General features: G+C 40.0%; 1 protein-coding gene across 4 annotated transcripts; it reads left to right on the top strand.

Annotated features, from left to right (window-relative positions):
• Nucleotides 1–35508: 35508 nt before the first annotated feature.
• Nucleotides 35509–200946, top strand: CCDC85A (coiled-coil domain containing 85A). Of its 4 annotated transcripts, none has more exons than XM_083377845.1 (5): nt 35509–37240; nt 56739–57666; nt 147276–147352; nt 176592–176714; nt 200484–200946. In XM_083377845.1, the coding sequence occupies exons 1-5, from the start codon at nt 36992–36994 to the stop codon at nt 200571–200573; spliced, it is 1467 nt and encodes a 488-aa protein (XP_083233971.1). In that variant the 5' UTR covers nt 35509–36991; the 3' UTR covers nt 200574–200946. The 4 variants fall into 4 exon arrangements, with proteins under 4 accessions (XP_083233971.1, XP_083233972.1, XP_083233974.1 ...); XM_083377847.1 differs by having other exon boundaries at nt 35571–35713; XM_083377846.1 differs by lacking the exon at nt 176592–176714.
• The last annotated feature ends 87412 nt before the right edge of the window (nt 200947–288358 follow it).

Genomic DNA, 288358 nt, shown 5'->3' on the forward strand with positions numbered 1-288358 from the left:
ACAATTGATTGAAACTTTTAAAATCCCTAAATAGATTGGACTATAAAAACTACATATAAAAACAAAATGGATGTTCCATACTTATCTTCAAATGAAAAAAAAACCATCCCTAACACCTGTCCCCAAAGTCCCCAGCTTGATATACCAACAAGAAAATGTTGATGAATTTCAGAAAGAAATTCTTTCTATATTAAAATCAATACAAGAGACAATTGCCTTAGCTCATGAAGAGACTAAAAATAACCCAAAGAAGATAAAAGAACAATTTTAATCTAAACCTACAAACTCAGAAAATGACTACAAAGAAGGAACTAGCAACCCAGAAAATAGAAGGAAAATCAGAAGAAGCAGATCCAAAGATGTAAGATCCAAAGAAAGGAACTAACAGACAGACTCAGACAAATGAAGAATTAGACGATGTAGTGATAATATTGGAAATGGAGAAGATATCTTACCTGTCAAGATCTCAGAACACACTTGAGGATAAGAAAGAAGAGCTGATTGAATGGAAGATAGAGCTGTTAGGAGAATTGGGGGAAACTGGAGAAGGAGGGAGGGTGTTTAATGAATATCAATGGGCTGAGCGTCCTTCCAAAAATAGTTTAATCAAATTGTCTTTCTTATTCCAAACAATATACACAAAAATAGAGGAATAATTACTTGTTGATTCAAATGTGTTGACTTGGAAAGTTAGTTGGCAAAGGAAGAAAGCTAGAATAAGTAAGACTGAAGAAAATAGAGGTTTTGACCCATTAGATGGGATATTATACTATTAATCAGATGTTTGAACATGGCTGAGAATAGATAATTGTTAGAAATAGAAGTATTATTATAACTAGAAAGATAGGATTTGTAACTAGAATATTATATTTTGGTATGAGAAGGGAAATATGAAAATGCTAAGAGAGTTTGAATAAGGGAAGCTTTTGGTTACCCAAATATAACTTATTATGAGAAATTATAGTGATAGAGACATTTTGAAAACTGATGGAAAATTAAAAATTTAAAAAAGCAGGAAAAACAGGATATTAATTGAACAAATGGATATTAAGTGCAAATGCAATTAAGATATATTTTGGTTAGAAAAGATATTTTAAACTGACATTATTGATATTATTAGGAAAATGTAGCAAAGATGTTGCTATTCAATTGTATATGTATTAACAACAATAAGAATTGTATTTTCCTAGTCTGGGAAAATGTGTGCTATCGGAAGAAGAGAGGAAGCATTGGATGGTGTAATATTGGGCCTAGATTGAAGCAGTTATGGTAATATGTACCACTGAATTATTAATGGACCCAGACAACACATTGTTTATTAAGTACTTATGATTGTAAAACTAGAAAATTATTAAAATATTTATAAACAAAAATATAGAAAAAGTTGAAATTGTTGAAAAATAGTAAATGCAGATATATTGAAAAATATTGAAACATGGTTTGCTTACAGAGTGAACGTGTGACTTGGTTAATGTGTGTGTAGGTTGCTTCATAGATTTTGACTGATTTTGAATCTGACTGAAGTGTATGCATTTAATATTCACATTTACAGTATTTTTTAAAAATAAAATATTATAATTCTTAAAATAAAATAAAACTATCAAGAACTAATATTCAGAATGACAAAAGAAGAAGAACAAAAGAAGGAAGAAAAGAGCAAAAACAAAGATGCAGAAATCTGGATTGTGAAAATGATGGAACTTGCTGAGATAGCCGAATTGACTGCTTTTATTAGAGATAGGATATTGCCTACATTAAATGATGATTGGAAACCCCTTTTTTGCTGGATATATTATGATATATTATTTTGGGGACTGGGATAAAAAATAATAGATTATACAGAAAATGTAAATTATGAGGTAACCATAGAATAAGTGCTTATTTTACTTATAATTGCTATAAGAAAATAAAAAAGGTTAAAGGTTTCCCTGTCCAGTTGTGACAGACTCAAGAGGCAGTGCTCATCTCCAATTCTCAGCTGAGGAAGCCTTTGTTGCCTGAGAGACACTTCCGTCATCATGTGGCCAACAATGAAGTACAGAACACAGTAACCTTTCCCCTCTAACTGGAACCTATTGATTGCATAGCACTTGGGTCTCACACCCAGGCTGTCAGCTTTCCAGCTGCTAAGCCCGCTGAGTCATCACACCACCCCATAAAAGATAACAGGAAGTCACATTTATATTTAATTTTTAATATCTTTTCAAAAGTATGGAGCAAAAGAAATATGGATACAGATCATAGAAGCAATATACAAAATTAAGAATGTTTCCAATCACGATTTGACTTTTTTTCTTAGTGCTTTTGGAACATAGTAACTTACTGTGGAATACAAAAGTTGCCTATGATTCTGTCAACTCTATTTTCCTAATATTATCCCTTGCTTATTAAAGCCACAAAGCCATGCCTTTATACAGTACTGTGAAACCATCTTCCAACTCAGTGGAACATTAAAAAAAAGTTGAAATGGCAGATTTTAGAATGGCTATTTCTGTCATCCTATGTTTTTATGAATCTTGTCATGATTTATGGTTATAAAGTTATAACCTTCATTTTAATTAAATTAATTAATTTAATTAAATCAAATAAAGTATAAATTGGAAAGTATCTTGGAGATCTTTTAGTAATTTTGATCTCTCTATGCCAATGTGGAATATCTTCATAAGAACTACAAAGGACAAGTATTAAAATTGGAAAGAGGGGCACATAACTAAGGCAGAATATTAGCAAATAGCTCGAGCCTGCAAAGATGAAGAGAGGAAAGCTAAGGCTTAAAATGAACTAAGCCTTACGACAAAAGTCAAAAATAACAAAAAAAGTTTAAACATGTAAAAAACAAGAAAAAGAGTTAAAGAAATGATTGGTCCATTAGTGGGAGAAAGTGGCAAGAAGGTGACAAGCAACAGGGAGAAAGCAGAACTATTTAACTTGTTTTTTTGCATCCGTCTTTACACAAAAGGAAGAAACAGTCCAAGCCAACAAAAACAGTGCCATAAAAAACAGAATAGAAACACAAGTTAAGATAGGCAAGAAAATGGTAAGTGAGCACTTGTCCAGCCTAGATGAGTTCAAATCACCAGGATCAGATGGATTACACCCCAAGTTTCTAAAGGAACTGGCAGACGTGATCTCAGAACCACTGAACTATATTTTTCAAAGATGCTGGAGCACTGGGGAACTACCAGAGGACTGGAAAAGAGCTGATGTGGTACCCAACTTCAAAAAATAAAAAACAAAATGAAATGAATCCAGGAAACTACAGACCTATCAGCCTGACCTCAACACCTGGGAAGATTTTGGAAAAGATAAGCAATGAAACAGCAAAAACCTAGAGGCAAACAAAGTCATTACCAAATGCCAACATGGGTTTGTCAAAAACAGATCATGCCAGACAACTCTTATTGCATTCTTTGACCAAGTGACAAAATTAGTGGAGCAGAGAAATGCTGTGGATATAATTCACTTAGACTTCAGTAAGGCATTTGATAAAATAGACAACCACCTACTACTTGATAAAATAGAAAAATGTGGGTTAGACAGCATCACCACCAGATGAATTTGTAGCTGGCTGAAAGGTCGTACTTAGCATGTGGTCCTCAATGGAACACATCTACATGGAGGGAAGTGTGTAGTGGGGTGACCCAGGCTCTGTTCTGGGCCCAGTGCTCTTCAAAATCTTCATCAACGATTTGGATGAGGGGATAGATGGGGAACTCATCAAATCTGCAGACGACACCAAGCTGGCAGAAATAGCTAACTCTCCAGAAGATAGGCTTAAGATACAGAATGATCTTGACAGACATGAACATTGGACGCTATCTAACAAAATGAAATTCAATGGTGAAAACAGTAAGGTTCTGCATTTAGGCAAGAAAAACCAAATGCACAGGTATAGTATAGGTGGTACCTTGCTCAATAGTAGTAACTGTGAGAGGGATCTCAGAGTCCTAGTGGACAATTACTTAAATTTGAGCCAGCAGTGTGCTGCATCTGCCAAAAAAGCCAACACAGTGCTAGGCTGCATTAACAGAGGGATAGAATCACGATAACATGAAGTGTTAATACCACTTTATAAAAACCTTGGTAAGGCCACACTTGGAATACTGCATGCAGTTTTGGTCACCACAATGTAAAAAAGATGTTGATTCTCTAGAAAGAGTACAGAGAAGAACAACAAAGATGATAAGGGGACTGGAAGCTAAAATAAATTTATTACATTTGGGAATAAATGGATGGAAACTAATCAAAGAGAGAAGCAACCTAGAACTAAGGAAAAATTACCTGATAACTAGAACAATTAATCAGTGGAACAACCTGCCTCCAGAAGTTGTGAATGCTCCAACACTGGAAGTTTTTAAGAAGAGACTGGACAAACATTTGTCTGAAATGGTATAGGGTTTCTTGCCTGAGCAGGGGGTTGGACTAGAAGACCTCCAAGGTCCATTCCAACTCTATTATTATTATTATTATTATTATTATTATTATTATTATTATTATTATTATTATTATCATCATCATCATCATCATCATCATCATCATCATCATCATCATTATTGTGTAGTGGGTCCGACGCAAGAGAGATGCCAGCCGGTGTGTGAGTTCAGCTCTTTATTGGAAGGGGAAGTGAACTGAGGAATGAGGGCTACCTGGCCTCCTTATATACCTGGCCAGGTAAGCTAACAGCCAATGGGGTTGGCCCTAGGTTTCCCGCCGAAACTGTCCAGGCCAACGCCCCCTGAGGGCTGTTGCTATGCAGATGGCTGCATACATAACAATCATCATCATCATCATCATCATCATCATCATCATCAACTCCCATTTTGGAAAACACTGTAATCTTTCTCATAGTTAGTTATAGTTTCTTTTCCCCCAGTATAGAAACTTGGTGCATTTGCCTTCCATTCTGCATTATATAGTCTATTTTGAAATGACTGGAGAGAAGTCTTGTTAATTTATTATCCCGAGAAAAAAGGCTAATACTTATTTGTGCTTTTCTTTTGTAGCTTGTTACCTCTTTGGTGGGCCACTCAATTCTGTTTGATGCAATGGCTTTTTTCTTCTGCAACACCTGAAATCCATCAATGGACATTTCAGATTACCCTTAATGTCAGGGTATAATTGTGGCTTCTTAATAATATATTAAGGGATGCGGTGGCTCAGTGGGTTAGGACGCTGAGCTTGTCGATCAGATGATCGGCAGTTTGGCGGGTCGAATCCCAAGTGCCGCGTAACAGAGTGAGTGCCTGTTACTCGTCCCAGTTTCTGCCAGCCTAGCAGTTCGAAAGCACGTAAAAATGCAAGTAGAAAAATAGGGACCACTACGGTGGGAAGGTAACAGCATTCCGTGCACCTTTGGCATCTAGTCATGCCGGCCACATGACCACAGAGACGTCCTCGGACAAGCGCTGGCTCTTCGGCTTTGAAACGGAGATGAGCACTGGCCCCTAGAGTCGGAAACGACTAGCATGCATGTACGGGGGAACCTTTACCTTTACCTTTACCTAATAATATATTATAATAGTTATTAAACTGTAGTCAGAAAGAAAAGCTAAAAGAGAAGAAAGCTAAAAACTAGCTTAGAAAAACTAACCTAGGCACCAATTCTGATGAAATTCTCACATGATTTTTAAGCTTCTTTCTGGTCTCAATTAGGTAATTCTCATAAAGAGCTTTGAGGATACAATGCTAAATCCTCTTAGAACTGTCATTATCCATTGGGTTTAATTAAATATCTTTACTGTAATTGGATTAAGACAATGTGAACTTGGGGATAGCAGACGTGGACTAAATCCTCCTCTATGAAGTGTCTTGAAAAGAACAGACTCCGTTTGACATCCATGGACAGAAGAAAAAAGGATCAGCACACAATATATGTGCAATAGTGATTAGTGGCAAGGAAACACTTCCTACAAAGGAAGCAGGATTTGATATTTTTCTAGAGAAGAATAGGAATGCCTTACATCAGTCACGGGCAACTTCTGGCCTGCATTGTAGCCTTCAGGGTTCTCCATATAGCTCACCAACTTCTTCTGAGCCTTTTATCTTTCTCTTCAGCCATGATACTTCTACTCTTCAGCAAAGCTTTGGCTGAGGGGTCCTTGGTCCTCTCTAAGCTTGCTTGTTTTCTTGCAGACATTTCATTACCCAAACTAGATAACATCATCAGTGGTAGTAAGGAGTGGGCTTTGCTCTCAGTTTATATTCTAGTGTCTTGCCCTGTCAGTATGGGGGGGAAGGAGTCTTAGAAATTGCCAAAGAAGCCAACAGTAAATAATGCAACTAAAGTCAGAAAGAAAAAAAAAGTTGGGAATCATTTCAAAATAAGTAACCTGTAATCTCTCTTTCCAATGAAAAACATGCACCAACACACACACCTCTTCCATGGCCAACCACAAAGTTCATCCCAGTTGAGCCAATGAACTGAAATGTGATTAAACATTAAGATTTCTTTTTTCTAAGATCATTAATGTTTAATCACATTTCAGTTCATTGGCTCGACTGGGATGAATTTTGTAGTTGGCCATGGAAGGGGGGGGGGGTCTCACTGGAAAGATAGGTTACAGATCCAGTTAATAAGGAATAGTACTTTTCAGCCACTCCCTGCCACTGCGCCCCCAGCACCCTTTGTACCATTGCCACTTTCCAATACCGCTACTGCCAGGAGTGTGCCAGAAGCAAGAAGCAGCAGAGGCATGGTTAATAGTCCTGTGGGGGGAATTGGCTTTGAAGATTTGTGATGCGGTACACCGCCCATGATTAGGCAGCATTGGAGAAATGGCACAGTAGTATTGGCAGTATATCACCAGTGGTGGGTCAGTCGTGGATGAAGGCCCATGGTCGTCAGCTAGGCTGGGGAAGCTGGGGTGAAATGGGCATGGGCATGTGGCCAGGAATGAATCGTCCCATTCTGCAGCCATTGGCTGGCAGTGACTAGAAGATGGGCTTTTTCTGCAGTGGCTCCTGCTCTATAGAACATCCTCCTTTTGGAGATTAAAATGGCTTCAACGCTGTTAGCCTTTCGTAAGACCCTAAAAGCCTGACCATTTCGAGCCTGGGGTGCTGAATGTGTCAAGGGCTCCATTTCCTGGCCTATATTGATAACTGGCCAAGCATCTTGGCTGCTATGTATATTTATTTTGAATGTTTTTATTTTTATTGTTTTAAAATTTTTCTAGTGTCTTAGTTGTGACATATTTTTTGAACAGTGAGCCACCCAGAGTCATATACTGAGATGGGTTTCTGTAGAAGTTGAATGAATGAATGATGCTCAGTTGCTTTTGTCTGCTTCTCCTCAATGCAAATTAAAACTCAGAAACACACCCACTCATGCAGCAACAATTACTTTTTTTTATAATGATCAGGTAGGTGGGTGGTGGGAATTGTAGACATACATGAACCATAAGTAGAGCTTCCACAAATTGTGAAGTTTCTGAAGCAGTTCTCAGCTCTGCTAATTCTGATGGATGCTCTCAACAAACCGCTTTCATATCCTCAGCTGCAGCATTTTCACCTCTTTGCTTATTCTCACACAGTGCACAGATTATTCTAGCACTAAAAGAGAATATAAGGAATTCAAAGCATTAACTTTCTGCTTTGCTCAAGAAGCAGAAGCCAGGGGGTGCTGAAAGATCATTGGGAAGGAAGAACACATTTTTATGGCATAGATAGAAGGTAGCTTTTATTAGGTGTACCTAAACTGTAGGTTTCTGACCAGCAGGAGGCCAAGAATAAAATACAGGTGTGATCCAAGTCTTTCATTTAAAGCTTACAGGAGCTGCATATAGGAATGACAAAGTATTTCCCCCCCACAAATCATCAGGGGTTAAGCAATCTGTTTTAGCAGCATAGTTTCAGCTTAACTTTTTGAAACTCTAAGGAATGATCTTTTAACCCAGGGGTCCCCAATCCCCCCGTCCATGAACCAGTACTGGGCCACAGCATGCCAGCAACTGGTCTGCCCAAATAAGCAAAGCCCCATCCATGGGATGCAGGCAGCACACAAAACCACACATTGGGAAAGAAAAGAAACAGCCTTCTACTAAGTTATACTGATTTATTGGACTTACTGCCTTTCTACTTTTGGCCCAAAGTTCCTATATTTACAGAAATGGACTATTTTACCTATTAGTCTAAAAAAGGGGACTAAATGAATGAATGAATGAATGAATGAATGAATGAATGAATAAATAAATAAATAAATAAATAAATAAATTTAATTTAATTTAATTTTAATTTAATAACACTTATATACCGCCCTTCTCCCTGAGGACTCAGGGCGGTTCACAGGGCAGAATAAAATAGCGAATACAAACATTAAAACAGGATTAAACAATAGCCCTAGTTAAGAACAATATAAATACAACGCTAAAAACCCCCAAAAAAATTAAAAAGCGAGAGATAAAACAACCCCAATACTCCCCCTCAGGCTAGGCCGGCTTGTACAAACAGAAATGTCTTAAGATCGCGACGAAAGGAGCGAAGATCGGGCGCCGTCCGGAGCTCTACCGGTAGCTGATTCCACAGCTCCGGAGCGCCCACAGAGAAGGATCTCCCCCTGGGGGCCACCAATCGACATTCTCTGATCGGTGGCACCCTGAGGAGGCCCTCTCTGTGGGAACGCACAGGGCGCAGGGAGCTTGATGCCGGCAGCAGATGTTCCCTGAGGTACTCCGGCCCCATGCCATGGAGTGCTTTGAATACCGTTACCAGTACCTTGAATCTCACCCGGAAGGCAACTGGCAACCAATGCAGCTCACGGAGCAGAGGTGTAACGTGGGAGTATCGGGAGACTCCCAACACCACTCTCGCGGCTGCATTCTGTACCAGTTGGAGCTTCCGAGTGGTCCTCAAGGGCAACCCCATGTAGAGAGCGTTGCAGTAGTCCAGACGAGAGGACACGAGCGCATGAGTGACTGTGCATAGATCATCCCGGCTAAGATAGGGCCGCAACTGACGCACCAGGCGAACCTGTGCGAAGGCCCCCCTAGTCACGGCTCCTATATGATCTTCCAAGGTGAGCCGTGAATCTAGGAGGACCCCCAAGTTGCGAGCCCTATCTACGGGGGGTAATGATTCACCCCCCATAGCTAGAGATGGAATGTCCGAGTAAACCCGGGATGAAGGTATGCAAAGCCACTCAGTCTTGTCGGGGTTGAGCTGGAGTCTGTTCCTCCCCATCCAGACCCGAACCGCCTCCAGGCAACGGGACATCACGTTGAGGGCATCACTGGGGTGGTTTGGGGTCGAAAAGAAAAGTTGGGTATCATCAGCATACTGATGATACCCAACTCCAAAGCCACGAATGATCTCACCCAGCGGCTTCATGTAGATGTTGAACAGGAGAGGCGAGAGGACCGACCCCTGAGGAACTCCACAAATGAGAGACCTCGCGGTCGACCTCTGCCCCCCTGCCAACACCGACTGCGAACGTCCCAAGAGATAGGAGGAGAACCACTGTAAAACTGTGCCTCCCACTCCCAGTCCCCTGAGACGCCGCAGCAAGATACCATGGTCGATGGTATCGAAAGCCGCCGAGAGGTCTAATAGGACTAAGACAGAGGAATGCCCCCTGTCTCGAGCCCTCCAGAGATCATTCACCAGCGCGACCAATGCCGTCTCCGTGCTGTGCCCGGGCCTGAAACCCGATTGGTACGGGTCTAGATAATCCGCTTCATCCAGGACCAGAGGGAGCTGATGCGCCACCACACTCTCAACAACCTTCGCAAGAAAGCGAAGGTTGGAGACAGGACGAAAGTTGTTCAATACAGCTGGGTCCAAGGCAGGCTTCTTGAGGAGAGGCCTCACCACCGCCTCCTTCAAGACGGCGGGGAAGATACCCTCACTCAAAGAAGCCGATATAACTGCCTGGAACCAGCTGCGTGTCCTCTCCCGGGCTGCATAAACCAGCCAGGAAGGGCACGGGTCCAGTAAACATGTGGTGGTGCTCAGCCTCCCCATGATCCTGTCCACTTCCTCCGGAGTCACAGAATCAAACTCCTCCCAGATGATATCGACAAGACCACCCGTGTCCTGATCGTCAGACTCTGCCCAGTCAGAATCCAAACCGGTCCGAATCCGAGCGATTTTGTCCGACAGATGTTGGTTAAACTCCTCGGCACGTCCCTGCAAGGGATCCTCCCTCACCTCCTGATTTAGGAGGGAGCGAGTCACCCTAAACAGGGCAGCCGGGCGATTATCTGCGGACGCAATAAGGGTGGCGAAGTGGTTGGACCTCGCCTCCCTAATTGCAGCGAGATAAGACCTAATATAGGCTCTTAGTCGCAATCGGTCGGGTTCGGATCGGCTGGCCCTCCAACCGCTCTCTAGGCCCCGTCTCCGACGCTTCATCTCCCGGAGCTCCGCAGAAAACCATGGAGCCCGACGGGATCTGCACCGGGTCAGGGGCCGCAAGGGTACAACTCGGTCAAGGGCCTCAGTGGCCGTCCTTTCCCAGGCTTCCACTAAGGCCTCGGCCGAGCTGTGAGCGAGGGAGGCAGGTGGGGACCCCAGCGCCGCCTGGAACCTCTGAGGATCCATTAAGCGTCTGGGGCGGTACCATTTGAGTGGTTCCAAACCCCCACGGCGGGGGGTGGCAAAACGGAAGACCAGCCGCAGGAGATGATGATCGGTCCATGACAGGGGCATAATAATTGGAGAGCCCCCACCAAGATCATCTAACCACCGTCCAGACAAGAAAACAAGGTCAAGGGTGTGGCCTCCTTCATGAGTCGGTCCCGTAATTACTTGCGTCAGGTCCATGGCCGTCATGGAAGCCATGAACTCCCGAGCCAACTCAGATGATCCTCCCAGCGATGGTAGGTTGAAGTCCCCCAAAACTATAAGTTTCGGGAACTCAACCACCAGCCCAGAGAGGACATCAAGCAGCTCAGGCAGGGCTGCTGCTGCGTGACTAGGCGAAAGGTACACCAGCAGCAAGCCCAACTGCGCACCAGGGCCGCATCTCAAAAAGAGAGACTCACACCCGACTGTCTGGGGAACGGTGGCCTCCCGCGGACACAAGGTCTCCCTCACAACAACAGCCACTCCCCCACCCCTACCCTGAGCCCGAGGCCGGTGCAGCACCCGGAAACCTGGTGGGCAAAGATCAACCAGAGGTACACCGCCCTCTGGGCCCAACCAGGTCTCCGTGATGCAAGCCAGGTCAGCCTGCTCACCCTCGACCAAGTCTCGAACGAGAGGAGCCTTATTAATGACCGACCTGGCATTCAAATACACCAGCCGGAGCTCAGGAGGCTGCTCATCCTCACTCCCGGGACCTCGGGGCGGAACCAGAGGGTCGGAGTGCCTCACCGCTTGTAAACAGCGGAGAGGCCTTCCCTGAGACCGATACGGCCCTCTGTTCCTACACCTGCTGCCATTCCCTATCGTCGTGGGAATGGACAATCCCACGACTGGCCCTGGAGCCCCAGAAGCAGCCGACCCCCGCTCCTCCCCTCCGCGATCAGCCTCAGCACTAGCCTGAACAAAGGTAGTTGGACTGCCCCCCTCGTCCAAACCACCAAAAAAAGAACCCTCCCTCCTCCCTAACCCCCAAAAAAATTTTGACAAAAAACAGATCAAGGACCTCCTATTAGGTTTACGTCGGAGGCCCATAGCCGTGCCCGGCCATCTCTCAGGATCCCAATAGATGGGATAAGAAGATACTGTCTTTTGAAGTACTCTGAGGATATCTAGTGAATATTATTGTCAAACAAGCTTGCTTACATTTTGGACTGACCTTGGCATTAAGATAAAAACCTGAAACAGCTGGAGATGAATTTGGCTTAGACTTGTGGAGGTGGACTCTTACTGATTTTTGTTTGAAAAATAGTCTTCACAAAGGACTATTTATAATTATTACAAAATGGAAAAGGATCAGCCACAAACCTTGCTTGATTATAACCTCATACTTGAAACAATCTAGAGTCACTGAGATGTCTATCTCCAGATTTAATAATTTGCATGCCAACCTTAAGTCACAAATTGAAACCCAGACTGCAACTAAAGAATTTACATTTCAGAATATAATAAAATTGGAAGATATTACTATTGAGACAGAGGAATATAAGCAACAACTATCCAAAGAACCGACAACTTTAAAAGTACAAGGAACTATCACTATGGCAAATAACCTTAAGGACCAACAACATACTATGGGAAAACTTAATGTGCAAGATAGTGATGTTAACATAGAGGACGTGGAAGATCAACAAAGACAGTTTCCTGAGAGCCTGGATAGCCAAGCATTAATTACAACATTGGATAAGACTCTCTACTTAAAGCAGATGAACCCAGACAGAAGAGGAATCCAGACCGAACTGAAGATAAAGTTTTTAGAGCAAATACAGAGACTAGAACTAACAGGGCAACAACATAATGATTACAAATGGTTTGGTTTTTGTGGACCACTGATGGCTAGATGGCCTCCTTCGATTCAAATAATATGTATTGGAGTGAAGGGAGACCTATATGGCAATTCAAAGGCCTTGGTCTGGAAACCTGATTGGCAAAAAAAGAAAGCCTGAGTTAGATTTAAAAAGTGAGTTCTTAGAGAACCATTGAAGGCTATCCTTTTAGTAATCAGTGATTTATCAGGATCTAAAATAGAAAATGTTTATGAGATAGAACTAGAATGTATTTATGTATTTATTAGGCTTATTTTAGACATTATAATTTGTGCACTGACATAATGGAAATTTGGTTTATAGATCCCACCTTTGATGTTAAAAGACTCTTGATTATTCTATTCAAGAATTAAGAATTAGCTAAAATTTAAAACAGAATCTGGTTGTGTATAAATAGTTCTAGATTGATAAACATAGGCTGTGGTCCTGTCAGTAATGTGTGATGTATTAGGATGTGAAACAGACAATATTTATTAGGTAGAACATAGCTACTCAGCCACTGTATACATGCTAGATGCTATAGTTTTTGCTGTAATGAAATAAGGGAAATTTGGGTGGTGAATATTATTTGGGATGTTAAAGGCTAAATTTGAATAATATAATTAAAATTAAAATTAGGTAAACTTTAAAAACAGGACATAGATATATCTCAATGAAATTGAATTGACAAATTTTTTCAACTGACCATGCTATCTCTAGAAATTTATTAGTTTAAACTGGTTGTATGAAATTGAGAAGGATGTTTTGATAATGTAACCTGAACTATGTACTGAAAACTCTGTTACTGAATCTCTGATTACCCAGTCATCGTGATGCTTTCTAAATATGTAGATTTTAACTGAAAAACCAATAAAACTTGTTTTTTTTAAAAACAAACAAAACAAAACACGGACTCTCCAGTCCATGGAAAAACCTTTCTCCATGGAACCAGTCCCTGGTGCCCAAAAGGTTGGGGACCTCTGTTCTAACCATCCTGGTTTACCAAACGGTTGAAAGCTGCCCATGTGAGATCAGCAGTTGCAGTGTCAAATCTAACCTCTGGAAGGCAGCAGCAATATTATTGTCTTCTACCAGCACGGCAAAAAGTAAGTTCCCTTCTCCACAGGCTTTTCACCTTTGCTATCATTTTAGTTAGGCAAATACTTGCTTGTAAACAGCAAATTAAGTCTGTTGCAGTCTTCCTTTACGGCCATCATCTGCACATATGCTTCATGCAGATTTCCACCATCTGATCATGGTGTGTTGAGACTAAAGTTCCCAGAATTTCCAACTACCAAGGCAAGAGTTGGGGTCCTAACATATCCGAAAGAACCAGGTTTAGAAAGGTTCAGTTTGGAAGTTAGGGACTAACTTCTGATATTATTATAACAAGATTTCAGTCCCCAGTGGTCTAAGAAGCAGGTATCTGCACTATAGCCAGCAAAGTCAATTGACATAATTGATTCTCAGAACATTTTTAAAAAGCTTCAGAGTGTGGTAAGAAAAATGAGAAGAAATTATTCCTTGCTGGGAGAAAAAGGGTAGCAGATTGCAGTCAACAATCAATCTAAAAAATACTGGCTGGCCTTTTTTTTTTGTTGGCAAGGAAAAAAATAAGACGTGCTTCTGTTGTGACCTCACTATGCAAGTCCATCTATAGCAGCATCACAATGCAGACATATAAAAGAGAGAATTGCTTAATGAGATCACTACAGGTCTTGTAACAAGTTGTTCTGTTACAGACTCCCATGGTTACAAAAGTAGAAAATGGGGAATTTTAGGAGTTCTATCCCAACTCTGGAATGGAACATGGTCAGAGTTGACAAACTGAACAATTTTTGATCCCTGTGTTAAAAATGTAGGAAGGCCCTCCTCCCCAGATTAAAATATTATTTATTCTTCTTATTAAAAAAGAGGCAGAATATTATTTTTCCCTAAAGGAGAAATGGAGAAAAATATTACTAAAGACAGAAAGCAGCCCGTTTTTCTTAATAGGCTCTGTCAAAGTTCCGATAGACAAGACCAAATAAATCAGAACTCCGAAGCTTGAGATTTCCTCAAAGAACATGTTTATTGGTTACATAATATCGGCACGGTCAAAGTGAAACCAAGCCTGAAATTCCCTTCAAACAGAAACAATATTACAAAGCTAAATTTCCTACCCCAATGCTATGTAATCAGCTACATTCCCCAATAGAAGAGTTTGGCAGGCTTTCTAACTAAATGCTCACGCCCCCATCTAACTGACAGAAATGACCTTGGTTCCCATGGGACAGTAAAATGTTTAGACTAGTAGAAATCCTCTGCGTTCTCTCACATTCTTGTGGCAACCTAGAACAAGCAAAATGGCTGCAGCCAGGTTCATTGTAGAGTTGACAGGCTCAAGCAGAAGCTTCAAGTCTTTAGAGATGGATATTTTGTACCTATTAAAAAGACTGGGCCAATGTATTCATAAACAAACTGGCTTCAGCCCCCACAGCTGATGGGATTAAGAATTTACATTTCCCCACCCAAATTCTAAGGACAGGACATGACCTTTAGGACATAACAGGATTTACCGACCACCATTAGAATAGCAAAAGACACAAGGCTCACTACATTGCACAACCCTCTGAAGCATCTCAATCAGAACCCTATAAAGATTCATTCACTCACTCAGCCATTTTGTCAGCCACCTCAGAAAAATGCTGCTGTAACTGAAGTTTCTGGCAACTAATAAAGAGACCTCCTTTCCAAAATGCAGCCTGACTTCAGCTCATTTCTATAGCATCCTTCGGCTTGAAACAGGACCTGATTTTTCTTTCAACAAAAATATATTTCATATAAAATAATAAAGGACTTGGAGCATATGTGCTAAATTTATTTATTTATTACATTTATATGCCACCCCATCTCACTAAAGGATACTCTATACCATTTACAATCATTCAATAAAAATACAATAGAAAACATTAAAACAAAAAAATAGAGAACTTATATTAAAAATTAAAATTGACCGAGTTGGAAAGGAAGCGAGAAAATACACATGGAGAGATAGTGAGGTCTTATCTAATCCATTTGACACATCCTGAATGCCATGCCCCAATGGGACCCCAGGCCAGTTGACAGAGTCAGGTCTTCAAGCCCTTTCAGAAAACCAAAAAGGTGGGTGTGGGGGACATGAGATCTCAGAGGATGGCAGCCAAGACCGAAAAGACTCTTGTCCTGGACTCTGCCAGCCAAAATTCCTTGACCTATGGGGTCAGCAGCACACCCTTTCTGGTGGCATGGATGGACTAACTCCATTGGGGTGAGACAGCTAGTGACATGAAGGGCTTTAAATGTGATAACTAACACATTGAACTGGACCCAGAAACAAACTGGCAACTAATGCATGTCAGGTAAGTGTGACATTTAAAAGTGCAAATGATTTCATGGCTTTTTAAAAAAACAACGATTGAGCAGGGAAGGAGGATGTTGCAAGTGAAAGACTGTATCATGAACACTTTATATAGTACCAAACAACCACAATTAGCAATACATTCACCTTTCTTAGGAAAAAAATCTGTTATTGCTACTTATTTAAATGTGTGAATTCAATAACCAGACTCCAGAAATGAAGTTCTGGGGTTACCAAACATTAAATCCTACAGAATTCCTTCAAAATTAACAAATCTTCATTTTGGGTTTTGACAAGAAAACAACTTTTCACAATGTGAAAAAAGCAATTGTAAAAAGCAACTGCCAATCTGCAACTGCAAAATAAGATTGAGCTTGTAATATATTTTAGGCAAATTCCTAATAAAATATAACAAATAATTCCATGCTTTGCAAAGCTCAAGATTTGCAACTCACCTTTAGAGTAATTAGATTTAGTTGATTTTAGCAAAGGTGCAGAGCATTTTTCTAAATGCTATGCTCAAGTTCCATTACTGACAGTAGTGCAATCCATCATATATATTGCTGCAATCAAGTGAAACTTTAGGACATGACAGCTCATATATACAATATTACCACTGACATTTTCACCATCATTATGGTGTCTATGTAGCCTTCTGTAGACTGTGCCATTTAAAATTTATTTATAGTATATACCTGAACTTTTTGTCAGTACAGGAACATCAGCTCTCTAAATGTATTTGTTTAATGTGAGCACCTATGTGCATACTCTTCACTTTACGTTTGTTTTCCATTCTCAGCAATATCTATGATTTTAAGACTGTAGCCTTGATTTCTGCAATCATTTCACATTTCTACTTACTCTAGGAATCCTTGGACTCAGAATGAGACCAGCATTTCCCTTTCTATCTTTGTTGCAGCTGAAACCATAGCTTTAGGTTAACCTTTTTTTTATATCCGATGATTTCTGTTTTACCATATACAGGATTTTCAATGAGTAGCTTTCCAACTCAGGGTCAACAGCCAAAGGGATTAAACAAGCTTGCATTTTAGCTCCTTCTCTGTTTAACATCTATATAAATTCTTTTCTAACATGCCCACATGGATAGATTGTCCTGCCCCTAAACTGACAGTTATATGTCTTCCTGTTTTGTTCTATGGGGATGATATTGCCATCCTGTATTACCCCAGATGGGCTACAGAGAGTACTTAAGGCCCTTACTCTAGAGCAGGGGTCTGCAACCTTGACAACTTTAAGACTTGTAGATTTTAGTTCCCAGAATTCTGGGCCTGCACTGACTATGGTTTTAAATTTGGTTTTATGGGGTTAAATTACTATGTATTGAACATATCTACTGTTTAATTCTTTTTTAAATTTTGTATTTTCATGTTCTTTTTTAGTTTTTATTGTTGTGAGCCGCCCTGAGTCCTTAGGGAGAAGGGCGGCATATAAATATAACAAATCAAATCAAATCAAATCAAAGTTGTCAAGGTTGCAGACCCCTGCTGTAGACTCTAGGAGAGACTAGTTATTAACCACCATAAGACAAAAGACATAGTCTTTTTTTAGAATAAGAACAAGATATATAACTGGCAAATTGACATTCATGACACGGAACAAGTTAAGTGTTTTAAATACCTTTGTGTTGTTTTGCAAGCTTTTAAAAGGAAATCCCTCATCTCAGTTATGTCTCTTCTGTGGCTCACAAAAGTGTCACAGCAATATTAATATTCCACTGAAACTTCATTCGATAGCTGTCAAATCTTTTTGTTGCAAAATATGTTGCTCAGTTATTACATGGGTATTCTTCTTGGGGTATCCTTCTCTTATAGGCCTCTTGGGGAAAAAAATGATTAGGTTTCTTAAGTCTTCTTGTTCAAATTGCCATATGATGACTAAGGTTTCAAAATCAAAGGCCAGGCTAGTCACTCTGACAGCTAGTGAAATTACTGCTACTAGTACTAGCTAATACTATCAAATTCCCCCAGCAATAGAATATTAAAATTAAAGGAACAGAGAGCCAGTCTGGTCCAGTGGTTAAGGCATCAGGCTAGAAAGCATGAATCTGTGAGTTCTAAGCCCATGTCAGCAATGAAAGCCAACTGGGTATCCCTGGGCCAGTCACTATCTCTCAGCCTAATCCACCTCATAGGATTGTTGTTGTGGGGAAAATAGGAGGAGAAAGGAGTCTTGGGTATGTTCGCCACCTTGCGTTATTTATAAAAATAATAATGGCAGGAAATAAAGTAAACGGCACTCACTCGGCCTCTTTTCCGAACATCTACCCCAGGGGTCTTCAAACTTGGCCCTTTTATGACTTGTGGACTTCAACTCCCAGAATTCCTCTGTCAGCATGCCTGGCTGAGGAATTCTGGGAGTTGAAGTCCACAAGTCATAAAAGGGCCAAGTTTGAAGACCTCTGACTACCCTTTAAGAATAAGGGTAAGTGTAAGGCAGAAGTTAAACAGAGAATATGCCACAAAAACACTGAAGCCAGTTTTCAAGATTGTATTGATCACTCAGGCACTGTTGAAGAGACGCTCCAGCAGCTTATTTGTATTCACTTCCTTATCCCAAAGACTGATGGCTTTTATATGGGCTCAATTGCTCCTTTAGAAGGCACCGTTTTGTAAAACTTTTTTCTCCAAGGCTTTCTTTGTGTTAATAGGATGAGATCAAGTCAATAGAGCATATCTTCCTATGTCGCCAGTTTTACATAAATTTTCTGTCTAGGGTGATCCAGCTTCTTTTAATAAACTTTCCAGGGCATTCTCAGACATTCTCTTTAGCAGAGATCCCAAGGTCACATTTTAACTGCTAAATTTTATCTTCTAGGTTCAACTACTTGACATATGATTATAACCATGAATGTTGATTTAAATTGGATACCTGACAGTTTTCTTATTATCTCTTATGCTATATTAATGCATCCAGTGATCACATTTTACTTTGAATTCTGGTGTGTGCTATTTTTTTCTTTGATAGCCCTTAAAAATAATGTTTGTATTATATTGTGATGTCTGTTTTAGGGTTAGGTCTGAACCTCTGCACTTTCTTTCAGTAACCTTAGTGGCTGATCAGTACATTGTCTCTCTAATGAGATGCAGACTTCTCTTACCTGTTCTTGGATATTCCTGATTCCTCTTTTTATATAGCCCACCCACTTGCTTTTGGAAAGTTTTATAAAGTGTCAGGGAAAATTTTGAAATTAAGTACCATCTTATAGTATTCTATTTGGAATATTATTTGACATGCTGTTGCAGAAGCATGGCATTTTTTTGCATCTTTTATTCTATTGATAACTAAGAGGCATTTGGAACTTACACTAGACTTTTTCACTGCTCCATTCTTGGTCTCTGCTCTTCTTCTTCCTTCCTGTAATCTTCAGAGGTCTCTGGAAATCTGGGGTTAATAGACTCCTTTTGGCACTCCAAAAAAGAGTTCCAACCCTTTGATCATTTGGTTGTTTTTTTTCTGTTACAAGAAGTCCTTTTTGAGGTAAGGTAGGTTATCATTCCTTCCCTTTATAAGTTTTTTTCGCTGTACTCTTGAGTTGGGATTTTCCATAACTCTTAGTGATGCCAAGTCCTTTTCTTGACTTGCTAGAATAACTACCATAACTTGAGAGTTTTGTCTGGCTTCTGCTAGCATTATTTAGCCAAACTCCTTAACCCTTCTATTAAAGAGAGTTAATGGCCAGCTCCAGCAGTTTGGTACGTGTATACATGTGTATATGTTCAGGGTTAAAGGTGGAAGTAGGTAGGATGTTGATGCCCAGGGCTTTGTTTTGTTTTGTTGGAGGAGAGTAGATCTTTGATATTTTAAATTGTGACACAAGTTCCTAGTACTTTAATCAACAATGCTTTACATCTGTTTTCCCCTTCCAAATGGGATAGGATGTGTGTGAGGACAACACAAAAGGAAGGGAAGCACTAAGAACAGAGGTTACCTCTTTCTGCTTTATTTCCATTGAAAAAGTGGGCATTCATCCCTAATAATGCCTAACAACTGAGCGTATTTTCTCTCCTTATCTTTAATGTATACTTTGCTGTTGATTGATTGGGAATACAAAACCAGAAACAATTCTTGGAAAGTCTTGACAGAAAATGTCTTGTCTGCGTCATTTCCCAGCCAGTGTTTCCTGTTTGTAGAGAGTCATTTAGCTGAGCTTGCATCTTATATCTGTATCACTTCCATGGGTTTAATTCTTGAATCAATGATAACTCTAAAGCCAACCAAATCTTCTTACTGTTAGCTATTCCTGTCCTTTCTAATGCCCTCAAAAGTGGATGACCAAAGAGATCTGTTGCCAAATAAACTTCTCAGGAGACGAGAAACTGTCAAAGGTTTCAGGTGAATTTCTCCTCAAGTCATTTAGGTTTTAGTGTAGGATGACAAACAAGGATATTAGCATTTCCTGGTTGGCATTTATTAGAAGGTAAGTGTTTGCTTGCAGAAGCTGTCTGGGGAAATACAACTTGGCTTCTATTATTCACCAGCTAAAGATAATGGAGCTGAAAGATTCACCAGCAAAAGAAAAGCAGGGCTGTCTCATGGTCCTTGGTGGGATTATAATGCACACTGGTTTATGTCAATGATCTATCTAAATCATCAGTCTGTGCTATAGTTCCACTGAGAGGCGAAGAACCATGATACTTAGAATAAAGATAATATATATTAAATTGCTTCATTTTATAAGAAACTAACTCAATACTTTCTTACACATTTGCACACTGAAGAAAAGCTGGTGCCATAGATTGTGTCACTGTTCTTGACTCTGTTATTTGGGTGCATCAATCTACAATATGTCTCTACTGGCACATTCTTTTATTTCTTGTCTCCCACTGAAATGCTGAGATATTTTTAACTAGGACTTTCAGCAGCCAGTCTCCAGAGCCTCTTTTTGCGGCTTGCTCTTTGGCTAATCTGGCAGTTGAAGCTTTCTGTATCAAGGACACTCTTAAAGCTACCCACAGTCACAAGCAGAGATGCTTCAGACTGTATAGAACCTTCACACTGAAATCGCTGCAATATCTTGTCTCACTTCCTTTCTTCTTTGGTGAAAGTCAGGTTGGGATTTCTTTGGAACCTATTATGGTACATGAAACAAGAGGACCACAAGCTCTGCCCTTGGTACCATATACAGCCCTTGTCCTAACTGAATGTGGTTCTGGGCAAAATTATCAAGCCAGATATTTGATAATATGTATTTCTTCCTTAGAAATGCAATAGGAAGATAGAAATAAAAAAATACAGCAGAAAAAAGATGTCAAGGAAGTGAGACTCTATCTCAACCTATCACTTCCTTCAGCTTCATTTGCTTCTTATTTCCAAGAAATTATGCTGAGAGAATGTGGCTGAAATCAGGAAAAAATTGTCTACAAAATGCAAGGGCCACAATTAACATTTAGGGGCTTAGGGCCACATATATGAATTGGGGAGTTTGTTTTTTTTAATTGTGGCTATGTTAGCACTTCACTACACTTTTTCACATGTTCCCTTTTCTCAGAATGGTAGGATAATACTTAAAAGTGGCTCAGATAAACACTTCCCTAATTCACTGGAATATAAGGAGGATGAGGTTAGTTAGACTAGCAAGATTTTGTTATTATAGTCAATCTCAATAAAAGTACTTTTAGCCTTTTTGTGGACTTAATCTCCTGGTCTAGTCCAACTGGTGGGATGGATAATTTTAACTTGAATTCTAACCACTGGAAATGAGAGTCTGAACTGGAATCTCATATCACCCCAACTCATTTTCTATTTAATTCATATTCCATAGAAACCTATGTTGAATTTCAGATGAAAAAATAATACTGTAAGCAAAAACATAGGGGTCTAGTGTCCCATTAGAACATGTGGATGTGAACCAGTCCGGTAGAAATAGGCTGCAAACGCTTCTCAAACTTTCCAGAGTAAATTATTAACCTTTCAAAATAATTCTCTAATTAGCTATTTTAATTTCATGCCATTAGGTAGTAGATAGTCACCATTTTTCCACAACTACCACCCAATTTATATTTCAAAACCAATCAGTATGAGTTTTTTTTTTAATTTGATGAAAGAGAGGAAAATTGCAATGCACTGATTTTTTAAATAACTATGCCACAATGGAAGCCAAAGGAGGGAGGTATATTGCTTTTTTTCTCTTTTAAATATAAGATCAAAATTCATTATCATATTTTCAGAAATGCCCACTATTTTAGTTCTTGCAGGTATCCAGGTGCTAAAAAGATCCTAGACATTTTACTTGTACTTTTTGAATATTTATTTATTTAATTCATCCTTCACATTTTTGAACCACTCATCTCCCTTAGAGACATAATATGTAATATAAATAAAAGGTACAGCTCAAGGAAGATCGATTATATAAGAATGGTTACACATAAATATATAAATAATAATGAGCATACATTATATTTCAAAGAAGAAGCGTGCATATATTGAGGGTGCATTTAGAGGATAAAATTGTGGTCAAGATTTCTGTCCTTAAAAATGGTTGGCTACAACACATGGATTTTAAAACAACTTTCCTGCTCATGCCTTTTCCTGACTATAAGCTTTCTACTCACTGCTATTTTCTTAACAGAGAGTAGCATAATTATGATCAATAATTTCTTATTGTTATCATTTATTAAGATCTATTATTGTTTTAATATGTGGAGTTAAAAATGTCTTTCAATTCATCTGGATCCACTTTAGATTGAGAAGGATATAATTTACACAAACAAACAGTTACATAATGAAAATGGTGTGTTCTAAACCGCTGTCTATGTAGTTATGATTTTTAGGAAATGTAACAGTGCTTAGCTGCAGATTTCCCTAATTTGTTGTCCCTTAGACATGTTGGAGTGACAGTTCCCAGCATATTCAGCATGGCATGTGGGCTGGGATGTCTGGGAGCTTAATGTGCATAAAGAGCACCAGTTTGGCGAAGGCTTATGGATCACGGCTAGATGAACACGGCTAGTTGAGATGGGTGGTACTGCTTCAGTCTGCTCAAATTTAGGTCTCTCGCTGATATCATTGGGCAATCCCACTTGTACTTCTGATTATAAATTGCTTGAAACAGAAGGGAAAACAAAGAGCAGATGGAAGATATTGCTTAAATGTATCTGATTAAATTTTGGAAAACCAGATACAGAGCTACATGAGTATTTTATCTGATGCAACAGAATCTTTCTTTTCACTGAAGACTGAATTATTATTGCCGGTTACTTGATAGCAATTGCATACTCAATTTGTACTAGGAATTAAAAATCCTGCACGTCACGGTAGCTCCTCTTGGATAATAGAAATGAAGCTTGAGTATTTGTTCGGAGAGAAAACATCATTTCTATTTGTAAATGAGTATAAACAAGAATACAGAAGATGGCAAAATCGACAAAAGAACCAGTTAGAGAATCATATTATATTATATTAACATTCTAGCATGTTAAATTACCAATTGCAAGTGCTGCATATTTTAAATATCTAAATATATAAAATATAAATATATCTCCTATTTTCTTTCACTAAAAAAATCACTGATGGATCTAGATGTCAAACCTGAGGCAAAATATTGGGAATTTTGTTTTTTTTTTTTTTAAAAAATAACAGATTCATGTATGCTGCTTTAACTGAAAGATATGAGCTTTAATACTTCTGTCTCTCCCCTTTCCCCTTTTCAAAACTTAAGTTTGCTCCATGAAGTATTTCACAAATACAGTAAGTTTGAGGGGGAGAAGCAGGCACAAACCCAAGAAGCCTTTATTTTGAAATTGATACGATTCTTTAAGGAGATAGTCCTCATTATCACAATCAATGACAGAAGATACCATTTTAGGAAACAAAAAAATGATTGGGATTGAGAAGATCTATCTACAGAAGAAAAGTAACAGATCAGTATTTTATAACTGTATAATTTCTCCATGCTCAAGATGTGTAGGGAGAATTAATACTTCAGCATTAATACTTCCTTACCTGATTACTATTTGCATAGTGCTATTTGTTAATGGGGATTTATTGATATTGAAATATCTAAAAGCTGGCTATTAAACTTCAACTCCTGCAGCAAAAAATACCTCTTCAGGGCCTTGGTTTTGGGGCATAAGTGCAATATAAGAGCCAGCTTAGACATCAGGCTTAGACATCTTTCCCTGGCAAAAGAAATGTAACTTTGGACTGATAGCTTTCTAACTCTAAAAAAATGTATTACCTACTCTCTTCTCTTGGTTTGCTGTTTGTGGCTTCTGCAGTTCAGAAAACAACATAACATTTAAGAAAAGTTGGGTAACTATATATTAATAGATAAAATTTTGTAGCAGTGGAAAAACTACAGATTTTAACTACAACTGTTGAAATCATAACCTCTTGAGAATTTCCCAACAAATAGAATATCAGCTCAGAAGATCTTTACTGTCCAAGCTTCAAACAAAAGAGAAGTTGTTTTGAACTTCTATTTTTGAAGGGTGTGTGTGTCTTCCTAATGACTGCCTGGACAGGTTCTTGAGGTTTTCTTGATATGGTTTCAGAAGTGGTTTCCCTTTGCCTACTTTCTCAGGCAGAGAAAGAGTGGTTGGTCCAAAGTCACCTAGCTTACTTTGTGCCTAAGCGGCGGCGGGGGGGGGGGGGGAACGGACTAGAAATCACAGTCTCCCACTTCATGCCTTAACCACAATATCAGACTGTCTCTTGCTAAGACTCTGTTTGCATATTAGAGTGCACCTTGGATCCCAGCATCTCCCTGCCTTGCCTGATTTAGATGGCCCTTGGACTCATTTGAAAAGTGTGGACTCATTTAAAAAGCCAAGTGTGGAATAGCATGTCTTATTTGATGTTTTGAAAAAATCTAGTTTGATTGTCAGTGCTGCCAACATCGGATGTTCTTGCTTTGACAACAGGTGGAGATGCAGCCATTTTCTCTGTTGCTTTTAGAATTAGTTTCTGCTGGGAGGGGGAATAGGGATGTGAGTGCAGCTAGACATAACAATAAAAACTTGGCCATGGGAACCCAAGGACATTGGGCCCAGAGCTGATAGTGTTTTGGTGGGCTGGGGAGAAAGCCTGTGCTTCACGCTAATTGGGGAATGTGATTTATGACTGTTTATTGGAGGAGAGAATTGCACTTTGTTACTTTGTATCCAGGGGAGGGGAATTTGGTTTCTGGTTTCAGCTATGTAATGCAGATACTTTGTTTCTCAAATAAAAGATTCTTTAAGGTGAACAATGCCTCGAAGTTCTTTTGAAGGGTTTCATCTGTTGGAACCAATGGCCACCCTGGCAGGGAATACTGAGACTTGCAATTTTAGTATATCTGAAAGAGAAGGCTGTAACAGACAGTACTGCTTATTCTTACTCGGTACAAGGCAGTTTTCTAGGTGTTTGAACCAGGGCCTTCTGTTCAGGATGCTGTACATTCCTGCTCTTCATACTGTACTTTGACTGGATAAATAGGATTATGCAAAATGCACGATGCAAAATAAATTAATAACAATGATAATCTTAAATAGCAATAAGTACTGAATATTGCCAGCATTCTCTCTACCTTTGCAAAATACAACAGCTATAAAGCTGTTATCAGCAAGAGAAGCAACAAGAGTGAAATTTGCTGACAATTATTTTTTACATTCTTTTTTTAAAAAAATGACAGTCAATAAATTTACTGGCAGTTGGCAATCCTGTATTTGACCAAGTTGTTAAGGATACAGGAGCCAAAACTGCTATGATTTGCAAGTCTAATAGTTACTTTGGATATAATGCTCAAATGACTTTCTCCTAAACTTTTGATTTGTTCCATTAAATTAATTTTCATCTTGATTCACAAGATGACACTGCAATTCTCAATGGAATATTTGGGAACAAATGTAGATTACAAGAACCATGTATTATTTATAATGTACTGGGGATGCAGATATTTAAACAGAATGAAAGAAATGATTATCCAAACTTCAGAAACAATGAGTCTTCGATCAAGTCTAAGGAAGAAAAAATATGAATAAATGAAAACAAATTACAGGAGTCTTTATAGTGTCTTTAGAAGCAAAAATACACAAGTCTTTAGAAGCAAAAATACACACAGGTCTGATTATTAAGCTGGGAGTTCAGTCCTTATTTGTTTCCCTATTAGAATTGTAATACTTTATCTTATAGGATTGTACCAACAGTAAGAGCAGTAAACTAATTTGAGCTGATTTTGGAAAAACTAAGCAAAATTGGTATTTGGTACTTGAATGGGAGAGCCCTAGGAATTCTGAGGACTGTAGATTAGATTAGGAAACTGAAAAAAATAATCTGAAAGTAATTGCAGAATATTTCCATACTATTGCCCCCAAACCAATATGGACATGTCTGTAACCTACTCCACAAGACAGATCAGATAAAAAAAACCAACTCTATAGGAAGGCTAAAACTATATTTATTGAGACTAACTACAATAATTACAACAACAGAATTTGCCAAATTCTGCTTTACCTCCTCTCTTTCTTCCACTCTTTTGCTTGAGTTGCTTCCAAGTATTGCATTATTGCTTTGGATTTAAAAATGTTTCAGCCATCTTTGTCTATCTAGGCAAATTCTTACATATTTCCATCAAATCCATATTTCCTTGCTATGTACAGGATCAAATACAGAATTCACTTAAATCTTAGCCTCACAATTGCTTGACAATACCAGCTTCTTTTGCCACTCCTAATCAGGCCACTATTGTGCTGACTTCCATGTTTAGCCTACTTACAGTATTTTAAGGACTGTCATTGGGTTATCTTGAGGGACGACAGCGAGACAGCAGGCACGGTTCCAAAAAACAACGTTTATTTGGGCAGAGGTCCCGGGTGAAACAATGCCGGGAATCTCTCGTATTTATAGTAAACAGGGATAACAACAATAACACTCAAGAACCAATAAACAGGCAAGAATCTCCCGCCAGACTAGGACACCCAATAAGCAGGAGACCGGCTGAAGGTAGACGCGGCTGAGGCGGCTTGTTGCCGGGGCCAGCTGGCAGCTTTGACAGCTCCGGCTGAGCTGCGCATGCGCGGTTCTCTGGAGTTTGACAGCTGTCAGTGTACTGCGCATGCGCGGCAGTTTGACAGCTGTCAAGAGTCGGCCGGTTTGACAGCTGTCAGTGCACTGCGCATGCACGGCAGTTTGACAGCTGTCAGAATCGGCCGCTCGCCGCGTGTGTGTGGGGGGGAATGCCGCGGCAGCCTTTTGACGGCTGTCAACGGCTGCCGGGGATCCCTTATGAGTGTGAGGGGTTGTTTTGTGTCAGAATATATAACACCCCTTCCCCCCTTGTCCCTGGAAGTTTAGGTGGGGTCAGTTCCTCTAGTCCTGCTGCCGGCCCATTCATAGTCCGCCAAGTACAAGGGAGCCTTCCGCGTTCTGGTGGAGCGACGGAGGTTTGGGCTGGGCTGACTTGTGCAGGGCTGGTCTTCCCTTTCCCCGGTGGGGGGAATTTCGGGGTTGGTAGTTTGGGGGTCGGCGGCGGCGTCAGGAACGAGCGGCAATGGGCTGGGTGGCGTTGACGGTGCTGCTGGGGAAAATAGAGTGCCCGGTTGGGGTCGGGAACTGTGGTTCTGCGGTGTGCGCTTCCTCAGTTGGTCAGCGTGTCTCCGGATGAGCCTTCCGTCTCCTAGGTCGACGAGGTAGGAGACTGGGCCAGTTTGGTTGGAGATCACGCCTTGCAGCCACTTGTCGCCGACCCCGAAGTTCTTTGCCCAAATGGGCTGGCCGGGAGGGAAGACCTTGGCAGACGGTGCAATGGTTGGTTTGGCGGCCGCCCTGTCGGGATGCAATCGGTCCAGTTTTGTGACTAGGCGGCGCCCCCAACGGAGTTCTGCCGGAGACTTGCCGGTGGTGGTGCATGGTGTGGAGTGCTGGGCCAGGAGGTATTTTGCCAGTCTGCAGTGCCAGTCGCCGGAGATGATTTTTCTTAAGGCATCTTTGGTCGCCTTTACCATGGCCTCTGCGAGACCATTCGAGGAGGGGTGAAAAGGCGCAGAGGTGGCGTGCCTAATCAAGTTGGCCTTGATGAAAACCTGGAAGTCAATGGAAGTGAATTGGGGGCCGTTGTCAGATACGATGACATCAGGCAACCCGTGGGTGGCAAACACCCTCCTCAAACCCCTAATTGTGGCTGCTGAGGTTGTGCTGGTGACCGGGATGACCTCGAGCCATTTGGAAAAACTATCTACAATTATTAGAAAATTTTGTCCCTGGAAGGGGCCAGCGTAATCAACATGGATTCGGGACCAGGGTTTTTTTGTCACCTCCCACTTATGGACAGGGGCGTGAGGGAGCGGTGGCCTGGTCTGTTGGCACATGTTGCAGGTTGCGACAAAGTGTTCGATGTCTGCATCGAGCCCTGGCCACCACAAGTAGCTGCGGGCGAGGGATTTCATCTTGACCACCCCTGGGTGGCCTTCGTGAAGGGAGGCTAAAACTTGTTGCCTGTGTGGGGCGGGTACGATGACCCTGCTGCCCCAAAGGACGCAGCCGAGGTGGGCTGACAGTTCCAGGTGCCTTAGGAAAAAAGGCTGAAATTCTGGCCCCGGGGATGTGGATTGCCAGCCGCTTTGGACCCAGGTCAGAACCCTGCCCAGGATTTTGTCCTTGGTGGTTGCTGCAGCTATCTCTTTGGCTGAAACAGGATGGTCAGGCAATTCCTGGATGGCCATGATTTGGCCGGCGGGTGCAGGGTCTGGGTCGAGGTTGGGCAGGGGCAGCCTGCTAAGGCCATCTGCGTGGCCCATTTCCTTGCCTGGTTTATGCTCAATTTTGAAGGAGTATGCTGTTAGGAATGTTGTCCAGCAGAGCATTCTGGGGGATAGAATTTGCGGGGTCAATTTGTCCCAGGTGAAGAGCCCTAGCAGGGGTTTGTGGTCAGTGAAGATTGTAAAGTGGCGGCCGTATAAGTAATCGTGAAATTTCTTCACGCTCGCCACCAGTGCTAGGGCTTCCTTGTCAATTTGCGCGTAATTGCGCTCGGCTTTGGACAAGGTCCTGGAGTAATATGCGATGGGCGACTGAGTCCCATCGCTGTGGAGGTGGCTGAGGACAGCACCTATGCCATAGGGGGAAGCGTCGCAAGCGACACAGAGGGGCATTTTGTCTTTGTAGTGTGTGACGGTGGACTTGCTAGAAAGAAGTTGTTTTACTTTGTTGAAACTATCTTCGTGGGCTTGAGTCCAGAGCCACTGGGCTCCTTTGTCTAATAGCCTATGGAGCGGCTCTGCTATGGAGGCTTTGTGGGGGAGGAAAGCATGATAGAAGTTTATTAAACCCAAAAAGGCTTGTAATTCAGCCTTATTTTTGGGGGGTGGTGCTGCCCTGATGGCTTTGACCTTAGAATCCGTGGGGTGGATTCCATTAGCGTCAATTTTCTACCCCAGGAATTCCGTAGAAGGAACTCCGATGGAGCACTTTTCTTTTTTTAATTTGAGGCCGGCGGTGCAAAATCTTTGAAGCACCTCTCGCAGCCTGTCAGCTAGTATGTCTTCCGATTCCCCTGCGATGAGCACGTCATCGAAATAGGGGCAGACCCCAGGGATTCCCTTAAGAGTCTGCTCCATGGTTTCCTGGAATATTCCAGGTGCTACAGCTATTCCGAACTGCAGGCGGTTCACTTTGAACGCTCCGCGGTGGGTGACTATAGTTTGGGCATTGGCGGTTCGATCTGAGACTGGCAGCTGCAAGAATGCATGGGCCAGGTCCAATTTGGCAAATATAGTGCCTGCCTGAATAGAAGAAAGCACGTCCCTGACAGCTGGGACTGGGTAGGCATGGGGGTTTAAAGCCCGATTCAGGGTGGCTTTATAGTCCGCACAGAGGCGGACCTCCCCATTAGGCTTGACAGGGGTGACTATGGGGGTTTCCCAAGTGCCCCCGTCTGTTGGTTCTATGACTCCCAGCCAGATTAGTCTGTCTAGCTCTGCGTCAATCTTGGGTTTGAGGGCAAAGGGGACTTTCCTAGCCTTGATCCTGATGGGAAGGACTTCTGGATTTAATTTTAGGTTAATGGGGGGGCCATTGAATTTCCCCAGCGACCCGTCAAACACGTCTGCGAATTGTTGGCAGACGGCCTGTAAATGGTGAGGCTGGAAGTGGTTCACGCCTAAAATTTTTAACTCTAGGGGCTCGAACCAGTCGAGGCCAATGAGACTGGCTCGTTTACCTGTTGTGATTTGGGCTGTTAATTCCCCCTGGAAATGTTGATAGCTAATAGAGAGCCTCGTTTCCCCCTTTTAATTTGATGGGGGTGCCCTGGAAATCAGCTAGCAGAATTTTTGAGGGAGTAATAGGGAAACGGCGCCTGCATTGGCGCGCGATCCCTTGGAGGGTGTCCCAGGACAGAATGGAGACTGAGGACCCAGAGTCCACCTCCATTTCGCAGGGAATTCCCTGAATCCGGACCTGAATTTTAATTTTGGGGCGGATAAAGCTGGTGGTTAGGGCCCCCTAGTCCGTATTAGTGGTCATGACAGATGACCGTAAGGCCTTCCCTGGCAATTTAGGGGAGGGAATATTACCTTCCTGGGCCGCCTCCAGGTCGTGAAGGGTCTCGCGGCCGGTGCTGCGGCAGGCGGAGCGAATGTGGCCAGTTTTGCCGCAGCCATGGCACTTGGCGTTTCAAAATTTGCAAGACGCCCTGGCATGGTTGCCACCGCAGCTGGCGCACTTGGAGCGGTTGGTGGTCTCCCTTTGGCCTCCGGCCGGACGATCTGGCCCTTTGTCTCCCTCCCGGCGAGTTTGGGGGTTCATGGGTCTCGGACGGATGGCGTCCACATCAGTCTTCTGCTCGGTTGTTCCTGGGTCAGCACTTCTAGGGCAGTCGTGGTGGACTGACCCCGTGAAGGGATTTCCAGGTGGCAGCGCGTCTTCCCGATGGCTGTCTTCATATGCCATAATTTCTATAGTTAGTTCGGCCAGGTCCATCGTCGGCTTTGTGACGAGCTTTTTTTGGAGCTTCAGGTTCCTCAGACCGACGATGACCTGGTCCCTTATGCGGTCCTTGAGGTCCGGGAAACGACAGCGATGGGCCGCTTGTCGGACCGTGGCTATGAATGCCTTGGCCGACTCGCCTGGTCGTTGGTACTGGCGGGCGAAGTTCAAACGCCAGTACAGCTCGGGCCGTCTCAGGGCAAAATGACGGTTGAGGCAGTCGACTAGCTCGGCATAGGGCACAGAAGCCACCGGAGCAGGGTTGCAGAGCCCTACGGCGACATCGTAGACCGCCGGGCCGCTGAGGCAAAGGAGCGCTGCGGCTTTGGGGCGATCCTCGACAATGTTGTTGACGAGGAAGTACCCCTCCACTTGCCCGAGATGTGATTCCCAGCCCTCGGGCTGGGAGACATCAAATTCTCGGACGTGCCCAAGGTTTGCCATGCTGTCAGGTCCACGGGTCTGCTTAGGGTGGTGTGCGTGGAGGGCTCTCCCAACCAGCAAGTGACTTCAGTGGTGTCAGCTGGTGGGACGGCTTCCCTCCTTCACTTGTGGCTTTAGCTAGTGACTTTCAGCTAACAAGCAGACCCGCATCCCACCTTCGTCGCCAGGTGGGTTATCTTGAGGGACGACAGCGAGACAGCAGGCACGGTTCCAAAAAACAACGTTTATTTGGGCAGAGGTCCCGGGCGAAACAATGCCGGGAATCTCTCGTATTTATAGTAAACAGGGATAACAACAACAACACTCAAGAACCAATAAACAGGCAAGAATCTCCCGCCAGACTAGGACACCCAATAAGCAGGAGACCGGCTGAAGGTAGGCGCGGCTGAGGCGGCTTGTTGCTGGGGCCAGCTGGCAGCTTTGACAGCTCCGGCCGAGCTGCGCATGCGCGGTTCTCTGGAGTTTGACAGCTGTCAGTGTACTGCGCATGCGCGGCAGTTTGACAGCTGTCAGAGTCGGCCGGTTTGACAGCTGTCAGTGCACTGCGCATGCGCGGCAGTTTGACAACTGTCAGAATCAGCCGCTCGCCGCGTGTGTGTGTGTGTGGGGGAATGCCGCGGCAGCCTTTTGACGGCTGTCAATGGCTGCCGGGGATCCCTTATGAGTGTGAGGGGTTGTTTTGTGTCAGAATATATAACAGTCATTGTGTTCCAGGACTGCCAATGGGGCAGGCAGGATGCTATGCATGAACTGCTGAAGATGTCTCATTGTGATGGAAGACCATGGCAAAGATAGTGGACAGCCACATAGGTCATTCTCCCATGCTCTGCCTAGCATCAATTGTTCCATTCTTTGTAAAACCACATGCATTATAGCCATTTAAATCCAAAAGCCCGTTGGGTCTTATCCAAGAATAAAAGCAACCTGCAGGGACCAGCCTTCCTAGGAATCCTCCATTTGAAAATGAGATGGTAAGTTTCAGCAACTTGCAAGGACAGCTGAAAACCACAACTCTCTACCAAACCATTTCTTCCCTCTTCTCTCATTATTCTCCATGATCAGCATTGATGTGAACTCATTGGCTCTTTACCTGCATTTCTACCACACCAGGAGTTAATCCCCTTCAGTCTGTCCCTGCAATGAAATCATAAAACTACTTTGCATTTTGAATTAAGACACCATGAAATGGGATAAAGATATTTTTCAAATGGGATGACTCCCAGCTTTTTTTAAACATTTATTTGCAAGCAAGAGGATGTTGTTTTCAGAACTGTTTTCTGACTGTCCTGTTTGACCCATTTGTGATTAAGTGTTACAGAGGCACTGGGGAAAAAATCAGAGCTTTTCATTTTCATGCTTCTATGCCTATCCTTTCTCTAACTCTGCTCCATTTGCTGTTAAGTGCTTCTATTCTGTGGCTTTCAAGTCATTTAAACTGCTTCCTCAGAAGTTCATTTTCAAATTCTCAACCAAGCGTTCATTGCCACAAATACGTACATATATAAAGCATTCAGACCTTTTTTTTGGTCAATTTTGTTATGCTGCAGCCTGATTCTACAGTTGTTGAAATTATTTTTTTCTCATTAATCTACACTCAGTACCCCATAATGACAAAGTGAAAACAGAATTATAGAAATGTCTGCAAATTTATTAAAAAGAAAAAGCTGAAATATCATATTAGCATAAATTTAGACCCTTTGCAACAACACTTGAAATTTAGCTCAGGTGCCTCCCATTTGTGTTGATAGTTACTGACATATTTCTACACCTTGATTGGAGTCCACCTGTGGTAAATTAATTTGATTGGACATGATTTGGAAAGGCACAGACCTCTCTATAGAAGGCCTCACAGCTGACAATGCATACCGTAGCACAGGGGTTTCAAACTGCCGGCCTGTGGGCCAGAGGCATCATAGTGAAACCACACCCACCCCAATGCTGGCAATGGCAAAAAAGTCACGATACATCATGACACGTCACGTGACATTGCGAGTTTGACACCCCTGCTGTAGCAGGTCAATGGAATTGCCTGCAGAGCTCAGAGATAGGATTATTGCAAGGCACAGATCTGGGGAAGGCTACAGTAAAATTTCTGCTGCACTGAAGTTTCCCAAGAGCACAGTGGCCTCTATAATTCTCAAATGGAAGAAGTTTGGCACAACCAGGACTCTTCCAAGAACTGGTCCCTGCTCAAACTGAGCAATTGGGGGAGAAGTGCCTTAGTAAGAGAGGTGACTAAGAACCTGATGGCCACTCTGACTGGCCAGAGATCCTGTGTGGAAATGGGAAAGAGTTCCAGAAGAACAACCATCATTGCAGCCCTCCATTGATCTTGGCTTTTTGACAGAGTGGCTAGACAGAATCCTCTCCTCAGTGCAAAACACATGAAAGCCCGCTTGGACTTTGCCAAAAAGAACCTGAAGGACTCTCAGACCATGAGGAACAAGATTCTCTGGTCTGATGAAACCAAGATTGAACTGTTTGGCCTCAATTCTAAACATTATGCCTGGAGGAAACCAGGCACCACTCATCACCTGCTCAATATCATCCCAACAGCGAAGCATGGTGGTGGGAGCAGCAGCAGGATCTGGGAGACTGGACAGGGTTGAGGGAAAGCTGAATGGAGAAAGCTGAACTGAGGGATAGCCTCAAAGAAAATCTGTTCCATAGTGTTCAGGAACTCAGACTGGGCCAAAGGTTCACTTTCTAATATGACAATGATCCTAAGCACACAGCCAAGACAACACAGGAGTGGCTTAGTGACAACTCTGGGAATGTCCTACAGGGGCCCAGCTAGGGCCTTGACTTGAACCCTATTCTCTGAAGGGACCTGAAAATGCCTGTCCACCAACAGTCGCCATCCAACCTGACTGAGCTTAAGAAGATTTGCAAGAAATAATGGCAGAAAAACCCACAATCCAGGTGTGCAAAGCTTGTCACGTCATTCCCCAAAATACCTGAGCTGTAATTGCTGCCAAAGGTGCTTCAATAAAGTACTGAGTGAAGGGTCTGAATATTTATACCAATGTGATATTTCATTTTTGCTTTTTAATACATTTACAGACGTTTCTAAAATTCTGTTTTCACTGTCATTATGGGGTACTAGGCATAGATGAATGAGAAAAATATGATTCCCAAAAACTGTAGAATCAGGCTGAAATTGACAAAAGTGAAGGGGGGCTGAATAGTTTTTGAATGCACTGTAGATGCATACAACAGGTCTGCAGCTTTGAAACAGAAGCTAGCAATTGTTCAGGAGTCTGGTGGATTAGTTCCATTTCTGCACGTGTGATTTATAGCATGTTCCACAGTCATTCAACCAACAATGTGCCAACCTAACAGTCCTGCTTTATCTTCATTCACAGATGTCTGAGTGTTGCTGCAAAGATGTTATGCATCCCTGCTATTCAGAGTGATGGAAAGGCACCCCAAGAAACCTCCATACTTAACAAAATAGCAACAATTCAGGTTATTCATGCAAGAATAAATAAAAGATTTGACATCCTAAAGGTGCTTTTTCAGGAGGCAACTGGGCTTTGTTTTTCTTTCAAGACGTTTCGCTCCTCTTCCAAGAAGCTTCTTGCATGAGAAGCGAAACGTTTTCAAAGAAAAACAAAGTCCAGCTGCCTCCTGAAAAAGCACCTTTGGGACAACCAGGATCTGGATGATCGAGAATCTCCCTGAAAAGATTTGACACTTTAAAGGACCGAGGAGTGGGTAATTGCACAGTTTTGCATTTGTAATTTTTTGGAAGACATTTTAAAACGTCTTTTAAAAAGACATAAAACCTTGCTGGAGTAAGACACTTAATAGCAGCGTCTCGCACAGAAATTTAGCAGAGACGGCAGCAAACCGCCTGTGGAAAAGCTACCTCCAAGGCGCAAAAGATCAAACGCAGGAGAGGGCAACTCCAGGACTTTTCTTTCTTTGCTTCTTCCACGACAAAACAATGACATCATTGCTTGGGGTGCCCGAACAATTGGCGGGGTCTAACAGCGACTTCAAGTTTGGGTGCTATGAAAGCTGTCGCGTTGGGTCATCTTTAGAGGGAGTTTAATAACGGCATTCTTCCTCCGGCGGAGATTTGCATTACTTCACTGACTTCGCGGCGTTGCAAGCCGGCTTTGCGGCACGTCCTCCTACTCATTCTGCAGAGTAGAACCACAGACTCCCCGCCGCCATGAACGTCAACCTCGACCGACCGCTTTATGTAACGTTGCGTATGAAAAAAAAATGCATCGTTATTAAGCATCACGGGTTTAAAATGTGCCAGCGGTCGCCGGGAGGTGGCGCCGTCGAGCTGCTCCGAGCTACCGGTTTATTCCCTCCCTGCAGGCTCGCACGTGGCCCGCCGCCTCCCGGGTGAAAAGCGGCAGCCTCCTAAGCGTTCGCTCCACTCGCCTTTTGCAAAGTGAGCAACGCCGTCCGCACTACGTGTGCGGGGCAGCCGTAGACCCAAATGCACGCTCTGAGCAGTTCGGGGAAGCGTCGGTTTCAGCAACAGCTCCTGACGTCGCTGAAACGAGCCCTCCGTACGGGCTGCAGAGGCGAGGCAAGACGCCCAGCAGAGGAACAAGTGGAAACGGTAGGAGGCTTTCCCTCCTGAGGCAGAGGATGGCTGCGAGGGATGAGCCCAGTTGAGAAAAGGCGTGTGAGGGGATGTCCCGTTAATCCTGAGCTGCTGCTGAAGGGTTGAAAGGTTTTGTGCGGGGTTTTTTTTCTTGGGAAGTGGGGCACCGGGGGAGGGGAATGTTTGCACCAGCCCAACCACGCACTTCTCTGCATCTGCTCCAGGATCCACCCACTCCGTTTATCCCGGAGGTTTGGTGAGGGCACTTTATTGCTCCTCTGCTCCGCCCCACCCGTTGCTCTCAGAGTGTGTGTGTGTGTGTGTGCGTGCCAGCCTGGATGCGTCGTCCAGACTGTTGTACTTTTCTCTCTTCTCTCCTCCTTTCCGGGGTCTTGTACGCAAACCGTGCCAGTCCCGGCTGCCCTGCCTTCTCCAAGGGAGTGGGTGCGCCTGGGGAAGATCTGGGGAAGATACAACTACCACCGCCAATGGAACCTGTTTTGCAACGGGCACTTCGGCTGCCGGTTCTTCGTGGGGCAAATAAGCCGCCGATCCCACTGTATTTCGCTGGACGCGTGTGAGGGCGCCCACCTTTCCAGGATCTTCTGGAGGCTGATTCGAACGCCGCGTTTTGCAAGCTCCGATGTCACTTTCTATCCTTTGCCTCAAGTCACTTCAGCCTACGTGTGGCTGTTCGTCCACAAAGGGGGAGGCGATCTCCTCAGTCCTCTGAAAGAAGGCCGTCTTGCCCGAAGGTGTCTCTTTGAAACTACAGAATTCCCTCTTGACTTTCGAGGAACGGTCGAACTAAGGCTGAAGATCGTCGCTCCTTTTTCCTGGGCCGTAAAACTGCTAGAACTCTCCTCCCTACCTTGCTTGCTCTCTGGGGAAGGATATATCCAGAGGCACTGAGGGAGGGTGAGTGAAGGGTTTTGTTGGTCTCAGAATGCTCCACTCCTTCTTGGGGGACTCTCCTTTCTTCTGAACAAGAGCTGAATAAGAAACTTTGGGAGAAGGAAGGGCTGACTTTCTCTCTACACAAAAGCTCTTGTTGCTGGATTCTGAAGGCAGTTTGAACCCCCTGAGACTCAGTTGCCTACCTGCCACAGCAATTATTTTGGTCAAGGAAAGGGGTTATTTAAGGACCCTCAGGGATTGGGGACGGACTTCAAGGGTATCCTTGCCTCATTCCTTTTCAGAGGTGCTCAGAGCAAGCTTGGGGATTTTCCCGGGAGGTACTTGGAAGCTGCATCTTTCTTGCCGTGACATCAGAAAGAAACTTTGCCCACCAAAATGTCCAAAGTGGTGGCTTCCAGTGGAGTTGGCACCTCGGCAGCATCAGAGAGTTGTGGGGTAGGGCTGGCTGAAGACCTCTCTAAGGTGACTGATGAGGAGCTGCTGAAATGGAGCAAAGAAGATCTCATTCGTAGCCTTCGTAAAGCTGAGTCAGAGAAAATGAGTGCCATGCTGGATCATAGCAACCTCATCCGGGAGGTCAACCGCCGCCTGCAGCTCCACCTGGGCGAGATCCGGGGGCTTAAGGTAAAAGGATGCTTGCAGGAGAGGGAAATGGGAGGGGTTGGGAAGCAAAGGCAAGGTGAGAAGTTCTTCTAGTCCTTGCTAGTCACAATTGCATCTATGTAGCCCCTTGCAGAAAATCCAGGATCATATAGACTGCTATAATGAAAAAAGGTAGGGATGGGCAAATTAGGTAGAGATTTTGTTTGTAAGATTGTTGTGTGTGCTTTTTTTCTGGTCCTCAGAATAAATGCCTAGCATTAAGTTATATTTTCCTCCACCTAAAGTTCTCCCAGGTCACTGGGATTACAAGATCCAGACTTCCCTCCACCAGCATGCTGTAAATAATAGCCGCAGGACTAGGTTAGGAAAAGTTGCTGAATGCCCTTTGTAACAATTGCTGAATGTTGGATCTTGGGATTCTAGTAAAAGGCAAGTGGGCCCCACAAACTGCCTACCCCTACACAAAGGCATGTCATAAGTTGGTGGATATTGTACAGGAGAATTTCTGTACAGGAGATTTAGCCTCACTCTCCCACCCTTAATTATATGTAAAAATACAACTTTAGTTAACCCACTGTTGTTATTATCTCCTTGCCAAAAAAGTTTTCTTTGGACTCGGTCTCAGATAGAAGACATACAGTAATAGCAGAAGGTCTCTTGTGTGTTTGCAAGGTACATTCTATTCCAAAGGTGCTTTTTCAGGAGGCAACTGGACTTTCTTGTTTTTCTTTGAAGATGTTTCTTGTCTTCTTGCTTTTCTTTGAAGATGTTTTGCCTCTCATCCATGAGTTCCATGCCCCATCATCCCGTCAAAGCCGAAGAAGCTTTTTGGATGAGAAGAGAAACATCTTCAAAGAAAAAACAAGGCACATTCTAGTTCAGTTTTTCTGAACCTCAGCAACATTTTAAGATGTGTAGACTTCAACTCTCAGAATTCCCAGCCAGACTGCTAACGTGGGTAGGAAAAAATGAAATACCAACATTTTAATCGTTCTATGTGTTGAGTATACATGGAGTGGAGTGGTTCTTGCTTGCAAATCTATACCTAGTTTTATTTATTTGTTTTACTTAATTGTATACTGCCAGATTAAAAAGATGATTCCTGGAGGGTTTATATCCTAAAAACGTAAAAAACGTGATAAACCTAAAATCAAGATAAAAGACAAATTTCTTTTCTTTATGTGTGTCTGTGTTAACACAGTGAAATGCATAGCACTGTGATTGTTATGTACTGCAGTGAAATGCTTCTGTTGGTATAAAGTACTAGTTTCAATTTGTGGCTTATCCTGTCCAAACATATTTGGACAGCATACTTGGAAAGATACCCTGTTGCGATCAGCCAGAGTTTACTGACTTACTGACAATTGTTTACATATGCCTACCAGGATACTGTCTTCTGAGGCAGTCTACAAGTAGCAGAAAGATATCCTTTGCAGCTTTTTAATTAATGTATTCAAATAATGAAGGGTCCTTACTACTGGAAAGTTGATGTAAAAGGCCCTGTGGAAGAACAGAAGGCAGCTGTTTAATAATATCCTCCTTATCTCCTGAGTTTTTTTTATACGGTGTGTGTTGGTAGGTAGCCCTTCATCTGGAAAGGCCAGTCCAGTAGGAGCAGGCACTTGATCTGATCATAACTACCCCCTCAACGGTCCTCACCAATACATACCTAGCTGGATTTTGTTTTAGGTCATTTCTGCAATACTGATTTATATAGGCTTCTCACACCTTTCAACCATTATTAAAGCAATATTAATCCTGTCCTCATTATCTTCCGAGTATCAGGATAGATAAACCATATTATAAAAGTCCCAAAGATGCTTTTTCACAAGGCAAATTGGACTTTCTCTTTTCTCTTTCAAGACCATTTTGCTTCTCATCCCGAGAAGTTTCTTCAGCTCTGACTGGATGGTGGGGAATGGAAGGATTTATACATGTTATAAAAGACTAACCTAGAAATAGCTTCAAAGAGCTTCAAAGAGCTCCCTAAAAGTCCTTCGGGAAAGGGCGGTATATAAATATAATAAAATAAAATAAATAAAAAATAAATAAAAGTTCCATAATGGAGACAGCACTCTTTAAGTACCTTTAGCTGATTTTGGCTGGTTTGCAAAAGTTAAGCAGGATTGGAGATTAGTATTTGGATTGGTACTGTATTTGGAAGGGAGATCACAGGGAGGTCTCAAGACTGTAGACTAGGCTGTGAAGTTGAAAAGGCAGCAGCAAGAGTTTTCTGAAATTGGTGCAAAAAGTACAGATGTGGAAATAAAATCTTAAGCTTGACTCAAGGGAATATTTTCATTTTAGTCTATGGTGGGTAAGCACCAAGCCAGTTTTAACTGATCTTAAGAAAGGTAAGATAGGTCTGATCTGGTTAATTCTTGGTTGGGAGAATACCAATACCTTCCAGCGGGGTACTTGTGACTGTCAAAACAACATTCCAGAAGGATCCTGTAGTCTGTGAAGTCAATTAGAAGTTGGGATTTGTTTCAGGGAGCTTTTTCCCTTTGTATATCTACATTATTTTTTCGTGGTTGAAATTAAATTTGCAAACAGCACAGGAGTGTGACCTTTCTTCCTCCCTCTTTTGAAAATGGACTGATTTCTTAAAAGTTCAAGAGGTTGTGTTAATTAGTAAGCAAAAATTGTGAAATGGGAGATATTAAAATATGTAAAGTTTTTTTCAAGGCAGCATCTTTTCTAGAAGAATTAGCCATGTGATAAGTGGTTTGCTTTTGCCTCCTCCAGTGAAGGAGAGGCCTTTCCCCAGCACTTGGAGCATTCTAAGTACGGCCAGTTGAGGAGGTGCTTTCATGCTGTAAGTGACCTACTCTTGAAAATAAACTTCAAGAAATGTGAGGTTACCTATCTCAATGGGTAGCAATTTCACAGGACTCAAAATAGAGAAATCCCTTCTTACCATGTTTCCCCAAAAATAAGACCTGGTCTTATATTTTTTTTGCCTCCAAAAGAGGCAGTAGGTCTTACTTTTTGGGGATGTCTTATTTTTTCCCCTGGTGGAGTCACGTGGCTGCTGGCCCGCTTCTGTGGCCACTGCAGCAGGAGGCCATGTAGCCGAGGCAGCTGGGGGAGGGGCGGGAGCTGCCTCAAGTGCCGCATAGGTGCCCAAACACTTTTCTCCTGGACAGAGAAATGACAAAAATGAGGAGATTGGAAGCTTTGTCTGCTTGAAAGTGGGGCGGTTGGAAATGGAGTGAATACCTCAGTTTCCAAGTGCCCCATTTGCAAGCAGATAAGCTTCCTCTGGGTGAAAAGTGTGCAGTCTCTACGCTGGACTTACCGTACCTGCGCTGCTCCAGACACCATCAGCTCCCATGCACTTGATACCGCTTGTGCTGGCCATGCCCACCCCAAGCTTATTTTTGGAGTAGGGCTTATATTAGGCCCACCCCAAAAAATCAGGCTAGAGTTTATTTTCAGGGTGGGTCTTATTTTTGGGGAAACACAGTGTCTATTAGAGGAATTTGTTTAGCTGAATGTAGGAAGTGATGGATCATTGTGGCTTGTCAGCCTTGTGTAATAAACCAGGTAAGAACCACAGCCTGATGATCTAATTCTCCTTATAGAATTAGTTACATTCGTTACATTAGATCATCTAATTCTAATGTAACTTGTAAAGAATTGAATTCTCTACCTATCTCCTTTATAGCCCAAGAAATTAAGGAGAATCTCTTAACCTCTGCTGCTGCCCACTATCCAGTTGCAGCCTATGTTTCTTATCTGACACTTCCCTGGCAGCATCTTTTTGCCCAGTTTCCCATGCTCTTTCCACATAGTATTATATCACTTTCCCCTTCAGACTCATCCTCTCCTTCTGAGCCACCCAGGGAGACAGATTGTGGGCTGGGAAAACAAATTCTAGCTCCTCTCATCTGCTGATAACTCTCCAAGACCATACTGTATGAGGCATTCCCTAAATCAGGTGCACCAGTAGAGCCGCCCCTCCATTGGGAACCTGTTGGTCTTCCCCTCTCATAGCTGTATAATATGCCTGTAACATCTCCCATGGTTACCCCTGAGGCACCCTCCACCCTATACAAGAACCCCTTCTGTTCATTTTAGTCAGTGCCAAACTCTGCAAGTCTAGTAGTTGGCAAGCATGGATTTAGGGTGTTGGTTGTGAAAGCAGTGCACCAGTTACAGCTCATGCACACCTCTTGCTGCCTCCATGACCTTTCTGATTCTGGGTGTCTTTTTTCAATGTATGCTGGCTCAGGAGTTCTGGGAGTTGAAGTCCACGAGTCATAAAAGCGCCAAGGTTGCCTACCCCTGGTCTAGCACCTACAGTCCAGCAGATGCCTCTTTCACTAGCAAAGATTGATGGAATATAGGGTGAGCCGTCATTGATGCTGGCAGTTGCAACTGGAGTGCTACTTGGTTTATTTGCTTAATCACTGGAACAAGGCCAATAAATTGTGAGTCTGGTTTCTTGGAAGACTGTTGAATTCTTTTGGTCTGAACAGACTTGTATAGTGTGGGCTGCTCCTTCCAGAAAGTGTCTCCATTACTAAACGACATTTTTTATTGCCAGCAACTCCTTATGGAAAATATCATAGTTCCTTTCTGCTGGCAGGAGCATTCTGGAGTAAAAGGCACACCAAAGTAAATCCCCCCCTTTCTCCACCTGGTTCAGGACTGCTCCTATGACCATATATCTGAAGTAGTTGTCTTCATCACAGAGGGTCAGGGTGGCCAAAGAGGCACTGAGAAGCAAGCATTTGTTTTAATTCTTGAAATGCTGCCTGTTCTTAGACAGACCAGGAGAACTACTGATCTTTTTTAAAGAGCTGGGACAGTGGTTTTTATCTGGTCAGCAAAATTCAAGATGAATTTCCTGTAGAAGTTAGCAAAGTCCAGAAAGCATTGCACACCTTTCATATTATGGGATATATGTGTGTGTGTATGTCTATGTGCATGCACCAAGATAACATAGATCAACTTTTCTAGATCCATCTGTATGCTTTCTGTGAAAATTCTGTTGTCCAGATAGTTCAATTGAGGTACATCAAATGCACACTTCTCTGTTTGGCAAAGAACTTGTCCCATAATTTTTGCAATATGTTTCTGATATGGGTGATATACGAGAAGGGATCTTAGGAATAAACTAATATGTCAACTAAGTACACCACCATGTACTTATCTAAAATGTTTGCAAATATGTTGTTTATGAGTCTAGAAAAACAGCTCCACAGTTAACCAATCCGAAATGCATCTCTGCATATTTGAATTTGCCATAACTTGTATGAATTAAATACTCATGTTTTTCTTTTATTGTGATTATGTTGCAAGCACTTCTCAAGTCTAGTTTTGTAGAGATGCATGCCTTTTGTAGCTGGTATAATAGATCGGAGATAAGTAGAAGTGGATAATGGTCTCTAATTGTCACTCTGTTTAGACATAAAGTCTCCACATTTTTCTGATAGTGCCAATCCTTCCTTGTTCTATAATTTCGTATAAGTTATGATGGATCCTCCAAGAGAGACTTATGACCAGATTCCAAAATTCCATCTCCCTCCAAGTCCTGTATCCACATTTTGGGTACTTGGCAACCAGCATGTATTTATGGCTGTTTGCAGTATTCCACAGTCAATGTGACCAAAGTATGCAATGTTTTTGCCAGAGCAGGCACTTATCTCTTTTTTTCCATAGAAATGCCCTATAACAAACAATGGGTTTATTTGATGGCTGCATGTTTGCTTAATGTTTATTACCAAAAAGGTTATAAAATCTGGTCCATCAGGTCACATAGGTGATCCACTTTAATCACCCTCATGACATAATGACCCTAATAGGCAAGCTCCATTACAGTCTACCTGAATTTGAGGGGTTGCTGGTAGGGTAAAGGTGCACTGCTTGTAAGTGATGCTGCTGTCATTTAAACAAAGGGAATAAGAACAGCTTTTGTGCCCAACGTACAACTGGATCATGCAGCTGAACTACTCTGTTCCTAAGACAGTGGGCTCTTGCAAGGAGGCAGTTAGATAGAATATTATGCACTCTGTGTGATCTTTGACTGTCAAATGCAAAAGAGCTGGACACTGCAATATCAGTCCTGCTCTTACTGTCTGTCAATCGTCTCAACTATCATTTGGCTTTCTAGAGCTTGAGTAGAAAAGTGTAGTTTCTGTACTGCCTATATATTTATGAAATTAGTGGTTGCCCCAGAAATCTATAAGAACAGAAAGTCTATCTTCTGCCTGGAACATAAAGAAACAATATCAGGAATAATTAAGTATGTTTGCCTGATTTTGGGGTGTTTAAGCTCTCCTTAAAAGGTGGAGGGTCCGGGGTGGGGGGGGGGCAACAAAGTTTCCCTGGTGTGCTGCTTTGTAATGAGCTGGGGATTTGTTGGCTATGTACTCTGTTAATGTAAAGTTCTGCCTTTCATTTATTATGTCAAAGACTTGTGCTTTTATCAGGAATTATCTGACTATGTATCCAGTGGCCCTGCAGTATTCAAACACAATCCCTGATCACTTCTTTTTTTTGCTTTTGACGGTGATTTTTTTTGGTTGATCCCGCTTTGCCTAGATTCTCCTGGACTGGATTCTGGAGAGGTCATTGGGAGGAGTGATATGAGGGGAACAATTGCTAAAAGAGATTCTTTTCCCCTTATTGTTCCTTCCCTGCCTTAACTCTTTCAGTCAGGCATCTATTATTTCTAGAGCTTGAGGAGATTATTATTAACAAGCTTGAATCAACTCTTCCAGAGTGATTGGGGTATCTTGCCTCACCAGTTAGTCTGTTAGGTCCTCTGTCAATCCTTCTCTGAACTGATCAATCAGGGCTAAGTCATTCCATCCCACATTGTCAGCAAATAATTTAAAGTCTGAAATACATGCTCTGTCATGATAGTTTGCATGGAATCCCCAAAATATCGTTTGAATTTACACATGAAGTCATGATAGTTGTCCAACTCTGAATCATTCCCCTCAATGAATATTATAGTCTGCTTTGCTGTTGCTTCCTTTTCAGTACAAAAATCACTAGGAAACGCTATTGGCCTGCCTGCCATAAATCGATCCCGTTGAGCTGTGAATATCTGGGAATGATCCTGGTTCTCTCCAAAGTTGTCCAGAGTGCTTCCATGGGAAGACAGAAGCATTGGCTGAGCTACAAGTTGTTGCGCTGCCATGGGTTGGAGCAAATTCTGCCTCAACTGTTGTGTTAGTTATATTTTGGCATTCTGCAATTTGCTCATCTCTTCATCTACTTGCTTCTGATGTTGGAACAAAATTTCTGTCAGACGCTCTGCAGATAGCAGAGTTCCTTGAGAATCAGAGACCATTCCTGAAATTTCTGTCTTTGGAAGAGAACAGAAAATTTACAAGGTGTCAGCCTCTTCAGTCTCATGGGGTAATAGGAATCACAACCAGACAGCTAATATTATTTATTGTAAAAGCTACATTGACAGAATTTTGCAAGTCTGGAAGTACAATCCTTCACTCCTTTCCTTCACAGGTCTCTTTTGTGTTCCTTGACAGCTCACCATCAAGTTGTGGGCTATGTTGGCCTTTGTCTAACTGTTCCCCTTTGCTCAGTCTCCCAAGGTCTTTTCCACATTCCGTTACACGGCCAATCTCCTTTTTTGCCTAATCTATTTTATAAATTTGTCATGAGAATTAAATTGGGTCAGAGAACTATGCTCACCATACTGGCCCCTCTGGAAGAAGTATGGAATGTAACTTAATATCAGTAGTAATAATAATAAAGTCTAGTATTTTCATATTGTTCTTTGAGAATATCCATCCCTGTGGCTTATACTATATAATTGTATTTAGTAATAAATAAGTAATCTTGCCAACCGAAATCCGGATGGCCCCCGACCTCCGCACCTTCCGGCGCGACTTAAAAACTTACCTGTTCCAGCAGTCTGGCCTGGCCTGATAGCTCTAATTGGGGTCCCAGTTTGTTTTTACTATTGTTTTTCACTATTGTTCAATCTGTATACCTACCTTACTCTGTACACCGCCCTGAGTCCCTCGGGAGAAGGGCGGTTTATAAAAATAAATAAATAAATAAATAAATAAATAAATCTGGGAAAGATGGTGAACTTGGTAAAGGGTCAGCTTTTCTGCTGATAAAGCTTGTTATAAATACATTCCCCAAAGTGAATAGGACAATCAATTTTAAAAGCTTTCTCCACATCATGCTTTTATACCCCCAAGTCAGAATTTTTTTTTTAAAGTAACAAAATGCCACTGTCACAATTTTTAGGAAAAATTTCCTGCCTGGTCACCTGGAGGCAAAATCAAATGCAAGTAAGTACAACTCTGACTGATCCTCTGTGTGCAGATCTGTAAGAATAGACTCTTGATGGAGAAAGCCTTTCCGGGCTTCAGCTGGAAGTCTTTTCAGCCACACTATAGTATGTGAGGGAAATAATAGAACTGTATTCTATTCCAGAGCTTTGGCTCTTTCCTCTTTTATAATGTGCCTTCTGTGCTGCTGTTTGGGCCTTAGCATGCCTGATTTATGTCATAACTCAGTTCTTTTAACAGCTTTGAAAAGTCTGCAAAAAGTCTTTTGTTCTTCTTTCTTGCTGTTACACTGACTCCCAGCTTCTGATGCGTTTATGAGAGGCAGATTATTTAGTTTTAATCCAATGAAAAGAGTCAGGGAGGAAATGCTGATTTTTCTAGGTGTCTGTTTGTCCGTCCATCCATCCGCTATTATAGATGATCCATCTAACCCCCCCTCCTCTGGCGTCTATTGATCCATTGATGCAGGACCCTTCTCTCCCCCTATTTCCCTCCCTCTTTCTTTCTCCTCCTCTCTCTCTCCTTCTCTCTCTCCCTCTCTTTCTCTCCCTCTCTCTTTCCCTCTCTTTCCCCCTCTTTCTCTCTTTCCCTCTCTTTCCCTCCCTTTCTTTCTCCTTTTCTCTCTCCCTCTCTTTCTCTCCCTCTCTATTTCTCTCTCTCTCCCTCTATGTCTTTTTCTCCCTATTTCTTTCTCCTTCTTTCTCTCTTTCTTTCTCTCTATTTCTCTCTCCCTCTCTTTCTATCCCTCTCTCTATTTCTCTCTTTCTCTCCCTCTCTATTTTTCTCTCTCCCGCCCTCCCTCTCTCCCATTATCCCTTCCTTCTTTCCTTCCTTTCTTCCTTCCCTCCCTCTTTGTCCTTTCCTTCTTCCCTCCCTCCCATTGTCATTTCTTTCCTTCCTTCCAAATCCATTTTTACCAAGAAACCTGGCGCCCACTTAAGTCTTTATGAAGCACTGGAGGAAAGTTGTAGAAGATCTATCAATGATACTTGGAGGTTGCTAGCTCATTTAGTAAGCTTTATTCCAGCAACAGAAACACCTCGTATTGGCTCAGAGTCAATCCATGCACGCCAACAATGCTGCTGTGGATTGCGGGGCAGGAAGGCGCCCTTCACACGGGAGGGATGGAAGACGCACCAAAACACCCTTCGCCCCGCTCACCTTCTGCAGACGTGGCCGGAGTCCCAGGTGGGGGGAGATCCGGGGCTGAGGCACACTCAGGGAAGCGCATGCTAGCAACTCACAACCAGCTGCTCTTGGGGGATGGAGGCACAAAGCCGGTCAGACAGGGCTCAGAGCAGTTGAGTGTCCCGGACTACACCTGTGCTTCTACCTTTCCCAGGGTGGCCCCCGCAGTGGAGCGCAGCACAGGGCACTGGCATGCCCCACTGCCACAGAAGTGGCCCGCTGGAGCAGCCCCAACAGGCCCTCGTCCCGGAGCCTCCCACTGCTGGAAACCTGCAGCAGCGGCATAGCAGGGCTTGCGAATAGTGGGGTGGGTGGCAGTGGCTGCTCCTGGTGCCAACTAAGGGCAAGCAGGGCAAGGCCGCTCCTGCTTGAAAGCCAGGATTCGGCAGCCAGAGAGCTGCTCGCACAGGGCTCTCCTGGGGCTGGCAGGCCGAATAGGGACCGGCCTCTCCCTCTCCGTGCTAGAGCAGCACCCGCGGAGGCGGCCCTGTGGCCTGGCTTTCTCTTGCAAAAAGCAAGCTGAAATGGAGCGAGGGAGATTGCCATGAACGCGAATCAGTGAATGCTGAGAAATGCCGATCTCGCGCTTCTGCAATCTCCCTCGCTCGGTTTAGCTTGCCTTGCTGCAAGAGAAAGCAAGCTGAAAACTTATTGCTAAGCACATTGGTTTGTGCTTAAATTGTAAGCCGCCCTGAGTCTTCGGAGAAGGGTGGGATATAAATGGGATTAAAAAAAAAACGAGCGAGGGAGATTGCAGCAGCGCGAGATCGGCCGATTCACGTTCCTGGCAATCTGCCTCGCTCCGTTTCAGCTTGCTTTCTCTTGCAGCATGGAAAGCTGAAACCGAGCGAGGGAGATTGCAGCAGCGCGAGATCGGCCAATTCGCGTTCCTGGCAATCTGCCTCACTCCGTTGTCAGCTTGCTTTCTCTTGCAGCAAGGCAAGCTGAAACCGAGCGAGGGAGATGCAGCAGCGCAAGATGGGTCAATTCGCGTTCCTGGCAATCTCCCTCGCTCGGTTTCAGCTTGCTTTCTCTTGCAGCAAGGCAAGCTGAAACTGAGCGAGGGAGATTGCAGCAGTGCGAGATCAGTGTTTCTCAGCATGTGCCGATTCGCGTTCCTGACAATCTCCCTCACTCGGTTTCAGCTTGCTTTCTCTTGCAGCAAGGAAAGCTGAAACCGAGTGAGGGAGATTGCAGCAGCGCGAGATCGGCATTTCTCAGCACGTGCCGATTCATGCTCCTGGCAATCTCCCTTGCTTTCCACTTGTGGAGGTTGGGGCTGGCCATACGGATCAGCTAGCGATTTCATACGGCCGGCCCAACCTCTGCCAATGGGCTCGTCGGTGGAGGTCAGGGCCAGATGTACGTAGTTGCCAACAGTGGGGGGGAGGGAGTTGGGCACGTTTTTCCCTCCACACCCGCATTCTGATGGCTTCACCTGCCCTGGCGCACATCAGGTGGGCCTCGATTCCCACCTGCTGCCACAGGATGAATCCTTAGGGAGGGCGCGTGCTGTCTGGATGCTTTGCTTTCCCCTTTGCATTGCACATCGGGAAGAGGAGAAGGGGAAATCTCTCGAGCCCCAGGAGGGAGGCAATGTGAGGGCTGTGAGGGGTATCACAAGCTTGCGGGGGGAGGGAGGAAAAGAAGATGGACGCAAGTGGATGCAAACACCTACCTGCCGAGGGAGTGGATGGCTCTGTCCCCTTCAGGCTCACGCTTGCTTCTGGAGGAAGGGCATCATGGTTGCTGCACAATGAGTCCCAGGGGAGGGCGGGGCCTCACTCTGCGCCTAAGCTCTTTGCGCGGCCTGGTAGGTTCCTGCAGCAGCATGTTTTTCAGCAGCAAGTAAGCTGGGAAGGAGCAGGGGGGAGATGGGGGAAGGCAGGGGGGGAGGAGGGCGATGCCACGTACCAGCAGCCAGGTGCTTGCGTACCACCAGTGGTACATGTACCACCGGTTGAAAAGCCCTGGTTTAATCCACTGGATGAAATTGCAGAATGTTCAAATGTGTATTAACTTCTGTTTCTTTCATTTTTTCTTAATCTAAAAAAATCAGGCTAGGAAATATGCAGCTAAATAAAGGAAGACGGCTGAGAAAGAAAAGCTACCCCCTCCCCTTTTTATTTCCTATCTCATAATCGCCTGTTTCAGGCCTGTTTTTAATTGGAAGCTGGGGTGAGAGAACTAATGGAAAATGAAAAAGCAACTTAAGAAAGGCAATTTGAGCAGAAAGATAATTAGAAAAGAAAGGAAAAATGAAAAATACTTCATTTTTATTCTGCTTGGAAAAAAGTATGTTATGCATAAAGTGTAAAAAAAAACCTAGATAAGTAGCCTTCCCCAACCATATGTCCTCCAGATATGATAGATTTAGAACAGTGACTAAATACTACGTAGCCTAAAACATCTGGAAGACTATATTGAAGTACTGGGCACATATCAAATCCATAGGGGAAAAATAGGAATGATGCCACATCTTTGCATATAATATTGAGCTTTGTTAGGAGGGATGTGTGGTAATGTTTGGAACTATAGGAGGCATAGAAATAGGCATTTCTTGAGAACAGGCTTTCCTCAGAAGCTTCTGTTTTATTTTGAAATGGGACAAGTCACCTATGGGTTGTAATAGGACATCATGAAAATAGCACCATCCAAGTTTGCATGACTGAAGCAGTGGTGGTAAAGGTTAAATTCCTCCTTCAATACAAAAAATAGCTTACAGGTTAAATTCCTCCTTTAGTACATGAAATAACTTGCATGTCCCTGTAAAGCTGATGCTATGTTTATTTAGAAAATAATCCTGCACATTAAAGCAAAATATTTATTTAACACCAGAACTAAATCTCAGGAATAAAAGAGAAACTAAGATATATCTTTTTTTAAAAAAATCAATAGTCTCCCCAGGTTACTTCCCAGTTTCCTTTTACTATCAAGACCAGCCATTGTATAAACTTCAGAAGGAACAGTGAAAGAGGGAATTGATCCCAGTTCTATTTTCTGTTCTCTTAATACCTACTATTATACTGGAGAGGGAGGGAGAAAAGGATTGAGATTTTTATCAGCTTCATAGCTGGAAGGAAAATTAAATACCTGTTATATGAGGAAGATGGGAAAGCTACACGGATTTTTCTTCCTGAAGATAGACAGTAGAATTTAACCATAGTTTCTTACTTCTCTCAAAGGAGTTTTCAGTGAGTTTATTGATAAACCTTAGTCTGACTGCAGAACTGTCCTGCAGTTTACAAGGGAGGCTCTTAGTGATCCATTATGATCAGGATCAGGTGATCCACTTTTGCTGATTTTTAGTCCTCTTTTCCCAGAGTTCCTGCTGTCACCAGTCCTCATGTACATTTTTTCTGTTGTTTAATAACAAGGAAAGGATAGCTAAACCTTTTATGCTTTCTTCCACTTTCTGAGGGAGAAAATTGTCAGCGACGTTCACAGATTTTTTCTCCCAACAGAATAATTATCCCCCTCCCTCCATCACTATTGTTATATGTCCCTGCAAGAGGTACAGCTTGTTGTTGGTGACCATGATTCCTATCTTAATCAGGCAGGCAGTGTTCAATATCAACAGTGTTTTCATTTGTCCCTCCCATTTATTTTAACCCAAATTATTTCTAGAGTATCTCCAAGTTGATCCGTTTGGATTTCTCATCAGATATGGATACTTTTAGCAAAGAGTGCACTTCCTATCCCCTTCTGTTTCTTCTATTTCTTTTAAACAAATGGTATTACTTAGACTGTACTTTCTACTTATTGAAGTCATCCCACCAGGCCTCTGTTAACACCCATTAAACATTTTAGTCTTCCTCTACAAGGAATTCAACCTCATCTTAATTTTTCCCCCCACATACTGGACTATGGTAATAGAAGCTGTAACCTTTATGAGCTAGTGTTCTTTCTGCTTTTTATTGAATGGTTTAATAGGATCCCTTACAGCCCACTCTCAACAGAGTTCTCATCTTTATTTGAGGCCTATATTTATTTGTCTTTATTTGTGATTCAAGGTAACTAGTCAACTCTGTTATGGTTTTGCAAAACCCCTCTGTACATTCCACATGCATTTCAGCCCATGATTCTTTTGTTTATGTTCTTGAAAGATGCATCTACCTGCCTTCTGCCCTTCATTGTCCTACCACCTGTTTATCAAAGTCCATTTTTCTTCCCACAAATGCTTAGAGCAGATACGGCTGGAGTCCGAGGTGGGGGGAGATCCGGGGCTGAGGTGCACTCAGGGAAGCGCATGCTAGAAACTCACAAGCAGCTGTTTTTGGGGGATGGAGGCAGAAAGCTGGCCAGACAGGGCTCGGAGCGGTTGACCATCCCCGGACTACAGCTGCGCTTCCACCTTTCCCAGGGTGGCCCCTGCAGTGGAGCACAGTGCAGGGCACCAGCATGCCCCACTGCCACAGAAGCGGCCTGCCGGAGCAGCCCCGACAGACCCTCATCCCAGAGCCTCCTGCTGCTGGAAACCTTCGGCGGTGGCATAGCAGGGCTTGCGAAAAGCGGGGTGGGTGGCAGTGGCTGCTCCCAGCACCAACTAAGGGCAAACAGGGCAAGGCCGCTCCTTCTCGAAAGCCAGGATTTGGCGGCCAGCGAGCCGCTTGCGCGGGGCTCTCATAGGGCTGGCGGGTCGAATGGGGACCGGCTTTTCCCTCTCCGCACTAGAGCAGCACCTGCAGAGGCAGCCCTGTGGCCCGGCTTTCTCTTGCAGAAAGCAAGCTGAAACCGAGCGAGGGAGATTGCCAGGAACGTGAATCGGCGCATGCTGAGAAACGCCGATCTGATGCTGCTGCGCGAAATGCTTAGAGCAGTGATGGCGAACCTTTTAGAGACTGAGTGTCCAAAACCCACCTCGCCCCTACCCTGCCCCCGCCTCTCCTGCCTGCAGGGCCCCCCACCACCTCCATGGCCTGCCACAGCAGATTGCCCAGGCGGCCCAGCAGCCTCATGACAGCCACGCCCTCTGTGCACCGCAGCGTCATCTGCATGTGATGAGGTGGGAGGGCGGAGTCTTGTCCCAGCTGCCCGGTTGCCATGTCCTTGGCTGCATTTCTCTGCGCAGGCTGTGCCTGGGGTGACTCTCCTCCTGGGGGGCTGCTGGTGAGGAGGGGGCCATGGGGGGTGTTGGGGCTGGGGGGTGATGGCATGCATGCCCACAGATAGGGCTCTGAGTGCCGCCTCTGGTATGCGGGCCATAGGTTTGCCACCACTGGCTTAGAGTCTATTTCATGTTTGAGGGCCTGCAAGCAATTTCTCAGTATAATCTCTGCCTCTTATTTCTGATGGTTACTGTTATCCCTTGGATTTCCTCCTTCATATAATTAAATAATCTTCATATATTATAGCTAATATGTTTGTTCCATAGACATAACATTTTCCTCTGTTATATTAAAATTTCAATTTAGAGGACTCTGAAAATACACCCAAGTTCTGTCTAGCAAGGTAGCCACAGTTCAGACTGGAACTTCTTTTGTCAAGTGAGGTGGTAATTAAAGGAATTGTGCCCAATTTATATTTTTTTGCCATGGTTGTTAAATGACTCACGGGGTTGTTAAATGAATCACACAGTCATTAAGCAAATCTTGCTTTCTCCATTGACTTTGCTTGCCAGAGTGTATTTGGGAATGTTGCAGATGGTAATTATGTGACCCTGGGATGCTGCAACCATCTTAAATGCATCCTGGTTGTGCCAGATCACATGACTGCAGGAATGCTGCAATCTACAATTTTAAGGCTCGGTCATAAGTCATTTTTGTAACTTCAAACAGTTGCTAAATGAATAGTTGTAAAACGAGGACTATCTTGTAGACTCTCATCTTTGTTAGCATCTGACAAAGTAAATGCCATCCTAAGCAGGTGTCCCAGCCTTATGGTTTCTAGTCTTAAACTCAGTACTGAATGGGTAATTTACAATTCCTCCTCCTTGCAGTCTGACAGGCAGTCTCTTGTGCCAGACAGCAAGTTGCTATCTCAAACATTTGAACAAACGTTTTCTTGAGGGAGATATGCTTACTTTGGGGTGTAACAAAATAAGATTTCCCCATCCCTCTTTTTTTGTTCTTTTGGAAAGTGCAGTCAGAACTCCAGGAAGAAATGAAGAAAATCTGTGCCAAGGCTTTGGGGACAAAAAGAGTACTAAGTTCTCCAGCATGACCAATGGAGAATCCACAATGGATGGGTTAATCCTTGTCTTCCTGCCCAGAGACCATCAATCAACCCTTTGCCATGCCTCTTCCCTTGGGCTAGAATACCCAGTCTTGACTTGGTCTTCACCCATATGAGACGTGTAAAGCTTGGCTTAGTCTTTAGGCAGAGACAACAATCAGGTCGTTTTTTCCTTTATTTTCTTCTCTTCTCTCATCTATTGTGGTTCTTTTGGCTGCTGTGTTTATTAGCACAGCGTGAGATGGCCCAGCTAAGGGGGATTTGAAGCTTCAGCCGGCAGTCAGAACTCCAGAAAACCCCCCGAAGAGAATCTGTGACAAGGCTTTGGGGAGAAAAAGAGTACTAAGATTTCTTCTCTAACCTTTGGTTGAAGTTGGATTTTGCAGGAAGAAGGGTTTTCCAACAAATTGACAGAGATAACATCTGTTCAAGTTCTTTTTTCTCTAGACGAATAGGCAAAAGTTAGCTAAGTACCGAGTTTCTTTTTTTCTCGTGTATCTGCTAGTTAATACTGCATTGTCTCAGGCAACTATTCTGTACAAGATCAACTGATAATATTTTATGTGCACATCAGAATGGCCTGTAAAGTGGAAAGTGAGCAGCATCTAACATCAGGTCTGTCAGAAAGTTATCTTTTCCTGTATATTTTGGAAATTTTTTTTAATAAGTAAAAAAGATCTGTTTGTTTTAATGCTGCCTGTTTGCTATGGGGCCCTCTCTCTCTTACATGTTGGAGTTAAGGAAGACACTCTCTCTCTCTCTCTCTCTCTCTCTCATACGCTTTTTAAGAGTCTTGTTGATGAATATGAGTTGAAGGAATAGGTAGAGTTAGTAAATGTATCCCTGCTACTATTTTTTCTTCAGTGCATCACACATATTTTCCCCACATAAGTGTATAATGGTTCACTTATTTAGACAAAAGCAGAACATTGTGTTTGTGGACATCATTGAGATAAAGATCAGTTGTGGTGAGCAACTAAATAATAAGCCTATATTACAGATTTATCCTCGCACAGAAATTTGTTCTTCCATTGTAAGAGAATATAGTTTCAGTTTAAATATGGTGTTTTGGGAGTGGATGGGATGCACCTTTGAATCAGTATTGTCTGCCTGGAAAATTCCCTGCAGTTTTCTTGGCAATATTTCAGAAATATTGCTATAGTCATCTTCCTAGGGCTGAGAGAAAGTTAATAATAAAGTTGGAAGAGACCTTGGAGATCATCTAGTCCAACCCCCTGCTCAGGCAGGAAACCCTATCCCATTTCAGACAAATGGCTGTCTAATCTCTTCTTTAAAACTTCCAGTGTTGGAGCATTCACCGCTTCTGGAGGCAGGTTATTCCACTGATTAATTGTTCTAACTGTCAGGAAGTTTCTCCTTTGTTCTAAGTTGCTTCTCTCCTTGATTAGTTTCCACCCATTGCTTCTTCTCCTGCCTTCAGGTGCTTTGGAGAATAGCTTGTCTCCTCTTCTTTGTGGCAACCCCTGAGATATTGGAACACTGCTATCATGTCACCCCTCGCCCTTCTCTTCATTAAACTAGACATACCCAATTCCAGCAACTGTTCCTTATATGTTTTAGCCTCCAGTCCCCTAATCATCTTTGTTGCTCTTCTCTGTACTCTTTCTAGAGTCTCAACATCTTTTTTACATTGTGGTGACCAAAACTGGATGTAATATTCCAAGTGTGTCCTTACCAAGGCATTATAAAGTGGTATTAGTACCTCACGTGATCTTGATTCTATCCCTCTGTTAATGCAGCCTAGCACTGTGTTGGCTTTTTTGGCAGCTGCAGCACACTGCTGGCTCATATTTAAGTGATTGTCCACTAGGACTCCAAGATCCCTCTCACAGTTACTACTATTGAGCAAGGTACCACCTATACCAGGGGTAGACAACCTTGGCTCTTTTATGACTCATGGACTTCAACTCCCAGAATTTTTGAGCCAGCCTGGCTCAGGAATTTTGGGAGTTGAAGTCCACGAGTCATAAAAGAGCCAAGGCTGCCTACCCCTGACCTATGTTATACCTGTACATTTGGTTTTTCTTGCCTAAATGTAGAACCGTACTTTTTTCACCCAACTAGCTTTGTGTCTAATTCAGAACTCACAGTTTCCCAATTTCTAGTCTGGTGCCTTAACCACCAACAGTATGGCTTTCTTCAGTTTACATAATATTCATGCTCTCTGCATATCCTGTACTTAAGTCACACTTTTTACTGGTGGGAGAAAATGATCTTTTACAGCATGATTCAGAACTTTCCCTTTTAGAAAATGTGGAATCTTTCTCACAGAAACAGATACTCATATACATTCAAACATTTGTTGCTAATACTTTAGCCTTTAGGGGAAAATGTTATTTTTCTTTTAAAAGATTGAACTTGCGGTCTATTAGCTAATCTTTGCTGCACTGGTTACCAGCTTGTTTCCAGGTCCAATTCAAGGTGCTGGTGTGGCACTGAGTTATTTGAGGGACTGTCCTTTCCTGATTTCATTCGTACTTGTTCCATCAGATCCAACAGAACAGGCAATATTACAGATTATGTTATCTAGGGAGCTACATTTTGTGGGTCCTAAGGCATTTCCGCTATGGCCCCCACACTGTGGAATCTTCTTTTCCCAGGTGAGGATGGCCTCACTGCTAAACCTCTGAAGGTCCTTCAAGACTTTGTTATGCCAAGTCTTGAAGGCTTGGTAACCCTGGTGGATGGGTGAACCTAATGAGGTGGCTGCATTACTATTAACATCCCTTTTCTATTATTCTTGTTTTACCTGTTTTTATATTTTTAAAATGTTCTTTGTAAACAGTAATGATTTTAGATAGTTAGATGTCAGAGTCAATTAGATTGAAATGAGTGGCTATAGAAATTTATTTATTTATTTATTTATTTTATTTGATTTCTATACCGCCCTTCTCCCGAGGGACTCAGGGCGGTTCACAGGGCATATATAAATAGCAGTACAAAAATTAAAAAGGAAATTAAACCAATGCCCAATTAAAATACAACAACAATAGAATAATAAAAAACCAATTAAAATACCCATATTCCCCCATCAGGCCAGACCAGCTAATTCAAATAAGTGGGTCTTCAGCCCGCGGCGGAAGGATCGAAGGTCCGATGCCATCCGGAGCTCAACCGGCAGTTGGTTCCATAATGCCGGAGCGCCCACAGAGAAGGCCCTCACCCTGGGGGCCACCAGTCGACATTCCCTGACCGGAGGCACCCTGAGGAGGCCCTCTCTGTGGGCACGCACAGGGCGGAGGGGAGTTGACGCCGGCAGCAGGTGGTCCTCGAGGTATCCCGGACCCATGCCATGTAAGGACTTAAAGATCATAACCAAGACCTTGAACCTCACCCAGAAGACAACTGGTAACCAAGCAATGATTATTGCTTGACTGATGTGATTATTTTAGTTTTTTTGTATGCTGCCCAGAGTTTCTTGTGAAACACCTTTAATATTAGCATTATAAAATAACAACTGGCTCCCCAAATACCATTAATCTTTAGATCCCAGATTAATTCATACTTGTTTCACTGCTGGGAGTTGTACTTCAGCAGTGGCTGGAGGCCCATAACTTCCCTGTCTTTGTACTAAAATTAGAAACAAGAAGAAACAATGATTTAGAAAGAAAATAAAATAGTTCATGAGAGAAAAGAAGAATGGACATGGTATCTGAGAATCTAAGTATTCAGCAATCTTGCATAGGTCTTGAATAAATGCAGCATTGCTAGCCTAAACTACATTTATAATGTCCTTTAGGAGAAAATGTCTAGCTGAGAGGAGCACATGCTCACAGCTTGTGAATTTCTGCTGTTACAGTGTTACTTATGCAAATGTTGATTAGATTTGTTTTTTCTTCTCTTATGTTTTGAAGGATATCAATCAGAAATTGCAGGAAGACAACCAGGAGCTGCGAGACCTTTGCTGCTTCTTGGATGATGACCGGCAGAAAGGCAAAAAAGTATCTCGTGAATGGCAGAGGCTTGGCAGATATAGCGCTAGCATGATGCATAAAGAGGTTGCCTTATATTTGCAAAAGTTGAAGGAACTGGAAGTAAGGCAGGAAGAAGTTGTGAAGGAAAACTTGGAACTGAAGGAGCTTTGTGTCTTATTGGATGAAGAAAAGGGTGGTGTTGCTGGCTGCCGAAATTCAATTGATAGTCAAGCCAGTCTTTGCCAATTAAATGCCACAAGTACATTCATAAGGGATGTTGGAGATGGGAGTAGTACCTCCAGTACTGGGAGCACTGATAGTCCTGATCACCATAAGCACCATTCAAGCTCAAGTCCTGAGCACCTCCAGAAAGCAAGGAGTGAGGGAAGTCCTGAGCATCAGAAGCACCGGAGTGCTAGTCCTGACCACCTCCACAAACCTCGAAGTTCTGGAAGTCTTGACCATCAGAAGCATCTAAAAGGACCAAGTCCAGAACATCATAAAACCCTAACCAAAGGTACTTCAGAGCAGCAGAAGCACACTTGTAGCAGTCCAGAAACATTGCCAAAGCATATGTTGAGCGGGAGCCCAGAACACTTTCAAAAGCATAGGCCTGGGAGCAGTCCAGAACATCAAAAGCAGAGTAGCAGTGGAAGCCCTGAACTTCTTCAGAAGCATGCTCTGAGTGGAAGCTCAGAACACCTCCAAAAAGTGAGGGGCACTAGTCCTGAGCATCTCAAACAGCATTATGGGGGAAGTCCAGAGCACCTCAAACATTTGGGCAATGGCAGCAGAGAAGGCACCTTAAGGAGACAAGTTGCAGATGATCTGTCACCCCATCACAGGGGCCTCTACAATGGAATGAATGGTGGGTCTTTCTTAGTTATTTTTATTTATTTATTATGATGCTAGGGGCAATGATTGAGATTTTTCAAAGTGATGGGCAGCATACCAAGTGGTATGTGGCATGTTCACAATGAAGCCATTTTTTATTTTGTCCTAGTAAGCAGGAATTGTTTTTGCGTTTGTTCTCTCTGAGAAGTGCAGATGAAATTGAAGTTTGCATTGTTGTAATAGGCTGCAGAGTAGTTGCATTTCATAGGCTTTGTGTGGAAGTACTTTACCTGAATGGCAAGGCATTGAATAAAGCAGTCTGAGTCTGACAGCATGTAGGCTTACCTTAGAAGGGAGAGGTAAGAATGAAATGAAGGGAAGGGTCCTCAACTCAAGGAGTAGATTTTAAAGAGAATTGGTGTGTGTGTGTGTGTGTGTGTCTTGGCATATCTTAATTAGCTTCTGTTTCCTTTATGCTTAGGTCTTGGTTTGTTTCAGATGCCTAATTGAAACATTTTGATAGTAACTGATAATCTTAATAACTTTGAGGAAGGGGACTATGCTTCTCCAAGTGCTGTCTTTTTGGTAGGTGTCTTGGTGCCTTCATTTGGCAATTTTCTTAAAGAGTGTGCTTTATTTTTGGATAGCTAGCTACTGACCTTTCATAGAGGAAACTGACAGTAAAAAAAAGTACAGAAAACAGGTATAGTTTCTATGATCCTTAGTCTAATACCCACATAGTGTTCCTATCTTGAGATGGGTGCAGATTTCTTTGAGAAAAAAATATAGGCAATATAGTTTGGCTGTTATTTGGGGTATTTGTTTATTTGTAAGCTTAATTACTTTTTTTCTGGAAATGTTTACAAAGCAAAAATGGATTTGCTGGCATTTAGCTTTTTGAATGTATTTGTGATGGCAGACTGACATTTGAACAGTTTCCTCTAGAATGCAAATATACTTTGAACTAGCACCACAGGAGGCATGCCAGGCTATGGAGGCACTATGGATTATTTTAAAGATATTGTTGGACAGATGCAGTGATTATTTAGAATAATGGATCTCATTAGTAACATTTTGATTCTACCATTACTGAGAAAATAATGATCTGATTGAAGAGCAAAATAAAAATATTTAAAATTGAAGAGTTATATTTCCGATTGCAGGAACTGCCTGTACAAAATTCATCTCAAATACAAAACTAGGCTACTGGGGTTGCTAATTTTTCACTGACTGAACTATTTTTTTTTAAAAAAAAACAAAATATAAAGGAACATTCCAAAATTATAACTTTCAGTACAGCCCACACATGGGCAAAAAGTAGATTCTTTGATTCCTATATGGGAATTTTTTAGATGTCATTCCTCCACTCCAATAAAATCTGAAACAAGGAGATCTATGGATTGTTTTGATTCATTCTCACTAACTGTGTTTGAATCTACTATTTTTGTGCATCTTTCCTTCCACTGTGAGAAAGGGAAAGGGTTAGAGATAAATTGCTCAGTAGATTGACAATGTAAGTTCCTGGAGATGATGGATGAATAGCTTGATTAACTTGGTTCGGATAGAATTGGGCAGCTTCCTAAGAACTTTGGAAGAACTTCACTTAATATTATGATATATGATATATTGAATAGCTTTTAATGTATGTAAATGTAATTGTATTGAATTTACTAGTGTTAATTTATCAGTCAAAATGAAAAGGCTGCTTGTAATCTTGTTAGCTCCAGTATCGCTTTTTGATATAAATCTATCGAAGCTGATAAGAAAGATTTTATTGAAACTTACATCAATTTCAGCTCAAATTTTATGACATTCCTCTCTGATTAACTTCACAATTTTGTTGCCTTAACCCTGGAGAAGGTAAAGTTTAAACGTTTGGGGGAAAGGAAGGTGAATTTAACTTTCTGAAAGGCAGCTGCAGGAGGCCATCTAGTGCAGGGGTGTCAAACCCAATTTCATTGAGGGCCGCATCAGCATTGCGGTTGCCCTCAGGGGGCTGGGTGGGTGTGGCCAAGGTGGGTGTGGCCTATTGGGTGGGCGTGGCTAGAGTGCGTATGGCCTACTGGGTGGGCGTGGCCAGCTCGACATTGTTTGCATCAAGGGTGCCTATGGGGGCCTGGGCAGGAGTGGGACAGATCTGAGGGTCTCTGGGCCAGGGCCAAGGCAGTGGGGGCCGTTCCCTCACTGTTTCCAGGATGGTTTCGCGGGCCACATGAAACCACTTCGTGGGCCGGATCCGGCCCCCGGGCCTTGTGTTTGACATGTCTGATCTAGTGATACCCCAGGATATTCCTTCTTTTTTCCCCACTTTTTTTTTAATGGTGAGGAGGACAAGAAGAGAACAGCTCCTAGAGGCAAACTGTTCAATTTCCTACTCTTATATCACTTAGAAATGGGTGTAACTTCTGGTGCTATTTTGTCCCTTTTAGAGATGCAATCTGAGAGGGCTAGGAGTGCTGCGAATCGGATAAAGGAATGTTGCCTGTGTGCTATGGCTTATTTACCTTAACTTCATAAACCGTATTAGTTTAGTTTCACCTGCACTATCCTATTGAACTTCTCAGAAGCATTTAATGCCTTTCACCATATTTAATATGTGGGATGACTTGCGAGGGTTGGAGGCACCATGTTATAATGGCTCTGCTCCCTTTCTGACCTGTCAAATCTTATTTTGAAATTAACTTCGGTTTTCTAGGAGATTAATGTTCCTTTCCTATTCCTCTCCCACCTCCTGAATGTTCTCCCATCTGCAAATTTGATATAGATTGACAAGTTGATAGTTCTCTGGGTTCTGTTCCCTACCTCCTGTTTTTGTTTTTTGTTTTTATTTTTGATAGAAGCAAACATTGCCCTCTTCTAGTCATCTGGCACTTCATCCATCCCCAGAGATTTCTCAGAAGCAGGAAATAGAAATGCTTCACTTTCTCCCGGTGTTCATTGATAGTTTTTCCCCTGCTGCTTAGGATCAAGGTTGCTGCTTATGTGCCTTCTTCCATCTTCTGAAGGAGAAGGAGGTCAGAGATTCCCTGGACAGACCACACACATAGCTTCTAACTGAATTTTAGAGTAATTAAAATTCCCTTTTAGTATTTATTAAGTCTTTGATAGATGTGCAGTTTTCTTTGAGAAAATGTGTCTTCTCCTTCACTGGAAAGTTAGTACTATCAAAGCTATTGCTTTTTTCTGCCTTCCACTTACTTTACCTTGAGGCTCTGTATTCTGCAAAGTATCTTTAACAGTTTAATTTGATGTGTCTTCTTAGCATTATGGTTTCTTTCTAAGCTGTGTCACTTGTTATGCCTTTCATTCTTTTTTTTTCTTGAAAGTTCCATCTCTTCTTTTTTTTCCTTTATGGGAAAATTTAAACGTTAATTCACACATGCACATTCACAGCTTGGTATCATTTCACTTAGTTTCTCAACATTGCATGGCTGACAACTGAATGTGTTAACCGTACCTGCTAAAACATCTTGCATTTGAATGATTATTCAATGTTGCACTTAGAGGGAGATTTCATGGCTGAAAAGAAAAGAATGATTGTGGGCAGTGTTATCTGTGCTTCTCAGGTAATATCTGTTGTCCCTGGAAACTGTTTCTTGTAAAATTGCTTAAAAGATAGGTTCCCCTGCACATGCGTGCTAGTCATTTCCGACTCTAGGGGCCGGTGCTCATCTCCGTTTCAAAGCCGAAGAGCCAGCGTTTGTCCGAAGACGTCTCCGTGGTCATGTGGCCGGCATGACTAGACGCCAAAGGTGCACGGAATGCTGTTACCTTCCCACTATAGTGGTCTCTATTTTTCTACTTGCATTTTTACATGCTTTCGAACTGCTAGGTTGGCAGAAGCTGGGACGAGTAACAGGTGCTCACTCTGTTACGCGGCACTTGGGATTCGACCCACCAAAGTGCCGACCTTCTGATCGACAAGCTCAGCATCCCAACCCACTGAGCCACTGCGTCCCTTGTTTAAAAGATAGTGAATGTTAAAAATGCATGTACTAAAAGGTAAAGGTTCCCCCGCACATGCGTGCTAGTCGTTTCCAACTCTAGGGGCCGGTGCTTATCTCCGTTTCAAAGCCGAAGAGCCAGTGCTTGTCTGAGGACGTCTCCGTGGTCATGTGGCCGGCATGACTAGACGCCAAAGGCGCACGGAACGCTGTTACCTTCCCACCGTAGTGGTCCCTATTTTTCTACTTGCATTTTTACGTGCTTTCAAACTGCTAGGTTGGCAGAAGCTGGGATGAGATTAAATCCTGTTCCTTTCTTTCTATGTGGAATAGTAAATACATCAATAGAATCCAAGGTTGGAACTCATCAAATAGGTCACCACCATAGCAAGTACAGAAATCCTGCAATATGTTATAGAGAAGCATTTTATATATTAATGTTGCTTCTTGCATAGACTAATGTATTGAAATGATGCTTGAGCATTCTTTACAATTCCTGTACAGGTGAACTATGGAATATTGGCTTTGATAGGATATTTGATTTCTTTCTATTTATACATTAAATGTTATTAAGAACATGGGCTCTTATCAAAATTGACAGCTCTTTTTCTCTACTTTGGGCGGTGTGTTCCCATCACTGAATATAGATGGGAAGGAGAAAAAAATTGAATATTGGGATGGGGTTGCCTTCTTTGAATCCATTATGGCATTGTAGAAAGATGGATTGGAACAACTTAACAAGTACTTGTCTTTTTAAGCTCATGTACCATTTTGGGTACCATCTATGACAGAGGTCCCCAACCTTTTGGGCACCAGGGACTGTGGACCAGGGGGGGCCTGGTTTCATGTACTTGCCTGCATCCCGTAGATAGGACTTTGCTTGTTTATGCAGATCAGTTTCTGGCATGCCATGGACTGGTGCTGGGGGTTGAGGACCCTGATTTATGATACTCTTCAAATTGTGGCAAATCATTATATGCCTCTTTAGGGTCACGTAATATACTGTTTGGAAATACTTGACACTGCAGTCATAGCTTGAACTTTGGTAAAGGTTGGCTATCTCACAACAATCAGATATGATGAATTCTTGCTGATAAATATGATCAGTAGCCTAAGTATTCTCTTAAAGAAGCCTTCTATAATTTTATTAGAAATCCCTTTTGCTTGTCTGGGAGTGCCCTTCATTTTCTGTTTTGCATCTAAGGAAAATATCAAAGGCTCCTGCTTTGCTTTGCATCTAAGGAAAATATCAAAGGCTCCTACTTTGCTTCTCACTCCCTGTTGAGGTTATTAATGAGCAAAAGTAAAAGTGCTGACTAACACTCTCTGGCAACAGTCTGGAGATGTGATACATCAGGAGATGAACAGATCCTCTAGAGAAACAGTTGTTTAAAGAGGCAGGGGTGACAAGAAAAGAGGTTATTTGTGAGAATATGGACTCACAGCTGTTCAAAATGTATGTTGGGGGATGATCCGGGTGTGAAATACTGTTCTAGTGTATACCTTCTTATAATAAAAGAAGTGTTTACCTTGGTAACCTTTCAGGTAGACACTTTCTATAATTAGGATGTGTCTTCTCCTTTTCTTTCCCTGCCACTAAGGTCACTTAATCTAATTCAAACAGTGCAAACAATAGTAATAACGTTGGCATTGTTTCTCCCTATCACTTAATTGTATGATGCTTAAAATTTCCTGAGCATATTTATTTGCTACTTGGTGGCAGTAGGGTTAAGGGTGTTTGCAGGTAAATGTCATCTAACTAGAAAGAAGCACTTCTCTGAATCATTGATTCTCCAAAATTCCCTTTCTTCACCTATGTTTAATTCTAAAGTTGGAGTCCCACAGAAAGAAAATGGCTGGCAAGTGAAATGTTGCAACAAAAAACACACACATGGAAAAAATAGGTGGGTAGGGAAAACAGGAAAACCACCTTCCAGATTTTTGCCTCAAAAATTTTGTTCATAATAGTATTAACTTCAAGCAACAGATGTCATCAGGTCATATTACTGACCAAAGGCAATATCTCCTTCATCTCCAGAGTTATGTGAATAAACAGAAAGCCAAAGCTGGGTTATGTAGGCAGTGACGGGCAAATTTTAGTCTGATCTAAATTGGTATTACTTAATACCAGGCTTTTAAAATCTGGAGTTAGCTAATAACAGGGGTATGAAATTAGAATTTAGGAAAGGGATGTTTAAAGGTGTATTCAGAGTCACTGGTCTCTTTTAAGAACTGGGGCTAGGCTTTTGTAATTCTTCCATACCCATTGAAATCATGGTTTTCCTTCTTTCAGCTGTCTTTTCAGTGGTCCTATTTCAGAATAATAATCTTTGCCAAACTAGACCCAAATGTATATTGTAAGGACCTGCCTAAATTAAGCCTCCCAAGAAAGCAGAACTCTTGAAATGGACATCATTTCAAAAGGAAGTTTTATTGGAAGGTGTTGACAGCAGTAGTAGAAGACAGGATCTGAGGGTTTCCTGCATGAATCAATAAGTCAAAAGAGTCAGTGAAAACCCCACCCCAACTGTCCATCTGGATGGTTCAAATGGGCCAATCCGCAGGTGTGAAAATGTTGTGGGAATGGAACTATAAGGCGCCGCTTCCAAGGCTTTTAGGTCTCTGTGCCTCTTCTTCCGTGCCCGGAGATAAGGTAGATGGCTGGAGGTACATTCCATTCTCACCCCAAGAAAGAAACATCAAAGCAGTGCTCACTTCAGCAACACATATACTAAACTTGGAACGATACAGAGAAGATTAGCAAAGAAGATAGAGCAAAGAACAAAGCAAAGGAAATAAATTGTACCAACCCCAAGCTCTTCCCTCCCCCCTGAAGAATGGCAGAATCTGAAAAAAAAAACAGGAATCTCCATGCCCATAGAAAGCAGGGTTTTGACATACATATTTATAACTCACTCACTCACTCATTTAATCCTTCAGACCAACTGACAAAACATGATAAAAAAGCAATGCAAAATAATCAATATATATAATGCCAGAATGTATTTCACTGTCAGGAAAAGTACTTCATGGTCTAGTTCTGGTAATTTACTACATGGGCAGCTGTTCTCTGAAGTATCTTCTCAACTCAAGCCATGGTAGTTGCTGCTGTTTAGCGACTTCTATGAAGTCCAACTTTCTACTTGGTGGCAGTAGGGTTAAGGGTGTTTGCAGAACTTTATAGTGATATTCTTCCTTTAAAAAAACATGAGAAATATTTTCTAGCAACATGGGTGCCCAGATAATAGATCTTGCTGAGAACATGGGATAAAATATTGTGGCCACCTATATGTTCTATATTATTTCCAATTCTACAGAAAAAAAAGATTTTCATATTTATTCCCTTAAGCCACATTTTCAGCAGATGACGTTAATAAGAAAAAAAGTTTTTATTTCTGTGAATCTGAAATGAGAATTGGCCACCTGCGAGGAAATTAAGCCTTGCTTTCTGCTTGTTTTTAGTACTGCTGTCAGCATATGTTTTTATTTTTTTCATTTTTTACTTTTGATTAAGTGCCACATTTATTTTAATAATTCTACTTGAAAGATTGCCTTGGATGAGCACCTGAAATCAGCACTTTGGGTAGTTCTTAGATTGCACATGCATTTTAAAAAGAGCTTGCCGATCACCATGCTCAGTGTAATTTCTTTCCATTCATATACTATGTGATGCCTTGTAGTTGGTTGGCAAGCTGTTTTGGGCTGATGGTTAAAGTGATAAATTATCTCTTCCCTTTCTCAAAGGGCCAGTGGTGATAATGAAGAAAGGACCTTTGCAGTTCTACCTCCCTGGGGCCATCTGCTAAGTTTGTAAGCCGCCCTGAGTCTTCGGAGAAGGGCGGGATATAAATGGAATTAAAATAAAAAAAAATTCTTTAGAAGCTTAGAAAATAGTGCTCCCAAAAATCATAATCATAATAGTAAAGTTGGAAGGGACCTTGGAGGTCATCTAGTCCAACCCTCTGCTCAGGCAGGGAAACCCTATACCATTTCAGACAAATGGCTGTCCAGTCTCTTCTTAAAAACTTCCAGTGTTGGAGCATTCACCACTTCTGGAGGCAGGTTGTTCCACTGGATAATTGTTCTAACTGTCGGGAAGTTTCTCCTTAGTTCTAGGTTGCTTCTCTCCTTGATTAGTTTCCATCCGTCTTAGGATTGGACAGCTCAGCTTTCTAAACCATTAATCATTGCCACTTCTTCAGAAAATGGGGCTATCAGTTTGAGGCATATTGATTCAGAATCAATTTATTAATTCAATCTGGAAAGGTTGGCATGCCTTGGGTCCCTTCAATCAAACAATGACATCTATCAGGGCCCAGGAAATATAACTTCTATGTTGTGGTACCTGCCCTCTGGAATGATGTTGCCCCTGAGATCTTGATGCTGTTCTGGAGGGCCTTAAAGACGTGGCTGTTCTCCCAGGCTGGGGATAGGGTGACAGGAGTCCCTCGCTCAGTGCAGTTGTATGTATTTTTATGCTCTTGATCATATTCATCATCTTGTTTCTCCTTGTAAGCTTGTTCTTTTTGTTCTGATCTTACTTTTTTGCCTTTTTACTTGTTATGTTGTGAGCTGCCCAGAATTGTTCAGGATTTGGGCAACATCTAAATCAAATCAAATAAATAAGTCAGATGCTTTTTCCTTCTAAGTAAGTGTGCTTATGATTATCACCTTACATATACTGTAGGCTCATAAAAATGAAACAGGCCAGTTGTCAACACATTACTATTTTTAGTACGTTTATATGAAATTTCAAAAAAAACAAAACCTGTTTTTCTACTGGCAAAGAAATCTCATTTGCTTTCAGGAGAAGAAAAAAACCATTTTTAAAGCTGTTTTGAATTAGGCATAGATTTTAATGGTTTGGGAAAGATGGACAAGTTTTCTAATCAGTTTTATCTCATTGGTATATTATCTTTTAAATTGCTGTTACTGCATTCAAGACTATCAATATGTAGCAAATTGAATGTATAAATAAAGGACATTGTTGAAAATCATAAAAGTAGATTTTATATTCCCAACATTAGAACCCACAATTTCTAGATCAAAGGCCAAGGTTCACATACACAGCATGTTTTTAAATACCATTTTAGTACAAAAACATAATATTTAAACATTTTGGTGCTACAGTGGGAGTCCTGCAAAACCGGTTTTTATATGTTTTGTTGTTGCTGGTTGCTGTCCCTGAATTCAATAATTAGGGAGTTAGTTTTTTTTAGGTACAGCTCATTTTTAATTTTCACCTCTCTGGCCTGAGTCAAATCTAAAAATATTTCTATTTATAATTATTATGGTTTAGAAGGGTATGTATCAATGGCTGCACTGTTTACAACTCCTTTATTAAAAAGATAATATTTTTTTTCTGAGATTCTGCAACAGCCACCTCTAGAGAAAAGTGAGGCCCTGGATTGTAGAGAGATGAAAAAGACAAGATTACTGATTTGAACTCCACACTAAACCAAGGTTTCTCAGTTTATTTCCTTGAAAAGTATTGGATTGAAATCAGCGGATTGGGGGAGTTTGTCCAAAGCAGCTGGAGGACACTAAATTAAGGAACCCTATTGTATGTGAATTAACCCTTTTAGGTTCTTTGTTTTTTAAAGTGAAGGAAAGCACTAAGTGGGAAAGATGTGAATCTAAATATTGACTTATATATGAAGGTCTTTATTTGTTCTTGTCTGGTGATGTCCTTCAATTCTTTCCACGTACCCTCTCTGTAGAACTTTCCTGAACAACTGGACTATAGCATACAGCAGACTTTGTAGCCAAAAATGTATCTACATTATGGTCCTGCTGCTGCAGCCATCTGTTTCCCTGGCAAGGCCAGATTTGCAATTTATTTAAAACATTTACATGACCGCTCAACTCAGCCAAGATGACTCTGGGCACCTTACAAAAAAGAAAACACAACAGAGCTAACAAGAAAAAATACAAAAAACATAGTACATACCTAAGAAACAAAAGTAAACAATAAAACTGTGATTCAAACAACAATAACACCATTAACCAATTGGGAGTCAAGCACTTCATGACCCAAAGCCAAGGGAAAGAGACAGGTCTTGATATCTTTTCTAAGGACCAGCAGGATCAAGGCCAATTGTATGTCTGTGGTTGTTCCATAGAATAAGGGCTGACATTGAGAAGACACACCTTCTGGTTTACAGAAGGCGGCATCAGTTCAGTGGAGGGACTTGGAGTACATCCTCCTATTTAAGCATGTGATTAATGATATTGAACTTCACTGGGGTGATGCTGCATTTAGAAAATTTGCAACAAATAGGAAGTAAAGTACCTTAAGGAAACTACTTCTTGCCCTTCTTTTAGGAGTGGTGTAGAAATACTGACTGGTGGACCATGTGTAACTCCTGAAAACTGTTGGTTGGATCCAAAAGATTCCCCCCACATTGGGAGCCCATTCAACTTGCTTATTGGCTGACGTAGGATCATCTTTTGCTAGTAAAGGGGAAGCCATTTCACTGAAAGGGGATAAAAGTGTTTCATTTTCATTGCCAAGAGTAGCAAACAGTGTATTAGTTTTTCTTCATTATGCTGAGAGGAAAGATATGATATGAAGTTGATTTGTTCTTCCTTGTAAAGGGAATAAAGCTGCTGCATTTCTACTGTAAATGATAGCAAGTGTGAATGAATATTTATGGTAATATAGGGAAGAGTGTATGTGTCTATTATATATTGTGCATGAATACGGGTTTGGAGAAAAATACACTGGTGTGCTTGCACATCATATAGTCATATACAGATCGGAGATGTAATGCATCCCTTGGACTCCAAGCATTGTGGATCAATGCTTTAAGGTCAGGCTGATGACTATGACAGGGCTTTTCAACCAGTGGTACGGGTACCACCTGTTGTACATTGGCACCTACCAGGTGGTATGCAACCATTCTGGTAAATTGGTAGTGGGGAAGAGGAATGAGCTGAACCGGTGGTAGCACCACGCAAGCCTGAGCGAGAGACGGCTGGAGCTGCAGGGCTGTCAGGGCTAAGCATCAGCGCCAGGCTCCAGCTGGAGCTCGGCACTGATCCTGGCACTTCTGCTGAGCCCAGAAGAAGCGCCAATCAGCTGGAATGTTGCAGCATCTCCAGGGTCTTGTGATTTACATTCAGATGCTTGGCAACTGATTCATATTTATGATGGTCATAGTGTCCCAGGGTCATGTGAAGTGACCAAAACCTGCTGCAACCACCCAGCAGATGGGGGGGGGGGAATAAAAACCAAACACCCCTCCCCCCACTGCCAATGCTCAACAGAAATACTCACAACAATGAAAACCTCGGACAGGAGGAAGAGCACTGCCGGGCAGGCAGGCAGGTGTCTTGCTCGGCTGTGGCTTGGGGGACACTTTTTTCAGTGCCATTGTAACTTCAAACAGTCACTAAGCAAACTGTTGTAAATTGGGGACTACCTGTATTTCATCACTTTTTTTCCTTTTTTTGGTCAAGTTTTTGCTACCTTGCTAGGTGACTGGTGGTACATGGATGTTGCCATATTCTAAATGTGGTACAATGGGTGAAAAGGTTGAAAAACTCTGGACTATGAGACTATGGATATTTTTGTGAGAAAAGGCTGGCATAAAATGGCTCAATTTACATACAACTCTAATTCCAACTTTTGAATCATCATCATCATCATCATCATCATCATCATCATCATCATCATCATGATGTTTGCATACTGTACCATGCTATGCCCAAAGAACATTACAGCTTAATAATAGACAACCTGTGAACAGTTAAGGTGGGATTTTTAATGTGTGTTTGTGTCTATTTTTAAAAAAATCCTAGAAGATTATCAAGAAAGGAAACTTCCTAAATTATTGTGTTTTACAAAACGATCCTCTTTCTCTGTCATTCCTCTTATTAAATCTGTAGGCTCCTAAGTTTGTTTCAGAGTACATTTGGCAGACTTTCCATGATAATATTTTTTTCTCTTCTATTTTCCCTTATCTTTTCCCCTAAAGATGGGCTCTGAATTCAGGATTTGTTTATTCAGTTTCTCTCTTTTGGCAATACTAGGCCCCATTTATCTTCATCCTAGAGGCATACATTGATAATTAGCAAGGAGCACTGTTTTGATGCAAATCATTTACCGAGACAGAAGCAAAAGTAAGCTTTGAATTATGCTAATGATAAAAATTATATAGAGGAGATGAATATTTTGAATCTGGCTTTGGAAACCCTGACCAAAGTCAGAATTACAACTTATTGGGAAAGCAATCTTCCTAATTTTCAAACTTTTCTTAATAACCTGGCTTGGTTCAGAATAGGACTTGCCAATTTTAACTTGAAAACAGAAGCTTAACTCTAAATCACCTGTTAACAAAAGAGACTTTTTTCATGCTTAGTCCTACTGTATTGTCTATCACTTTCTGAATGAAGGACAATTATGTATGCACAAAAGATTTGCTAGAAGTTAACTTCTATTTTTTTTCCTTGGCATTATTTGCCTTTGGCCCAGTGGTATCCACAACCAATAATAAAGATCCAAAAATGACATAAAGTTCCAAAGATGACGCGAGTACTGACTTCATCATACAAATATTGCATTTATTTATTTATTTATTTGTTTGTTTGTTTGTTTGTTTATTTATTTATTTATTTATTTATTTATTTATTTATTTATTTATTTATTTATTAAATTTATGTGCTGCCCAACTCACTATCCATAGTGACTCAAGGTTCCATACCCGACACAAACACTTAAGTTACATCATTTTATCAACAGAACAGCAGACTTTATTGGGGAAATAAAGATTCAGAATTACTTGTAGTTTGATCTGAAATGTTTTCTAAATGAGAACTAGAACCCTGGATTCTTTGGAAACAATGACAGCTACCTAGCTTCTCTCCATTTGTGAAGTTTTCTATGTAGGCCTACTCTGAATCCATAAAGTGAAGTATTGGATTGAGATCCAGTTTTTTACTCTCACAGCATGCAACAGATTTTGGGGGAAAACTGTTTTGAATTAAATTTTTCTCAAGGGCAAGTTCTGTCTGTCAACGCTGTAACAATGGATTATCCTGCTCTGACAACTCATGAAAATTGCATCCATTTTTGACTTGCTTTTAACATGCTTTTTCATAGAAATCAGGTGTAGAAGGGGGGTTGGGGTGAATGCTTGAGCTCAGCTAGCCATAATGATAATGCTGCTCTGTGGAAACATTTTGGTGGGCTGAGGAGCTGGTAAAAAAGCCCGAGCTTCAGGCTAATTGGAGAATGTGATTAATGACTGCTTCATGGGGGTGGGAATTGCAATTTGCTACTTTGTATCTGGAGGAAGGGAATCTAGTTTTGGGTTCAACTATGTAGTGCCAATACTTTATTTCCTGAATAAAATGTTCCTCAAAGAATTCTTGCCTTGAAGTTCTCTTGATGAGTTTCATCTATCGGAAGCATGACACTGTCATTCAAAGTCATGAGATTCTACTAAGTATACTTGAATAAGGAAGATTGGGTGATTAGCAAACATCTTCAAGTGGCTCTGGTTCCAGAAACTTGAGTACATACATACCCACATTTTCTCCTCAGTTACAATCCACTGCAAGTATTACAGCTCAGTGATGGAGTCAGTAAGAATTAATGTGGAGACACTGGACTTGGATCAGGAGTTCATCCTCAATTATAGGAGTTCACTGGGTGACTTTTGGACCTGTCTCTATCTCCAATAAGCTCCCTTTATTTCATAGAATTTGGTGATGGATATCAAATTAAATGATGCTACCTTGAGTTATTGAAAGATAATCAGAAAAGAAAAATAACAAATAAGTACATGGAAGCCTGCATAATTTTGTGAGATCTGTAATCTTTCACCAAATGTGTAGTAAATGGAGTTGCACTGAAACTTCTTTGAGTTGCAGGAACTCAAATATACAATGCCATTTATTTATTTATATTTATATTATTTATATTCATATTTATAAAATATTCAATGCTGTTTAGTTATTTATTAAATTTATATTTGTAAAATATTCAATACTAGTTATTTATTTATTAAATTTATATTTATAAAAGTTATAGGCCACCCATCTTACATCAAAGTATAGCTACTTAAAAGGCCCGCATATACACTCTTAGATTTAAAGGCCTGCATATATATTATTAGCTTGCCATAATTGTACTTTTTGTTTTTTGTTTTGTCTGTGATTATGGTCAGGTAGAATAGGGTAGAGCTAGACCAAGAGGAAAATAGGTGTTTGGTTGTAAATGTCGAGCAGATTTCTCTGGTACTGCACATCAGGGAACATATGTGTCTGTTGGTTAGGGATGGTTTAATTTATATTTGTTCCATTTATATTTCTGCAAATATAATGTTCTGGTTAGGGGATACCCAAATAGCAAAGCACAGAACATGAAGCCAGATCCACCAATTGGCACACATGATGTATATCTCCACACAATGCATAGTTTGGGAGGTGTGCATGTCAGCTGATCTGCAGCATCTGCAACCCATCAATCCCATTGCAGCCTAGGCATGTGGTGATGCCTACATGCAGTTGTGGGCAACTCTAAAACAAGGTTAAATACTGCTTAAGGCAAAGCAGTTTTTAGAATGGTTAGGATCAACTTGTTCCTCAAAAAATGTGAAATTCACACTGGATTGATTTCTGTGTTCTGTGATAATCGTGGGTAACCTCTCTTTTTCAGTATCAAATTAAAAAAGTGGATTATTTTTGGAATACATAGGATTATTTTTCATTGTTATCTGCTAGATCTGTGAACAGAATCTCCATATGTTTTATTACATTATTTTCCTCTTCACGGTACAGAGATGCAGTGACAGAAGAAGCTTCATCCTTTCCATTATTGCCTTATTAAAAGCCTCTGTTGGTTAATTAGGGAATGATTCAAAGACAGTAATATTACCAGGATAGGACTTCAGGACAGAAGTCCTAAACTTAATTCAGAAGAGGGTGCCCAAATGAATTTTGAGGTAAGCAAAATAATTCATGTTATTGCACAAAATGGGTCTCAAAAGATAATTAAATCCAGGATTTAGAATTATCTAATTATATTACTGCCTAGATAATCTGAAATAATTATTGGCTCTTCCAGAATAATGGACATTTTATCTTTGCCTTAACTCTTAACTCTAGTTGGGTTTCTCCTTGTATAACTCAGTCCTTTTAAAATAATATCCTCGCTTACTACTCAGTGTATTTAATGAAACATAAAATATGATGTTAGCAGTGCTTCCTGGAAATATAGGAGTGATTAGATAGCCTGACTGAGCACTGCTGATTTTAATTCATAGCTTCATTAGTATAATTCTTTGTAAATGCTCTTTGCTTAACTTCTTCATTCCTTCAGGATTTATATGGCACATTAATCAAATCTGCTTTCTTCCTTCTTTGTACATATCCTGTGGGATATTTGGATTGTCCAGCTAGAATAAAAATATTAGAAAGGCTTTCTCATTAGAGGAAGAATTAGGGCTTGCCACTAAAATCCCTTTGGCTGGAGCCAGACCTTGAACTTTGCTACCGGGATAAAGATCATAATAGGAAGAGTATCACATGAATGGATATCTGTGGGTACACAGTACCAAGAAATGAATTGTGCATGATGATCTACACACACGCACAGATAAATACAGGTTCAGAATGCAAATACTTAGTGGCAACACTTGCATGATGATTTTGTTAAGCTCGTCATTTTGGTATCATGGATGTTTACTGTTCATTCATTAATAGTTTCGTGATAGGCAGTAATTGAAAGTATAGGGAGAAGACAGTTGGCTACCCTCTTCCTGAATGCATGTGTGTGCTTGCATACTGTATACCTCTTGAAGCATTTGCTGGTTTGCATTGGTAAGGTTGATCTAATTATAGGCCCTTATATCCCTGAGATTATCAAAAAATCACACAGTAATTCTGAGTGGATTCTGTAGCAAAAAAAGTGGTATGGTAAGCATTTCTGGTCATTTGGAGTAAGTTGGAAAGAAATGAGAAGCATTGCTAATTTTTACATGTATTTATTTAAAATATTTATATGGCTGTCCATCTATCAAAGCCCTTGGCATGTACTGATAGACTCCTTTTGCAAACAGGTTATACTGGGGGCTGTTACGAACTCTGAACAGATGCAATTGTGGATTTTAATTTAATTAATTAATTACATCAATTACATTGTTTACTGTCTAAATTTGAGTTTGCCCAGGGCAACTTACAATAAAGTAGAATACAGTAAGAGGTAACAATTTTAAATGCTAAATGATAATTAAAAATGTAGTATACATACAATATAAGCGGTACAGTTGAGGTTTTCACATTAAGCCAATCCATAAATCATAGTCTGTAATTGAGAATGGTTTTGGCCTACAAAAAAACATTATATTTTAGTGTAATGTCTGGGTTGTATTACAGGTGATTATATTTGTTTAATCATAGTTTGCTGCATGAGCCACAATGACCAGATTTTTATTTTATGCACATGCACACACACACAGATATACACACATACCAACACAAAATGATGAGATCCAAATGTCATTTACAATTCAAAAAATTACAGGGGATCATATACTAAGCCAAAACCAAACAAACTGTATTATGATGATGGATTGACCAAGATATTATGCTTAGTTTTATTAAATCTTTATTTTACCCCATTTAAATTTCAGAAGTAATCAGATCTCTGAATTTACAAATATAGGCATACCTGAAAAAAAGTTTTATGTGAACTTCCAGGGTACAAAGCTTGACAGTTGAGGTTGCTGGTGATGACAGCATAGAAACAATAACTTTAATTCCTTGTGATTAAATGGCCATGGTCACTGTTTGTCACTGCCTTTTTCAGGATCCCCAATTTCTAGACTAGTCTTGTTAACCATGAGATTTTCTAGTGGTCTGCCATCCACGTACTGACAAGGTTCAACTCACTTTCTTCCTTTACTTTTGAGCCTACTCAAGCCACTGGCAAGAACCCAAGCATTCTACCCACCTCACATAACTACCCAGAAGTTCAAATTTATTTAGTTACTTTATTTATTCATCAAATTTAGAAACTGCCCATCTTCCTTACAGAGGGGCTCTGGGTGATGTACAAATGAAATAGTAATAAAACCTACAAAAGATGTGAAGACAAGTCCCAGTGTAAAAAGATTTAGGTGAAAACATATCAGGTTCCTTTGAAAAGGGGAAGTTGGGTTGGCTGCAATTTCCAATTTCTTTGAAATACAGTAGTGAACTGCTGGATAAACATGAGCTTGCAAATACCCAGGTTTGGATAATTTAGCTCTGCACTCAAGCTGATGTGTGCAGTCAGAGTACTGCTTGTGTTTTCACTCATTCCAGTGTAAGAAGAACATGCTGTACAGATAGTTAGCTGAGCTTGTCGATCATAAGGTCGGCAGTTTGGCGGGTCAAATCCCGAGTGCCGCGTAACAGAGTGAGCGCCTGTTACTCGTCCCAGCTTCTGCCAACCTAGCAGTTCGAAAGCACGTAAAAATGCAAGTAGAAAAATAGGGACTACTCCGGTGGGAAGGTAACAGCATTCCGTGCGCCTTTGGCGTCTAGTCATGCCGGCCACATGACCACGGAGATGTCCTCGGACAAGCGCTGGCTCTTTGGCTTTGAAACGGAGATGAGCACCGGCCCCTAGAGTCGGAAACGACTAGCACGCATGTGCGGGGGAACCTTTACCTTTTACCTTTTAGTACTCAGGAATTGCAAAATATATGGCTCTCTTTAGTGATTAGTAATAAAATGATACGGGCCTGCCTGCTGGATTGACTTTAGTTGTTGGTTTTAGAGCTAGAAGAGCTATGATGTAATTCAAGGGTCCTCAAACTCGGCCCTTTTATGACTCGTGGACTTCAACTCCCAGAATTCCTCAGCCAGGCATGCTGGCTGAGGAATTCTGGGAGTTGAAGTCCACGAGTCATAAAAGGGCCGAGTTTGAAGACCCCTGATGTAATTATTGCTGAAGCTGAATTTAGTTACATTTATGTTACATCTAAGCATGCTTCTCTTTTTATTATGACAAGAGAGAGGCATTATGTTCAGTTAGTAGGTCAGAAATAAACACTGACCAGGTGGCATAATTTAAACTGTTATTTTGAAAACAGTTGAGGGAACATGAGATTGAAACACCAGCTTTTCTGTTGGTACAGAGACACCCATAGCTTTGCTCAGATCTTTTAGCTTTTCCAGATTTCTTGGTTTGCAATAATTGCTGTCTCAATTTATATAGGTTACATAATTGGATGTAAAGATACTTTTTCATCATCAGTGTAACTGCAAATGGTCACTGTCCAAGGAAGCCACTAACTGAGGACTACCTGAAGAACCTTTTGGCAGGTCTTCTATGTAGACTCATGCCCCTTCCCCATTTATAGTACCGCTTATGTATAAGAAATGCCTACTTGCAATGGTTTGTAAGTGTGGTTCCCTGCTTCCAGTGCTTTTTTTGTAAAAGAAAAAGGTGCCGGAACTCACACATGCCATACAACCTGCCTTGCCTACCCTACAAGGTTCCATCCAAAAAAGGTGCCGGAACTCCGTTCTGAGCGTTCTATGAGAAAAAAAGCCCTGCCTTCTTTGCTTTTTCTTCAGAAAGCTGCAGGGATGTTAATGACAGTCATTGGTTCTTAATGATTCAGTCATAAAGCTGATTTGGATTATTTGACAGCATATGGCTGCAGACAAAAAAGTGATTACTTGGTGATTCAGCTTGATGATAAGGAATCCTGAGCAGAATTTTATATTATACAACTTATGCACACCTGCAAAGTAAAGCATAGCTGTCCAAAGCAGTTTTTTTTCTCACCCATCTGCCACATTCCCATAATTGAATCATCTGAAGATTTAGCTAAACAAGAGAAAGTTTAAACAAGTTTTGAATACATTTTAATGTTATTTCTAAGGATGGGAGTGAAAAAATGTCCTGCAGGTAGAATTGTTGGCAGCTGCACTGTTGCTTGTAGCTAAGCATTTGTGTGGCTGGGAGAATCAGATAGAAAAACTAGTTGATGAATCTTGATAGATATGTAATTATGGATATCTGCCCTAACATACACTAACTTTACTATTAATTTAGGAGATATGGATGCCTTGCTGTCTACAATACTAAATTCAAGTGACGTAACAAGATCATTTTTGATTCTGTGGTATTTTTAATAGCTGCTTAATGTGCTCCTAGTTTGGTATTGGCATAATTTCCTGTGGTTGGATAGAGACATCCTTGTATGGTAGAACATTCCAAGGGATGGATCATGGAAAGCTTCAATATCTTGTCTTGATCCTTGGCTAATTTCTTGTACTAATACCTGAAGCTTTCAGCTGTTAAGTTTAATACCAGTATAATTTCTTTCCAGAGCATTGTGGGAATTTTAAAAAGGAAGTCCCTAATGGGAGCAGTTAAAGATATCAGTCCTATAGATAAATGCCACTGAGATCAGTGGGATATGTTTCTGAGCAGGCTTGTATAGCAGTTTTCTGTAACATAGCATTGTTGCAAAAAGAAAGATAAGTAGCATTCTGAAATAAAAAAATAGATGAAAAGTCTCAGGCAAATAACAGGCCCTTCAACAAAGGGCAAGCAAGCTTTCTGAGTCAGAAAAGCTTTCTGAATAGCAGGTTCCACTGATAGGGTTTCAGTTTTAAAAAGCCTGTTTCTTGCTTTCTCTAGTCTTCTTTAGCAAATAAAATTCTAAAGCAGCTTTGTATGCTGGCACTTTAAAACTGACAACAGTGGGCTTCTGGTTTGCGCCCATGGCGCTTCTGGATGCGCAGGAACAGTTTGCTTCCTGCCGTCCGTTTTTTCTTTTTTGGAGGACCCTGAAAAGGGTTGAAAATCGCCCTGGAGGGGTGACTACCAAGAGGAGGCCTTCCTAGTGATCATGGAAGGGCGGCAGCCCTCCATTGAATCTGGGACAACTCCTTTGACCGAAGAAGAGGAGACCGGCCATAAAGATGGCCGATCATTAAGCCGCTCCCTGCCGAAAGCACTACCTAGCACTAAGAAGCAATCTGGAGGACCTGGGTGAGACTTTACCTACCTAGAAGGGCTGAGCTGGACAACTTCAGCTCTCTCTTTTTGCTTTTACTTGCACCTGTTTATACTTTTTTACTCTTCTTTTTCTTTAGAGTTGTGTTTTAGTTTATGTAAAATTTTCAATAAATAAATAAAGCAAAAGAAGGGTTAGGTAAGAGAGATTAGCATCAGCCACATTAGCAATTGCCTGAAAGTGCTATCTCTAATATATAACGCCCTGGGCTGTTGCTCCTGCTGCTTCAAGACAGTTTTAAATATTTGCATTTTGCAGCAGAGGTAGTAATGAGTCATATTGCTTCCTTTTTAGGTTTCATTCATTTCAAAGCACCTAATTCCTTTCATCTCTCCCCCCCCCCATTATCTTATGATTTTCAAAGAGGCATAAACTGGTTTTAATGTATGTACAAATGCCAGACAGGCAATTAGACTTGCATCCTGTGATGCCATTCTTTGAAGACGATTTTAAATGGCTGCTTCTGATGTAGAGAGGCAGTGCTGACTTTCAGTAGCTAAAGAGGTAAGTTTTATGTTTGAGGACTCAGTGAGAAGTGTTGAGTATCCAGGTAGAAGTGGATTTGGGACAGACTCTTTAAGTCAGAGAGTGACAGGGGCAAACCGGTCAAGCAAATAAAAACACTTTTGCAAGTGAGAAATAGTGTGTGTTGTGTGTGAGTGAAATTGTTAAAGGAGATGCTGAGGTGGAAAAGGACTCTCATGGGATCACCCCTATCAAAGATAAATAAGGAAAGTCTTCTGGTTTTGCATAAAAGAAGAAAAGGGGGAAAAATCAGCATATTTGAATTAAAATTGTGGTTCTCATTTGGACATAACAACCCCAAAACAGGATTGTGTTTTCCTCCTTTCAGTCTTTTACGTAATTTTTGGTTATGTGCTATTAGGTTGTTATTTTAGTTTTATAAAGGAGGGAAAATTATCAGGTATATGACTGAAAAATAAACATATTAACCAAATTAGAATTGTGGTTGATCACATCATGAGTCAGCCATGTCACGTTGTTGCTTAAAGGTAAATTCAGGTTTAGTTTCCAATTCCAAATCAATAGTAAATAATAGTTTCACTATATTCTGCATTGGTCACACCTCAGTACTGAGACCTATTTCATATACTGTGTCTAGTACATCACATTAAAAAGGGATTAGACAAATGGATACAGATCCAGAGAAGACTGTAAGGCTGATCAGGAGACTAGAACTTCAGTTTTACAAAGAAAGAATGAAGGAGCTGAGCATGTTTGGCTTGAAAAGAGAAGACTAAGAAGGATATGATAGAACTCTTCAAATACTTCAAAGGATGTTATTCAGAGCTCTCTCTCTCTCTCTCTCTTTCTCTCTCGACAACTTATTTATCCACAACAATCACAGGAAAAAAAAAAACACACCTCTGAAAGAAGAGAGAAAGTGGCATAGAATATTGTTGTGCCATCGATAACCAGTATCTCCCCTTTGTCTCCTGGAAATGCAGGACCTTCTTCCTAGATGAAGTTGTAGGTTGGGATGATTCAGGTTTGGTCAGATAGTCCTTTAGGTAACCAGATACCAAGCTGGTATGGACACATTCAAAAGGAAGCAAATTCTTAAGTTATAAGTAAGCAAATCCCAGGTGAATGGTAGAAAAAGTAAATCTTTTCACTATAATGGAGAAGCTTGCAGCTGATAATTGGCACAATGGTTTCCTGAACTTTTATTCAACTGGGAATCAAAATATGTCTCTCAAAGCAGGAGCTTGGTTGCAAATTAGCAGTATTGAAACTTCCTGCAGTGGCACAAATAGTCCCTTCCAACTCTGCGGTTACATTTATGCAATGCACTTCTCATTATTGAATCAATTATTCTCTGTCTTCATTCACACAGTACTTTGAATCATAAATCTTGAATGAGTTAAGCTCACAACACTAGGGCCAAGGGTGGGTGTGAATGAACAGCCAAGTTTAAAACTAACCAAACCTAGCTGGTCATACAAATGCAGCCACTAAGAAGTTCAACTGATTTGTTTCTATGAATCTGTTTGTTTAGTTTTAATGTATAGAAATGAAATGATACAAATTTACTTACTTTCTGCAGTGAGCTGCAAAGGCCAAATGGTCTAGAAAAATTCTTGCAAACTGCAATTACCAGTATTAACGCTTCCTGGACTATAACAGATGGTGTTTGGGCTGATGGATTGCATGGTGAAACATTTTGTAAAAACGCCTAAAATAATAAAGTTACATGCATTTGTATAGTTAAGTGATACTGAATCAATTTCAATTCTTGTTGAGTACACAGAGAGATGTTAGTTTACCTCTTATAATAAATTGCAGTTTTTTTTCAAGAATATTCCAGTATTCTCCTTGACCATTTCTTTCTCCCTTAGACACTGTATTCTATTTATTTTATCACCATTCTAACTATCATGATTTTAGTTCATCACTAACTTGTATTTCATGCCCAAAATATGTCAGTTTTTCTGCTTGATGAGAATTGCCTCATGCCTATCTTTATTTCAGAGCTCTCTGATTTTAGAATGCAAAATGACAGGAAGAATATATTGCTCCTATTTTAATATGCTACTGTTATATACTAGAGGATTTTGTTTAAACTTGTCCCGCCATATGGTTGTGAAATAGGATCTGTGTATAATCTGTAATGCTTTCAAAATCCCAAAATCAAAACAGTTTGCTGTTCTTGTGTCAGTTGCGCTATTTGCTTGGAGGCAAATGCCTTTCATTAAATTGAACCTAATTCCAATTTAGCTGGGAGAGAAACCAACACTTTTGAGCTGCACAACTAAACTCTGTCCTCTAAATTTAAACTCACAAAAATATGTGTACACACACACACACACACACACACACACACACACACACACACACACAATCCCTTCCCTTCCCTTCTCCAGTCCAAATGGTTAAAGCCTGTGAAAAGACCTTTGGTTTACACAAAGGGAGTGTTACCATTTGTAAGCCAGTCAGTTGTGTTGAAGAGGGATTCAATAGTTGTAGTTACTTTTATTCTTGGCCAAGAAAACTGCATCAATCATCATTATTTTTTTCTGTATAACTTGTAAAACATTAATTCAGGGCATTGTTTGGAACAGGCAGGAAGGACTTTTCCTCTTTGTCAGACCTCATGTAATTCTTGGCAGCAACTGTACTTCTGGATAATTCAGTGATATTCACCAATGAATAATCCAATGATATTGGCCTCTCTTTGATGCGTTTTCCTTATTTTAATTTCAAAAGCATGATCTTTCTACCTGATTTGAGATATCACATTGATATTGAATGTTTTAATCTTTGGCTACATATTGTAGTTTAATACTCTTTTGTTAATCATCGTATGTGTGCTTGGTTTATTTAAATGTATTTGTACATAATTTAGAGTTGCTTCAGCAGTTGAAAAAGTTTATGTGCTGATTGAATAAATAAATAAATTGCATGATTAATGTAAACATTAAACGTGATTACAGTATTACAGCAGTTATTTTAGGGATTAAGACATGACATACTACATTCAATGTATACCTCAAAGTCATGTTTAAATAGATTATAAAAATTAAACCCTCAGCACAACTCTCTACCTCCAATTTCCATTATGTGTACTAATAAGCAATTGAAATTGTCCCCTGGGCTGCAATTAGGGATTGGAAGAAGCATTCCTATTAGAGCTGATGAGCATTTTGCTCTTCTCCTGTTCTTCCATCTTGTCTTCCTTCTAACTTCTCCCCAAAATTGAAACTAATTAATAGTTTTCATTGCTGATAAACTACTTCCATTGAAAAGAATTGTTTTGAAGATATTCTCTGTAGTATTTAATTAATGATAGCTTCCTGTTTCACAGTTATTCAGGGAATATTTGATTGATGGTGATGCAGTCATCACAAGATGGATACATATATGAAAAGAACAGCTATCTAATATATGAACTAGATAATCTGTGACCTTTGGGTCATTGGTTTAGATATATTTCTTAATATAAACAGAGAAACAGAATTACTGTAGGTGGGCAAAAAATCAGTGGGAGTGACTTCTGACATCCTGTTGGTTTCTCCCTTGAGTTTCCTTGTGAAAAACTGGCACCGAGCATCTGGAATCAAACTCCCACATTCCCTTCCCTTTCCTCAATTTTGACCTTGGAAACAAATCTAGGTTCATGTGAATGCAATCTCACCTTGCAAGTTCAGCACCAATTGTCTTTAGATGTTTAGAGCTATGGATCCCTGTTAAGAGTCCACAGCCAGATTGAATCTATTAATAACTGACTCACTTAAAAAAAATCTATCTCAGGACACACTAAGTGATCTGCTTCCTTTGGAAATTATTGATCCTTGGGCTACTGAGAAAGAACATGTGGGATAAATAATAGCTATATCCTGGAGCCCAGCTATTCTTGGTACAAAACAACAAAATCTGCCGAAGCAAAATGTTGAACAATTGAATTGGTTGTCTCTCATAACACAGATTCTTACAGGGCAGTGATTATGGAGATTTTTTTTAAATGCTCTGTGTACTTCACTGTGTCTTGCACTTTTTTTGAGTGTGGATGCCTACTAGTAGTGTTTGTCCTGGCTTGTCTGAAATCAGAAATCAGTCTGGAGGTGGGTTGGACAGAGTGGAAACCTTTTGCAGAACCGATTGCAGAATTTCAGTTAGAACACTAGCAGTTTATCTTGTAGGACATTTATAAAGGTCCAGAGAAAGAGATGAGACTACTGAATTCTTTTTATACTCCCTAAGAATGGCTGATAATTCTGGCTCTTTCTGCCTGTTTCATTTTTTTTTCTTAGGACTTTGCCCTTGATTTCTTGTTTAGGCTGTTTAGTCTGATGATATTCATATCAAAGGGCAGCTCAGTCAATTGTTGCCAAACATCCAATTGCCCTTAATAAAAAAAAATCTTCCCCCTCAATAATTAGTGAGAATCATCATCTCAGGCAGATTAGTCAAGTTAATGGAAGATAGATTTTCAGCATCTACTGGTCCCAGGATCTATCTACATGCTGAAAACTATGTTGTACCTACCTGCTTTGCAGCTATTAGAGATGACAAACTTAAATAAATAAGATCATGTTTCTGATTCAGTACTACATACATTAAAAAATAATATGGTTATCAAATTTTTTTTATTTTTTATTTATTTTAATTCCATTTATATCCCGCCCTTCTCCGAAGACTCAGGGCGGCTTACAAGCTTAGCAGTAGCCTTCATTCTATGTATATGCCTGCTTATTAGGGCTTTCACACACCCCCAAGCGGCATTATTACAAAGTCAGCTTAATTGCCCCCAACAATCTGGGTAGATAGAGCTTGTACTGTAGAACAGCCTTTCCAGATATATTGGCTGGAATATAAAGGCACTAAATCCACACTTCTTTCATGACACTAGATTGTGGTAGAGTGTACAGGTAGTCCTTGACTTACAACAGTTCATTTAGTGACCATTCAATGTTACAATGGCCCTGAAAAATGTGACTTATGACCGTTTTTCACAGTTACAACTTTTGCAGCATCCCCATGACCATGTGATCAAAATTCAGAAGCTTGGCAACTGGATCATATTTATGATTGTTGTGGTGTCACAAGTTCATGTGATCACCTTTTGTGACCTTCTGAGAAGCAAAGTCAATGGGGAAGCCAGATTCACTTAACAAGTGGGTTACTAATTTATCAACTGCAACAATTCACTTAACAACAGAGGCAAGAAAGTCTTACAATGGGGCAGAACTCACTTTTAAAAAGTCTCACATAACAACAGAAATCTTGAGCTCAGTTGTGGTCATATGTCAAGGACTACCTGTATCTTGCCAAATAACAGGGCATATTTATTTGATTGTCTTAAATAATGATCAGATACATGCTCACCACCTAAAGGCCAAGTCCTGCAGTGTTGCTGTCTTGTTAAGTGTTTAACAACTGATTGTCTCGGAATATTTGAGAGAAATCAGGCTTTAAACCTTAATACAGGTTTAGCCAGATTTCTGAATTCTGTATAAAATTTCTGTGTAAAGTGAAGCACAGAAAAAAGGCGAGTGTCAAGGGAAAAAAAGCATTACCTATTAACGTTCTAAAACAATGAACTTAGCTCCATGTGTTAAACACAACATATTAAATTTATTTAGCGTGACAGGAAATTAAGTACTTTTTGCCCCTTGACCTTATTATCAGAGAAACTGATGTTATTGGGAAATGTTCCTTGTTGGAGTAAATTGGGGACAAGTTGTTCCCATCAGCAGGTTGTATGATTAAGTATATATATATATTAATTTTAGAGGCTGCAACCTTGTGAGGGAGGTTTCCAATTTCTAAAACTTTTTAATGGCAGCCTATTGAACTCTTATTAATAATTAAAAGCTCATTAATCATGTATGATTCTGATTATTTAGCTCTGCCTTAAGATGGGATTGACCCTTAATGTCCTTTCTGTGCAACTGGATTGTTTGTTATTTGAAGCAGAAAAAGCTTTGCTTTGTTTCTTGTCTGTATGATTCAATTGTTGTATCTCAAAATACTAAAATTGACTATGGAAAAAAAAGGAGAGAAAATAAGCTTTATCAGTGACTGGCAAATGTTGCTGGCATGCTTGCTTCACATATCTCTTGCTTTAAAAGGTCACTGTGTATATTTAATAGTACATCAAGAAATATGTAATTTTAAAAAGGAAATTACAGTCTTTGGAACATTAATCTGTGCACTGTGAAAAGGAAGCCAAATTGAAAATACTGCGAGTTTGAAGATCTTGCTCTTTGATGAAAAACACTGTAGGTATGAAAAATAGAAAATGAAAATTCTCTCCACCTCTCCCCCTCTTCCTTTAAAACCTTGTGTCCAATACTGGTATTATAATTATATTATAAGGAGAGAAACTGAATGTGTCGTGAAAGAACCATACAATTTATGAGGAGCTCTTTTTCTTCTTGTACTTATTTTAATTGTATAATAACCATAACTATAACCACAATCGTAATTATAATCAAGTTGGGACCTTGGAGGTCATCTAATCCAACCCCCTGCTTAGGCAGGAAGTATTGCATACTTGTTTTTGCTGTATGCATCCATAGTCCCCATAGAATTGAGCAGCCTTATAACTTTATAAAATAGAACAGAATAAATCTTAAGAAAAGAATTAATGTGTTTGAAAGTGGTAAGGGAACAGGACATGGGAGCAGAAGGGTTATTATGGAGCAGAGTTGTGTTCTGTTGCTTTAAAGTGTAGGATTAGGACAAATAGAAAACATATCTCAGCTTAATGTTAAGGTAAGTGATTGAATATATGAGCCCTGTGGAGGGGGTAGCTGGTTCTTTTTCAGATGTGAGGATACTTAAGCAGAGATATGATTCTGTGTTCTGCAATCCAGAACTTGGTTGCTTTTTTGAGACATTTCATTATCCAACTAGGAAACATCATCAGTCCTACCACTGGTGATATTATCTAGCTGGATAATGAAACATCTACAAGAAAACAACCAATATCAGAGGGCATCAAGGACTTCACAGTTCAACCCTTAGCTATAAATTTTCTCTTCTATTGATTCTGTGTTCTGTAGGAAGCTGGACTTGATAAGCTTCTAGCTCCCTTCTCATTCTGATGCTAGAATTCCTTAGAAAAATTATTATGGATTTATGGTAGATAGACTTTCTGAAAGACAGATTGCTGTTACAGTCTGCCAGTCTCATGAAATATTAAAAGTATATTTTTAGTTAATGCAAATGCAGCACATTATCTCCTGGGTCTGGCCAGTCCTAAGCATTTGGAATAAAATGCTTCCCAGAATCCTCTGCCACCTTGAAAACAAATGGTTGTAAAATGAGATCTCTAAAATTAAAACAGTTTGGAAAACGTTTCCATATTATGTTGGTTGTTAATATACTTCACATGGGACTAGCTGTGAGAAAGTGTTCTGTTCCTCTTCCAGCTGCTGATAGAATCCCTAGTGGAGATTCTTTTCGCTACTGTTGAGCTGTTCCTTTACTGGAAAGTGGATAATAGTACACACATTCTGTGCACTGAAAGCCTCGTTCTCATTCTCTATCTCTGTCTTCTCCAGAGATGGAAGAGTCTTATCAATGACCCTGGAGAATTGTTGTCAGTATGTAGAAAACACTTTCTGAATGCGTAATCTGTCTGATTCCATATAAGGCAGTTTTCTGTATTCATGTGATGTGACAATGTAATTGTAAGTGTAAGTGGCTTCTTTACGTTTGTAAAGTCTGCTGGTTGAAGGTGATACTGACTGAGACCGCTGTCTACTGGCTTCTGAAAACTACTTGGAAAGAGCAGTAATCTGAAAGTGTGTATTCAGCAAAGGAGAAAAAGTAATAAACCTATGGAAATGGACATTAAAAGGGACTTGTATAGAGAATGGAATACGAGTGCAAGCATCAAGGAAGTGTGTGTACCAGCAGGTAACTAATATGCCAAAATAAAGTTAGGAAGACTAAAATATAAAAGAATCTTAGGCTAATAAAGGAAGTCAATAAAAATACAACTAGCTTTTTGGGGGCTATGTGAGAAAGAAAAGGAGGAAAAAGAAAGAGAAGATAATAAGTTAGTGACAGATTTTATTTATCTGTCTGCCTGACTATTTATCTACATGTCTGTCTGTCTGTCCACCCACTCACTCTCTCACTAGTGACTCTTGGCAGCTAACAAACAATAAAAAACCCAATGTAAAAGAATAAAAAACAGTAACTCCTCTTTCCCCCTGCTGGCGACAAGACACAGTCAAATGGAACACTTGATGGACTGCATTCCATCTGGCTTCCCAGGCTCATTGGCAGAACCAGGTCTTCAGTGCCTTGCAAAAGAGGGTCAAAGTGGGGGCCAGTCTAATCTCTGTGGGGATGATGTTCCAAAGGGAGGGAGCCACCACAGAGAAGGCTCTTCTTCTCAGTCCTGTCACATGTATCTCTTTAGGAGATGGGATCTGCAACATTCTCCAGCATGATAGATGGAGAATCCATGAATGGGTTAACTCTGTCTTCCTGCCCAATTAGACTAAGTCAGTCAAACTTGCCACACCTCTCCAGGGCCAGGACACCTCCCAGTCATGACTTAGTCTGTGCCCTGAATAGACATGGCAATTTTGGTTCCCAGAATCTTGCTGAGTCATCTATATCCCCTTCATGGATTCTTCAATTAGATAGCATTCTTTTCAGGATTGGAGTTTTGCTTTTCTCCTTCCAGCTGTAGCTCTAATTGGGCTGTAGCTTGGATTGAGCATCAGCCTTCTGGAGGTCTCGGCTGTTTTCACTGTTGCAAGTCCGTGGGGAAGGTTTCTCAATTAGATAGCTTTTGCTGTAGTTCTTTTCAGGATCTTATCTTTCTCTCAGAAGCCCCAGGCTGTTCTTTCCTGACACACTAGTTGTGGCCGCCATTTTGAATTCCAGCTTACCAGCAGATGGCCAAAAGGAGGCTCTTTGTCAGAAAGCCTCCACTGCCTTTTTAAGCGTGCTGATAGCATCAGAGGCATGCAAAGACTCTCAGAACTGCCTGCCTTCTCTCCTGAATTAAGGGGGAAGGACAGGTTGCTTCTCTTTTTTCACTACCAGCAGTAGCGGCCACCATTTTGGGTGCCACGATCGCATTGCTTTTCCTCTGAAAAGGCTTGTGCAGCCTTCTTTGCTAGCTTCTGAGAAGGGGGGGGGTAGATTTCAGCCCCCCCAAAAAAGAACAAAAAAACCTCACAGACTTCAAAGGTGCTTACCTTGCCTTCCAGCTCAGGGAAGTTGGTCCCTGAGCCTCTGGTCAGTTCACAGGGGTCTTTTTTCAGGCTCCTCCTCTCCCAATAATTGCAGAGGGTTCTAAGTTCAGATCCCTTCTGACTGTAGCACAATCATTGTTTGCCTTGCCCGAAACCTGTTAAAGTGGATGGTCAAGTACAGGAGGCTTCAACTGTAGCTCTAGACCTCAACCTAGCTGTCTTATTGTCCATTCCAACAGAAGATGTGTGCTGGCTGTGCCATTCTTGGCCTTGCTGCCACCAACTAGGACTAGTGAGCTGGCTGTTATCACTCAGGTGTTCTGTCACCACTAGGTTTCTACATGTGAGCTGGCTGTTATCACTGAGGTGATCTGCCACCACAGTAGACTTGGCCTGTGCTCCAAAGGTGCTTCAACTGGTCTAAAGTCCATCAGGAGCTTTGCAGGTGTGCCAGTTGTCCATTAAGTTGGTCTTGCAGCCACCATTGCCATAGAGTACCTATTGATCCCTGGAAGTGGTACACAGCCTCAGATCAGTACTCTACTCCTCTGTTTGAGATCCCTCTCAGCATTCCACTGAGATATCTCCCAATTGTGATGGCAGAGAACACCGCACCTTAGGCTTCACATGGTGCCCCCAACACTCCTGCACAATTAAAGCATAAGTCCTCCAAAATGGAGGCTGCTGGAAAGCTCAAGGCCAAAGCCAAGGCCATCTCTGGCAAAAGGTCCCCCAAGGCGGCAGAGAAAGAGGCCAGCAGGAGGCACCAGGCCTTAGAAAGACAGTTTGCCAAGGCCCATAAACAGGGCACGATGGGCGCTGAACAGGTCTCTTCTCCTCTGGCAGAGGACTCTGTATTTGGGCCACAGTTTGCTCCTCATCTTCCCAGAGGGTCTGGTCTCCAGAGGGGGATGATGATGACCAACCTTATCTTCCCAGGGCTGAGCAAGAGGAGATGTTTTTCTTTACCCAGGGACCAGGTATCCGACTGACACCTTCAGTCCCCAGAGCAACGCAGTCCAGGCCCGAGGCCACCTTTACGCCCACAGCAGCCGGTCTTCGGCCCTCAGAGGCACAGGGAGTGTGGTTGCTGGAGCAGTTTCAGGCTCTGATCTCCCAGGCGGTCGCCCAGGGATTGGCCTTACAATGTCAAAAAAGGTATGCACCCGAATCAGTGGCCTCAATGACACCGCCTTATCTCCTCCAGTTGGGAGCATCAGAATATTCTGACCCTATTTCTCCCACCCGGTCTCCTCGCAGTGGAGTATCTTTTTCTGAGGAGTATGACCCAATGGAAATGCTGCTCTCGGAGGTTGAGGATCTTACTCCGGACCCTCCTCTGTTTGTTGGTCTATTCAGTCTGCCGCTCTTTAAATCTCTGCTTCGTAAGGCCAGCACTACTGCTAAGATTGGTCCTGACCAGGTTCCCCATCCTGGTCCATCCACCAGCCAAGACGCAAGTCCGGTATTTTCAGAGCATGTGGTCACTGAGCATCACATCCCCTGTTCCCCTCTCTTCCTCAACATGGTACAGAAGCAATGGGGAACAACTGACACTTTTCCCTCTCCAGGTGGGATGGACAAGAAGCTCTTTAATGTTGACCCGGCCTTGTCGGAAGTGCTAGAGGTTCCTTCTGTGGATGATCCTCTGACTCCACTCTTCTCCTCCACAGTGACCAGTGATATGGCTGAGACTTTGAAGGCAGAGGACAGGAAATCTGAACTTTCCTTCCACAGGACCCACCAGGCCTCAGTATGGGCGGTGAGGGTGGCCACATCCACCTCTTTCTTTGCCAGAACCTCCCTTCTCTGGCTCTGCCAACTTCAGGCCAGAGTACCCCCGGAGGAAGTCCGAATGCACCAGGAGTTAGCCAAGTTAGTGGCTGCTTCGGAGTACATGGTGGACGCATCTCTACATGCTGCCAGGTTCTCTTCTAGGGCCATAGCCTCCAATGTTACCGCTCGCAGACTCCTGTGGCTCAAACATTGACAAGCAGATGTTAAATCCAAGTGGCGCTTGGTGACTGCCCCTTACTGTGGTGGTCAGCTTTTTGGGGAGGCCTTGACACCTTATTTGGTGGAAAACAAGGACAAGCATAAGGTGATGTCTCATCTTCTTAGACGGGCAGATAGACGGCCTACCCCATACGTCCACAGACAATTTTTCTGGTCAGGGTCAGGATCGGAGTTTGCTCAGCCCTCCCGTTCCTTCCCTCCCAGGTCTGACCGTCAATTCAACCGACCAGGGACCAGAGACAGACCCAGGTTTTAATTCCAAGCAAAGTGGCCCTTTTGAGGCATGGGGGGGTGGCCGTCCCTTCAGAAGGTCTAAATGACTTCAGGGCAGTCTCCCCAATTGGTGGCAGACTGACGTTGTTTGTTTGAAAATGGGAGATCACCACCAAAGATGCTTGGGTCCTCAACACTATCAGGAGCGGTCTGTCCCTAGAATTCATGTCCGTCCCCCCAGAGCGCTTCATTCCTTGTCCGCTATCAAAAAATGCAGTCAGGAAGGCTCTCATGTCAGAGGCTATTCAGCACCTCTTAGAAATAAGGGCCATACAACCAGTCCCGGATGGGCAGCTAGGAAGGGGGTTCTATTCCATCCTCTTTGTTGTTCCAAAGAGTCTGGAGGATGGAGGGCAATACTCGATCTAAAGGGGCTGAACTCTCATCTCGCATACAACAAATTCAAGATGCAAACACTACAGTCCATCTTGTCCAGCATCAGGAGGGGAGACTTCCTGACGTCCATCGACCTCACGGAAGCATACCTTCACATTCCCATCCTTCCTGCCCACCGGAGGTTCCTCAGGTTTTGCTACAAGAATCACCATTTCCAGTACAGAGCCTTATCGTTTGGCCTTTCGTCGGCTCCAAGAGTGTTTACCAAGATCTTGGTGGCACTGACCATGCATTTGAGGTCCGTTGCCATACGCATCCAGTCCCTATCAGTCCAGGCTGCTCAATTGGACCTGGATTTGTCTATCAAGACTTTCCAGGACCACGGGTTCTCAGTGAACTTTCAAAAGAGCCAGACAGTTCCCTCGACCTGCCTTCTTCATTTGGGCACGGTCATAGACACTGAACTATGCAGGGTCTATTTATCTCAGGAACATCAGGACAGCATCAGAGCCCTGGTCCTTCAGGTCCAGAGGGAGTGTGTAGTCACCCTGGCCGTTTTTTCCCATCTGTTAGGAAAGTTGGTTTCTTGCATGGGAATAGTCCCATGGGCCAGACTACATCCCAGGGACCTGCAATGGCTCTTGCTCCCTTTTCAGAGACTGAGCACAAGCTCCTCCAACCAAAGGGTAAGGGTTCCATCTCGGACCCTACAATCCCTCCAGTGGTGGACCCTGCCAGTGGTAGCCAGGGGCTCTTTGTTCCAGGAGCCTGTTTGGATCACTCTGACCAGGGACGCCAGCCTGTTTGGCTGTGCGGTGCATCTAGGGTCTCAGTTGGCTCAGGGCTGGTGGTCCCAGTCCGACCTACAGCACAACATAAATTGGTTGGAGCTCAGAGCCATACATCTGGCCCTATGCCATTTCCGCAACAGGGTGGCAAGACAACATGTCCTGGTCCTCACGGACAATGTGGCAGCAAAAGCCCATGTGAACCGCCAAGGGGGTACCCGTTCCAGGCCCAACTGTTGGGCTCTTGGGCAGAGACCAACCTCTCATCACTCAGGGTCAAGCACATCTCGGGGGAGGCAAATGAGCAGGTGGACTTTCTCAGCAGGTCGACAGTGGATCATTCCGAATGGTGCCTGCATCCCGGTCTCTTTGAGGAGATATCAGAGAGGTTCGGTCAGCCGGTACTGCATCTGTTCACTTCTCCGGCAAATTCCCAGCTTCTGAGGTTTTTCTCCCAGTTCCCCTCTCTGGGGGCAGAGGGAACAGATGCCCTCTGCAGCCCTTGGCCTGGGGGCTTACTGTATGCCTTTCCGCCTCTCCCTCTGATCCCGGCAGTCATCCACAATTTACTGCAAGAGTGGGCAGAGGTGATACTTGTTGCACCACACTGGCCAAGACGGCCGTGGTTTGCCGACCTCGTGAGTATGTCAATCTCTTCCCTGTGGAGGATTCCTCCAGATCGTGTTTCACTCAGCCAGGGAGCTCTGCATCATCCAGAACTCCAGTGGCTCCAGTTGACCGCCTGGCACTTGAGCAGTGGCTCCTGACACATGAGTCTTATTCATCAGAGGTAATTATGATGATTCAGGCCTCCAGACGGCCTACAACAAACAGGATCTATGACTCCACTTGGAAGAGTTTGTGTAGTTGATGTGCAAATAACCAGTTAGATCTTTCGGCTATTACTATCCCGAGGAGCTTGGACTATTTATTGGAGGGGCTCAACAAGGGCTTGGCGCCCAATACCACCCACCGACAAGTAGCAGCTGTCTCCACCGTATTTACATGGGGCAATTCAGATGCTTTGGCTCAACATCCTATGGTACGCTCACTTCTCAAAGGAGCAACCAACACCAAACCTCCAGTGGTTCACCGGTATCCCTCTTGGGATTTGTCACGGGTCTTGCAGGCCCTTACCTCTCCTCCATTTGAACCCATCAGGACCTGTACTCTGTGTTTTTTTACAATTAAGGTGTCCTTCTTGATAGCTGTCATGTCAGCTAGACACATTTCTGAATTGGCAGCTCTCTCTGTCAGACAGGACTTATGCGTTTTTCATGCTGACAGGGTGGTCCTTCGATTGGATCCCTCCTATATTCCTAAGGTCAATACCTTGTTTCATAGAGCACAGGAAGTCATTTTGATGGATTTTTGTCCTCATCCATCTCATGCCTTGGAATGGCAATGGCACACTCTTGATATCCGCAGGACTTTACGCCACTATATTAAGCAGACAGCATCTTTTCACAATTCGGAAGCCCTCTTTGTTTCCTTTCAACCCTCTACTATGGGGCGGAAGATTTCTGCCTCCACTATAGGCAGATGGATCAGGGCTTGTATTGCACCTGGGAACTGATAGGGAATGAGATTGGTACGCCCCTGCAATACAAGCCCTGATCCAGTTGATAAAAGCAGAGAGTGGCAAATCAACGTATGTAAAAAGAGAGGTAGAAAGTACCTGGTTACCATGAATGAGTTAAAGTCCAGTTACATACAGAACTTTTGAAAGAGCAAAATAACTTTTTGTTCCAGTAAGTTTTTATCAGTTGAAATGGATTTTCTGCTGCTCTGACCTTGTACTCTTCTTACTTTTCCCTTTTTTGCAATATTGTAATTTTGTTGTATTTTTCTCTCTCTCATATAATTCTTTTATTCATGCTTTTTCAAGTGCCATTTTAGGATCAGCCTATTTGCTGAAAAGCTCTGCTAGCCTAACATGAAACTTCCTGTTATTGCAAAGTAATTGGGGATTTGTTTTAAGGAATGTAACCAGTGTTTAACAATATTGCTTTAGCCTTCACTGTTGAACTGAGAAAGCACTCTAGAACACATGTAATGCTGTCCTCCAGATATTTGTTCTGAGAGAGGGTTACAGAAGATGAACGAGTTATTTTTCAGGGAGACGTTCACAGTTTTAATTGAGGAATTCTTAGTATTCAGAGTATTTCTGGGATTTTCTTGAACGTGAAAATCCCTGCAATCAGCTCTTTTGAAGCTTTTCTGAAGTTAAATATTCTTCCATTCCTTGTATCTCCTAGATTTAGAACATCAGTTCTGTTTATAGAAAAGCAAGTCCATTATTTTCTTGCACTCTTTGTATGCATATTAAACAGTTGCTATGAAACCATGCCCATGATTTTGAATGCCATTTAGTATCTTTGTAATGAAGGTATCCTCTTGTGCCCTTATCATTAAGCTGCTCTTTCTTAATCTTCAAAAGGATATTGAAAAAGCAGTTTTGGCCAAGTTCCAATCACTGAAGGACTGGCAGAAGAGATTAACTTGCAGTAGAATGTACAAAGCAGAGAATTTAGATGTTTAGCACTGTTTACTCAATACTGTATGAATGTTAATTTATGAAGGTATAGTTAAGTATTATTGGAATGAACAATCTGTTGAACATTGTAATGCACAATTTGCTTATGTAAAGAATAAGTTCACATATTATTACTGTTCCCTTCACAGCGTCTCTGTATGTGTTATACTGAAAGCTCTTTATGCAACAAGTTTGAAGTCAGTGTAATTGAAGTGTTAATTATTCATGATTCATTCATGATTAAAATGTTTAGAAAATAGTTTGATTAGCAGCTCTAAATTTAGGATTCAGGTGTCAATTGAACATTCTAATGGTCATTTTCAAATGAAATTGGAATTGTTAGTTCTTTTAATTAGGATCTATAGAGAGAATTTCTGAAAGAAGAACACAGACCAGCAATCTTGCTCATCTGGAGAGAACTCTTGATCAAGTGATTGTGAGTGGTTGACCATTGAGACATGAATTAATAGAGATAGATTGCATCTTGGATTAATACGACTGCATAGCTTATACACTTTTAAACTTGTTAATATTGTTTCCATGCACTTTTTCATTAAGCTCTGAGAAGAGAGCCAATTTGCTGTAGCAGGCATCAGGCTAGAAACTGGGAGACAGTGGGTTCAAATGTTACCTTAGGCACAAGGGATGTTGGGTGACCTTGGGTCAGTCATTTTGTCTTAGCTCTAGAAAGCAGGTATGATAACCCATAACTGAAAACTTGCCAAGAAAAATGCAGGGATCTGTTCAGGCACTGTTCAACACTGATTTGAAGGCATCTCGAAGAGTCTTTCATGTGACTGTCTTAAAGGTAAATGCTAAATGAACAAAGGTTTTGTTTTGGAGCATTTGATCTGTATGTAGTGTGTGTGTGTGTGTGTGTGTTTTGCTTTTTGCAGGGGAGAGAAGAAATTTTTTGGTATAAGATTCATAACTGTATTTAATTGTAGCAATGGGAGAACTTGCTGGCAACTTCCTACTTGTGGCTGCTATTAATATGTTGTAAAATGATGTAGCTTTGCTGTAAGATTATTCTGGATGAAATATTGTAGCCTTTGTGGGGTTCCATCATGATGAAATTCTAGAGTAATTTTGACTGGGTGCTGCACTTCCTTACCAATAATATTGTTACCTCCATATTAGCATATGAGCATTGAGCCTCATCCTGATTGTTTTCATCTGAACCCTATCGTGAATATTGAAGTTTTTGATGGCTCAACCTCACTTGGGACTTCAGAGAGTGGTAATTTTGTAAATACTTGTTTGCCTCTGAAGTGCCCCTGTCTCATATATTATGAACTCAATTAATTTTGTTCTTTTACATAGTATTTTAATACACGTTGCTTTTCTTGAGATGTTTAAATCATAGTAACTTGTTTTAATGTCATGGGCTATAGTGAGTTGGAAATTGAATGTAAATAATTTTGTTAATGAGCTGATTCTTTAAAGGGGGGGAGTATTAAAAGATGAGAAGAACAGCAGAAGCTGGAAGACAAGGTCAGCATCTTTTGTTCCTCTTCTTAGTTTATCTTTGCAAGCAAGTGAAATTTTATCCTAAAGGAGACAAATGTGTAGTAGATGCCTAATGTCTAAAATCTGCTTTTTCGTGGTTTATGTCAAGAATCAAGATCAATCAATGCAAGAACTAGGAAACTGACAGGTTTGAAAATGGCAGTTTTTGTACATTGATATAATTTTTATTTAACTATAGTGTGCCAATGGAGAATGGAGAATGAAGAATGTTTCATTATTGAAGCACTCATAATGTGGAAACATTTTCGGCATGTATGATGGATATCTTGAAATATTTTTTGCAACCTGATTTTTAAGCCTATTTTTCTATACTATTATATTTGTCTTTAATTTTTGCACTTCACCAAATGGTTCAATTCAGTTTTCAGCTGAATTATCAAAAATGCTTATATTATTTTGCAAATATATACAAAACTGTACAATTTATATGTGTGCATAAGATCCATACATTACACTGCATTTTAAATATGCAAATTGATGAGGAAACAGATGGAATTGACTGATTAATACGAATAAACTGGCATGGATCACATAGAACAACATGGTGTCCCTAATCACAGTAAAATGTATCTTTTTGTTTTTATGTTCTTAGGAAGCATATCTGTCATATTCTTTCACCTTATTGTATTTGTTGACTTCTGTTCTTCAGAGAAGCTCAGGATGATTTTTCTAGACTTGACTCATTTTATTCCTGCAGTCAAATAGGGCTGGGTTGACATCAGCTTGGTATTGGTCAATTATGGACCATTCTGCTTGAGCAGGTAATCTCCAGTAGCCTTTAAAACTCCTGATGCACCTAGGATAAAGCAATCATAATTCTGCAGACACTTCTTTTCTTGCTCCCTTTCTAATTCTTCTCTAAGTGATGGCGATGCCAATTCTTCCCCAAAACATGAAACAATGGGTGGAGGTGTCAAGGAACAGAGATCAGTATGAAAATGCTGGGACTGCTGCAAATCTTTTTTGTTGTTAAAGTTTTATTATTTTTTTAACAGAGTTCAATAATAATTATTCAACAAAAATGTGTTGTCTGAGTATCTTATTCACTAAAGGTAAAGGTAAATGTTCCCCCGCACATGCGTGCTAGTCATTTCCAACTCTAGGGACCGGTGCTCATCTCCGTTTCAAAGCCGAAGAGCCAGCGCTTGTCCGAGGACGTCTCCGTGGTCATGTGGCCGGCATGACTAGACGCCAAAGGCACACGGAACGCTGTTACCTTCCCACCGTAGTGGTCCCTAGTTCTTCCAGTGTTGTGCAGATATAATTCTTGTTGCTGTTATCACATGTAGAATCAAATATGTGCTTTGCTTATCAAGTGTTTCTGGCATTATACCTAGTTAAAAAAAAACAGGTTTATAGTCTAAGTGTTTCTGTAACATTTTTTCTAATCAAGTGTAGATTATTGTGGGAATGCTTTATATCTTGCCACACTTAAAGCTCTTTTGACTATTTGTGTTGCTTTACTGAGCAGGGATTTGGTGCTCAGGGATCTGGTCGTAAATCAGTGGTCCCCACTATTTTTGGCTGCATGGACCGCCTGTGGTACGCTGCATGGCAGGGGGAGCTGATGGGTTTGCACACTGAACTCATCCCACACATGCACAAATGAAGCTTTGTGTGCTTGCCGGCCTTTTCATGGTCCGGTTCTCAACAGGCTGCAGACCAGTAACAGTCCACAGCCGGGTGGTTGGGGACCCCTGTCCTAAATGACAACTGAGTTCAATTGCAGTGACATTGGATTTGAGAGTCAACATTTATATTTTTTGATGGGGGATAGTCTTGATTTTTTTCTGCTTTTGGTTCCAGGTCCTAGGTATAATCAAATGTGTCTAAGGATTATTTATTTCAAGATTTTAAGAAACTGTACAAAATATTTTTATTTTTTATTTTTTTTTTATTTTAATTCCATTTATATCCCGCCCTTCTCCGAAGACTCAGGGCGGCTTACAAGCTTAGCAGTAGCCTTCATTCTATGTATATGCCTGCTTGTTAGGGCTTTCACACACACACCCCCAAGCGGCATTATTACAAAGTCAGCTTACTGCCCCCAACAATCTGGGTCCTCATTTTATCTACCTCGGAAGGATGGAAGGCTGAGTCAACCTTGAGCCTGGTGGGATGCGAACCTGCACTAATTGCAGGCAGCTGGTGTTACTTAAGGAGGCATTAGCCCACTGCTCCAACTGTTTTCCTAAGTGAGTAATCTGTAGGAGTTGCTTCAACTGTCATTGTGGACAGGATAGAAGCAATGGCATAGCCGAGCCCTATTTTGCTGCTGACTCTTTCTCTCTTCTTAGTGTCTCTTTTGTCCTCCTCACATTTTGGTTTCTTTTGCTAAAGGTATAAGCTGAATGGGACAGTGATCTTATGAGAAGTGACATGGGTTGACAGCTCCAGCTTTATAGATAGTGATGTACCTTAATAAAATTTGCCATTCTAAGCCACAAGATGGAAGCAAAATAAGTGGCTTTATTCCCAGGTTGTTTTCTGTCCCCTAATAACAAGATGTTATTTAATTTCTTAAAAGGTTATTATTTCTTTATTTTTTTATTCTTCATGTGTGGTGCTATTTTAATGTACTTAATACCTTTACCATGGTGTAACGAAGAAGGAGATTTATTCAAATAGGGATTAGCCCATGGATACAATTTCCAGGTGTCAGTTTTAGCATAAGATTGCTTCTCTTATCTAAGAAGCATATTAATAACCTGCCTCTGGTGGGTTATTTCTAAAGCGTGGTTTCTGTCCTCTTCCCAGTATTCTGTTGTTACTCTGAAGTCCCATAGTTGGCCTGGAGATATTCCTTGTGGTGTATCAGGTGGGGTATGTTTTACCCTTGGTGCACTTAACAACTGGATAATGTTGGGTCTTGGACTGGGGCACGCTGAAGATGTCACTGTTGCAGTCACAAGGTGAAGGCAGGATGAATGAAGATGGTTGTGTCCTGATTAGAATACCTCCATCAATCAATTTGAAGTAGTCAGCTGTAACTGTAATGGATAGAAAAGGAAAGGGAAATAACATAAAGAATGATATGTGAGAGAGAAGTGGGAAAAGAGTCAAGGCTTTGGGTAGTCAGATATAGGAGATATTTTTTAATTATCACAGCAAGGCCTGTGAAGTTATAAAGCAGGGGTGTCAAACTGCCGGCCCATGGGCCAGATGCATCGTCTGGAAGCTGTGCACACCCCATTGTCGGCAATGGCAAAACCTTCCCACTACGTTGTGCGATCTCACGTGATGTCGTGAGTTTGACATGTCTGTTATAAAGGAAAGGGAACACGGTCATAGATGAGAGTGAGAGTTTGGCCATTCAGATTGCTAGATGTGTTAATGTCTTTTTGGAACAGCCTAAAATTGAAAGTTGCCTAAAATTGAAAGTTAAGAATGCAATCTGCAGTAGTGATAATATATGACCTTTTTAAAATAATAGTTTGTAGAATGTACTTGATTACAGAATCACTTTTTAGTTTTTGTGGCCATTCCCCTTTTGTATCCAACTCCCCTAATAATCTTTCATCTATTAAGCTAAAACCAAACAGTTCCTAATCAAGATCCACTGGTCACGAGGATGTTATACTTCTTCCATAACAAAATGGCAATCACAGTAGGAGTTTCTGTTGGGTAGAGAAGATTGTTTGCCTATTTTATGGATTCCAGCAATTTCAGCTCTGATGAGACTTCAAGACCTTAGTGTGTGTGTGCTGGAAAGTAATTGCATCCACTTGGCACAAGGCTGGCACCATGTCACTAACTTCATCATGGCACAATAGGATTACATGCGTTTGTGGAAACTATTGTGTTCTGAATTTTAAAATCTCATTCTAGAATCTTATTGAATAGAGACAGTTTAATCTTTTGTTTTAGTTTTGAAATGGGATTTATTAATTCTGTCCATTCAGCTAGTTATTTAGAACAAAAATTGACATAGGAAATGATTGAGCAAACACACTTATTTATCAAAAGTGCCCTTTAAGTGTCCCAATATCTTCTGGAGGAGACTACATTTCCCATTCTTAGAAGATGATTTAAATGCCAGGGATCTCTTGACCAATCATTCAGGGAAGCAACATAGTGTGTTCAGAGTTGCTTTTGCCATATAGTAAAACGTGCAGCCATCTTAACAGATTTGCATGAGGAAAATCCAAAATAAACTAAGATTTCAAAATAATGAATGGCCCCTCCCTATAGACTTTATACTGGCATTTCTAGTCCCTGAACAAATGCAAGTCTATTTCAGCCACAGCCTGAAAAGCAATTTGCTGCAGCTTAGAAAACAGATTGCAGCTTTTCATCCATTAAAAATGATGCTTTTTTAAAAAAAAACAAGTTTTATTGGTTTTCCAGTTAAAATCTACATATTTAGAAAGCATCATGGTGACTGGGTAATTAGAGATTCAGGAACAGAGTTTTCAGTACATAATTCAGGTTACATTATCAAAACATCCTTCTCAATTTCGCTTAACATTTCATACAACCAGTTTAAACTAATAAATTTCTAGAAATAGCATGATCAGTTAAAACATTTGTCAATTCAATTTCATTGAGATATATCTATGTCGTTATTAAATTTTACCTAATTTTGATTTTAATTATATTATTCAAATTTAGCCTTTAACATCCCAAATAATATTCACAACTCAAATTTCCCTTATTTCATTACAGCAAAATCTTTAGCATCTAACATGTACACAGTGGCTGAATAGCTATGTTCTACCTAATAAACATTGTTTCATATCCTAATACATCGCACGTTACTGACAGGACCACAGCCTATGTTTATCAATCTAGAACTATTTATACACAAACAGATTCTGTTTTAAATTTTAGCTAATTCTTAATTCTTAAATAGAATAATCAAACGTCTTTTAACATCAAACGTGGGATCTATAAACCAAATTTCCATTATGTCAGTGCAGAAATTATAATGTCTAAAATAAGCCTAATAAATACATAAACACATTCTAGTTCTATCTCATAAACATTTTATATTTTAGATCCTGATAGATCACTGATTACTAAAAGGATAGCCTTTAATGGTTTTCTAAGAACTCACTTTTTAAATCTAACTGTGGCTTTCTTTTTTTGCCAATCAGGTTTCCAGACCAAGGCCTTTGAATTACCAGATAGGTCTCCCTTCACTTCATTACATATTATTTGAATCAAAGGAGGCCATCTAGCCATCAGTGATCCACAAAAACCAAACCATTTGTAATCATTATGTTGTTGCCCTATTAGTTCTAGTCTCTGTATTTGCTCTAAAAAGTTTATCTTCAGTTCGGTCTGGATTCCTCTTCCGTTTGGGTTCACCTGCTTTAAGTAGAGAGTCTTAGTTTTGTAATTAGTGCTTGCCTATCCAGGTTTTCAGGAAACTGTCTTTGTTGATCTTCCACATGCTCTATGTTAGCATCACTATCTTGCACATAGTATACTTCTAAAGTTATGGGCTCTTTTGATGGAATCAAAAGTTGAGTATTCAGTTTTCCCATAGTTTGTTGTTGGTCCTTAAAGTTATTTGCCATAGTTCCTTGTACTTTTAGAATTGTCGGTTCTTTGGATAGAGTCAAATTTTTTGTATTAGTTTTTTCAATATCTTGTTGTACCTTGCGTTCCTCTGTCTCAGTAGTAATTTGTTCCAGTTTTGTTATATTCTGAGTTGTAAATTCTTTAGTTGAAGTCTGGGTTACAGCTTGTAAATTGGAGTTGGCACCTAAATTTTCCAGCCTGGAGATAAACATCCTAGAAACTTTATGGAGTTTCTAATATGAGCTTATAGTCAAGCGAGGTTTGTGGCTGATCAGTCTCCATTTTGAAGTAGTGGTAAATAGTCCTTAGTGGAGGCTAATTTTTAAACAAAAGTCAGTAAATGTTCACCTCCACAAGCCTGGAGTTCACCTCCAGCTGTTTCAGGTTTTTATCTTTAGCTGGTAATGTCAAGGGCAGTTCCAAAATAAACAGGTTTATTTGCCAAAAAGGCCACAAGATGTCCCCAGTATACTTAAAATCCTTTTCAGACAGAGTAAATTTATCAGTTTTGAGTACTTTTAAGTAGTTCTTTTCTCTCTTTTCTCCCGTTTTTTTAATCAAATAGACAGAATAGCCAGTTTCTGTAAGGATAGGAGTTTTAGGTTGCCAAAAATAGAAAGGAAGTAAGTCAAATTAAATAGTATTATTCTGTTCAAGGTTTTCTTTTTTCTTTCGGGATGATCAAAGGCTGCCCTTAAGGAGAATGGGGAAAAAAGGATCCCTTCCCTCTTTCCTCGCTGGGGGAAGAAAATTCAAGGAGCTTTTGGCAGGAAAAAGTAGACAATTAGGAAAGGAAGAAGTCAATTCTCACCCAGTTTTCAAGTGCTTTCAAGTGCTTTGTTGTAATTTTGGCTTCGGCAGGAAACAGCTGAAATGATGGGTCATGGAAGTGGCTGATCCTTTCTTCGTTGGTTCGGAGAGTTGCTCCAAGCCAAGGGGAGGGCCTCTGCCCTTCTACCGCCAACTGGAGAGACCTCTTCCCCGCTCGTCACCCCTCCAGGGTGACTTTTGACAGTGGTCCCCCGATGAAGAAATCCAGACGATGTGGGGAGCATTCCCTCATGCATCTGGCCATGCTGAAATCCGGAACCGGAAGCCTAAAAAAAAGGATGCTTCTTTGAAGATTATCAAGAAATGAACTTAATAATCTTTTGGAAATAGGATGTTGTGGTGCTTCCTTAAATAATTTGTAATACCTGGCAGGAGAAAGGAACCTGGGCAAAGGTTAAACTCATCTTGATTTACTGCTAATCTCTCATCTTGTCTAAATGTCTAATTTTGGGGGAAAATATTGCTCTGCATTGACATCTTGTGAGGTTACTATTATTTAATGAAATACTTTTTTCTTGTAGAGGAGTTATAGCTCAGTGACTGAGCATGTGCTTTGTATATCTGAGTTTTGACTCTGTGACATCTGCAGTTAACTTTGTGTGACAGAATTAAGAAAACATTATTTTCCATTTGATGGATTTATAGTATGTACAGTGTTTGGAGGATTGGTCTCAATAAACTAAGTGAAATAAATTATAAAAAATTAAATACCTCCATTAGTGTTTTATGGTTACTGAAGTAATTATGATAAAAGACAGGACAGGTGCTGCACATTAAATCCTAAGTGCAAGAGTAAAGTGACACTGCCAGACTGACAGAAAGTGATAGAGAAAGTGATAATGTCATGCCAGCGTTATACTGAGGAAAGGAACATTACAAAACTTGGTGCCAGCATAGAGAAGTCTCTGCTGATGAGTCCTTGTCATGGACCTGCCTCTGGACCTCTCTCTGGATGTGAGTTCAGAGGAGGAAAAAGAGGAAGAGCCAGAGCAAGCAAGCATGGAGTTGCATTGAAACTTGGATCAGGGAGTGGAGGGCTCCAGCCTGATGGAGCAGCCACAGCCGAGTTGATTGGATGAGCAGCAGGCTGAGCCTGAACTGAGGAAGCTGCAACTGCAACAGGTTAGCCTGGAGGGTCCAGGTGAGGAGCATGAGCAGCTGCTGGTGGTTAGCAAAGATGAGGAGGTGTGATCCACATCTCTTCCTGATCCAAGGACTTATAGGGCAAAAAGGAGACAGGCACAAGGCCGGTCAGCCAGACTACTTGCAAGGAGGCAATCTCATGCATCCGGCCCTAAGAAATGGGCGTTGCTGGAAAATGTGTCCAGTTCCTTGTTCAGTGTTTTTGATTTGTGCATCTTGAACTCATGTTTTGGACATTGAACTGACGCTGGGCTGTGTACTGGTTTTGTGGATTGATGTTGCCAAAAACTCTTGTATCACTCCAGTCTTACTGGGGGTGTATGAACTGCAGGTTTCCTGTCATTATTCCAGATTGCATATTGACAACTTTGAGCTATGTGTGATCTGTTCTTCCTGGGGCCTCCCTAACACTTAGAGCAGAGTTAGGCAGCCTTGGCTCTTTTATGACTCGTGGACTTCAACTCCCAGAATTCCTGAGCCAGCATGGCTCAGGAATTCTGGGAGTTGAAGTCCACGAGTCATAAAAGAGCCAAGGTTGCCTAACCCTGCCCTAGAGCCTTGCCTGTTTAACGTTTCCATCCAACAGTTTAGTTGTGAACTGAGTCCAAGGGAACTGTAGAACACCAGTAGTCTGAATGAAAAAAAAAAGAAAGCATGAACCTCATTCTGCTCTCCCCACAAGAGTGCTGGTTGGAATCATAATTTTCTACTGTACATTGCCATTTCTCTCTCCATTGCAGTCAGTAATAGGTTTGATCGGGAAAGTGAAGAAAAATATTTCTCTACTATTAATAGTGATGAAGAAACAATGTTCAGATTTGCAGTGGAGAGGCAAATGCATGTGGGTGGGTATACATGGAGAATATGTGAGGTGACCCCACCACTAGTTTGTCTTGCATGTGCTACCTCCAGAATTCTGTAGGCACTTCTTCTCAGCTCCTTTTAGCCCATTGCTGCCTAAGAGTCAAGCTCAACATCTGCTAACCTGGAGGTCTGAACATGAAGATCAGTTATAGAGAAGAAATAATATCTTAAGATGTTTTAGTTTCTTACCTCTAAGTAGTACACATTCTCCAAGTTTATTATTAGCATAATACATCAGAGATATTGTTGCTTAGGAACCAGAAATCCCAAATCTCTTTGAATGCATGGAATCACTTCACCTCCTTTTTAGATTATAGCTTTATAGTGTACTCAATACCCAGCTTTTTAAATTACAGAGTTAGCTTAATGCAATCCTTAAAAACATAAATTATGGGATTTGCTTACATCAGATGTGATAGCAACTGATTTAATTGCTTCAAAAGGGAGTAGATAAATTCATGAAGGATAGTTATATTATATTTCCAGAATCAAAGGGAGCATATTTTCAATGCCATTTGCTTGAGAGAACAGTAGAAGGAAAGTTGTCATCTTTAGATCTTTAGATCTTTAGATCTTTAGATCACTCATGTGTTTCTGTGGTTCATCCAACTAATTACTCTGACACAACATGTTGGATTATGTAAACCCCCAGCTTAATTCCTATGTTCTTCAGAGCTCCATTCAAGTTAAACATTCATAGTTTAAATATCAGTTAATGTTTCAATAAAGATTGCTGGTGGATTGAACCTACAGATTATATATATATACATATATATACATACATATATATATATATATATATATATATATATATATATATATATATATATATATATATATATATACATACATACATATATATACATATATACATATATATATATATATATATATATATATATATATATATATATATATATATATATATATATATATATATATATATATATATATATATATATATATATATTCTATAGAGTTAAAGATGATTGCAACTCAAAATTTTAATGCTGGTTTGCAGCTGTAGGAAGCTTTTAGCTACATTACTTGGATGAAATAGTAGCAATGATTCTTTCCCCATCAGCAACACATGGATTTGCAAGAGATTTTGATTTATTTTAAATTCAGAAAACAAAATCTGCAGCAGTGCAAGGGTTGCAGTCCATTGAATAAATGATTCAGTTCAATTTGCCATGATAAAGTGTTGCTTCATGCCTGAAATGGATGGCCTTGGTTTAGCAATGTGAAGATGCATCAATATGTATGTAAGTGCAGACAACTGGTAAGTTATAAGTAGACAACATTTCTAACACATTGGGAAACTCAGGGATGGTGAACTGGTGCCTCTGAGCTCCAAAAATTCTTCAATAAGGATGTGAGACAGTAGTCAGCAATGACAAACTAGAATAAGATTCTGAATACAGACTTCCATTTGGCCAGGAAGTTAAGTGGTTATTCTGGGTCCAATCATTATGTCTCAGATTAAAATGGGTAAAATAGACAGAAAACCATATATAGTAATTGATGAAAGAGTGGAAAGAATATATCTAAGTGGGCATTTTCCTCACAACTACTTAGTCAATCAGTCAGGTATGGGAAAATGCCCACTTAATTAAGAAATCAAACTGTTTGAAGATAAATGCAACAAAGGATTCTTTATTGACATATGCAATTGTCTTTGATTTGCAAGAGAAATGCAGAAGAACCACAAAGCCCATAAGATTACATGTTATATACTTTTTGGAAATAATACATAGGACTTAGAAAAGAAGGAATATAGAGTTTGATAACAACATGGAGTGACCTTACTATAGACTTAGTGTGCACTTATACGTTCTAAAGAGATTCCCAGCCTTTCCTTTTTACTGATAACAGCACTTTCTAGCATAAGCAGTGTTCATTATTGTATCGTATATTACTGACTCCTTTCACATCCTGGAAAGAACAACCTGGGGTTTTTTTTTTTATATGTCTCCTTCCCATTCAGGGTCATCCAGCAGTTTCAACTTGCCTGGTTTATGTAACAGGCACTCAGCATTATATATGTGGCGATAAAATATTATTTGTCCTCTATATTTGTGTGCAGGGGTTTTTGAAAACAATATATGCCATGTTCCTAATTCACAGGACTCCAAAAAACCCGACAACTTCATAGATCTGGAAAAGGAGAAAATAATTTAGACTCTCTGAAGTAGTGGAGGAAGAAACTTATTTGTAAGCTAGATTTTTCCAACCTGGTGCCAAAGGATGATCATCTCCTACCTCATTTTCCTTTTTCCAAGTAAGCTGTATTTATCTGAGCAATATTTGAAAATTCAAATTCCCAGTCTTTGGCCCGTCATATTATTTCTTTTGTTTAATTAACAAAAATGTTTTTTTCAGTGAACATTGGGCAATCTGATCTTCTTCCTTGGGAATTTTTTGATGATTATTGATAATGCTTGAAACTGCAAGCTACCTTAGATTTTTATATGGTTCAGCTGAAGTGGAAGTGCTAAACTTTTTTTATTTCAGATTTGTAACAGGATATAGGGTCCAAAATAACTGAAATCGATAATTTGACTTACTCAAATGGGAATGTTGCTGACTAGTCAGCTGATGTTCAGCCTTCTTTTAAATGGAATTTCCTCTCTTCTGATTCACCTTCTAGAAGTATTAGGATTGCAGTTTTCTTTCCCAAGCAGATAGTTAAAATAATTGATAAATACGCAAAATTTATATATGGCCTTCAACTCCCAGAATTCCCCAGCATAGCTGACTGGGGAATTCTGAGTTGAAGTTCACACATCTTAAAATTGCCATGGGTGAGAAACATTGCCGTAGATATTCAGTGGGTTTTTTTTTAAAGGAAGAAGGAGATTCTAATTAAAACTGTTTTTCTGTGTGCTCCTCCTTATGTGGAAATGATACTTAGGACTATTAACTGACCAGACTTGCTGAAATTACAATATTGGTATTTCTCAGGGTTTGGTTTTTGCTTCTGGAAAATGCTGGGGCTTCCACATTCCGGGAACATCCATTTTCTATTGTTTGATTGACATGTCTGAGTTTCTGTCCTTCAGGTACTGTTTTCATTATAAGCAAAATCTGCCAGCTCTTGAATTAAATGTTTCCATGTTGTGTTGAATCAGGAGAAACAGATTCCAGTGGCTTTTTTTTAGCTGTCTTGTTCTGTTAGATGGGCTATCTTTATCCCAAGAACATGCAAATTGTTCTTGCTCAAAAGTTCTGTTTGAAGTGCATTTGTGTGCAGTTGCTGTATTATGTCCATACTTCTTTTTCAAGTAAGACTGAATACTTTTTTTTAAAAAAAAGTTTTTATATTTAATATATAAAATACAAAGAAAAATAGAAATAAGAAATTAGGTGAAGGAAAAAGGGAAAAAAAAGAAAATGTGAGGTACAAGGGGAAAAAAGGAAGAAAAGGCGTTGACTTCTGACTCTTTATAGCACAGTACATGATAAAAACACTCCAGCCTCAACTTTTTGCTTTTACACATCAGTCCTATATAACTAGCCATTTCTATAACAAAAAGCTATCTAATTGACCAAACCAAAGTCAAAATTTCATTTTTTTCATCACAAGTACAAAGTCCAGAAGTGATATCTAAGTGAAAACAGTACTTAAATACATTTTCCTCTTTGAACAAAGTGATCAATTTAACCATTCCTGCTTTATCTTCCTTGCTATGGAAGTATGTATTTCTATTTGCATCTAATAATCTTTGTGAACTATCACCATTTTTTGTTAATAAGGTTTATTTATTTATTTAATTAATTAGTTTTCTATACCGCCCTATTCCTGAAGGGCGGTTTACAGGGCAATATTTAAAAGACAATATAAATTAAGATACAAATAGAATTAAAAAGAATTAAATTAATAATAGCCCAACGATAAAACAATGTTAAAACTTAAAACTAAAAACCCCCTCAGTCCAGGCCAGATAGATTGAAAAGCCAGGTTTTCAGGTCCCGGCGAAATGAGCGCAGGTAGGGGGCAGTCTGGAGTTCCACAGGTAAATCATTCCAAAGGGCAGGCGCGCCCACAGAGAATGCCCTCCCTCTGGGGATCACCCGCTGGCATTCCCTGACTGGCAGCACCCTAAGGAGGCCCTCCCTATTGGAGCGCACAGGACGATGGGAAGTTGATGCCGGCAGCAGGTGTTCCCTTAGATAGTCCAGACCCAAGCCATTTAGGGCTTTATAGGTCATCACCAGCACCTTGAATCTCACCCGGAGGGCAACTGGAAGCCAATGCAGCTCGCGGAGAAGAGGTGTTACATGGGAGTATCGGGAGACTCCCATCACAACTCGCGCGGCCGCATTCTGCACCAGCTGAATCTTCTGAGTGGTCCTCAAGGGCAGCCCCATGTAGAGAGCATTGCAGTAGTCTAACCGGGAGGTCACGAGCGCATGAGTGACTGTACGTAGGGCATCTCGGTCCAAATAGGGGCGCAACTGGTGCACCAGGCGAACTTGGGCAAAAGCCCCCCTGGTCACGGCTCCTATATGATCTTCCAAACTGAGCCGTGAATCCAGGAGAACACCCAAGTTGCGAGCCCTATCAACGGGGGGGGGGGGTAACACCTCACCCCCCATAGTTAACGATGGACAAAACTGGTTCTCCTGAGATGCCGGTATGCAAAGCCACTCATTTCAGAGGGTTGGCGCACCCACAGGGAAGGCGAACCGGGTGATGGGAGGTTGACAATGGCAGCAGGTGGTCTCGCAAGTACCCCGGGCCTAAGCCATGTAGGGCTTTAAAGGTAATTACCAGCACCTTGAATCGCACCCGGAGGGCAACTGAAAGCCAATGCAGCTCGCACAGGAGTGGTGTAACATGGAAGTACTGAGAAACTCCCATAAGCACCTGCGCGACCGCATTTTGCACCAGTTGAAACCTCCGGGTGCACTTCAAGGGCAGCCCCATGTAGAGAGTATTGCAGTAATCCAGGCGAGAAGTGACAAGGGCATGGGTGACTGTGCATAAGGCATCTCAGTCCAAAAAGGGGTACAACTGGCGCACCAGGTGAACCTGTGTGAAGGCCCCCCTGGTCACAGCAGTTAGACGATCCTCCAAGTTTAGCTGTGAATCCAGGAGGACACCCAAGTTGCGGGCCCTTTCTGAGGGGGGCAATACCTCCCCCCATCAAAAGAGATGGAACATGTTGGACAATACGAGATGCCGGTATCCACAGCCACTCAGTCTTGGCGGGATTGAGTCGAAGCCTGTTTCTCCCCATCCAAACCCGGACCGCCTCCAGGCAATGGGACATCACGTTGAGGGCATCACTGGGTTGGTTTGGGGTAGAAAGAAAAAGCTGAAACCCCGAAACCATGAATGAGCTCACCCAGCGGCTTCATATAGATGTTGAACAAGAGGGGAGAATATAGGTTCACTATATTCTTTCAGATTATTTGACCTTACAGGGAAAAATATGCTTTTTTCTTATTTTCACCCTTTTTAAAATGCTAATTTTTTTAAACACATTTCTAAAATCAGAAACTTTCTAATACATCTTTCTCTTTAACTTCTTAACATACAGGCTTTGAACTTCAGTTGTAAAATTGCCTCAGTAGTTTAGTAACTTTGTACACATGTTTCCATTTCTAAAGTAGTTTGAGAAGTTTTTTTAATCATCTTTGGAGTACCGATGGTTAATTAACTGATAGGTTTTATTTAGAGAATTTTCAAATATATCTCTAATAATTTGCTCCTCCATCTTGACTCCCTCTTTGGTCAAAGAATAGCCTTTTTTATAAGTCATTTAGGAATTGCTAGCAGTTCAGAAATCATAAAAATCAGAAAGTTTTAGCCTTCCACAGCAAAACAGACCACACTACAAGTTACTACAATAATAAACTAAAACCACAAGTTTCAGTCTGTTTCTCCATCAGCTTTCCTTCCTTCCTTCCTTCCTTCCTTCCTTCCTTCCTTCCTTCCTTCCTTCCTTCCTTTCTTTCTTTCTTTCTTTCTTTCTTTCTTTCTTTCTTTCTTTCTTTCTTTTCTTTATTTTGGCTTGCCTTAGTAGCCTTCTTTCTTGTTGTTTAACACTAAAGATATCCCCCAAATAGCTCAGGTCTTCAAAAAGGCATAGCAGGTTGTGACTAAAGAGAACCTGTTTTAACTTAACTTAGTGAAGATTCATACTGCTTAAAGGTGATTAAGAAATGAAAGGCACAACTTACTGTCCATTTGAAAGATAAATTTCAAAACAGTGGCTTCAACAATGAGCAGATTGCAGCCCCCTAGCATTTGGCGTGCAGTTTAGAAGCACAGCTCCTGAAGTTGCTTGCAGAGCAGAGCAGTATCAGAGGATCTTGAAAGGAAATTCTTAGACTCCCTGATCTGGATGGGTTATAAAAACTGAAGGAATGCCAGTCCCTTCAGTTAGTAGTTGAAGAGCTACAGTCCAGGGAAAAACCTTTTCTGGGATCCTCCCCAAATGTGTATTTAGTTGACCATCTTCATTGGAAGTCAAGTAAGACTGAATTCTTATGAGAATTTTTTTCTCAAACTTGGAAGTGAGCAATTCTCACAAGATTGCATTTTGCTTTCAAAGTTTATACAGTGTACTCATGCATTGTGAGGTGCAGTGGCTCAGTGGCTTAAAAGATGCTGGAGAAGGTCTATGCTCCAGCAGTTTGAGTCCTCACACTGTGTGACACGATGAGCTCCTGTTACTGCATTAACAGAGAGAATAGAATCAAGATCACATGAAGTGTTAATACCACGTTACAATGCCTTGGTAAGGCCACACTTGTAATACTGCATCCAGTTTTGGTCACCACGATGTAAAAAAGATGTTGAGACTCTAGAAAGAGTACAGAGAAGAGCAACAAAGATGATTAGGGGACTGGAGGCTAAAACATATAAGGAACGGTTGTTGGAATTGGGTATGTCTAGTTTAGTGAAGAGAAGGATGAGGGGTGACATGATAGCAGTGTTCCAATATCTCAGGGGTTTCCACAAAGAAGAGGGAGTCAAGCTATTCTCCAAAGCACCTGAAGGCAGGACAACAAGCAACAGATGGAAACTAGTCAAGGAGAGAAGCAACCTAGAACTAAGGAGAAATTTCCTGTCAGAACAATTAACCAGTGGAACAACCTGCCTCCAGAAGCTGTAAATGCTCCAACACTGGAAGTTTTTAAGAAGAGACTGGACAGCCGTTTGTCTGAAATGGTATAGGGTTTCATGCCTGAGCAGAGGGTTGGACTAGATGACCTCCAATGTCCCTACCAACTTTATTATATCATTATTATTACTTGCCTCAGCTTCTGTCAACCTAGCAATTTGAAAGCATGCTATATGTAAGCAGATAAATAGGTACCACTTTGGTGGGAAATATGCAATGCTTCATGCAGACAGTTGGACCCCTGCTAGTGCTGGACCTGTCTATATGCAACACCTGCAAAGCAACATTGATGGTGAGAGAAGGCCCCAGATGACTCTGCAAGGCATCGCTCATCTTTCTTATGCAGAGCTAGTTTGCCCTTGTGGCGCACCCTAGATAGTGCATGAGCACCAACTAAATGGATTAACACACTTTGGCAGCAAAATAACTACTATGTACTAACACTGGCTGCCTGCCCTTTGGAACCAGCTGCCAGTGGAGCTGAGGACTGCCCCCGACCTCCGTTCATTCCGCCGGGACCTGAAGATCTGGCTCTTCGAGCTCTCTGGCCCAGGCTGAGAATTAATCTTATTTTAACTGGGGTTTTATTTATACAGGGGCAAATATAATTTCTTTTTAAACTTGTTTTTAACTTTTGTATCTCGGTTTTTAATTACCCTGAGTCCTTCGGGAAAGGGCGGTATATAAATGTAATAAAATAAATAAATAAATAAATAAATAAATAAATAAATAAATAAATAAATAATCTCATTCCTTTTTAATTTGTAAAGATTTTTTTAAAAATATGTTACAAACTGATCATGAAATCAGTGTAGAGTTTCATAAGGGATTATTTATCACCTGTAGTAAATGTAATCCCCTTCATGGATTACTGCCTTGTCGTGGCAAAGGGGCTTGCGTAATTCAATGAAGCTATGAGCTATGCCGTGCAGGGCCACCCAAGACGGATAGGTCATAGCAGAGAGTTCTGACAAAACGTGATCCACTGGAGAAGGAAATGGCAAACCACTCCATTATCTTTGCCATGAAAACCCTATGGACAGTACCAAAAGGCAAAACGATATGACGCCGGAAGATGAGCCCCTCAGGTCGGAAGGCATCCAATATGCTACTGGGGAAGAGCAGAGGGCTAGTACTAGTAGCGCCAGAAAGAATGAAGCGACTGGGCCAAAGCCGAAAGGACGCTCAGCTGTGGATGTGTCTGGTGGTGAAAGGAAAGTCCGATGCTGTAAAGATTTTTTCTCCATAGGAACCTGGAATGTAAGATCCATGAATCAAGGAAAGCTGGACGTGGTCAAACAAGAGATGACAAGACTGAACATTGACATCTTAGGTATCAGCGAACTAAAATGGACAGGAATGGGTGAATTTAATTCAGATGACCATCAGGTATACTACTGCGGGCAAGAATCCCTCAGAAGAAATGGAGTAGCCTTCATAGTCAATAAAAGAGTAGGAAAAGCAATACTGGGATACAATCCTCAAAATGACAGAATGATCTCAGTTCGAATCCAAGGCAAACCATTCAATATCACAGTAGTCCAAGTCTATGCCCCAACCACCAGTGCTGAAGAGGATGAAATTGACCATTTCTATGAAGCCCTACAGCACCTTATAGAACTAACACCAAAAATTATGTTCTTATCATCATGGGGGATTGGAATGCTAAAGTAGGAAGCCAAAAGATAACTGGAATAACAGGCAAGTTTGGCCTTGGAGTACAAAATGAAGCAGGGCACAGGCTGATAGAATTCTGTCAAGAGAATATGATGGTCATAGCAAACACTCTTTTCCAACAACCCAAGAGACGGCTCTACATATGGACATCACCAGATGGTCAACACAGAAATTAGATTGACTATATGCTCTGCAGCCAAAGATGGAGAAGCTCTATACAGTCAGTAAAAACAAGACCAGGAGCTGACTGTGGCTCAGACCATGAGCTTCTCCTTGCAAAGTTTAGGCTTAAACTGAAGAAAGTAGGGAAAAGCACTAGGCCACTCAGGTATGAATTAAATCATATCCCTGTTGAATATACAGTAGAGGTGACAAATAGATTTAAGGAATTAGATCTGATAGACAGAGTGCCTGAAGAACTATGGACAGAGGTTCGCGACATTGTACAACAGGTAGCAACCAAAACCATCCCAAAGAAAAAGAAATGCAAGAAAGCAAAATGGCTGTCTGAGGAAGCTTTACAAATATCTGAGGAAAGGAGGGAAGCGAAAGGCAAGGGAGAAAAAGAAAGATACACCCAATTGAATGCAGAATTCCAGAGAATAGCTAGAAGAGATAAGAATGCCTTCTTAAATGAACAGTGCAAAGAAATAGAAGAAAACAATAGAATAGGGAGGACCAGAGATCTTTTCAAGAAAATTGGAGAAATGAAGGGAACGTTTAATGCAAAAATGGGCATGATAAAGGACCAAAATGGCAGGGACCTAACAGAGGCAGAAGAGATTAAGAAGAGGTGGCAAAATTACACAGAAGAACTATACAAGAATGAGCTTAACGTCCCTGATAATCACAATGAGGTGGTCACTGACCTCGAGCCAGACATCCTAGAATGTGAAGTGAAGTGGGCCTTAGAAAAGCTGAGCAACAACAAAGCTAGTGGAAGTGACAGTATTCCAGCTGAGCTATTCAAAATCTTAAAAGACAATGCAGTAAAAGTGCTACACTCAATTTGCCAGCAAATTTGGAAAACTCAACAGTGGCCTTAGGATTGGAAAAGATCAGTTTACATTCCAATTCCAAAGAAAGGCAGTGCCAAAGAATGTTCAAACTATCGCACCATTGCACTCATTTCTCATGCTAGTAAAGTCATGCTTAAAATCCTACAAGCTAGACTTCAGCAGTATGTGGATCGAGAACTACCAGAAGTACAGGCAGGATTTCGAAGAGGCAGAGGAACTAGAGATCAAATTGCCAACATACGCTGGATCATGGAGAAAGCTAGGGAGTTCCAGAAAAACATCTACTTCTGCTTCATTGACTATGCTAAAGCCTTTGGTTGTGTGGATCATAACAAACTGTGGCAAGTTCTTAAAGAGATGGGAGTACCAGACCATGTTATTTGTCTCTTGAGAAACCTATATGCGGGTCAAGAAGCAACAGTGAGAACTGGACACGGAACCACTGATTGGTTCAAAATTGGGAAAGGAGTCCGGCAAGGCTGTATACTGTCGCCCTGCCTATTTAACTTATATGCAGAGCACATCATGAGAAAGGCAGGGCTAGATGAATCAAAAGTTGGAATTAAGATTGCCGGAAGAAATATCAACAACCTAAGATACACAGATGATACCACTCTAATGGCAGAAAGTGAAGAAGAACTACAGAGCCTCTTGTTGCAGGTGAAGAAGGAGAGTGCAAAACTTGGGTTGAAACTTAACATTAAGAAAACCAAGATCATGTCATCTGGCCCTCTCAATTCCTGGCAAATAGATGGGGAAGAAATGGAGGTAGTGACAGATTTTATTTTCCTGGGCTCCAAGATCACTGCAGATGGGGACTGTAGCCAAGAAATTAAAAGACGCTTGCTCCTGGGGAGGAAAGCCATGGCAAATCTAGACAGCACACTAAAAAGCAGAGACATCACCCTGTCCACAAAAGTGCGTATAGTCAAGGCTATGGTCTTCCCAGTTGCAATGTATGGCAGTGAAAGTTGGACCATAAGAAAGGCTGAGCGCCAAAGAATTGAGGCCTTTGAACTGTGGTGCTGGAGAAGACTCCTGCGAGTCCCTTGGACTGCAAGGCGATCAAACCGGTCAGTCCTAGAGGAGATCAATCCTGACTGCTCTTTAGAAGGCCAGATCCTGAAGCTAAAACTCAAGTACTTTGGCCACCTAATGAGAAGGAAGGACTCACTGGAGAAGAGCCTAATGCTGGGAAAGATCGAGGGCAATAGAAGAAGGGGACGACAGAGAATGAGGTGGCTGGATGGAGTCACTGAAGCAGTAGGCGTGAGCTTAAATGGACTCCAGAAGATGGTAGAGGACAGGAAGGCCTGGAGGAATGTTGTCCATAGGGTCGCGATGGGTTGGACACGACTTCGCAGCTAACAACAAAAGTAAATGTAATACATTGAGAAAAAATTGAAATGGTTGTTATTGTTGGAAAAAATGGTATTTGAGTACTAATGGTGTATAATAATAATTTTGCTAAATGTACAGGCTTACCTTTTTCTATTTCTTAAGATCTTTTATGTCTATTAGCATGATTTGTTGTGGGTTGGGGCTGTATGTGTGTTTTAATTCACATATAGGGTTTTCCCCCCTCTCTTTTCCATCAGATATTGTATCTTCTTTCAGTATCTAGAAAGCTGTATATATGTCCTATATTCATGATAATAATATAAAATAATGGGTGGTTTTCGGTCTGTCTGAAATTAAAATTTCCAGGTTTTGAGCAGAATGGACATCAAATGGCATTGTGTACATTTGATTAATGATTCCAGTTAAATATCTTATATGTAATACCTGCACTGTACCATATGAAAACTATTGTGAAAATAATAAGATAGCAGAGTTTATTTAATCTCTTAGAACATCTTAGAAATCTCTTGGTATATTACTGCTAAGTAGTACACATGTATAAAACATGATTTGTGAAAAATCAGAAAGAAACAGCATAATCAAATAAGAGGAATGCACCAGGTGCCTTTCTGAACTCCCTTTGAAGTTTCTTCTTATATCATTTAACTTACAGATGCTTAACCTACTTTCTTTATGAAAGCCCTCCAATTACAGTTGTTGCAGAAGTGTCTGTACCTCTGCCTAAGAGCTAATTGATGTCCAGGATCTGGAAGTATAAATCATCCAATACAGTGTAGCAATCAATATAAACTAATTTACATCTTGGGGTATATAATTTTTCTCTAAAGTATTTTAATTAATACCAATTGTCAAATAAGTCTGAACCAAACTAAACTGGTTTGACATTGGATTAGGTTATAATAGGTAATTTTATCTCCTAGTCTTTTAAGAGATCTTGTTTTAACTTAGCAATTTATTAGCTGTGGTGGGAAGCATAAACTGTCTTTCACTTTTTATGTTGACAAAATTTATCATTAGCAGAAACTTGGCAGAGGATAAACAGCAATTCTCCTCACCTCAGTTTATATTTCAATAATAGCTTTCGGTGTCACTCTATTTTCAGGTGGATGTTGTGTGTGAAGTTTTAATAATAGCATGAAAAAAAATCTCATCCAAATCTCTTTAAAGAATATTCAAATACCTTACTGAGATACTGCAACAAGTATTTTAACCTTTCTTCTAAGATTTAAAATTATTAAATGAAAGGAATTTTCTAAATGGCTTTTTTACAAGTGTCAACACTTTTTAAATAACTGCTTTGATTATTGGAATAAACAACAAGACGGGATAAATTCACTAATAAATTTAATTAAAACCCTTTCCCACAGCATGGAATTTAGTTTGGTGTTTCTCCTGGCATACCTAGTACTCATTTATGTATTTCTGGAATGGATGGATGGATAGATAGATAGATAGATAGATAGATAGATAGATAGATAGGTAGGTAGGTAGATAGATAGATAACCTTTGTTGTCATTTTTTATTGTGGGCACAATGGCACCCATTAAAATGAAATTTAGTAGCTTGCTCTCAAAGTGTACACATACAAAACAAACATTTAAACATACTATATACAACATTACAGTATGTATAGACTACACCCTTACATATAAGCAACATATAAATACTAATTACTGTCCAACTTGAAATTTCCATTTATTTCAACTAATATTCATTCCTAGTAACAGCTCACATACTAGTCCCTACCTTTCTACTAATTTTTCATCATTTTTGTAATACTTGCAATCATTCATTATAGTACATTTTCCCCATGAAATGTAACAACCTTAGCCTTTGATGCATTCATTTTCAATTTTATATCCCTGATTGCATTATACAGTCTAACACTGACTACAGTACTTTTGTCATTTGTGAAACCAATAGCACACAAAATTGCATACAAGTACACAGGTCTACCAATATACCTATAAATCTTATCTAGAAATGCACTAAAAAGAGGACTACACATATTGATGTCTTTTACCTGCTTAATGTTCATTTGCTTTCAATTTATTCTAATTCACATACATTATGAAGTGTTCTCATCAGGTTCAGCAACTATTATTTAATTTCACATTGATGCAAAACATTCCTAGTTGATGCCTATTTACTATCATATTTTTTTAATAAATCAACATACAATAATATTTCCTTTTCACCTTCATTCAGATTTCAGTGATATATCTGATTGAATGCATAAAGATCTGGTATGCATACATGCTGCCTAGGAAAAAAACTGCACCACATTTACCAAACTTTGCTCATTGTGCCATTAACCTACAATTTTTGTATTTAATTCTGGTTACCATTTCCTTTGTGTGGAGGAACAGTAACAGCATTCATTGTTCTGTTACGTATAGATGTGCTCTTCAGACATGTATTAAACAAGTCACACAGCATTTCATAAACAAATCTCATCCATATTTTAACATTTCTTCAGTTACACTTATTTATTTAAATTATTTATGTGGCTACCCATCTCACAACAATGACCCTGGGCAGCATACAGGAATCAAAACAACAACAGAATATCACCCATGAGAACAAGAAATATATAAAGTTTAGAGACGCAAAGAAAAATGCGAAGTAATTTTGTTGGTAGTAAAGAAAACAAATGTTAGATGAAGAGGATCAAACAAGGATCCTCCAGTATAGTGAATAGAATTAAAGGTAAAGCAAATGAAATAATTTCCAATGAAACTTAACTAAAGGGATATTGAAGAGAATATTTTAGAGGTCTGTATGAGAATGTATGGAGCCAGTGCATGTAATGGTTCCAGTGTACAAACCGGAAGCACATGTCCAGTTAGTCACCAGTAGTAAACACTGACTAGAAGGAACCAAAAAATTAAATAAAATAAAATAAGAAAATGATTAGTATTGAAATGAATACCATAAATGTTAAAGTCACAAATTTGTGATTGAGAGAATGGTGAAAAATGCATGAATAATGCATGAATATTTTTATATATTTCTACATTTTTAAATTAGTAAAAATTAAAATAATACAACAGTGATGCCACAATAAAGAACCTATACATATAAATATTTGAGTAATTAATATACAATAAACATAAAGGATAAAGGGAAAAAGGGAAAAATCATCTGTGTTGTATTCATGTGAAGTTAATTCAGCTTTTAAACCATTTAGCAAATCTTATAAATTTAGACCATATAGAAATCTATCCTTATCTAATCATTTTAGAATTTAAAGATATTTGGAAAAGTGATGAAGAATACATATCTTGAATCCATTCCTTACTATGGGAAATATAAATGTCTTTCCAGCTGTATCCCAAAGGTATTTTTTCATGGGGCAACTGGACTTTCTTGTTTTTTTCATGAAAAAGCACCTTTGAGATAACTGTGACCTGGATAACTGAGAATCTCCATAGACATTTTCCATCTGTATATAATAATTATCTTTGTAGAGCAGAAGTTTCCACTTCCGGTGGCTGCGCGGCGCCGGAGACAGCCTTCCCGGGCTGCCCGCGGCTCAGCTGAGTGATTTTCGCCCGAAACAGCGCCGATCAGCTGTTCGGGCGAATTTGAAGCCCCCTCCTCGGGAGAAGAGGAGGGGGTGAGGCCCCAGGTAGGGGTCGAGTTCTCCGGGGCCGCCTGAGCTTGCAGCTTGGGCGGCTGAAGGATTGAACTCCCCCGTAGCCTGGGTCGCTCCCAGCTGGCCAGCGCCTCTGCTCCTGATTTCATGGAGCAGAGCCAGGCGTCTGCGACCACCCCTGCCTGAAGGAAGGACTATGGATTAAAAGGAGCAGGCAGAGCGGTACAAGAGGAAAAGGTGAAGAGGATTATTTTATTTTACTCTCGAGCTTGATGGACTTTTTTAAACTTTAAGTGAAAGTGCGTCACAATTGAAAGTTAAAGATGGCGGCTAAACCTCCCCCTAAAACTCTTCGGAGTGGTGGATCTTCTCCGGTGCAACAATCCTCATTACAGGCGTTGCACCCTCCTGATGTATTGACACCGAAGGATTTACGAGATGCTTTGGATAAACATGCCCAGGTACTTTTGGAATCAATTAATCAATCAATTGGTGATAAATTTGCACAGATGGAGGAGAAATTGAAGAAGTTGGAGGAGAGGATGGAGGAGAGGATGGAACAGAAGTTTAGGGTGATGAAGGTAGACATTTTGTCTTCAGTGTATAAAGTGGCTGAATGTGTGGAAGATTTGGATGAAAAAGTGGAAGATTTGACTCAAAAGAATGCCATATTAGAAGCAAAAGTACTGGAGAATGAAGATTTAAGAGATAAAATGGATAGAGACTTGAGTCTTGCTCAATATTTCCAGATGCAGTTTGCCATTAGAATCAGAGGTTTAAAGGAGAATATTAAGGAAGATCTAAAGCAGCTGGTTTCTGAGGCTCTTGAAGTGGTATTGAATCAGCCAGCATCCGAAATAAAAGGAGGCATGGATAAAGTGTTTCGTGTGAATTCATGGATTGCTAGACAGAGAAAGTTGCCTAGAGATGTGGTGGTTTATTTTACAAAAAGGGAAATTAGAGATGAAGTTATACAAGCTGCCTATGATACTAAAGTCGTGATTGCTGAGCAAGAAGTTCTGGTTCTAAAAGAAATTCCTCCAAAGATTTTAAGGAGAAGGAAGGATTTTACATTTCTTGTGCAAGAGCTCAAGCAACGAGATATAAGGTTCAGATGGGAGATCCCAGCTGGGTTGATGGTGACACATGAAGGTAAAAGGTACCGTCTGGTTACTGTGATGCAAGCGCGTGATTTTTACAATAATGTTTTAAAAGCAACCCCATTAACACTTCTGGAAGCTGCAAAGGGATCTGGAGAAGGAGAACATCAAGAGGCTGAAGATGGACAGACAGAGGAGAATGGTGCTGGAGGAGATCGAATATTGCATGAATATTTTTATATATTTCTACATTTTTAAATTAGTAAAAATTAAAATAATACAACAGTGATGCCACAATAAAGAACCTATACATATAAATATTTGAGTAATTAATATACAATAAACATAAAGGATAAAGGGAAAAAGGGAAAAATCATCTGTGTTGTATTCATGTGAAGTTAATTCAGCTTTTAAACCATTTAGCAAATCTTATAAATTTAGACCATATAGAAATCTATCCTTATCTAATCATTTTAGAATTTAAAGATATTTGGAAAAGTGATAAAGAATACATATCTTGAATCCATTCCTTACTATGAGAAATATAAATGTCTTTGCAGCTGTATGCCAAAGGTATTTTTTCATTGGGCAACTGGAGTTTCTTGTTTTTTTCATGAAAAAGCACCTTTGAGATAACTGTGACCTGGATAACTGAGAATCTCCATAGACATTTTCCATCTGTATATAATAATTATCTTTGTAGAGCAGAGGTTTCCAACCTTTTGGGCACCAGGGACCAGTTCTGTGGAGAGAAGTTTTTCTGTGGAGAAGAGGGCGCATGGTTTTGTGTGCTGCCTGCATCTCACAGATGGGGCTTTGCTTGTTTTTGCGGACCAGTTGCTGGCATGCTGTGGACTGGTACTGGTCTATGGACCAAGGGTTGGGGACCCCTGTTGTTGAGCTCCAGGAAAAATGATATCAAGTTTCTTCAAAATGTCAGTTGTTAATGAATGTGTCTACATTTAAAGTTTCAAAAATTAAAAACAAAACTTAGCTGTGGTTTAATTTTATTCAAAACTCTTGGAATTAATTTTCCCATGTGCAAAATGTGGACATATGTCTATTTTCCAAGGTTGCTGAGAAGATTGCAGATTGCTGATTTAAAGATTCAGCATCTTAAATGAGATAGAATGGCAATAATCAGTGTTACACTCTGGCATTTCTAGTTAAAAGACCAGCAGGTAATACAAAGAGCCTTTGCCTGAGAACATGGAGGGACACTAATTACTTAGACTAGATTGGGCTAAATAATCAGATAACCTTCATGGAATGCAACAGCTTTATATGTAAAAACAAGATTATGGAGTTCATTTATTATATCTATTCTAGATGAGATTTAAAACTAGTTTGTGACCTACAAAACAAAATGCTATTCAGGCAATCATACATAGTCCACTGACTGTTTAATAATTTCTTAGAAACAAAAGAACAAACAGTAAAAATGTACAGATAGTCCTGACAATTTGCTTAAGGACTAAAGTTGCAACAACCCTTGAAACAAGTACAGTAATTTATAACAGGTCCTTACACTTGCAATTGTTGCAGCATCCTTACAGTCATGTGATCAAAATTTGATTAACCACCATATATTTATTTAGGCAAGAAAAATCAAATGTACAGGTATAGTATAGGTGGTACCTTGCTCAATAGTAGCAACTGTGAGAGGGATCTCGGAGTCCTAGTGGACAATCACTTAGATATAAGCAAGCAGTGTGCTGCAGCTGCCAAAAAAGTCAACACAGTGTTAGGTTGCATTAACAGAGGGATAGAATCAAGATCACGTGAAGTACTAATACCACTTTACAATGCCTTGGTAAGGCCACACTTGGAATATTGCATCCAGTTTTGGTCATCACAATGTAAAAAAGATGTTGAGACTCTAGAAAGAGTACAGACAGAGCAACAAAGATGATTAGGGGACTGGAGGCTAAAACATATAAGGAACGGTTGCTGGAATTGGGTATGTTTAGTTTAATGAAGAGAAAGGTGAGGGGTGACAGTGTTCCAATAAGAGGGAGTCAAACTACTCTCCAAAGTGCCTGAAGGCGGGACAAGAAGCAGCAGATAGAAAGTAATCAAGGAGAGAAGCAACCTAGAACTAAGGAGAAACTTCCTCTCAGTTAGAACAATTAATCAGTGGAACAACTTGCATCCAGAAGTGGTGCATGCTTCAACACTGGAAGTTTTAAAGAAGAGATTGGACAGCCATTTGTCTGAAATGGTATAGGGTTTCCTGCCTGAGCAGGGGATTGGACTAGGTCAGGGCTTTTCAACTAGTAGTATGCGTACCGGTGGTATGCCACATGGCAAGTCGTACGTGATTGCTAGCCAAGTGTAGCAGGGGAGGGGAATGAGCCTAAAGGAGCCACGCCTGAGGGACAGGGAGAGGTAGCTGCAGCTGCAGGACTGTTTGGGCTCGGCAGAAGGCAGAAGCCCCAGGAGCCAGCAGGGCTCCAGCTGATTGGCTCCAGCTGATTGGCACTTCCAGAAGCAGCTCGGAACTGGAGGTGAACTGAAGAAAAAGTGGGGGGGAGAGAGGAGAGGCTATAAAAGAACTGGTTTGGATGGGGGAAGGGGAAAAAGACAACAGGAAAGGTTTAATCCCTTTAAACAAATGTAATTAGTTTTACCCCCTTTAATTGAGTCTGTCTGTGGCTTTTAGAAAATTTTCTTTGAAGGTGCCCTGATGACAATGGGTATCACTGTTACACGTTTCATCCATAATCACACAGTTTCAATGGCCAGGTCACAATATTTTGTAATTTTTTCCATTTCTTTTTCTTCAACGTGGTCATCTCCTGGTACAGCAATATCAATCAGCTGTATGCTGCGTTTCTCTACAACTGCGATATCTGGTGTGTTGTGTTCCAAATGGTGATCTGTCTCTATTCGAAAGTCCCACAAGATCTTCACCCTCTCATTCTCATTCATGCCGGCATCAACTCCCCTCCGCCCTGTGCGTGCCCACAGAGAGGGCCTCCTCAGGGTGCCTCCGGTCAGGGAATGTCGACTGGTGGCCCCCAGGGGAAGGGCCTTCTCTGTGGGTGCTCCGGCACTATGGAACCAACTGCCGGTTGAGCTCCGGATGGCATCGGACCTCCGATCCTTCCGTCGCGGGTTGAAGACCCACTTGTTTGAGTTAGCTGGTCTGGCCTGAAGGGGAATATGGGTTTTTAATTGGTTTTATTATTTTACTATTGCTGTATTTTAATTGGGCATGGTTTAATTCTTTTTTTTTAATTTTTGTATAGTTATTTATATATGCCCTGTGAACCGCCCTGAGTCCCTAGGGAGAAGGGCGGTATAGAAATCCAATAAATGAAATGAAATGAAATGAATTCTCAACAACTTTTTCCACCCTATGTTCCCACGACTTTTCAAAAATTATAATTATTGTTGTTTTTGCAACATCCTTGGAACATGTGTAATCCTTGGAACATGTGCAATCCCAGGGGGCTTCCAACAAAATCAGTGGGGAAAGAGATAGTCACTTAATGACAATGGTGCTAACGATTGTAGCAATCAATTAAGGACTTACCTGTATGTGGGCTAGCTAGAAATTAGGGTGGGTCTTGCTAATGTCAAATGGAATGAATAAACTAAGCAGATCAAGGGAGAACTTGGTCCATTATGGGGTTATTTTATTATAAAGTGTGCATTTTTTTTCAAAGAGGCACAAGTTAAATTTAAGATAAATTGAGGGGCCGGCAATATTGAAGGGATTCCTATAAGGAAACATGTTGTGTATCTCAAGTATTTTTTAAAATTCTTGTTATTGATTTTGCTAAGATATGATAAATAGAATAAATAGAACTATTTACATTTTTAGGGTTTGGCTTTTGGGATGCAGAAAGTACCTGGAATTAACTGGTATACAGTAACTACTTTTAGAATTTTGATCGCCAATTGAATGCTAAACAAAATACTTTGAAATTTAAGCATACAGTAGACTGATTTGTGCTTCTGTGTTTTGATTTAGTTGATTGGCCTCTTCATTTTTACAATCATCACAATAATATTTTTGGCTTGAAACACTTACATGGAAACATTTTTAAAAATGCCAAATGCAATTTATATTGAATTGGCAAGCTCATCAAAAAGCGTAGTGCCTTTTTGACGGCAAATCATTTTGTCAGGAGCCTTCTACTGAATGAAAAGTCCTGCTTGTTTTTCAAATAGTTTTTAAAATAGTTGTGTGAATATTCTGATGAAATGAGACAAAAATGGCCTTTTTTTGAAATTGTTTCTGGGACATTTCTCCTTTAGACAAAAGGTCTGGAAAAAGGAAATTCTGTGTTTGGGAATGAATTATTTTGCACTTATTGAAGAGGAAGGATAGGATAGAAATTAAATATATGAGTAATACTTTCTGACTACTTGAAGTTTCTCTATATGTTATGGAGAAGCATAAGAGAAGCATAATAGTAAGCTATGCAAAGCATTTAGAGGGGCATTCAGCAAAACTTGTTAACATGAATTAAATCGTATACTCCTGAGGGCTTGAGACAGCTATGCACATGCATAGACAAAACGTCTGCTGAGATCATCAGGAAAACAAAGCAGTTGTGAATATTTTTTTCCTGTGAAAACAGTTAAGAGAATACTTGAAGCAGCTTTCCAGCTAAGTGGAAGCCTCAGTGCTTCAAGGAGAGACAGTCTGTGCCAACATTGATTGTCAAATATAATCTCAATGCTTGTATAATTAGTAAGTAGTATTTTTCTTAATAATTAATGCTTTCTATTGCTAGCAATACAGACTATTCCTTCTATTTTGGGGTGGAGTTTGGGAATGAAGTTAACAGAATGGGAAATTTAAGAAGTTTCTTTGTATTGGTGTGGATTATATATTTACTTGTGATTAAAAAAAGAAAAGCTGTGTAAAACATTATATACTTGATGGTTGAGAGAGTCCTGACTTAGGAGTCACAGCCCCAAGTGCTTCTAGTAACTCTGAGACTCCTTTCTACATTTGTTTTAGTTCCTCCTTCAGGCCTTAGTACTTGTTCTGTACCAGCCTGCTACTGGCCCTGCAGAAAAGGCAGGGACAACCCCTTTTACAAGAAGGCAAGAGGCTGGAACTAAGCCTGCCAAATTTATTAACATAAAAACATAAACAGAGCAAAGAGAGCAAACACGAACCATGAAACAGGAGCTATTCAAACGGTTGCCTTCAGCAAACCAGCCCTCCCACACATTCCCCTTTTAAACAGTTCAGGGCATGGCTTCTCTCTGCCTCCTTCCGAGGTGCCCCATTGCCTTCCTCTGTCCTTGAACAGGGCCAGCTGTGGGTCATCTTCATCCACGCTATCAGGCTCACACAGTTGGGTCTGCGTCATAACCAGGGAGAGGGGCCTGGCTGAGGGCTCTCATCAGCAAGGTCTCCAACACCCCCTCCTCCTCCTCTGAATCGTCCGACCCAACTGCCGAACCCACAGGCTGACCCTGAATCACAACAGTACTGTAGGAGATGACCAGACTTTTCTATAAGCCACAAACAAAAGGCTAGAACAAATGCCCTTAAGCATGATATCCAGCAAAATACAGCTTTTGTATAGAAAGTATTAGAAGCTTCCTCTTAGAACTATGGACTTAATGGGAAGATTTAAAAGAATTTTTACCATCACTAAAAAGTTTACATGTTGCGAGCTCATTGTCCATTTTAAGTCCATTGCATATGAAGAAAATTTTGAATGTCACATAAAGTAGCAATTCTTAAACAAAAACTGAAGGGGGAGCAACTCCCCGAAGTGATTTAATAAAAAATGTTTGTCTTCAAAATTGGCAGTGGTTATACATGGATTGTTAAGGAGAAGAACAGGAAACAGCAGAGTGATAGAGTGGAGTTCTGTAGAGAAGGACAGGATAGTTTGGAGCAGGAACATTTTGTGTTATAACATTTTTTTTGTTTTAAGTACCACTTGTTATTGACCTAAATCTTTGAGCTCAACAGTGTGGCCCCTGGGAGATGAATTGAATATACATCATAGACCATGTTATTTTTAACAGATATATTGTATATTGTCAGGAAAGAATGCACTGTGGGAATGTCTTCTTAAAATAGATTTTTAAACTGTTGGGATATTATTTATTGGTGCTGATAGAGGAAGATGCAAATGATTGGAACTGACTTTGGAAAAAATGGATGTCTAAACTTATAATTAATAATTGGCAACACTGAACAGAAGTTGTTTACTCTAGATTCTGCCAAGAATGGAAAATATTTAGAGAGAATTTTGGCTCTTGTAGACTGCTAATTAGGTTATATCTATGCTGGGTAAGATTTTTCCTTTTTAAAAAATGCCTTAACCTATTTCACTACTGAGAGAATAAAATGAGTCAGTGGAAATTGTTGCTTTGGGCAAATTTGTGGGAGGAGCTAAAAAAAGGAAAAGATAAAAACCAAAATATTAATTCTTTTTTGGAATATAATAGGGGATCAGAGAAGATTATTTATGGCGCTTGTAAGATTGTTAGGTGCTAGTTAACTAGGTTAGGATATTCCAGCTACCTGGAATAGCTGCATATATAAACAATTACTTTGCTGTAATGTTTGTAATCCAGTAACAGCTACTACTACCTTCATCATGCATTGTTAAGTATTATAGTAGCAAACTTAAAATAACCACATCATTAAAGCATAACTTCATGCTAGTTACAATAATTATAAAATGCTCAAATGCTTAAGACTTTGGCCAATGAACAATAAAGCAGAATAAAATCAGTATATATATATAATATGTAAAAATAACAATAACATATGTGTTACCTGTGAAATGCTTATTCAAATGGAGTAAAATTAAAATTAAATTTTGTGAATATGAAATATGTAGAAGATCTCAAGCAAATCAGCAAATCTATTTTAATGAACTGTGTTACTTGAGTAATGTTTAAGGTTGAATAAGTAGATAAGTAGATTTAACTTGTTGCTGCAAAGGAAATAGAGAATGAACAGGATTCAAGAAATATGTAACCTGAATAATAAAAGAGTATTTTTAAAGCCAGAACTATGAGAAGGGTAAATAGTGGTCATGTTGAATATGCTGCTATCATTTCAAAGCAAAAGTATACTTTTAAAAAATGTTTTTGATATCAGCCAACCAGTCAGAATAGAAATATAATATAATAGCTAATAGAAAAAAACAATAATACAGGTAGTCTTGGCTTGCGTCCATTCATTCAGTGACTATTCAGAGTGATGGTGATGCTGAAAAAAATTGACATGTTCACTTCTTGAAGTACTGACTATTGCAGTCACCGCAGTCACCTGATTGTGATCCAGGCCCTTAGGCACCTGACTCATGATTATGACATTGCATGGAGCTGCGTCATATGATCACCATTTGCGACCTTCTCTGCCAACTTCCCACAAGCAATGGTGAAGGTCTCAAATTGCCCAGATAAGTTGCTCCTGCCATTTTTTTTTCTCCTGAGGAGACTACAGTGGGGTATAAGATCACAGGTATCTCTTACTAAATAGCATTCCTGCCTTCCTGTACTACCTTATCTGGAACTCCCACCTCTTCCAATTTAATGAGCCGTGTGTGTTGGGATTATAACAGCAACTGGGACTGCGGACACTGGTGTTTCTAAGTGATGTTGTGGTCATGCGACATCACACAAAACAAACCATGTCATTTAATGACAGCAATCCTGGTCTGATAGTCCGGTTATTTCCATCATATTTTCAAACTTTGGTAACATTAAAAATGAAATGAAAGAAAAATCCATTTGCCCTGTAACTGTTAAAGTTCTTATACATAAAAAAAGTCAAGTGAAGCTTTCTTATCTATTAAAGCCAATATAAATAAAAGTACTAGTTCTAACTGGACTGTGTTCACTGTAATATATATTATTTCAGATAGGTGGTTTACTTAAGTGTACAGCAGGGTTGGGGCCATCCAGAACTTTGGGGGAGGGAATGCTGTTCAGCAAGAGTATGAGGTATTATCAGTAGGAGCCTAATTCTGTCAAATTTACCTATCCTACTATCAACCTACTGCAGTCTATTCCAATTTCATATTTTGAAGTAAGTGCAAACAGTTTGTGCAATAACTTACTTTACTTTAACACTATTGTTAGTTCCTTCTGTACAATGAAACATCTCCACTGGGAGATATCCAGCCACATTAAATTAATTTTTACATCTTGTCAGGAAAAGCTGAGCAAAATTGAATTAACCAACCAGAGAATCCATCAATAAACTCTTTGGCGGCATTCCATTAGGAAACAAAAAAGGTTGGAAATCCCCAGGGCTATTACATTTCTGCTAAAATGACACCAGCAAATTCATCTCCAGGAAAAGAACAGTGAAATTATTTTTTAAAACTGAGCAATCTTAAATTGTCACTTACTATCTATGATAGCAACAAAGTTAAGACACATATACATTAACTGTATACTTACCTTGCTCTGTACACCGCCCCGAAGGGCGGTATATAAAAACAAACAAACAAACAAACAAACAAATAAATAAATAAATAAATAAATAAATAAACAAGTCCAATTCATCCTTTGCATAGAATTATAAAGCATTAGATTGAAAGAGACTTTGGGGTTTATATAGTCCAAGTCCTTGCTCAAAAAAGCTGCTATTTAGAATGTCTCTATAGAAACTCTGATAGGGTCATCCAGCTTCTGCATAAATGAGAAGTGTGAAGAAGAATCCACCACCTTTTACTATATATTCTTCTATAGTCAAATTGTTCATATATTCACAAATATTTGCTTTCCTGCAAATTCTTACCTGAGTCCTTCCATCTGGAGCAAAAGAGAGTAAGTCTACTCCATTATTTTGTAAAACAATCATATATTAAAAAGTATTGTCATGTTAATCTTCACATTCAATTCTTTTAAGTGAACTTTATATAATGTTCTCCAGGTTTCATTATACTGGCATCTTTCTCTGGACAGCTTCCTATTTCTTGATACCTTCTTTAATTTGTGTCCCACCAAAATAAATGCAAGCCATATATCCATGGATAGACAGGCAAGCTGGTACCCTCTAAATATTTTTTTACTATAAATCATTGACCATACTTATCGGACTGATGAGAGTTATTCCAGAATAAATAATACAATACAATAGAATACAATACAATAGAATACAATACAATAGAATACAATACAATACAATACAATACAATACAATACAATACAATACAATACAATACAATACAATACAATACAATATTAATAATCTAGGTTGCCTGTGTTGCCTGTTTATGTATGTTTTAATTGTTTTAATTAATGTTGGGATTTCATAAGTCACCTAGAATCTAATGGATGGGTGACCATAATAAATTTAAGAGTAGTTTTTCATCACTTTCCTCTACAGTGGTAAGAGGTATCCCTTACTGTCCATAAGCAGTAAGCCTTCTTAGTCACAAAAGCACAGTAATACACTGTTAGATGGAATCTTCATCAGTATTATACATGGACTGTAGCAGCAAACCCTAATCTGTCACTGATAAAAATGTTAGCTATCATCTGCAGCTGCTTATCCTAGTCCATGATGCAGAGATACATAGTGTGATAGTTAAAATTAGGACTAGAAGCAGTGAGACCCTGGTTGTCATCCATCCTCTGCTGTGGAAACTCACCAGGTGACTTTGGGCCAGTCATTTTCTTTCAGCTCAATTTTCTTCACAGGGCTGTTAATGGAAGGAAAAATAGGAGCATTATATACTGTCTTGAGTTGCTTTGAACTGCAAGATGGGTGGCAAATAAATTTGATAAATATGTGCCACTTTGAATTTCTTTATAGTTTATATGTCTAGTAAATTAAATCAATACATTTTCTGTATATATTCCCTATAATGTTCATTGAGAATATTTCTTTATTTTCACATTTTTGAACCACCCTATCTCCCTCAGGAAGGGACCCTGGGTGGTATACAATAAAATGTTAAAATATTAAAAAAGCATATCAAAATAAAAAAATAGGAAATGTAGAATTTAAAAGGAGGCAAGGATGATTAAAATCTGTTAAAAATAGCTAAAAAGGCAAAGGAGGGGAGCTCAGGGGATCCTGCAGCCATGGGACTGGTTGGTGCCCTGAGAGACCACAGAGCCATATTTTAACTTCTTCTCAAAAGGCTAGGAAGTGGGGGCTTGTCTTATCTCTAGGGGGAGAATAATCCAGAGGGTGGGGGCAATGACAGAGGAGGCTCTCTTCCTAGGTTCTGTCAGTGGGAATTCTTTAACAGATGGGGTCTGCAACATACTTCCCTGTTTGACCAAGTGGAATGGGCCAACATAATGGGACTAAGATGCTTCTATAGCTAGCTTGACCCCATGCCATGTAGGGCTTTATAGGTCACAACCAGTACCTGGAATTCGACCCACAACCAAACTGATACACAATGCGGCTTGCAGAGCAGAAGTGTTCCATATGCCCTTCTTTGGGTACCCAGAATTTGTCACACAGCTGCATTCTACATCAGCTGAAGCTTCAGAGGATAACTTTCAAGGGCAGCCCGATGTACAGCATGTTGTAATATTGATGAATGAAGAGTCTTTTTGTTGGAAAAATGCAAATTAGGCAGATTTGGATTAAGATAATGAAGTAAACCAATTCTTTCTACTTAAAATGACCAGTAGAACAACCAGTCCTGAACCTCTCACATTAATACAGTTAATGTTTTAATATCTTAAAATATGATGCTTGAAAACTTGTATATGTAAAACAATACTGTATGCAAGAAAGAATCTAGAAACAGAGTGTTAACTCCTTAAATATTCATTATTGGATGCATGTAATATTTCTGCTTGCCAGATTCCTCATTACACAACCCCTTCAGTTAGTAGGATGCAAAGAGTATAACTTCTGGTCCTCAGATGAATAATCAGAGATGCTTGATAACTTATTATTGGGCTCCATGTACTCATTTTACTTACAGAAACAGGAGGAAAGGGGTGGTGGTGTTCTAATGAACTTTCAATGTTGTGATGCAATTCAGAAATCAAGTATCCTACTTTATTTAAAATTCTCAGGGTTCTGTTGCAGTTGTCATGGTAATAGCATGCAAATTCCCCCCCCCCCCAAAGTGCCATATGTGTCTCAGCAAATGATCATTCTTTGAATCAACATGTTGGATCTCTTCAATAAACTCCTGTTTGGGTTATATGCTGTAGCTGCATTCTTTCTTTCAAATATAGTCACAGTTTTCTTAAATAAGCTTGCTAGTCTATAAATTCTTGAAGAAGTCATTTTGAAGACTGTATGCAGTAGATTAAAAAGAATATCCTGTGATAAAAATCTAGGAGAATTAAAATTATTCGGGAATTCTACTGTGGTTTTTACATCACTTTTCCTTTACACTGCAGTTGTTAATTGGGGGTATCATCATTTTTTAAAAGCCGATCAGAATTGCTCAGATAAAGCGAGAATGCTCTCAAAATTAGTTTCTACTATATTTGGGGATGCTTGTGCAGGCAAAGCAGGAGCAAAGTCAGTGAGTTTTGAGAAATGGCTAAATCTGTGGGTCATTTGTCAGAGCCATCCACCTAGCACAGCAAGGATTTGGGGGCAGATGGTTTCTCACTGGCTGGTCTCTTTTGATGAAGCAAGTATATCTGGTATTGCTGTGATATGTGTAGATGTACACATGAATAAAATGTTGCTTTTATCCATTATTTTAAATTTCTAACTTTTCAAAATAGAAAATATTTTGTTGGGTAGCAACAAAAGAATAAATAGCTACTATGCCAGGAATACAGATACAGTGATATATATATTTGTTTGCAAATCTTAACTGCAATGAATTCATTAGTTTTATTTATGAAGTGTAACACAAATTCATTTTCATTTTATGGCTTGTGCTATTACAAAGTTTGGAACTCCTGCTTTATAGAGATTACCTAGAAATTAGACTTGAGCAGTCTGCTAAGTGGTTGTGTAATTTTACAGTGAGTTAGTAGGCTCAGAATGGCTGGGCATGAGTAAAACAGTCATAATCTGTTGTACTCAATTCTCTTGTTGATCCTATCAGTTCATTGGAAGTAATATCTACATGAATTTGAGTCTGTTTTTAAAATCCACATGAAAATTCTTACATGTTTTTCTGTACATTTCTTGTGACAAATATTTTGGTTTTGCAGCTTTCCTGATAAACATATCTTTCTAATTAGCTTTCATATTATAAAACACTTCTGAATGTTGTTTTCACCCAGCATATGCTTTCTTTGTTATATTTTCTAACAAAATTGCATTGTATGTTCATAAAAATGAAAATATTGATTGATGATTATGTTTCGCTTTATTTGTATATTAAGGAAATATATAAATATCAATTTATATGCAAACAAATGCATTTCTCCTCATCCCTAAAACAGGAATAACTAATTGGCCAAAATAGCTTTTATGCTTCTGATACAATTATTCTCTGAGGTAGAAGAAGGGGGTTGAAGTGTTCTGCCATGCTAGGTTCCAGGCACAAACTAAAAAGAGTAGCAGCAGCAACAACACTTTATTGTGACTGCTAATAATCCCTCAAGCTTTTAAGAATGGGAATATTTTAGTTTTCAAGTAGTACATTGCAAACAAAAGTATATGATATCATCAAGAGAGTAAAAGAATTGAAATGGAAATGGGCTGGTCACATAGCAAGAAGAACTGATGGCAGGTGGACCAAGGCAGTCATAGAATGGATCCCACTTGATAAAAAAGCGTCCATGAAAGAGACCTAAAACAAGATGGATCGATGACATCAGCAAGTATTGTGGGCCCAATTGGCAAAAGAAAGCTCAGGACTGTATTGATTGGAAACATGCGGAAGAGGCCTTCATCCTGCAGGCGATAGACAATGGCTAAAAATGATGATGATGATTGCAAGTAAGTCTAATTATCCCAGTATGAAATTGGCAATTTTGAACAATGTTTTAATTCATGTGAGACTTAAAGAAAAATAGGGATGCTTCTGATTAAAATGTTATTGAGCCATATCTAGGATATTTCATTCTACCCCATCATTAATCCATTTTTTCTGATACTCTCCCAAACATGAGTCAGAATCTCTTAGTCACTGAAAATACTTACTTTTCATTAGCTGTTTTTTTTAATCTTCCTCTCTAAAGTTGTTTCTGCAACTTGCCTTCTTATGTGCAGTTATTCACTAAAGAATTAATTTGTTACCTTGGTTAAGCTTGTGGGAGGTTCTCCTATAATCCCCATTATAATTCAGGTAGTCCTCAATTTATAACCATTCATTCAGCGACTATTGAAAGTTACTGAGGCACTGAACAAAGGGATTTACTACTGTCCTTGAAGTTAGACTGGTGTAATGGACCCCATGGTCTTGTGACCAAAATTTGAGTGTTTGGGTTGCTTCGACCTGCCTGTCTTCCCCCCATCAATGCCCTTTTGGCCCTCTGCAATCCTAACTGACCTTACCAGTCTTTTTGTTCTCACTGCTGCCAAAGCATGGCTGGCTGTAGGCCACACAAAGGTTTCTTCTCAAGGTCGCACACAGTGATTTCCTTGGGAGACCTGGTGATGATGACCAGGGATTGCTTCTTGTCAGCAAGAAGACAGCAAAGGTTGGCCAGGGCAGCAGAGTGCAAGGGTAGCTGGGCCTGGACTGGAGAAGCTAAATTTTCCCAAAATGGCTATGGGTTTCTGCTATGCTGCTGAAGTACTTGGGGCTTCTCAGGGTGCTGTGACTTGCACTATGCTGCTGGTGTGGCTAAGGCTTCCAGATTCAACTGTAGCTCAAAGCCTTCTTATAGCCTTACAGCTTTGGTGCACCAAGAAGCCTCTGAGCCCCAATATGGCAAACACCAGGCAGTTCTGTGCTGCTTGCTATCCTGCAAGACAGAATGCAGAATGTCCAAAAAGGTAGAGATGGGTGGCAGGAGGAGATAGGTGAGTGGAGAAAGTTGAAGAAGAGGCAATCCCTTGCAGTACTCTACAGAGTCTAGAATGTCAGCCCTCCTAAGTAACAGACAGGAAACACAACTAGATGTACTAATTCTACTTTATAGTAGAGCAGGAATGTCAAACTTGCAATGTCACATGATGTGTTGCAATGTATTGTGACTTTTTTTGCCATTGCTGGCAACGGGGTGGGCGCAGTTTTGCTATGATGCATCTGGCCCATGGGCCCTCAGTTTGAACCCCTGTACTAGAGAATCTTGCAAGTCTGTGAGTACTCACTTTCCACCTGCCACTTTCAATTGCTTGATTCATTAGGGCAGGTCCTTCCTAGCTTTTTGTCATTGATTATTAAACTACTAGGGCTCCTGCTTCTCTTGTCTGATTGTTTCCTAGGCAGCATCACTTCCCCTTCCTCCCCAAACTCATTCACTTATTCAATTACAGGGAGGCACCAAGCCCAGAATAGCTTAGCTTGAGTCCTCACCTAACAACCTTTGGAATTCAGTTAATGATGGGAATGGGGAGCACAGAGATTGCTGTTGCTAAGAGATTTAGTCCACACAATGTTACACTTTATGACTGCATTGCTTAGTGATGGATGTTCTGGTCCCTATTGTGGGCCTAGATTGAGGGTTTCCTATACAGGTGACTTCAATAGTAACAGTTGTAATAGGGCTGCCTTACCTAATACATCAGAATTCGGCACCTGAATGCCTTTCTTAAACAAAGGAGCTGGCTATTGAATAGTACAAATGAGCGAAATAAAGAAATCTCTTCTAGTTTCAAGGTTAGGCAGAGTTGCTGTTCTTCATTTTTCTCCACTAGAGAAAATGTTTGGTGCTAATGTGCACCAAGATGGCTATGAGCCAGTGAGTTTGTTGCTTGGCAACGACCATGCACTTTTGCCCCTCTTTTGCCCCTCCTGTTTGCTTCCATAGAATAGGCCCCAAGCCACTCCTTTGGGAAAACTGAGATCCAGGTGGTTGATCAAATTAAAATCTCATTAAAGACTCAGATTTTAAATCTGAAAATGTCTGATTAAAGAATTAATTGATTAAGCATAGCGATTAATCAATAAATGCTTTCAAGCCTGCTTGTTTTCCAGCAAATTACCACAGAGTGTTGGCAGAGAGATAAAGCTGGGTTAAATGTAATTGGTCATGTTTCAGTGCAAGCAAGTAACCTTTTAAGGTTTCCCACAGTGCTTTAAAGCTTTTGGGTAAGGCGAATCTTCCCTTCTCATTCGATAACAAATTGGCTGTTTCTGCTGCTTGAAATTAGAATAAGCAAGAGGTGCTTTCCTTACTTGCAAAATCCGACCTTTTGCTATCTGATGCAGAACAGCCAAATATGTTTCCTTCCAAATCAGGATGAAGAAGCACCCAAGACCTCTCAAATTTGCAACCTGAGACAAAGAATCCCCAAAGTGCCTTTTCCTACAACATTAGGTAACAAAAGAAGAGACTATTTGTAGCTCAGGGGTCTTGAACTGTGGGGTCCTTGGTGCTCTTTGATTGTTTTCTTGCATACATTTCATTACCAAACTAGGTAACATCACCAGTGTTAGAAGGGAGTTGGGTTTGCTCTCTACAATAAATAGCAGTTTGCCTTCCCTTTGATGATATCCAATATCAGCTTCCCAAGCTGATGATCATAATCATTTTACTGGCATTGCTAGTCTTTATTGTGTTCTTAAAAATCTCCTTTGGAACAAACTTGCCAATTTGTTTTGCAAGAAATCATCAGACAAGGTTAGATTTTAACAAAGATGGCATGAGATCAATTTTTATAGTACCTTTCTTCATGTTTAAATGGTTTAACCACAGAATGAAAGGAAGTTTAATAAAGAGAAAAAGTTGGAGAAAACCCCTGAATTTTCTTGAATTAAAGGTGCATATGGAAACCCCCAAATCTGCTTCAACAAAAATAACAGCAAGAAAAAGTTCAGAAGTTGATTGTTATTGTTAACTAAAATACAGAGATTCCTCAACTTACAACCACATAATTGGGACCAAAGTTTCAGCTACTAAACAATGCGGTCATTAAGCAAGTCATCACAGGGCTCGACCCAATCTTTACAACCATTAACCATAGTTAGTAAGGGAATCACTTGGCCATTAAATGAATCCAGCTTCCCCAATTGACTATGCATGTCGGAAGGTGACTGGAAAGGTCTGAAATTGTGATTACATATTGCAGGTCATAATTCCTTTTTCTAAAGCTGTCATGAACTTGAACCATTATTAAATGAACAGTCATAAGTCAAGGATTACCTGTATAATTTGCTGTATTTCATTTTGGATTCTATCTTGATTTGTAGCTAAGGGTATACATACTTAAAATGAGAAACAATATGAAAATCCCAGAAATTTTTCAATGTGGCATTTCTTTCCAGAAATGTAATAACACAAAAATACTTAACATTAATATTATTCCATGTTTTTTTGCAATTAAATTTGTGTAATTTAGTAACTGAAGTGTTAGAATAGCTCTTGGAAAATCATATTTCAAATCCTGTTCAGTAAAGAAACTGAACAGGTAAGTTCAGGTTAGTTATTTACTCAGCCTAGCACAGCTCACACATTAGAGTTTAAGTATGCAAAACTAAGACAGATCAGGAAAATAAAATAGTCATTGAAGGAGATTGAGGTGTAACAATGATAAGACTTGTAATTGACATTTGCCACAGGCATCACCATTTAGAGAATGTAGTTCCTAATGAATTTACAGCTTTTTTTCATATTTTGATCCTTCTGTTCCTGACTTTTCAAGTGCCCAAAGAATAAAGAAAATATAAAAGCAACATTATTCAATATCTCTCCTCCTTAATATCTCAGTGGAATGAAGAGATCTGGAAACTCATCTCTTTTTCTTCTTTTCTTTACAGTCAGTTGAGGTACTTGATATTTTGAGGTGGTGCCTGGAAGCAATAATGGATAAGATGAGACCTACTAAAGCAAGAATTAAGCCAGACAAAGTGGAGGGTATTGTTTGTAGTAGGCTCATCTCAACCTGTTTTGGAGAGAGATTGTACTTTGAATCCTGCATTATCACAGAAGTTTCAGATGGGATCAGTGCTGTAATTATTACTTTTATTTATTAGATTTAAGATAGCTGCTCACTCCATTACAGAATATAGTTAACCAGTGCTTTTTTAAAAAAAAAAAAAAAAAGGTGCTGGAACTCAGAGGTGCTGTCACTGGGAGCGATGCTGGTGTCTTGCTACAACGTTGCCGCCTGTCCTTTGCACCCCCGCCCCTGCGGCTGGAAGCCACATGCCACGGGGATTCCCCTCCCCACAGCCCCCATGGGGATTCCCCTTCCCGCAGTTGCCATGCCGCAGCCCGTGCTGAGCCCCTACTCAGAGCTGCTCCAACTCCCGACCTAGAGCTGTGTTCCTCGTGGCAGTGGTCTTCGGCGCCAAACAGCTGATGGCCTCTGGCACCAGCACTTGTTCACTTACTGCCCCATCGCTTCCAAATGCAGTAAGTAAGTGAGTGAGCAAGCAAGTGGCGTTTGGAAGCGTTTGAAAGTGATGGGGCAGTAAGTGAGTGAGTGAATGAGCAAATGGCATTTGGAAGCGTTGGGGCAGTGAGTGTATGAATGAGCAAATGGCATTTGGAAGTGACGGGGCTGTAAGTGAGCGAGTGAGCAAGAGGCCTTTGAAAGAGATGGAGTGAGTGGGGGAAAGACTGAAGGAGGTGCCTTTGAAAGAGATGGAGGAGTGAGTGAGAGCGACTGGAGGCTTTTGTGAGCAAAGTGTGAGTGAATGGGGGGGCTTTTGTGAGCGAAGGGTGAGAGAAAAAGGGAAAAGTGATGGGGAGAAGGGAAAAAGAAAAGGCACTGACTTCTGACTTCCTCTGTTACAGGAGTAGAAGGAAGCATTAACATTGAACCTCAACTTTTTGCTTTTCTATAATATTATAAACTAGCCATTTCTATCACAATAAATGAATCTAACCAATGAAACCCAAAATACCCCCTTTTTTTAGTCATCAAGTTTTTGACACCTTGTTAAGCACTGGTGGTGCTTGAATATTGTTCTGTTCTAAAAGTGGTACAATTTCTGAAAAGGCTAAAAAGCCCTGGTGTAAATGCAGCCTAAATTGTTTATTGCCATCCTATTTGCAAATAATATCTTACTTGCCTAGTTGAGATGGTGTAGTTGGGCAGCAGGGAGGGGTGCAAAGTTCCTGCCTTCACTACAGACAACTTGCCTGTGCAACATTTGCTGGCTGGGTCTTTTGGCGCGCTCAGCAGCAATTCCTATTGGCTTTTGAAAGCCAATAGGCCAGGCATAGGCAACCTTGGCTCTTTTATGACTTATGGACTTCAACTCCCAGAAGATGTTACATAACATAACATCAACTGGAAGATGTTAAACTGTCCTTCTGTTTCTTTCCTTCCAAAAAATTGTGTTAATAAGCTCTGCTCATCAGCTTGTCCTGGATTGTTTTGCCACAAAATGGAACAGTTTGTAAGTTGCAGTTGAGACAGCCCATCTCATTTTAGATATATCACATATAATTGAAGATTGTAATTAGTTGCGTGTGCACGTTCAGCAAGTGTGATGTATTTGTGCTGGTATTTCTAGGCCTCTTTCCAACCACATCCAGAAAAATTTGTAACAAACATTGGAATTCTCAAGGCCATGTTTGGTATTTCCCAGCAATCTGTTACTGGAAGGAAAAAGCAACCCCTGCTTCATTACTGATCCCAGAGAAGCATTTGCATGTATGCAGGTATCCTTAGGGTGCCATAGTTATGGATGAGAAATATTGGTTGCAAAATTGGCATTTCTGGATGTAATACAGATATTTGGGACTTATTTTTGTTTCTTTGCATGTTTGATATTTTTAAAAAGGCATATGCTACTGACTACGCTTATGCACATATGTAACATCTTTTGCTAGGATACATGACCACTGCTTGTCCAGAATGTGAAAAGTGAAAGATTGTGACTAAACAAAATTTTAATATACCAATGATACTACCAGAAATTATTTTAGCCTTTTAAATAAATGTTGTTATTAATGTTAAGCTCATCATGGAAAACATTGTATATTGTTATGTATATACTAGGTTAATTATTTAAAGACTGAAGATCTTTCAAAACACACAACAGTCCAAACAGTAAAAGTAACGTCCAAATTAAGAATATTTCATTCTTAAGAGTTGTTTAATTTAAAGTGGTTTAGTTGTAATAGATGGTTATAGATTCAAAATAGTTTTCAAGAGTATTTACAAAAGATACTATTTTTTTTCTAGCATCAGCTAAATTAAACATATTACATTGAGAAAAATGTTTCTCATTTCTTTCTGTTACCTTTATTGATTTCATTGCAGAGATGTTAACATATGAAATAGATTATTTTGTTATCTAATTTTACCTTCCAAAAGACAGAAGCAGATGAAAAATGTGAGGTTCTTTCCTGTTGGCTTTTTTGAATTAGCTGTTTTAGATTCTAAAAGTTTAGTTCCTAAAGAAGTAACCTTGTATATAATTTTAATGTCCTCCTCTAGTGCAGGGTAGGCAACCTTGGCTCTTTTATGACTCAAGGACTTCAACTCCCAGAATTTCTGAGCCAGCATGGCTCAGCTTGGAAACCTCTTTCTTTCCCCTCAGCATGACTGGCTCAGGATTTCTGGGACTTGAAGTCCACGAGTCATAAAAAAGAGCCAAGATTGCTTACCCTTGCAATAGGCTTTCAAAAGCCAATAGAGGGAGGTTTTTTTGCAAAAAAAAAAAGGTGCCGGAATGCTGTTCTGAGCGTTCTATGAGAAAAAAAAGCCCTGTAGTTAACCATTAAACAATTAAAAAACAAAGCAAGACAACCTGGACTAAAAATAACCATTAAAATCAAGGAAGATAGGCCCCTCCCCTCCAACACATTAACTCCAGGCCTGGGATCAAAGGCAATTTATAAGGGCTTTTCAGAACACCTTGAGACGGCACTGTCTGTATCTCTGGGAGGGATGCAATTCCAGAAGATGAGGGCCATGACAAACAAGGCATGCTTCCTATATCCCTTAAGGTGACCACATTCACAACAATAGAATGGACCTGGGACTCATTCACTCATTCAGAAAATACTGGGCAGGCAAAAACAAAGGAGCAGAGGTTGAGTAACCAGGTCATATGCCGTAAAGGGCTTTAAAGATAAGAACCAGCACTTTGAATTGCATCCCGAAAGCAACTGGCATATGCAGCTGTCATATAAAACATGGGCGTAACAAAAACTTCCTGTCAGTACTCAACTGTATTTTGACCCAGCTATAGCAGGGGTGCCAATCTGCCGGCCCGTGGACCGGATGTGTCATGCCAAAACCGTGCCCACCCCATTGCTGGCAGTGGAAAAAAAGTCATGATAAGTCTTGACACATCACTTGATGTTGCGAGTTTGACACCCCTGAGCTATAGCATTCTTTATCAGTTTACACTAGCATACCAACTAGTGAATAGACAATATCTGTAACTACCGGTAATTACCTGCTAACTCTTGATTTTGAATTCTTTCTCTCCACAAAGGCCCAAGATAAACAACAAAATTGTTAAAAGATTTGGCAAATGTAGTTATATAGTGCCAGCAGTTTGCAGTCTTCACTGTTTGATAGTCCAGTTCACTCAGTACTACTGAATGGATATAATTATTCCTCTGCCATTGCTTCCAATTGAAGAAAAATACAAAAAGAAGGAAACCAACAGCAACAAAACCTTCTAGGAGGAGATAGAGGCACAGATGTGTCTCTTCTGATATTTTTACACAATAGCCTGACGTGGCACAGGATATTATGATGCCAGAGACCTTCTAGACAAGATTTTGAATTACTTTGTCCATAATTGTGTATATAATGGAAGCTTTTTCTTTCTCTCTCTCTCATCTGCCTATCTACCTGAAGATTAGTCTTTTTCTTTTGATCTGTTTAATTTATGTTCATTGTGTAGTTTTAGATAATGTAGTTTTATTCTCCACTGCTTCAAATCCAGAAAACAGATTGTTAATGGGTAATAAAAAAATAAATATGCATACAATGCCAACTACTTGGTTGTGCTGTTCATTGTATGCTGTTCATATCTACATCTTACATCCTGCCACTATATGTTTAACTGATTCCTCAGGCCTCTCTGCATAGGCTGCAGAGAGGAGGTGGCCATGGTAATTCCACTCTTGAACTTGTATCTATATCCAGTCTTTGTGATTATCTGGCTGAGAGGGTTCAAGCCTGTACAGAATAGCAGGACAGTGCATCATCACCTTGGTATATGCCACATATGAAGACTATGTGTGAGCTGTTTTGAGTTGACTTCCAGTGTTATCTTCCATGGTCCCACTGAGTTCTTGAGGAAGGCCCTCAATGTTTTATTGACTTTGTATAGCACCAGGCATTCATAAATCCACAGCTGTGTGTGACATTGAGCCATAGGCTTTCCTGGAAAATAGGGTATTTAGCTTCTTGGCTTCTGCTTCTCTAGTGTATCTCCCTGATCTGGTCACCAGTGCTTTGAGCCTTTGTTTAGCAGTCTCTAGGGCTTCAAATGCAGTCAGGGCTTTGTATTTTTTTCAATAACTGAGTTTTATCCCTAATTTTTACATCCCTGAAGATTACCCCTCATCTTCACACCCTTCTGTAATTCCACCAGCTGACTAACCTCTCACCAAGTTTTCTTGATCTTAGCCTCTAACCTCATTTTCCAGGGAGAGTATGTATTAATTACTGTTCTTCTTGTAGGATCTCCAGGACTACAATGACTGTAGTGCATACCACTGCTTTGAGTTATGACTGCAACGCTCTCTACATGGGGCTGCCCTTGAAAGCCACTCAGAAGCTTCAGCTGGTGCAGAGTGCAGCTGCACGAACACTTCTGGGAGCCTCCCGATACTCCCATATCACACCTCTCCTCCGTGAGCTGCACTGGCTTCCGGTTGCCTTCCGAGTGAAATTCAAGGTGCTAATGATGACATACAAAGCCCTACATGGCATGGGTCCGGAATACCTACGGGATACCAACGTCAACACCGCACCGTCCTGTGCGCGCCCACAGAGAGGGCCTCCTCAGAGTGCCACCGGTCAAAGAATGCCGGCTGGTGGCCCCCAGGGGGAGGGCATTCTCAGTGGGTGCGCCAACCCTCTGGAACAGCTTGCCTACCGATATCCAGATGGCCCCCGACCTTCGCACCTTCCGGCGCGACTTAAAAACTTACCTGTTCCAACAGGCCGGCCTGGCCTGACAGCTCTTGGGGTTCATTTGTTTTTAATATTGTTTAACTGTATACATACGTTGCTCTGTACACCGCCCCGAGTCCCTCGGGAGAAGGGCGGTATATAAAATAAATAAATAAATAAATAAATAAATAAATAAATAAATAAATAAATACATAAATACATACTGTCTGATGGTAGTTCTCCACTGAACCTACAGTAACCAGGGTTGACTGTACTAGTTAATCTATGATCTTTTGCATCATATCTGCAACTGTACATGGAGGGGGTGCTAGTGAAAGTCCAGATTCAGCTGTCGGTTGTACATCGGTTCTTCTTTCAGATCTTCTTGAGCATGGGATATAATGTGCAGTTGGTCTATATCTAGTTGTGAGAGCAGTTTCCTCTTCACTATGCTGAAGCTTTGAATAATTAGCTGTTTCTCAGTTAGTGATAAGAAACAGGTTGTTAGCCTCAGATGTAAGTCTTCTGTTCATCCATAGTTCCCTTATATGTTTCATATATCCCTTCTTTTTAGTCCTACTGTTGTAATATCATTCCATCAATTCCAGGTTCTCTTGTGTTGTGTTGGTTTGTTCCAGTAGCATACTTATCATCAGATTGTCCTGGTTTTCCAACATCTGACATAGAGCTTGTTAATATAGGTGATGTCCAAACTGGCATCACATTCCTAGTTTGTGTTACTCTCAGATTTTGAGGTACCCTTGTAAAATGTTAAGGAGTCTTTGACTAGGGACTTCTATTGACACAGTCTCTGTTGTCAAAGGCATCACTCTAACAATTATGGTATCCAGCCATTTATATGGTAACTAAAGCTTGATACTAGCTATGAAAGCATACACTAGTATATCGACCAAGATTTTGTCACTAGTTTTTTAAAATTTCCATTAAGCCACAATGGAGAATATTTTCTGAAGGACAGATTGATGGAGTACAATAAGCTACTAATTTAATGGGACCTCCCTCCAAAAACTGTCCTTGAGTCCAATTTCCTTCTTCATGCAGGTGTCCAAATTAAAACCTCCCAAATAAATTATCCTTCTATGAACATATTGAGTTATTAAAATAACATTGGAGGAAGTTTATTTGGAATACTTATATAGTATTAGTGATAGAGTGGGGATCTCATTTTTTTCTCAGCGTTTTAAATATATATGTAAAAGCTATATGCTTCACTGACACTTGAAATGGTGGGCTATGGGCTATGTTTGCCTCAAGATATAGCTGTATTCCCTGCACTGCTTGCAAGGTGCAATGAAAAAAGAAAACTGTCTCTCTACATTAGTTCCTGTCAAACTCCATGGGTGTATTTCCTAAGAGAGATAAAGAGCTGCCATCCGTGGATTTAGCGACAATAACTTATGCTTGTAGAAAAAAAAGTTAAGTAGAATTCCTCAGAGCTATAAAATATCATTAAAGGCTATTTAAATATCTAACAGCAATGAAGGAGCTGAAGTTTATATTGGTTTTCAAAGATGATAGGCAGAGGCTGTGAGATGAAGATTTATTCTTTAATTCTAGCCAAAAGAAAATCTTTGTATCTTGAGCAAAAAAACAGATGACTGATGAAAAAATTGACCTTATTTGACTTCCAGATGGACTACTTTATCCTTTATGTGGACAATGAAGATTCACAAATTTTACTTGCCAATTGTCGATTCTGATACCTATATGTTTTGGTTGAGACTCAAGGCACATTGATTAAATTGTAATCCCTGAGTTCATTAGGTGGTGACATGATTTGATTTCATGTGTTATTTTCAGCATGGCTTGGAAAGACCTACCAGATGCTTGTGCCTTTTCTTCTCATGGGAAGATTTGATTTAGAATAATAGAGTACCATTTTTACCCTTGGGTCCAATAGAATAGCCAAAAAAGTCGATCTTTGTTGATGAGAAAAAATTGAGGTATTTGGATGTAATGTCGTTTTGATGTCCATATATTATCTTATCTTAAGCATTTCAGTCCATGTTCTTTTTGTATCAGGATTGGTCAAGGTTGATCAAGATTACAAATTGCATTAATGATTAAATGTAGTGCGGATACAGAGGCAATGGAACCTGGATTCTGATTTGATTGCAAGGGGAAGAGACAACAATGTACCAGTGAAAGACGAAGCAATCAAGGATGTGCTTACCAGAAAACAAATAGCTCACCTATTTGTTCTGGTAGATTACTTTTTTAACATTCTAAAGCCTGACATTTCCTGGGCAAGAAAGGCTGTCCCTAAAGACTTGAAAAGCAAGAAGCATATTGAAGAGGCTTTACTTTATGGGGGATTTATGCTTTCGAACATTAAGTAAATTATTTCTCTCATATGTTCTTGTCTGCCTTTTGGATAGTGCAATTTTAGACTTCTCCTGGGAGGGAGTAAGGAGGAGGAACTCCAAGGCAAAACTATGGACCCTGATAATTATTGGAAGTTAGGGATTAGCTCTTGATTAGCTCTTGAGCAGGGGGCTGAACAGACCTCCAAGGTTCTGTTCTACTCTACTCTACTCTACTCTACTCTACTCTACTCTACTCTACTCTACTCCTTTCCATTCCATTCTTAATTAAACAATAATAAGAAAAGTACAAGACATACTTTCTAATAACATAATATTAGAATCAGTAGATTCAGGACATATACTGAATCAGTAGATTCAGGACATATACCAGGTGGTATCTTATACACCACACATAATTAAGCTGAGGAATTTACAATAACAAAATTAGTTGATTATAGCTCATATACATGATTTGAAGTAAAAACAAAGATTGATGGCAGATTTGCAAAGCTGTATATAGAGGAAATATACTTGTTGGAGACAAACGTAAAAATAAGCCCTTCAGTTAGATGTTCTGCTTGTGACCTTTGAGAATCATCCAGCTAGCAATTCTTGGAAACAGAATTATGGATGAAAAGACTTGTGCCTGATTCAGCCAAGCACTCTTAATGGTTTTGCCTACACTAGTATATCGTCCTGCCTGAGTGGAGATAGAGGTGCATCCAAAAAAAGAGGGACTTTTTTTAAAAAAAGCATGTACAACAGCAACAATACTTATTTATAACATAATAAAACCATCAGAGGCCTTGATAAGTGTGGAAGGAGTGAGTTGCCCAGCTTACCATTTACCCTTCTTAGTGTATAGCTAAACTGGGATATGAACAAAGGTATTCTTAAGTATAAGGAGGGTATCCTATTCACAAATGGGAAAAATCTATGAAAGATGGGATATCTGTATTTCTCAGTCCAGTTTCTTAGCCTTAGCTTCTTGTTTATAAGAGGGACTGCTTCAATCCACAGAAAATGTATAAGAGGCAAAGTGAAATAAAAAGCAATTTGTTAATTAACACTTATTGAAAGCTGCTGATGCTCCCACCTTTGTATAACATATCATCTACTGGGGAGGCCAGGAGTTGTGGGTGTTTCCAATACATTAGATCCATAAAATAACACCAATATAATGGCCTGCTGAAAATTAAAACTGATCTTGATTGCAGGAATCCAGAGTAAACAGTGGGTGAGCCCAAAGATGAGGATTGCTGTAATGAAATTTTGCAATCAGGGTATGCTAATTTTCAAATAATCAAAGTTCATCCATCACTTAACTGTGACAACTCTTCCACAGCAAAGCACATAAAACCTTGGATCATTTCTTCCCCTGCTGTCTCAGAGTCCTATTTTAGCTTATATTGTACATTGTATATTAATCACTTGTGTCAAACCACAATGGATTGCTACATTGATCATCCGCAATTCACATTCACTCCCAGAGCCTATTTAAATTTTCAACAAATTTTGGAATGGGAAAAAATGAAATCTTATTCATCACTGTTCCTTCTTATTTTATAGGTTGCTTAGCAGATGAGATAATGTGCATATAATAGTCTAGTTTATCTCAACAGCAGCAGCAGCAGCAGTAGCAGCAGCAGCAGCAAAGTTACATAAGATTGTAGAACCTGTGTGTGGCCTTTCTGTCAAGATGACTGCTTTTTCAACAAGCAGTTGCTGTCTTGGTGAAAAGGAGGAATCCTGTAGCATTATTGAACCTATAGACCGGGACTGTAGTAAGGCTTTGTTTCCACTGAACAATGTATCTTGTCTATTGTAATTGTTTTCAAATGGTTACCACTTCCTTTTTTTCTATAGTTTTTGAGTATTTTCTGCTGTTTCTGTTTGAGGGTGAGGGTTTTGAAGCATCAGCTAAGTCTGCAATTAGAATGGAGGATTGCAATCACACTTAGTCTGCCAGCGGGGGATTAGTTCAATGGAGAAACTAGTGCCTTCTGAGAAAGATAGTGGCATGGAAGATTCTCTATCCTTTCTTCCAAACCCACCATTTCTGCCTCAGTTGCTTCTCTCTGCCTTTGTAACGCCATTTTGTCTTTCTTTGTGGCTCTGCTGGGATGGCTTATTTTGACATTTACAAGAAGTCCAATCCATTTATACCAGTGAGCAGGAAGATCAGAAGGAATGGAGGACTGTATCTACAATGGTACTGGCATCTAGAATAACAGAAGATTATATATTTCTTTAGACATTTGCCTATCACGGGTCCTTGGTGGATAAAAATGCCAAATTCGGTTCAGACCTCTGGCTGACTGTGTGACTGGCTATAATAATAATAGTTTATTATATTGGACCCGCCCATATACTATGCCGATATAACATCCTAGGTTCTTGGGAAAAACTCGATGTGTTATAAAGCCCAACATCAGCTAAAAGACTAGGAGTTCTGATTTTACATTTTTGTGTACAGATAATAATACATTCTGCAATGATACCTTTAATATTATTAAACAACAATATCGACATATCGTAGGTCCTTGGGACGGATAAAAATGCCAAATCCAGTCTGAATATTTGGCTGACTGAAATGAACTATAATAAATAGTTTATTAAACTTGCATTCTGCCTCACTCAACATCTCTGGCAGCTCACAACAATTAAAGAAATTGCAATAAAACCAATAAAAGATAAAAGATGGCAGATGAAGCTACCAAGTAAAAGTTGCTTCCAGTACTCTTTCTCCTCCTCTTCCTATTCACCATAACCAGCTATGGCAGACATCGCCTTGCTTTTATGACATATGCACTAAAGAAAGATGTGTAAATTAAAATAAAATTGAAAAAACCTAAATTGTACATAGAGGACAGGTGTAAGGAGTAACACTTTCTGGATCCATCAGATGGTTTCTGCTCCACCTGCTAATCAGGCAATTAATATTCGGCTTCCATGAAAAGAAAGGATTTTTTTTTCATAAAGATGTTATATGGGTTTGTGAAGGAGATTCATTTTATATATGTATATCCTTTGTAGTACATAGATCGGGATACCCAAACCCTGGTCCTTGGCCTGGTGCTAGGCAGCAGCTCGTTGGGAACCTGTTGGCCTCATAAGTGGCAGGCAAGTGTGAGAGTGTGTGAAACTGCATTTGTGCAAGTCATGTGCACGTGAACCCATCCCCTGTTCCCTCCCTCTTGCTGCTGCTGGTCTGTTGGGGACAGTTGGGGACCACTGATATACAGATGAAAGTGAAAAAAATATTTTGGAAATAAATTTATTTAGAAGGGGGGAGAATCAAGTGATAGTACTTATTAATTTAATATAAGTTAAAAATTAATTTATATTTATTCGTTAATTTTCTTGTCCTGGAGTGCAGTCTTCAACCTCAAAGGTAAAAGAGGCCTTTAAGTTGTGCACTTTGTAATTAAAATAAGAGGACGGCAATTTGGAAGCAAATATTCATTTAAGTCTTCACAACTTTTAGAAAGTTTTGTTTAATTCTGTAGAGTCCAAGACAGTATGTCACAACTAATTAAAGTTCTGTGCTCTTCAACTGAGCACAGAACAAATTGTGAACTGCTCCGCTGTTCTGAGTAGTTGAAAAACCCTTCAAGGGGAATCCAATACTCACCCATCTCTGCTCTAGTTTATCAATCTGAGCATTTACACATATGGAAAGTTAAAAGTTTCATGGATACACCACATTCCTCTTTGTAACCCATAAAAAAGAAAATACATTTACTATATATTTTAGAGACAGTACCATAGTTTTTGACAAAAAAAAGAAGCCAGAAATCTATTGGTGAGTAATTCTGGCCTTGAGTTTGCCAAAGCAGACTTCTTTGTATAATACAAGTCCTTTTCTTTTGTCTTTTTAATTTTAGAATCAACCTTGTCCTATGTTAGGCAGCTGGAAGCAAGAGTAAAACAGCTGGAGGAGGAAAATCGTATGCTGCCCCAGGTGGGTGATTTCTGTTGCTAGGCATACTAGTTTGTAGCCGAGGTCTGGAGATAGAACATTAATACTGATTTATGCCAGGGAATGGTTCACTGTGCTGTAGAGGAGATTGTGTGTATCTGAATGCTTTTTATACCTTTCATAGATGGGAAGTTGAAGTGTTACCTTATTTCCTTCTCAGTGTCAGCATCCTAAGTGTTGTCTGGATCAAGGGGCTCAAATTCTTCATGGAATAAGCAATTAGATAAGGAGTGATATACAGAATTATGTAGCTGAAATGGAATAGGTCATGATGCAGATGCAGTAACTAGGGCATTTCAGTTACAGGCATCCCATAATTTGTGGATTCATTATTTGCCCTCTGGAACTATGAAATACCTATATTTCACAGCCATTGAGGAAAAGAAATCAGGGAGATAAACTGCTTCATTGTAAGATGATTATGAAGGTTATTTTATTAGGCAGTCTAATTGCCATGGAAAATGTTTCTGTTACATGAATTTCAACAACATGTATATGAGTTTCAATCACACACGTCGTAGAAAAATCGTGGAAACTTTACCGTGCAATTCTTGCTTGTGCAGTGAAGAGTTGTATCTGTATCAGGTAGATACAGTGTGGCAGTTTTCAGCCTTGTCATTTCAATTATGGTCCAAATCCTTGACAACTGATTTAGCAAACAATCATAAAGAAAAACAAGAAAATTATGAGGTGCAGTATTCTTCTAAATTTTGCACTTAGGATACTGCTTTCCATCAGATATTCCTGTACAACTAGTAAGAAAACACGCTTATAGCTCAACAAGTATAAATTCTGTCAAACTCTAGGCCATATGCTTACTTAACAAAGAAAGGCAGTTATGATAATTCAGCGACTATAGTATTCTGCTCAGAGTTCTCTTTGATCTTGGCTTCCTAAGAGTGGAAAAAGAGTAGGAGTAGCTACATGGAAACTTTCTTTGTCATTGTGGGTATAGACAACAGTATCCTGTGGGTATCTTTATTGAACACTAATAGTTGTTGTTCTCTGATTCAGGGAGGCAGGGAGTAAGAAATATATGGGGATGTTAAGCAATTAAAGCTCTTAAATAATGGCTAGGCTTTAAAGAGGAACCTTCTGCACGTGGACTCAGTAGGATTTTTTTTAAGAGGCAGTGCATATTAGGACACCATGTGAATATATGACAACGTGGAATGAACTAGGACTAGATTGAATCTCACATTCTCAAGAAGGATTTATATATTTCTCTTATCATTATCAGAACCACTGCAATGGATATCAACAAATTTTAGTGTATTGTGGGGTTTCCTTTTTTCAGATTGTGTAAGAACTGCTCAAATGCAGATCTCCTTAGCTTGTCTGGTTCTGTTGAGCTTATTTTTACATAAATATCTGCATTTTAGATTTAGATTTATTAGATTTATATACCGCCCTTTCCCGAAGGACTCAGGGCGGTTTACAGGGCATTTTAAAATCACATCAATATAAAATACAAAGTTAAAAGAGAATTAAAAGATTGAATTATCCCTGAAAATAAAACCCCAGTTAAAATTCTCAGCCTGGGACAGAGAGCTCAAAGAGCCAAGTCTTCAGGTCCCGGCGGAATGAGCGTAGGTCAGGGGCAGTCCTGAGCTCCATGGGCAGCTGGTTCCAGAGGGCAGGCGCACCCACGGAAAAGGCCCTCTTCCTGGGTGTTATCTGCCAGCAATCTTTTATCGGTGGCACCCTGAGAAGACCCTCCCTCTGCGAGCGCACTGGACGAAGGGAACTTGATGCTGGCAGCAGGTGTTCCCTCAAATATCCCGGACCCAAGCCATTTAGGGCTTTCCATTTTAGTAAATGGAAATGGTTGCAATCGACTAAAATGTCTTATTAGGGCAATCATCCACTTACGTCTTTCCATTTAATGTCTCTTTAATGAGCATATTAGCATTTGTGCTTAGGGTAGTTAAGATTAAACTCTTTTTCACACTTCATTTTTTCAAGTATTGATACTTTACTAGGAAAATCTCACTGGAGGTTGAAACCTGTTTTGCATAATAAATGCATGATTAAAGAATTCTGAAGTTACAAGCTTGCATGAATTCATCAGTCATTTTTTCCCTAGTCACATTGCATGGAATATTTAAATGCTTGAGAAGTTATTTCAAAGTATGCAGATAATTGGTAGCCCTGTTTTAGAAGTTCAAATACAACAGGCCTTATGCACATTTAATTTTTTTGCAAAGTTTTTGGTTATATTTATTTTTTCATTGTCTGAAGAAGGGATTAGTTGGGAACCGAAATGGAAGAAAAGAATTAAACCTTTTTTGGGCAGACAAGACATGTGTAAAGTTGTCGGTTGTGGGGACTTGCGGGTATAGATGAAGATAATAGCATCTTCCTTGGTTTGAAAAAAATCTCCTACCTCTTTTTTTGTCTACCAACTCCTAAATTCTTACTAGCAGGACCAGTGACAGAAAACACAGGCAATTGAAGTTGAAGTAACTTGGAGTGTATCAGTTATGGGGAGGGATAACTCCATTATTTAAGGAAAATACTGTATCTCAGAATATGCAAGTCATACATCAGAAACAGTGTCTGCTCTGTGGACTATGGAACAAAAATGGTAGATGCCCATTTCAACTTACTTCACAGCAGATTGAGAATCTTTGGGAAAAAGTGGAGGAGTACCAATGTTTTTGCTGCATAGAAGTGTACTAAACTTAATTATCCATAACTCTGTGCTGACGGGTGATTTTTACATTTAGTCTAGACATTGCTTGATCAGAAAAATTGTGGTTGCCTTGTGAATTTGGAGAAAAAAAGATTGTTCCTGTCTCTCATGAGTAATACATGTATTTAAGAATTTTTTTAGTGGGAATTGATTTCCCAGAGCAATACTTATGAATTCCAAGCTACATAGAAATTAGGAGTACTGATCTGAACTGTCATAGTTAAGTCAAAGCACCAAGATACAGCAAGAAATGTAAGAAATATTTTTTGACCACCCAGTGGTATACTTTGCCACATACTGATACGAAGACTGTTCATGTGCTACAACATACATAGGTAATAGGTTACATAGCATGTATGAGATTCTTCCGAGTTCTTAGGGGAATTTATTCTGCTTCTAGTCAATGTTAGTTTCTTATGTATACTATCTTTACATCCAGTTTCTTTTGCAGTATATTGTTAAAAACACATACATCAACAAAGAAAATTCATATTTACCTTATATGCAACTTTCCCTAATGTATGTGTCTGTTTTCCATCTTTATTTGCATATTAGTATGGAACTTTCTCCAGGCTGTGCATTTGTATTTGTGATTGTCTGGTTTTTTTGGTTTTGTGTGTGTGTGTGTGTGTGTGTGTGTGTGTGTTAAAAAGGTAATTAATTAAAATCTGGTCTAGATATCCTCATCCTACCTTAGAACATCTGTGGCATGTTCTAAATGTATATACTACAATGATTGGCAAGGTTATAACTTAATCAATATTTATGCTTCTAGTTTGTACAAGACAGGTTATGTAAATTTATTTTGATTCACTGGCCTTAGATGAAAGATTAGAATTAACAGGTTCTTGTAAAGATTTATATCAATCTGCTGGATCCTCCCCTCATAAATTATATCAAAATGAATTAGCAGATGCACAAAGGCACAGATATGATCATTTTATGACACTGCACAATTCTTTGTGAATGTCTTATAGTCATTATGTCTTGGAAACAGTATGAATAGGAGGCTAATATAAATTAGGTGGTAGGAATGGTTCCTCAAGAATATTAGTCTTTTAGACCTGATATTCACCTTCTGTTTTGGAGTTTAAAAAGAAAAAAAAACCACTGCAATTTGTCTTTCCTTTCAATTCCATATTTGTGATTAATGCATGCATTAAAAGCTTTTAATAGTCATATTTGAGATGTGTGTATTAAAAATGAATCTACAACATATTGTACTTCTGGTCAAAAAGCTTCTGATATGCTTGGCTGAGCTGATATGCTACGACACATAGTGCATCATTCCTGAACAATCTATCTGCCCAGGGAAGAAAGCTGTCAAGATATTTGCCATTTAGTTTCTCTGAAGGGGAGGCAGAGTTTGTCATTATATTTTGAAATTAAAACCTCACTTGAGGCATAGAGAAGTAGCATTCAGTGATAAACCTGTCGGGGTCATAGGATAGAAACCCCAGAGACAGAGGAACAGCACAGATTTGGCACTAAGCACAAGAAATGTGCCTGTCAGTTTTCATTTTTCACCCAGCATGTTATACCGTGACACCCTTAATATAAGGGTGGGAGTTGTATTATTGGGGCAGATAGAAGAAATTGCAAGTGAAGCTATATTTTTTAAAAAAAATAGTTCAAAAAGATTTCATCTTGTCCTCATTTGACTTTTTCCCCTTGAATCTGTTTTTTTAATCTTCCAACTCATTACAAATTTTTAACTATATGAATACTACAAATATTCCTAAAAAGTGTCACCTTTTAATAGAACTATGAACTAGCAAAATTATTATCAGGGCAACAGTATCTGAAGAAAATAAAAGGATTCCCTTTGTTGCCAGAAATATATAAGAATATGTTCAAGTACTTGAGAAATTAAATTCTTAACTTCCATGGCAACACATCCGAATAGGTTAAAGCAGCGGTATGTGTTGACACAATATGGTTGTGCAGAAGTTAGACAGTGAATCAAAAGGAGGAAAATAATATTTTCACTCTTTGTGTCAGAGAGGGTAGAAATACATTTAATCATTACTGAGAATTTGATGTTCAATCTCTCTCTTTTTTAATGGTTTTGGTGTAAAAACTGGTTTTCCAATGAGTCCTACAGAACAACAAGAACCCCAAACCCTCCATACTAAAAGAAGATCCAATGCAGGGGAGTGACTTTTATTGTTATATAGCAAACCTTTGAGTGATATGGAAATCTTCTTCAGGCACAGTGAAAAGGGAACATATTTTGATATACCGTATATATTTATTGTATCTTCTGTCAGTAATAGAAGAGCTATTTTCTCTGGTTTCTCAGTTTAAGAATGGTCCACCAGGGGGATTATTTCCAGACTATTCTGGTGAGCTAGTTTAGTATAGTAAATGACTTGCAATCACCTTTGTTATGTGTCGCACCCCTGAAAATTAACATAAATCATCTTGATTCATTGTAAAATCATAGTTTGGGTGACTCTTGTAGATGTATGAGACAAAGGCACAGGGGAAAAACAATAATTTATCAATCAGTCAATCAATAACTATATTTGATCTTAAATAAAAGACCAAGAAATGGTGAGCATATCAGAGTTACACATTTCCATCCATTTGAACATAGTTTGTGCAAGAAGACTTTAGGGTTTACAATAGTGGCAAATATCTATAGCTCGGGTATAGGATGAGGGTGAAGGTTCATTTTCCGAGCATGTGGGTTGGTTTCCAAACGTTTCGTTACCAGGCTAGGTAACATCTTCAGCGGTGTTTAGGGGATGTCTGTGCTGTTCTATTTATAAGGGCTTCAGGTGTGTGTGTGTCAAGTAAGGGTCTTGTGATGGGTCATCAGAGAGAGACTCATCACAAGACCCTCACTTGACACCCCCACACCTGAAGCCCTTATAAATAGAAGATCACTGACACAGACATCCCCTAAACGCCGCTGAAGATGTTACCTAACCTGGTAACGAAACATTCGGAAACCAACCCACAAGCTCGGAGAATGAACCTTCACCCTCAGACTTTAGGGCAGGGGTGTCAAACTGCTGGCCTTCAGGCTGGTTTCATCATACTGAAGCTGCGTCCACCCCATTGCCGGCAATGCAAAAGGAGTCGCGATACGTCGCGACATGTCACGTGATGTGGCGAGTTTGACACCCGTGCTTCAGGGTATTTGCATTTTATTTTGTAAGAAATAATAAATATTTATCATTATTTTTCATAATTTTGATTCTGTTGGATGAAGGAATATTGAGATCTCAGAGCTTTTTAATGGGCTAATTTGTTGTGGGGTGGGTGGGCAGGTCATCTTTCTTATTATCTTTGCATTGTGTATTTTGGCTTGATTCTGATGTTTTTCATAGTTGAAGTTGGCTTTTAGCAGAATGATGTTTCCGTAATATAGTTACTTTTTTGTTCTGTTCCTCCTGTGGTGTGTTAAGATGCAGGATAGTATTTCTAACTTTTAGACATTAATTATTTTTTGTCTTAATACCACTTGCATTTTCAATTTCACTCTGTTCTTTTCTTCCATTAGTTTATCATCTGGATTCCACTCTTCAATTCCACCCTCCTTCTTAAATCTTCTTTTTCACACCTAATTAAACTGCTAGCTAGAAAGTAATATCAGTTTTTTCTATAATACTTTGTTCCTGACACTGGTACTTTTAAAAGGAAAGTCTCTTTCAAATCAAGCTTTATTCCTGGTGTCTTAATAGCATGTCTGTATAGTTTTCATGCTAATAGTGGGAAACTGGTTTATTACTTTCTTGCCATTACCTTCTTCCAAGTTCAGTCTTCAGCAGTAGAATTTCCTGGAAATCATTTATCCCTATGCCATTTATGCTGATCCTGTTTAGCTTTCAAGCCAAACTAAGTTAGACAGAAATGGCTGTTAATCAATATGATGGTTTAAAAAGAAACATGCCACATGTATTTTATTAAGGATATAGTATATAATATGATAGGGACTCAGTGGCTCCGTGGGTTAGGACGCTGAGCTTGTCAATCAGAAGGTTGGCAGTTTGGCAAGTTGAATCCTGAGTGCTGCATAGCAGAGTGAGCGCCTGTTACTTGTCCTAGCTTCTGCCAACCTAGCAGTTCGAAAGCACGTAAAAATGCAAGTAGAAAAATAGGGACCACTACGGTGGGAAGGTAACAGCGTTCCATGCGCCTTTGGCATCTAGTCATGCCGGCCACGTGACCATGGAGACGTCCTCGGACAAGCGCTGGCTCTTCGGCTTTGAAACAGAGATGAGCACCAGCCCCTAGAGTCAGAAACGACTAGCACACATGTACGGGGGAACCTTTACCTTTTATATAATATGATACCTTTATAAACTAACTTTTAAAAATATCAGCTTTAAAATTGGGATATATTATTCACTGAAAAAAGATATCAGATTGAAATTGAATAAACTATCCCTAGCATTGTATTTCTTCCCCTTCCAGAGAAAAGTTTATGATGACTGTTTTAAAAAATATCTTAGCCATAGCGCCACTGACAAAGCCAATGTATAATGACAAAATAATACAGTATTCTTTTTCTGACTGTTACTATGTTTTGCTGCCTGTGGAAACTGGAGATTGATAAGAATCAGTTTAATTTGCACAGAGCTTCCTTACAGCAGCAGTCAAATTAGTAAAAACTTCCTCTCTGCTTTGCCAAGAACTTGCAAATTCATCAGTTAACAAGAAAGGTCCACTTAGAAACTGATTTGTTATCTTTACAATATGGCAGTTTTCCATGGCTTGGGTGATGGCCAGGCCATTCAGCCATGAAAATTGGTCCTAGAAATATTTAGGTATATTTTCTTTATTCTCAAACATAGACTGCTAGTTCCAGTTACATCAAGGCTGAGAATTCATGGCTGATGTTTTCAAATAGCTGTTTATAGGCTCAAAATGTTGATAGGTCTAACTCTTGATCTCTGTCTTAGAGGTCCCTTCAGTTTTTTGCTTAACATTGTACTATGAGCAGTATCTGATGACTGGATCCAGTGTCTGTATCTTCCACAGTTTATGCACTAAGTATTTTTCTGGGGCATTAGGAGGAATTATAAGAGAGACCAAGCACATCTTCAACTCATAATATGTATTGCATTCAAATAAATATGCTAGGATCTGGTAACTGGATATCACCAGAGTAGGTTTTTCCAAACCTACAGTCGGTCTTGTTTTAAAGAACACTGGTCTCCAGCAGAGAGCAGGACACAGCAGGGGTATGGAATTGTGGGCAGGGAGAGATTAGGAAAAATTTCAGAGAAAATAGTTCAGAGTTAAATGTATTTATTCAACGCCTCAGAAATCCAAGGGGCATTGCAAGGATTCAAGAGCAATACTTTGGTACATGTCTGAATTTTGCAACACTGTTAAGTAGTTGCAGTGCATCCAAGTGAAGCATTTGAGTGCCTAGTTCTTGAAAGGCTGGATTTGGATCCCTATGTACAGTAGTAGCCAAAATTATGCAAACCTTTTGGGAAAAGTGTACAGTAGAAATGCCACCTTTGGTTAAGTTTCCACCAATTTTTCTTCTAATTTCTTTAAAACTGTAGCCTTGTTCACTTAATAATACTATTTTACATCACTTTCTGGGCAACCAGTCAACTCTTTGCATCATTACCTTAATTTTATTACGTTTTACAAGCTCACTACATGAAAGAACAAAAAAAAAACCCAACCAACTTGATAGCGATCACATAACACACTGACAAATGTCCTCCTCTCAGCTTCAGTACATGACATCAATAACTGAATCTTACTGTGAGCTGATTGGCTCATTGCCAAAACAAGATCACACCTGATTGGCTCTCTAAACACTCATGCTCATTGGCTACAATAAGATGAAGGAAAGCTACCTCATATCAACCTAAGCAAGTTGTGCTTCCTTTTTCTGGTTATTTGGCTATAACTTTTCATAGAAAACAGTACAGATAATTGAACAAATTTTCTTGCATTACGTTCTTGATTAAATTATCTTTCCATTGATATATAATTTTATGGTACTACTGTAAAAAAAAGTGGTGTTATTAGCCATCAAACCTCAAAAATACACTTTTCCCAAAAGGTTTCCACAATTTTGGCCACTACTGTATTTAATTCTTCCTGTGGTAGCATATTACGTTGCCACCATAGTTTCCGGAGGTATTCTATCTTTAATAGCTGTGCGGCAAATAAATATAACAAAGTACTATCTATTATGTCTGTACTTTGGCCAGCTCAGAAATATGAACAGCCTCTTTGACACAGGTTTTATTTTTAATGGGATAACAGACTTTCGTTTTTTAAATAACTAATTTAGTAATGGACCCACGAAAGAGGAAATGCCAGATATCCTAGTGGAGGAAGTATCAAATGCCATAAAATCAATGAAAAATGGCAAAGCTTCAGGAAATGACTGTGTTATGGTTGAAATGCTGGAAAACTGGTGGTCACAGTTTACACAAGATACTAGCAAAACTATACTCAAGATGCCTCAGAGAAAAAAGAATACCCAACTCATGGAAAAATGCTGAAGTGATTTTTGTACAGAAGGAAGGGGTCCATGATGATTTAAAGAACTATCACCCAATAACTTTCTTTCAGTCATCTATAAGGTTTTCACTAAGATAATAGCAAAAAGAATATTAAGAATATTAAATGATGCACAGCCAAAAGAGCAGGCAGGGTTCAGAAGTGGTTACAGCACAATGGATCACATCCAGGTTATTCAGGAAGTCATTGAAAGGCACAATGGATACACCATGCCTTCGTGCATGGCTTTCATTGACTACAAAAAGGTGTTTGACTCATTGTTCAACCAAAACATTGTTCAACCAAGGCATAGATACTGCTTACATAAACTTACTACAATTAATATATGAAAAAACAATGGCCACAATTTACCTTAATGTTTTTAAAGTGAAAATCAACATAGAACAATATATATGACAAGGCGATACAATATCTCTTTTCCTTTTCTCAGACTGCCTTGAAGAAGTATTTCACAAACTAGACTGGGCAAAACATGGAATAAAAATCAGTGGTTCCTTTTTAAATCTTAGAACTTAGGACTGCCCCCGACCTTCACTCATTTCGCCGGGACCTGAAAACTTGGCTCTTCGATCTGTTTGGTCCAGACTGTGGGGTTGTTAATTTAACTGGGTTTTAGATTTACTCTTGGGGCTCGAATTTAATTTAATTGTTTTAATTGTTTTTAATTTTTTGTATTCATGGTTTTAACTGCCCTGTAAACCGCCCTGAGTCCTATGGGAATAGGGCGGTATACAAATCCAATAAAATAAAATAAATAAATAAAATAAAATAAATCACTTAAGATTTGTGAATGAAGTCATTTTCTTCTCACAAGACCCAGAAGAGCTACAAAGACACAAGAGCTGCACAAAGCAGGAGAACCATTTGGGTTAAAAATAAACCTGAAAAAGAGCCAGGTTATGTTTAACAGATTCACCAAAGAAAGAAAAAAATTATATCTGGAGATGTAGTAAACCACTACATATACCTTAGCCAATGGATCTCAGTGGAAGGTGATACAGTAAAGGAATTTGAACTGTGTGTTAAATGTGGTTGACAGGCATTTGGCAAGCTAAGCATAATTTTCAAGAACTACCTCCCTCTATGCCTGAAGAGAAACGTTTTTATCAGTGTGTGCTACCTGCTCTAACATATGCTGGTGAAACTTGGACACTAATCTCACAATTGATACAAAAGTTAATGAGTGGTGCAAAGAGCCATGGAAATATACATGCTTGGCATTACAAGAAAAGACAGAAAGACCTGCAGATGGATTAGAGAACAAACAAAAGTATACAGTATCATCAAGAGAGTAAAAGAAATGGAAATGGGCTGGTCACATAGCAAGAAGAACTGATGGCAGGTGGACCAAGGCAGTCATAGAATGGATCCCACTTGATAAAAAGCATCCATGAAAGAGACCTAAAAAAAGATGGATCGATGACATCAGCAAGTATTGTAGGCCCAATTGGCAAAAGAAAGCTCAGGACCGTGATGGTTGGAAATATGTGGAAGAGGCCTTGATCCTGAAGTGGATAGACAATGGCTAAAATGATGATGATGATGATGATGATGATGAATTTAGTAATGCATAGAATCAGAAAATGGTGGATATGGAGGGGACTACAAGGAACAACCCTCCTCAGTGTGCAGGAAAATCAATTAAACCATCCTTGAGAAATGACTGCCTTGCTTCTTCTCCAGAGAGGGGGAACTCAGAATCTCCATAGGTAGATTATTCTGCTGCTGTACAGACTTTACAATTATATAGTTTTTCCCTTATATTTAAACAAAACCTAGGTTAATTATTTCTGACTTCTATATGAATAGAAAATAGTTCCTGGTCATCTTCTCTATAGTACCCTTCAGTGTATTTAAAGACTGATACCATGTCTCCCTTCGGACTTCTTTTCTGTAGACTGAACTTTCCAGTTCCTTCAGGCTGTCTTCACTGGGCATATCCTTAAGTATCATCTCCTCCTATAAAAAGATGCTGAAATTCAAGGGAATTATATCCATAGCTTTCTCTTTTTCCCACTGAAGTATTTATTTTCTCAAAGGTCACTTGACCTACTTTTGACAAAGTCATGCTGACTTTTAGCAATCACAGTATTGTCTTCAAAAGACTTTACAAGTGACCCGTTCCATTATCTGCTCCAACATCTTTCCAGGTATTAATATTAGGCTCACTGACTGAGAACTACTGGGATGCTTTCCCCCCACCTTTTTTTTGAAGAAGAGAACTATTTGTTCTCAAGTCTTCTAACATTTCCCCAGAAATTCAGGTTTACTAAAAGGAAATTTGGTTCTTGAACTAGAGGTAATTTCTCCAAGGATTTAATTTGGGCATATCCTAGGGATAATGGAGTAATTTACAATTGCTTGTTTGTGTGTCAAGTATCCACTTTGGGACAGCTGCTACCATGACATTTGGGTAAAATAACAGTCTACTTTTGTGGGGTTAATAACATTATTCAAACCTGAGAAAAGTGATAATTGGATAAAACAGTTAAAGAACTACTGCAAATAGTTTCTTCCATGTTGTAAGATGTACTTCATCAGGGCATGGGACCTGCAGGCATTCATGTTAACTAGATCATTTTCCAGGTCTTAACTGACCTGTGTATATTCCATCCCCCCACCCTTTGAATATAAAGACAGAGGCAAATAAGAGTTCCTCTTTATTCTTTTTGTGATTTGTTAAGATTTCTCCATTTGGAGCAAATAATAAAGCCACAATTTCTTTTGTCTTCCTTTTGTTACTACTGTTTGAAGAAACACTTCTTCAATTGCAAATTGCTCCATTATCCCCAGGATATGTCCAAATTAAATCCTTGGAGTAATTACCTCCAGTTCAAGAACCACTGTGTTAGGGCTTTTGGATTTTGCCTGGCTTTTTAGCTTTATTTCATTTTGTGCTTTTGCTTTCCTAAACTCATTTCTACATTCTGAGGTGAATCTTTCCAGACTGCCTTAGTCACTAGCCATTCCATTTCCAATTTCTATTTCCCCAAAGTATCCTTTTTAGTCTTAACTCCCTTGTGAGCTGACTTTTCTTCCTCATTAGTATTGAGACTGTACTGCCCTTAATTCCCTTTTCAAAAGATCCCAGCCACTTTTGCTTCAAGCTTTTCTTCTCAGACAGTGATGATTATACTTACTGTCACAACATGGCCTTGTCAAATAAAATTGAATAATTAGTTATTCCTGTGCACATGGTTTTACTGACTTTGCAATTTTATGAGAATGAAGATGGCATTGTATGACAGAGGGAAGTAATTTGCTTGAACAGTAAAATACTTGTGGACTTCACTTTATATTGGATTTATGCAGCAGTTGCTATGCTGGAACAGCATAGCCCAAGGAAACTTCAGAAGCACCATTCTAATTACAGCTGTTGATTTTCACTATATTTCATTTGTTTTCTTCATTTTTCCTTTAGTCTTCTCTGCCATTCTCTTCAGCAGAACCATAACTGGCAGGAGATATCCTCCTGGATTAGCAGCTCCTGCTTGAAAAGCAGGTGGCAGCCATGACTAGAAGGGCCTTTGCTCAGGGTCACCTTGTGACCAGCTGCACCTGTTTCTGGATTAGGATACCTTACTCATGGTAAACTCATGGAATACATTACTGTAATATGCTGTGTGTGGGGCTTTCCCTTGCAATTGAATTTGCAATTGAATTTACAATTTGCTTGCAATTTACAAGCTTCAACTCATTCAGAATGCAATGACACAGATACTTTTGAACATTCCATTGTTCCATGAGCTGCCCAAGCTCCCACTGGCTCCCACATACAATTCAGAGGTTGGCCATTATCTATAAAGCCCTCCATGGCACAGAGCAGGCTATTCTTGGGACTACCTGTCTCTGCTTACCACATCAGATCTGGTAGGGTTGGCATGTTGTAGAATGTAGATCCCGTCAGTGCTGCCTTGTGGGATTTAGGAGGTGTGCCTTATTTATTGATGTAACTGCTCTGTAGGACTGCTCTCTCCTGGAAATCTGAATGATGCAGACCCGGTATATCTTTCATGTGGCAATTACAGACTTGGATATTCTTTAGTGAGTGAACCCTGTTGGTTTTTTGGATTTGATCTTTTTTTCACCATATCCTTGGTGAGATGGGCAGCTTTAGTCAGTGAATCCATTAAAATCTTCTCTAATGATACCTCCAAAGATTTCTCTGATGGAAGAGGGAAATGGTTTTGATCTTCAACTGCATAACAACCTTCCCCCATCATTCTCCTAGAAGTTGTTGGCCATGTATACTTCTCAGAGCTGCTGGAGGTCTTGTTGCTACTCTTTTGGAGAACTGGATAGTTCAGAGCCAGAGAATACCAAAACTGAATGTGCTAATTGCCCAATCCTCCTATTTTTATTTATTTATTTGTATCCCACATTTATTATTTTCACAAATGACCCAAGGTGGTGAACATATCCAACATACCTTTCTCTTCCTATTTGCCCACAACAACAACCTTGTGTGGTGGGTTGGGCTGAGAGAGTGACTGGCCCAAAGTCACTTATTGATGGAATATCAGGATTCAAACTGTTAATGTAGTTATGCAGATAATTTGTTTCTTTTCTCATTCAATTTGTATAGCCCACCCATCTCATAAATGGAAGTTAAAACTACAAAATAATACAAAAAATAGCTAGACATAACAAAAAGCCATTTGAAACAATAAAACTATTTTTAAAAAATCCATAATCAGTGAAAGACGGTCCATTTCACTAACAATGCAGTCACTTTGCAGGCTCCACACTATTGCTAACAGATCTCCAGGTCAGATGGCAATGCCATTTATTCAGGCTCTTCTGGAAGGCCAACAATGTTTGTCTGATATTAGGGTGAATGCTATTCCAGGATAGGTGCCTCAGCAAAGAAGGCTCTCTCCTCCCCCCCCCCCCCAGGTTCCATCAAATGACATTCTTTTGTGGACAGAACCTGCAACATGCCCTTTCTGCTAGACCCAATGGGATGGGTAGATGTGGCTTCCATGCCATAATAATAATAATAATAATAATAATAATAATAATAATAATAATAATAATAATAATAATAATAATAATAATAATAAGAAGAAGAAGAAGAAGAAGAAGAAGAAGAAGAAGAAGAAGAAGAAGAAGAAGAAGAAGAAGAAGAAGAAGTTGAAGTAGAAGAAGAAGAAGAAGTTGTTGGAAGGTACCTTGGAGGTCATTTAGTCCAACCCCCTGCTCAGGCAGGAAACCCTATACCAGTTCAGGCAAATAGCTGTCCAGTCTCTTCTTAAAAACTTCCAGTGTTGGAGCATTCACCACTTCTGGAGGCAAGTTGTTCCACTGGTTAATTGTTCTAACTGTCAGGAAGTTTCTCCTTAGTTCTAGGTTGCTTCTCTCCTTGACTAGTGTCCATCCGTTGCTTCTTGTCCTGCTTTCAGGTGCTTTGGAGAATAGCTTGACTCCCTCTTCTTTGTGGCAGCCCCTGAGATATTGGAACACTGCTATCATGTCACCCCTCACCCTTCTCTTAATTAAACTACAAATACCCAATTCCAGCAACCATTCCCTATATGTTTTAGCCTCCAGACCCCCAATCATCTTTGTTGCTCTTCTCTGTACCCTTTCTAGAGTCTCGACATCGTTTTTACATCGTGGTGACCAAAACTGGATGCAGTATTCCAGGTGTGGCCTTACCAAAGCATTGTAAAGTGGTATTAGTACTTCACTTGATCTTGATTCTATCCCTCTGTTAATGCAGCCTAGCACTGTGTTGGCTTTTTTGGCAGCTGCAGCACACTGCTGGCTCATATTGAATTGATTGTCTACTAGGACTCCAAGATCCCTCTCACAGTTACTACTATTGAGCAAGGTACCACCTATATTATACCTGTGCATTTGATTTTTCCTGCCTAAATGTAGAACCTTACTTTTTCACCATTGAATTTCATTTTGTTAGATAGCGCCCAGTGTTCGAGTCTGTCCAGATCCTCCTGTATCTTAAGCCTATCTTCTGGAGTATTGGCTATTCCTGCCAGCTTGGTGTCATCTGCAAATTTGATGAGTTCCCCATCTATCCCCTCATCCAAATCGTTAATGAAGATGTTGAAGAGCACTGGGCCCAGAACAGAGCCCTGGGGCACCCCACTACACACTTTCTTCCATGTAGATGCAGTTCCATTGAGGACCACACGCTGAGTACAGCCTATCAGCCAGCTACGAATCCATCTGGTGGTGATGCTATCTAACCCACATTTTTCTATCTTATCAAGTAGTAGGTTATGATCTACTTTATCAAATGCTTTACTGAAGTCCAAGTAAATTATATCTACAGCATTCCTCTGGTCCACTAATTTTGTCACTTGGTCAAAGAATGCAGTAAGATTTGGCTGGCATGATCTGTTTTTGACAAACCCATGTTGACTTTTAGTGATGACTTTGTTTGCATCAAGGTGTTCGCTGATTTGTTGCTTGATTATCTTTTCCAGAATCTTCCCAGGTATTGAGGTCAGGCTGATAGGTCTGTAGTTTTCTGGATCTATTTTTTTCCCTTTTTTGAAGATGGGAACTACATCATCTCTTTTCCAGTCCTCTGGTAGTTTCCCAGTGCTCCAGGATCTTTGAAAGATATAGTTCAGTGGTTCTGAGATCACGTCTGCCAGTTCCTTGAGAACTTTGGGGTGTAATCCATCTGGTCCTGGTGATTTGAACTTGTCTAGGCTGGACAGGTGTTCACTTACCATTTTCTTGCCTATCTTAACTTGCGTTTCTATTCTGTTTTTTATGGCACTGGTTTTGGTAGGTTGGACTGTTTTTTCCCTTTGTGTAAAGACAGATGCAAAAAATGAGTTAAATAGCTCTGCTTTCTCCCTATTGTTTGTCACCTTCTTGCCACTTTCCCCCACTAATGGACCAATCATTTCCTTAATTTTTTTCTTGTTTTTTATATGTTGAAAGAAGCTTTTTTGTTATTTCTGACTTTGGTCGCAAGCCTTAGTTCATTTTGAGCCTTAGCTTTCCTCACTTCATCTTTGCAGGCACGGGCTATTTGCTGATATTCTGACTTAGTTATGTGCCCCTCTTTCTACTTCTTATACTTTTCCTTTTTATCTTTCAGTTTATCAGAGAGTTCTTTATGCAGCCATGCTGGTTTCTTTTGAGAGCTTTTTATTTTTCTTCTTTGTTGGTATTGTACTAGACTGGGCCTTTATTATGTTACTTTTCAAAATTTTCCAAGCTTCTTAAGTTGTTTTCCCCTTTAGGATTCTCATCCATGGAATTCTTCCCAAGGTCTCTCTAAGTTTATTGAAATTAGCTCTATTAAAGTCCAAGACTCTAGTTTGACTGTGTTCTATTGCTTGTGCTTCCAGAATGTTGAATTCCAATATTGCATGATCACTTCCCCCCAAGGTTCCTGTAGCTTCGACATTTTCTATCATTTCATCTCTTTTTTTGAGAATTAAATCCAATATGGCTAATCCCCTAGTTCCCTGCTCTACTTTTTGCGAGAGAAAGTTGTCTGCTAGGTTTGTCAGGAATCTGTTTGATCTTCCACTTAGTGCAGAGTTTGTCTCCCAGTTGATATCAGGGTAATTAAAGTCCCCCATTACTATTGTGATGTGCTTCTTACATACCTTAGTTAGCTGACTAGCAAAAAGTTCATCTATTTCCTCTGCTTGGTTGGGCGGCCTATAGTATACATCTATGGCAATGTCATTTTTTCCCCTTTTATATTGACCCAAATGCATTCAAGTTTACAGTTTTCATCATTGTTGTGCTCTATTTCTGTAGAGATAAAGTTATTTCTTATATAGAGAGCAACTCTACCTCCTCTTTTGTTTAGTCTGTTTCTTTTAAATAGTTTAAATCCCTCTAGCTGTGTGTTCCATTTGTAGGTTTCGTCCCACCATGTTTCCGTAATGGCAACAATATCATATCCGCCCTCATTTACCTGAATTTCTAGTTCACCCTGTTTACTGTTCATACTCTGTGCATTAGTGTATAGGCATTTGAGTCCTTTATGACTGACCCTGTGTTTACTTGCTGCATAACTTGTGTGGTGCCTGGCTATTTTCTTAGATTGCCGGGGACAGTGATGTTCTGTATCAATTAACTCACTGTCCCCGTTGTTTAGTTTAAATGTTCCTCCAGAAAAGCTGTGAATTTACATGTAGGACTTAAATTGTAGAATCTTAAATTGAACCCAGAAGCAAACAGGTAAACAGTGAAGCTTGTGGAACAGAGCTCTAACATCTTTTTATCTAGGTACTGTACACACATTAACATTTCATACCAGCTGAAGCTTCTAGATGCTCTTCAAAGGCAGCCCCATATAATACCCCTTTTGAAGACTCTGGTGACTCCAGAAAACCCCAGAGAAGGACATAGGATTTCTGGGTGGGCTGTGGATTCACTAAAAAAGTCTCAAACTTGTTACCACATCTCCTAAAAAGACCAGGAAGCAAATTTTGGAATGCCTCATTCTGAGTGAAACCTTAGAGGGAAATGAGGAAAGAGAAGAAAGAAATAGATTTCCTTCCTTCCCTCCTCCTTCCCTCCCTCCCTGCCATGAAAATCTTTGGAGAATCATGTGCTGAACCCTGTTTCAGAAGGTGAGGAAGGTGGCAAAGCCAAGTCATCAGGACAGCCCTGCCCGCCTCGGACAAATAAAGTTGATTGGAACATCTCCCTTTAAAATACAAAGTGAATTTATAAGGAGTCAACCAGCTGATTTCAAAAAAGCAAACTTCCAAAATTATACTGCAAGATTCTATTCCTGAAAGACTTGGATCCACCCATTTCTATGAACCTTCTGCTGAACATGCATGTGGCAGAGATTTTCCTTTGACTAGCAATATCTCTGCTTCCAATGTCTCCCCTTCCTGAAGCTTTTAAAAGGGGTAGTGGTTCCTGAAACTTTTAGTAGAATGTTCCCTGGGACTGACAAGGAGCTGTTCCTATCTGGCCACCATATTCTGTGCCTCCCCTCAGGTAAGACTTGTTTAAGAACCCTCAGTGGATGTCCTTGTGATAGCATTTGTTTCAGCAGTCATCATAAACAAAGATTGTGCACCAGCCATATGTGAATGGGTGGCCATAGAAATTTAATAAACAAATAAATAATAAACAAACAAACAAATAAATAATGGACTGGAAAATTGATATGATGTGACACAGAGTTCCTGCAGTGCAGAGCACATGAGGCAACAATTTTAGCATGAGGATTTCCTTGGTTACTTCAGTATATGTCACAGGTTCCAGCCTTTGGATTAACCAGCTATTTCTACTCATTCAGCCAGAACATAAAGGCATATGAGCAAACTAGTCAAGGCAGTCACCTTTATAAAGAGATATTAATTATTATATTTTTATAAAACCCTTTTTTCAACTATTAGGTATTGTGGCTTGAAGAATTGAGAAGCCCCTTATTTAGACAAGGGCATTCTCACCTCAACACTAAAGTCTTTTGCTAGGCTGGGTGAGGGAGGTGGCAATAATGGCAGGTGTTATCTGCAGAATCCATCTCATTAGGAGGAATCTTACAGATAAGTAGGGGTCCTGTTTGTTCTCTGGTCTTCTTCTGCCATAGTGTGAAAACAAGAATGGGTCAAAATCTTAAATACAGCTATGTTTAGATGAACAGATAATAGTGATTGCTCTGGGTTTTATAACCATCTAATTCTTTTGTGTTATTTTTTATTTGGAAATATTTTTTCAAATGAGAGATGTTTTCAGAATTGGATTATACAGGTGTTTTTGTTGCAGTCTAAACTTCCTTTTATTTGTGATAATGGGATGTCTTTGAAATAAATACCAACAAAATTGTATTGTATTCAAATGAACTTATATTGAAATAACTAGATATAGTAGAATTAGTCTTAGATATTTTTTTATTAAAATTTGCCTTAATTTTGCTCTTGGATTATGACACAGCTGACGACACTGGCCATGAGAACTGCAAGAAAATCAGAGCCCTCAAGGAATTTAATTTTCAGTAGAATAAAAGAAGCTCTTATTGCATAATTCTGATTTTATCTCTGTATTTGAATTTTTGTCATTGTTCCAGATACATTAATATTGTTTCTTTTTCTGTGTTTGTTTGGTTTCCAAGCTGTTGAAATTTCCTGAGACCAGTTTTCAGGCACATGGTTTATTTTGGCTGTCCTAAAAGTTAAGCTAGTTACGGGAAGGAAAGGAATGACATTAAAGCTAGGATGCCAAGCTGACCATCAGGATACAATATGCTTCGTCAGCTAGCTTTTTCTTTCTTTTACTGAGATTAAAGAGCAGAAGCTGTTCCCAAATGTATCCTCCAGTGCGAAATGAGCAATAGCTGCTGGGTAGAACCAAGCCTATTGGAAAAATCTCTTAGGCATGCCTGTCCTCAGGATACTGATCTATTCCCTCCTACTCTCTGCGTTTTGGCTGTTCTTGCCTGTCAAGGGGAAATTGCTGGGGGAAGTGGCAGCCAGCCTGACATTCTCTGAAAGAAGCAAGATGACAAACGAGATACCATCCAAGACAATGAATTAGGCACAAAACATTGGGTTTTGCACTTATTCCAGCCCTTATTGAGTTTCAGTTAAAAAAAAAAGCACATTTTTTAAAAGGGCAATGCTTCAGAGCTGGAGAAATGTTTGTTTTTACTTTTGATGGCAACTATATTACAAAAGCTTTAGGCTGGCTTTTCTTGAGCAGTGTACTGGAGAGCTGTGAGACATCATAGTAAGTTAATGAAATGCAGGGAAGCTCAGTTTGAGTTGAATATCTCTCAAGAGTTGAGGCTTCCTACTGCCTCTCTGTGTGATTTACTACAATAGAACTGGGATTGTCTCTTTCCAGTCATCTGCCACTGGGACAAGTTGCAGCTGCATATACTGACTGCACAAATATTTTTCAGTTTGCATCAAATTGATATTTCCTCCTTGTTTTCACCCACATGCCTAATATTGTGCAGCTCATAGGTAATACCTTCTGCTGCTTAGTTACCTGAGCACAGAGAAGAACCTAAGAACATGAATATGAACCAATAAGTGCACATCCTCTATTTCTCAAACATACTTGTCAAGTTTACTACTTCCAATGCTCCATTAATTCATAGAGTACATAGAAACAAAAACTCCCAAGAGAAGCAGAAATAGTCATGCCTCCTCTTGTGAATTTGCCCTCATATTTCTGTGTCCCTTTGTGTGGTGACTTGCAAAGTAAATTGGCATATCCACTACATGGGCAATGCAGTCTACAGATTGCTACTGGGAGCTTCTCTTCATGGTGCTATCGGCATGGCTGATAAAGTGCCTTTTCTCTACAAAGCTTGTGAGTGTTCACATTTGCTGCTTTTGTATTATTTCATGTCATTTGAAATTATTTCTCAGTTTAACTAGGAAAAATGTGAGCTGATGAGAGGAACTAATAATTCTGTGAAAGCACAAGTGCAAAGTATCCTTCTCAGATCAGATTGAAATATCAATTATAAGACTATTTAGAAACATTTAGAGTTACTTCATCTGTCCATATCCTAATAACCACTCCAGTATACTTGTGAGGAATTGTGATCAAAATAGCCTAGAAACTGGCACATTGGGGCCATGAGATTGTTAATGAGGAATACATGAATTGTGCTGATTATCAGCTAATTACCAGGTAATTATCAGTGATGGGAGCAGGAATGACCTGCCAGCTTCCCCCATTCACTTTGTTTGTGGATGCCAACAGGGAAGGTTGCAAAGGTGGGAAGCTGTAACCATCCTAAGTGCAAATGGTTGCCAAGCACCCAAATCACATGACTCTGGGAGTACTGCAGCAGACAAAACTTTGAGACCTTCTCATAAGTATCACTCATTCAGGATTGTCGTAACTTTGGTCTTTGAATGAGGGCTTGTTGCTAGGTCTACCAGTATTGGGATCTATGAATGTATCACATTCAGTATTTTGCATTAGGCTGTTGGCCCATTCATCAATTTCTCAGAATGTCACTCTCTCCAGCTATACTGAACTAAAAAATATTCCCATAATCCTTAGCTAGCATCAGTCTCTTACTGGTTAGTAAGTATAGTACAGCAGTTAAAATTTAATATATCTGGAGAACAGCAAAGTAGACAAGGCTGGTATTAACATCAGAGAAAAAGGGTGAATTGCCCATTACTTTCTAACTGGTGATGAAAAGTCTTCATCACTGGGATTCTTTTAGCTGGAGCTTCTGAGGTTTAATTGCTCCCAAATCTAGAGAAATACTGCTGTACCTTAAGATTGAGGAAAAAAATAATTAACTTTCCAGAACATATAGTATACTCAGACATAATCTGAGTTTTCAAGTGTCAGCTCTAAAGAAATGAAAATGATTTCCTTGAGTGCTATTATGACTAAGCTGTTGCATAATTTTTTTCCTGTCAAAATTTCCCTCAGGGATATTTATCTGCTTCCAGTTTCCTGATCCCTTAAAATGGCTTCAAGTAACTTGATGGTAACAAGAATTAGATGTACTTATAATTTAATAAAGAATTGCCTTATATTGTTATTAATTTAGCCTGTCTGCTGTTGGGATGGAGGGAGGTATTTCTCAGCTTCTTCTAGTTATATTTTATGTCATTTATGCCTTAGTCAATTCCCAGTTGGATTAATGCAATGTACTCTACATGGTACTGCTCTTGAAGACCATCTGACTTTAGTTGGTCCAGAACAACAGCATCAGTAATTTTGGGCATGCATCATTAGATCTTGTAACACCCCACTAGCTCCCAATAGGCTTCTGGAAGCAATTCAGGGTGCTGGTTATGACTTTTAAAGCTTACTGGCGAGAGTGCCCTCTGTCTCCAATGGTATCTGCCTATCCCTTATGTTCAGTAGGGCTATGCTCTAGGTCTCTTCTCTGAAACAATGTCACCTTATTAGACCCAGGAGGTATGCCTTCTTGGTAGTTATCCTTGCCCTTTGGAATGACCCTCCCCCCACCTTCAGAATTATTTTAGTTCTATTTAATGACATGTCTGATTTTTCTCCTATATTTTGTTTAATTGTTTTGTACCCCCCCCCCCTCCACCACCACAAAGAATCATGTTGCTTGAATTAGACATCCATATATATTTTATAAATATATCGGAAAAACATATAAGGACATCCACAAAATGTCTGGTCACAATTGCCCAAGAAAAAAACTAAACATTTTTATATTGTATAACTTTTAGTATTATGCCAAATGGGCTTGCTATTTAGCAAATAAATTAATGTCTTCTTGAAGGCAAATAATTTGATAAATATTACTGCAGCAAGTATTGCTTAAATAATAATTATAATAAACATTATTATTACCTTAGCCTGGAGAGTACAAAGTCCTGTGTTGATAAAGTGATATGGTCTGCATCTGAAAGGAAATCATGCAGCCTTTTAATATATATTTTTAAAACCATATATTTTTTAAAAAATATCTTTCTTATTGCTTTAGTATCAGAATATAGAAGTACAATGATTAGTTATAGATAATCCTTTGGCACCAAACTTGTATTGATCATCATCGGCTGGACTTTAAAAATCATGAATCTTTCTCTACAGGTCATAAGAGTTACAGATCATCTCTCGATTGAGGTTTAAGTGGTCCTTCTGCTACCCAGATTTTGAACAACCATTGCAATTATTCTCCAATTAGGTATTTGGTCCACCATCAACTAGGTCTAAAGTTAATCAAACTATTCTTCTCTTGTTCCCCATAAAAAGATTATTATTTCATTATGTAAGAGATCCCTTTCCCTGTTTATATTTATACATACATACATACATACTGTACATACATACATTTATACATGTTTTTCTTTTTTAACACTGAAATTTAGCATGTACATTCCTATACTTGTAATTTTAGTTGTTTTGACAGTGCTTCAAGTGTATTTGTGTGAGAGTGTGTGAGACAGATGCGGGAAATGTCTGAGTGAAAGGCAGCTATGACACCAATTTTTGGAGACATTTACACAATATTATGATAGCTTACCTTTTTGCAAATCTCTTTGGAGCTCAATTCAAGTAGAATTTGAGCATATTTTCTGCTTTGTGGGGGTTTGACAGCAGCAGTAGTGAATAGTTGACATTTTGAGGGCAATGCTGTGGATGAAAAAGTTGTGACTCTTCCACCTGCCCCTTTTGTTTCCAACTCTCTTCTCCTGGGGTGCATGGCACAGTGTCTGGCTACATTGGTATAATAGTTTGCCACTGCCATCACCATCTTCCCAGGGTCAGGGGTGGGTGGAAGACAGCATGTGATTTGCAGCCTTAGAATTTATTCAGCCATAAACTGGGCATAATAGAGATAACAAAAGTAAAATCAACTCTGTAACATATATCTGGCCCCAATAGCTTTGAGATACGTGGCTAGAGAACATCAGCCTTATCTTGTGATTTAAAATGGGCTTTATTAAAAATAAGAAAAACTTTGTTTTAACTTGCATAATAAAATGCCTAAGCAATTACTACTTTTTTTTAAATCCCATTTATATCCCGCCCTTCTCTGAAGACTCAGGGCGGCTTACAATTTAAAGCACAAATCAATGTGCTTAGCAATAGCCTTCATTCTATGTATATGCCTGCTTATTAGGGCTTTCGCCCCCCTCCCAAGCGGCATTATTACAAAGTCAGCTTATTGCCCCCAACAATCTGGGTCCTCATTTTACCTACCTCAGAAGGATGGAAGGCTGAGTCAACCTTGAGCCTGGTGGGATGCGAACCTGCACTAATTGCCGGCAGCTGGTGTTACTTAAGGAGGCATTAGCCCACTGCTCCACTTAGGCAAACTCTTGTAAAATAGGGACAGAGCTAATGGGCAGTATTATGTCGTGGGCTCTGATGAGCAGGAATGAAGACACACAGTTGAAGACACACACCTTGGAGTTCCAGTAACTTTGCGGTCTACCAGCTTACCTGGTGGGCTGGGTAGACCCATGTCTCCTTGTACTCCGTTGTCCAGGGGAATTGAAATGCTCTGGCTGGCCTCTCCAGGTGGGCCCACCCCAGAGTCAGACTGTTTTTCAGAGTTGGCACAGCGGTCGCTGAGATTCCGCTGGTTCGCCTGGTCAAGGGTCCAATGTTGCACTTCTGAGCTGCCATGTTCCTCCTTGGAATCAAGTTCCACTGAGAAAGGAAAACCCTGGTGGTTCTGGTGTGGGCTGGCTTGGTTGCCAGCTTGAGGACTTCAGGAGGGACTTGTGCCATAGTCCTCACTTAGTGATCATTCTGGAAACCTCTTCCTAAGTTGGTCAATGTGTCTTCTGACCAGTCGCCCTCCCTCCAACCCCACTTTGTAAGATAGGGGTCCGGATGCTTTGGTCACCTGACCAGGAACCCACAAATTTCCAGGCCCATAATTTCTGGCCCAAACCCAATCACCTATTTGCAGCCCCCTCAGGGGTTTTGGTCTAGAGGCTTCGGATGCCACTCTGTCTGGATGCAACCTGTCCAGTTTAGTAATTAAGCGCCTTCCCCAACAAAGCTCAGCAGGACTTTTACCTGTAGCTGTACAGGGTATAGAATGTTGACAGAGCAAGAAATCTGCCAGTCTATGATGCCAGTCACCTGTGATAATGCACTTGAGTGCCTCCTTTGTTGTCCTCACCATGCGTTCAGCTTGTCCATTCGAAGAGGGATGAAATGGTGCAGACGTTGCATGTCTGATGAGGTTAGCTCTAACAAAAGCCTGAAACTCAGCAGCAGTGAATTGAGCCTCATTATTAGAAACCAAAACATCAGGCAACCCATGTGTTGCAAAGAGTTTTCTCAGCACCTGGATGGTCCTAACAGTAGTCATATTAGGGACTGGAACCACTTCCAGCCATTTTGAATGGCTATCCACTACTACCATAAAAAGCTGTCCTTGAAAAGGCCCAGCGTAGTCAATATGAACCCTGGACCAGGGAGTATATGTTTCCTCCCACCTATGAACTGGGGCCTGAGGCATTTCAGGCCTAGACCTCTGGCAGATATAGCACCCATGAACTTGATCCTCTACAGCCTTATCCAGGCCAGGCCACCAAAGGTAGCTTCTAGCTAAGGCTTTCAACCATACAATGCCTGGATGGCCTTCATGTAAGGATTGTAAAACTCTGTCCCTCAATGATGTAGGGATAATGATGTTGCCCCATAATATGCAGCCCTTGTGTGCAGACAGCTCATGTCTCCTGACAAAATAACTTTGGAAATCAGGACGTGGACTTTTTTCCAACCAGCCTGTGTATACCCATGACAGTACTCTGCTCAGAATTTTATCTGTGGCAGTTTCAGCAGCAATATCCCCAGCGTGGAGGGGAAACTCAGGCAAGTCCTGAATGGATAATATTTTAGCAGCAGGAGCTGGATCAGGATGCATTAGTGGCAGTGGTAGTCTGCTGAGGCCATCTACATGGCCCATTTCCTTCCCAGGTTTTTGAATTAACTTAAATTTGTATGCAGACAAAAATATAGACCATCTCAGCATTCTTGGAGATAGTATGTGGGGAGTTTGCTTATCTGTTGTGAATAGCCCCAAAAGGGGTTTGTGGTCAGTGTAGACAGTGAAATCCCTGCCATATAAATAATCATGAAATTTCTTGACTCCAGCCACTATAGCTAAAGCTTCCTTATCAATTTGTGCATAATTATGCTCAGCAGCAGATAAGGTTCTAGAATACAATGCAATAGGAACTTGTTTCCCATTCTTCTCTATGTGGCTTAAGACTGCCCCCACCCCATAGGGAGATGTATCACATGCAAGAGGTTTAGACTCAATGTAATGAGTGACAATGTAATTAGGCTTGACCCTAATTGGTACAATGTTAGGATCTTAATTTAAAAGAAATTGGTGGCCCAGTATACATTCCCAGTTTTGACTCGAAAACATCCGCGTATTCCTCACAAACAGCTATGAGGTCTGCTGTCTGTGTCCAGTTAATGCCTGTTATTTGAATGCCCAAAGCCTCAAACCAATCAAGTCCAATAAGACTTGTTCTTTGGCCCTCTACTACTATGACATCCAGGTGCCCCAAAAACCCTTTAAATTTTACCAATAAGGTGGCTTCACCCTTAATTTTAATGTGAGCATTTTGAAAATCTGTTAAAATAATATCTGAGGGCCTTAGTTTAGCCCACTGGTTGCTGCGTCTGCACACAAAGTTGAATGTGTCATGCGAGATGATCGAGACCGCCGAGCTGGAGTCCAATTCCATTTTACATGGAACTCCTTGTAGCTCTACCAAGAGCTTGAGTTTAGGCTTAAGGGGGAAACAAGCAAATGCTTCTCCGGCTCCTGAAGAACCCCACACTAACTGGACCCTGGGCCCCAGTACCTCTCCCTAGTCAGTTCCTCCGACTGGTGCTTGGGTGGCCTGTCTCTCTGGCGGGCTCTGCACACCACCACGATGTGACCAGTCCTTCCGCAAGCTCTACACATGGCCGAACAGAATCTGCAATTGGCGCAGGAGTGGTTGCCTCTGCACCCCTTACATCTAGGTAAGAGAACTGACTTGTAATCGTTCTCTCTTTGTTGGTTGCCGTGGTCTCTGGAGCTTGTTTATTTCAGGTTCTTCATCCTCTGACAATTCTCTGCTGCATTTGGCTACCTCAAGGTGGATGGAATCTTCTATTTTTGAAGATTTGGTGGGCTGCACTGTTTGTGCAGCTCCTCCGGCTGCTTCATCAGCCATGACCTCGTCCTGTGCTTCGCCGAATGTGAGATTTGGTCTGGCAAACAATCTCTGCTGCAGGGTTCTGTCTCTCAGACCACAGACGAGTTGTTCTCTCAGACGTTCCTCTAAGTTCAAAAACTTGCAGAGGCGTGCGGCCTGCCTTAGGCCCACGATAAACTCTGATGCTGTCTCACTAGGAAGCTGCACTCGTTGGTCAAATTTAAAACGCCATGCCATCTCCGACATTTTTGGCTGAAAATGCCCGGTCAGCTTCTTCTTAAGGTCAGCAAACGATACTGCTTCAATGGGTGTTGGCACGAAGAGATTTTCCACTAGATCGAAAGTTGTTGGCCCACACATGCACAGCAACGTTGCAGCTTTTAGGCCTTCCTCTGCAATCTGGTTTGCTCATAGATAGTTCTCCACTTGTGAGAGGTAAGACGGCCAATCTTCTGGATGTTTAATGTCAAACTCTCTGAGTTTGCCAACCTTTAGCATTTTTTCCTCGATTCCTGCGTTGTTGGATCCTGCTTCTTAGGCTGAGGGAATGCATCCTTCGAGCATGCGGCCGCTAATGTAGCTTTACTAGCCAGCCTGGGGGGGGGGAAGATGCCTCTTCCCACCAGTGAGTAATGCCGACCCCTCGTGACTTCAGCCCTTAGGCGATGAAGCAGGATCCCATCCTTGTCGCCACTATTATGTAATGGGCTCTGATTAACAGGAATGAAGACACACAGTTGAGTACAGAGAAACTCATTCTTTTATGAGAACCTGGGTGCACCTTGCCACAATATATAGCCAGACCTTCTGGCAGCAACCAGTCAGATTGAACCTATGCTTGCCACCCAAAGCTGACCAATTGCAGGACCAGAGACCATTAGTTCTCCAGCAACGCACGTGGTGATGTACCAAAAGCCCAGTACATAACAGGCAGGAGCTAGATTCAGACAGTTTTAAGATGTTCCAAAACTTGCAAGAATTGAACTTGCACAAAAGCAAACTGTCCATACAAAAAACGGGGGCAAATTTCTGAACCCTTTTGAATATTCATTATTTCTGCATAAATATGAACTAAAATGTGATCTGTTCTCCACACATGTCCTAAAATTAGATAAAGAAGCCAATTAAACTAGTGAGTCAAAATATTACATTTGTTCATTCATCCATTGTGGAAAATTATCCCCCCTCCCTTGGCCTGAAAAAAAAGTTCATTCTGACTTAAGACAATCCTTAACTAAGATTGTTTGCTCCTTCCCCTCCCCCAAAACTGTTTCTCCTCAGTGTTTTAATTAAATGGCAGGGTAGAGAATCTGTTTGATAATATCACAAGCATCTCTGAAGAATCTGATCTGATTTGATTTGGTTGTGACTAGCCAAGCTATTATTATCTTCCTTGCAGTAAGGATATTTTTAGCATTTTACCAAAGCAAATGGCTGGATTAGGTTGCCCCAGCAACTGCAGTTTCACCTTGGAACTCCTTTAAACACTGCAGGAAGCATTTTGAACTTTACTTTCAGAGGGATTTGTGTAAAACAAGTAAAATCATTGGAAAATGGAGATTGTAATCAGACATTTTAATGTACAGTGTGTAGGTTACTGGATCTGAGACTTTTTCGTAAACCCAATTCCCTTTCACTGATAATGATGGATACCATATCTTATATTAATACAATGTGCTCCTGTTGTGTTGGTGAAAATAAAACACTGGGTCTCAATTTCATGGAGTTAGCTGTGCTTAAATCTTGTTAAAATTAATAAAGCATATTAAATTGAACTTGTTTGCAGTAGGATTTAAACGTGCTATAATTTGTATTGGACTGAAGTTAGAAATTTTGGTTCCTAAGACTAATGAAGGCTTGTTGTTATCTGTAGAGCTTATAGAATATGGTCTTGATGAACAGTGGGAAGATCTGTTACCAAGGAAACAATCAGATAAATGTAGTTTGAGCCCATATCAAGAAAGAGATTTATATAAATGACCCCTCCCCAATTTTCCTGGAGATAAAAGAAGGAGGAAAGGTAGCAGATTCAAACTTCAAGGTTCTGTTACTGTGCTACAACTGTTCTAATAAAAGTAGCTTTAGGCAGACACATCTGTTTCTTAAGCTGGTCTATCTGATAGGACTGACACTATTGTGATATGACAGAAATATATACTGTAAAAACTTCACCCAAATTCCATTTGTTGCACTAGGAACATCCACATTTATGAGGGCCTATGATACATGTTTTAGAATTGTGTGTGTGTGTATGTATGTATGTATATGTACATGTACATGTACATGTACATGTATATGGATTTTGAATTTGCCCAATGAGAATTAAAATAAAGAGGAAGGGTGGGTATGGGAATTGTTTTATTTGATTAGCTTGGCCTACTTTTTACTATTAAATAGCTTTTGATTTTTTTTTACTAAGGATCCCATTAGGATGCCATCAGAGGCAGATGGGAATGTCTGTTCTCCGAGCCATCCAGCTAGCTTCAATGAACAGGCCTCCTTATCTTCTCAGCAGCCTGAAGCGATGGTTAATGCCCTCAAGGTAACATGCCTTGCTGTGCTTGGCACATATGCCAAATCTCCAACTTGTATGTTCTGTAACCATCCATAATCCATTGTTTTCAAAGCATCAGCATATTTCATAGGAAAACTTTGTTGTTGTTGTTGTTAGTTGCGAAGTCGTGTCCGACCCATCGCAACCCTATGGACAATGTTCCTCCAGGCCTTCCTGTCCTGGGAAAACTTAATATACCCTAAATGCTAGTTCTCATCTCTTACATGTTATTCACAAATCATTATTTATTATCTGTCTTGATTTGGGTTGTGAACTAGTGTGTGCTGTCTTCCATGCTTGAAAGGTTTGCATTAGTGAGCTACAAAGAGTCTTTCTTGTCTTTTCATCTAGACATCATATGGATAGGGGTTTTTTTTCTCACATCCTGAAAATCACATTTACAGAGGAAAAACATGGAAAGTCATATCAGTTAGTCTGTCTAGTCCAGCCTCTTCAGTCTGCTTTATGTTGAACTATAAGTTCCAAAATCTGGTAACTGAAACCATCAAGGATGATTTAGTCTATACAAGATGATCTAGTCTAACATTCTATTTCCAACCAAGAATGGGTAACCATCTTTTAGGAAACCTTGTAAACAGGATGTCATGAAGGAAAAATATTTTTGTTGTATATTTCATAAGTTGAAACTAAAATATTGAATCTTACCACACAGTGATTTTAACCTATATTACTGCAGGATACACCCCTGGCCATTGGAAGACATAGAGTGCAAAGAAGTAGTGGGACATTGTAATCTACAAAACATCTGGCCTCTGGCCACCTTGTTTGTTTTTGCATCAAATGGAAGTAATTTTCCAGTGTATTGCCTTATATTTTGGATATTTTATTAGGAAAACTGTGTGCCATGATCCTGCCTCCATTTTACATTTCACAGCATATTTGTGAATGATACAGAATGAGAATGAAACAGGTGGAATATACAATGGCATGAAGAAGTAATTAAAGATGATGTGGAAATCAGAAGGATGGTGTGTAGAATTGAAACTGCTTCTGAACATGCAAGTCTCAGTTATCATGCTAATAATAGCCTACTGGTAAACCTGTCTACCATAGTGTTTTTAAAGTATTTTCAAAGAAAACTTAAAAGTCAGTGCATACTTTAGGAAAGTAAAGCCTTGGCCAGAACCTTGGGTGAGAGTGACCACATCATATTGAAATTCAGTATAATGCAAATATAAGCAATAGAATATAATCCAACCAGTGCCTTAAACTTTAAAAGAGCTGATTTTAACAAACTCAGAAAGAGCCTAAGAAAAATTCCATGGATAAAAATCCTAAAGGGAAAAGCAACTCAAGAAGCATGAGAAACACTGAAAAATATGATCATAAAAGCCCAGTCCAACACAATACCACCGAAAAAGGTAAACAAGAAATCCAAGAAGAAACCAGTATGGTTGAACAAAGATCTCTCTGATAAACTGAAAGACAAAAAGGATAAGTTCAAAAAAATTAAAGAGGGACACATAACTAAGGCAGAATATCAGCAGATAGCCTGAATCTGGAAAGATAGAAGTCAGGAAAGCAAAGACTCAGAATGAACACAGACTTGCAACAAAAGTCAAAGATAATTAAAAAAAAGTTTCTTTCAACATATAAACAACAACAAGGAAGCAGTTGGTCCACTAAACACGGCAAGGAAGTAACAGGCAGTAGAGAGAAAGAAGAGCTGCTTAACTCATTCTTTGCATCAGTCTTCATGCAAAAGGAAACTATAGCTCAACCTACCAAAAACATAATTGTAAAAGACAGACTAGAAACAAAAATTAAAATAAGCAAGAAAATGGTAAGAGAACACCTGTCTGGCCTTGATTAATATAAATCACTAGGACCTGATGGATTACATCCCAGAGTTCTGACAGAGTTGGCAGTGTTATCTCAGAACCATTGTACCATATCTTTAAAAAATCCTGGGATACCAGGGAACTACCAGAAAATTGGAAAAGAGCTCATGTGGTGCCAATTTTCAAAAAAAGGGGGAAAAAGAGAGCCAGGAAACTATAGACCAATCAGCCTAACATCAATACCTATGAGCCTTGGTGGAGCAGTGGGCTAATGCCTCTTTAAATAACACCAGCTGCCGGCAATTAGTGCAGGTTCGCATCCCACCAGGCTCAAGGTTGACTCAGCCTTCCATCCTTCCGAGGTAGGTAAAATGAGGACCCAGATTGTTGGGGGCAATAAGCTGACTTTGTAAAAATGCCGCTGGGGGGCAAAAGCCCTAATAAGCAGGCATATACATAGAATGAAAGCTATTGCTAAGCACATTGATTTGTGCTTCTTAGATTGTAAGCCACCCTGAGTCTTCAGAGAAGGGCGGGATATAAATGGAATTAAAAAAAAAGAAGATACTGGAAAAAATAATATAATATAATATAATATAATAATATAATATAATATAATATAATATAATATAATATAATATAATATAATATAATATAATATAATATAATATAATATAATATAATATAATATAATATAATATAATATAATATAATATAATTAATAATATAATATAATATAATATAATAATATACAATAAAGAAACAGATTTGTGAACATCTGGGAACAAATAAAGTTATAACTAGTAGCCAGCACAGGTTTGCTAAAAATAGATCATGCCAAACCAATCATATTTTACTCTTTGACAAAGTGACTAAATTAGTAGACCAGGGAATACTTAGTATAATATAGTATAGTATACTTAGACTTCAGCAAGGCATTTGACAAAGTAGACCACAACCTACTTCTTGGTAAACTCGAAAAATGTGTGATAGACAGCATCACCACCAAATGGATTTGTAACTTGGTGACAAACCATACTCAACAAGCAGTTCTTAATGGTACTACATCTACATGGAGGGAAGTGTAAACAGTACCACAATGTTCCATCTTAGGCCTAGTAGTCTTCAGTACTCTTCAATATCTTCATAAATGACTTAGATAAGGGAATAGAAGGGGAAACATATCAAATTTGCAGATGACACTAAGCTGGCAGGAATAGGAAGACAACCTAGGATCCAAAAAGATCTTGACAGACTTGAACAATGGGCCCTATCCAACAAAATGATATTTAATGTAGAGAAAAGCAAGATTTTACACCTAGGCAGGAAAAACCAAAGGTACAAATACAAATTAGGCAAAACCTGGCTCAAAAACTATAACTGTGAGAGGGACCTTGGAGTTCTAGTGGATGATCACTTAAACATGAGCCAGCAGCCAAAAATGCTAATACAATCCTTAGTTGTATAAACAGAGGCATAGAATCAAAATCACGTGAAGTATTAATACCGCTTTATAAATCCTTAGTAAGATCACACCTGGAATACTGCATCCAGTTTTGGTCACCACATTACAAAAAAGATGCTGAGACTTTGGAAAAAGTACAAAGAAGTGCCTGGAGACAAAAACATATGAAGAACGGTTGCAGGAATTGGGTATGGCCAGTCTAGAGAAAAGCAGGACTAGGGGTGACATGATAACAATATTTGAGGGGCTGCCACCAAGAAGAGAGAGTCAACTTATTTTCCAAAGCACCAGAAGGGAAGACAAGACACCATAGATGGAAACTAATCAAGGAGAGAAGCAACCTGGAATTAAGGACAAACTTCCTAACAGTGAGAAAAATTAATCAGTGGAACAGCTTGCCTTCGAAACTTGTAGGCATCACTTGAGGTTTTTAAGAACAGATTAGACAACCATCTATCTGAAATGGTATAGGGTCTCCTGCTTGAGCAAGGGGTTAGAGTAGAAGACTTCCATGGTTCCTTTCGGGTCTATTCTGATTGACAAACTGATAATACATTTTATTCAATTCAATTTTTATTATCACAGCCAAAGGCCAACACATAAATTAAGCATTCAAATAAAATAAAACTAAACAGGACCAACACAAGAAGACATAGCAATATATTACAATTAATGATGTAATCAATGGGTGACCAAGGTCTGCCTAGTTTCACAGACAGTATAACAAAACCTAGCCTATCTTCAGAAAAACTGAATCATATTGACCTGACAATAAAAATACATTGAGTATATTCTAATGCTGGATAAAAGCATGTAATAAAATTAATTATAAAAGATTATTAAAAAGATCTAAAAGTACATTTTATGTGAACAAATACTTTTTATCTGTCCTTAATCTGCTCCAAATCATTTGGCTCTATTATTATAAGATTGGGAAAGATTATTTCAAAGTTCACAGCTTCATTAGCTTCTATTTGTCTTTATTATTTATTATTAATTTTTTAATTGACATATATTTATTTATTTATTTATTTATTTATTTATTTATTTATTTATTTATTTATTTATTTGAAAGGTATTAAATTCCTACAGTCATTTTATATTGTGTTTTGCAGTTAGTGGATGCATATTATTACTTTGGAAAGATGCTTGGAGAAAAACTAATGCATAAACCAAATTACACAATGCTGAATTAGCTATCTCTGGAGTTCTTGGTGCTCTCTGACTTGGTTGCTTGACTGGACGTGTTTCATTAGCCAACTAGGTAACACACATTACCAACTAGATAACATCATCAATGCTTGTGAGAGTGTTACTTATGGTAGTTTGGTAACAAAACATCTTCAGGCAAACAAGACTATGAAATGTCTTCAAACAAACAAAGGACCCCACAATTCAACCCTAAGCTATGTACATTTTTTCTGTGGCCTTCCTCTGTTATACAAAATAAACAGGTAAGTTTTTTGGCCTCTAAGAGATGTGCCTTTTACTATCAGCTTTATAGTAAGGAAATAAACAACATTTTCAGGAAATTATCTTACAACAGCAGTTTTCCAACATCTCATTTTTGGTTTTTTGGAAATGGTGAGGAATGAGCATACATTAAAGTAGCAACAGGGTTCGGGACAATAAAAATGGATCTAAAATAGGTCACAACATATGCAAAATCTGCTTAAATTAAAAAGTCAGTTTCCATCCATGGATACCGCTTGGACAAACTTTGGTCATGTCTGAGCAATAAGAAACAAAATAGTGATTGCATACAGTATGAGCAAGTGTGAGCGTGGACTGTGTAATATTGTATTATTTCCTTGTGTAATAGAAATAGCAGTTTGATCAGTTATTAGCATTTAAAATGAAATAATTTTAAGCAGTGCTTTTTTGTTTTAAAAGAAAAGGTGCTGGAACTCACACATGTCATACAACCCGCCTTGCCTACCATACAAGGTTCCATCCAAAAAAGATGCTGGAACTCCATTCTGGTAGTTCTATGAGGAAAAAAAGCCTTGATTTTAAGCAGGAGACCTGTATGAGTGCTTGAATGCAAAAGGTGAAATGCAAGCTCAGTACTGCTTTAATATCATGACAGTAATTTCTTTAAGTACGGCATCTTGGTCATTTAATTGTGGAACATGAGCTTTAAAAGAACAATTGACTATTGACCTTTAAATTTCTAGAGAATAGCACATACTAGTTTTAAAATCTAAAAAAATAATTCACCAAAGTTCCTCAAGTTTACAATGTCGTCAACTTTACTATTATTATTTTTTTAAAAGAATCCAATTACTTGAATTCACGTAATGTCAGTCATGAGTAACCAGGAACATTTACTGAGTTCAAAGCACAGAAAAGTTTATTATTACTACCTGTAATTCGAGAATCTAGTCAACTAAAGGTCAAAGATAAATTGGCGCTAAATAAGGGTAAACAGAATTCATGGAGAGTGGGGAAGGGGCCGGACTTAGTTATTTTGTGACAATGCAATTACTCTAAACTGATGACATACTTAACCCTGCCTTCCAGCTCAGCTTCTTCTTCTATATATAATAGGATAGATCACAAATGTAGAAAATTTCCAAATGCATGTTCATTATTAGATTTGTTCAACAAATTCTAGCAGTAATGGCATTTTGTGTGTTAAAAAAGAATTTAAATTAAAAATGTTGTTTCATCCCTGCTTCATGGTTGGTCTTCATGTATTCATCTCTAGTTACTTTTGTGATTTTTCATCACCTAAAGTATGTTTTCTGTAGTTCAGTGCTGATGGAACAAGTTCAGTTATGCAATGGCCTATGTAAGAATATAAGAGTCCTGATGGATCAAGCCATAGATGAATCTATGTGTCAAACAGTAGCCAACTAGATTCACATGCTGCAGTGGAGAGTTACAGGGCCCTTACACTGTTTTCCCAGCAACCAGTATTTCAGGCATGGGTGTCCAACTTTTGGCTTGCCTGAGTCTCACTGAGTGAAGAGGAATTGTCTTGGGTCACATATACTGTAAAATATGTTCTTGGCCTAGTAGTCTTAAACATCTTCACCAATGATTTAGATGAAGAACTCATCAAGTTACAAATGACAGCAAGCTGGCAGGAATAGCCAACATTCCAGAATATAGGCTTAAGATACAGAAGGATCTTGACAGACTTGAACATTGGGCACTATCTAACAAAATGAAATTCAGTGGAGAAAAAAGTAAGGTTCTACATTTAGGCAAGAAAAACCAAATGCACAGGTACGGTATAGGTGGTACCTTGCTTAACAGTAGTAACTATGAGAAGAATCTTGGAGTCCTAGTGGACAATCATTTAAATATGAGCCAACAGTGTGTTGCAGCTGCCAAAAAAGCCAACACAGTGCTAGGCTGCATTAACAGAGGGATAGAATCAAGATCATGTGAAGTGTTAATAACACTTTATAATGCCTTGATAGGGCCATACTTGGATACTGCATCCAGTTTTGGTCACCACGATATAAAAAAGATGTTGAAACTCTAGAAAGAGTACAGAGAAGAGCAACAAAGATGATTAGAGGACTGGAGGCTAAAACATATAAGGAACAGTTGCTGGGATTGGGTATGTCTAGTTTAATGAAGAGAAGGATGAGAGTTGACATGATAGCAGTGTTCCAATATCTCATGGGTTGCCACAAAGAAGTGGGAGTCAAACTATTCTCCAAAGCACCTGAAGAAGGCAGGACAAGAAGCAATGGGTGGAAACTATTGAAAGAGAAAAGCAACCTAGAACTAAGGAGAAATTTCCTGACAATTAAAACAATTAATCAGTGGAACAACTTACTTCTAAAAGCTGTGAATTCTCCAACACTGGAAGTTTTTAAGAAGAGACTGGACAGCCATTTGTCTAAAATGGTATAGGCTTTCCTGCCTGAGCAGGGGGTTGGACTAGAAGACCTCCAAGGTTGTAATAATAATAATAATAATAATAATAATAATAATAATAATAATAATAATAATAATAATAATATAATAAATTTCACTAAAATCATATAATAATGCTAAAAGTTTATGATCTTGTGAGGCTTCATCTTCCTACACTTCAAGAATTTTCTTAAGTCTTCTCTCTCTGAGTTTGAGCCATGGGGGAAGACTATTAAGTGCCTTCTTCAGGAACATTCTGCCAGAGCATTGGCTGAAATATTTCCAAAATGGATTCAACGAAAGCTGCAGGATTACTTACTTCAAAGGCAACCAGCTTGGAGGCTTCTCCGGGTCTTTTGCCAAAGTTGCTATGGGCAATTCTGAAGCTGGAAGCACTTCAGTGAATACAGGTTGAAAAGGCTGAGGGAAGTCTTATCCTGAGGTGATGGTCCGAAGTGGTTTACGATTTACTTCATTTAGGTAAATTGGGTGCCTTTTTACTTTGATGAAGTGAATCACATTAGCTTCGTGGTAGCGGTCATTTCATCACAGTGAATCTACATTGCTCTGCACAGATCTAATAATTATTAACAGAAATCATCATGGATTTGTCAAGAACCAGACTTGCATACTAACCTTATTTCATGTATTAATCGGGACTTTCTTTGTAAATTATGGGAATTTTGAGACATATATTCTAATTTCAACAAAGTATTTGATAAACCATCTCATAATATTCTGATTAAAAAGCTAAAAGTGTGGCATCACAATTCAACTGATGTGAATTATTACATTGTTCCAGTGCTTTTTTTGTAAAAGAAAAAGGTGCCGGAACTCACACATATCATACAACCCGCCTTGCCTACCCTACAAGGTTCCATCCAAAAAAGGTGCCGGAACTCCGTTCTGACCGTTCTATGAGAAAAAAAGCCCTGCATTGTTCATTCCTCATCAAACTAAACTGAAGTGTGAGGGATGCAATGATTACAGTTTGGGCCTCTATTAAACATTTTTAATGTTTTAAATTTAATAAATTTAAATAACTAATAATAATAAGCAGGAGTGAAGGGAATACCAATCAAATTTGGGGATAGCTGATTTAGTAGAATTCAGAAATGGAACTCAAGAAGTTGATAGGGTAGAGAAATGGGCTAAAAAAGCAATTGACTGCAAGCTGAAAATGATGCTGCAACGTCATTTGATAATGCTACAAAAAAGGAAAATGCACTTTTCAGCTGCATCAATAAAATGATTGTTTCGAAACCACAAAACTGGTAGATTAATTCATAGAATGTAACATCTTCTTCAGAATAATCCATTCCAACTGCAGAAATCCACTCTTATAGCATTCCCAAAAGCTGAACATCCAATTTATGTTTCAATGCCTTGATGGAGAGACACCTCTTCCCTGTATTTTAAACCCATTTTTTCTTGTCTTTTGTTCTGGCACAACTCTGGACAGATCTGCTTCATGTTCTTCAGACTGTAGTTGAAGACATGCTTTTTTACATTCATGTTATGGTCTTGGGAAATAATACCTCCTTGTTATTCTACATTGGTCATATCCTACCTCAAGAATTATGTCCAGTCCTGTTTTCAGACAAAATGGAACAGGTTTAGAACCAAAAGTACCACAAATATTATAGGGAACCTAGCAAGCGAGTCCTGGAAAGGAATGTATAGGTCTTGTTCCAAACAAAAATGAGAGACTATTGATTTGATCAAAACCTAATCAGAGTATTTTTCAAAAAGCAGCACATTAAACCTTGAACTCAATTTTGCATTTAATTTACATGCCTGGTTCTTCCAGTAGCCTGAAGAGATGGAGGTAATCCTCCAGAAACATTTATTCTCTTATCTGACAGAAAAATAAAAGATCTGAAGATGGATTTATAAATTGTTCCCCCATATAATCTTTTAGAGCTTTCATTTTTTTACATAAATATATTTTAAAGTCATGACATTGCCTTCTATTTGTGAGAATGAGACTGGGTAGATATTCACATTTACAGAAGAAAAAAAATCTCTCACTGTATTGTCCTTTATAAACATCTAAATGGAGCTATAAAGCAGATTGCTTAGATTCTGTTCAGCCTTCTATAGGGAACAAAAATATACAGCATATAATGCTGACCTAAGCATTGCAATGTCCACATTCCCGTAAAGTCAGTAAATGTAAAAAAACAATATTAAAAAGTAATTGGTTGCATTTTCATACTGAAATACTTTCAAAGTGCATTGTCAGCATTTTTAAAAATTCATAAGATTTCCCAGAATACAATTTTGAGCTTCAAAAACAGAAGACAAAATGAAGTATGCTGAAACACATTTCTCTTACAACTCCTCACCCCACCCCTGTTTTTTTTACTAAGGTCAGTAGGCTTTTTTTTTTGGCATTTTCCTGCAGTTTCAAAACTTGATTAATTTTTTTTTTAAAGAAAAAAATGCAAATTTTACCATTAAGGCAACACTTGCTTTTTATTAGTAATGAAAAATGCTAATATATCCTTTTGGTGGTAAGACTATATAGCTAACACTTGACAATAGTGATGCAATAGAGTTATTTAGAATACATTGTTCCTATAACATCCAAGAGTCCAAAGCTCTATTATGTATACTCTTTGAAAAGGTTTCAGTAGTGGCCAAAATTGTGAAAACCTTTTGGGAAAAGTGTATTTTTGAGGTTTGATGGCTAATAACACCACTTTTGGGGAGGAGTTGTACCATAAAACTATATATCAATGAAAAGATAATGCAAGAAAATTTGTTCAATTATCTGTACTGTATGAAAAGCTATAGCCAAATAACCAGAAAAAGGAAGCACAACTTAGGTTGATATCAGGTAGCTTTCCTTCATCTGATTGTAGCCAATGAGCATGAGTCTTTAGAGAGCCAATCAGGTGTCATCTTGTTTTGGCAATGAGCCAATCAGATCACAGTAGGATTCATTTATTGATGTCATGTATTGAAGCTGAGAGGAGGGCATTTGTCAGTGTGTTATGTGATCGTTATCAAGTTGGTTGGGTTTTTTTGTGTTCTTTCATTTAGTGAACTTGTCAAACGTAATAAAATTAAAGTAACGGTGCAAAGAGTTGACTGGTCACCCAGAAAGCGATGTAGAATAGTATTATTAAGTGAACAAGGCTACAGTTATAAAGAAATTAGAAGAAAAATTGGTGAAAACTTAACCAAAGGTGGCATTTCTACTGTACACCTTTTCCAAAAGGTTTCCACAATTTTGGCCACTACTGTAGGATAATCCCTCATTTCAACATTCATAACATGCTTGACAAGATTAAAATGGAGTCATTAAAGTAAATTGTGATAAGACAGGCATTATCTAATACAAGGTTTCTGTATTAAACCAGTGACACTGATCATTTAATTATTTGTTCATATTTGTTTTGGCATAGCATGTTATTTTTATTTGTTTCTCTTAGAGACTGCTGTAAGTAGCTTACAAATAACAACACAAAATGTGTTGTATATGTAAACAGTAATAATACTTCATTAACAGATTGTAAAAACTAGGGAAGCCGCCTGACAGAAAAACACGCGGGAACTTTGACAGCTGTCAAAGTTCCCCGCACAGCGCAGGCGCCACCACTGACAGCTCGCGGCTGTCAAACTCCGGACCAGGCGGAAGCCTGAGCTGTCAAAGTTCCCCGCACAGCGCAGGCGCAACCACTGACAGCTCGCGGCTGTCAAAACACCAAACCATGCGGAAGCCGGAGCTGTCAACAGAAGACGACGCGGATTGGTCCCGGTTTGACGCAGCACCAAAATGAACACTCCTGATTGGCCCTCGCTGCCAGCTGCCGGCTATAAAAGCCGGACAAGTTATTCTATGTTTGCCTTGTACTAAATAAACCCTGTTGTTAACTAGCCTGTCGTCCCGAGTGGTCCTTAGGCTACTTCACTGGCGACGAAGGTGGGATCGCTCCGGAGCTGAAGTCACGGCCGAGGAAGAGAGTTCCCGGCAAGAGCTGTCACGGGAAGTTTTAACTTCCAAAGGAGCAACCCAGGACCGGACGACATGGCAAACTTCGGGCGTGTGAGGGAATTTGATACCCGCCATCCCGAGAGATGGCAATCACACTTAGGCCAGGTCGAGGGATTCCTCCTCGTCAGTAAAATCACTGACGACAGAGCAAAGGCCGCCGCTCTTCTATACATCAGCGGACCACCAGTGTATGATGCAGCCGTTGGCCTGTTCAGCCCGGTGCCCATCACAGAAGTCTCCTACGCGGACCTGGTGGACCAGCTGAACAAGTACTATATGCCGGCTCGCTCAGAACTGTACTGGCGGGTCCAATTCGCCCAAAAGAAACAGCGGCCGGACGAGCCCGCCAACGAGTTCATCGCCGGGGTCAGACACGCCGCACGGAACTGCTGTTTCCCCGACCTGGAGGACCGCATCAGAGACCAGGTGGTGATCGGTCTGAAGGACGAGAAGCTGCAGAAGAAGCTAACATCCAAAACCGACATGAGCCTGGCAGAGCTGACCAGAGAAATAATGGCCTACGAGCACAGCCACAAGAAGAAGCCGACAACCTCGACCCCAGAGAGCCCAGCGACCGTCTTCCAAGAGAGCGCAACCTTCAGCGACAGCGAAGAGTCGGTGGATTTCACCGACGGAGAAGCCCTGCAGCGCAGAATGGAACGCAGGCAACCAAGGAGAGGCGACACTTCAGACCGCCGTAGGTCCAGGAACCCCCCCCTCCGCCGCCGCCACGTTACGAGCAACGGGCCGCCTGTACCAGCTGCGGGGGCAACCATGCCCGGGGAAGCTGCCGATTCAGAAACGCTAAATGCCACAATTGCGGAAAGACCGGCCACATCAAGCCGGTGTGCCGCAGCAAGGGCCGTGACAACGTCCATGATCTGGAGGCAAACTCCCCAGGTAGGCCAGCTACCCAGGCCAGCAGAGAAAAACCGCCAGGGCCCCTGGTAGAGACAATTGACAGGGTAAACAGCCTAAGCGCAAAGGTTAAGGTCTGGGTAAAAATTCAGGGGGTACCCTGCCACATGGAGGTGGATTCAGGGTCAGCAGTCTCCTTAATTTCATTAAAAACGTATCAGGAGATCTGTCGGCAAGGCAAGGGACAAATTCCCCTGAGGCAAACCCAAGTACACCTAGCTGACTTCCAGAAAACCCCCATTCCTCTGGAAGGGAGGGCTAAGGTTATAGTGCAGTACAAGAAGTTCAAGGGTCCCTTAGAGGTTTTAGTTACGCCAGGGAACCGCACCAACTTGATAGGGTTAAACTGGTTCGGGCCGCTAGGGATCGCCATAACGGGGGTAAACACAATTCAATCACCCAGCCTAGAAGCCGTTTGCAACAAATATGCAGACATCTTCGATGGCACTTTAGGAAAATACACTGGACCCCCCATCTCCTTACAGTTAAACCCAGCAATCCAACCAATTAAGATAAGAGCTAGGAGAGTACCCTTTGCCCTAAAAGAAAAAATAGAAAACGAACTTGATCGCCTCATAGGCCTCGGGGTGCTTGAACCAACGGAGGGGGGGACCTGGGAGACCCCTATTGTCACCCCAATTAAACCTAATGGAGAAGTGAGAGTCTGCGCAGACTATAAAGCGACAGTCAACCTAGCCCTCAGCCCCCACGCTTACCCGGTGCCAGCGGTAAGGGACGTATTTGCTTCCATCCGTTCTGGCGCCATTTTCGCCAAACTCGATCTCACGCAGGCGTATTTACAACTGCCTGTCACTGAGGACACTGCGGAAGCCCAGACAATTGTCACCCACCGCGGTGCCTTTAAAGTAAAGAGACTCCAATTCGGCATATCGGCGGCCCCAGGTATATTTCAGGGTATCATGGAGAAGACCCTGAAGGGAATACCCGGGGTCTGCCCCTATTTCGACGATGTTCTCATCGCCGGAGAAAACGAAGCAAACTTAGCTGACAGGCTGTCAGCTGTGCTGAGCCGGCTCAGAGAAGCCGGCCTCAAACTAAAGCGAGAAAAGTGCTCTATTGGAGTCACATCCACTGAATTCCTAGGGTACAAAATAGACGGCCAGGGCATCCACCCCACCACAGATAAACTAAGGGCTATTCAAACTGCACCCAGCCCAAGGAATAAACAAGAGCTTCAAGCTTTTTTAGGGTTATTAAACTTCTACCATGCCTTCATCCCCCATAAAGCCACTATCGCGGAGCCCCTGCATAGGCTCCTGGACAAGGGCACTGTTTGGTCCTGGACCAAGATACATGAGAATAGTTTCCAATCATTAAAACAGATTATCTGTCACAGCTCAACTATCACCCTATTCAGAGAAGATACCCCAATATGCATCGCTTGCGATGCCTCTCCCTATGGAATCGGGGCTGTATTAAGTCATCTATTCAAGGACGGTACACAAAGACCCATAGCCTTCTATTCACGCACTCTGACCAAAGCAGAAAGAAATTACGCACAAATAGACAGGGAAGCCCTAGCAATAGTTGCAGGGGTCAAAAAATTTCATGACTACCTTTATGGGAGGCCATTTACTATATTTACTGACCACAAACCCCTGCTGGGCATATTCACTTGGAATAAAACTACACCACAAATTCTCTCTCCGAGAATATTACGGTGGTCCACATTCTTAGCAGCCTATTCCTATCAGCTAATACATAAACCAGGAAAAGAATTAGGACACGCAGACTGCCTCAGCAGACTGCCCATGCAAAACAAGGACTCTGACCCAGCCCCAGCCGGTCTGATTTTAGCAATCTCCCAACTTCCAGATTGCCCCCTGACTGCAAACATTATAGCCAACAATTCAGCCAAAGACAAAATACTTACCAGAATCCTCAAATGGGCCACAACAGGGTGGCCAGCTCAAAACCCACAACCCCAATTCCAACCATATTTTAACAGGAAAAATGAGATCTCCACCCATAGGGGATGCCTGCTGTGGGGAAATAGGGTCATCATACCAGAGGAAAACATAGACCAAACATTACACATTTTACATGAAGGACACCCAGGCATTGTAAAGATGAAAGCGATGGCTAGAAGTTATGTATGGTGGCCAGGCATTGATAAACAAATAGAAAAGTACGTGGGAGGGTGCTATACCTGTCAGGCGACCCGAAACGAGCCACCCCAAGCACCGATCCACAAATGGGAAACTACAAGGAACCCTTGGTCACGTATACATTTAGATTTTGCAGGACCTATCCAGGGCCAAAGTTTCTTAATTGTAGTGGACAGCTATTCTAAATGGCTAGAAGTCACTCCCCTTAGAAAAACAACGTCCGAATCCACTATTCAAGCCTTAAGGAAAATATTCGCCACACATGGCCTTCCAGACACCATAGTTTCAGACAACGGACCTCAATTCACCTCTCGTGAATTTCAGATGTTCGCTATGAAGAATTGTATTAGGCTGGTAACGTCGGCGCCGTTCCACCCATCGTCGAACGGGATGGCTGAAATTATGGTACGGTCCACAAAAGAAGCCTTGAAAAAATTCGTTAAAGGGAATTGGCAGAGGCGTCTCAGCCAGTTCCTCTTGTCACAACACTCAACCCCATGCACAACAACGGGCAAATCACCAGCGGAATTGAGATGGGGGAGGAGGCTAATAACACGACTCGATAGACTGCACCCTGACACATACCCAGAAGAAAAAGAGCACCCCTACCCAAACCGCACACTCAACCCAGGACAATTGATATGGGCACGGTCATACACGGATAAAAACAAGTGGGTCCAAGGGACAGTACTAAAACAAACCGGACCCATTTCATACCTTATTGCCACACAAGCACACGGCAACATACGCCGCCATATTGACCAACTCAGACCCAGACAACCACCACACAACTCTGAGCACCCAAAGCATTCCGAGCTACAACCCCCCCCCCGGAAATACTTCCTATGCCAAACCAGGAAGAAGAACAGCAGGGGAACGAACTACCAGAACCAGACAATCCCCCACCCCTTCGCCGCTCCAACAGGAATCGAAGAGCCCCCACCTACCTAAGAGACTATCAGTGGGCAGGTTCCAACGTCCAAGGGGAAGGAAACGCGCCAGGGGAGGGGTAAGGGGTGTGTTGTATATGTAAACAGTAATAATACTTCATTAACAGATTGTAAAAACTAGGGAAGCCGCCTGACAGAAAAACACGCGGGAACTTTGACAGCTGTCAAAGTTCCCCGCACAGCGCAGGCGCCACCACTGACAGCTCGCGGCTGTCAAACTCCGGACCAGGCGGAAGCCTGAGCTGTCAAAGTTCCCCGCACAGCGCAGGCACAACCACTGACAGCTCGCGGCTGTCAAAACACCAAACCATGCGGAAGCCGGAGCTGTCAACAGAAGACGACGCGGATTGGTCCCGGTTTGACGCGGCGCCAAAATGAACACTCCTGATTGGCCCTCGCTGCCAGCTGCCGGCTATAAAAGCCGGACAAGTTATTCTATGTTTGCCTTGTACTAAATAAACCCTGTTGTTAACTAGCCTGTCGTCCCGAGTGGTCCTTAGGCTACTTCACAAAAAGTTTAATAGCAAACTAATAGTATATGTAACAACAACTCCTCTTATGTGTTACGTTTCATGAGAAATAAAATCTTGGTAACTCCTATGCTTTCATGGCTCTTAAAAAATATAATGACAATATTCTGGCTGTTTGGAATAGGTTGCTCTAGATTATAGAGGTGCCCTCATTGAGAAAGTTTGACAAAGAATTTGTGTTTTATTATTCAAGACATAGTATATTATGTGAAACTAGACATTAAGAATTGGTATATCGTGTGGAGGCTCCATGTGTGCTGTTTCTATGCTATTTCCTTCCCAGTTTATAAAGAGAATCATCTTATTTACTAAATCTTTATCCCAAAGCCTTGATGTAATCCCTCACTACACTCATCTGCCATGGAATAAGGGTACAAGTGTTTTTAATAAACTGACAGTTGGTTAACAATGGAAACCAGAATAGACATAGATTGGAAAATATCACACAAAATGTGATATGGTCCCCTAGAATTGGATCCAGTACTTTTAAACTTGTACACATACAGTATATATGGTCTAAAATTATGGCTGAACAGTGTTGTGACCATGTTTGCTGCTGATACTAAACTATTGAGAGTGATAACATCAAGAAGGTATTGTAAATAGAATAAAAAAACTTGTCTCTACTAGGTTAGGGCTTCAAAATGGCAAATTCAATAAAGTATTTTGTTAGCTGCGAAGTCATGTCCGACCCATCGCGACCCTATGGACAACGTTCCTCCAGGCCTTCCTGTCCTCTACCATCTTCTGGAGTCCATGTAAGCTCACACCTACTGCTTCAGTGACTCCATCCAGCCACTTCATTCTCTGTCGTCTCCTTCTTCTCTTGCCCTCAATCTTTCCCAGCATTAGGTTCTTCTCCAGTGAGTCCTTCCTTCTCATTAGGTGGCCAAAGTATTTTGAGTTTTAGCTTCAGGATCTGGCCTTCTAAAGAGCAGTCAGTGTTGATCTCCTCTAGGACTGACTGGTTTGATCGCCTTGCAGTCCAAGGGACTCGCAGGAGTCTTCTCCAGCACCATAGTTCAAAGGCCTCAATTCTTTGGAGCTCAGCCTTTCTTATGGTCCAACTTTCACTGCCATACATTGCAACTGGGAAGATCATAGCCTTGACTATATGCACTTTTGTTGACAGGGTGATGTCTCTGCTTTTTAGTGTGCTGTCTAGAATTGCCATGGCTTTCCTCCCGAGGAGCAAGCATCTTTTAATTTCTTGGCTACAGTCCCCATCTGCAGTGATAAACTACTATAAAAGCATACATGTTGGCAGAACAGAAATCTAAACTTACACATTAATGAGGTATGAATTATCAATGACTGTCAGGCTCACTGGAAGACTTCAGAGAATTTCCTGGATGTTAAATCTAGTGTGGTTTGATGTGGTTAGACTCTAAATTCATGCACAGCTTAATGTAGAGAGCCATAGAGATGACCTTGAAGAAGCCATCCAGAAGCCACAGCAGGTGCAGAAGCATGCATTAAATCCAAGGAGAAAATATTAAAAAAAAGACTCATACTCCCTGGAGTATTACAGGGAGGGGAGGAAAAGCACAGGATTATAAGATAGTGTCACCACAGCATATTTCAATGAGGTATTGTTCTAGTTTTCTTTTCTGATCTGGTCTACATGATAGGTTCTCTGACACTTAAAGCTCTCTGATGCAAAACACAGCATGTCTAGATAAGAATCTTTGTTGCACGCTGGAAACAAGCTAGTACAATATTCATGTTGGCCTCTGATAACATAAAATATATATTTTTTCTTTATATCTATTGTAATTTTATTTTGATGCTTCTTTCTCTCACCTTTCACATGTTTTAATTGACATTTTGCCCTGTACCTCTTGGCTTTGCAGTGAACAACTATAGTATTGTTAACTCTGTTTTCTGTCCTGAGAAACTCTGGTTCTCCCATACTAATTAAAAGGAAAGGATTATTGGAGTTATGTTCAATGGAAATGTCCACCCCATGTGGTGCTACTGTTAAAAAAAAGACAAATTCCAAATCATTGCCTCATAGAGTTGAAAGGCCATGTAAATTACTGACTCCAGTTTCTTGGACAAGAATCCAAATTAAAACTTCCTTGACAGGTGGCTGTCTAGCCTCTACCTTGATCACATCAACTGAAGAGAGCTCACTTGGATAATTGGTTCCACTATCCACTATTTTTATTATTAGGAAGGTTTTTTCCTAGCATTTAGTAGGATGTGCCTTTCTTTGTTTTAAGACCATTGTTCTGTGTCTTGCAGTCTGGAACCACTGAGAACAGATTATGGTGTGACATCTTTTCAGAGTTTGATGACAGTTGTTCTATTAAGTCTCTGGTCTAAGACTTAACAAGAAACCTAAAAAAGCCAGATTCCTTCAACAAGAATCTGTGACACTTAGTTTCTAGTCCTGTAACCAGTATTGTTACATTTTCCTGAACCTGTTCCAGTTTCTCTGAATCCCTCTTAATATAGCTACAATTGGACGCAGTGATTATTTTGCATGAATTGGGGGCAAAAAGACTTATGTTGATTCAGCCTAGAGTTGCCTTTGTCCATCCACATCAAAAGATATTTCCCATAAGTTAGGTATCACAAAGCAAGAGATTTATGAAGAAACTTTTAGCCCACATAGATCATATAATCATAGGTCTAGAAGGTCTTTTGAAGTCTTCTAGTCCAATCCCCAGCCAAAGGCCTTATACCATTCTGGACAAATGGTTGTCCAATCTTTTCTTGAAAACCTCTAGCAATGGAACACACACAAATCAGAGGCAAGCTGTTCCATTGATTAATTGTTCTCACTGTCAGGAAATTCCTCCTTATTTCCAGGTTGAATCTCCCGCTGACAAGCTTGTACCCATTGCTTTTTGTCCTGCCTTCAAGTGCTATGGAGAATAAATTGACACCCTCTTCCCTATGACCATCCTTCAAGTATTGGAATACTGCTATCGTGTTTCCCTGAATCTTCTCTTCATTGTGTTAAAGATACATAGTTCCCATAGCCACTTATCATATGATTTAGCCTCCAGACCTTTTATCATCTTTGTTGTTCTTTTTTGCATTCTTTTTAGGGCCCCAACATCTTTTTTGTGTTAACCAGAATTTGATGCAGTACTCCAAATGTGGCCTCATTAGTGCAGTATAGAGTTGTACTATCACTTCCTATGATGTTGATGCTATCCTTCTGTTGGTGCAGCTTAGTACTGCGTTTGCTTTTTTGGCAGCTACAACACTACTGGCTCATACTTAAGTCTACTAGGACATACAGATCTTTCTCACAGTTATTATTGTTGAGCTAAGTACCTTCTATTCTATATCCATGTATTTTATTTTTCCTGTTTAACTTCTGGACCTTACTTTTCTCACCACTGAAATGCATCTTGTTGAATATTCTCAAGTCTATCAAGATCCTTCTGAATCTTGAGTCTTCCAAATTGTTGGCAAGTCCCCCCCCAGCTTGGTGTCATCTGTGTTCCCCTCTTCTAAACCATTTATGAAGATGTTGAAAAGCATCAGGTTCAAGCATGCAGGGGTACCCTACTGCCTGCTTCCCTCCATGTAGATATAGATTTTTATTATAAATGTTCAAGTAGAAGTTAGATGGCCATCTGAATGGGATGTTCTCATTTGGATTTTTAGTACTGTACTCAGCCTAAGCCATTTTTTCCAACTGTGATTCTGTTCTATCATTTGCTGTCCTCCAGTGGCCTGGCATTTTACCAATTCTCTAGAATTTTGTAAGAAGCCCCCCTTTAAATTATTTTCTGTTTAACAGTTCCAAATTCGAAATTACTACAAAGCGTGTTATTATAAATTTGGGATAAGAAAATCAGATTAACGTTTATAATTATTTAATTGTACTTGGTGAAATCTAAAGAAATATGTATTCATTTTTAAAAAAATATTAAATAGCTTTTGTTGTTTTCTACTTTTCTGTAAAGCTCCCTAGATAGTGGGAACTTGTCTGAAGCTTCCCAATATGCTACAGAGCACAGCTTGAACTGAACTTTTATTATAACATCAGAACTAAAAGCCTTTTGCAACTGTTTATTGTCTCTGGCAGTAAGACTGATGCTCTACCTCTTGGATTTAATTCCAGTAACTTTTCCTAACATGTTTTCTTCATTATAAGGAAAAGCTCATGTTTCTAAAAGTCAGTATTAAATGAAAATGGTATATTTAAATTTTGTGCATTCTTGTCCCAGGAGACTTTAATTTCTAATATAGCTTCAATCGTTTCAACTTTGGATAGAATTAAATATAATTTATTGGGAAAACTTCTATTCATTTAGATACATGAATTGGATATAATTCTTAAAACAATGTAGCTAATGTGTATTTATAGCCAGTGCTTTGATTTGAAGATGGGGTCCTTCACTCTTTTATTAGTTCTTAGTGGCTAGTCATAATATATTAATTATATGATAGTGTATTTGTTTTAGGACATTCCTATTTAGAGTAGGCATATCCAAAGTATAATGATTGAAAAGACTGCCAATCATTTGATACTTCATTTTTCATTGCATAAAGAAATGGAAAAAAAACCCCAAAAACCTGAAGTTGCAGATTTGGTTTCTGACCTTTCAGAATGTCAAAACACTCATGAAAACACAATAGTATGATTTAGGCAGGGCTGTCTCTCAGGATGTGGTAAAAAAAAGTTAAGATGGTGGCCATGAAAGCAATGAAAGCTTTGCCTGTTTTTTTATATGTATTGTGTCATCTATACATATACATATACATACTTTGGCCACCTAATGAGAAGGAAGGACTCACCGGAGAAGAGCCTAATGCTGGGAAAGATTGAGGGCAAGAGAAGAAGGGGACGACAGAGAATGAGGTGGCTGGATGGAGTCCCTGAAGCAGTAGGCGTGAGCTTAAATGGACTCCAGAAGATGGTAGAGGACAGGAAAGCCTGGAGGAACATTGTCCATAGGGTCGCGATGGGTCGGACACGACTTTGCAACTAACAACAACAACATACATATAAAAACAGGCAGAGCTTCAATTACAAAGTGCAGTGGTTAGAATGCAATTCTGCAGCCTAACTCACTGCTAACTCCAGGAGTTCAGTTCTGAGTGGCTCAAGGTTGACTCGGTCTTCCATCCTTCCGAGGTTGGTAAAATGAGGACCCAGATTGTTGGGGGCAATATGCTGACTTGGTAAACTGCTTAGAGAGGGTTATAAAGCACTATGAAGCAGTATATAAATCTTAAGTGCTATTGCTACACCATTGTGGTTATGATCTTGACTATTTTTACTGCACCCTGGAGTCATCCCTTTGGATTACTTGCTAAATTTCGCTAAATTTATCACTTTCCATCATACAGGTGTCAGTCCAGTCTAAAGCAATTTAGTAGTTGGAATTAGGCAAAATGCAACATATTCTCTGGCCACTGAATTGGAAGGCTTCTGATTTAGGAGAGGGATAAATTACTTATTAATAATGCTGATACTGTTGTATGCCAATTTATTTATCTATTAAGTCAGGAGATAGGTACAAAGAAGAAAAAATTCAGCACAATTTTTTTTGGAGGGGGGGTACCTTTGAGTCATATTGACTCCTGGTGACTGCTGCAATTTTCTTGGCAAGGATTAGTAGAAATTGTTTTTACCTTGCCTTGTTCTTTCTAAGGCTGACAGTGACTGACTCAAAGACACCCAGTTGGTTTTGTGCCAAAGAACTCATGGTCTTCCAGCTTTTAGCCTAGTGCCTTAACCACTATACCAAACTGGTCCTCTCGGCACAAATATGTATCAGTAAAATATTTTATTTTCTGAAAAGTAATTACTATTTTTAAAGGCAAACTTAATTACTGTTCAGGGAGCAGAGAGGTGATGCAACAACTTAGGTTTTCTTCTAGTATGGCTCTTTAAAGAAAAAGATCCCCAAACCCCATGAACTTGCTGTCTTTTACAGTGCTACAGTATATTATCTATATGCCTGCATATCTATCACATCATTTCCTTTTGGCGTAAGCAATATTTTGCCAAATGCAGACAAGAAACAAGAAACAGTAAGAAACAAGTCACAGCATGATGTAAGAAAAAAGAAAAGGCAGTATAGTTTTGATAATGACCTCTACCTCCCATCATGGCCTTGATAAGTTGTGACTTTCACATAGTGTTTATCAGTGCTTTTTTTGTAAAAGAAAAAGGTGCCGGAACTCACACATGTCATACAACCCGCCTTGCCTATCCTACAAGGTTCCATCCAAAAAAAGGTGCCGGAACTCCGTTCTGAGCGTTCTATGACAAAAAAAGCCCTGGTGTTTATGTATCAAACCATGTGCAGCATTCCCTGATAAGTATAAGGAGAGCACTGGCCATTTTTGCTATGCCATTCAACCCTGGCGATCAATGGGGTGACAGTTGTCGCAGCCAGATTGCCCTCACATCCTTTTTAACTTCTATATCAACCCCCTGATCAATCTCTTACAGAACCCTGACCTGCATCCGCCTAACCTAGCACAACGCAAAGTCCTGATTCTCCTATATGCTGATGATGCTGTTATTATCTCACAAACTCCTGCAGGACTGAAGAGAGCAATTAGGGCAATACTTGGCTATTGCAGACAGAACAAGTTGCAATAAAGAAGAGTCAATGCCCATTTTTACCCTATGAACACTTGCACTTTTAACACTTGCAAGCTAGGATCTCTAGAAATTAGGTTGCAAAACAATATTCATTTGTCATTGATCCTACCAGCTAAGAGATCCGTGCAATGTATTTATACACACATAAAGTTGTGTGTTGGTCATACCCTATGAAAGTGATCATATTATAGGCTAATGAACTTCTCTGGCATAATAACATCTCTGGGGTGATTCAAAAGATAAATAGTTGCAGTTAGTTTATATTAAAATCTGCAGGTCAAGTTAATAATTTGAATTAGTTAAAATGAATTTAATGGGATATAAAAACAAGTTTGGAATCAACCAATTATATGTAAATTACATTTATATAGTAATTATGTTTCATCTTAAAATAATATCATTTTCAGGGCACTAAAAAGGCTTTAGGATTTAATACAATCATTGCTGTTCACATAGATAGTGTAAAGTTTACAAGAAAACTGACTGCCCTTTAATCTGCATGTTCAGTTGTGCAGTCTGTCCTTTCTCATCAGATGGTGGTCACTTTATTGCTATATCAGCATTATCTTCCAGCATTGTCTTCTGGAAAAATATTTTCTGTTCCTCATTAAGCTGAAAACTATTATGAAATGTATCTTAGAAGATACAAAATGGTAATGTTCATAAGCCACTCAAGTGTGCTGCAGTGCTAGGCTGCGTTAACAGAGGGATAGAATCAAGATCACGTGAAGTGTTAATATCACTTTACAATGCCTTGGTAAGGCCACACTTGGAATACTGCATCCAGTTTTGGTCACCACAATGTAAAAAAGATGTTGAGACTCTAGAAAGATTACAGAGAAGAGCAACAAAGATGATTGGGGGACTGGAGGCTAAAACATATAAGGAATGGTTGTTGGAATTGGGTATGTCTAGTTTAATGAAGAGAAGGGTGAGGGGTGACATGATAGCAGTGTTCCAATATCTCAGGCTGCCACAAAGAAGAGAGAATCAAGCTATTCTCCAAAGCACCTGAAGGCAAGACAAGAAACAATGGATGGAAACTAACCAAAGAGAGAAGCAACCTAGAACTAAGGAGAAACTTCCTGACAGTTAGAACAATTAAGCAGTGGAATAACCTGCCTCCAGAAGCTGTGAATGCTCCAACACTGGAAGTTTTTAAGAAGAGACTGGACAGCCATTTGTCTGAAATGGTAGGGTTTCCTGCCTGAGCAGGGGTTTGGACGAGATGACTCCAAGGCCCCTTCCAACATTGTCATCATCATCATCCTCATCATCATTATTATTATTATTCACAAAACAGAATAAATGATGTTTTAAATAATTAGAATATTAAAACAATTTTTAAGGATATGTAGTATTCCAGCTAAAGCATACAGTATAAGCTAGATGTTTGTTCTATAACTTACTGTTTTTATTTTTATTTTTATGATACCAGATAATACTATCTACCTAATAAACCTTGTAATTTAACATGCCTTTCCATTTACTTTTTCAGGTTGTGTGGAGGAAACTTGGAGATGCTGCAGGCTCGTGTCCTGGAATTAGACAGCACTTGTCTGGAAGCCAATACAAAGGGCCAATGTGAATGGCTATTAAAATGAAGAAGGATTCCAAGTGTCAGTGGACTTCACAACAACCTTTTTAGTAGTAATGAGACAATGCCAAATACTTTCTAGGCCATCACTGGAAAATAGAAGTCTTTTATTTGTAGACTTTAGTGTGAGTTATCTAGATCTTCAACTAATATACACCATTCTGGTTTTGCCACAAGCATTTTCAATACACACACACACACACACACACACACACACACACACACACACAGGAGAATATAGCTAACAATCATCAAGGTGGTTCAAATTAATTCAGAAGAAAAACTGTCAGAGAAAGTGCATTTGTAGAAAGAGAAAGAAAGAAAGAGAAAGAGAAAGAAAGAAAGAAAAAGAAAGAAAGAAAGATTCAGGGGTGGGATTCAGCTGGTTTGCACTGGTTAGCAATTTTTTTATTGACTTTGGTGAACCGGCTGATGCCCTAGCCCAGGGGTCAGCAACCTGAAACAGTGAAAGAGTCACTCGGAACTGGTTCCCTCACAAAAGGAAAAACTGGGAGCCGCAAAAAATGTGTGCGCATGCGTGTACATGCGCGCATGCTCAGAACAGGGTTTGACTGAAGAGTGGAGCCAAGGCGAGGTATGCACCTACTCTGCATATTTGAATTGATTGGTTGAACTTTTTTAGTCCCACTTTTTTTTTTGGACTGCACATGGCAGAGGACTGGGAGCTGCATGCGGCTCCAGAGCCGCGGGTTGCAGACCTGTGCCCTAGCCCTTTTTCACAAGGCCTAGAATGTACCTGGATGCCACTTCCGGAAGTCCGTTTTGAAGGCCTCCGAGGCCCAGAATGGATTTCCAGAAGTGGTGTCCACACAGAGAACTGGGTGTTCAGGTATTTGAATCCCACCACTAGAGAGATTCCAGTGAATTGTGTTTTTGGTCTTTACAGTTTGAAAAGAGAGTAATCTTGTATTTGAGTGTATTAAATATTGGTTAATGGTGAATAGACAAACTGCAGCTGAAACCATTTTCTTTCCAATTGCTAAGATTATTACTAAATGCCCCGAACGTTCAAGAGCCAATAGTGTAGCAAAAGAAAAACTATATTTATAAGCACTAAAATTCTGATGCCTCATTGCTCTAAAAACATAGACCAAGAATCACTTTATTCTTATCTACTTTGGTGATTGCATTCTAAAGAACTGGCCTTTCTCTTATTAAAGGAGATATTCCCTCTATAGCAAAGTGCAGACAAGTCCTGAGACACTCTTAGTAACTGGACATCAAAAGCCTGTGCTGCTTTTAAAAGAAGCAAGCGTTTCAGGGATGAAATAGATCCTTGGGCCAGGCTGAAGACAGGGTACCTGCAGTAATGCTCAGGAGACATGGTTTCTGGCAGCTGCAATTGTACCCATGGCTAAATCTTGATTGGAGATCCACACATATGCATCAAGGAGAATGCTGAAAGGGAGGGACTGCTTCCAGAACTGTGGAGCGAACAGTGCACTTATATGCATTCTGTTTTAATAGAACAATGCTGATATCTAAAGAGAAAACAAGAAAGCTCAGATACCAAAATTGCAGGCTTTTATTTTTAACACGCACACAAACCACACAGAAAAACATGAAAAGGGGAAAGTTGTGCTCTTAGAATATGGAGCAGCATGCTGTTTCTAATCAATTTGAATTAGAGATTGATGGAAAGGCAATATTAATGACTGGCAGACAATAATGGATGGATGTGCTGTGAAAATGGCAATCAGGACTAAGAAGCAATACACCAAGAAAGCTTGAATGCTAATGATAGTAGTATCTGTGAGGGTGACAATTATAGATTGAGAGGTAAAGTGGAAAATATAGACATTTGCACCATTTCCAGACAAGTCACAAATAATTGGAAAAATGGATATAGGCTTCTCATCTCTCAGTTATAAATTCGAAATTAGGTTGAAAATGAAGAGTCTTAGAATGAAGCTTCAGCTTAAATCATGATTACACTAAAGAGCATAACAAACACAAATCATTGAAGGAAAGGAAATCATTAAAAGTTACCCCAAAAGTTTAAATGATGGCCATATCATTGATTTATGACCTTCAATAACAGTTTCTCAAATATCATAAATTCCCTCCATTGGCCACTATTTTTAGTCTGAAAACCAGCAGTTTATATAACGGACACAATTTCTGCAGAGTATCAAAAATAAGTTACATGTATCATGAATTGAACAGGACTTTACACAAAGCAAACTCTATCGGTTGGTAATACTTTTGCTTTGGATGTACAATGTAAGTGTATTTTTCAGAGCAGATGAAACAATAGTGAATTAGAGGAAAGCAGGTTTTGCTCCTGAAAAAGTGGATCAGAAAATAGTGTGAAATTGGGTTGTGCTAAGAAAATATTTCAGGGAGCTCCTGGGAGTAAAACCTGGGCTAAACTTAGAGACAAATGACAAACCCATCATGACTATGACGAATGCAGAAATCATTTAACTTTCAAAAATCTGGCACTCAAAACTGAAGGCTGATATACAAAATATTCCATGGCTTTAAGGATAATGCAATAAAAAAATAATAATATTTTGACTCCGATAAATGAATCTAAAGACTGAGGAGGTTAAGTTTACTGAACACTGAAATCCATACTGTGGAACACTAGCATAATCATAGAATTAGAAGGGGCTTATGAGACCACTGATTCTAACCCTTATTCTGTACAGGAATTATATTAAATGATTCCTAATCGATAGTTATCTATTCACCACTTGAGCACATCCAAATTAAAAGGAACCAATCACTTCTCTGAATATTATTGTCAGATTGTTCTTGTTGCTAGGAAGGATTTGTTTTGTTTTGTATGATACTCAGTTGGAATCTATCACCCTGTAACATAATCCCTTTTCATATCTTCTGATGATAAAGAATAGGTCTTGGCCTTTTTTATGTATGTGATATTGTTGAAGGTGCTTGAAAAATATTATCATGAAAATGGCCAATTCCTCTCAGAGGACTTAGTTTCTGGTCCCTTCACTATCTTTATTATTACTATCTGGATATGTTCCATTTTGTCTGGATCCTTCTTTAAGTGAAATGCTTCAAAGCAGACATAATATTAAAAATGAGATCTGATAAAAGCAGAATAAAGAATAATAATTGTTTGCTGTAATTTAGAAACCATATTTGTGTTAATGTGGTCTAAAATTGCATTTGCTTATTTTTTATAGCCTGCTAGTTTATATTCAAGATACAAAGTACTAGTTCAAGATCTTTTTCATACTCACCATTACAAAGCCAAGTACATCGCATCTTACCTCTGTGTATTTGATCTCTGTTTCATAAATATTTTGTCTCAAATTTCATTTAATTATTTTCATCTCATTTTTCTATTCTCTCAAAATTGAATTCTGTTACTGTGTTCTATAGTATAATCTTTCTCATCTAATTCCATTTCATCTGCAAATCTTTAATCATTTCTTCAAGTTATTTATAAAAATGTTGAAAACATAGGCCCAGGAAAAGACTCTTTGGCATCCCACTGGATTTTCTTTTAATGATGTGGAACCATTAATGAATTAACTCTTTGAACATAGTTTTCAAGCCACTCTTGGATCACTTAATAAACACAACATAAAACCCATATTTGATAATCATAATACCAATGTCAGTTGCTTTCTTGAGGTCAAGAAATATCTGCCTAGCAAACGTCTGGTAAGACTTTTTCCTGACAAATCAGTGGAAATATATGGATATTTTTAAGGGGCTTACAGATCCAATAATAGAGAATGATGGGTCTCTGGTTGTTTTACTGCAGATGTTACTGCAGATCTTAGTTACTAGATTAAATAATATCAGTGCATGGAAGAGTATAGTTTGCTGGTTATTTATCTATAGTAGCTTGCCCTCCTGCTCTTGATTGGACTGTGGTTTCTTCCTTGATAACTTAAAAAAATGACACCAAACTAAGACCGGACAAACTACTATACATAATCAACATTTAACTTTAATTTCCCATGATTGATTATGTTATCTAGAAATATCTACAGGAAAACAACCAAGCTAAGAATACCAAGAATCCAACTTGTAGAGTGATTGATTTATTATTTGCTCTAGAATCTTCCTAGGTATTTAAATCAAGCTATAGTTTAAGAGGTTCTCCTTTTTCATTTTGTTGAAAAGAGGGATATATGCCCTTGTCTAGTCTACTAATTTCCCCAGTCTCCAGGATTCTGCATTTAATAGGCAACAGTTTAGTCAGACCATCAAGTTCTTTTCAGTACTCTGAAATACAGTTAATCCAACCTTGGAGATTTAGGTTTATAGGTAGTCCTCAATTTACAACCACAATTAGAACCAGAATTTCCATTGCTAATCAAGGCTATTGTTGTGAGTCATCCTTGATTTTGCTAGCTTTTTTTCCACAGTTAAGTGTGAATCTAGTTTCATACAACAACTGAATTAAGTGATTCATGCAGTTAGGCAAATCCAGATTCTCCAATTCACTTTTCTTGTCAAAAGCCAGCTGGAAAGGTCAATACATGCCCAAACACCCAAATTTTGATCATCTGACTGTGGAGATGCTGCAACATTTGTAAGCATGAAAACAGGTTATGTCACTTTTTCCAGACATTGTAACTTCAAACGGTTGCTAAATGAATTGTTGTAAGTCAAGTGTATCTGTATTCAAAACATATCTTCTCTGATAGGGCTTTTACTGCACTTTATAGTTGTGTGATGAATCACATGTCCTGTTACTGGAGAAGATACTGGGCATGTTAGGCAGCATTCTTAGGATAAGAACACTTCAGGATTGGACCATCCCCAGGGTCTAATTTCTCCAAGTTATTGGTATCTTCATGTCCCACCGAATTATCTAGTTACAGTAAATCTGAAAAAAAAAATAGTCTCTGATCTGTTCCCTCTGAAATTATTTTTATTCATTGCAGTTTTTGAAATGGGTTCTCCATGTTTTCCTACATAAAAAGAATTCTTATCTCCAGGGATCTAAAAAATGCCAACAAAATGCAGAACACAACTCCTGAATCACAGATCCTGACTCCTGTATTCTTTGTTGTACAAAGAATAACTGGGAGGTGGAAATACAGTTCAGGCAGAAACAGTATTTGTATTTACATCATCCATGAAAAGTTAGAGGTGGCTTCCAAAAATTCAGCAAATTCACTAACATCAACACCCAAGTGGTTCACCTGATTTTTTTTCCAGATAGGAAATTTTTATTTCTGAATCTTTGTAATAGTGCTTGAATGAAAATGACATACACAAATGTGTACACTTAAGTTTGCACCAGTATCAATTGTAGAGTACATCCAGACTGGATCATTTGAGCTCCAGTATATATAATGATACTGTTGTTACTGGTCATCAGCATTTGGAGACTGATATTCTGCTGTGACTCAAGGAGCAATTGCCTCTTGCTCCCTTTTCTTTTGCTACTGTGTACAGATGCATAGATCTAGACTAAGTGGGATTCAAATTCCCGTCATGTCCAGCTACTCAGGATATTAATAAGTATTCAAGTCTTTAGTGGAATCTATGGTCTTTGTCACAAGTCCACATTATATTTGCTATAGAGAGAATGAGTAGCCAAAAGGCCTCTTCTCTAAAGAAAGCCTACAGGACGTAGGTTTCAGTATAACCTATCTGCACATTGCACAACTACCAGTAGTATAGTTCAGGATAGACTGCTGGATTCCATTGTGTCTGTAGTTCCTATGAATCCAAGTGTTCTGGATGTGACAATTATGCTTCTAGTTTAAGTGACAAACAAAATTATCCATTTGGAGGCTGAAGGTTGGTACACTATTTTAATCATCGAACTGAAAGATAGACATAATTAAGATTAATTTTAGGTTGGATCCTGGGTAATTTGAACCAAAGTATAACCAAGTCATCATCCCTTCCCTGACTCATTTCTTATTCATTAATACTAATTTCCTATGTAGTAATTGTGCTCCAGTGCAGTTGATGCTACAGGTGTTAGCTGACCTTTAAGGTGGTGCTCAACTCCTGCCACATGATGTCATTTTTGTACCATGTAGAAATTTTGTGAAGTACCTGAAAATAATTAGCTATATTGCTGTAGGTGCTCCTTATTTCATGAAATTGATTTCAGTAGCAGTGATGCTGCAGAGTCGTGCACTGAGCCCATACATCATCAAACTGAAATGGCTCATCATAAGTCTGTTCAACAAATCCCTTTCCCAGTTGCTTTTTTGCTGATGTGGGTTTTAGAATTGTGCTACTATAGATATTAAGCATTTGAAATCTTTAATCCAACCCTACCACAAGTCCCTCCTAAGTACCAGGGAGCTAGTTTTTTTTCAGTTTTATAGGATAAAACTTTATTTCACAAATGTTTATTTGTGAATAACACTGTATTTATTTGGGGCTCGGAAGAACTTTTCTTGCAGAGGATCACATCCTTTCAGAGGAAATGTTGAGGATTCTTGAAAGCATGTCCTTCATTAACCTGAGGTTGAAAATGCTTTTTCATTTTGCTTGAGTTTTTGGATATAAATAGGCTGACATTAAAATTTCCCTCTTATCCACTCCACTGTATAATATTAGATTCTGTGTATTAAAATGTCTGATAGCTATTTTGTGTATATATCAAAATGCAGTAATATTTGTATGAATGTGCAACAGGCTTGTGATTAAATGCTGTTGCTTTGACTTTTTAATCATACCTGAGTATTTAAAGCAACAATAGGAATGCAACAATTCCCAAGATTGGGATGATTAAGAGGGTTTAATTCAAAATTGATATTGTCCTGTTCGTTTTCCTTTTTTCTTTTTCAGCTATTATGATTGTGGGTATTAGATGGCTCCAGCACTAATATAGTGCAGCATTAATCACCCCCCTTTTTCCCCTGAAAAAAAAGGTTATCAAAAATGTGCTTTAGTAATTCAATCAGATTTTTTTTATGTCATGCTAGTCGACACAGTTGTTTTTATTATTTATATTAAAATTGTTGTATTCCTATTATTCCATGAGAACAGTGAAAGCAAGAGACCCTCAAAGAATTTGTGCCTGCGGTCAATGTCTAGATCCAAAGAACAACTCTAGAGAAGTTTTAAGTATTTTTCTGGATCAATGGGATATTAAACTATTTTTCATTGAATAGCAGTCTTCTTTCCTAATGCTGTATCACAAAGTGTTCCATTCAGTCTAGTAAATGGGTTGCAGCTGGCTACTATTCAAGGTAGAAATGTCTAAGCTGTTCTTTTCCCTGGTTGAGGGTTGGGAGCAACTTTTGTTGTTCGATGGATCTTAGCCAAGTTCTGCAGGAGATAATTTGAGCGATGTTGGCCTTTTGACATAAGTATGTAAATTTTGATACTGTAATAAAACTATTTTTTTACAATTCATCATATAATGGAGATACCAAACATATGTGTTCATTTTAGCAATGGTAATAAAATATTTAATCTCAAAATCAATTGACTGCTTTATTCTGAGGTTATGGTGGGTAATATAGTTGGTAACATGCAAAGAGCTTCATATGAGGCAATATTTGCATCTGTGAGAGTTTGAAGATAGGTGAGTTATGGAGGACAACCCCATGCCAGTCCTCTAAACCTCAGATTAGAAAAGAAACCCTCTTGGCTCTCTTCCTTTTTTAAATTAGGAAGCAGTGGGTTTCCTTCTTGACTGTGGACCTCACAGAAGCAAAAATCAGCCATGCTTGAGTTACAGCATGACTCTCAAACTCAAATTATCATAAGTATCATTAGACTGATGTAAAATGAGTCAAAACTGAATGAGTGTTTAATGTATGTAATCAAACAACTTTATTAAACTGGAAAAAAGTAACCCAAAACACTACTGCAAAACCCACTTATTTTTGGTTACTTATTTTACAGCAATTTTTGTTAATCGGAACAATATTTGGCTTGATGGCTATTGATTAACAACAGGGCATTGCCTCCCTGCTGCATAACCTGGTGCAATGCCCTGAAGGTCAATGACAATATTGTTATTCAATAGCCATCAAGCCTATAATTTTTAGATTGCCAGGGACAGGAATGTTCTGTATCAATTAATCGCTGTCCCTGTTATTCAGTTTAAATATTTCTCCAGAAAATCTGTGAATTTATTACTGAGTAACTCAGCCCCTTTGTTTGATGGATACAAGCTGTCTCTTTTGTACACTTTTTCATTGGACCAGCTGCAGACACATGACTAATATAACCAAAGCCTTCCCTTCTACACCACTCTTTTAGCCACATATTGAATTCTGCTATACATTGGCCTTTTCCATTTTGTTCCTTATACAGTAGTAAAACCTCTGAAAAAGTAAGCCTGCAGCCTATCCTGCTAAGTTCGTGCCCCAAACTCTGGAAATCATTCTGCACAGAGAGTACATCCTTTTGGGACAGATCATTAGTGCCAAGATGTATAACAGCATCGACATCACAGTCCTTGCTGGCATTCTTGACTATCTTAAAAATATGCTTCTTTTCCCTACTGGCAGTAGCACCTGAAAGACACCTGACCTCTTTTGAAACCTCTGTATCCTTTCCTAAATTTACATCCCTCATAATTGAATCACCAACCAGAAGGTGACTTCTCTTTTTGGATGCCTTGCTCGTCTTGCATGACTGATGTGTAATACCTGATTCATACTTTCCCCTGTCCAAAACAAGTTCTTCATCTCGGACCATGATCCCCTGCTTATTTGAGTTATCACCATCACAACTACCTTGATCTATCTCCTCATTGTCCCTATTAAGGGCACTCTCTGTTATGCAGGGACACAGTGAAAGCTTTGTGTTTATGGTTCACAGCTGCCCTTCTCCTGCAGGATCTTTGTGGTAGAGGGGGCTGATAGCATGGCAGCTCAATAGAGCAGAAGGGCTGAATTGGTCACCTAATTTCTTCCTCAAGAGCACAGACCCTAGACAAGTAATCTATCCTTGTAGACTAGTGATTTGTTTACAGATAGGACAGTATCCAAGTTTGAAAAGAGCACCACGAAAGACAGCTGCAAAACAAGTGTTGCACTGAACTAAGCCAGACATTCTGGAATAAAATGAAATCACAATCTCAGACTTGCACTGAATGTACTGCTGCTGTTTTAGATTTTTTTAGTTATATGATTTGTGCACCATTAGGCACACGGGCTCCCTTTCTCCTCTGCACTCCCCCTTAACTCACAGCTTTCAGCTTTTCCCAGCAGCCTCTAGGCAGTTAAAATGCAATGGAGATCCAACCAGAAACTCAGCTCCCTTTCTCCTCTGCATTTCCCCTTAACTCACTGATTCTAGGGCAGGGGTAGGCAACCTTGACTCTTTTATGACTTGTGGACTTCATCTCCCAGAATTCCTGAGCCAGCATGGCTGGCTCAGGAATTCTGGGAGTTGAAGTCCACGAGTCATAAAAGAACCCAGATTGCCTATCCCTGTTCTAGGGTGACACGTGTGGGGCATGGGTGTGTGTCATCTATAATGTTTATTCTTGTGAACATACAGGTCCCCCGGGAGATGACTTTAATGAAGTTGATTTGTTTTTACAGACAGTCTCCTTCAATATGTAGATACTGTCTGGGTAACTCATTTGGGGGTTTAAGGAAGTTTGAGAAAATATTTTCCCCCATTTGCTATTTTTACTTGATTAACTTATTTTTAGTCTTGACTGTCAATGATCTAATGGAGACACTGATTTCAGTCCATTGTAGATTCTGTTAATGTTTAAGGGAAGATGATTTTATTTTGATATAAAGCTTTCCACAAAGCCCACCACAGCTTCCTTTTGTTCATCCCAGACAGCAGGATAGGTGATGAAGCTGATATTTTTCAGAGCCTCCTTGCAATTTTCAGCCAATAATTGGAATGCAAGTGAATGGACATTTTGGGAAAAGGTAGAAGCTGAAACCCAACAACTTGGCCAGAAAGAAAACAAATAAGGATAATATCATTCCTACTAAGCAGCAGGAATGGTAATGCTGCACCTCTGCCTGCTGTGCAAGTAGTAAATTGAAAATCCCAGGTCTAAGCTATTATGGTTCTTTATGGAGTGGGGTTGGAGAGGTATGACTACAGCTGATCCTCAGGCTGCCTAGTTTGATCATGGCAGGGGTGTCAAACTCAATTTCATTGAGGGCCGCATCAGCATTGCGGTTGCCCTCAAGGGGCCGGGTGGGTGTGGCCTGGGTAGGCGTGGCCTACTGGGTGGGCGTGGCTAGAGTGCATATGGCCTACTGGGTGGGCGTGGCCAGCTCTACATCGTTCTCATCAAGGGTGCCTATGGGGGCCTGGGCAGGAGTGGGACAGATCTGAGGGTCTCTGGCAGAAGGAGGGTCTCTGGGCCAGGGCCAAGGCAGTGGGGGCCGTTCCCTCACTGTTTCCAGTATGGCTTCGCGGGCCACATGAAACCACTTCGCGGGCCGGATCCGGCCCCTGGGCCTTGTGTTTGACATGTCTGGATCATGGAGTTACACTTTCTTCTGAGCTGGAGCATCTACAGTACTTGGCTGAGATTTGCAAGTTGATGCCCTATATACAGTCTATATTCTCCTACTTGTGTTAGGGAGGCATGTGCCATGCAAAATAATAATACTGTGTTTTATGGGCTGCATGTCTGAGATACCTTTTCTATAGAATAGTCTTTCTTTACCCTAAAATCCCATTCTGCGCTACTGACTCCTTCATGCAACTGTTTCATTTAGTGAAGCTTATTAGTTTAAATCTGAAGGAAGTTCTGCTATGTACCAGACACTTATTGCTTCTCTGGCCATGTATTTATATCAAAAGCAACTATAGAAAGTTACCCACCCTTGGAAAAAGTATTTGGGCCACATCCCAATTAGTAGGTGAGATTGAAATAAGAACCATGTGAGTAAAAAAAATAAAAAGTGAAGTCATCTAATTTACCCATTAACATCTTCTACTTTGTGTCTCAGATGTCTAATTATCTCTGATTTCCCTAGGCAACAGTCTGCTAGGAAAGGCTCATATATCATTCTCAGTTGAAGTTCAATTTATTGAAGATGGGTTTTGAAAACAGGTCAAGGGCCACATGATATTACGTTAAGACAATATTAAACCCAGAATCAAAGGTTACTTGTACTGGTTTATGTTGTCATAGCAGCTAATACACTGGGATAGTTAAAATAAGTTCATAACTGAAATGGGCATGTTTGTGTGAGTCGGTGTATGTGAGAAATTAATTTCAAAGAAGGCCTTAGAACCAGCAGGCAGGTTGGTTCTGATGACAATTCTTAATTACTATTGTACAAACTATTTGCAGTTCCAATTAGCTATGGAAAGATAGAAAGAGGAGGAGTTAGTGGTGGTGTTCTTGAAGGCAATATTATTTTCATAGGATGCAGATCAGTTCTAATTCTGTATTCCTGAGAAAAACAGTGATATGTGATAGCTTTATATGTTTGAAGGACAGATCCTACAGATAAACAATTATGGAGGTCAACAGCCTTCATGGTTTGCTTGTCAGCTTCTAGAGAATATGTAGCTGGCTATTGTCAAAAAGAAACCTCCTATTTTGATCCGAGTAGTGCAGAATATTAGCCTACTACATAGTAAAAACCATTAGAATTAGATTGCCTGATTGTCTGTATGCATATTCAGCTCTATGTGGAGCTTTCTACCAAACAACATGAATGTGCATCCCCTTTGGTTTCTGACAGTTTCCAACAACAGTTAATTTCCCAGATAACAAAATGGATGAGATCTATATCCAGCTATAGAAAAAGAGCAGAAATGTCCATTATTATTTTTTATTTAAGAATTTATTTGCTGCTTTCAGTATAAAAGTTTTTCCAAGGTTAGTTACATTAAAGCACAACAGAGATTTTCTGTGGGATACATTCAGTGAGTAAATATGAACTCAAAATTGTTTAATTCAGTTACTGAGCAATGTGGGAGATGACCAGGCTGAGTGCAAGAGAGAGGATCAAACATGTCATCAGTCACAAGTACCTTTGTACCCACAAGAAATCTAAGTCCAGCCCACCTTGAGTTTCATTTACTGTTATCCACCGCCAATTTGCTTTGACCATTAGTGGTTCAGATTCTTATAGAGAGTTTAAGCTTAAACTTTCATACTGATTTGAACTGACTGGATTTCCTGATTTCCCCAGCCCTTGACAGCAACAGAAGCTGACACAGCAGAAATAAACATATTTAATGGATCACATGGCAGCATGAATAGGGATTTTTGTAAATTAATGTTCTCAAGGGCCAGTAAGAAAAAAAAGGGCCTTTGCTGCTGAAAAGACAATGAAGTTGGTTGCAGGCAAGCCTCACTAAACTGAGTTCTGTATTCCAAAAGTGAAGAGCTATCCTCTTCTCAAGCACCCACCTACAGGGACCATAAGAGGGGGCTCACAGAGCCTTCTCCAAATGCATTAGACTTCATGTTAACCCCACCCTTCCACCATCCCATTTTTTAAAAAATATTTTTTTTAAAAAAAGGAATAAATTCTACAAAAACAGTTTACACCATAACAGACTGATGATATTAAAAATCACATAAAACTGTGAGCGCCATGAGTACCTTAACTGAACCTAGGTTATAGGAATCACAGGGAAAAAACAAAACAAAACCATGTTGATAGAGCACTCATTCTATTTTCCTTTGTTGTTTTTCTGTTTCATTTCCACTGGAATGTATACATGACTAATATTTGCTCCTTCCTTCCTTCTTGCCTCTTTCCCTCTGTCTCTTTCCACCACCACCAAAACATTATACTCCCCCCACATGTTCTTGCAGAAGTGGCTGCATGTTTCTATAAATAGCCATAGTGCAAGGTAACATGAGACAAGGAACAAGCAAATAGGAGAGCACAGGACTTTAATTTTATTTTATTTATTAATTTACTTATAGGCTGGTCAAATCTGCAGATTGCACATATACATTTTTATATCTACAACTGTGTACAACTAAATGGCATATGACTCCCCGATATGTAATTGGGATTAAAAACATACAATCAAGTAAAATCTGATGTCAAGAAGCAGAGATATATCTTAATGTATTTTTATTGAAAATTAGGTTCCTGAGAACCTGTTCATCATAATCATCTTACTAAAACATTTAAAAGAAAACACATACATACTATACAGTATATTCATACATATATGAATGTTTTAACTTATTTTCCATTAGTTGCATTATTTAAATTTAAAAGAAAACATAATTTGCAGAAAGCTGTGTCTTTGGGCACAACTCATGATGAGGAATTATGTCTTAAGATATGTTTTGCCCTGAGTGTAGAATTAAAGGAAGGCTGCATTGATTGATGGCAAATATTTGCCAGACTATCTAAAAGAAAAAGAAGAACAAGGATGTTTTGCATTTATAGAGCAATATTCCAAACCATGCAAAGCTTTTGGCATGTTTTATTTCAACAATGATTACAACATCAGACTTCTGTAATGCAGTCATATCTTCTCAACTCCATGTAAAGAGGTGTTTCTGTATCTTGTGCCTTCCAGATACAGTGGAATTTGTGGAATTTTATTAGTGTGATCTAATATAGTGAATTCACCAGAAAACATAGCTAGTGTGGTTATGTTTCTTAGGAAATGTAAGAAGTGCAATCTAAACACATTCTAAACACATCTGGAGAGTACCAGATTGCAAGAAGCTGCATTGGAAGGATTAGTTGTCAAAGGATTTTCATTTCACATAAAAAAAATCTGTTAGAGTGATCTGTGGTTCCTACAAAGTTTACTTAATTGTTTATTTTAAATATATCCAGTATCCTACTTTGCTCATAAGGCATATCATTGTAACAAAACTTTAGGGTACATTAAAATCTTCTTTGAGCTGAGTGAATTCCCGGTGACTTCAAGGTTATGCTCATGCCATTTCCTTGGCAGCCATACAGAAATGGTTGCCATTGCCTTCCTTGAGGATGTTAACTTTGCTACCTAAGCTACAGCCCAGGAATTTTCTGATAGTTTTCATTCATGTAGTTACTGGGTCCAACTTTCCTAATCTTTTGGGAACAGCCAAGATTGGCTAGATGGTATCACTTGGCTGAGAGAAATGACTGTCCTGAGTTTATTGAACATAATGGAATAGGTACTTATTCTGCATCTCTTGCAGCAAAATAGCATTCTGTACTTGAAGGGTAATTATTATCTTCATTGTCATCATTATTAATTCAACCTGTCCAGGAGCAAAAATGGAATATGCTTTGCCGATCAAGGACACAGTTGGTTTTGGTGAGTTGACCAAAGTCAGTTGACCTAGATCAGGGGTGTCAAACTTGCAACGTCATGTGATGTGTTGCGATGTATCGTGACTTTTTTTGCTATTGCTGACAATGGGGTGGGTACTGTTTTGCTATGATGCATCTGGCCCACGGGCCGGCAGTTTGACACCTCTATCCTAGACCCATTATACTTATTGCCCAATTCATCTGGTTGTTTGAATTCTGAACTGTCTGAGACCTTGGACAATAGTCATGAACATTGCCTTTATTGTCCTCATAATGAATGGCCCTGGGCAGGGTGGTTATATTTATGATACAATCTTTGGGTTTAGAGCCTAGAAAATATTAAATCAGAAATAAAACAAAACTAGACCATTTTGAAGAATGGAAGTAGGTTGTGTTCAGCTGCCTTGACACTATTGTTGCAAAGAGATAGACTAGTGTAGTGAGGCTGACAACAAATAAAAATGCAGCCCCTTAGTCTTGCACATTTTCAGATACTAATCCATTTCAGTAATTTTTTAACTGTTTTTTTTGCATATCCCAGTTTTTTTCTATTAGATTGAGCTTTATTGATAATATTTTTTGCAAATATATGCAAATGTCATTGTGCATTTTTCCCACCAAATCGTCTCATTCTTCTCAATCTACAGTCTTGGAAACAAATTATACATGGGGATTCAGAACTTAGTATTTTTATCTGTCCCTACAATAATTCTATGAAAACACACAATACAGATGTCTACTATGCTAGGATGTTAAACTATTGAAAAGAATTCTAGAAACTATGTAGTGTAAGACTTTCATAGTTTGCCTAATGTAAATGTAAATTTTTTCAGTTGTTTTTCTAAAATATGTAATAACTCCTATTACATAGTCTAATGCATTTTGTTGCTGCTGTATATAACATCCCTGCATATATAAGGCTCTTCTTGTGTGATGTTTTGACTAGTAAGTGGCAAACACTAGAAAACAGTATTAATGCAGTCAAAAGAATGAAGATTAATTAAGAAGCAGGCAAACATATGCCTTCACTACCCATGTTATAAAAAGGATTGTGTAACAGAAGCAGGATTATAAAAAGCTTTTTTTTAAAAAAAAATACAAGGATTATTAGAAATAGTTTTGCTATTTATAAGGATGATTTGATGCTAATATTTTAAATGGGAAGACATAAAAATTGTTTATTGGCTTATTATGAAGGTTCCTGTGATTTTTCATATCTTTAAATAATAATAATAATAACATTGATTTGTGCTTCTTAGATTGTAAGCCACCCTGAGTCTTCGGAGAAGGGCGGGATATAAATGGGATTAAATATATATATATATATCAGGCATTCAGGTCCTCTGAAAATAGCATGTATAGCTTATGTCAATGGCACTCTAGAATATATAGGGAAGCTGTAGGTAAGGAGACTGGCCATAGTGGAAATGCTGACACTTTCCTCACAAATTAATGGTGTTTTTGTACATTGGTGATACAAAATGCTCCAGTACTCATTTACATCTAGTTCAACAATACAGTTGTTGGACTTTATGTTTGTAATTTTATTGAAATCCATATAAGATAACATCAGAATGTGATTGGTGATCAGAAGGGAAAACTTGTAGCTCCATTCCCTTTATTGTTTTCAATGGAATTGCAGATTACTAATAAATCACAGATAATAGGCTTTCCTTTGTGTTTCTGGCTTTTGGAAGAGCTTGAAGAAGCAACCTGCTGGTTTGTTTTCCTTTTTCTTCCTCCTTAAACTTTCTCACTCACGGTTGCTATGAGGAACCTGCAAATTTGTCTCAAAATTGGGCTGAACTTTGTGGCAAATTAAGACTGACCTTTTTTCTTGGCAGGTTCCTTTGAAATTTCTTGGATGCTTCATCATTTAAGAAGGAGCTTCTAAGTTTGCCTTGAAACTTAAATGAGGCATATTTTAGCCATAAAATTGAGCGTCAGATATGTTTTCCTCCAGTTAATTCAGGCATTTGAAAAAGTTTTCATACTTTCACTAGATATCTGACGTAAGAAGAGGTAACTTTCAGGAAGAAGATTCTGCTTCCCTCATTACATATTATGTTATATGTCTGCAATCCATTTATATATATATATATAGGTGGAAAATAGGGGCAAATTCCTCCAGACCTGAACAGGGACAGCACATTTAAAGTAAGCTTCAGAACCTGAAATGTTCAGATGGATCAATACAGCCTGGACACTGAAGATATTAATTTAAAATATATCTTTAGTGTGATTGAGTACTTTGGGTTTCTGTAAATGTTCTTGCATAGTATTGTCCATTGATTTCAATGGAGAACAGCCTATGGAAGAGAACAACGTTGATATAATATACAGTGATAAGAAATTGGAAGAAGATTCAAATGAAAATTCTAATCACAAATAGATATTTCTAGAAAGTATTCAAAGGTTCAGAACACATTTTTTCTTGACTGAAATGCATCCATTCATGCACTTGTATTTCCAATCCTTGAATTTTTCCCTTACGTAGGAAAAATAACATTTGAATGGATATTATGATGGAGTCAGTTATAAAATGTGATTCTTGATGCATAGCAAGTGAGGTATAGAAGATTTGTAGTGGTACACTGATTACATGTGGAGGGGCTACAAGCATTCAGTGAGCTAACTGGCTAAGTGCTAAAGTAAGCTTCCTTCATGCATTAAAGGGATAATGACATCACTGCTCCTGCCACAATGGACTCCACGCTCCATTCATGTTTTTCTGCAACCAGCAAACAGAGAATAAGAAAAATTATGCTCTACAGACAGCAATACATATGCTTTTCTGTACATCAGTGGGCAATTACTTACTGCCTCCTTAGCAGCTTTTCTCCATGTTGTTCCCAGGTGTTGCTTATCCCAACTTCAGGCATTTTAGTTGGAATTGCAATGGCTTGACAATAGGGCTGAGCTGGACTATGACCAACACAAGGTCTCATTACTTGTCCCCTTTCTTCTTGCCTTTCCATTAATACAGGGAAGGTAAACCTGGGTAGCCTTGCCTACCACTGCCTGCTTTTTTATGCTTTTTCTTTCCTTTCCCAGATATTTGCACATATGGCAGCATTCACTTTCCCTGCTCACATTATCCCCTTTGATGCTAAAGTAACTCTCCAAACAATTAGAATTATTGTTCTGATTCTACAATATTTACAGCAATAGGAGAACAGTTCTTTGGTTTCTATGTTCTTCTTTAAGTTTGTAGTAACTTTGCAACAAGAACTGATAGTTCAGCTTCATGGAAACAAAGTATCAGTTTCCCTATATTGATATTTAAATACATTTTTTTAAAGGGAGAAAGGAAAGGAAATGTTGTGTAACTATACTGTAGGTAGGATTTGGGAAAGCATAGGGAGTTTTCCCAATCTGAACAAAATCTGAAAAGGTGCTGAGAGATAAGGGTTGAGTTTCTAGGGTTGAGGGTACCTTATTGACTCTATGGGCCATAGTTGGATCAACTGCAAAATTATTGTATTGCATTTTTATAATATTTTATTCTTATTATATACATGTTTTTGTATAGTTTTATTCTTTTTAACATTGTCAGCTAACCAAAGACACCTTGTGATAAGATGGGTGACAAAACAAATTAAATAATAAATAAATACATTTTTTAAAAAAATCCCAACAAATGCTGGCTGGCAGAGACATAGGAGCCAAGCAATTTAGGACTGTAACTAGAAAAATTCACTCTGCAGTTCCATTAAAAGAAATGGATTCCACTCCTCATACCTGCAGTTTACTCTTTCCTGCTGTTCCTTCTATCTTATGAATTTTCACTGTTACAGCTTTTCTCTTCTTTGAATGACATCTGTCAAAATCTCCTTTTACAATCTGTTCTTTATGTCTGATCCTGCGAGGTCCAGCTCTAGTCAGAGTTTCCTGCTTCAGACCTGCCACCTGTATCACAAAATGAGAACTATGTCAGTACTATGATAGATCACCTCTTACCCATCATGCTACACCAAATTAACCATGAAGCCTCAACTAGCATGAAAGGTCAAGAAAGAATATTGACTGCCTATCATTTCGAAGAGGTATGCTCTAAATCATATTTAGTGAATCAGGGTCCTCAGATATTTCCACTCATTATAAAAACAAGCCAGGCAACTAGGTTCATAAATCAGAGCAACTGCAAGATGGATACATAATTAGTCTAATTATACCAGGCAATCCATTATGAATGAGGAAAAATTCTGACTGCTAAATCCTTTGATTAGAAGCCATAAATATGGTTCTTGAATGAGTTTTATATATCACTTACCATTTTACAACTACTACATGAAATATAGTTCTTTTCAACTATATTTTGACAAATAAAATAACAGATTTAAACTACAAGCTGGCTGCATGTGTGGTAAGCATTTGAATTTGACTTGAAGAGCTCTACTAGAAATCACAAGAGCCTTGCCTTTTTGAAAAACGTTTGCTCTTTTTTCTGTGAGTCATCATTCATATGTTATATACATTTTTCAGATAATATCAAGTTTTAGAAAATGAAACAGGGCTTACAACATTTTGGGGAAAACCCCCCACACACAATTACTATTATATTTGGCAACAAAGTCTAGTAGTTGGGTTTGCACAACATTTTATTTTTATTTATTTATCAAATTTCTACATTCCACATCTCACCTGAGTGACTCTGGATGATTTATAACAACATAATAAAATAATATGAATCATGGTTAAAATCAAGGTTAATATTTACAAGTTAAAAGTAAAAATCAAAGTTGAAAAAAAAATCACAAGGCTAAAAGTTTAGTAAGGAAGGGCTTCTTGATCCAGGAAGGGACACAAATGGTGCAAAGTTGAGCAAAAATCCAGCCAGCCACAACTGCCACATACTCTTCAAGCAGGAGATGAGAGTCTAGAAGAACCCCCCAAGTTATGTATTGGGTCCATCTGCAGCAACCCCATCTGAGTCCAAATATGGTAAGTCCCTTTCCTATAACTACTCTAGACCTCCATAGCCTCCAAGCATAATGAAAAGACATTTGCAGCATCTTTTACTTACCCTAGGTAGAGATATATAACAGCAGATCATCTGCGTACTGATGACATCTTATCCCATAGCAATGGATGATCTCACCTAGCAGCTTCCTGAGTCCTATGGCACGCCACAAAGCAGGGGCTGTGGACTGGCCCTCTCACTCTCTATCAACACCAATTGGGACTAGTCCCAGGAGAAAAAGGTGAGCCAGCACAAGACTGAACCACACTCTCCCAGCTTCCAAAGTTAACCCCAAACCCCATGCTTTACGGTATCAAAAGCTGCTGAGAGAGCAAGAAGAGCCAGGATGAGTGCACTGCCCCATCCACTCCTACCAGAGGTCATCCAGAAGCACAACCAATGCTGTTTCCATCCCATATCTAGGCCTGAATCCTGACTGGAAGGGCTCCAGACAGGATCCTCATACTTAAAGATTACCATACTTGATTTGGTAATGGAATTAACAAATTTTGGTGATTCATCCAATATACTGAATTATAATCTAACCAGGCAGGCTGATTCTTGCAACATGTTAAATATAAACATCATAGTCCAGAAAGAGCTGGAGAAAGAGTAAACCACCTAGTTAGCTGCTGCTTCAAAACAGACAAAAAATCTGGAAGGTGGATGTGGTAGTACTTGGAGAAAACAGAAGAGAAACACCTGGAGAAAATCACAAAAGTCAAAGACCTGAAAATAGAAATAGAATACCTGGGGCAAAAGAAAGCAAGTAGTACCAGCAGTAATAGGTATCTTGGATGCAATCCCAAAACAACTGGACTACCACTGAACACTATTGGCATTGACAAAATCACCATCAGTCAATTGCAAAAGGCAACTTTACTTGGAACAGCTTAATTCCTGCAACAATACCTTTAACACTATTGAACATCAATATGTTCCTATCCCAGGTTTCTGGGAAGAACTCAGTAGATAGATACGAATGCCAAATCCAGTCTGAACATCTGGTGACTTTGCAATGAACCATAATAGTGGCAATTCTAAGGTAAAAAAGAATGCATGATGTTGAAAAAACATGGAAGCTAGTGCAACCACACCTGGAATACTGCATCCAATTTTGGTCACCACATTACAAAAAAACATGTTCAAAGTTTGGAAAAAATGCAGAGAAGAGCAATTAAGATGATTAGAGGCCTGGAGACCCTATATCATTTCAGACAAGTGACTGTCCACTCTCTTCTTAAAAACCTCCAGTGATGAAGCACTCACAACTTCTGTTCCACTGGTTAATCATCCTTACTATTAGGAAGTTTCTCTTTAATTCCAAGTTGCTTCTCTCCTTGATTAGTTCCCATCCATTGTTTCTTGTCCAGCTCTCTGGTGCTTTGGAAAATCAGTTGATACCCTCTTTTTTGTGGCAACCTCTCAAATACTGCTATCATGTCGCCCCTAGTCCTTCTTTTCTCTAGACTAGCCAAACCCAAGTCCTGCAACCTTTTTTCATATGTTTTAGTCTCCAGGCCTTTGATCATCTTAGTTGCTCTTTTTTGCACTTTTTCTAAAGTCTCAACATCTTGTTTGTAAAGTGGTGACAAAAACTGGATGCAGGTGTGGCCTTACTAAGGCTTTATAAAATCACATGATTTTGATTCTATGCCTCTGTTTATATAACCAAGGCAGTGGTGGAATTCAGCCAGTTCGCACTAGTTTGGCAGAACCAGTAGCTAATTTTTTGTTGCCCAGGCCCAGAATGGACTTTCGGAAGCAGCATCCACACAGAAAACCGGTTGTTCACATATTTGAATCCCATCACTAAACCAAGGATTGTATTAGCTTTTTTGGCTGCCGCTGCATCCTGCTAACTCATGTTTAAGTGATTGTCCATAGGACTCCAAGATTACTGTTTTTGAATCAGGTTTCGCCTAATCTGTACTTGTACCTTTGGTTTTTCCTGCCTAAGTGTAAAACCTTGCTTTTCTCCACATTAAATTTCATTTTGCTGGATAGGGCTAGTGTAATGTGACACAGAGTTCATTTGGGCATGCCAGAAACATGTTAAAACCTCATGCATCTTTTTCTGGGATTGCACATCAGCTCCAAAAGGTAAACACAGTGAAAAAAGCAGCTGCTGTAAGGTGCACTTGACAGGTGCTATTCTTACACCTGTGCACTCTCCCAATCCCAGGTTGTTGTTTGAATCTAAATCGCTGAACAGCTCCACAAAACAGCAGAAAATCTTACATGGGATATTTTACCACTGTCACTTATTTTTTTAAGCAAGCCTGCATTTCTCAGAATCTTATTAAATATTATACCTTGAGACATAGTTCCCCTGAAGACTAATGATTTTCCACTACACTGAGCAGGCACAGGAGAATGATGGATGCCTTTTGGGGTGCACAGGTAGGTCAAACAGAGCAATGCTAAAACCCAATAGGCTACTGCCCATATTCCATGTGAACTGGCAGAAGTCCTAAACATTCCCTGCAAAATAATGGTGATCTCCTGATAAACCTTCCATTGTCTCCCTAGCAAAAAAAGCAGTATGGTGAAAGTTGCTTACAGTTCAGAAGTTTGAAAACTACTGCATTATAATATAATACAAATGTATTCGCCTTTTAACAAACAAAGACAAATAATGAAACATGATGCACGTTGTGACTCTCAGCTCATAAATTGCTGCAGACTAACTCAAATGTATGCCTGCTCTAACAAGTAATTAGACTGTAAATACGTTCACTGAAGACAGTATGTGAAATGTTGGGAAATATAAGGCCAGGCATTTGCATTTGGAGTTGACATTCAGGGTGAGTAATAGCTGGCAATGGTGATTATTGCTCTTATTTCAGATTCAAATGCTTGGAAGCCTGACTCTCCTCTAAGTTCACAAATTATACCTGCACTGTGGAACTCATTTGACTGCCATAAACAGGACTTGCTTACAAAATAAAAAGTAAAATCCAAGTCATGCTGTTTATCAGGTTCAACTGAGGGCATCTTTGAGCCTGAGGAAAGTTTTCAAATAAGAGTTGAAACAAACCAGCCAAGAATGTTTTACTGAGCTTTGTGGGGATATATTCTGAGTCAGTAACTATAGCGAGCCTTCCCAGGCAGGAGGAAGACCTGTTGTGCTACTTTTCTAAAACTTCTAATACTTGAGAATATCAGGTTGAGGAAAAGAAGTTTCTACGATGGCACTGCTCCAGTGCTGAGGTCAACTTGTAGAGAAGGTTATTCTCATGAAGCAGCATAGAGCATTAGCCTAAGCCAAGTTTACAGAATTCCTGACTCTTTTAAGCAAGTACAGTGCCAGGTGTGTGACAAATAGTAACATCTTCATTTAATTATTGATTTGTTTCCCACTGGTGAGAATATATCTGAAAAAGTTGGCCAATTAAACGGTGATCTAATTGTATGGGATAGCACTGAAAGAAGAGGAGAAAGAGCGTTAAAAAGTAAGCACCTCCAGGGCTTTTTTTGTCATAGAACACTCAGAACGGAGTTCCGGCACCTTTTTTGGATGGAACCTTGTAGGGTAGGCAAGGTGGGTTGTATGACATGTGTGAGTTCCGGCACCTTTTTCTTTTACAAAAAAAGCACTGAGCACCTCCAACTCTCAGGCCATTCACTGGTACTGGTTCTTGGCCTGTTAGGGACCAGGCTGCACAGCTGGAGGTGTGTGGTGGGTGAGTGAGTGAAACCTAAGCCATTTCCCCCTCAACCCCTACCCAGTCTGTGGAAAAATTGTCTTCCATGAACCTGGTCTCTGGTGTCAAATAAATTGGGGGCTGCTGCATTAAAGAAAAGGTCAGGATGACCTTATATGCAAGTTGAGGGAGATGGCCAGCTTAGAATTAGGAAATATAAATAAATAAAAATAATTTAAAAAAACTCATCAGGAAACTGTGTGACTGGGTGGATCATGCCCATTTAAAGTACCACAGGCCACCATCCTACTGTTCGTCATTGTCTCATAAGAAATATAGAAGAGAGGCTATGGGGTTGCACCAAACCTATGACGCTAGTTAGGCATCACGTAAACTTTAGACCAAAATGTGTCAGTTCTATTATCTATTCTCATTTTAACATCTCATTCTCTTTCAGGGCCAGGTAGCTCAGAAATACCATGTGGGTGAGATATTTTATTTTATGTTTATAGGAAAAAGATGCTCCTGAAATAATTCTAGGAAAACATGATGCACTATAATTACCATATCATTTTTTGAAACAGCTACAGTAATTGCCAAGGATAAGCAACCTTATTGCAGCTGGGGATTGGATTGTTTCAAGAGGGGCTGGGGAGGGGGAGTAGCTGAAGACTGCAGGGAATGCAGTGGTGATGCAATGATATCTGAATGAGTAGGCTGGAATTTTCAATCTTGGTAAGTTATTTATAAAAACCTAAAAATAGATGTTTGACTTAGGACCCACCATTTGATTGTTATTCCCTACTCCATCCCTCAGTGGCACAGTAACCAGGTGGCATTTTTCCTTGTAAATCTAGAGAGGTAGTCCTCAACTTATGACCACCACTGAACCCAAAATTTATATTGCAAAGTGAGAAATTTGTTAAGTGAGTTTTGCCCGATTTTACAAACTTTCTTGCCACAGTTGTTAAGTGAAACATTGCAGTTGTTAAATTAGTAGGTTGTGGTTGTTAGGTAATCTGGCTTTCCTACTGATTTTGCTGGTCAGAAGGTGAAAAAACTTATTCACATGACCCCAGGACACTGCAACCATCATAAATATGAATCAGTTGACAGGCATCTGAATTTTGATCATGCGACCATGGGATGCTGCAACAGTCATATGAAAAATGATAAGTTACTTTTAATACAGAATAATACAGAACAGAGTTGGAAGTCATCTAGTCCAGCCCCCTGCTCAAGAGGAGACCCTATACCCTATACCCGCGGGCCAGATGCATCACGAGAAAACCGTGCCCACCCCATTTCCAGCAATGGGGAAAAAGCTCTGATACATTGTGCGACATCATGTGACATCGTGACTTTGACATGTCTGCCCTATACCATTTCTGATAAGTGGCTGTCCAGTCTTTTCTTGAAAGTCTCCAGTGATGAAGCACCCACAACTTCTGAAGGCAAGCTGTTCCACTGATTGACTGTTCTCACTGTCAGAAAAATTCTCCTTATTTTTAGGTTGACTCTGTCCTTGATCAGTTTCAATCCATTGTTCCTTGTCTGGTCTTCGGGTGCTTTGGAAAATAGATTGTCCCTCTCCTCTTTGTGACAGACCTCAAACATTGGAACATTGCTATCATGTCAGCCCTGGTCCTTCTTCTCATTAGACTAGCCATGCCCAGTTCCTGCAACAGTTCTTCATATGTTTTAGGCTCCAAGCCCCTAATCATCTTTGTTGCTCTTCTCTGCACTCTTTCTAGAGTCTCAACATCTTTTTTATAGTTGGGTGACTAAAACTGAATGCAGTATTCTAGGTGTGGTATTACTAAGGCTTTATAGAGTGCTATTAGTACCTCATGTGATCTTGGTTCAATCCCTCTGTTAATGCAATTTAGGATTGCATTGGCTCTTTTGACTGCTGCTGTACACTATTAGCTCATATTTAATTGATTGATTGGACTCCAAGATCAGTCTCACAGTTACTGCTATTAAGCCAGGTTTTTTTCAGTGCTGTTCTAACTTTGAACAGTCACTAAACTAACTGTTGTAAGTTGAGAGCTACCTGTATAACTTGAGGTTTAGAAATTAAAATGTGAATATTTCTGATAGGTCCCTCCCCATCCCAATGATAAAACAATTTCTTTTTCTTTCTTTCTTTCTTTCTTTCTTTCTTTCTTTCTTTCTTTCTTTCTTTCTTTCTTTCTTTCTTTCTTTCTTTCTTCTTCTTCTTCTTCTTCTTCTTCTTCTTCTTCTTCTTCTTCTTCTTCTTCTTCTTCTCCTCCTCCTCCTCCTCCTCCTCCTCCTCCTCCTCCTCCTCCTCCTCCTCCTCCTCCTCCTCCTCCTCCTCCTCCTCCTTCTTCTTCTTCTTCTTCTTCTTCTTCTTCTTCTTCTTCTTCTTCTTCTTCTTCTTCTTCTTCTTCTTCTTCTTCTTCCTCCTTCTCCCCCTCCCCTTTTTCTTTCTTCCCTTCTGCTGATGCTGTCTTGTACAAAAGTTTTGCCTTTTGCATTAAGCTATGCTGGTTGATTACAGGGGGTAAAATTCTCTGCAGAAATATGGCCAAGCAAGCAATATTCCCCCTTTTGACCTTCAGTTTTTGCTTTCTCTTCCCTTTTGCTGTGATGTGCAGTTTAGTTTTCTGAGGAGAAAATGGTTCTTGCCATGGTGAAAAATAATGGAGTTCAACTTAATAAAGAAATCTGTAGGTGGAAACTGGTATTTTTCTCCCTCCTTCTTCATAACTGTGCAGAAAAGTTGAACACAATGAGTTTGGTGGATGATTCTTCCGCTCCACAATATACAACCAAGATGGGAGGGAGGTTTCTTGAAAAAACAAACTTATGATAAAATACAAAGATAATATTTTCAGAACCACATTTTTCAAGCATACTTTCTAGCTCCAAGGAAATCTTTCTACATAGAATCATCCCTGCCATGGAACCCCCAGAGGATTCTGGAGGCTGATGAACCACAAGCTTCTCACGGGGAACATTTTGTTTAATGTGTGTGAGTATCCAAGCTCTGAGAAATTGTGGGTAATATAAAAAAACCTCAGTCTCTCAGACTGAGGGTCCATTTAAGCCACCATTTTTTTGCAGTACGGCAGCTAATAAGGTGTTTTCTAGAAGCTCACAAAATCAGACAGAAGAACAATAAACTCTTTTGCTGTTGTTCATTTGCATCTGTTATTTATGTTTGTCCTTCCAGTTGTAGAAAACAATAATTGGGATGTTGTGTACTGGGTTCTGTGCTTGATGGAAGAGACGAGGCGAGTGAGTTCAGCAAGAATCATTCTTTATTTCCTCCAGGAACTGAACTAGGAAACAGGGCTGCAAATGCAGCTATTTATACCCTGGCCTCTAGTTGGCGGTCGATAGGTTTAAAGCAACCTATTGCCGCCCTAGAAGCAGCCAATGGCGGTGCTGGAGACGGGTTGTCTGAGGAGTTGGGAGCCGTTAGCCAGCTTCCCTGCTTAAGCAACCTTCCAGCAATTAACCCCACATGATACACTTTAGTAAGACAAAGCCCAATACATTACACCCCTTCCCCCCCGAGAATTATACACATTATAACAACAAAAGGAATGATTACAGCAATTACAGAGTTTATAGGAATACAATAGTAGTATGCATAAGTATGTATTTTGCTAATACAGAGGCTCTCCTGGCTAGCAGCAATTCAGTGACAACACAACATTACAGCTCAATTATTTTGGAACAAAATCCTGTAAGTATGCAGGAGGTTTGTGAACCCTTGTAGAATGCCTGGGAGAGCCTGGCATCCCCCTGTCTACCAACTTGCCTGCCAGGCTGGGTAGACCAGGGTCCATAAATTGAAGAGAGTCTGGCTGACTCGGGTTTCTCTGGCTGGCCATTCCAGGTCGGCCCACCCCAGAGTCCATTCCACCCGCAGTTAGCACAGCTGCTGTAGTGTTCTGGTTGACTTTCTCCATCAGGGGGCCCATGTTGCACTCCCGGGCTTTGCCCCTCTACAACCATCTCTCTGTTGCTCTCACTGCTCAGAGCATGTGGATTGTTCAGCTTGGCTGCCGGTATGAGAGTCTAGACTTGGACCTGTGATGAGGTCCTCACTTTGTGACCATTCTGGAAAATCTTTCTCAGCTGATTGATATGGCAACGAACGACTCACCCACCATCTAGGCCCACTTTGTATGAGAGAGGGCCCGAAGTTTTGGTGATTTTTCCTGGCACCCACAAGTTCCCAAGCCCATAGTTTCGGGTCCATACCCCTTCACTCACTTGCAATCCCCTTGGGGGTCTTGAGCCAGAGGCATCTGCTGCCACCCGGTCTGGGTGCAACCTGTTCAGTTTCGTGATTAGTTGCCTCCCTCAGCACAGCTCTGCTGGGCTTTTGCCCGCTGCCGTGCACAGTGTGGAATGTTGGCAGAGAAAAAAGTTGGCAAGTCTGTGGTGCCAGTCCCCAGTCACTGTGCGCTTCAGTGATTCTTTTGTGGTGTGCACCATTCGTTTGGCTCACCCATTACTACATGGATGAAATGGAACCAATGTCGCATGCCTAATGAGGTTTGCCCTCAGGAAAGCCTGAAATTCTGCCGCAGTGAATTGGGCCCTGTTATCAGACACTACGATGTCCAGTAGCCCATTTGTTGCAAAGAGTTACCTAAGCACCTGGATGGTCCTAAAGGTAGAGGTAAAGGTTCCCCCGCACATGCGTGCTAGTCATTTCCAACTCGAGGGGCCGGTGCTCATCTCCGTTTCAAAGCCGAAGAGCCAGCGCTTGTCCGAGGATGTCTCCATGGTCATGTGGCCGGCATGACTAGACGGCAAAGGCGCACGGAACGCTGTTACCTTCTCACCGCAGTGGTCCCTATTTTTCTACTTGCATTTTTACGTGCTTTTGAACTGCTAGATTGGCAGGAGCTGGGATGAGTAACAGGCGCTCACTCTGTTATGCGGCACTCGGGATTCAACCCGCCAAACTGCCGATCTCCTGATCGACAAGCTCAGCATCCTAACGCACTGAGCCACCGCGTCCCTGGATGGTCCTAGCAGTAGTCATATTTGCGATTGGTATAACTTCCAGCCATTTAGAGTTGCTATCAACCACTATAAGAAATAGCTGTCCCTGAAAGGGCCCAGCAAGGTCTATATGAATCCTCAACCACGGTGTGTGTGTCTTCTCCCATCTATGGACAGGAGTGTGTGGCATTTCAGGCCTAGACTGCTGACATCTGTAACACCCGTGTACTTGAGCTTCAATGGCTTTATCTAATCCTGGCCACCATAAATAGCTTTGTGCCAATGCTTTCATGCAAACAATACCCGGATGACCTCCATGAAGCTATTGCAATACCCTGTCCCTTAATGAGGTGGGAACAATGATCCTGCTCCCCCAAAGAATACAACCCTTATGAGCTGAGAGCTCATGTCTATGTGTGAAGTAGCTCTGGTACTCAGGTCCAGGGCTTTTTTCTAGCCACCCCGTGTGGACCCAAGATAGCACTCTGCTTAGAGTCTTGTCTGCCACCATTTCTGCAGCTACGTCCCCTGCGTGGAGGGGAAACTGCGGCAAGTCCTGAATGGACAAAATGTGGGCTGCTGGGGCTGGATCTGGCTCAATTTGAGGCAGTGGAAGCCTGCTTAGGCCATCTGCATGGCCCATATCCTTGCTGGGTTTGTGAATTAGGTTAAAACTGTAAGCTGGTAAAGAAATGTACCATCTTAGCATTCTAGGGGATAAGATGTGGGGTGTCTGTCTGTCTGTAGTGAATAACCGCAATAGCAGTTTATGGTCTGTGAAGACCGTGAAGTCCCTGCCATACAAGTAGTCATGGAATTTTTTTACTCCAGCTACTATGGCCAATGCCTCCTTATTAATTTGTGCGTAATTATGTTCTGCAGAGGACAGTGTCCTGGAATAAAAAGCAATTGGGACTTGAGTCCCATCGCTCTCCAAGTGACTTAGGACAGCCCCCACCCCGTATGGGCATGCATCACATGCAAGGCACACCGACATCGATTCCTTAAAATGAGTGATCGTAGAACTGACGTACAGTAGGGCCTTCAATGCCTGAAAGCTGCTTTTGTGAACACTAGTCCATTTCCATGCAGTATTTTTATCCAAGAGCCGGTGTAACGGCTCTGCCACTGCGGCCTTGTTAGGAAGGAAAGCATGGTAAAAATTTAGGAGGCCTAGGAATGCTTGAAGCTCTCCCTTAGTTTTGGGGCTGGGTGCCATCTGGATGGCTTTCACTTTTGACTCAGCAGGGTGGATGCCATTGGCATCGATATGGAAATCTAAGAACTCAGTTGAAGGAACTCCAATGCTACACTTTTTCTTCTTAAGCTTAAGGCCTGCTTCACGCAGCCTTTGAAGGACAGCTCTGAGCCTCCTTACCAGCACCTCAGTGGACTCACCGGCAATGAGCATGTCATCAAAATAGGGGCAAACCCCTGGAATGCCCTTGAGTGTTCGCTCCATAATGCTTTGAAAAATGCCAGGAGCTACACTGACCCAAAATTGCAGGCATTTTACTTTAAACGCCTCCCTGAGAGTTACAATCTCTGTGCTGCAGCTGTGGCCTTGTCCACAGGAAGCTGTTGGTAGGCCTGAGCCAAGTCTAATTTTGCAAAAATTGTACCCCCTTGCAAGGACGCCAGGATGTGGCTTACTACTGGTACCGGGTAAGCATGCTGTTTGAGTGCATGATTAATTGTGCACTTGTAATCAGCACAGATTCTGACCTCCCCATTGGCTTTTAGTGGCGTGACGATTGGGATCTCCCATTCACCCCAATCTACGGGCTGCAGTACCCCCTGTTCTATGAGTTTATCTAACTCAGTGTCTATCTTGTGTTTAAGAGTGAATGGCACTCTACAAGGTTTAATCCTGACCGTCACTACAGTAGGATCTAGTTTAAATGTTATTGGCGGGCCTGTGTATGTCCCCAGAGCTGAGTCAAACACATGTGCAAATTCCTTGCATACTGTCACTAGACTCGCGACTTGCGTCCGGTTGATTCCAGTTACTTGGATTCCTAATGCATCAAACCAATCGAGCCCGATCAGGCTTGTTCGCTGACCCCCTACGACAACAAACCCTGTGGGCTTGCCATTTCAGGGAAGGGAAAGGGAGGGAATTCCCTTTTGCCTGAGGAATCCCTCTGCCTGACCTCCGAGCAGCTGACGCTCCTGGCTACATGCTGACTGGTCTCTCTCTGGCCCTAATACAGCTGAGGCTCCTGGCTGCATGCTGGACTACTGTAGACAATGCTAAAGCGGGGAGGCGGAGGCCAGCTATGCCAGTTTTAGGGACGGACACTGGATGCTGGCTGGTTGGATGGGGGGTGGAGCTAAGGGGATTACTTGTATATAAGGCACTGGGAGCAAGTAACTCACAGTGCTGACTTTATTTGCTGTTTAGTTGCTGTTAATTGCTGTTATTTGCTGTTAATTGCCGTCAATAAACACTGGTCACAACGTTCCTGCCTAGCCAGCTACCTTGTTGACCATCATTTATCATTTGTGGAACGAGGGCTGGTAAGGAATCTTGACAGTCCAGGTGCTCAGAAAACCCCTTAAATTTGACAGCCAGTGTGGCCTCACCCTTGACTGTGACTCTGGCATTCTGGAAGTCAGTCAGTATAATGTCAGATGGCCTGAGCTTGGCCCATCTCTTGCTGCGATTGCAGACAAAATTAAATGTCTCAAGTGATATAATGGATATGGCTGATCCCATGTCCAGCTTCATCTTGCAAGGGACCCCTTGCAGCTCAACCTGAAGTCTAAACTTCGGCTTGGTAGGGCGGTGAGCTCCTGTGCGGCAATGCTTCTGTGGCTGGAGCAAAACCCTACACTATACTGCCCTGGGGCCCCGGTACCTCTCCTAATCAGAATGTCCGACTGGCAATTCGATTGCTGGTCCCTCTGGCAACCTCTGCAGACAGTCCATGTGTTGGTGGTGGCCACCACACCCTGGGCACCTAAGGAAGGGATCTGCCTTGTAAATCACCCCTTGTTGCTTGTCGCTGTTACACTGTTGGTCATTGTGACTTTGTAGCTTGTCAACTTCTGTGTTGTCTTTGGAGTCTTCAGTGTGTTTGGCGTCCTCGTGGTGGACGGCTTCCTCATGCTGTGCTGTTTTGATGGACCGCATGGCTCGTACGGCCCCGCCGATGGCTTCGTCCACCATGATCTCTTTCAGCGTGTCTGGGAATGACAGAGTCTTTGGTGAAGAGTTTTTGCTGTAACTCTTGATTCCAGAGGCCACAGACGAGCTGGTCCTGGAGCCTCTCCTCTATGTCGGAGAACTGGCACAGGCATGTGGCCTGCCTCAACGCCGCGATGAATTGAGACGCCATTTCACCTTGTTGCTGAACCCTCTGTTTGAACACATGGCACCAAGCGATTACCGACAGCTTGGGCTGGAAATGGTCGCCGAGCCGTTTCTTCAAGTCCACAAACGTTACGGACTCCAATGGTGTCAGCGCAAACAAGTTCTCTGCGATGTTAAACGTGGCTGGGCCGCAAACACACAGGAACGTAGCGGCCTTCAGGCCATCCTCAGTGACTTGATTGGCACAGAGATAGTTCTTGACCCTGGATAGATACGAAAACCATCTTTCCGAGTGAGCTATGTCAAATTCTTCCAGCTTTTTGACCTTTGCCATCTCTGTTGGTCTTCACGGCTGGGGCTCATCGTCTTCTTATCCTGCTCCTCCATATGCCCAGGGACTGATCCTCTGGTCGCGTGGTCACTAGCGTGGCTGTGCTAGGCCTAACGTAGGGGGGGGGAGGAATTGCTTTTCCTGCCAGGCACATTCTGGCCTCTCCCCTAGTGACTCTCAGCTCTGTCAGAGAAGCAGGATCCAACCCTCATTGCCAGTGTTGTATACTGGGTTCTGTGCTTGAAGGAAGAGACGAGGTGAGTGAGTTCAGCAAGAATCATTCTTTATTTGCTTCAGGAACTGAACTAGGAAACAGGGCTGGGAATGCAGCTATTTATACCCTGGCCTCTAGGTGGCAGCCAATAGGTTTAAAGAAACCTATTGCTGCCCTAGAAGCAGCCAATGGTGGCTCTGGAGATGGGTTGTCTGAGGAGTTGGGAGCCGTTAGCCAGCTTCCCTGCTTAAGCAACCTTCCAGCAATTAACCCCACGTGATACACTTTAGTAAGACAAAGCCCAATACATTACATGGGACGTGTAGCCTTTTTTAGTCTGATTCTTTATGAATTTACCTAGATCCTTCTCAAACCAGTTAAAAAGGTGGTCCTTTCTGTATCTGATGGAAGAGAATTTCACAGCTTAGCTATTATACATTATGTGAAGTTCTTTATAGTTAAAAATAATAATGTTTACAGTTTGTGAAACAAAGATGAATATCCAACAACTGAAAGAACGTGTGCTTGACAGGGTAACATACAGAGCACTTGCCTATAAAGTTGCCAAGAGTCGGACATAATTGAATGGTTAAAACAACAACAGTAGTTCTTTCAATTGAAACTACTGTATCATATGCACCAGATGAAGTGAATGAGTGAGAAAGAATCAGAATCAGAATAGAGCTGGAAGGGACCTTGGAGATCTACTCCAGCCCCCTGCTCAAGCAGGAGTCCCTTTATCATTTCAGATAAGTGGTTGTCCAGTCTCTTAAAAACCTCAAATGATGAAGCACCCACAATGTCTGAAGGCAAGCTGTTCCACTGGTTAATTGTCCTCATTGTTAGGAAGTTTCTCTTTAATTCCAGGTTGCTTGTCTCCTTGATTACTTTCCATCCATTGTTTCTTGTCTTGCCTTCTTGTGCTTTGGAAAATAAATTAACCCCCTCCTCCTTGTGGTAGCCTCTCAAATACTGGAATACTGCTATTATGTCCCCCCAAGTCCTTCTTTTCTCTAGACTGGCCATTCCCAAATCCTGCAACCGTTCTTCATATGTTTTAGTCTCCAGGCCTTTAATCATCTTAGTTGCTCTTCTTTGCACTTTTCCCCAAAATCTCAATATCTTTTTTGTAACATGGTGACCAAAACTGGATGCAATATTCCAGATGTGGCCTTACTAAGGCTTTATAAAGTGATACTAATACTTCACACGACTTTGATTCTATGCCTCTGCTTATACAACGAAGGATAGTATTAGCAGTTTTGGCTGCTGCTGCACACTGCTACCTCATGTTTAAGTGATAATCCACTAGGAATCCAAGGTCCCTCTTCCAGTTACTGTTTTTGAGCTAGGTTTTGCCTAATCTGTACCTGTACCTTTGATTTTTCCTGCCCAGGCATAAAACTTTGATTTTCTCCACATTAAATATCATTTTGTTGGATAGGGCTCATTATTTAAGTCTATCAAGATTGTATGAAGATATTGAAGAATACTGGGCCCAAGACAGAACCTTGTGGTACCCCAGTGCTTAATTCCCTTCATGTAGATGTAGTACCATTAAGGGCTACTCATTGAGTATGGTTTGTCAGCCAGTTACAAATTCATCTGGTGGTGATGTTGACTATCCCACATTTTTCTAGCTTATCAAGAAGTAGGTTGTGGTCTACTTTGTCAAATGCCTTACTGAAGTCTAAATATACTATGTCCACAGCATTTCACTGGTCTACTAATTTAATCATTTTATCGAAGAATGAAATAAGGTTGGTTTGGCATGATCTATTTTTAACAAATCCATGCTGGCTACTAGTTATAACTTTATTTGTTTCTAGATGTTCGCAGATCTATTTTTTGATTATTTTTTTTACAGTATGTTCGCAGGTATTGATGTCAGGCTGATTGGTCTGTAGTTTCCTGGGTCTGTTTTTTCCCCTTTTTGAAGATTTTTTGTGTCTCTTGAAAAAAAAGTTTGTATCTCTTGAAAAAAGACTACAAGGACTGCTCAAATTCTAACAGCACTGCACAAAGAGAAATGTAATGTAGCTGGGTTACCTAGTAACCTGGGGAAGTAGAAAACTATTTTAGAAAAGGCTTGGCAAAAAATACGAAAGATCCAGACAGGTTGCTACACTTGTTTTCACAATGATTTCTTTCAGCAGTTACAGCTTAGTATCTTTTCCAGTACAACCAGAGTTACAGTATAAGAAATATGAAATCCCCAGTAATCTGCCCTCCCAATTGTGAATCTTCCACAGTCTTAGATAGTTTCAAATTGTACATATTTAATATGTTGACAAAACTGAAAAAGCTCCTCCTTCCACCCAGCACAATGAAAGACCTTCTATTAGGACAATGGGAAGACAGACAATGGCAGGAATGGGAGTATGGACAGAATGCTAAGCCTTAGACTTGTAAAAAGACAATAAGTATATGTTTGGCATTGATGCTGAATTTAACACCAAGCACTCTTTTCTGCCAATCACTCCTCCAGACCCAAAACCTTGGGTTTTTGTTTTTTTATATCATCTCTGCTGTTTTCCAGATTACCTCACATACACTAAAACTGCTCTTCAGAATGTCAGCTTGCTTCTTTTTCAGTTTCCAGCTCTTTCTATCCCTTTCTAGAAGTTCACTTTTTCCCCCAAAAGCCCATAATTGCAAATAAGTCTATTTAAAAACGTGAGCCCAATATCTATCAGTGGAGTGAGGATGAGGGAGTCTAATAATTAAACGTCATTTGGGTTTCCCTTTGTTGTAGATCAGGGGTCTTCAAACTTGGCCCTTTTATGACTTGTGGACTTCAACTCCCAGAATTCCTCAGCCAGCCGCTTCATAGGGAAAGGGCTGCTCTTTGAGCGAACTCTTAAAATTAGCTCACCTTTTGCATCTTCCCCTTTAGTCTGAGTGTTGCAATAACATACTTATTATAGCTCTTGCTTCCTAATTCAAATGTTGCTTGTTCAAAATCTAACAGAAATAGATTACTATTTTTCCCCAAGCTTATTCCTTTTCTCTGTGCTTTTTTTTTAAAAAAAAACATAAAGAGTAAATGTGGTTTTATACTGCTTTTCTAATCACCTGAGATAGAATGATTTTAACCTCAGTTCACAGGCAGCCCAAATTAAAAGTGCTTTATTGGAATTTTTAAGGCACAGTGAAAGGCTTACACAGAAATACATTTTTTCTTCTAAAATACATCATGGTAAGGGGTGCTCATCATGTGCTATAGAGAGACATGTCAAACTCGTGATGTCATGTGACATCACATGACATATCGGAACTTTTTCCCCATTGCCGGCAAGGGGGTGGGCGCGGTTTTGTTGTGATGCGTCCGGCCCATGGACTGGCAGTTTGACACCCCTGTACTATAGTCTTTAAACATCTACACTTAATTAGGAGGGATAATGGATATCATCAGCATTTTTACTCAGTTGAAAGCCTTGATTACATCTGTTCAGTTCACAGTCCAGAGCTACACTCAGTTGTGGCACTCTGCACACATAATGATTTTTGACAGAAAATATAAATATAAATGAATGTATATAAGGTACACAATATGTTTTCCCCTAAGACGATTTGATGGCTGAAATCATGACTATCATTACAGCAATACTTAAAAGACCGAGGCTTCTTCTATATTTTTCCCAATTACCTTGAGATGAATTCAGTATCCTTGAGTACACAGGCAAGTCTGAAATGAATTGCAATTCTCAGAATGGGAAACAAGGTACTTTGCACTTGCTTAAAATATAGTACTTCAGTTATTGTAGAGCCATAAATGAGAGGAGGGGAAGATAGTGGTATCACTTTTTCTGGATTAAAGATTTTGAGTTAAAAAGTAATGGAATAGAAAATACTTTTATCAATCTCCTCCCCCCCACCAGTGCTTATAGTCAGTTTTTGACTCCTTGCCTTATAGTGGGATATCTTCCAGAAGTTTTATACAAATGTTAAAGAATGTGGATTCTTAGTTTAAAACAATATTTCCAAGTTCTATCCCATATGAACAGCCAACAGCAATATCATGGTCAACACTGTGGAAAGTCACAGAGACTTTCAAGAATTTGAACAATTTTGTCCTTTTGCCATTAATTTGCTGCCTAAATCATCCACGATGAAAGTAGCCAAGTTTGTTTTATGCCCCAGAACCTAAATGGAGCCAAATAAACAGTACATTTGAAGAGTGTTTTAATAAGAAATTGAGAGACTGTGAATTCAAGTCTTACCTTAGGCATGGAGCCAGCTGGGTGACCTTGAGCCAGCCATTATGTTAGCCCAGGAAGGAGGCAATGGGAAACCGCTTCTGAAATTCTTGCCAAGAAAACTGCAGGGGCTTGTGAAGGCAGTCACCAGGAATCAAAACTAACTCAAAGGCATGGGTGCAGGTACCCACCCACATGTGATTTATAAATACGATTGAGCTTACAAACCATTTGTTTTAGGTTCCCAGGCATGAACGGCCAACTTATTTTACAGACAGCACCACACTTTTCTAAGTGTCAGAAATCTCCTTTGTCTCTAGAGCAACAAACTTCCTTTGAGATTTCTTTCCCTGAGATGATAGGAGGCTTCCAAATGGCTGGAATTTTATACATCAGTATCTACAGGGATAAGTCCCTGTAGTTTTCTTGGCAAGATTTTTCAGAAGTGGTTTGCCATTGCCTCTTTCCTAGTGCTGAAACTTGTCTATGACTGAATGAAGGGGGGGAAAAAAACCACCTACAGGAAAGACAAAGCCCACTTGAGTTCCCACTGTCTCACCTTTTAGGGAAACAAGTTATTATCAGAAACATCCGCTCTGCTGCAAGGCAGTGGAGGGAAAGATGCCAGTTAGCATTTTTATGGCATGTCTTTGTTCGCCTTCAGTATCCCGCTATGCGACCGGTTGAAGTATTTCTCCCCTATGTCTTTTTGTGTGCTGAAAGCCCGGAAGCCTTTTTTTTTTTCCTTTGACAGTCTGAGATCTCTGTTAATAGAAGAGCTTGAAACCTTGTAAAAAACATATTTTGATCTGGAAACAGATGAGCTCTTTGCTTTGCTTATCCTGTAGCTGTGATCTATTTACTTTTTGTATCTTTCCCAGTCTGTCAGAAAAACGCCATTTATGCCACTGACAACTGCAACACAACATGTTCAGCCATATGATCCATTTGCTGCCAGCCATCCTGCCAAACATGTCTTGTACCAAGTGCCATCATCCAGAGAGGAAAATGATTAGGACACAGCAGGAACATTCTTCCATTCCAGCCACCCTAATTAACAGGGGGAAAAAGAAGACTTTGGCATGTAAGCCACATTAATGAAGCAAGTCCCTTTAAATTTCCAGAGAAGTCCCTTTAGGAAAGAAATTATATAAGCCACATGGCTTTTGGGGGTGGTAACAGACTGATTGTATGGGCAGGGCCATGATTTTCTGCTTTTTCCTCTGGGGAAAAAGTGAGCTTTTTTTTAAAATGACAATTCTTAATTTTTTAAACTTTTTAAATTTACCGTAACTTAAACTTTTAATTTTAAGCCAGTGTTAGCATTTACATAGCTAGCTTCTTATTTTTTTCTTCTTGTTTTCTTGCCCCTAAATGCTGATTTTCACCTGTGGTCTGGGGGGGGTAACTCTCAAAACTTATCAAGGGCTTTTAGCTAATGCCCACCCCACTCTTCATCTCCTACAAAAGAGAATCTGATTGGAAATGGAGGAGCAGGCAAGCATTTTCAATTACATATATCCATAGTTCCTCTGGAAGGGATGCGTGGCTCAGTGGGTTAGGACGCTGAGCTTGTCGATCAGATGGTCGGCAGTTTGGCGGGTCGAATCCTGAGTGCCGCGTAACAGAGTGAGCACCTGTTACTCGTCCCAGCTTCTGCCAACCTAGCAGTTCGAAAGCACGTAAAAATGCAAGTAGAAAAATAGGGACCACTATGGTGGGAAGGTAACAGCGTTCCGTGCATCTTTGGCGTCTAGTCATGCTGGCCACATGACCACGGAGATGTCCTCGGACAAGCGCTGGCTCTTCGGCTTTGAAACGGAGATGAGCACCGGCCCCTAGAGTCGGAAACAACTAGCACGCATGTGCGGGGGAACCTTTACCTTTACTTTTACCTTATAGTTCCTCTGAAGGTCTTTTAAAGCACATACGTGGTTGGTTGAGTTTGAGCAGTACTTTAGCCATAAAGTTAACAGTTTCAGTGTATCCATTCAACTGTTCCTCATGCACAGAATGTTTGATAATTCAAATACTGCACATGTGAATCAGAGCCAAGTCCTGAACCATCTAGTAGCACATAATTTTAAACACATGCACACATACACACAATATTGGTATTTGTGATATCAAAGAATTCTTAACAGAATTGTCAAGTACATTCTGATTACAATCTTCTATCAAGGATGGGAATATCAAGGATGGGAATAGTTTTTTTCTAGTGAAACCAAGGTTTTCCTTCAAATTTTTCATTTTATTTCTCTCATATTCTATCAAAATATGTGAAAGCTGCATGGATCAACATTCTAGACTCTAGAATCTAGAGAATCTTGGTAACTGGTTCTACTACTGGGATCTGCTTGCTCATCAGGCAATACAAGTGCTTGCTAATCCATTTTTACCCCTGCTCTTTGATATTTCTACCTACTCTAGCCAGGTGCAGGGGTGTGATGTCCTGCATGGAATTTTTTAAAAAGAGTCATGCCTATTAATAGCAATAGCAACAGCACTTAGACTTATATACTGCTTCACAGTGCCCTCTCTAAGTGGTTTACAGAGTCAGCACATTGCCCCCAACAATCTGGGTCCTTATTTTACCCACCTCCAAAGGATGGAAGGCTGAGTCAACCTTGAGCCGGTGAGAATCAAACTGCCGAGATGCCAGCAACCAGCAGTCAGCAGAAGTAGCCTGCAGTACTGTATTCTAATCACTGTGCCACCACGGCTCTTAAAAGTCCCTGAATCACAATTGTCCACTGATAGCAAGAGAATAACAATAATTAAAAGCATTATTTTACTTTGCTCTATAAACTAAATGTTTAATATGTCTTAGGAAATCCATTCTTCTCTAACCTTAGTCCTTCTTATCCTTCCCGTTTCTAAGCCTATTTGGTTTAGACTTGATTCTTGCCCAGCATTATGAAAATTCATACCGGTTCCCCAAGGCTGATACTGGAACATTGCTGAGCCATTCCATGTAAGTTGTACTTTTCTTCCAATCATATTTTAAATAAGGGGATAGAATGATCTTTCTTAACCTTTCCTATTCCTAAAACATCAGGTTCTCTTATACAAGTTGCCCAGTCTTAAAGTTATTGGCACCAAGAAAAGACTGTGATTGTGTGTGTGTATGTTTGTATATGTATACATATATGTGAGTGTGTATGTATATGTAATTGTATGTGTGTGTATGTACACACACACATACACATCCTTATTTCAGCCAATACTTAATAGCTTACTGAACTGAATCAAATGCATATTTTAAGAAGGCATTGACCTTGGGCTGCATCCTTTCCTCTACCTGCTGTGTCAGTGGCTCTCAAATTAGATCAATAATAGACAACAACATCCTTTGGGGGATGCTGTTATTTAGAAAGGTGATCTTGTAAAACATGACAGGATCTACCAATAGATGACTCAACATTTCTAACACTGTCAAAAAAGGTAGAGAAAAGTGAAGCAATTTTATTACTTTAAAATTTATGAGTGGTAGGGAGAGGAGGCGAATAATTTGCAGGATATAATTTTTAAAACCCTCTGGATTTTGATTGCCAAGTTTTGCAACTTTTGCATTTTGCAAAAATGCAAAATTTTTCTGGTTGCCTTATTTGCTTGGATCATTTTGGGCTTATTAATGTGACAATGTATATTTCAGGTACTTACTTGAAAAAAGTTGTCCTTTCAATTTGTATCAGTGCAAATTGATTATTCCTTAAATTGTATCCCAGGTCAAATGGATTCCAGATATTTTAAAATCAGATGTAGCTCCAGGATATTAAAGGAGAGGATTATTTTCCCTCACCCACCCAAAGGATGGACTGATTTGATTTGCAGTGCAAGGGACTCTTGAGAGTCTTCTCCAACACCACAATCTGAAAGCATAAATTCTTCTGCTCTCAGCCTTCCTTATGATCCAAATTTCACAGCCATATATTGGGGAAAACCATAGTTTTAACTATATGGAACTTTGTCTGCAAAGCCCTTAGTTGTAGAATATGAGAATGGATACCAATAAGAATTAAAAAAAACAGAAATATTTTGTTAGATGAATAACATGTTTAAAGATGTCTCTTAGTCTAGAGTGTCATGCAAGCAAGAGATTTAGTACGAAAAGATGAGCAATGGCAGTTTACTGCACATGTCGCTCACAGGAACTCAAATACAGAAACAAGAAATCTTTTGATGTTTGCAGCAAAAAAATATAGCAGCTTTCTAAATAGAGAGATCTTCCACCCAATCTTTTCAGTCATAATGCCCTGGGTCACAGATGAAGAATAGTTGAAGTTCAAACAGGGAATAGAATAGAATAGAATAGAATAGAATAGAATAGAATAGAATAGAATAGAATAGAATAGAATAGAATAGAATAGAATAGAATAGAATGAGTTGAAAGAGACCTTGGAGGTCATCTAGTCCAACCCCCTGTTCAGGAATAAACCTTATACCATTTCAGACAAATGGCTGTCCAATCTCTTCTTACAAACTTCCAGTGTTGGAGCATTCACAACTTCTGGAGGCAAGTTGCTCCACTGATTAATTTTTCTAATCAATTAGCAGAAATTATGTAATCTAGAGACAAACTGTTACATGTGCATGCATTTGCAATGGTGCTTTTGTTTCCTAAATTAACAACCAAACAAATCTGTCTAAATAAACTATGGCAGACAGAGTTCATTGGCTTGACTCTCACACAAACTATGAATCAAGCTCTGGTTTTCTCTTTGAGAAGGAAGAGGCAGAGAGGTAAGAACAATCCATTTATGTTACTTATAAAACATCAGATAGACTGGATCTTGAAGTATTATAAAGTAACTCTAGGCAGGTTCCAGGCTGTGTTCCTTATGTTCTTGATTATAATTATTGTTTCATGTTGCTTTTTCTTTTCTTTTTATGACCTCTGTAATCCCTTGCTTGGAGTGGAGTCAGGGAAACTGAATGGAACTGAGCGTTTACTGTCTGGATGCCCTTCCTGATGCCTACGCAGAGTGTGGAGCTGATATTTTCTCTTTGTGCTCTGATAGAGAAACATCTGTCGCTGCCTAAGAACTCTCAACCTTCTGAGTGGGAGGTGAGCATCTTCACTTCTAGGCTGCTCATAATTTCATGTTGCTTATTTTTTCATATTTAAGTTGACGTATATTTATTGGTTGGAGATTGCTAAACAAAATTAGCTATTTAGTGAAAGTTCTATAGTGTTTTCCTGTACCTGGAAAGTTGCCAAAATACAGCACAACTGTTGGTTATTTTTTTTTTCCTTGGGAACCATGGAATTCTCAAAATTGTTTATAGGAGATAAAGTAAAACACCCCCCTCCCTATTCTAGGAGTGTTGAGGAAGAAATGAATGTCTGTTTTTCTCACAGCAAGGAAAGACAAGAGTAGCAAATACAGACAAATTCTAAATAATGGCAGAAAGAGCAAAAATAAAAATAGGAAGGACATTATCCCAGGTGTCATACGCAGGTTGTAAAATAAAAGTGAAAGGGACAAAACGGAAATGACTAAAATGGAATCTGAATATTCAAAAGTCAAAAGTTTCTAGATTCCAGTATTTCTGGCCTCATTCTCTCATAGAGTCATTCACTTTCAAAAAGTTCACAAACAAGTAGCCCCAGAGATTATGAGTACTATAGAACAGGACCTGAATAGTAGTAACATATAATCATAATAGTAAAGTTGGAAGGGACCTTGGAGGTCATCTAGTCCAACTCCCTGCTCAGGCAGGAAACCATATACCATTTCAGACAAATGGCTGTCCAGTGTCTTCCTAAAAACTTCCAGTGTTGGAGAATTCACAGCTTCTGGAGGCAGGTTGTTCCACTGGTTAATTGTTCTAATTGTCAGGAAGTTTCTCCTTAGTTCTAGGTTGCTTCTCTCCTTGACTAGTTTCCATCCATTGCTTCTTGTCCTGCTTTCAGGTGCTTTGCAGAATAGCTTGACTCCCTCTTCTTTGTGGCAGCCCCTGAGATACAAAACATATGAGTGGGTGTTTTTTTTTTTTGGATTACTGATAACTTTGGAGGGTAGTCAGAACACTGGCAAAGATTTGAAACAGAAGCAATAGAGGCAGAGTAAGTAGACCAATGGAATAACAAACCTTATGGCACTGTGATTTAAAACAGACTCATGGTAGGTGAATAAGACTTCCACTATCATTGAAGAGAAGCTTGCAATGAAAATTATTTTATATTATTGATTCAGCCTCTCCAGTGCATTTCTCTTTCCATTTGGTTTGCATTTGAGAGAAACAGTGGCTAATCAGCTGTTGGCTAGTCAGTTGGTTGGTGGCTTTTTAGAAATCCTCATAGATCAGTGTTTCTCCAACTAGTTAGGGAATTTTGGGAGTTGAAGACAGTGGACTGGCTGAAGTTGAGAAAGACTGCCTAGATGTTAAAAAGCAAAGTAATATTAGTTCCCAGAGGTCTACTGAAACTTACGTGTATTTTGTTGTTCATTCACTAAATTATGTCTGACTTTTTGCAACCCCATGGACCATATCACACCAGTCCCCCCATCCTCCACTGTCTCCCAGAGTTTGTCCAAATTCATGTTCATAGCATGAAAGACATTATTTAACTGTTTCATCCTCTGCTATCCACTTCTCCATTTGCCTTCAAACTTTCCCAGCATCAGGGTGCTTTCCAGTAAGTCTTCTCTTCTCATTTGGTGATCAAAGTATTGGAAATTCATTTACGTGCATGGTTAATACCATTTAACGTAAACAGTATCCCAGTGACACCTGGAGAAATAAGAACAATATTAGTATATACAAATGGAGGCTGAAAAAAGGTTATTCATCCTATTTATTTGGCTTTCCAGCTTTTAGTCAATCAGCACTGCATTGGCTGCAGATACTCAATCTTCATCCCTCCACCTCCTTTGGTGATTATAATCTAAATCTCCATTTTTTGAGATTGCTCAGTGTCAATTTCTTATATGTGGTTGCTATGTAAACACAAACAGTTAAAATGTGTATTTTAGTTTTAGAACAGTCTTCCCTACTTAATATCCTGCAGATTTATTATTCTTAGAACTCCTATGGAAGGCTAAAAGAACAAAATGAGGAAATCCTTCATAAAACTAAGAGTCAGATCATCATTAAACGTATATTTACATCCCAAATTAGAACTGCTAATAATTCAGGACAGGACATTAAGGGATTGTTTCTTTATTGTCCAGCAGAGGTGAATTACAGAATTCATGTGAGAAATGAAATATGCTGTTTATTGACCAGACTCATCCAATTACCATGCATGTGGGGACATCTCCAATTTTCAAATTTTCCCCAGTTTAGGTATCCAAGAAATGGAGGATATAATAAAAAAAGTCATCCACTGTGCTTTGAAGCAAGGATATAAACATAAATTGCTTAACAATTATGGTTTTCCAGTTCCTCTGCTGTGGGAAGAATTATAGAATGAAAAACTTCTGATTTTCTTTAGAAGCTCTCCCTCAAGGCCATGTCCTCACTTGGCCCTATCCATGTACCTAATCATTCCTTTATAAGTTGTTTTTTCCACTCATAATAATGCCTTCATCTAATCCCCAGGCCATGAATATGACAGGCTTAACTTGTCTGTAGATATGCCAGTATTAAAGCAGTCTTTTTCTCCTTATTCTGACACCATCCAAGGGCAACTTCAAAGTATTTAAATCATTAAATTGTGTTACCCATTACCATGGAAGGAGGTTAGATCACTTGCAGTGACTGTGAAATTAATATTAGATGCAGGATAGGCATGGAAACAGCAAACATCATACTGCTATGATTTCATGCCAATTTAAGGATATAGTAGAGGGAGAGCGTTGTAATTCAAGTAGTGGAGAAAGACCTATTCTGAGAGTTGATCTACACATCTGAAGGATGCATAGGTTGGGGAGTTGATATTGATATTGATATCAATATATAAGATATTGATCTGAGAATGCTGAAATCTGGATCCAAACTCATTTTTTTGTTCAGTGTGTTGTTTTACCTGGGTCCCAGGAAACATAACAGGCTTTTTATAATTTCTGAACTTGTTTACAGTGTTCACTTTATCCTCAATGGAAAATAAATCTTGGGAATTTACAGCATCCATAAAACATTTTTTGTTTGATTGATTGAATTTTAATTATTTCAAGGGAATGGGTTTAGGACTTCAATCACATTGTGTAAATTTTGCTTCTGGAAGGGCAGAACACTTACAAAGCAGGTATTCATATGTTTACAATATTAACTTAAAAGTGCCCCAAATCAATTTCCTGTTTCTGTCATCATTTACTTCAATGAAAGAGGTATACTATAAATGTCAAAGATTAAAGGAAATAGAATAAAACAACTTCCCAAAGCTTTCAAAGGGATTATGAACTTTTCATCCTTTGAACAATTGAAAATGTGAAATAAGAGTGCTTTAAAACATATGTTTTTTATATAAAAAATCAGGATGTTTATGATGAGACATTAGTTTTATATTATTATAATGTCACAGACTGAGAAAGTGGACCCATAGCTATTGCCCTGAGCAGGGCTTTTTTTCTCATAGAATGCTCAGAATGGTGTTCCGGCACCTTTTTTTTTTGTAAAAAAAAAAAAAGCTCCCTCTATTGGCTTTTGAAAGCCTATTGCAGGAGTAGGCAATCTTGGCTCTTTTTTATGACACATGGACTTCATCTCCCAGAAATCCTGAGCCAGCCATGCTGAGGGGAAAGAGAGAGGTTTCCAAGCTGAGCTTGGAAACCTCTCTCTTTCCCCTCAGCATGGCTGGCTCAGGAATTCTGGGAGTTAAAGTCCTTGAGTCATAAAAGAGCCAAGGTTGCCTACCCTGCACTAGAGGAGGACATTAAAATTATTTACAAGTTTACTTCTTTAGGAACTAAACTTTTAGAATCTAAAACAGCTAATTCAAAAAAGCCAACAGGAAAGAACCTCACATTTTTCATCTGCTTCTGTCTTTTGGAAGGTCAAATTAGATAACAACAAAATCTATTTCCTATGTTAACATCTCTGCAATGAAATCAATAAAGGTAACAGGAAAGAAATGAGAAACATTTTTCTCAATGTAATATGTCTAATTTAGCTGATGCTAGAAAAAAATAGTATCATTTGTACACTCTTGAAAACTATTTTGAATCTATAACCATCTAATTACAACTAAACCACTTTAAATTAAACAATTTTTAAGAATGAAATATTCTTAATTTGGGCTTTACTTTTACTGTTTGGACTGTTGTGTGTTTTGAAAAATAGATTATTTAGAATCTAGTTATGTTGCATTTCAGTCTTTAAATAATTAACCTAGTATATACATAACAATATATGATGTTTTCCATGGTGAGCTTAACATCAATAACAACATTTATTTAAAAGGCTAAAATAATTTCTGGTAGCATTATGTGTACATTAAAATTTTGTTTAGTCACAATCTTTCACTTTTCACATTCTGGACAAGCAGTGGTCATGTATCCTAGCAAAAGATGTTACATATGTGCATAAGCGTAGTCAGTAGCATATGCCTTTTTAAAAATATCAAACATGCAAAGAAACAAAAATAAGTCCAAAATATCTGTATTACATCCAGAAATGCCAACTTTGCAACCAATATTTCTCATCCATAACTATGGCACCCTAAGGATACCTGCATACATGCAAATGCTTCTCTGGGATCAGTAACACAGCAGGGATTGCTTTTTCCTTCCAGTAACAGATTGCTGGGAAATACCAAACATGGCCTTGAGAATTCCAATGTTTGTTACAAATTTTTCTGGATGTGGTTGGAAAGAGGCCTAGAAATGCCAGCACAAATACATCACACTTGCTGAACGTGCACACGCAACTAATTACAATCTTCAATTATATGTGATATATCTAAAATGAGATGGGCTGTCTCAACTGCAACTTGCAAACCGTTCCGTTTTGTGGCAAAACAATCCAGGACAAGCTGATTAGCAGAGGTTAGAGAGGACACAATTTTTGGGAAGGAAAGAAACAGAAGGACAGTTTAACATCTTCCAGTTGATGTTATGTTATGTAACATCTTCTGGGAGTTGAAGTCCACGAGTCATAAAAGAGCCAAGGTTGCCTACACCTGGCCTACTGACTTTCGAAAGCCAATAGGAATTGCTGCTGAGCACACCAAAAGACCCGGCCAGCAAATGTTTCACAGGCAAGTTGTCTGCAGTGAAGGCAGGAACTTTGCACCCCTACCTGCTACCCAACTACACCATCTCAACTAGGTAAGTAAGATATTATTTGCAAATAGGATGGCAATAAATAATTTAGGCTGCATTTACATCAGGGCTTTTCAACCTTTTCAGAAATTGTACCACTTTTAGGACATGACAATATTCAAGCACCACCAGTGCTTAACAAGGTGTCAAAAACTTGATGACTAAAAAAAAAAGGGGGGGGGTATTTTGGGTTTCATTGGTTAGATTCATTTATTGTGATAGAAATGGCTAGTTTATAATATTATAGAAAAGCAAAAAGTTGAGGTTCAATGTTAATGCTTCCTTCTACTCCTGCAACAGAGGAAGTCAGAAGTCAGTGCCTTTTCTTTTTCCCTTCTCCCCATCACTTTTCCCTTTTTCTCTCACCCTTCGCTCACAAAAGCCCCCCCACTCATTCACACTTTGCTCACAAAAGCCTCCAGTTGCTCTCACTCACTCCTCCATCTCTTTCAAAGTCACCTCATTCAGTCTCTCCCCCACTTTCAAAGGCTTCTTGCTTGCTCACTTACTGCCCCGTTGCTTCCAAACACCATTTGCTCGTTCACTTACTCACTTACTACCCCGTCACTTCCAAACGCCATTTGCTCGTTCACACACTCACTTACTGCCCCGATGCTTCCAAATGCCATTTGCTCATTCACTTACTCACTTACTGCCCCATCGCTTCCAAACGCCACTTGCTTGCTCACTCACTTACTGCATTTGGAAGCGATGGGGCAGTAAGTGAACGAGTGCTGGTGCCAGAGGCCATCAGCTGTTTGGCGCTGGAGACCACTGCCACGAGGAACACAGTTCTGGGACGGGGTTCAGAGCAGCTCCGGGTGGGGGTTCAGCACAGGCCACGGTGTGGCAACTGCTGGAAAGGGAATCCCCAGGGTGGCTGTGGGAAGGAGAATCCCTGTGGTATGTGGCTCTGAGCCACAAAGGGGTGTGTGCAAAGGATGGGCGGCAACACCATAGGAAGACACCGGCATCGCTCCCAGTGACAGCACCTCTGCGTTCCGGCACCTTTTTTTTTTTTTAGGAAAAAAGCACTGGCCCTGAGCGATTTTTTTCAAATGTGGAGAAGGGGTTAAATTCATGTTTTTCTGAGTCTCCACTAACTTATTTCAGTGATTCATTGATTAATTCATTTCTCTATATATCTCATGTTAATGGAAATTTGGTCCATAAAAGGAGTGGTTCTTGGAATCAATCTTCCACTAAATAGGGAACTATGGGAGAAATATCAATTTTATCCATATATTTTAACTGATTAGGTTTATTGCTTTTTTACTTTTTATTTTTACATATAATTGTATAATCAATTGTATAAACAAGCAGCAAATCAGCAAACACCTAGAGGCAAACAAAGTCATTACCAAAAGCCAACATTGGTTTGTCAAAAACAGATCATGCCAGACAAATCTTATTGGATTGTTTGACCAAATGACAAAATTAGTGGACCAGAGGAATGCTGTAGATATAATTTACTTGGACTTCAGTAAGGCATTTGATAAAGTAGATCATAACCTACTACTTGATAAGATAGAAAAATGTGGGTTAGACAGCATCACCACCAGAGGGATTCAAACCTGGCTGACCTGCCATACTCAGCATGTGGTCTTCAATTGAACTGCATCTACATGGAGGGAAGTGTGTAGTGGGGTGCCCCAGGGCTCTGTTCTGGGCTCAGTGTTCTTCAACATCTTCATCAATGATTTGGATGAGGGGGTAGATAGGAAACACATCAAATTTGCAGATGACACTAAGCTGGCAGGAATAGCCAACACTCCAGAAGATAGGCTTAAGATACAGGAGGATCTTGATAGACTTGAACATTGGGCACTATCAAACAAAATGAAATTCAACGGTGAAAAAACTCAGGCTCTACATTTAGGCAAGAAAAATCAAATGCACAGGTATAGTATAGATGGTACCTTGCTCAATAGTAGTAACTGTGAGAAGGATCTTGGAGTCCTAGTGGACAATCACTTAAATATGAGCCAGCAGTTTGCTGCAGCCACCATCTTAAGTCTTACCTAGTGGTGATGGAAGTGGCAAAGTGTGTTTTCTTTTCTGCTCTCATTGCATCTGCAGATAACCGCCCAGACACCCTGTTTAGAGTGACCCGCTCCCTGTTTAACCAGGGACCGAGGGATGACCCCTTGCAGGGTAGGGCTGAGGAATTTGTGCAGTATCTGCAGGACAATATCGCTCAGATCCGGACTGGCTTGGACTCCGACTGGGCAGAGTCCAGCAGAGTGGAGAGGGCAGGACTTGATTATACCATTTGGGGTGAGTTTGACCCTGTGACTCTGGATGATGTGGACAGGAACATGCATAAACTGAGCACTACCACTTGTTTATTGGACCCATGTCCCTCCTGGCTGGTTTCGGCCACCCGGGAGGTGACAGGGGCTGGCTCCAGGCAGTGGTCAACGCTTCTTTGACATAGGGTGTCTTCCCCTCTGCCTTGAAAGAGGCGGTGGTGAGGCCCCTCCTCAAGAAGCCTGCCCTGGACCCGGCCTCGTTGAATAACTACCGTCCTGTCTCCAACCTTTGCTTTGTAGCGAAGGTTGTTGAGAGTGTTGTGGTGCGTCAGCTCCCGCAATTCCTGAAGGAAGCGGACTATCTGGACCTGTACCAGTCCGGTTTCAGACCCGGCTACAGCACAGAAATGGCATTGGTCGCACTGGTGGATGATCTCTGGTGGGCCCGGGACAGGGGCTGTTCCTCTGTCCTGGTCCTACTTGACCTCTCAGCAGCTTTTGATACCATTGACCATGGTATCCTGTTGCAATGGTTCAAGGGGTTGGGAGTGGGAGGCACGATTTTACGGTGGTTCTCCTCCTACCTCTTGGGCCATTTGCAATTTGTATTGGCAGGGGGACAGAGATCTACCCTGAGGCCCCTCACTTGTGGGGTGCCTCAGGGATCGGTTCTCTCCCCCCTCCTGTTTAACATCTACATGAAGCCCCTGGGTGAGATCATCCGTGGCTTTGGGGTGAGGTATCACCAATATGCGGATGATACCCAGTTGTTCATCTCCACCCTGAGCCAACCCAGTGATGCCCTTGACGTGATGTCCTGGTGCCTGGAGGCGGTGCGGGACTGGATGGGAGGGAACAGGCTCAGGCTCAACCCCTCCAAGACTGAGTGGCTGTGGATATCAGCATCTCGTACTGTCCATCAAGTTTCTTCTCTTTTGATGGGTGGGGAGGTATTTCCCCTCTCAGAAAGGGCTCACAAGTTGGGTGTCTTCCTGGATTCATGGCTGAACATGGATGATCATCTAACGGCTGTGACCAGGGGGTCCTTCACACAGGTTCACCTAGTGCACCAGTTGCGCCCCTTTTTGGACCAAGATGCCCTATGCACAGTTACTCACACCCTCGCCACTTCTTGTTTGGATTACTACAATGCTCTTTACATGGGGCTGCCCTTGAAGAGCACCTGGAGGCTTCAACTGGTGCAGAATGCAGCCACGCAGGTGCTTATGGGAGTATCTCGGTACTCCCATGTTACACCACTCCTGCGCGAGCTGCATTAGCTTCCGGTTGCCCTCTGGGTGCGATTCAAGGTGCTGGTTATAACTTTTAAAGCCCTTCATGGCTTAGGCCCGGGGTACTTGCGAGACCACTTGCTGCCATTGTCAACCTCCCATCGCCCGGTTTGCTCCCACAGAGTTGGCCTCCTCAGGGTGCCATTGGCCAGGCAATGCCAGCCGGCGACCCCCAGGGGGAGAGCCTTCTCTGTGGGCATGTCGACCCTCTGGAATGAATTGCCCCCGGAGCTGCGGATGACCCCTGACCTTCAGTCCTTCCACCGTGACCTGAAGACGTGGTTGTTCCAACAAGCAGGCCTGGACTAACTCCTGTTTTAATTAGCTTTTCACTGGTTTTCAAATTGTCACATAATTATTGTATTTATTGTTTAATTCTTTTTTTAAATTTTCTATTTTATGTTTTTAATTTTTATTGTTGTGCACCCCCTGAGTCCTTAGGGAGAAGGGCGGCATATAAATTTAAATAAATAAATAAATAAATAAATAAATAAATAAATAAATAAATAAATAAATAAATAAATAAATAAATAAATAAGTGCCTGCCTTGATGATGGACAGTTTTGTGGTAATGTTGGACCAACAGGTGCGTGACATGTTGACGAGCAAGAAGGATGATAGGGTGCTTGATGTTTGAAGCTATTTCAGCCTTATCTAGATGCCCTCCTACTCGAAGTAAGTTATGACTATCCAAGAATGGGTTCAATTTCAGCAATGCACGAGACTTCAGGATAGCCTTTTTAGCTTCCAGACATTCAAATTCCATTAGGTATGTGTCTTGCTGCACACTTCGAAGAATACCTCTCTCGGCTTGGAGATAGCTGTCTGGGAAGCTCATCTTGTGATGCAGGAAGTGAACGATCACTGCTGCACCCATTACGAGAGCTCTCCATCTGGAGAAGCATTCTAAGAGAGTCAGTTCTAGGAGATGATTAGGAGACAGTTTCTCTGTCTCCTCGATCCTTGTTGACAAGCAGATGGTCTGGACGGTCATTTTCTTGTTCTGTTTGAGTGGTCTGCTGGGTACCTGAGGTCAAACGTCATCATCTTGATCTAGGTCTAGAAGCTCATGATTTTCTGGTTTCTCTGATGCTTGGCTGTCTGAACGAGCCAAGAACTCAGGACCCTTTAGCCAGACTGAGTCTGCCAACTGTGATGCAGGAATGGACAGCATAGCCTGGACCACTGGATTCTGATCTGTTGGCACATATCACCACTGTTCAGGATTTGAAGATCTTCTGATCCTTTCTTCTCTGTTGCTTACATAGATGTAGAAGCGTCTGCTTTGGTTGTGGATGTAGCCTAACACCACCTTGCTGTCTGTATAGAAGGTGGTGGATTGTAGCTCAAGGTCTATCATTTTCATTATCAGGTCTGCTATTTCTACAGCCAAAATGGCACTGCAGAGTTCCATCCTGGGTCTGGTGTGACTTTGTTGTGGTGCTAGTTTTGCCTTTCCCATGACAAAACTGATATTGCAACTGTCCCCGTCATAGACTCTGATGTATCCTACAGCCGCTATTGCCTTCATCAAAGCATCTGAGAACATGTGCAGCCCTTTCTTCGTTGTGGCGGCAAGTGAAATGGAAACATACGTGTGCTGTACATGGACACTTTGGAAACAACTTACGGATCTACACCACGTCTCCCACTCTTGCTTCTAATCTGGTGGAAGTGACGTGTCCCAGTCTGTGGTGTCTTGGGAGAGTGTGCGCAGAAGAAGCTTCCCTTGGATATTATGGGTGCAGCAAACCCTAGAGGGTCAAACAGGCTATTTACTGTTGATAAGACTTCTCTTCTTGTGAAGGTGGTGATCTTTGCTGGAGTTCTAAAGGTGAAGACATCCTTCTTCAAGTCCCAACAAACTGCATTGGATAAGATGATTGTCTGAGCCAAAGTCAAGGTCCTGTAGACCCTTAGCATGGTCTTCAGGATTGAAGGTTTCCAACACTTCTTCGCTGTTGGATGCAATTTTGTGCAGCCTAAGGTTAGCTGCTGCTAACATCTGGTGTGTTCTTTTTAATAGATCTATGGCTTCTGCTGGAGTGGTTATGGATTTTAGGCCATTGTCCACATAGAAATTTCATTCTATGAAGTGTCTGGCATCTGCACTGTATTTGGCTTCACCTATATGGGCTGTGTGTTGCAGGCCATATTTAGTGATTGCAGGGGAAGAGCCATTCCCAAAAACATGCACTCGCATTTTGTATTCTGTTATCTGCCGGCTGTGCTGGTCATCGCTGAACCACAGGAAGCGCAGGTAATTGTGATGGTCTTCTCTGACATAGAATGAATAAAACATCTGCTGGATGTCAGCCATGACTGCTACAGCTTCCTTTCTGAAGCAGATGAGCATGCCGAGCAGGCTGTTGGTGAGGTCAGGTCCTGTGATAAGGACTTTGTTCAAAGAGATGCCTTGGAACTGCACACTGGAATCGAAGACTACTCTTATCTGATCTGGCTTTTGTGGATGGTACACTCCAAAGAATGGTAGATACCAGCATTATTCATCTTTCCTCAGTGGGGAGGCAAGTTCTGTGTGTCCACTCTAGATCATCTTTTGCATGAACTCTACTAGATGAGCTTTCATTTCGGGCTTTCTGTTTATGATTCTCCTCACACTGTTCGGGTGAGAGAGACCCTGCTCATGATTGTTAGGCAGGCGCTGTCTGGGCACATGGAAAGGTAGTGGGGCTACCCAACTCCCTGTGGTATCCTGTAGGAATTCCTTATCCATGAGCTCTAGAAATTCTTTGTCCTCTATTGACAAGGCCATGTCATTGTCATCTTTGCAGGCCTGGAACACTGTTGCTCCTAAAACGGGTTTGGTTGTCGAAAGTGTGAAGTGTTCTTGGCATCGTTTCATGTGGGATGCTCTCCCATTACTAAGAATGGAAGTTGCTGAGACGTATGCTTGGGTTGTGGCTTGCAGCCAATTGATACAGACCATTCCTGCGATGATCCATCCAAAATCCATCTTAAGGGCAACTGGGGAGCCTGATGGGTCTCTGACTATGTCCTGATAGGCATAGGAGTCAGGGGTGTCTTGTCCTGACATAAGTAGAATTTTGGCCTCGGGATCTAGGGGAAGGAGGTGATCCATGATGTGCGACAGGTGAGGTATAAGTCTTGCCACCTCTGGTGTTGGAATTTGACTGCGGTCATCTGGTATGGAGTTCCATTCTGTCACTGGTGGCAGTCAGAACTGTGAACTTCCATCTAACAACTCTATGCACAGTCCAGAGACTTTCCTCCCCACCGTGCACTGGGGTACAGTACATGTCAATATTGTGAAAAATGTTTCTTCACTTGGAACATCAAAGAGGTCAAAGAATGCTGACTTAGCTATTGTGTTAGTGCTTTGTGTATCTATTATGACATATATCTTCATGGCTTCTTCCGGGCGTCCGTTGGGGTAGACTTTACCAAACAGATGTGAGCGCATGAATGAGGGCATGGTGAATCACCACATATTAACGTGCAGTGGACCTTGAGGAGTGCCTCTGGGTGCTCTTTGGAGCCACATGGAAGCTCCTTTGTAGTAGTAGGAGTAGAAGTTGCTTGTTGTGGCTGCTCATAATCTGGATGCTTGTCACTCTTGCATAGTGTTGTGATTCAGAGTCAGCCTGTGGGTTCGGCAGTTGGGTCGGACGATTCAGAGGAGGAAGAGGGGGGGTGTTGGAGAGGTTGCTGAGGGTGTTGGAGAGCTTGCTGATGAGAGCCCTCAGCCAGGCCCCTCCCACTTGGTTATGACGCAGACCCAGCTGTGTGAGCCTGACAGCGTGGATGAAGATGACCCACAGTTCAAGGACGCCTGACGCAGGAGGCAGTCAATCAGGAGTAAACAGAGGAAGGCAATGGGGCACCTCGGAAGGAGGCAGAGAGAAGTCACACCCTGAACTGTTTAAAAGGGGAATGCGTGGGAGGGCTGGTTTGCTGAAGGCAACCGTTTGAATAGCTCCTGTTTCATGGTTCGTGTCTTGTTTTTGCTCTGTTTGCTTTTGTGTCCATAAATTTGGCAGGCTTAGTTCCAGCCTCTTGCCTTCTTGTAAAAGGGGTTGTCCCTGCCTTATCTGCAGGGCCGGTAGTAGGCTGGTACAGAACACATAGGTGGCACTTCACCTTAGCTGTGCAATCTTTGGCCATGTGTTCTGTAGACTCACAGCACTTGTAACATACTTTGTGCTTTTTGAACAGAGCTTTTTGTTTGTTCAGGGACTTTTTTCCAAATTCTCTGCATTCATTCAGAGAGTGTGAGGATTTATGTAGTGGACAAATCAGTGCTTTATCTGCCTGCAGAGGTTTAGATTGCATTCTCTTTGAAAATTGCTTGCCTGAAGTTTTCTTTGGCCAGGTCGTGACCTCTGTCTTGTGCACGGAGATAAGGGTTTTGTTGTTTGTGGTTTGAAATGGACCCTTGGTTGTCCCAGAATTCTGACTGGTCCTTTTGGCCACAGGAAACTGCTTTTCTCTGTTGCCGACGTAGTAAGGATTATTGCACCAGTCTGCTTGGCAGGTAACAAACTGCAAGAACAGTGAAGGTGGGGGTTTGCCAGGGTTCTGTTTTTCCTATGTTTCAGATAGATCGATCCATTTGTCACTTAACTGTCTTGGTAGTTTTTGAACGATGAGCCTTTGTGTCTTGAACTGATCTAGATAGACAATTACCGGCAAGGGGGGATTCTTTTGTGCTGTCTGTAGCTGTGTAAGTAAATCAGAGTATTCCTACAACTGGCTAGGATCACTGACAGGGAATTCATAGATAAAATCCAAGTACGAAAACTCTGTCAGTGCGGGTGCACCATACCGCTTATCGAGCCTTTTCCAGGCTTGCTGAAGGGCGGTGTCTGGGTCACCTAACTGGGATATGTAAATGTCCTTTACTACCTTTGCAGATCTTGGTCCCAACCATGCCTAGCTGATATGGGGTAATTATTCCTTTTTACTATTCTGGAAACATAGGCTGAAATGTGTTATAGCCCCAATCCAGACAGAAGAAACTCCATGGAATGGTTTTAAACAAATATTTATTGTCCAGGAATTCTAAGCAGAGGCTTACGTTTGCTGTAGATACACCTGTTCATGTTTATATTTGTCCATCCACACAGGGTAAAAAGGAATAATTACCCCATATAAACTAGGCATGGTTGATGATCTCAGTCGAAGTGTGCATGCAGCTTGAATAGACAAAGGCTTTTACAACTTTGGCACATAGCCAGAACATCCTGTAATAAACTTTGAAGTCCCTCCCAATGATTAGATCTCCCAATGACTAGATAAGACATAAAACTGACCAACAACTAGACTACACTTCCCAGAGGCCATCTCTTAAGGAGACAGCATTTAACCCTTTAAATGCTAAATGCTCTAACAGTTTTCTTAAGGATACAGCTTTTAACCCTTTAGATGCTAAATGCTCTAACACACATTTCTCTTAAGGACACAACTTTTAACTCTTTAAATGCTAAATGCTCTAACACAGTTCTTAATTCCTAAGCTAGCTATATAATGGACCAGATGGCTACATACTGGGCCAGCACAGAACTCCAATTGCATACCTACTCTTTCAGGGTTGCTGCCATTTTACCAAGAGACATCACTATAGATTTAAAGGAAGCTTAATGAACAAAAAAGAATTCCATCTTCCTGTGGTCCAACTTCAGCCTGTTTCATTCCATCCAGACCCCCAGAAACTCCAGATACTGGACCATCTTATGTATGGCCCAAGGTAGAAATATATACTTATGTTATATACTTATGTTATACTTATCTAAACTATTGGATTATCTTCTCCAGCAGCTTTATATGGATATTAAGCACCAGGGAAGAAAATACTGAACTTTGGGGCACCTCAAAAGGCAGCTAACTACTTGGCCAATCTCTCATGCCTTTTCCCTTTCCCACTAAGAAAATAAAATAGAATCACTGTAAAACACTGCCTGCAGTCATTAATCCTTGCAGGCAGTCCAAAAGACTTTTAGACTGGTAAGAGCGCTAAAAGAATCTGGAGGAGTGCAATACTTCCAAATAACTACAGTATGGGGTAATAGAATATTGGTAGGTGGAAGAGAAAAGTAGACATTAGATTAGTAAAAATACTCTAACAGTGAAGCTGTAAAAGATCAAAGTGTAAGCAAAAGATCTTTAATCAAGGATGTGTGAGAAGGGAAATGAAAAACTTTTTGTTCAGTTGGAGAAAGATGTTGATTAGTACACAGAGAGATTCAAGGTTAAGAACAGAAGTCTTAATGTAGGAAATGAAGTTAAAACAAGAAAGAAGGAGTAAACCATAGAGCAATCATCTCTCTAGTGCTTAATTATCCTTTGAAGGCAACCTTTTTTCTTTTAGCTAGATATGTTAGTTTTCTGAGAAATTGGAATTTTAAAATGAAAATCACCTTGCTTTGTTCTGTTACTGTAGTTTAAATTTTATGGTAAAAGTTTTTGTACATTTCCTATATATTTTCTCTCTTCTTTTCACTGGATACATTTTTGACTTCTCTGTTAAATTTGGAAACAAAGAAATTGGTGACTACTTTTTGCATTCCTTTAGGGAAGATGCAGAACATATTTCCCCTTTGTGATGAGAGTAGTATTGCTATTTGAAAGTCCAATGGGAACAATGTTTTGATAAAATATTTTTACTTGGGATTTAATTGAAATGGGAAAAGCTAACATGGTTGCACACCCATTGAGACACAACTGTACAATGAAAAATAGGATGAAAGAATAAGTAAATATAAGAACGACACACACAAAATGATGAGATTTTCTTTCCTGACACTATGATATCTTTATGTAATTTTCAGAGGGATCAATTCCATTTAAAAATAATTTTACATATTTTTGACTACATGATGACAAGTGCTACTATATTCCATTTAATACAAATGGTTTGTGCTACTACAAAGTTGAGGTTGGGGAGATAGTTTAGATCCAACAGAATCCATAACAAACATTATAACCCTAACTCTGATTATACAAGGCAACAAAGCATATCAAACTATTATTAGATTTATAGTTTTGGCCCATATTTTTATGATAATTTATAATTAATGGAAAATGTTGAGAATGGACTTAGGAAAGTCATTAAAAAAAGGATAGATAACCTGGGGTTCTATAAGTCTATACATAGTCCATAAAGCCTTCTTTTTCTTTTTCCATTCCTCAAACTGCCTTGAGTTGCAGTTGCAACTCAACTTTATAACATAGCTAAACTATTGCAATGTTCTCTACTTGGGACTGTCCTTGAAGATCACATGAAAGCTCTGTTTGGAATGCAGCAGCCTGCCTGAATTAGCCTCAGACTAACTCCAGTCTGCTTCTAGGTGTGATTCAAGGTACTGGTTATGACCCATAAAGTCTCACTTGGCATATAGGCCAGTTATTTGAGGGACCGTCTGTTTCCTATGCCATCCAACCTGCCTGATAGAAACCAACAGACTTGGTGTGCTTTGGGTTCCTTCAGCAAAGCAGTGCCATCTTTTGCAACCTTCTCTGGGTGACTCTCACCATGAAAGCTTTCTGGAGGGCCTTGAAGGCCTGGCTTTTTGCTCAGGCCTTTTCTCTGTTGGGCTAAAGCAGGAGAGTCAAACTCACAATGTCATGTGACGTATCATGACTTTTTTTGCCATTGCCAGCAATGGGGTGGGTACAGTTTCACTATGATGCATCCGGCCCTTGGGCCGGCAGTTTGACACCCTTGGGCTAAAGTGACTGGAACTCTGTGTGAGTTCAGTGGTTAGCTGGATTATCCATCTCTTTTTTATCTGCTTGATTTTTGCAGATTATGTTTTAAAATTGTGTTTTATTTAATTTTGTTATATTGTGAACCACTGAGTTGTTTGGAGTTGGGCAGCACTTAAATTGAATAAATTAATTAAATAAATAACAGTTTCCTATATGAAAGAATTTATTTGAATTTTACCGTAAAACATAAAAAGACCTATATTCCAAACGAGAAAGGAAGAAATGAAATCCTGGCATAGTTTGTATGTGGCAGGTCCTACTCGCTTTGCATAATAACATATTTTGCATAATTGTCAAGTATGTTCCTTGATAATTAAAATATTGCCAGTTCCTGGGTTATAGGGCAGGTTAACTCAATTGATAAGAGTGGGTGGCATGATGTGTTGAATAGGGAATCAAGAATGTTAAAGCTTACAGGTGGAATTGGTTTTAAATAGATTTACTACTATACTGTGTATAGCACTATGATGTAGGACAGGAGAGAAGCCTGCAATGCAAGGGCATACTGAGTTTGTTCCATACACCTAATAGTTTGGTAGTATTTCTGGACAGGCTTCCACAGTATTGCGCTGGTTTTCTTCTTTTCTCTGGGGTTGGTTCCACTCAATGCTAATAGTGGGGGAGAGATCCAGCCCACAGTCCATGCTTTGTGCTATGCCCCAGGGCCCAGTTCTCTCTCCTCTCCTATTTAACATCTACATAAGGGTGTTGGATGAAGTGATCCAACAGGTTGCTGACAGATATCATCAAGGTGCTGATGATACCCAGCTTATATCTCCACTCTGGGTCAGATGCTGCTGCTGTGGATGTTCTGTCCAAAAGCCTGGAGGTTGTAGGGACCTGGGTTGGGGTGCAATGGGCTTTGACTGAAGTGGTTTTAGGTATTTCAGCCTTCCAGGAACAAGGGTCTTCTACCTCTAGTCCTGGATGGTGTGGCACTGCCCCAGATGGACCTAATGTGCAATTTGGGAGTCCTTCTGGACTCACAGCTTCTGCTGGAAGAGCAGGTAGGCAGCTGTGACTATGAGGGCTTTTGCACGTTTTTGGGTTGTGTGTCAGTTGTGTCCATTCCTGGATCAGGAGGCTTTGTTCACAGTCACTCAAGCTCTTGTGACCTCTTATATGGATTACTGCAACATGCTCTATATGGGGCTACTCTTGTATTCAGAAGCTTCAACTAGTGCAAAATGCACTGTATGGGTAACAAGTGGTATCTGACATATGTAGCAGCACTAGTGCATGAAGTGTATTGTTTTGTCACTGTATTTCCAGGTTCAGTTCAAGGTGCTTGTTGTCAGCTTTCAAACCTTTCATGGGTTTTAAACTTTTTAAACCTTTCATGAAGTATTTGAGGCACTGTCTTCTTCCAGCTATTTCTTCCCATCCAATTTGGTTTGGCAGGATGGACATGCCATGGATCCTATCATCTAAGGAATATTGACTGCCAGGAGCTAGGAACTGTGCCTATAGAAATAATGAATGAGCTACAGTAAATACATATACATATAAAAATCTCTTTATTTTCTATACCTAGTGACAAAAATCAATTCAAATTTTTTACTTTCCAATTTGACTTTTTAATAAACTCTTTTAGGTCTTCTTTACTTTCAGATAACAAATATAGGTAGATTTTAATAATACTTTTGAGCGAATTAATTTATATTCCTCTTTTGCTTCCCTTAACTTTGCCAAGCATGGCAATCCTTTCTCATCCATCATATTCTTTCATCACATGTTTAAATCTTGTCAGTTTTTGGTTTCTAATCTTTGTCTCTGGGTCATTTTACCCCCTTTCAGAATTAATTATTTGTTTTGCAGTCCTTCCTATGGTTATCACTCTTCCTCTCCAAACCAGAGTCTGAAAAGGTTTATCTTTTTTTCTTTGTTCTTTCTCACTGCCCAATTATTATAATTATACTGTATATTACCATTGGGAAAGACCTTGCTTTAACTATTCTGATCTTTATTGACCTAAAGTTATCCTTATCCTAAAAGATCTTGTTGTCATGATCTTCTCCCTGAGATTAAACACCTCTTTCCATCTCCCAGAATGTCTACATTGTATTTGAGCTAAATAAAACAAAATTATGTACTGCCATAATTGCTTTGCCATCAACTGTAGATTCATTCAGCATATTGAGTTGAAAATTCCTTAATTTCAATTCAGATATTTTTACTCTCCAGTTTGACTTTTCTAATAAATTATTTTAAGTCATCTTTACTTTCAGCTAACAAAATAATACCGTCCATATTTCTTAAGCTTTTAGAGTCAGTGGGTTAGGACGCTGAGCTTGTCAATTAGAAGGTTGGCAGTTTGGTGGGTTGAATCCCGAGTGCCACGTAACAGAGTGAGTGCCTGTTACTCATCCCAGCTTCTGCCAACCTAGCAGTTCGAAAGCACGTAAAAATGCAAGTAGAAAAATAGGGACCACTATGGTGGGAAGGTAACAGCGTTCCGTGCGCCTTTGGCATCTAGTCATGCCAGCCACATGACCACGGAGATGTCCTTGGACAAGTGCTGGCTCTTTGGCTTTGAAACAGAGATGAGCACCGGCCCCTAGAGTCGGGAACAACTAGCATGCATGTGCGGGGGAACCTTTACCTTTAACCTTTATTGATTTTGGCTGTTATCTCTTCCAATCCTGGAATATACCTTATATTGTCTCAAAAGCAAGGACTTTGGTTTTGGTGCAGTAGAATTCTATCTTGAGCTTAGGAAACTGTATTTTCTTACAAAACTATGGGAGCAGTTACTTTCTGTTTTACCTTGTCAGGTTTAGCTAGCTAACAAGTCTTCCTAAATGATAGCAATGGCCAACTCATTGCACCAATCTTATCTGGTGATGCTCATAAGCATCTAGTAATGGACAAAACAGTGCTGACAAGTTGAAGACACTCTTGTCACTAGTTAAGCTGCTTCTAATTCAAATTGTGCTGACCAATGCATTGCTTTGGTCAGAGGGTGGCAAACAGATGAAAATCCATCTTCAGAAGAAAGGAGCTTTTCTTATCTGCCTATTTCAGTATTACCTTTATGAATTTGTATGTCAGCTGACATTCTGCCACAACTATTATAATCTGATGGGGGATAGCTTATTGATCATATTTTCCATCTTTGAAGTATGTGAGTTTCTTTCCTTTTGTATCTTAGAAAGTCACCTTTAAGAAACAGAAAAAGGACAAGCTAAATTCTAGTGAGGGTAGAAGATTTGTTTTCATTTTGCTGAGAATATTATCTATACTGTTTCTTTTTAAAATTCTAGATAAAATAATATTCTGAGATTTAACTATTTTTTATCACAAATCTACTTGCACAACTAGCACCAAACACATACCTCATGCTGGGGGGGGGAGGGAAGCAATATCTAAGAAATGAAAGGGTAACAATAAATGTGAGCTACAAGACAGAACAGCATTGGCAGTCATCTGCTTGTTCAGATGAAATCATTTTTCTGACTATATTTCTATGCAGAGACATATTCTGTGGTAGGCATTTAATAACAATGATCATCATTTTCTGATTTACTACAGATGAAAGTCTTCCTCCTACCAAGTAAAACATAAATTGAATGTGTGCTTATATTGTCCCTAATTACTTTAAAAATATAAATCCTGGGTATATTCATATTACCAGTAGAAAAACCATCGACCTCCAGGATAAATGTAAAAAACAACTGTTTATTTGCTAAGCTTTTGTCGGTCCCCTGCCGACGTCATCAGAGTAAAAACCAGAGGTTTGAAAGTCTGCTTATAAAGTTGGCTGTTTCAGTGCTCTGCTCATCAAGCGCGTCACCGGTCTACCCACCCAGGTCGATCGTATTCTCTCTAGTCACGTCACATCCACCTGCATGCTTGTAGATTCCAGCGCCTCCTCTCCTCCCGTTATTGCCTCCCCTTCTTGCCCCGCTCATGTCTGGATGTTTACTGTTGTTGTTAAGTCGCCCTCTGGTTTATCTGCTAGCTTACCAGGCACTAAGAAAATATGAGCAACAACGCAAGAACTCACAACGAGTACAAAGAGCACCGCCCACACATAGGAGGGAGGGGGATAGACAAGATCATGCGACAGCAAGGAATTACAACAAGTGCAAAGGAGGAAATATCAACACAACTTGCTCAAGAGCTAGGTGACAGTAGGATGACGCATATGATGGGAAGAACATTACCATATGTAAATACACAACAGCTGACGAGACTGGAGGTCAGTGGTTTTTCTACTGCATATATATATATATATATATACCTTTATACCTTTAGTTCTATGCGGGAAAAAACCCGAATGACCAAAGATCCATATATATATATATATGTGTGTGCGTGTGTGTGTGTGTGTGTGTGTGTGTGTGTGTGTGAAATGCTTGTTAACTATTTAGATTACCTTGCTAGGCCCCAAACATGGGACAAATCTTTATTTCCTGTTTCAGCCTAACCGAAGGCCATCGACAGGCAGTAGTCACAACAGTGACAGCTCATATTTGTATAAATGTTAGATTGCTAACAAAGAATTAAAGGGAGACTGATATGCATTTCAAACTTATTTGTTTTCATCAGCCAGCCATACCCTTCTGAGATTCGAACCTGGGCTGATTGCACATTAGGCAGTTGTTTTAACCTCTAGGCCCCAAGCTCTATCTCACTTTGTTAGCTGAGAAGCAAGGGAGATATGTTTTAAATGCTTGTTAACTATTTAGATTACATATATATATGTAATCGTATATATATATATATATATATATATATATATATATATATATATATATATATATATATATATACCCCTTCATGGATTACTGCCTTGTCGTGGCGAAGGGGCTTGCGTAATTCAATGAAGCTATGAGCTATGCCGTGCAGGGCCACCCAAGACGGACAGGTCATAGCTGAGAATTCTGACAAAACGTGATCCACTGGAGAAGGAAATGGCAACCCACTCCAGTATCTTTGCCATGAAAACCCTATGGACAGTACCAAAAGGCAAAACGATATGATGCTGGAAGATGAGCCCCTCAGGTCGGAAGGCGTCCAATATGCTACTGGGGAAGAGCAGAGGGCTAGTACTAGTAGCGCCAGAAAGAATGAAGCGACTGGGCCAAAGCCGAAAGGACGCTCAGCTGTGGATGTGTCTGGTGGTGAAAGGAAAGTCCGATGCTGTAAAGATTTTTTCTCCATAGGAACCTGGAATGTAAGATCCATGAATCAAGGAAAGCTGGACGTGGTCAAACAAGAGATGTCAAGACTGAACATCGACATCTTAGGTATCAGCAAACTAAAATGGACAGGAATGGGTGAATTTAATTCAGATGACCATCAGGTATACTACTGCGGGCAAGAATCCCTCAGAAGAAATGGAGTAGCCTTCATAGTCAATAAAAGAGTAGGAAAATCAATACTGGGATACAATCCTCAAAATGACAGAATGATCTCAGTTCGAATCCAAGGGAAACCATTCAATATCACAGTAGTCCAAGTCTATGCCCCAACCACCAGTGCTGAAGAGGATGAAATTGACCGGTTCTATGAAGCCCTACAGCACCTTATAGAAGTAACACCAAAAAATGATGTCCTTATCATCATGGGGGATTGGAATGCTAAAGTAGGAAGCCAAAAGATAACTGGAATAACAGGCAAGTTTGGCCTTGGAGTACAAAATGAAGCAGGGCACAGGCTGATATAATTTTGTCAAGAGAATACGATGGTCATAGCAAACACTCTTTTCCAACAATCCAAGAGACGGCTCTACACATGGACATCACCAGACGGTCAACACAGAAATCAGATCGACTATATGCTCTGCAGCCAAAGATGGAGAAGCTCTATACAGTCAGTAAAAACAAGACCAGGAGCTGACTGTGGCTCAGACCATGAGCTTCTCCTTGCAAAGTTTAGGCTTAAACTGAAGAAAGTAGGGAAAAGCACTAGGCCACTCAGGTATGAATTAAATCATATCCCTGTTGAATATACAGTAGAGGTGACAAATAGATTTAAGGAATTAGATCTGATAGACAGAGTGCCTGAAGAACTATGGACAGAGGTTCGCGACATTGTACAACAGGTAGCAACCAAAACCATCCCAAAGAAAAAGAAATGCAAGAAAGCAAAATGGCTGTCTGAGGAAGCTTTGCAAATAGCTGAGGAAAGGAGGAAAGCGAAAGGCAAGGGAGAAAAAGAAAGATACACCCAATTGAATGCAGAATTCCAGAGAATAGCTAGAAGAGATAAGAATGCCTTCTTAAATGAACAGTGCAAAGAAATAGAAGAAAACAATAGAATAGGGAGGACCAGAGATCTTTTCAAGAAAATTGGAGAGATGAAGGGAACATTCCATGCAAAAATGGGCATGATAAAGGACCAAAATGGCAGGGACCTAACAGAGGCAGATTAAGAGAGGTGGCAAAATTACACAGAAGAACTATACAAGAATGAGCTTAACGTCCCAGATAATCACAATGAGGTGGTCACTGACCTCGAGCCAGACATCCTAGAATCTGAAGTGAAGTGGGCCTTAGAAAAGTTGAGCAACAACAAAGCTAGTGGAGGTGACAGTATTCCAGCTGAGCTATTCAAAATCTTAAAAGACAGTGCAGTAAAAGTGCTACACTCAATTTGCCAGCAAATTTGGAAAACTCAACAGTGGCCACAGGATTGGAAAAGATCAGTTTACATTCCAATTCCAAAGAAAGGCAGTGCCAAAGAATGTTCAAACTATCGCACCATTGCACTCATTTCTCATGCTAGTAAAGTCATGCTTAAAATCCTACAAGCTAGACTTCAGCAGTATGTGGATCGAGAACAACCAGAAGTACAGGCAGGATTTCGAAGAGGCAGAGGAACTAGAGATCAAATTGCCAACATACGCTGGATCATGGAAAAAGCTAGGGAGTTCCAGAAAAACATCTACTTCTGCTTCATTGACTATGCTAAAGCCTTTGATTGTGTGGATCATAACAAACTGTGGCAAGTTCTTAAAGAGATGGGAGTACCAGACCATCTTATTTGTCTCTTGAGAAACCTATATGCGGGTCAAGAAGCAACAGTGAGAACTGGACACGGAACCACTGATTGGTTCAAAATTGGGAAAGGAGTCCGGCAAGGCTGTATACTGTCGCCCTGCCTATTTAACTTATATGCAGAGCAAATCATGAGAAAGGCAGGGCTAGATGAATCAAAAGTTGGAATTAAGATTGCCGGAAGAAATATCAACAACCTAAGATACACAGATGATACCACTCTAATGGCAGAAAGTGAAGAAGAACTAAAGAGCCTCTTGTTGCGGGTGAAGAAGGAGAGTGAAGAAGGAGAGTGCAAAACTTGGGTTGAAACTTAACATTAAGAAAACCAAGATCATGGCATCTGGCCCTCTCAATTCCTGGCAAATAGATGGGGAAGAAATGGAGGTAGTGACAGATTTTGTTTTCCTGGGCTCCAAGATCACTGCAGATGGGGACTGTAGCCAAGAAATTAAAAGACGCTTGCTCCTGGGAAGGAAAGCCATGGCAAATCTATACAGCACACTAAAAAGCAGAGACATCACCCTGTCAACAAAAGTGTGTATAGTCAAGGCTATGGTCTTCCCAGTTGCAATGTATGGCAGTGAAAGTTGGACCATAAGAAAGGCTGAGCGCCAAAGAATTGAGGCCTTTGAACTATGGTGCTGGAGAAGACTCCTGCGAGTCCCTTGGACTGCAAGGCGATCAAACCGGTCAGTCCTATAATTCTGCACTCCCTGTGTATATATATATATATATATATATATATATATATATATATATATATATATATATATATATATATATATATATATATATATATATATATACTGTATATATATATATATATACTGTATATATATATATATACTGTATGTATATATATATATACTGTATATATATATATACTGTATATATATATATATACTGTATATATATATACTGTGTATATATATATATATATATATATATATATATATATATATATATATATATATATATATATATACTGTATATATATATATACACACACACGGTGGCTCAGTGGGTTAGGATGCTGAGCTTGTTGATCAGAAGGTCGGCAGTTTGGCAGGTTGTATCCCGAGTGCCGCGTAACAGAGTGAGTGCCTGTTACTCGTCCCAGCTTCTGCCAACCTAGCAGTTCGAAAGCACGTAAAAATGCAAGTAGAAAAATAGGGACCACTACAGTGGGAAGGTAGCCTTTGGCATCTAGTCATGCCAGCCACATGACCACGGAGATGTCCTCGGACAAGCGCTGGCTCTTCGGCTTTGAAACCTCAGATTAGCACACATGTGCGGGGGAACCTTTACCTTTTAACTTATATAACTGTCGAAAGCTCAGTTTTAATAATTTTTTTAAGTCTTGGTGATCTTTATTTCTAGTTTTAAATAAGGAGAGAGAGTCCCTTGGACTGCAAGGCGATCAAACTGATCAGTCCTAGAGGAGATCAACCCCGACTGCTCTTTAGAAGGCCAGATCCTGAAGCTAAAACTCAAATACTTTGGCCACCTAATGAGAAGGAAGGACTCACTGGAGAAGAGCCTAATGCTGGGAAAAATTGAGGGCAAGAGAAGAAGGGGACGACAGAGAATGAGGTGGCTGGATGGAGTCACTGAAGCAGTAGGTGTGAGCTTAAATGGACTCCAGAAGATGGTAGAGGACAGGAAGGCCTGGAGGAACGTTGTCCATAGGGTCACGATGGGTCAGACACGACTTCGCAGTTAAGAACAACAACAACAACAACATGTCAGGTCCTATTAAGTGTTGTAATTATGGGATACTATAAGTACTAACATATTAATACAGTAAATTTATTTTTGTGAAAAGAATCATAGTATAAAACTTTCAAAGCATAATTGTAATTTACTGAGGGATGATGTTTTTGTGTAGACATGCATGCCTATGTAAAGCATATCTTCTCAAATATTTAACATCAAGCCTACATTCATAATGAAATAGTGAAGATTTAATGTTAGAACATTAACATTAATGTTATGTTAGAACATTTTTTAAAGAAACCTTTTTCCTAATTCTGTGTAAAAGTATTCATTATGTATAGTTTGTTACCATGTTCACCAAATAAGAAATTGGTGTGTATCAATGTACTGCATGTATTTCATGGCTGGTGGGATGTTGGCAACAATATATTGACTTGTATGGTAGTCTTAGCTTAGAGATCTTAGCTTGCTAAGAATAGTATGAGCATGCATGATTTCTTGGGAAACGCTGCAAGACCCCTTTGTGTGCAGGGGCCTGACTTTCCTTGCCTCACCTCACTCTGCAGGATGAGCCTCCCACCTACTGCCCCAGCTCCCAGAGACCCCTGGATCCCCCCAACCCTGTCCGGCCCCCACAGGTGCCCGATGCAAGCGACTTCAAGGTGGCCATGCCCACCCCAGCCATGCTCACCCAGGCGGCCACAACCATCGTGCCCCCCCCAAGGGCAACCATAATACTGATGCGTTTGAGACCCCTGTGCTAGAGTTTCTGATGCTGTTTCAATCTTATGCTGAACTGTGATTGAGAGGAATATAATCTATTTCATCTAGGAATCCTTATAGCTGATTCTCTGCCTTCAATTAAACCTACCCCAAAAAGGGAAATTTGGAGACAGAAGGCAGCATGTCTCTCAGAAGTCCAAAAAATTGAGAAAACTGTTGTCCAGTCCAGTTCAGCCCCACTGGAGCTGAGCAACCAGTTTCACATACTTCCCCTGGAATAAAACATCTAGGCATCTAAAGAAGAGCCTTCATCAAGTATTCCAGTAACAAAAAGGAAGGTAGCCAAGATTTCCCCCAAGAAAAAATGGTATGTGTTGATGATAGGTGACTTTTTTTTTAAGGAACAGAATCAGCAGTTTGTAGACCAGACAGTCTATCAAGGGAGGTATGTTGTCTTCCAGGTACAAAGATGAAAGATGTGGCAGAAAGGCTTACCAAAATAATCAAGCTCATCAATTATTATCCCTTTCTATTCTTTCACATTGGGACAAATTAAACAACAAAGAGCCTGAATATCAAGGGACTTATGAATAGTTAGACAGGAAAGCCAAAGAGGAGGACAGACGATGTTCTCATCTGTACTTACTATGAAAGGTCAACTTCCAATTGGGGGAACAGAGGATTTTAGAAGTAAACTGCTGACCCAAGAGATGGTACAGAGAACTTTGGATTCCTAGACCATGGTTTACATTACCTCTAGGAAGGGCTTCTGGCAGGGAATGGACTAAACCTCACAAGAACTGGGAAGAATATGTTTGGGAAATGTTTGGCTCAGCTTATCCAAAGGGCTGGGTGCATTATCAAGAGCATACTGTCCAGATTATTTGCAGTAGTTGTTTCACTGAAATTTTGTAGATGAGTTTAGTATTTCATAGTAAGTGAAATTTCCATTCATATATAAATGATACCACATTGTTGGTTAAAGAACCGGAATGATTGTCAGTGATTGTTAGATAGTTTGTAGGATACAATGAGAAAGAAATGGATGGATGGACAGGCACAATGAACATGTTTTCTCTGCATTGTGTCCCTTACATCTGTGCATTTTAAGGGTCAAGATTTATTAAGTTGCCCATCTCACTTCTATGTGACTTGGGTGGTATACACAATTAAAACATAGCCAAGCAATCAATATAATTTATCAATTAACATGTTAAAAATAATTTAAACTATAATAACAAAAGACAGAAGAATGCAATTGTCCTACATTAGCTATTATTATGCTCCATGCTTCTATGGGATTTCCACATCCAATGACAAAACCAAGTTTTTACGGCCTTCTCAAAAGCTATCTGGAACATCTGAAAAGCATGTTTTGCAACTGCAAGTGAACTAAGTGCAGCTGTCAAGCAAATAGCTGAGATTCTTGTGGCATATGTCCAGAATTCAATGATCAGGACCCACAATTTACCATGTAGATGCAAAAGATATGGGATGGTGGAAAATAGGGCCAATATTCACACTTGGCATAGGATTTGGGGCTAACACTATTTGATATAACTTGGCTGGGCCACCAGGGATGTTGGTTACTTAAATAGATTGTATTCCTCCTTCACCCATCCTTCTGTAAACATCTGTAAACATCCTATCCCCTCCTATCCTTCCAAAAGAGCTTGCAGTAATAAAAAGGAAGAAAAGAAAAGGAGTGCAACAGACCTGACTCTGCTGGTTGGCCTGGGGACCAGATGGGGGTTTTCTACACTGAAGGTGGCTGCTAGATTGATGGCAGATTCCACCTCCCCTCCCATGCTCTCTGCTCCCCACCCATCCATCTTTTTAGTTATCATATTGATGTATTATTCTCATTGTGTTCCTTGTCTATTTTATTATTCTCTTATTTTGCTTTTGTTCTGTTGCACTCCTTTTCTTTTCTTCCTTTTTATTACTGCAAGCCGCCTAGAGTAGCCCCATGGTGAGATAGGCAGCAAATAAATTTAGCAAATAAATAAATAAATAAATAAATAAATAATAAAGCAAGATGGTAAAAACAGAACAAAAAGAGGGCCACAATAAACAATAGGAAAATACCAGCTTTTGTGTAGGTCTCTCTGCGTGTGTGAGTCTCAAAGATTCCAGAAGTTGAGTAGGTGCAGAAAGATTAACTAGTAACTCCAGAAGGTGTCAATCAGAAGAGACAACTAGAAAGCCATATGCTTATTTGATTATTTGTATGTATGGATTAGGATCAGGATCTGGATGGAATAATGTCCTGGTCTTCTTTATTGGCTGGGAAATCTTTAGTGTTACACATAATATTTGTGGTAGATTCTACTTCCTCCTGCTGTTTAGAATACAGTAGAATAGAATAGAATAGAATAGAATAGAATAGAATAGAATAGAATAGAATAGAATAGAATAGAATAGAATAGAATAGAATAGAATAGAATAGAATAGAGCTGGAAGGGACCTTGGAGGTCTTCTAGTCCAGCCCCCTGCTCAAACAGGAGAACATACAGTATACTGTCTCAGACAGGTGAATGTCTAGTCTCTTCTTAAAAATCTCCAGTGATGGAGCACCCATGATTTCTTGGGGTAAGCTGTTCCACTGGTTGATTGTCCTCACTGCCAGGAAGTTTCTCCTTAATTCCAGGTTGCTTCTCTCTTTGATCAGTTTCCAACCAATGTTTCTCATCCTTCCCTCTGGTTCTTTGGTGAACAACCTGGCCCCCTCTGCCTTGTGGAAGCCCCTCAGATACTGGAATACTGCTATCCTTAAAATGTTCAGATCCACCTTTTAAAAATTAAAATTATTTTAAATTCCTGTGTTCTTTTTGATCATGACTTCTAAATGATAGTTATCCTATGCCATAATTTCTCTTTCCTCATAGTTTACCTTTTTTATAATCTGTCCAGGGAGATGATTCACAGAGTGACAAGTAGGACCATTTGGTCAATTGTTGATTTTTGGTCTCTGGAACTTGAATTATTTAAGAAGCATTCCACATTGGTAGTTATTTTTTTATGATTTTATTTACCTCTTTATTATTCTGTTACAGAGAGTTCTCTGACACTTTAACAGTGCCTTTCATCCTGCAGAAAGACATATGGCAAGAAAAATAATAATAAATTATAATTTATGTTGAACAGCATGCAAGAAGGCAACCAAGAAATATGATGAAGTGTTTATTGTGTTTATTATACAGTGTGATCGATCAGCTTTATTGTCTGTTAAATAATAAATTTGAAAGGGAAAGAGAAAGAGGGAGAGGGAGAGGGATGGAGAGGGAGAGGGAGAGGGAGAGGGAGAGGGAGAGGGAGAGGGAGAGGGAGAGGAGAGAGAGAGAGAGAGAGAGAGAGAGAGAGAGAGAGAGAGAGAGAGAGAGAGAGAGAGAGAGAGAGAGAGAGAGAGAGAGAGAACATCTTTATAAATTACTGTAGTCTTTCCCAAATCCCAAATCCAACAAAAATTAGCAATTATTGACATGCAAAGTGCATAGTTCTATAACCAGGGCTTTTTTTTCTCATAGAACGCTCAGAACGGCATTCCGGCACCTTTTCTTTTGCAAAAAAAAGCTCCCTCTATTGGCTTTAGGAGTAGGCAATCTTGGCTCTTTTTTATGACTCATGGGCTTCAACTCCCAGAAATCCTGAGCCAGTCACGCTGAGGGGAAAGAGAGAGGTTTCCAGGCTGAGCCATGCTGGCTCAGGAATTCTGGGAGTTGAAGTCCTTGAGTCATAAAAGAGCCAAGGTTACCTACCCTGCAGTAGAGGAAGACATTAAAATTATTTACAAGGTTACTTCTTTAGGAACTAAACTTTTAGAATCTAAAACAACTAATTCAAAAAAGCCAACAGGAAAGAACCTCACATTTTTCATCTGCTTCTGTCTTTTGGAAGGTCAAATTAGATAACAAAATAATCTATTTCCTATGTTAACATCTCTGCAATGAAATCAATAAAGGTAACAGGAAAGAAATGAGAAACATTTTTCTCAATGTAATATGTCTAATTTAGCTGATGCTAGAAAAAATAGTATCTTTTGTACATTCTTGAAAACTATTTTGAATCTATAACCATCTAATTACAACTAAACCACTTTAAATTAAACAATTTTTAAGAATGAAATATTCTTAATTTGGACATTACTTTTACTGTTTGGACTGTTGTGTGTTTTGAAAAATAGATTACATAGAATCTAGTTATGTTGCATTTCAGTCTTTAAATAATTAATCTAGTATATACATAACAATATGAAACTGATTTTTTGCCTCAACCAAGTACGCTCTCACTTGAATCGCTGGGGTCACTCTTACCCAGACCTGGGTGTGATGGTTGATGTGATTGCATCCAACCTAGAGGGAGAAGCATTTGAATGGTTGAACAATTTATATAACGAGCAGGCCCCTGAATTGGAGGACCTATCCATTGCCCTCAAAGTGGAAGAACAAATCCATAAGATAAAGCAAGCTGGCTGGCCTGTCCTAGAGTACATGCGGGAGTTTTGAAAGATGGCTGGTCAGATAGAGAGATGGCCTGAGCAATCAATAATTCATCTTTTTAGAGAAGGGTTAGATGACCACCTTTCTCAGGCATGTATCTACCGAGTTGTACCTGACCAGCTGCATGAATGGTACCAGGCAGCAGTGACATTAGATGTCCAGCTCGCCCACTATAAAAAGCCTCCCCCACCTGAAGCTGCGCCAAAACCAGGATCCAGATGGCTACCACCCCCCCTGAAAACACCCAACGAAAGACCTAGACCACCTACAGGTCTGCCAGTCAAGTGCTTTCGATGTGGACAGCAGGGAGATCGAGCAGCAAACTGCCCAGTTCCTTACCCGCAACAGCAGAGTAGACCAGATCCAACAACGAGGAAGAAACCCACACAGCAGCCATCAAGAGAAAAGTCCAACTGGGCCACTCAGGAGCCTGTTACCCAGGTTACGTCTCCCACCCAGGAGGACACTGGTCCATTGACCGGATCCACCCCCACTTTACCCGGTTTTGACAGCGACAATGAAGGGGAGAATGGCCCGATGGTGAGTCGATGCATCGTACCTTTTTTATTGCCTGCTAAACTCATAAACCCTAAGTCAGGGGCACAAGTAGACCTGAAAGTGCTACTCGATACCGGCTGCTCCCAATGCATCATTAGCCTGTCATGTGCCTTGAGACTGGGCATACGGACCAAGCCGCTCCCCAAACCTGTGAGGTTTGAGCAAGCCTATGGTTCCCTAATGGGAGGGACTTTAGTCATGTAATTAAGGAAGCCCTTACACCTGGAAATAGGCAAGCACTGAGAGTTTATTCACTTCCTGGTAGCTCCAAAGATGTCTGAGACTGTGATCCTAGGACTTGCTTGGCTAGACAAATGGAAGCCATTTATCTGGTGGGAAAAAAGGAATGAGAACTGTGAGATTACCCATAGGGCCTGATCTCCCCATTGATTCAACAGATGTTACAGGGGATTTTAGCCCACCCAATGAGCAAGCGCACATGGCTGCCTTATGGCCACCTGGCGAGCCACTCATCCCCAGCAAGTACCAGGACCTAGCAGAGGCGTTTAGTGAGAAACAATGTGATACCTTGCCTCCTCACTGTCCCAATGATTGTTCCATTGAACTGTTACCAGGGTCCAGACTCTCCTGACCAAAAATGTATGCTATGTCCCCCCTTGAAATGGAGGAGATGTAGCAATATGTGGATACAAACCTAGTGAGGGGATTCATCGAATGGGCCAAGTCTACTGTGGGAGCCCCTGTGTTGTTCAAAGAGAAAAAAGATGTGTCTCTATGTCTCTGCGTGGACTATAAAGGCCTAAATGCTGTGAGTGTGGAAAATAAATACCCTCTCCCCCTCCTGAAAGACTTGCTAACCCACCTGGCGAAGGGGAGCGTCTTCACAAAGTTAGACCTGAGAGAAGCATATTACCGGGTAAGAATAAAGGAGGGGGATGAGTGGAAGATAGCCTTCAACTGCTCCTTGGGGAGCTACCATCTCAAAGTCATGCCATTTGGACTGCAGGGGGCCCCAGCCATATTTATGCAGTTGATTAATGAGGTCCTACATGAAGACCTACCCGACAGTAGAGGAAATACTGTCATTTGGACTGTGATAGACCTATTTTCAAAACAGGCTCACTTTATTGCCTGCAAAGGACTTCCATCGGTTCAACACCTGACTAAGTTGTTCCTAAAACATATCTATTGACTACATGGCACCCCTAAGCGAATAATTTTGGACAGAGGGGTGCACTTCACAGCGAAAGTTTGGAGAAACTTTCTTAAATTAATTGGATCATCTCAAGGCCTATCAACTGCTTTTCACCTGGCTACTAACGGAGCCGCAGAATACACCAACAAAATGGTGGAACAATACCTTAGATGCTACATCTCTTACCAACAAACAAACTGGACGAACCTCCTCCCTTTTGCAGAGGTGGCTTACTATAATTCAGTACATAGCAGCACTGGCTATACTCCTTTCCGTGTAGCCACAGGGAAAGAATTCAACCTCATATCGGAATACCCTCAGTTACCCTCTGCTTCCCAGACTCTTGATCATTAGGTGAAGGGTTGGGAAGAAGGTTGGAAAAATACAAAGGTGGCCTTAAAAATGACTTTTGAGACCTACAAAAAGCAAGCTGACAAAAAGAGAGCTCCCCAAAGAACATGTTCTGTACCAGCCTGCTACTGGCCCTGCAGAAAAGGCAGGGACAACCCCTTTTACAAGAAGGCAAGAGGCTGGAACTAAGCCTGCCAAATTTATGGATACAAAAGCAAACAGAAAAAGACACGAACCATGAAACAGGAGCTATTCAAGCAGTTGCCTTCAGCAAACCAGCCCTCCCACGCATTCCCCTTTTATACAGTTCAGGGCGTGGCTTCTCTCTGCCTCCTTCTGAGGTGCCCCATTGCCTTCCTCTGTTTACTCCTGATTGACTGCCTCCTGCGTCGGGCGTCCTTGAACAGGGCCAGCTGTGGGTCATCTTCATCCACGCTGTCAGGCTCACACAGCTGGGTCTGTGTCGTGACCAGGTGGGAGGGGCCTGGCTGAGGGCTCTCATCAGCAAGCTCTCCAACCCCCTCAGCAACCTCTCCAACACCCCCCTCCTCCTCCTCTGAGTCGTCCAACCCAAATGCCGAACCCACAGGCTGAGCCTGAATCACAACAGAACATTCCCAGTTGGGCAAAAGGTCTATTTGTCAACCAAATACTTATGCCTTAAACTTCCCAATAAGAAATTGGGACTGAAATTCTTAGGGCCTTTCCCCATTGTGAAAATCATCAACCCAGTCACAGTAAAATTGAAACTACCCAGACTTTTGGGGAAAATTCACCCGGTGTTCCATTGTAGCTTGCTGAAACCTTTTCGAACCTCCACTTTAAGACCTCCCCCTAAGAAAGCACCTGGACCCCTCATGGTAGCAGGTCAGACCCATTAAGTGAAATGTATTCTTGACTCTAGAATCTTTAAGGGAAAATTGCAATACCTAGTACAATGGAATGGATACCCATTGTCTGAAGCCATTTGGGTGAAATCTACTGATGTGAAAGCTGACAGACTAATAAAAAGGTTTTATGAGAAACACCCCAACAAACCAAAAGCCAGTTCCTAACTTGTGTTTTGTTTACATTACAGGATCTGTCCTTTTTGTAAGGGGGGGCAGATGTCAACGCTGCTAACCTCGAATGTTCTTGCTTGACAAGAGATTTAGTTTAAGGTTGGGAGGGGGGACGAGTAGGATTGCACCTTTCAAGGCCATCTCTAGAGAAGATAAGACCTTGGCAGGTTTTCTAATGGAAGGGAAACTGATTCTTTAAATTAATTGGAGAATAAGATTAATGAAAAAATTAGAAAGGTGGAGAATTGTGTTTTAATATATTGTGCAAGGGGCGGAGATTTCAGATTCCAGCTTCCTTCGAGCAGGCATTTGCCAGTGTATTAGGCTAATAAAGCACTTTTAAGGCAAACAATGCCTCAGAGTCACTTGAAAAGCCCATATGTCGGAAATGTGACATCTAGTCAGTAGCATATGCCTTTTTAAAAATATCAAACATGCAAAGAAACAAAAATAAATCCAAAATATCTGTATTACATCCAGAAATGCCAACTTTGCAACCAATATTTCTCATCCATAACTATGGCACCCTAAGGATACCTGCATACATGCAAATGCTTCTCTGGGATCAGTAATGCAGCAGGGATTGCCTTTTCCTTCCAGTAACAGATTGCTGGGAAATACCAAACATGGCCTTGAGAATTCCAATGTTTGTTACATATTTTTCTGGAAGTAGTTGGAAAGAGGCTGTTTGGCACCAGAGACCACTGCCACGAGGAACACAACTCTGGGTTGGGGTTCGGAGCAGCTCCGCGTGGGGGCTCAGCATAGGCTGCAGTGTGGCAACTGCAGGGAGGGGAAGCCCCACGGCAGCTGTGGGAAAGGGAATCCCCGCAGCATGTGGCTCCGAGCCGCAGGGGTGGGGGTGCAAAGGACAGGTGGTGATGCTGTAGCAACACACCGGCATCACTCCCAGTGACAGCACCTCTGAGTTCCGGCACCTTTTTTTTTTTTTTTTTTTAGAAAAAAGCACTGTCTATAACTTTGTCTTCTAAATCATGCTCTAAAGATCATCGACGTGCAGAGAAGAGCTGATTTTTTTATTTTTTTTAAAAAATGCATAGAAGTTATTCAGGTGACAATATATTATTAATGGTGTCTGTAAAACTGAAAATGAAAAAGTAGAAAAGTATAGCAGGGAAACATTTGGGAAAAATATTTCAAGAAATTATTCTCCAATGAATCTTCTTGAAAAAAAAATCTTTACTTTCTTAGTGTAAAATTTAAGTGCTTTTCCATCCCCAAGAAGATTCCCTCCATCCCTCCCTATGTTGCTGATAACTGGTAAAAGCAAGTGGAACCTGCAAATGGAATAAAGACCCACTATGGAAAACAAGTGAGAAATGTTTTGATGAATACTGTGCAGTCATTTCTCCTCTGGAACTTATTGCCTATGAAAAGGAAGAACTCTCTTTTACTCTCTTTCAAAAGCACCCATACAATTCTTTTCAATATCATATTGATTTTTTTAGCAGTCAACATAGGGTGAATAAGATAGTTCACAGCTCAATTTGTTGTATAATTTTTTTTGTTCTATTTCCATTTTATTTTATAAAGTATTTTATCTTATCTAAGCCATTTTTAAAGTCTTATTTCTTTAGTTGTATATGACTGATAGAGTGCCTTTTATTTTTGGTGGATACTTTTGTATTTTTTTCTTGCTGATCATTGACTGTAATTAAGGGGAGATACCTTGCTCTATTTTCTATAGAACAAGCGATTCACTTGCCCGTTGCTATTTTGCAGAGCAAGCTACCATATGGAACAGATGAGTGTATTCCTGCACTGCTGAAGCAATCATCTGGAAGCTTGTGCTCTTGCATGGTTTTAGCATTTCTAAAAGTTGGGCAGACACTGGACGTCTATGGAGATTCTCAATCTCCAGGTTATGGTTGTCCCAAAGATGCCTTTTCACATGAACTGAAAGAGCTTTTTGGATGAGAAGCAAAGCATTTTTTAAAGAGAAAACTAACAAAATTCAGTTGTCTTCTGGAAAAAGCACCTTTGGAGCAAATACTAGAGCTATGTGAGTCTCTAATACATTTATAGCTAACAGATGGCATTTTGCCAAAGAAAATAGAACATTTTTGACAAGTGCCTTTGCAATTGGCAGTAGTCAATTAATTCTTTATCAAGCTTGATCAATATGTAGAACAATGCTCAGGAATTCATTTTGCTGGATTTGAACATAAAACCAAGCAAAACTCTCACAAGTTATGTATGCCCAAATATAGCCAATTCCTTCCTCACCCCAGAGTTCTTGCATTCTACATTTCATGCCATTCAGGAGGGTCCTCTATCTCTCCCAGATACTTTATCAGAACACAGTGATCTGGAAGGCAGAGGAATCAGCAGATGAGCATATTCCATCCAATAGCATATTTCTCTTCAAGTTATTGAGAATCCACTACATTTAGCTGAGTATTAATTTTATAGCTGATGTTAATGTTATAATGGTACAGCTGCTCTATTCTGTTATGTATAATTTGATTTTTTTCCAGTTTATGTTCACAGCATTCATTCTTTAGGCATTGTGTTTTCTTGGCAATCCATATGATTGAATTGTAAGAAAGTTATTATAATTAATGTGGTATGAATGTTTCTTAATTATATGATCACAGTTAATTCCATGGTTAATTATTGTAGTCTATAGAATGTATCTGTTGTAGTGCTCTTAAACTGAATCCAATCATGTTAAACAAAAATCTATATAATTCTATTAAAAATTTCTTTCATCATTATGCTGAGACAGCTATAAAGAGGAATTGCTTCTTGAGTTAGAATATTAGTCTAGCGATTCAACCTGGAATATTTATAATTTACTTTGGAAGCCATTAAGCAAGATTAGAAATCATTAAGTTAAATTCTTTAAAAATGCTGAGATATAATCTCAGTGTAGAATCCCAGTTATAGTATTATGACCACTTTTTAAATGGTTTGGTAAGGCCAACTTCACAAACAATCTGAGTAATAATTCACTGGAACATAAACTTATTGTGGTATGCTAGGAGATATTTGATATGATGCATCAGCCTGAACCCTTAGAAAATTATACTCCATACATCCGGAAATGTTTCAATTCTATCTTTAACCCACCTAACAAACACTTCACACTGAAAATCTGCAATTTTCAAGAACAAGTTGAACAATATTGAATTTTTGGAAACATAGGCATCACAGGACCCAATAAATAGATGAAATCTACAGTTTAGTCCACTGAGCACTGATTAATCCAGTATTGAATTTAGATTCCAAACCAGGACTTTTATCACCAAATCTGATTCAGATAAGATTTGATGAACAGATGGAATTGGGCTTAATCTATCTACTGCTGACACATTTCCCAAAGTTCTTGGTTCTTTGTTCTCTACATTTATCATCTCAAACTTTTTCCCAAGCAATAGCAAAACATGTGTGCCACCATTGCACAGTGGCAAAGTTCTTTCCTGACTTTGACTTTAACTGGAATTGAAGGGCAGGTTTGGAAGAGTCAGTTGTAATTTCCAAAGTTCCTACAGTATATAGATGTGCTTGAGGCTATTATAGCTTATCTTTTGATATTTGTTATTTGCATATATATATTATAGATACAGGGTTCCAGGTATCAGGAAGGAGATGGAACAATCTGGAGCCTCTGAAATGTTTGCAAAAGAAGTGATGGCAACTGCCAGCACTATTCTCTGCTGGAGAGATTTGTTTTCCTTGCTTGCTGTCATTAGAACTCAATCTCCTTCATGTTTTTTTCTTCTTCTTCTATAACAATAAGCCTTAATGATTTACTCATAAGAATAATGATAACTGCATTACCCATTTTGATAAACTGCTGATCACTGGAGGTGATGCTAAAGGTTGAACATTCAGGCATCAAAGCCAGACAACAGCTTTTGCCTTAGTGATTGAGCCTTTCATTTGCAAATGAGACAGCAGTGATAGATCAGAGCACCTGTGGTTTACTTAAGCAACAAGAATATGAAAGCAATTTAAATTTTGATGTAGTCAGTGAGCATTATTCATATACCTATTTGTCTATTATGGAATTTATATACAGCCTTTCACAAAGGTTTGCCAGGGCAATCTATAATCAAATCACAACTGGAAGCTCTATGCATGTGAGGGTAATTCATTTTGAAAGTGGTAGTGCAGGGGTGTCAAACTCGCAACGTCATGTGACGTGTTGCGACTTATTGTGACTTTTTTGCCATTGCCGGCAATGGGCTGGGCGTGATTTTGCATCTGGACTGCGGGCCAGCAGTTTGTCACCCCTGTTGGTTCAACACAAGTACATTTTCCTTGCAGGAAATGCAACCATTCTCTTCTAGGCACTGATGCAATGCAAAATACGTAGCTGAGTGACATGGAGACCCAAATATCTTCTCAGTTAGAACAGAACAGAACAGAGGTTGATAAGGCTTGAAAAGTAATGGCAATAATGAAATGAATAATGAAATGTAATGGGGGAAAAACAGAGTTTCTTAAATGTGTCAACTTGAAGATGTATGGACTTGAAGTTGCAGACTTCCCTAGCCAGCAGCATTCTGGGAATTGGAGTTCACATGTCTTAAAGCTGTCAGGTTTGAGAAACACTATTAACAAATGGAGAATCCCTCCATGACCTTGTTGAAGTATGGCTACTCTTTTTTTACTATTGACTAGTTTTTGCCTGTATGGGTAGAACTTGAAATATATTTCTGTGCAAAATGGCTATTTTCACATTGCTTTCTTTAATTGCCCTAATGCCCCAAAATATGAAAGCAGGATACTGGGACATCTTTTGCTAATCTGGCTTATTCTTAGTGTTTGTTTTTTCTGACAATATCTCTACAGTTCCAGGCTCCATGTATTGTATGTACTCTTCTTTGGTATCATGGCCCTGTTCCCAACTTCTATATGTATCTTCTATTATGTGCCCATTGCCATTTTCAGATAAGCAATTCATTTCACTGCACCTTTTTTGGGGGAACCACTTTGACTTCTACTGCTAATCTCACTGAAATTGTTGACATTTATGCTTTTGATAGCTCTACTTTTGGATGAGTTCCTTTTTTATTAGCTTCTCCTGCTAAGGAATCCTACAACTTGTTGTACTGAATGTACTTGAGGATGAATTTTAATTTTCAGTTTCAATTTCCCTTAAAAGCAAGAATATCAGCCTTGGATAGTTATACTCAGAAGTGTCTGCAGGGGAAATCAATGCTACATGCTCTATCACCTGTTGCAACAATGAGGCAGCATGATGGTATGATGTTGCTTTTGTTATTTGGGAAAAGTGTCACATCCTGCAAACATTGTTGGTCAGTCTCATCAGATGTTTCTACTACTTCCTCTCCCTCAACTATGTTTCCTCTACTGAGTAATGGAAAATCAAATTCTCTTGTGTATTTATCCATTCTCTGAGGAAGAAATGTGTCAGTAACACAAGTTAGGAATTTCCTGGAATAACCATAATTGCCAGATTTTTTTCTGAATAAAAATTTTCAGATAACTAGACTCTCCCATCTTTGCTACTTGTGCTTTTTTGAAAGATCTACAATTTGCTGTCAGAAGGCATAATCCACATCTTTTATACGACAGAGAAGGATTTTATTGCCATCCAGTATGCACAATGGTTGCTTTTGTGCATAGTTTTATGAACATAATTTGGATAGCAGTGGGGAATCAGGCGTGAATGAATGGAAACAATTGAATATTGCAACATACTGCCCTTACTCCGATCCTGTGACTCCTCGTTACATTAAAATTAAGAAAGAATAAATTGTATAATGGAATAAAAGAAGAAACTAATAAAGAAACAAGATTGAATTGGTAATCTTTTCACACAAGTTGTTTGCCTGGATAATTGGTTTATTATCATAATATGATACACAGAGGCTCTGCAGGAGACTGAAAATTCCACAATAGTGGAATTGCTACAGTTATTAATGGATTAGATCTGGACATACTCATAAACATTGAAATAATTAACTTATGGCACTTGTATTTATTTATTTCTTTTTCCCAAGTGGCTCTTCTGAAAGTATCACTAAGTCTGAATCCAATTGAATGATAAAAATTGTGAAATTATTTTCAATCCTGGTCTAACCAGAAGGTTTTTAAATAATGTATGATTATTCAAATATTCTTATAACAAATCCCCATACTGCCCAGATTATATACCTTGTCCCTCAACATTTATGTTTGACTTGGTCTGCAAGAATCAGAAAAAACCCCTCTGAGAATCAGGAAAAAATAAAGCATATGCTACTTAAATGCTGAATTGCTTTCAAAGCAATTTTCCGTAATTTGGATGACATATTGCAAAAATAAGACCAATACTACAAAGAATGAATCATTTTCTTAAATGTTTACCAAAGCAACATTGACAGCAGAATAAAACAACCATAAATTTCATTAAGAAAAATGGGGCCAAGACAAATTTATTGACAGGAGATGCAACTGTTTTCAAATCCTAATTCGTCATGAAATAAGTTTAAACAGGGACAAATAATGGTATCCACCATTCTTTATTTCAGTGTTTTTCAACTTCAACCAGCTGCCTGCAATTAGTGCAGGTTTGAGTCCCACCAGGCTCAAGGTTGACTCAGCCTTCCATCCTTCCGAGGTAGGTAAAATGAGGACCCAGATTGTTGGAGGCAATAAGCTGACTTTGTAATAATGCTGCTTGTGGGGAGGGTGTGTGTGTGAAAGCCCTAATAAGTAGGCATATACATAGAATGAAGGCTATTGCTAAGCACATTGGTTTGTGCTTAAATTGTAAGCCGCCCTGAGTCTTCGGAGAAAGGCGGGATATAAATGGGATTAAAAAAAAAAATCATTCTGGCTGGAGAATTCTGGGAAGTGAAGTCCATTATTATGGTTAGGAAATTCTGAGAGTTGAGAAACACTGCTTTATTCCATAATTCACACTGCAGACATTTTGCTTTTGATGTATGAGTTAAATTATTTTGAAAAAATAACTTATTAAAATCAACCAGAAAAGCACATGAAAGGGAAACAACTTTGAAGAGTTTCGGACATTTTTTAGTATCCAAATAATGTAATGTAATGTAAGATAATGTAAAAAGTGGCGTGGAAAAGGAAGAAGCATAAAACGCTGACAATGTTGAACTCATGGACTGTCATGAGTTTTAAAATGGAGATAGAGGTTTAGCTGTTCTGCTAAGTATTTAATAGATTTCAAGTTACACTTAGGATTTTTGGGATGAAAGTTCCCCTATCTTTGGACATTTTAATTCATAAAAGTTTAACATTTATTTAGAGAAAGAAAATAAATGTTTTATTACAATTTCTTTATGAATTTAGTTCAGTTAACATTTTCCAAATTTTATAGAACCAGAACAAACCTGAATGCCAAAATCTGGTTTCAACTTTGTGATGTGGTATACAACTCAGGAACATACATAAACAAATGTACATGAAAATATATATATTAGGGAACAGAATATATTCAACCTCATTTTATATAATTGAAAAACTACTTGCCTACTTATTAGATAACATTAAAAAAAATATATTAGGAGAAATGAATGCATAATTTTCAGGAGAGTATTTTCCTCTCCTGACATACAAAATGATGTAGAACTAGACTGAAATGAGCTATAATGAGAAAAATATGACCCTGTTGCAAAATTGCTCAGTTTTGTACTAAGACGTCAGGCAGAAAAATGATGTCAATACTGATTAAGGTAGGGTGAAGTTTATTAGCAAAAATGTTAAATTCAAAACAAAATCACTTTTCTCTTGCAATAGCGGAGCAAACAACACATATATGAAAAATGCTGGCAATTTTTTTTAAATCTTCTCAAAGAAAATGGGAAAGTATGTTTTCCATTTGCATGTACTTGGAAAAATTATCTTCTAGGAAATAGTGTACCATTTAGGTTTAGTTTGAAAAATGGATCTCATGGCTTATTTTTCTTCAAAGTGTTAAGGATCTGAGCTGAAGATTACTGTGCATGTAGCTCAGATTAATTTTGAGAGACATTCAGCTATTTTCTTAACACCAAAACTATAATGGATTAAACTAGCACCCATATTTCTTTTTATTACCTTTGCAGTGAAGGAACCCAAGTTTTTTTCAATAGCTCAGAGCTGTGGTGGTAGAATTGATGATGATGATAGTGAAGAGAAAGCGGCAGCTAACAATACAAATAAAAAACCCAAACAATTAAATATGATAAAATACTTTAAAATATTATTAATTCAAGTTGAAAAGACCTAAAAGATTTAGATTCCTTTCCCAAAAAAGAGTGTGAATTCTTTAGCTGCTAACAAAATACATATTTCATAGTTTGTGAAAAACACAGAAAATCTTCTCTTTGTGAGTTGGCCATTAAAATACCATGGTATCCTTGGTGTTCTCTGAGCTTAGTTGTTTGCAGATATTTTGTTTTCAGACTAGGTAACATCTTCATCCTGTTAAAATAGCTTTAAGGAAGGAAAACAGGATGAGAGAAGAAAGGATTATGATGAAGAGCGGGTTTGTTATTTTACCAAAATAAAGCAATAAAGATACATAGTCTCCAAACCTATACACTAAATCTATTCCCACATGCAAACATTTATTTACACATACTCACAGTGTTCTGTTTCCTCCCCTTTCTCACAGATATGGGATTTTGTATTGGCAGGTCATAGCAGCAGCATCTGCTGTTGTAATAAAGTTTCAAAATTTGCAGAGAGAGAGAGAGAGAGAGAGAGAGAGAGAGAGAGAGAGAGAGAGAGAGAGAGAGAGAGAGAGAGAGAGAGAGAGAGAGAGAGAGAGAGAGATCATTGGAGTCTTTCCCAAATCCCAAATCCAATAAAAAAATAGAAATTATTGACATGCAAAGTGCAAAGTTCTATAACTGTGCCTTCTAAATCAGAAAGAAAGAAAGAAAGAAAGAAAGAAAGAAAGAAAGAAAGAAAGAAAGAGAAAGAAAGAAAGAAAGAAGCCATTCAGTCAGTCTTGGGAGATTGTCTCAGAGCTTGACCATTTGTTTTGTCTTGCCCACTTCCTTTCTACCTCAGTAACATTTAGAGCCTCTGGGGTGAAGCCAAGTCAGTTTGGTACCTGCATGTATTGTTACTGCTACCAAGTCTGATGCCATGCCTGGGTCCAAAAATCAACTACATGGGCATTCGGACCTTTGCAGTCAAAAAATACTAGAGCTGTGGAATCAAAGAGGGAAGCAGACAAGTCAAAAAGGTATATCTGCCAGAGCAGGGGTGTCAAACTTGTGTCGTGACGTATCATGACTGTTTTTTTTCTATTGCCAGCAATGGGGTGGGTGCGGTTTCAACATGATGCATCCAGCCTGTGGGCTGGCAGTTTGACACCTCTGTGCCAGAGGGTAATTGTAGATGGAGGGCAAAGACAGTCCAGCATAATTCTGGATATCTGAATATATCGATATATGTGATATCTGTTCCAGTGGAATGGCTTGCCTTCAGAAGTTGTGGGAACAGATTGGACAGCCACTTGGCTGGAACAGTGAGAGCCGTGGTGGTGCAGTGGTTAGAATGCAGTACTGCAGGCTACTTCTGCTGACTGCAAGCTGCCAGCAGTTCAGCAGATCAATTCTCACCAGTTCAAGGTTGACTCAGCCTTCCATCCTTCTGAGGTCAGTAAAATGAGGAGCCAGATTGTTGGGGGCAATATGCTGACTCTGTAAACCACTTAGAGAGGGCTGTATATGTCTAAGTGCTATTGCTATGTGCTTGAGCAGGAGATTGGACTAGAAGATCCCTTTCCCACTATGTTATTATTGAATCCATAAGACTATGTTTATCAGAAAGGAAGGATATCTTTAAGAGATTGTTTTATAATGAACTAAGCAAAGAGTCAGCTTCATATCAATGATAGTTATGCTCCAAGCTATTTATATCTTTAAATGTAAACAGTAACTTCTGGGAAATAAGTAGCAAACCCTGTACATCTTTTAATTTTGAAACAATATGCTTTTGAATCTGGCAGCTTGCCTTTCCATTGTGTTTTTCTTTTAGGTACTCTGAACTTATTGCCCTGATTTAATTGTGCCAAATTACAACATTGAGTAGACAACTCCATTTGAAAGACACTCTTTGGATTTTGTAGTTCTCCAGAGTTGTAATACATCAATTGCATCAAAACAACGTGCAATTAGGGAAATGTGTCAAAAATGCATATATTCAGTAAAGTTGAAAATAAAAAAATGCTTTAGAGAAAGTTGTGTATAATAAGAGATGCAACTTTCTTAAGTTTTCAGAATTATTTGACAAAATACATTTGATTATATTCTGCAAAACTGAAATAGATACATGGGGGAAAAAAGTGAATATAATGTCAAACTCTTAACACCAGTTAATGTTGTTTGATAGCTTTTGTTCCCAATTTCAGTTTTTTTTTCTTTACTGCCTGTGACCCCTTCCTTTTTTCATCAAAGACTTTGGTATTATCTGGTGAAGGGACACTTGACAGATTGTGGAGTCTCATATGATGTTGTTTATGAACACCAGTAATGTCATGATCTCAAAAACTAATTTGTGACATTAGCAAAATCATAGGACTTCCCAAAGATAATCACATTTGACAGTGGCATGAAATTATACATTTAGATGTCAAGGACATAAAAGAAAAGGAGAAAAAAAGAAGAGCTTTGAAGTAACAAAAACATATTTGTAGCAACTGCTTACAAAATTGCACTCAGTGACATTCACAAAAGAGAATGCAAAATTATTCAGTTTTGCCTCCGCTGTTCTTCATTCTAACAGGAAGAGAAAGAATGACAAAAAGAAAGTTCTTTAATATGAATGCTTTTGGAAAGTAACTAGAAGGGGAATGATCGTAAACCACTTGAAAGAAAATGTTAAAGGGCAAATAGGACCAAAGACTCTTAAAGAAACAGATGAAAGAAAGTCTTCAGTATATAGAACTTGCCTATACATTGTCTCACATGAAGAGCATATTCACTTAACGTCTGATGGTTAAAGATAAAATGGAAGAAAGAAAGAGGCCAAAGGTAAGGAATTATAGTAGCTCAGATATAATATAAAGTTAAATTATATATCCAATAAGTGAGATTATCTATTGAAGTCAAATGAAAAATGGGGACAAGATAAAAAAGAAAGAGTATAAATTCAGAGGAAATCTGAATGAAGCCCTTTTTTCAATCTGCTCACTCAGCAGATAAGCCTAATGAGTTAAGCTGTTGACAGCCCCAGGCATGGTCAGCCTGGTGGGAAGCCAGGATCTACACCCATTGTCACCTGCGCTGGCAGGAAGCCCAGGTTTGAACTGATTGGATGCCATCCACCTGGGCAGGTACAAATAGACGCCAGGCTTCCCTGTTTCCCCAGTTCGTTCTGTTCAGAATAAACTCATCTTTACCCCAGCTCTGTGTCCGTCTCTATGTGAAGCACGCGAGTTTACAATGGTTACCGTATGTATATATAGCAGATAAAGGTCTGGCAGATGTGTTCATACAATGTACAATTTGCTTGATTACATTTGATGATTAATATAAGAACCAGATTAAGTAAACCATCATGTGAGAAACATGTGTGAGAAAGTTCAAATGAAGGGGGAAATATTCATTTTCTCTCTCCATGGGCACTGCAATGCTGTCATTTATTTATTTTATTTTTTCATCCCATCTTTATTATTTTATAAATTCAAGGTGGTGGACATATGAAGTGCTCCCTCCTCCTCCTATTTTCCTCACAACTACAACCCCATGAGTTGATGTGTGATGTCACTTTCCCCCACCTTGCCTACACTCTACTTTTAATTTTCAAATACATAGCACCTTTTCCTTTTATGACATTTGATGATAAATAAGAAATACATGTGTCATTTTGGGAATTATTTTGGGGAAATGTTATTGAAATATTTTATGTTTGTTCTAAATTGCCTTCAGATTTTCTGATTCCTGCGAAATTTAAAGCATATGCCTATGTTTTACTATTAAAAGCATATTAATGTATTATCAATATACTATTAATGTACTATTCAAATAGTTACATTGGAAAGGAATTCAGGAATGCAGCCACAGTGGAGGTTACCAAACTGTTTGTTGAGCTAGTCAGCCTCACTAAAAATGGCACTTTTACTCCCATGCCAAATAATTACTTTTAATCTGTCATAACTGAAGTGGTCCATAAGCCTGTATAAATAAATAAAATAAGATTGAGTCATAATGATGAAACATGCATGGTGATGCTATTATACAAACTGCACCTGCATATATTTGCATAAGTGTATAACTCATCATTTGGTGTCATATTGGAATGGTTCACTTCCCTCTCTGCCCTCTCTCTCTGCAGATTCTTATATCTCAAATTTCGGAAAATATTTTCTCCATGAAACAAGCAAGGAATTTGGAACCACTTTTTGTTTTCATTTCCACTTAAGAGGCAGTATTATCCAATGTATACACTAGCTTTTTCATGAGAGTCACTCAATAGTAAATATTTAAAAATCTAAAGCAGTGGATGTCTTACAAATAAATGAGTTTTTTTAAAATTAAAGCAATGTTTTTGGGATCCTTAGGTAAAATTAATTCAACAGAAGGTTATTTTCCAAATGTATGGGATGTTCCAGAGACTTTGGGTAGCTGCCTCTCTGTCTTGGAAGTAGAATATGCCATAAGGGCATATTGACATATGTCTGATTTGGACTTGTCCGCAATTGCGCATAGGTGTAGATGCATATCTATGCTGCAAAGGGGTTGATGGGCATGCATAGATTGCAGATGGCTGCAGATGGGCCAATGCACGTGCTTCCCAAATTTCTACTACACCATGTGTGCTGATGCATGTCCTGCATGCTGATTGGTTGATCCAACTTCCTATTGGGAAGTTTTCTGTGCTTTTTATTTTAGTGCCCCCAGCCAGAACTTTAACAATAGCAGAACTGTAAATGCAATAGCTATGCAATGGTCTCCAAACAACAGACACATACCTTCTCTGGCGTGCAGTGACAGAAAAGTCTAACTCCTGCCTTACATGTTTTGGGACTATTCAATGGTGATACATTTTCCCCTCTTGAATTAAAATATCAACAGCATTTAGTTTTAGTTTTCACATCCCAGCTTTGCAAATGTAATTAACAGTTAGGTAATTGCCTACTCCTTCCTTCCTTTGCCTGTTTGAAAATTAACCACAAAGACTTGAGAGACCATATTTTAAAGGGAACTTTTTCTCTACTAAAATGTTTTCAAGCTGTAATGTTAGCTTAAATTGTATGTATAAATCTTTAATTCTAAAGACTTTATCTCAATTAAGAATGAACAAAAGGCTAAAAATAGTGGCCAACATTCTCCCTTCCATGTTGGTATTGGATTTTCTCCCTGGCTGATAGATCCTCCCTCCCTCCCTGCTTTCCTTCTTTCCTTCTTTCTTTCCTTCCTTCCTTCCTTCCTGTGTTGGATA

Source organism: Vipera ursinii (genome assembly GCF_947247035.1).
Source record: "Vipera ursinii genome assembly, chromosome: 1".
Classification (NCBI taxonomy): domain Eukaryota; kingdom Metazoa; phylum Chordata; class Lepidosauria; order Squamata; family Viperidae; genus Vipera; species Vipera ursinii.

Coding starts and splice junctions, on each gene's coding strand:
- CCDC85A (XM_083377845.1), top strand. CDS start 36,992: ATGTCCAAAGTGGTGGCTTCCAGTGGAGTTGGCACCTCGGCAGCATCA. Junction 37,241..56,738: donor GCGAGATCCGGGGGCTTAAG/GTAAAAGGATGC, acceptor TATGTTTTGAAG/GATATCAATCAGAAATTGCA. Junction 147,353..176,591: donor AAAATCGTATGCTGCCCCAG/GTGGGTGATTTC, acceptor TTTTTTACTAAG/GATCCCATTAGGATGCCATC.